At 43.6% G+C, this 288,358-nt stretch overlaps 4 protein-coding genes and 1 non-coding gene across 16 annotated transcripts; all 5 read left to right on the top strand.

Annotated features, from left to right (window-relative positions):
* The first annotated feature begins 8,044 nt into the window (after positions 1-8,044).
* Positions 8,045-24,614, top strand: pus1 (pseudouridine synthase 1). Of its 3 annotated transcripts, none has more exons than XM_080207993.1 (6): positions 8,045-8,060; positions 8,582-8,805; positions 14,375-14,512; positions 18,430-18,532; positions 19,636-20,333; positions 23,485-24,614. In XM_080207993.1, exons 2-6 carry the CDS (start codon positions 8,599-8,601, stop codon positions 23,530-23,532), a joined length of 1,194 nt encoding a protein of 397 aa, XP_080064119.1. In that variant the 5' UTR covers positions 8,045-8,060; positions 8,582-8,598; the 3' UTR covers positions 23,533-24,614. The 3 variants fall into 3 exon arrangements, with proteins under 3 accessions (XP_080064119.1, XP_080064118.1, XP_080064117.1); XM_080207992.1 differs by lacking the exon at positions 8,045-8,060 and adding an exon at positions 8,234-8,252; XM_080207991.1 differs by lacking the exon at positions 8,045-8,060 and adding an exon at positions 8,308-8,353.
* An 18,428-nt stretch (positions 24,615-43,042) lies between these two features.
* On the top strand, positions 43,043-193,178 carry ep400 (E1A binding protein p400). 10 transcript variants are annotated; one of them, XM_080207995.1, is made up of 55 exons: positions 43,043-43,270; positions 50,259-51,622; positions 69,148-69,261; positions 69,394-69,484; positions 87,251-87,373; positions 91,202-91,647; positions 94,433-94,756; positions 98,912-99,097; positions 100,728-100,868; positions 106,660-106,741; positions 106,910-106,959; positions 107,227-107,299; positions 107,388-107,477; positions 108,440-108,556; positions 108,747-108,952; positions 109,038-109,215; positions 110,646-110,782; positions 111,504-111,673; positions 112,796-112,970; positions 114,299-114,435; positions 115,257-115,443; positions 115,533-115,702; positions 118,589-118,767; positions 124,399-124,689; positions 127,027-127,191; positions 131,408-131,578; positions 131,664-131,758; positions 132,864-133,183; positions 136,401-136,603; positions 137,655-137,824; positions 139,316-139,512; positions 141,881-141,992; positions 144,293-144,433; positions 147,271-147,432; positions 150,460-150,543; positions 152,024-152,158; positions 154,718-154,762; positions 154,850-155,003; positions 156,495-156,739; positions 159,680-159,853; positions 164,008-164,055; positions 164,152-164,288; positions 165,142-165,198; positions 166,674-166,752; positions 167,964-168,140; positions 169,169-169,217; positions 169,303-169,412; positions 171,347-171,557; positions 175,387-175,535; positions 176,875-176,982; positions 181,950-182,145; positions 184,348-184,487; positions 186,739-186,891; positions 188,371-188,448; positions 191,774-193,178. In XM_080207995.1, the coding sequence occupies exons 2-55, from the start codon at positions 50,288-50,290 to the stop codon at positions 192,041-192,043; spliced, it is 9,537 nt and encodes a 3,178-aa protein (XP_080064121.1). In that variant the 5' UTR covers positions 43,043-43,270; positions 50,259-50,287; the 3' UTR covers positions 192,044-193,178. The 10 variants fall into 10 exon arrangements, with proteins under 10 accessions (XP_080064121.1, XP_080064123.1, XP_080064122.1 ...); XM_080207997.1 differs by having other exon boundaries at positions 176,881-176,982; XM_080207996.1 differs by having other exon boundaries at positions 169,172-169,217.
* On the top strand, positions 137,967-138,106 carry LOC145356242 (small nucleolar RNA SNORA49). Its single transcript, XR_013889106.1, has one exon. It is a non-coding gene; the product is annotated as a small nucleolar RNA SNORA49 (small nucleolar RNA).
* Positions 193,179-195,248: 2,070 nt separating the features above from the next.
* Positions 195,249-242,707, top strand: noc4l (nucleolar complex associated 4 homolog). The gene is made up of 15 exons (XM_080208640.1): positions 195,249-195,441; positions 198,279-198,399; positions 200,665-200,771; positions 209,264-209,371; positions 214,357-214,497; positions 214,589-214,691; positions 216,967-217,001; positions 219,219-219,269; positions 228,029-228,140; positions 230,388-230,448; positions 231,623-231,733; positions 232,766-232,929; positions 233,886-233,968; positions 239,197-239,310; positions 242,463-242,707. The coding sequence occupies exons 1-15, from the start codon at positions 195,253-195,255 to the stop codon at positions 242,577-242,579; spliced, it is 1,617 nt and encodes a 538-aa protein (XP_080064766.1). The 5' UTR covers positions 195,249-195,252; the 3' UTR covers positions 242,580-242,707.
* A 24,367-nt stretch (positions 242,708-267,074) lies between these two features.
* LOC145356176 (C3a anaphylatoxin chemotactic receptor-like) lies at positions 267,075-277,832 on the top strand. Its single transcript, XM_080208785.1, has 2 exons — positions 267,075-267,124; positions 276,821-277,832. The coding sequence occupies exons 1-2, from the start codon at positions 267,075-267,077 to the stop codon at positions 277,830-277,832; spliced, it is 1,062 nt and encodes a 353-aa protein (XP_080064911.1).
* Positions 277,833-288,358: the final 10,526 nt, after the last annotated feature.

The raw sequence follows: 288,358 nt of genomic DNA on the forward strand, positions 1-288,358 counted from the left end.
CAGCTGCTAAAAAAAAGTTCCTGATGGTGGGGGAGTCCAGAACCAGAGGTCACAGTCTGAGGATATAGAATAAACTGTTTAGGACGGAGATGAGGAGACATTTCTTTACCCAGAGAGCGGTAAATCTGTGGAATTCACCATCAGGGAAAGCAATTAAGGCCAAAACATTGTGAGTTTTCAAGAAGAGTTAGATATAGCTCTTGACATGAAGGGGAGGATCTAGCCTTTGATTTGGATGATCAGCCGTGATCATAATAAATGGTGGAGCAGGTTCGTAGGGACGAGTGGCCTCTTCCTGCTCTGATTTCTCTATTTCTATGTTTCGATTCTTTTTGCTATGAGATGACCAGAACTGCACACACTGCTTACGTTGTAGTCTAACTAATGTTTTGTATTGTTGTTGGATAACCTCCCTGCTCTTATATGCTGTGCGTCTAATAGCTGGAAAGGATTCCCTCGGCCTTTGTGACAATCTTATCAACCTGTCCTGCGACCTTCAGGGATCTGTGGCCATGCAGTCCAAGATTTCTCACTTTCTCTCCACCCCTCTGTAACCTGCCATTAATTGTGTATTCCTTTGCCTTGTTTGACCTTCCCAAATGCATCTGTTCACACGAGAATCACAAAAGATTAGTATGCAGATGCAGCTGGTAATTCGAAAAGCAAATGGAATGTTGTCATTCATCGCAAGGGGAATGAATATCAACGTGGGGATGTTTGGCTACAGCTGTACAAGTCATCATTTGGATTAGTTGTATCGGTCTCTGTTGGGGCCACACCTGGAGTAATGTGCACAGTTTTAGTCTCTTTTCTTAGAAGAGGATATTATTGCTTTAAAAGCAGTTCAGAGAAACTTCACTTAACTAATTCCTGGAAAAAGGATGTGATCTTAAGATGAGAGTTTGGGTTTGGATCAGAATCTGAAAGAAAAAGAGGTGATTTTATTGCAAAATAAGTGCAACAGGGTGGATGCTGAAAGGATTCCACCCCCCCCCCCCCACCACCACCACCACCCCACCGCCTTGTGGGAGAGACTAGAACTAGAGGACACAGTTTTAAAATAAGGGGTTGCCCATTTAAGATAGAGATGAGGAAATAAGGGTTGTTAGCCTGTGAAATTGTCTTCCCAGAGAGCCTTGGAGTCAGGGTAAGTGACTTGGAGGGGAACCTCCAGGTGGTGGTGGTGATCCCAGGTATCTGCTGTTCCTGTCCTTCTAGATACTAGTGATTGTGGGTTTGGAAGGTGCTGCGTTAGGTACCTTGGTGAGTTCCTGTAGTGCATCTTGTAGATGGTTCACACGGCTGCGTGCCAGTGTAGAAAGAAGTGAATGTTTGTGGATGGAGTGCCAATCAAGTGGGCTGCTTTGTCCTGGATGCAGTCAGGAATCTTGAGCGTTGTTGGATTGCATCCATCCAGGCAAGTGGTGAGTATTCCATCACACTCCTGACTTGTACCTTGTAGATGATGGATAGGTTTTCGGGCGTCAGGAGGTGAGTTACTCACCACAGGATTCCTAGCCTCTGACCTGGTCTTGTAACCCCAGTATTTACATGGCTAGTCCAGTTCAATTTCTGGTCAATGGTAACCCCCTGGATATTGATAGTAGGGGATTCAGCAATGGTAATATCAAGGGGTGATAGTTAGATTCTTTTTCATTAATGGTTGTCATTGCCAGCACTTGTGTGGAGCAAACGTTACTAGCCACTTGTCAGTCCAAGCCTGGATATTGCACAGGTCATTGATATTTCAGCATCTGAGGATTCACAAATGGTGCTGAACATTGTGCAATCATCAGCAAACATCCCCACTTTTGACCTTATGATGGAAGGAAGGTCATTGATGAAGCAGCTGAAGATGTTTGGGCCTCGGACACTATCCTGAGGAAGGCCCGCAGTGAGGTCCACAACCATCTTCCTTTGTGTCGGGTATGACTCCAGTAGAGAGTTTTCCTCCTGATTCCCATTGACTCCAGTTTTACTCAGGCTCCTTGTTGCCACACTCAGCCAAATGATGCCTTAATGTCAAGGGCAGTAATTCTCACCTCTGAAATTCATGTTTTATCCATGTTTGAACTAAAGCTGGAATGAAGTGAGGAGCTGAGTGGCCCTGGCAGAAGCCAAACTGAGCATCTGTCAGCAGGTTATTGCTGAGCGAGTGCCGTTTGTTTGCGCTGTTGATGATCCTTCCGTCACTTTACTAATATTGAAAGTAGTCTAATGGGATGCTAGTGGCTGGGTTGGATTTGACCTGCTTTTTGTGTACAGGACACACCTGGGCAATTTTCCACAGTGTTGTTGCCGTAACTAGGAATGTGGCAAATTCTGGAGCAAAAGTCTTCAGTACTATTGCTGGAATATTGTCAGGGTCCATATCCTTTGTGGTGTCCGCTGTCTCCAACCATTTCTTGGTATCATGTGGAGTGAATTGAATTGATTGAAGACTGGCATCTGCTGGGGATGTCTGGAGGAAACTGAGATGGACCACCCACTCTGCACTTCTAGCTGAATATTGTTACAAATTGCTGTGGTGGGATTTGAACCCAGGGCACCAGAGCATTACCCTGGGACTACTAGACCAGTGACAGTACCTCAACGCCAACATCTCCCCATTCTGACGTGGAAATATATCGCCGTTCCTTCACTATCTCTGGGCCAATATCCACGAATGCCTTCCCTAACAGCACAGTGGGTGTATCTACACCTCATGGACTGCAATGGGCCAAGAAGGTAGCTCACCACTACCTTCTCAAGGGAGATTAAGGGTGGACAGTAAATACTGCCTAACCAGTGAAGCCCAAATCCCGAGAATAAATAAAACAAAATGTGTCATATGACTTTTTACACCTACATGAGAGGAAGGGCAGCATGGTGGCACAGTGGTTAGCACTGCTGCCTCACAGCGCCAGGGACGCGGGTTCAATTCCCGGCTTGGGTCACTGTCTGTAGGGAGATTGCATGTTCTCCCCATGTCTGTGTGGGTTTCCTCCAGGTGCTCCGGTTTTGTCCCACAGTCCAAAAGAGGTGCTGGTTAGGTGCATTGGCTATGCTAAATTCTCCCTCAGTGTACCTGAACAGGTGCTGGAGTGTGACGACTAGAGGATTTTCACAGTAATTTCATTGCAGCCTTAATGAAAGCCTACCTGTGACACTAATAAATAAACTTAAAGTTGGGACCTCAGTTTGACATCTCATCTGAAAGGCACTATCTCCAACAATGACGCACTCCCTCAGTGCTGCAACAGGAGTATCAGCCTAGGTTATATTAGCATGAAAGTGGTGATGTGTTGCAGTTCATTCAGAGCGTTCAAGTTGCTGTGGTAACAGTCACTTTTTACATGCATGTTGTCTGGAACAATGATGGTAGAGGTTCTAACATTCTCTCCAACACATGTCTGACAGGGAATCTCTCACCCTTACTGTCCGCCACTAGTGCATGTTACAAGATTTTGCAGGTTACACCCAAAATGATTGGCCATGATATCTACTCTTTGGCATCAAGTCCTAGAGCAGAACTCAGAACTGGAGCTTTTGCCTCAGGGGCAGGGATGCCAGCCACTGTGCCACAGGAGGTAGGGATTTAGAATAGAAATCTCTGAAAAATATGAGCACATGGTGTAACTGAATTAGGTCTTGCCTAATTATTCCCCGCTGTCCCTTTGACAGGAACAACTCGCATTTACATAACACCACAAACATAAATTGTTCCAAGGTGCTGCACAGGAACATAATCAAACAATGTTCAACGCAGAGCCATTGGAACAGGAAAACAAGAGGTTAGAGAAAGGAGAGTGTTTGAAGAAGTGACTTAAGAGGGAGGCCGAGTGGCCTGGGGGCTAATTTCCAAGTTTGGCCCAAGACAGTCAAAGGCGCAGCTGCTATGTTTAAGATCATTCAGCCCCTCAAGCCTTCTCCAGCAAGCAGTAAGATCATGGCTGATCCAATTTTTAAAATTTATTTCTGGAACGTGGATGTCGCTGGCTGGCCGGTATTTATTGTCCATCCCTAGGTGCCTGAGGGCAGTTGAGGGTCAACTACATTGTTGTGGCTCTGGAGCCACATACAGGCCAGACCAAGCAAGGACGGCAGATTTCCCTCCTTAAAGGACATTAGTGAAGCAGATGGATTTTCCAACATTCGACAATGGGTTCGTGGCTATCAGTAGATTCTTAATTCCAGAGATTTTGTTTTATTGAATTCAAATTTCACCATCTGCTATGGCAGGATTTGAACCCAGAACATTAGCTGAGTTTCTGGAATAATAGTCTAGAGATAATACCACTAGACCATCACCTTGCCCAACTTAAGAGCATAAGAACTAGGAGCAGGAGTAGGCCATCTGGCCCCTCGAGTCTGCTCTGCCAGCCAATAAGATGATGGCTGATCTTTTCATGGACTCAGCTCCACTTACCCACTCACCATAACCCTTAATTCCTTTACTGTTCAAAAATCTATCTATCCTTGCCTTAAGAACAATCAATGAGGTAGCCTCAACTGCTTCACTGGGCAGGGAACAGGCGACAGTGCAGAGGGACCTCGGGGTCCTTGTGCATGAGTCGCAAAAACCCAGCTTGCAGGTGCAGCAGGTGGTCAGGAAGGCGAATGGGATGCTGGCCTTCATAGTGAGGGGGATTGAATATAAAAGTAGGGAGGTCTTGCTGCAGCTGTATAGGGCATTGGTGAGGCCGCAGCTGGAGTACTGTGTGCAGTTTTGGTTGCCGCACTTACGCAAGGATATTTTGGGCTTGGAGGGAGTGCAGAGGAGGTTTACTAGGGTGATACCGGCGTTGAGGGGGTTGAGCTATGAGGAGAGGTTGAATAAACTAGGCTTGTACTCGTTAGAGTTTAGAAGAATGAGGGGAAATCTCATTGAAACGTATAAGATGATGAATGGGATGGATAGGATAGAGGTGGAGAGACTCTTCCCGCTCAGAAAGGACAGTAGGACTAGGGGGCACAGCCTCAAGATAAAGGGGGGGCGGTTTAGAATGGCGTTGAGGAGGAACTTCTTCACTCAAAGGGTGGTGAATCTCTGGAATTCTCTGCCCGTTGAAGTGGTGGAGGCTGCCTCGCTAAATATTTTTAAGACGCGGGTTGATGGGTTTTTGATAAGCGAGGGGATTAAGGGTTATGGGGAGAGGGCGGGAATGTGGAACTGAGCCACAACAGATCAGCCATGATCTTATTGAATGGCGGGGCAGGCTCGAGGGGCTAGATGGCCTACTCCTGCTCCTATTTCTTATGTTCTTATGTTCTTTCCTGCCTGTTTCCCAAAATGCTCGACTCCCTTGGCGATCAAAAATCTATCTAACCCGACCTTCAATAATGAGGCAGCCTCACTGCTCTCTGGGTAAGAAAGTTCTAAACATTAACGATCCTCTGAGAGAGAGGTCCAGGAGGTGAAAATCGGAGATGCCCAAGCAGCCTGAATGGAAGGAGTGCAGAGTCAAAGGCTGTTGGGAGGTTACGCAGATTGGGAGGGGGTTAAGGCTGCAGAGAGATCTGAACAGAGAATGAGAATTTAATATTAAAGTTTAAAGTTTATTCACTAATCACCAGTAAGGCTTACGTTCACACTTCAATGAAATTACTGTGAAATTCCTCTAGTCGCCACAATCCGGCACCAGTTCGGGTACACTGAGGGAGAATTCAGCATTGCTAATGCTCCTAATCAGCACATCTTTCAGAATGTGGGAGGAAACCAGAGCACCCGGAGGAAACCCAGGCAGACACAGGGGAGAATGTGCAAACTCCACACTGACATTGACCCGAGCTGGGAATCGAACCCAGGTCCCTGGCACTGTGAAGTAGCTAACCTCTATTGGAGATATTGCTGGGCTGAGGGCCAACGTGAGTCAACAGCTACAGAGGTGATGGGTGAATGGGGCTTGATGCGCGTTCAGATGGGGACAGTAGCATTTCGGAGGGGTGCAGCTTACAGACGGGGGAGGAGGCGGGGGACTGGCCAGAGAGCCATTGGAATATTGCAGGTGATCAAAGCCTGGACAAATGTTTTAGCAGCTGGGAAGCAGCAGCACAGATGGGCAATATTACAGCAACCACTCTTGATGCAGAACCAGATCCAAAGACTGCAATGATACAGTGTCACTGTGTGAAAACACTGAGGGAGATCTATAATTATTGCTAGCCAATTCAATACAGCAAAATCTCAAACATGCTGCACAGGTTCTATCTTTTCTAGAAGGAGGGAGTAGGGTACAATGGGAGGTATCTTACCCTCAGCAACAAAAATATACACTGCATCTGAGAATTGCTTTAATAATTGTGATCCCATGAGTAACACTTCATCAATGTTGCTGTGTTCTGCTGCCTCAAGGATGCCAATAATCATGAACTTTGTCCAAACAGGCTAATCTAGTTGGCTATTTTACCTGAAGCCGCTTGCAGGCAGAGTGTAAAGATCCAGAGTTGAGCATAGAAGTGCATTTTATATTCTGTCTCAGCCGTAAGCCATGTTGGACACTGCTCTGAGTCACAGGGATCCAGCCAGCCAGGCAATTTGGACAATGGCCCATTGTGATGGCCAGCCTTTAGAATTTGGAACCCAGTGTAACAAAAACAAGGTGACACATCAATGAAATAATTATTAGCAACACTGCGTCCATTTATTAACTATCCGTGAGGACGTTAGATGATTGCTTGAATAGAAAGAATGTGAAGGGGGGCAGGGAAAATGCAAGGGAGTGGCACTAAATCACAACGCTCGTTTGGAAGCCAGTGCAAACATGATGGGCCGAATGGCCTCTTTCTGCACCGTAACAATTCTGTGATGCTGATTAAAACTCAATGTAACAACTAGCCTGGGGATACCTGTACACAGGCATAATTAATTACACAACACTGTCTTAAGTTGCATACTAACAATCCAGTCCAGTAGATGTAAATGCACAATTCAACGCTTTGACACTGCATCATACGCAAGAGAAATCTAATTAGGACAAGTTGAGAAAGTGATAAATAAGGAATATAGAAGATCCTGGGCTTTATAAATAAATTAACAGAATTTCGGCACAAGGAGGTTATTACAAAATACAAAGGGCACAACCTCAGGCTAAAGGAATGATCCTTTGAAACAGAGACGAGGAGGAATTTCTTCAGCCAGAGAGTGGTGAATCTGTGGAACTCTTTGCTGCAGAAGGCTGTGGAGGTCAGGGCATTGAGTGTCTTTAAGACAGAGATAGATAGATTCTCGATTAATAAGAGGATCAGGGGTTATGGGGAAAAGGCAGGAGAATGGGGATGAGAAAAATACCAGCCATGATTGAATGGTGGAGCAGATTCAATGGGCCGAGTGGCCTAATTCTGCTTCTATGTTTTAGGGTCTTACGGTATTGCTAGAAATTCACAGAGAAGACAAAGCAGTATGTTTTTTGGGGATTTTTAGAGAGAGATTGCTTTCTCTGTGTTTCTTCCTCTGTCTGAAGTGGAGATTAGAATCTGTCAAGAAATAAGCCTTTGTGTCTGAGATTCTATCATTTGGGGTTGGAGCACTCTCTGGGAGTTGCTGCATGAGAATTGGAAGACGGGGTTCTGTCTGGATCACTCTCCAGAGGGTTACAAGGCCAGAGATCTCGTACCCATGTGAACGTCTTTGGTTTCTGTGGTAACTGCTGCTAAAGAAGGGATTTCTGTCTCTGGGGGATAATGCTAAATTGGAACAATAGAGATAGCTAGCTGTTAAGGGTTATACTTTGTCATGCTTAACGGGTAAAAGTTACCCTAATTCGTAAATGAACTTCTTTTAATAAAAGTTTCTGAGTGTGGGAGGAAACCCACGCAGACACAGGGAGAACCTGCAGATTCTGCACAGGTAGTGAACATGCTGTGCATTAGGGGGGAATTAGCTGGATAGGTGTGCAGGGTTGCAGCGATAGGGCGGTGTGGTGGGCCTGGGTGTGATACTCTGACAGAGGGTCAGTGCAGACTCGATGGGCCGAATGACCTCCTCCTTCTGTGCTGTAGGGATTCTATTGTGTGGACGCTAAGCTGGTGATCGACTGGGTCGAGAGGCGGGGCTTGGGTTTACTTCCGATTTGATCCATGTGTGAATTTCTCCATGTGTCAATTTCAACTGTTACATTAGTGAATACATTAATAAACTGTTACATTAGTGAATTGTTACATTGGTGAAGTGCTACATGCTGCGCTGTGTGTGGCACAGACTGGTTACATTGTATCCGGGAGCGGCTGCGGGCCTGAGCGGGACCGGGACCGGGATCGGGACCGGGATCAGGGTGAGTGCCGGAGCCGGAGCTGCGCTCTCCTGGCCGGCTGGAGCGGTGCTGCAGCGGCGGCTGCTGCTGGAAGAGGCTGGAAGAGGCAAGTCTCTCCCTCAGTAAGCTATGGAGCCGGATTCCTGTGTGTGTGTGTGTGTGTGTGAGCCGCGTTAGACTGTGTGTGTCTAACCCGCGACACCCTGTGTGCCCGGGGTACCAGCACTACCCTCACTCCTGCAGCTTCTCCAGTGCAAGGCCGTGTCTGTTACTGCAGGAGCCGGGCTCTGCATTGCTGTGTCTGGGTTTGCCCCGCAGTATAAAGTTTCTCTCTGTGTTTCTTTCCCCAGTGAGGCAGCAGGACAGCATGGCCAGCTCTGTACTCCACGATGCAGACAATGAGGCTGAGCTTAGGCCAAAGCAGGAGGAGAAGAAACGGAAGCAAGTGGCCGGGGAAGAGCAACAGGCGGCCAAGAAGCTGAAGGAAGAGACCGAGGAGCAGGTCAAGAAGTGTCCCAAAAGGAAAGTGGTCCTACTGCTGGCCTATTCCGGAAAAGGATATCACGGCATGCAGGCAAGTTACCCTCAGCTTGCAAATACTGCCCAGATTCAGCGTGCCTCCATTGAATACATCCTAGAATCCTGATAGTGCAAAAGGCCATTCAGCCCATCGAGTCTGAACTGACTCTTCAACAGAGCTTCTTACCCCACCCCCTGCCCTATCCCTCTAACCCCACACATTTTTTGATTTGATTAATTATTGTCATCTGTATTAACGTACAGTGAAAAATATTGTCTCTTGCGCGCTATACAGACAAAGCATACCATTCATAGAAGGAGAGGATGTAGAATTTAGTGTTACAGTCATAGCTAGGGTGTAGAGAAAGATCAGCTTAGCACAAGGTAAGTCCATTCAAAAGTCTGACAGCAGCAGGGAAGAAGCTGTTTTTGAGTTGGTTGGTACGTGACCTCAGACCTTTGTATCTTTTTCCCAACGGAAGAAGAATGTCCGCGGTGCATGGGATCCTTAATTATGCTGGCTGCTTTATCCTGGCCAATGCACCAAACCAGCAAACACTGTAAAATGGTTATGATCTGGAATACACTGTCTGAGAGCAAAGCAGAAGCAAATTCAGCAATAACTTTCAAAAGAGAATTGGGCAGATATTTGATGGGAAAAGGACAAGGGAGAGCTAGCATAGATATACTGGGATGAATGGCCTCCCTGTGAGCTGAATGATTCTATAAAGTTAGTTAAACGGTTATTGAAATGCAGAGAGGTCATGCCTGACCCCCTTCACTGATTGAAACCTCTCCACATGCCTGTTGCTTTTTTTTCCCCGTGATTATTATTTCTAAAACCCAACCCAATGCTGATGTTAAACTGATCACCTGTAGTTACTAGGAACGTCCTTTTTTAATTGAGAATGTCACATTTGTCACTCTCCAATTTTCTGGCAGCTCCCCCATATCTGGAGACGTTTGGTAGATTGGGACAAGTCCTTTCCACCATCTCCACCCCCATTTCCTTTAGCAACCTGGGATATTAGCCATGCAGACAAGTTGACTAATCCATTCTGCTCCATGACCAACTTTTCCAGTATATTTGGCCTCTCAATTTTCACCCCATCCATGACTTGCCATCAGACCTTTGAGTGGTCCTATCATATATTAAGCTGATCTTTTCCCTTCACCCTATCTGTAACTGCAACGGTAAATTCTGCACCCTATCCTCTCCTTCTCCCCTGTGTCCTCGAAAATTGTATGCATAGCATGCAAGAAACAATACTCGGCACTATATCCCAATACGTACGACCACAATAAATCAAATCAAATCTCTACCATCTCCACTTCCACCAATATTTTATCAGTATCTCTGATACAAAGTGTTCATTCTAGTCTTGCCCTCTGCCTGCAAACGTATATCACTATCTCTGTCCCTGCTGCACCTCTTACTCCCTGTTTGCTATTTACATACTCTATATGATTTTTAGGTTCCCTTTCATGTTATTCCAAGGGCATTAGTGCAGAGGGATCTGGGTGTCCTTGTGCACGAATTGCAGAAAGTGGCTGCAGCATATAACAAGAAAGGCAAATTGAATCTTGGCATTTATTACAGAAGCATTGGACTTTAAAAGTCAAGAAGTGTTGTTACAATTGTGTAAGATGTTGGTGAAACCACACCTGGACATTGAACAGATGTTCCCCCTTGTGGGAGAGCCTAGAACAAGAGGTCATTGATATAGAGTGAAAGGAGGTAGGTTCAAAACTGAGGTGAGGAGAAACTGCTTCTCTGAGGGTTGTGAATCTGTGGAACTCACTGCCCCAGAGTGCACTGGAGGCAGAATCTATCAACTGATTCAAGAACGAGGTTTTGATTTGATTTGATCTATTATTGTCACATGTATTAACATATAGTGAAAAGTAATGTTTCTTGCGCGCTATACAGACAAAGCCTAGAGAAGGAAAGGAGAGAGTGCAGAATGTAGTGTTAGTCATAGCTAGGGTGTAGAGAAAGATCAGCTTAATGCAAGGTAAGTCCATTCAGAAGTTTGATGGCAGCAGGGAAGAAGCTGTTCTTGAGTCAGTTGGTACGTGACCTCAGACTTTTGTATCTTTTTCCTGACGGATGAAGGTGGAAGAGAGAATGTCTGGGGTGCGTGTGGTCCTTAATTATGCTGCTGCTTTGCCGAGGCAGCGGGAGGTGTAGACAGATTCATTAGATGGGAGGCTGGTTTGCGTGATGGATTGGGCTACATTCACGATATTTTGTAGTTCTTTGTGGTCTTAGGCTGAGCAGGACCATACCAAGCTGTGATACAACCAGAAAGGATGGCTATGTTTCTGATACAAAGCAGGATAAAAGGCTATGGGGAGCAGGCAGGAAAGTGGAGATGGGACCAGGATAAGATCAGCCATGATTGTGTTAAACGGCGGAGTGGGCTCGAAGGACCGGATTGTCAACTCCTGCTCTTCATTCCTGTTATCTGCCATTCTATTCTCATATTCTCTCCTTGCCAGTCTTGTTTTCCTCTTCGCTTCTTTCAATTTATTGTAGTTGCCCTGGTTCTCGCTTATGGTGTACAATATACATTTTCTTTTTACTCCTCATATTCTCTGTCTCGTTATATGAGGAGCTCTGGATTTGGTTCTTTGGCCCTTGTTGGAATGCACTAACTTGTCCCTGAGACTTCTCCTCCTTAAAGATTCCCCTCCATTACTGATTTCCTGTCAGTCTTTGCTTCTACAACATCCTGCTAGATCCCATCGGAATTAGCCCTGTCCCAGTTTAGATGTTCTACTTTAGATTGTTCCTTGCTCTTCTGCGTTACTAGTTGAAACCATGTGATCAATCTGACCCAGATGTTCCCCCAGGTGTTGAAGCACTTCATGAGTGGGATCTCACTGAAATGTGGGAACCTCTTTGAGGACCTGACAGGGAGATGCTGAGAGGCTGTTTCTCTCCTGGCTGAAGAACATAGTCTCGAGATAAAGGTTGGCCGTTTAGGATTGTGGAACATAAGATTTAGGAGCAGTAGTAGGCCAGTCAGCCCTTTGAACCTGCTTTGCTGTTCAATAAGAACATAATTGCTCTGATTGTAGCCTCAATTCCACTTTACAGTCTGCCCCCCCCCCCCCGACCCCACCCATAATCCTTGATAAAACCTTAACAAAATCTGCCTAATTCCGACTTAAGCCAATTTAATGACCCAGCCTGCACTGCTCTCTGGGGAAAAGAATTCCATCGCCTGAGAGAGAGAAGTTCTCATCATCTCCATCCTAACTGGTAGACCTCTTACTTGTAAAGTATGTCCCCTAGTGCTAGTCTCCCTCACAATAGATAACCTCTTCCCGGTATCCACCCCATCAAGTCTCCTCCAGGATCTGATAAGTTTCAATGAGATCACCTCTCATTCTAAACTCCAGCAGGCTTCAGCCCAACTTGGCCAACCTTTCTTCATGGGGTAAACCCCTTTGTCCAAGGAATTGGAAGGAGTGAATCTTCTCTGAACTGCTTCTAATTAAATCCTTTTTCAAACAAGTAGCTCAAAACAGCATTGGGAATTCCAGACATGCTGTCATCACGGCTCTGTACAGTTTAAGCAAAATTTCCCTGTTTTTATATTCTACTCCCCTTGGGATAAACACCGGCATTCCATCTGACTTTCTAATCACTTGCTTCACCTGCACACTAACTTTTAGTCAACTTGGAGAGTTTTGATCCTTAGGATGATCTTCACCAGATTGCTATGGAGACTCTAAACAACAAGTACATTCGCACTGGAATAGATACCTGTAGAGTGAGCTGAAGATGGAGCGGGAGAGATGGCACAGTGGTTAGCACTGCTGCTTCACAGCGCCAGGGACCTGGGTTCGATTCCCGGCTCGGGTCACTGTCTGTGTGGAGTCTGCATGTTCTCCCCGTGTCTGTGTGGGTTTCCTCCGGGCGCTCCGGTTTCCTCCCACAGTCCAAAGATGTATGGGTTAGATGGATTGGTCATGCTAAAGTAACCCTAGTGTCAGGGGGATTAGCCAGGGTAAATATGTGGAGTTATGGGAATAAAGCCTAGGTGAATTGTGGTCAGTGCGGAGTTGATGGGCCGAGTGGCTGCCTCCTGCACTGTATGGATTCTATGATGTGGAAGATTAGCCATGATGGCATTGAATGACAGAACAAGTTCAAGGGCCTTATAGTCAGCCCCTGCTCTTATTACAGATGACACACTAACACAGTGGTTAGCACTGCTGCCTCACAACACCAAGGACCTGGGTTCAATTTCAGTCTCGGCTGACTGTCTGTGTGGAGTTTGCACATTCTCCCCGTGTCTGTGTGGGTTACCTCCGGATGGTCCGGTTTCCTCCCAGTCTATAGATGTGCAGGTTAGGTTGATGGCCAGGGTAAATTGGTCTTTAATGCCCAAGGATGTGGGATTATGAGCTGGGTAAGATTCTCCTTCGAAGAGTTGGTGTAGACTCGATGGGCTAAATGGCCTCCATCTGCACTGTAGCGATTCTATGATTTAGTGTTGTGTATAAAATGCTGGAACCATTCCAAAGCCTCAGCAGCATCAGTGGAGAGAGAAACTGGATTACCATTTCAGTTTGAGCTATCAGAGTGGAAGATGTTAATGGTTTACCAGTTTTTAAGCATGGACAGAAGGAGGGAGGAGGGGAGAACAGAAGGGGAGGTCCATGATAGGGTAAAGGAGAGGAGAGAATAAGTGACAGATTGGACAATGGTGCGAGGCTGAAGGAAAGTGACATTGGGATGGATTTTTTGTTTTTATCCATTTGTGGGACATTGGCATCGCCGGCTGGCCAGCATTTATTGCCCATCCCTAATTGCCCTTGAGAAGGTGGTGGTGAGCTGCCTTCTTGAATCGCTGCAGTCCATGTGCTGTGGGTTGACCCACAATGTCGTTAGGGAGGGAATCCCAGGTTTCTGACTAGGGAACTGCAAAGGAACGGCGATGTATTTCCAAGTCAGGATGGTGAGTGGCTTGGAGAGGAACTTGCCGGTGATGGTGTTCCCATATATCTGCTGCCCCTTGTAACTTCTAGATGGAAGTGGTCGTGGGTTTGGAAGGTGCTGTGCAAGGATCTTTGGTGAATTGCTGCAGTTGTTTGAAGATGTGGTGCCAATCAAGCAGGCTGCTTTATCCTGGATGGTGTTGAGTTTCTTGAGTGTTGTTGGAGCTGCACCCATCCAGGCAAGTGGAGAGTATTCCATCACACTCCTGATTTATGCCTTGTAGATGGTGAATACTCTTTGAGGAGTCAGGAGGTGAGTTAATCGCCACAGGATTCCTAGCTTCTGACCTGCTCTTTTAGCCACTGTGTTTATATGGTGAGTGCAGTTGAGTTTCTGGTCAGTGGTAACCCCAAAGATGTTGATGGTGGGGATTCAGTGATGGTTACACCATTGTAGAGAATCAAAAGAGCAGGTGTGAGGGGCAACAGCAGAATCATTACCAAGACCACAGATGGAGGCATGGAGTATATTAAAAAGCAGCTATGGAGAGCAGTAGTGTGTGATTAGAATAGGTAACTCAATATCACCAGTGTGTGAGTGCAGTTTAGACCAAATCGCTCAACGTTCTGTGATGTTACTAAAGAGCGTTTTCTGGAATTCTCTTAAACAGAGAAATGTTGGATCGTCGCAGTTTAAGACCATTGAGGATGAATTGGTGAAGGCACTGGTGAAGGCGGAGTGTATTCCAGAGAACCACGGTGATGATATGAGGAAAATGTCCTTTCAGAGGTGTGCAAGGACAGACAAGGTACCGTATGTAACTTTGTCACTGAGATACGGGGGAACACTCGTTCACACGGTATACAATCGCAGAATTGTTATAGCGCAGGGGGAGGCCATTTGGCCCATCGTGTGTGCACCAGCTCTCCAAACGGGCATTGTGACTTAGTGCCATTTCCCCGTACCCCCTGCACGTTGTCCAATTACATTGATCGTTGCTGCTGTGTAATGGTTAACTGCCAGATTCCTGCAGCCATTAGTAAATACATGGGGAGACATTCTCATTTACACTTGACTACGTTGCAACAGCTCTGCCTTGTTAATTATTCACAATTACAGCCAGTAATTGTAGGAGCTGATCAGACTGTATTTAGGGTATTGTGCACAGACCCGCTCTATATTAGACAACCGCCTGAGAAAGTGTAAAAATGATTCACAAGGGTGGTACCAGGGCTGGGAGATTACAGCTCCTGAGAAAACTTAAACAGCTGGGGACTTTGTTTCTTTAGAAAAGATAAAACATCGAGGAGATCAGGGCCCAAAGCTTCCTGGCTCCCCTGTGTCACGTGGGGAGGGTGTTGCCCAAAAAAGCACAGGGGTTTTCCTTTCAGTTCCAACATTAGGCAATTGTCCAGAAGTGCCAACTTCTCCTGGATAATTATGCTGGGCTGGGAACCATCTGACAAAGTGATTTAAACCACTTCCACAGCAGGTTCTACCTTTTTTATACTGATAGTTACTCTGAAAAAAATTAGGAGAAAAGGCAGTTGTAACTTAAGAGTAACTGTTTAAACAAGCAGACCGATCTTGCACAGGACATCCCACACCCCGCCCCGCTGCCCCATCCCCGCCACCACTGCTGCCAGCTCCAACCTCTAGCCCGATCCCCGTCTGCTCCCTCCTGGGTCCAGGGTCCAGTTCCAACTCTGATTCCCTGCATCCTGGTCCAACTCCAGCACCCTCATCCAGGTGTCCCCCCCCCACCTCCCCAAGAGCTAATGCTGGAAAAGTGGGGGCGTATCTTTGCCATCTGCTCTCCAGTTACACTGGTGTTGCTGGGGGCATGCTTCACTGCTCCGATCTCACTCGGCCTGGTTGCTGAGGAAGGTCAGATGAGAGAAAGGCCGGGGTGAATCGGCCCGGAGAGGCAATCTGCAGATATTTATAGTTATGAATCGATTGGCCAGAGTGGGTATGGTGAGAACATTTCCACTTATGGGAGAATCCAAAACTTGTGGGCGAAAACATCAGATAGTTACTAATGAATGCAAGAAATGAGAAATATCTTCACTGAGAGAGCGATTCAGAAGTGGAAGTCACTCCTACAGGAAATGGTTGAGGCAAATAACATAGATCCATCCGGAAGGAAACTAGATGAGTACATGAGACGGTGGCATGGTGGCACAATGGTAGGCATTGCTGCCTCACAGCGCCAGAGACCCAGGTTCAATCCCGGCTTGGGTCACAGTCTGTGTGGAGTTTGCATGTTCTCCCCATGCCTGTGTGGGTTTCCTTCGATTGCTCCCGTTTCCTCCCACACTCCAAAGATGTGCAGGTTAGGTGGATTGGCCATGGTAAATTGCCCCTTGGCATCAGGGGGACTAGCAGGGTAAATACATGGGGATAGGATCTGGGCGGGATTGAACCTGTTCAGACCCGATGGGCCGAATGGCCACCTCTGCACTGTAGTTTCTATGATGAGAAAAATAGCGATAGAAAGTTAGGCTGAAAGGCTGATTTATGGTAAAATAAGCAAAATTGGAGGAGACTTGTTTGCCAGACAAGCACCAGCACAGATTAGTTGGGCCGACTGGCCTGAATATGCCTACAGCATGTTCTCTGTAATTCTTCAGAATGATTTCTATGTAACTCTGCAAATAAATATTTAAATAGAAGGCAGGCATACTGAGTTTTAATGTTGCTTAAATTAAAGAATGCTGGCCACTTCATTTGCAAATCAGATTCTACCGTGTGTTATGGTTGACTCTGGCTTATCAATCTCTGTGACAGTCGATGGTGCTTTTACTACCTCTTTAGGTTCAGATTTCCTCAGAGAGGAAAGGCAAGTGGCTTCTGGTGATTCTAGTCTGTTAAACTTCTTACAGTCAATGTTGGAAGAGGAGACCAAAAGTCAATCCTTACTGATTTATTTTAGATTTATTTGCAAAGTGAGAAATGTGTAGCTCCTAACCCCACAACCCACCGCAGTGTTATCAAGTCTCCCCCCATTTGCAAAACGAGGGAAACAACAGATAAATAACCATCACCAAAACGTATCAGTTATAATTTAATTCCCGGTGCTAATGATGCACTTCCCCCTTTGCAATGCTCACGGGTTGTGGAAGACTTCAAACATGCCAGTGGACGACGCATGCCCCCTCTGTAGGGATACCTGGGCACAGACACCACCCTGGAAGTGTCTGTAAATGTGCTCAAGTAATAATCCAATGAATGCATCTCCAAACATTTAACCTTAGTTTATAAGTTAACATTATAGGGCGGAAAAGAAGGAAATTTTCTCCTTCGTAAAGGGGTCAATAGAACATAGAACATTACAGCGCAGTACAGGCCCTTCGGCCCTCGATGTTGCGCCGACCAGTGGAACCAATCTAATGACCCTCTAACCTAAACTATTCCAATGTTATCCAAATGCCTATCCACTGACCATTTGAACGCCCTTAAAGTTGGCGAGACCACAACTGCTGCAGGCAGGGCATTCCACGACCTTACTACCCTCTGAGTAAAGAACCTACCTCTGACATCCGTCCTATAATTACCACCCCTTAATTTAAAGCTATGTCCCCTCGTGTTAGCCATCACCATCCGAGGAAAAAGGCTCTCACTGTCCACCCTATCTAACCCTCTGATCATCTTGTATGCCTCAATTAGGTCACCTCTCAACCTTCTTCTTTATAACGAAAACAACCTCAAGTCCCTCAGCCGTTCCTCATAACTGGGGCCATACCTTCAAGGTAAGGGACTGGAGATTTAGAAGGGATTTGAAAAACATTTTCACCCAGAGGTTGGTGGGAATCCAGAACTCACTGCCTGAAAGAGTGGTAGAGGGAGGACCCTTAACAACATTTAAGAAGGGGCAGCACGGTGGCACAGTTGTTAGCACCACTGCCTCAAAGCTCCAGGGACCCCAGTTCAATTCTGGCCTAGGGTGACTGTGTAGAGTTTCTCCCCTTGTCTGTGTGGGTTTCCTCCGGGCGCTCTGGTTTCCTCCCACAGTCCAAAGATGTGCGAGTTAGGTTGATTGACCATATTAAATTGCCCCTACCAGGATAAATGCATGGGGTTGCAGGGGGTAGGGCCTGGATGGGATTGTGGCCGGTGCAAACTTGATGGGCCGAACGGACTCCTTCTGCAGAGTAGGGATTCTGTGTAGCATTAGATGAGCGCTTGAAACGCCATAGCATATCAGGCTACGGACCAGTGCTGGGGAATAGATATGAGCTTGATGGCTGGCGCAGCCACAATGGGCCAAAGGGCCTCTTTACGCGCTGTAAGACTGTTTGGTTCTATCGCTGTTCTGTAAGTTACCACAAAGAAATGGGCAGTAATGGTTCAGGCTGGCTTCTCTTCCCAGCCCCCCCTCTCCTCACAGGTAGAAGCTGTGTTTGACTCACTGATGACTCCCACATTTGTATCCTGAATTTGGGCATGCTTTTTCCCCTTGTTATGCTGGAAGAAATTATATATTTTTGGCAGGGGAAAGATTGGGGATAATTTCAGCTCACTCTCCGGGTGGGAATTCTGTGGGATTGGGAAAGTCCTGCTTGATGTTGCTCCTCTATTGATCTCAGTTTGACGGAAAGCTGACGTGACAGCTCATCCTGTTACACTCCCCGTTGTTGGGTTGGATCAAACTGACTGCAGAATGTGGGAGACCAAAAAGCCTTTCACTCTGTTTAAGTACAAGTGCGATCTGTTCTTTTCAAGGGTGTTTCCGCTGCCGGCCAAATCGTCTCCCTGAAACTCTGGCTCATCGATGATCTAGTGGATAAGATCAACGAACACCTCCCAGCAGGCATTAAAATACTGGGTACGGACACCTGCTCACTCCAAACTTCTTGTTGTGTATGTTGGGTGCATGGCTCTTTAAGTGTGCATGTCATGTGACCCTTAATGCAAGGTAAGTCCATTCAAAAGTCTGATGGCAGCAGGGAAAAGGCTGTTGGTATGTGACCTCAGACTTTTATATCTTTTTCCTGGAAGAAGAAGGTGGAAGAGAGAATGTCTGGGATGCGTGAGGTCCTTAATTACGCTGGCTGTTTTGCCGATGCAGCGGGAAGTGTAGACAGACTCAGTCGATGGGAGGCGTGATGGATTGGGCTACATTCATGACCTTTTGTAGCTCCTTGCAGTCTTGGGCAGAGCAGGAGTCATACCCAACCTGTGATACAACCAGAAAGAATGCTTTCTATGGTGCATCTATAAAAGTTGGTGAGAGTCGTAGCGGACATGCCAAATTTCCTTAGTCTTCTGAGAAAGTAGAGGCATTGGTGGGGCTTTCTTAACTATAGTGTCAGCATGGAGGGACCAGGACAGGTTGTTAGTGATCTGGACACCTAAAAACACGAAGCTCTCTATTTCATCCCCATTGGTGTAACCAGTATTCTCACCAAAGCTCTTTCTGCTTGCTGGAAAACTCATTCATATTCCAACTCCCTTTTTGAGTAACATCAATTAGGATTGATGTTACTCCTCCAAGGCCCTTCCGAACGGCTTTCTACTACTGAAGCTTGACTTCCTTTTCCTTGAATTAATTATCTTTATTATTGAGGTGTTCTGCAATTAATAAATGTATAACCGACCTTTCGAAAACAGCATTAGTGGCTTTCACAAGTTCAGGAAGTTCCAAAGTGCTTTATAAGTGAGCAGCCAGTATTAAGTGTGCTGAGATGAGGAGGAACTGGATGTAGGGTTTGAGTTTGAACTAGGGAGGGAGTCACAATGGTCGATCTGCTTCCGAGCCATGGAGATCAAAGTGTACATGTTGGCTTGATATGAGAAGTTCAAATATTAGGAGAATTGTGGCTGTTAAAGGGGTTCAGAAGAAATGATGTTATGTTACCAGATGTAATGTATATTCCTGTTCTGTCTGCGGACTGGTTTCCTCTGACAATTCATTGCTTTCTTCTTCAGGACTGAAGAGAGTAACTGGGAGATTCAACTCGAAGAACACCTGCGATGCTCGTACGTACTTCTACATGCTCCCGACCTTCGCCTTCGCTCACAAGGATGATGGCTGCGAGGAGAAGGAGTACCGCCTCAGTAGTGACGCGCTCAGCCATGTCAACAGGTTGTTGGCCAGTTACAAAGGCACCCACAACTTCCACAACTTCACATCCGGGAAGGGTCCCCGAGACCCCAGCGCAAAGCGGTACATAATGGAAATGTATTGCGAGAAACCTTTTGTCAGGCAAGGCATGGAATTTGCAGTCCTGAAGGTCAAGGGGCAGAGTTTCATGATGCATCAAATCAGGAAGATGATTGGTTTAGTGATTGCCGTGGTGAGAGGTTACGCTGCCGAATCTGTAATGGCTCGGAGCTGGGGTGAGGAGAAAGTGGACGTCCCCAAGGCTCCCGGACTGGGCCTTGTGCTGGATACGGTTCATTTCGAGAAGTACAACAACCGTTTTGGTAACGATGGAGTTCACGAGGCCTTGGAATGGCACGATGTTGAGGAAAAAATCATGGGATTTAAAGAGGATTTTATCTACCCGACCATCATCAAGACTGAAATCGAGGAGCAGTCGATGGCCAGTTGGCTGAGTACTTTACCAATTCATGATTTTAGTGCCACAGCTTCAGGAGTTGTGTTAAACGAGAATCACTCAAAGGTAACAACTACAATCCATTCTTCTATTGAGCATTTTACAACAGAGAGAAATGGAAACAAGTTTTTTTTTTATTGGGTTTCTGTTTAACAAATTTCCTTCAGCGATTTAAAATATTTTTGTCTGGAGTTTTGAAGATATTGCCCACCTCATTGACAGGAAGCAGTAACACTACCCAATATCCACATACTGATCTAGAACAAACACACACAAGCGCACAGATTTTAAGTATCAATATAATTGCTTTACTTTGATTCTAATAAATTGACCATTAACAGGATGTATTAACTTGCACAAGTTCAGGAACTAACTAACTGTTTTTCCATTCTTACTAGTACAGTTCCTGTGTTGTACATGAATCAAAATTCCCCTCAGTTTCAAATAAAGTGACATTTGAAATCTTGAGAAGTTTTCCAGATGATGAGAGGTTTCAGCGGAGTAAATATTCCCTCAGACATCTCAGTAACTGGAGGCCATGAATTCAAAATCGTTGGATAATTGTCCGCTGGGGTACTGAGAATCTTTTTTTCATTGAGCTGCCAGGACTTGGAACTCCCTATCTATACAGTCAATGGAAGCTGATTCCATAAATAAATTTAAAAGGCAGCTGGAAAAAAAATAAAGTTTATTTATTAGTCACAAATAGGCCCATGTTAACACTGCAATGAAGCTACTCTGAAAATCTGCTAGTTGCCACACATTGGCACCTGTTCAGGTACACTGAGGGAGAATTTAGCACGGCCATTACACCTAACCAGCATGTCTTACGGATTGTGGGGGGAAGCTGGAGCGCCCGGAGGAAACACATGCAGACACGGAGAGAATGTGCAGATTTCGCATGCAGGGAATTCCAAGCTGGGAATTGAACCCGGGTCCCTGGCGCTCTGAGGCAGCAGTGCTAACCACTGTGCCACCGTGCCAACGTGACTTTGATGGACTTTGAGATTTATGGAATCAGAAGTGTTTGTTCTCAGGCCCCGGGCAGGATTTACCACCCAACCCCCTCCAGCAGGGGGTGACCCCGGGCAGGATTTACCACCCAACCCCCTCCAGCAGGGGGTGACCCCAGGCAGGATTTACCACCCAACCCCCTCCAGCAGCGGGTGACCTCGGGCACGATTTACCACCCAACCCCCTCCAGCAGCGGGTGACCTCGGGCAGGATTCACCACCCAACCCACTGCGTGTTTCACAGGGGCGGAGATGTCCTGCCATTGGCTGGTGGCAGGATCTTCTGGTTGTCCGTTGAATGCACCTCTCGCCGCTGTGAAACCTGCAGCAGGGGGTGCGCCATCGACAGGACTGGAAAACCCCACTGGCCTGACCCGCTGGGAAGTTCAGGCCCGAGGGTGACCTTTCAGTTGAGGAGGAAATAATTAAATTGTTGATCATGGGCAAGAAGTGTTTTATTTTAATGAGGAGTGTGAATGACCAAATGAAAATTGCCCCCGAAGGAGAACATGTTTTAATTTCCCCCTCATTGAATGAAGTTTTCTGCCAAGCAACCCTTGAATGTGTTGACACATTTACTGACTGAAAAGCTGGGTTGCTATTTTACGTTGCAGTCTGACACAAAATAAAGGAATTGCATTGATAAAGTGATCCTCGTGACCTGAGATTATCGCAGTACAGCGCGGACTGTCTGCAGTAACTCTCCAACCGAGCATCTTACCCAAGCCCTGCCTGTTACCCCACATATTTACCCTGCTATTCCCCCGAGGGGCACTAAGACAATTTAGCAAGGCCAATACACCTATCCTGCACATCTTGGACTGTGGGAGGAAACCAGAGCACCCGGAGGAAACCCACACAGACTCCACCCAGACAGTCACCCAAGCTGGGAATTGAACCCAGGTTCCTGGTGCTGGGAAGCAGCAAAACACACTCTTTTGAAGCTAAGTTTCTGTTCTAAATGTGGAAACATGGAGGTCAATCTGCACCCATCAACAGAAAAGTGATGAAGATTAAGATCATCTATTTAAATGATGTTGGTTAGAGGATAACTACTGGCTGGGACACAGTGTGAGTTACAGCTGTTTTCTCGTCACCTGTTGTCAGACTTGCAGTAGTAGTGATTCTCTGATCAATGGCTTTTGTGTGGGGTGCGGTCAGGTAAACATAGAATCCTGACAGTGCAGAAAACAGCCATTCAAGGCAGCACCAACAACAATCTCACCCAGGCCCTGTCCCTCTAACCCCACGTATTTACCCTTGCTAATCCCCCGACACTAAATGGCCAATCCACCTAACCTGCACATTTTTGGACTGTGGGAGGAAACTGAGAGGAAACCCACACAGACATGGGGAGAATGTGCAAACTCCACACAGACGGTGACCCAAGACAGGAATTGAACCCAGGTCCCTTGTTCTGTGAGGCAGCAGTTCTAGCCGTTATAGCATCATGTTGCACTTGATAATAAGAATTCGGTAAAAATATTGAAGTTAACTCCCTGTGAACACCTGGTGGAAACCCTTGCAGACATGGGGAGAACGTGCAACTCCACACAGACAGTGACCAGAGGCCAGAATTGAACCCAGGTCCCTGACCTGATAAGAGGTTTATAAGATGTTGAGCGGTATAGATAGGGTGAATTCTCAGAGGCTATTTCCCAGGGCTGAAATGATCGCTACGAGAGGACACAGGGTTTAAGGTGCTGGGGAGTAGGTACAGAGGAGATGTCAGGGGAAAGTCTTTCACTCAGGGGGTGGTGAGTGAGTGGAATCGGCTGCCGTCGGTGCTGGTGGAGGCAAACTCGTTGGGGTCTTTTAAGACACTTCTGGATGAGTATATGGGATTGAGGGTTATAGATAGGCCTGGTCGGATATGATCAATGTAACTTGTGGGCCGAAGGGCTTGTTTGTGCTGTAGTGTTCTATATTCTATGTCCCTGGCGCTGTGAGGCTGCAGTACTAACCACTGTGCCAACCCCCCATCTTTTTTCCCATGTGGGGGGCACAATAACTATCATGGCCCTGGCTTACAGCCGCCAATAATTAAACCAATTTATGAATTATTGTTACTTTGAGACCTCTTGCGTTGGAATAATTTTTATCTTAAATTATGAAAAATTCAGTTCTTTTTGCCTTAATAGTAAGAGTTTGACATGTTTCAGTGACTGATGGAGAAACATTTATTTCCCCCTCCCTGTTTTCAGATGGGTACAGATTTGGACGAGGGCAGTGATGGAGGCGATTCTGACTGAGCTGGCGGTTTGTGTTGGACAATCGAGCCTGCTTCCTCAGCCAGCTGGTGGGAACTGAGGGTGAAGGAAACAGGACAGCGGTTGGACCTTTCTCCTCTCGGCGTTTGCGCAAGACTCGATGACCCTGGAAAGTGAGAAGGGGCCCCAAGTTGTTGAGATTTCAAAAAAAAATTCAATCGAATCTTGGAGAAGACAGTTTGCCTTGCTGTGTCCCTCCTCCTTTGATTCTTCTTTCGTTTGTAATTATTGCTCAGACGGAAGTTCAAAGGAGCAAAAAGATGGGAGGATAAAAGCGAATTACTGCGGATGCTGGAATCTGAAAGGAAAACCAGGAACTGCTGGAAAATTCTCAGCAGGTCTGACAGCATCTGTGGGGAGAGAATGGAGCCAATGTTGGGAATTTTATCCCATGCGCCACGGGATTCAGAACGGGCAAGGAGTGGACAATGGGAATGTCCACTGACCTCAGGGATGAGCGAGGCCATAAAATCCCAGCCCCTTGTTTAGAGTCTGGATGACACTCCCGTCGATAAAAGTGTCCAAACTCGAAATGTTGGCTCTGTTCTCTCTCCACAGGTGCTGCCAGATCTGCTGAGATTTTCCAGCATTTTCTGTGTTTGGGTAAAGTTGGAGGAGTTTGTTTTCTATTCAGTCTATTCCCCCGTTACCCCCCTGGCGGAGAATGGGGCTACAGCATATGAGATACATGGAATGGGGTTGCACAGAAGGAGACCGGTCATCCCTGTTGTGAGGGCTATTTAATTAGTCCCACTCCCCTGCTCAGAACTCTGCAAGTCTTTCTGTAAGCGTTTTATGCAATTTCCTTTTTAAAATTACTGCTGAATCCTTATTTTATGTAGAAAAAAACATTCAGCTGAATTCAGTGGAAACAGTCAAATTCCAGGGACAATTTCAGTCTTCACTGTTGCTCCAGTAATCATGTCTTACAATAACGTTACTCCCATTTACTGGTAAAATAACGGATCTATGAATGACAAAGCTTTATTGTACCTGGATTCCGGGATTGTGTCGCTGTGCGGCAGTTAAGCTGATGTGTTATTTTAAAAAAAATAATAAATGTGAAACAGGTTCAGCCAAAATACATTCCACAATATTTTTTAAAAAATGATATTTCAATCTTTTCCAGGATATTTTATTCTGTAATTTTAAATCTGTCTCTTTGTTCAGGGGAGGTGTGAGGGCAGAGATATAAAAGGGACCAGAGGGGCAATTTTTTCACACAGAGCTTGGTGAGTGTCTGGAATGAGCTGCCAGAGGTAGTAGTAGAGGCGGGTACAATTTTGTCTTTTAAAAAGCATTTAGACAGTTACATGAGTAAGATGTGTTTAGAGGGATATGGGCCAAATGTGGGCAATTGGGACTGGCTTTGTGGTTTTAAAACAAAGGGCAACATGGACAAGTTGGGCCAAAGGGCCTGTTTCGTTGCTGTAAACCTCTATGACTCTGTGACTATGACATTCAGCTCTGAAACCATTGATTAGTTCATGGTTGGTTTACCAGCCTTTGATCTGTACTCCTTGCATACGCTATCGGCCCTTTCCAAAACCTCACGATCCCATGAGAAACAAGATTAAAAATCTAAACCAACTTGGGAAGTGCAAATCTGGGAAATTTTTTCTGACCCTATTGGGACAATCCAAATTAATCCGGGACATCACTTTATCCTGATTGGGTCCCACATCGAGTATTTAAGGGGCTTTGACAGAATAAATGCTGAGGGGATGTTTTCCCCTCATGGGAGAGTCTCGGACCAGAGGGCATTTAAATTTTATTTAGTCACAAGTAGACTTACATTAACGCTGCAGCGAAGTTACTGTGAAAATCCCCTAGTCACCACACTCCGGCACCTGTTCGGGTACACTGAGGGAGAATTAAGCATGGCCAATGCACTGTAACCAATGAGTTTTAATGTGAGTCTGGACAAATACATGAATATGATGGGAATGGAGGGATATGGTCCCCAGAAGGGGCTTTAGTTCAATCAGATAGCATGGTCAGTGCTGGCTTGGAGGGCCGAAGGGCCTGTTCCTATGCTGTAATTTTCTTTGTTCTTTGTCTTTCGGGCTGTGGGAGGAAACCGGCGCTCCCAGGGGAAACCCATGCAGACATGGGGAGAACGTGCAGACTCTGCACAGGCAGCAATCCAAGCCGGAAATTGAACCTGGGTCCCTGTCGTTGTGAGGCAGCAGTGCTAACCAAACCTGTTGTCCTGTGCCACTGTGCTGAGACGTAGTGTGGGATTTTACAGCCTTGCTCGGGCCACTCCAGAAACTCCCGCCCGAGATCAATGGAGATTTCCATCGTCGGATCCTCGCCCACTCCGATTCCTTGGCGGGCGAGGTGGTAGAGTTCTAGACGGAGAGTAAGGGGGTGTCAATTTAAGACTGGGATGAGGAGGAATTTCTCCTGAGGGTTGTGACCCTTTGGAACTTGCTGCAGAGAACTGCGGGGAAAAGTCCTTGTGTATATTTAAGGCTGAGATAGATTTTTGATCAGTGAGGGTATCCAGGGTTATGGAGAAGTAAAGTTTATTAGCCACAAGAATGCTTACATTAACACTGCAATGAAGTTACTGTGAAAATCCAATTGTCATCACACACCAGCACCTGTTTGGGTACACTGAGGGAGAATTTAGCACGGCCAATGTACTTAACCTGCACATCTTTCAGACTGTGGGAGGAAACCCACGCAGACATGGGGAGAATGTGCAAACTCCACACAGACAATGACACAAGCCAAGAATCAAACCTAGGTCATTGGTGCTGCGGGGCAGCAGTTCTAACCAATGTGCCACCCCATCCTGCTGCTCCACCATGCTGCCCCAGGAAAGAGGAATGGCGGATCAACTATGATGCTATTGAATGGTGGGAGCAGGCTCAAGGGGCCAAATAGATACTCCTGTTCTTATTTCTCATGATCAGATAATTTCTAGCACTGCATATCCTTTAGCACGAGGTGATCTGTGTCCAAGTCAGAAACTGCTCCACCTGTTAATTCTGCAGATTGACACTGGAGTGGGAGCCAGCCGCCTCTGTCAGAGTGGGAAGCTTATGGATAATCCGGAGTTTACACTGGATTGACATCAAACTCCTGTGATTCTCCGTTCAGCAGCTGCATACAAACCTCTGCCGCTGAACAGCATTTAAGATTTCCGAATTTCCAATTTGGGTAAACGTGGCCTTGGGCATCACAAACATTCACTGCTCATTGATCAAGTCCTGCATGTTGACTGCACTGCACCGAGCGGGTACGTTGCACTGAGAGTATCAGAGCTTTCCTGTCTGCAGTAAGGATAGTAAACTGTCGCCACGATCCGGTCCGTTCTTCATGTTCATTTGCCCAAAGTACCAAGTACAGGAAAAATGAGACCAACCAACTGTGAAATTGAAGCAGCCATGAGATCAACCAATAAAATTGCCTTTCTTGTTTCTGGAGCAAATATTGAATACAAAGTGAATTGTTGAAGGTAATTTTCCAAAGCTGGAACGTCACTGGCTATAACTCTCCCCAAAGAATTTTTCGTAAGTTCATAAGATATTGGAGCGGAATTAGGCCATTCAGCCCATCGTGTCTGCTCTGCCATTCGATCATGGCTGATATGCTCCTCGTCCCCATTTTCCTGCCTTCTCCCCATAACCCTTCGACCCATTCCCAATTAAAAATCTAATTCCCCAAATTTACTCACTGTCCCAGCATCCCAGCACTTTGGGGTGGCTAATTTCGCAGATACACAACCCTTTGGGAGATGTAGTTTCTCCTCAACTCTGTTTTAAATTTGCTGCCCCTTATCCTAAGATTATGATCTCTTGTCCTAGAATTCCCCACAAGAGGAAGCATCCACTCCACATTTACTTTATCCATATCTTTTATCATCTTGTGTACCTCAATTTGATCTCCCCTCGTCCTTCTAAATTCCAGAGAGTATAGGCCTAAACTGTTCAATCTCCCATTATAAAACAAACCCCCTTTATCCACTCTGAACGAGTTATCCAATTAATCCCACTCCTCACTCTCCTTTATCCATCACTCTGCAAAATTTACCTTTTCAAATATTTCCTTCTTGAATCCTTGTTGAAAGAAATGAGTGAATGGGCAGCGCATTCCAGATCACAACTCCCTATACTTAAAAAAATTTTCCTCATCTCCCCCTTGTTCTTTTTCTAATACCTTCAATCAGTGTCCTCTGGTTGCTGACTTACCTGTCAGCAGAAACAATTTATTAAATGTGGTATTGTGTGTCATGGGTCAGTGCTGGGGCCTCAGCTATTTACCATTTATATAGATGATCTGGAGGAGGGAACCGAGTGCAGGGTGTCGAAATTTGCTGATGACACCAAGATTGGGGGAAAGGCAAATTATGCGGAGGGAGTGGAGAGTCTACAGAAGGATCTAGATAGGCTGGGCGAATGGGCCAGGAACTGGCAAATGGAATTTAATGTTGGCAAGTGCGAGGTGGTCCACTTTGGTAGGAATAATGGTAGGAAGGACTATTACTTACGTGGCGAAAAACTGCAGCAGGCGACGGTGCAGAGGGACCTCGGGGTCCTCGTGCGTGAGTCGCAAAAACCCAGCCTGCAGGTGCAGCAGGTGGTCAGGAAGGCGAATGGGATGCTGGCCTTCATAGCGAAGGGGGTTGAATATAAAAGTAGGGAGGTCTTGCTGCAGCTGTATAGGGCATTGGTGAGGCCGCAGCTGGAGTACTGTGTGCAGTTTTGGGCGCCGTGCTTATGCAAGGATATTTTGGCCTTGGAGGGAGTGCAGAGGAGGTTTACTAGGCTGATACCAGAGTTGAGGGGGTTGAGCTATGAGGAGAGGCTGAATAAACTAGGCTTGTACTCGTTAGAGTTTAGAAGAATGAGGGGAGATCTCATTGAGACATATAAGATAATGAATGGGATGGATAGCATAGAGGTGGAGAGGCTCTTCCCGCTCAGAAAGGACAGTAGGACTAGGGGGCACAGCCTCAAGATAAAGGGGGGGCGGTTTAGAACGGAGTTGAGGAAGAACTTCTTCACTCAAAGAGTGGTGAATCTCTGGAATTCTCTGCCCGTTGAAGTGGTGGAGGCTACCTCGCTAAATATTTTTAAGATGCGGGTTGATGGGTTTTTGATAAGAGAGGGGATTAAGGGTTATGGGGAGAGGGCGGGAAAGTGGAACTGAGCCACGACAGATCAGCCATGATCTTATTGAATGGCGGGGCAGGCTCGAAGGGCTAGATGGCCTACTCCTGCTCCTATTTCTTATGTTCTTATGTTACTTTGATAATTTAGTGAGGAATGATCACTCATGGACATTGAGCACCCCTTTGTCTCTTGTTTTAAAGTTTATTTATTAGGGTCACAAGTAGGTTTACATTAACACTGCAATGAAGTTACTGTGAAAATCCCCTAGTCGCCACACTCCGGTGCCTTGTCGGGTACACTGAGAATTTAGCGTAGCCAATGCACCTGACCAACACATCTTTCAGACTGTGGAAGGAAACTGGATCACCCGGAGGAATCCCAGGCAAACACAGGGAGAACATGCAAACTTTGCACAGACAATGACTTAAAGCCAGGAATCGAACCCGGGTCTGTGACGTGAGACAGCAGTGCTAACCACCCTGCCTGCCTGACAAATGTAGCTGTTGCAAATGCGCAGGGTATTCAGTGGATACAGGCTGAGAAGTATTCTGTAAAAGAGTAAATAAATCCGAGCTGGATTAAAGGTTTCTTAATCTGGCCTTATTAAGATGCACAGCTGCAGAAAGGCGTCAGCTGGAGACCAGAATCCTTTAATTCTGTTGCTAAAGTTCACTTTGTACTATATGCATCCACTGAGGACTGCTGAATCCTGTACACTGTTGAATTTAGGCTATGCTGTGGGTTACAAAGAAACTTTGGTTCCAAGTGCTGTATTCACAGAATCCCTACAGGGCAGAAAGAGGCCATTCAGCCAATCGAGTCTGCACTGACTCATCATTCCTTCCATGTCCTTCCCACTGCCTTATCTCTGTAACTCTGCTTATTTACTATGGCCAATCCATCTAATCTTCACATGCCTGGACACTAAGGGACAATTTACCTAATCCACCTAACCTGCACATGTTTGGACTTTTGGAGGGAAACCAGAGTACCTGGAGAAAACCCACGCAGACACGGGGAGAATGTGCAGATTACACACAGATGGAGAAGGTAGTGGCATAGTAGTATTGTTGCTGGACTAGTAATTCAAAGACCCAGCGCAATGCTCTGAAGACCTGGGTTCAAATCCCACCATGGCAGATGGTGAAATTTGAATGAAATAAAAATCTGGAATTAAACGTCAAATGCTGACCGTGAAACCATTGTCGATTGTTGTAAAATGCCATCTGGTTTACTAATGCCCTTTGGGGAAGGAAATCAGTTTAAAATGTATTTATTAGTGTCATTAGCTTACATTAACACTGCAATGAAGGTACTGTGGAAATCCCATACTCGTCACACTCTGCCGCATGTTTGGGTCAATGCACCTAATCAGCACGTCTTTCAGACTGTGGGAGGAAATCGGAGCACTCGGAGGAAACCCATGCAGACATGGGGAGAATGTGCATAACCCACACAATGACCCAAACCGGGAATCAAACCCAGGACCCTGGCGCTGTAAGGCAGCAGTGTTAACCACTTTGCCACCGTGTTAAAAAAAAACTCAACTGTAAATGTATTTCCAAGGCGGTTGTCACATGATAGGAATCTCAGAAATAGGAGTGGGCCCTACTCTGTCATTAAACTAGATCATGGCTGATCATCCATCTTATATTCGAACACCATCCCCACATTCCTTGATATCTATAATATCTAGAACTGCATCAATCTCTGATTTTAACTTACTCAACGACTGAACATCCATAGCCCTCTAAGGCAGAGAATTCCATACATTCACCAGCTTCCTGTTACAGGAAGATACAGATGAGACCATCAAATGGGCGGATAAGTGGCTGATGGAATTTAACCTTTTAAGCTTTCCCAAGGGTGGAAGAGTCAATTACTAGGGGGCATAGGTTTAAGGTGCGAGGGACAAGTTTTAAAGGGGATGAACGAGGCACATTTTTTTACACAGAGGGTGGTGGGTGCCTGGAACTCGCTATTGGGGGAGGTAGTGAAAGCAGATATGATAGTGAGTCTTAAGGGGCATCTGGATAAATACAGGAATAGGGTGGGAATAGAGAGATATGGTCCCCGGAAGCATAGAGGGTTTTAGATCAGTCGGACAGCATGATTGGTGCAGGCTTGGAGGGCCGAAGGGTCTGTTCCTGCGCTGTAATTTTCTTTGTTTGTTGTTCTTTGAAAAGTGTGAGGTGACGAACTTTGGAAGGAGTAATTTGACAAGGAAGTATACAATGAAAGGTCTGACATTGGGAAGTTCCGAAGAACAAAGGGAACTTGGTGTGTTTGTCCACAGAAGCCTAAAGGCGGACAGGAGGTTAATAGGGTGGTGAAAAAAAGGCATATGGCACACTCGCCTTTATCAATTAGGGCATAGATTAGAAAAGCAGAGAAGTCATGATGGAGTTGTATAGAACTTTGGCGAGGACACAGCTGGAGTACTGTGTACAATTCTGGTCGTCACATTATTGGAAGGATGTGATTGCAGTGGAGGGGGTGCAGAGGAGATTCACCAGGATGCTGCCTCGGATGGAATATTTAACTTATAAAGAGAGGTTGGATAGGCTTGGGTAATTTTCCCTGGTAGAAGTCTCACAACACCAGGTTAAATTCCAACCAGTTTATTTGCTAGTAAACCCACAAACTTTCGGAAACACTCTTCCTTCATCAGGCACGTGGAAGGTTCCACACACCTGACGAAGGAACAGCGTTTTCGAAAGCTTGTGGGTTTACTATCAAATAAACTGGTTGGACTTTAACCTGGTGTTGTGAGACTGCTTACTGTGTTTACCCCAGTCCAACGCCAGCATCTCCACATCATAATTTTCTCTGGAGCAGAGAAGGCTGAGGGGTGACCTGACAGATGTTGAAGATTATGAGGGGCACGGACAGAATGGATAAGGAGCAGCTGTTCCCCTGAGTTGAAGGGTCAGTTATGAGGGGACACAAGTTAAAAGTGAGGTGTTGGAGGTTTAGGGGGGATTTGAGGAAAAACTCTTTTACCCAGAGGTTGGAGACGGTCTGGAATGTGCTGCCTGGGAGGGTGGTGGAGGTGGTTGAGTACTTGGTAGACCATAACATTCAAGGCTATGGGCCAAATATCGGCAAGTAGGATTAGGTGGGCAGATCAGGGCTTTTCATGTGTCAGTGCAGACCTGATGGGCTGAAAGGCCTCTTCTGCACTGTGGTATTCTGTAATAGTCTAACCTAGACTTGGAGCTAAATTCCCACATTTTCTGGTAAATCTCCTCAACACCTTCTCTGATACCCACACATTCTGTTAGTTCTTACTAACAAATGCCCTGTACCTGTTACATGAAAAAACATTTTTCCAACCAATCATTTGTTTTTATCCGAGATTAAATAAGCTCCTTTTAAATTTTCTTTTACAGCTATCTGAGTAACAAACACGAAAAACTCTTACGTGGGATAAGTGACACAGAAAGAGGCCATTCAGCCCACCCACTCCTTTTCACTCCACTCAAGCTTCCTCCCATCCGCCCTTGTCTACCTGAGCCTAACCCTCTCTTCCTTCCTCCCTCATATTTTGCCCGGCTTCTCCTTAAACACATCTGTGCTATTCACCTCAGCCACTCCCTGTGGCAGCGATTTCCTCACGCAACCCACCCTCTGGGTAAAGAAGTTTCTACTTTGATTTGATTTGATTTATTATTGTCACATGTATTAACATACAGTGAAAAGCATTGTCTCTTGCGCGCTATACAGACAAAGCATACCGTTCACTGAGAAGGAAGTGAGAGAATGCAGAATTAGTTTTACAGTCATAGCTGGGGTGTAGAGAAAGATCAACTTATTGCAAGATAAGTCCATTGAAAAGTCTGACAGCTGCAGGGAAGAAGCAGTTCTTAAGTCGATTGGTACGTGACCTCAGACTTTTGTATCTTTTTCCTGACGGAAGAAGGTGGAGGAGAGAATGTCTGGGGTGCGTGGGGTCCTTAATTATGCTGGCTGCTTTGCTGAGGCAGAGGGAAGTGTAGACAGAGTCAATGGATGGGAGGCTGGTTTGTGTGATGGATTGGGCTACATTCATGACATTTTGTAGTTTCTTGTGGTCTTGGGCAGAGCAGGAGCCCATACCAAGCTGTGATACACCCAGAAAGAATGCTTTCTATAGTGCACCTGTAAGAGTTGGTGAGAGTCGTAGCTGACATGCCAAATTTCCTTCATCTTCTGAGAAAGTAGAGGCGTTGGTGGGCTTCCTTAATTATAGTGTCTGAAGAACAAGGGTATTAGATACATGGGAAAACCACTACCTGGAAGTTCCCCTCCAAGACAGTCACTGCTCTGAGTTGAAAATATATCAGCCATTTCTTCATTGTCTCTGGGTCAAAATTCTGAGTTCCCTTCTGGAGTGCTCAGTGACTAACACGTTTTGATGTCCTCTGGAAATGCTCATGCCCACAAGAGGAAACATTCCCATGTCATCAAATTCATGCTGAGTTTATATTTACACTGCAGTGAGTCAAATAAACACTGTTAACTACATATAAAATATATGTATAAGGATAAAGACAGCACAGAACAAACAATGCCAGGTGTGGTATAGGCACACTTCAGTTGATGGGGAATCTATGCAGATGGTTTTGAATTAATTTGCTTTCACAGACAGTTTGTGCTTGTGTAGGTTAGGTTTATGTTAGCATTTTAGTAACAAGAATGAAGGCTGATATACTTAGTACAGTCTAGCAAAAATAATGCTTGGCAATTGTTGGATGCCTACATTGGCAATGTATGCTGCACAATACGTGTTGATACATAACAAATATGTAGACTTCCAGGATCAATTACTGGGTAAATACATTAACACAACGTGATACAAACACAGGATACTGAGCTGTACTCAGTTACCCACCCTGAGGTTTTTTTATTCATTCAAGGGATGTGGGCTTTGCCAGCAATGCCAGCATTTATTGCCCATCCTTAATTGCCCTTGAGAAGGTGGTGGTGAGCTGCCTTCCTGAACTGCTGCTGTCCCTGTGGTGTAGGTACATCCACAGCGCTGTTAGGGAGGGGGCTCCAGAAGTTTGACCCAGACACAGTGAAGAAAGGGCTGATATATTTCCAAGTCAGGGTAGTGAGTGGCTTGGAGGGGAACTTCCAGGTGGTGGTGTTTCCATGTGTCTGATGCCATTGCCCTTCTAGATAGAAGTGGTCGTGGGTTTGGAAGGTGCTGTCCAAGGAGCCTTGATGAGTCCCTGCAGTGCATCTTGTAGATAGTACACACGGCTGCTACTGTCTATTGGTGGTGGAAGGAGTGCGTGTCGGTGAATGGAGAGCCAATCAAGGGGACTGCTTTTGTGAAAGTTAAAATGCTCAGATTGAAGTTTCATAATTTGGAAACCAAATTGTGCAGAAGCGAAACTGTCCAAATTAAAGTTTCATGCCTTCTCTGTGTTGTCCTTAAAATGTTTATCAGCTTGCAGAGCTTTAAAGGAGTCAGTGTCTGCTATTCAGCATGAACAGACTGATCTTCACCCAATAACATTCTGCTTTTCGCACTTCACCTGTGGGTGAACAAGACCAGATTTTTCCATAACAAATACCAAAGGCGAGATATGGGGATATGCTATGGAAATGATGGATCAGCAGAAGTCAGTTTTCCATGGAATAAGAAAGAGTGAGAGAGCAAGATTTAATTGGCGAATATGGTTGTGAATGAAGGATTAGACTATAATTGCAAAGTTGTTTGTCTGTAACTCCAGAAACATTTGCAGGACAATGCAAGCTGGTTTCTCCTTGTGCACTAATCATTAAAGGCCTCGCATCGGATTACACATGGTGTCTCGTGCTGTTTGTACTCAAGTCAGCTGAGTGTGCCTCAGGTTGCTGATACCCAGGATCTCTGACACTTTGTCTTGGATGGTTTTGATTTTTCTTGAGTATTGTTGGTGCTGCATCCATCCAGGCAAATGGAAAGTATTATATCACAATCCTGACTTGTATCTTTTAGATGATGGACAGGCTTTGGGGAACCAGGAAGTGATCAACGGCAATAAGAGTTCCTCCATCTTCAACAAGAATTCCCACTCCTGAGTGCCATCCTGTGGTCCCTGCTGGAAATTGCATGTGTACAGACAGCCTATGAAGTAGGATGATATTGACAACGCTGCAACTCAACTGCGTCAGCGATGGAAGTGTTGATTTGATTTGATCTATTATTGTCACATGTTTTAGCATACAGTGAAAGTTATTGTTTCTTATATTGTTTCTTACGTGCAATACAGACAAAGCATTCTATTCATAGAGAAGGAAACGAGAGAGTGCAGAATGTAGTGTTACAGTCATAGCTAGGGTGTAGAGAAAGATCAACTTAATGCAAGGTAAGCCCATTCAAAAGTCTGACAGCAGCAGGGAAGGAGCTGTTCTTGAGTCAGTTGGTACATGACCTCATGTCTGGGGTTTGTGGGGTCCTTAATTATGTTGGCTGCTTTACCGCGGCAGTGGGAAGTGTAGGCAGAGTCAATAGGTGGGAGGCTTGGTTTGCATGATAGATTGGGCTACATTACTGACCTTTTGTAGTTCCCTGCGGTCTTGGGCAGAGCAGAAGCCATACCAAGCTGTGATACAACTAGAAAGAATGCTTTCTATGGTGCATCTGTAAAAGTTGGTGTGAGTCGTAGCACACATGCCAAATTTCCTTAATCTTCCAAGAAAGGAGAGGTGTTGGTGGGCTTTCTTAACTATAGTGTCCTGTTCAGACCAACTTGCTAACACAAAGCTGAATTTTCACCAATAACACCAATGGAAATAGCAATGTGAGTCAAGAAAAGTGATCACAATCAGTGTGCCTTTGGTAAAGATACCTCCACATCTCGACAGAATACTGTTCCCTAGCAACATCAACAAATCTCACATTAAATAACACAATCATGTATGTTTAATCAAATAACTTGTGTCAGGTGGAGATATTAATAACATCAGAGGGAAGCTTCAGAAGCAAAAATGTTGTGAACTCCTAGTCTGGATAATATTTTGTGGGTGGAATCTTTTGAAAAGATGGCAGAGTGTTAGCATCTGACTGAAAGCTGATGAGTTTCTCTCCAGAGAAACTGGTCAGTTTTCTCTCCAGATTTTATGGCTCTTTGTCAAAAAAAGCAGACAGTGACCTAAAGAGTGTCATTTTTAAAGGGAGCCCTGATCAGAGCAAAAGATAACCCTCCACTGTCTCATCTCATCAGGAAGGTCTCAGGGACTCCCCGCTGCCCCACAAACGATCATCACCAGCAACTCCTTCTCACCAACACCTTCCTGCCCACCTCGATCATTGCTGACATCTCCCTCTCACTACCTGCACCCCCCCACTCCCCCCATCACCGGCATCCCCTCTCTCTTCCCCCCACCCATCTGATCATCACAGACATTTCCTTCCACTCCTTCAGTGCACACTCTCCCCTCTACTACACATACATAATCACCAATCCCACCAATCAGGCTTCCCCAAGGATTCACTGACACTGCCCTCTGGCACATGTTGGCATTGCCAAGTTGCCACTGTGCCAACCTATACCAGGGGGCAATGTCTGGCTGAGTCCTTCTTTCTCGGGGTCCCCTGGGGGCTATACTCACCTTCGTGCCCCCAGAGAAAACCCCACGACAAGTTCATATCTGGTGAATCTGTTGTAAATCTTGCCAATGTGACATCACCTTTCCTGATTCTCTCCGGATTTTCAGTCCACATCACCATTCTCTCTGATGGCAAACACTGGCTAAAAATTGCCCCCATATCTGAAAGAGAAGCTTACTGCTGGCAGGTTTGAACACCTTGAGCTAAATAGAAGGGTTGTGTTCACATTACTAGTATATCAACATCACTCTGAATACTAATAGGCAAAAGATAGGCAAACTTTAATCTATTCAACTGCATTGTGTAAAATCAAATCATTTTGGAATCTAACCTGCTTGCTTATTCAAAACTTTACTTAGGTTATATGAAAACAACATTTCAGTGCCTTTCTATAAATCCATAAATACAGTTTTTTCTGACATTACCTTTCATAGCCGCTCTTAGTCAGAGTCATAGAACAATACATCACAGAAACAGGCCCTTCAGCCCAACCAGTCAATGCACCATGGTTCCCCCTCCAGCTGCCAATTCGCGTTTGGCCCATATCTCTCTAATCCCTTCCCATCCATGTACTTATCAAAATGCTTTTTAAATGTTGCTATTGAACCCACCTAAACCACTTCCTCTGGCAGCTCATTCCATACATGTCACTCTCTGCGTGAAGAAGTTACCCCTCAGGTTCCTTTTAAATCTTTCCCCTCTCACCTTAAACCCATGCCCTCTAGTTTTCAATTCACCTTCCCTGAGAAAAGAACTATGAGTTCATCCCATCGATGTCCCTCATGATTTTATACACCTCAATAAGGTCAGCCCTCACTCTCCCACATTCCAAGAATAAAGCCCTAGTCTGACCAACCACTCTATAACTCAGGCACACTCGTCCTGGCAACATCCTCATAAATCTTCTCTGCACTCTTCCCAGTTTGTCTTTCCAATAACAAGGTGACCTAAACTGTACACAATACTCCAAGTGCAACCTCACCAACGACTTATTCAACTGTAACGTAATGTCCCAACTCTATACTCAATGCTCTCACTGATGAAGGCCAGTGTGCTCGATACCTTCTTCCCCACTCTGTCTACCTGTGAAGCCACTTTCAATGAACTATGTACTTGTATTCCTAGGTCCCTCTGTTCTTCAACACTCCCCAGGTTCCTACCATTCACTGTGTAAGTTCTACCCTGGTTTGAGTTTCCAAAATACAGCACCTCACACTTACCTATATTGAAATCCATTTGCCGATCCTCGGCCCACTTCCCTAATTGATCAAGATCCCCTTGTAACTTTTGATAACTTTCTTCGCTATCAACAATACCTCCTAATTTAATACTATATTGGTAATTGTCAACTCACCTTGTTCACTCTGTAAAAGAGTTGTGTCACTCTCCTGTTCTCATCACCAGATTAAAAAGAACTGGGCAGATATTAGGTGGCACGATGGCACAGTGGTTAGCTCAGCTGCCTCACAGTGCCAGGGACACAGGTTTAATTCTGGCCTTGGGTGGAGTTTGCACATTCTCCCTGTGTCTGCGTGTGCTTCCTCTGGGTGCTCCAGTTCTCTCCCACAGTCCAAAGATGTGCAGGATAGGTTGATTGGTCACGCTAAATTAACCCTTAGTGTCCAAAGATGTGTAGCTTAGAGGGATTAGCGGGATAAATGTGTGGAGTTATGGGGATAAGGCAGGGGGGTGGGCCTGGGTATGATGCTCTGTCGGAGGTCTGGTGCAGGTTCGTTGGGCTGAATGGCCTCCTTCTGTACTGTAGAGATATTCTATGATTCTATAAGTTACTAAAATGTATTAACTTGCACATGGGTTTGCTGAAAATGATACCGAAAGTATATTGTTGACACAAGTTTCCCAATGAACCTGGCTACAAGTTGAACACGTTAACAATTAAAGGCTATTAACAATTTACAGGCTTATCACAGAATGATACAGCACAAAGAGTCCATTGTACTTGTGCTTTCCCTTTCAGAACTATTTAGTTATACCCACTCCCCTACTCTCTCCACATAGCCTAAAAATGTTTCCCTTTCAAATATTTACTGAATTCTCTTTTTAATGATTACCATCTGCTTCCACTGTCCATTCAGCCAGTTCGTTCCAGATCATAACTCGCTGCATATAAAGAAACAAATGTGAGACGTGCATTTTGGTAGATCCTATTCAGGTGGGAGAACCATCAGGAGCACAGACACACAGAGGGATCTGAGAGTACAGGTCCACAGATCCTTAAAAGTGGCAGCACAGGTGGAAAAGGTGGTGAAGAAAGCATACGGCATGCTTGTCTTCATTGGCTGGGGCATCGAGTATGAAAGTTGGCAAGTTATGTTACAGTTGTATAAAACGTTGGTTAGGTCACATTTGGAATACTGTGCCCAATTCTGGTCACCACACTACCAGAATGTCACAGAGTCTTTGGAGGGAGTACAGAAAAGGTTTACCAGGCTGTTGTCTGGTATGGAGGGTAGGAATGATTGAATAAACAGGGATTGTTCTCCCTGGGAAAACAAAGGCTAAGGGGTGACCTGTTAGAAGTTTATAAAATTATGAGGGGTATAGGTAGGGTGAACAGTTGGAAGCTTTTTCCGAGGGCAGGAATGACAATTACAAGGGGACACAAGTCCAAGGTAAGAGGGGAAAGGTTCACCGGAGATCTGCGGGGGAAGTTTTTTACACAGAGGGTGGTGCGGGCCTGGAATACACTGCCAAGTGAGGTGGTTGGAGCAGTTGTGTTAGTGACATTTAAGATTTATCTTGATAGACACTTGATAGACACTTGATAGACACATAAACAAACAGAGAATAGAGGGATATAGATGGTTAGTCTAGAGAGGACAATGTGATTGGTGCAGGCTAGGAGGGCCGAAGGGCCTGTTCCTATGCTGTACTGTTCTTTGTTCTTTGTTTCCCATCTTCTCTCTTTTGCCAAGTATCTTAAATCTGTGTCCTGTGGTTATTGACTTCTGTTAACTGAATCAGTTTCTCTTTTTTAACTCAGCAAAACCATTCAGGATTGAAATGTCCTTTTAACATCTGTACCATGGGGAACAATCCCAGCTTCTCCAATCTTTCCACAGAATGGAATTCTCTCATTCTTGTTTATATTCTAGTAAGTCACTTCTGTAACATCTCCAAAGTCTTGATATCATTTCCAAAATGAGGTGCCCAGAATTTAATTTTAACTGAGGCTAACCTGTTTTATAAAGGGTTGGCATAATTTTTTAAGCTTAAAGTTTATTTATTAGTGTCACAAGTAGGCTTACGTTAACACTACAATGAAGTTACTGTGAAAATCCCCTAGTTGCCACACTCCGGTGCCTGTTCGGGTACACTGAGGGAGAATTTAGCATGGCCAATGCACCTAACCAGCATGTCTTTCGGACTGTGGGAGGAAACTGGAGCACCCGGAGGAAACCCACGCAGACGCGGGGAGAACTTGCAAACCCCACACAATGACCCAACCAGAGACCAGGAATTGAACCTTGGTCTCTGGCACGGTGAGGCAGCAGTGCTAACCAGTGCCACCATGCCACCTTACCTTCTTTATAAGTGTACAGCTATTCATAAATCCTCTCTTTCTTAAGAACCCTTTCAATCTTCAAAGATTTGTATCTCCACACCTCCAGCTCTCTGTTTCTGCACCCTCTTTTAAGATTGGACCATTGGGGTGGCATAGTGGCAGTGGTTAGCACTGCTGCCTCACAACACCAGGGATCTGGGTTTGATTCCCGGCTTGGGTCACAGTCTGTGTGGAGTTTACACGTTCTCCCCATGTCTGCATGGGTTTCCTTGTGTTCTCCAGTTTCCTTTCGCAGTCTGAAAATTGTGCTGGTTGGGTGCTAAATTCTCCTTTAGTGTACCTGAGCAGGTGCCAGAGCGTGGCGACTAGGGGATTTTCACAGTAACATTATTGCAGTGTTGATGCAAGCCTACTTGCGACACCAATAAATAAACTTAAACATATAATTCATATTATCTTTCCTCTTTCTTCCTGTTAAAATGGATCATTTCACATTTCTCTGCAATAAATCTCATCTGTCATGTGTTTTCCATTTTACCAATCCATCAAAGTTCTCCTGAAGTCTGTTATTATCTGCCTCATTGTTTACATTTGCAAGTTTCTTATCATCTACGAACTTTGAAATGATGCCCTGCGTATCTAAGTCTAGGTCATTAATATTCATCAATCTTAATGCTGACTTTATTCCCTTCTGTCTGAAAAACAATCATTCTGCATCACTCTTTGCCTTCTGTCCCTTAGTCAGTTTTGCATCCATGTTACCATTGTCCCTTTAATCCCCAAGGATTTAATTTTGTCCAGTCTTGTATGTAGTACCATATCAATCTCTGTTTGAAAATCCATATGCACAACATCAACCACATTTACCCTGTTAGTTCAAACAGGTCTCAAACAACTTTGTCAAACTTTTAAAAAGTTTAAGTTTATTAATTATTGTCACAAGTAGGCTTACATTAACACTGCAGTGAAGTTACTGTGAAAATCCCCTAGTCGCCACACTCTGGCGTCTATTTGGATACACTGAGAGAGAATTTAGCATGGCCAATGCACCTAACCAACATGCCTTTCGGAGTGTGGGAGGAAACCGGAGCACCCGGAGTAAACCCACGCAGACACAGGGAGAACATGCAGATTCTGTACAGACAGTGACCCGAGCTGGGAATTAACCTTGGGTCCCTGATGCTGTGAGGCAGCAGTACTAACCACTGTGCTGCCCTCATTTAAGAAATTTTCTTTTAAGAAATTCATGTTAACTTTCATTTACTGGCCTATATTTTCCTGGATTATAGTGTTTAAAAAATTCCCTGCATTCAGATGCCCCACAGTGTAGAAGAAGGCCATTCAGCACATTGAGTCTGCACCAATCACAATCCCACCCAGGCCCTATTCTCATAGCCCCACAAATTTATTCTGCTAATCCCTGACACCAGGGTCAATTTAGCATGGCCAATTAATCTAACCAGCACGTCTTTGGACTGTGGGAGGAAACTGGAGCACCCGGAGGAAACCCACGCAGATGCAGGGAGAACGTGCAAATTCCACACAGTAACATGAAGCCCGAATTGAACCCGAGTCCCTGGCACTGCCGTGCGAACCATTCTGCCACCGTTCCACCCTCATGACGTGTAGATGCTTGGTTTATCTTTCCCCCCACCCCACTTTTAGAACTAACATTTGCAATTATAGTCTTGCACCATTAAATTGTACACGATCATCTAAGAATGCATTGTGCTACCAAAGGATCCCTCATCAATGCATCTTCTCCTGAGTCTGGTCAAGGTCGTCATCCATTGGTTCGGTTAGAAGCAGTCTTTTGCATTACCCTTTTGAAAGCCCGGAATGAATCTGCCTCCACCACCCTCTCAGGCAGTCTATTCCAGATCCTAACCCCTCACTGCATGAAGGAGATTTCCTCACGTCAGCTCTGGTTATTTTGACAATCATCTGAAATCGATGTTTTCTGGTTCTCGACCTTTCTGTCAATGGGAATGTGAGACAAGATGTGCATCCATAAACTGAGAATCACTTCTATGTGGTAAAGATAGTGATCTTCCTAAGGACATATACTTTATTTGGTTCTTTATGACTTGTTTGTCAGAGTCTCTATTTTCAATTTCAAGTTTTCTAACATTATCATTCTCTTTCTCCCTCTTGGCCCACATGCAGGCTTGGAGGGCTGAAGGTCCTGTTCCTGTGCTGTAATTTTCTTTGTTCTAATTTTCGATCCTTCTAATCTTTCCGTTTGTCCCCTCATTGACCCACTCCACTCTTCTCCAGAAACGAACTTCACAACTTTCTAGTCTTTGGATGTCTGCTTTTCTCTAGATTGAACTTTCAGCCCCATAGGAGACTCCAAATCACAGTCTTCATGATTATTTCCTTAACATTTCTACTCAATTCTGTGCTGAGCAATTCTTAATGTTTGGAGAATGCTTTCTCTGTCACTGCCATTCACGCTCTCACAGCTTTAGCTATTAACTGACAACAGAAATAAACTTAAGACTTAACTAAAGACTCTCCAGCTACTCAGCACCAGCTGTGTTCCTTGTGCTGATGACACTATTTCATAGGGAGTTAACTTAAACATTCTTACTTAATTCCTATTACCTTAGGTTTCAGTTTATTGAAAAAATAGAATCTGTTCGGTTCTTCTATCCCTTTTTATATAACATATACTTTAGCCCTAGGTTTCATAGAAGATGGTGGCACATTCTCCCTGTGTCTGTGTGAGTTTCCTCTGGGTGCTCCGCTATCTTCCCACAGTCCAAAGATGTGCTGGTTAGGCGCATTGATAGAATGGGCACTGGAGTGTGGCAACTAGACGAATTTCACAGTAACTTCATTTCAGTGTTAATGTAGGCCTACTTGTGACTAATAAATAAACTTTATAAATAAACTGAATTTGACGATTATCTATGATCAACATGAATGGCGGAGCAGGCCTGATGGGTCAAATTGCCTCCTTCTGTTTCTATGTTTCTTTATTCAATAAAAAAACACCAAAAAAGGATTTCATGTAACCTGGAGCAACAATAACACCCATCACACCTTGAGCATGGCCAAGGAGTGCAGTGTCCCTTTAAGAGTTGCAGGGGGAAGGACTTCCAGTCAAGTCCCGCCTCTTTCTGGGTGTCCCGCCACGATTGGTCGGCTCGGATGTCAATCAGGATGATATGACATCCACACGTCTGCAACGTGAAGGGGCGGGACTTCTGGTGAGGGAGTGGGACTTCCGGTGAGGGAGCGAGGCTGGCGGAGAAACGGACGCCATGTTTGATTGTGGAGTCTGATCGGCGCTTCGCTCGCTCGCCCGGCCGCCCTCCCTCCCGAGGCTGCGTTTTCGTGTTTTTGTCTCGATTCCTCGGCGCAGGCGGGAGGGCGCCGTGAGGAGAGAGTCTCCCGTTCGGTCAGCGGGTGTTGGAGGAAGGCGCCGGGCCGGATGGAGGCGCGGCTCCCGCAGTCGCTGTGAAGAGAGAGAATCGGGTAAGCGGGCGGGAGGCCGCGCTTGCGCATGCGCGGGCCGGCGGGGGCGCGCGGACGGCGGAGACGCGCTCGGCGACGGGGGCGCGCAGCAGCCAGGTGAAGTGCGAGAGCGCGCACAGTGCTATTCCTGGATTAGCTCAGTGGATCGCCTGGTCGCAGACACACCAACTCTCCAAACCAGATATAAGCACAAATAACTGGCTGCAAAGCAAAAGCAGTGAAGCATTTTATGTTGCAGTATTCGTTTTATATCAGCAAAAATGGATATACTTGCGAGATAAATGCAATTTAGCTTTAATTTTAGATTTGATTCATTGTCACATGTCTTAGGATACAGTGAAAAGTATTATTTCTTGTGTGTTATAACGTACCATTCATAAAGTATACGGAGAGAAGGAAAGGAGGCTGCAGAATATAGTGATTTTCATAGTAATTTCATTGCAGTAAGAACATAACATAAGAAATAGAAGCAGAAGTAGGCCATCTAGCCCTTCGAGCCTGCCCCACCATTCAATAAGATCATGGCTGATCTGAAGTGGCTCAGTTCCACTTTCCCGCTTTCTCCCCATAACCCTTAATCCCCTTGTCTACCAAAAACCTATCTACCCGCGTCTTAAATATATTTAGCGAGGCAGCCTCCACCACGTCAACGGGCAGAGAATTCCAGAGATTCACCACCTTTTGAGTGAAGAAGTTCCTCCTCAACTCCATTCTAAACTGCACCCCCTTATTTTGAGGCTGTGGCTTCTAGTCCTGCTGTCCTTTCTGAGCGGGAAGAACCTCTCAACCTCTACCCTATCCATCTCCTTCATCATCTTATACGTCTCAATAAGATCCCCCCCTCATCCTTCTAAACTCCAATGAGTACAAGCCCAGTCTATTCAGCCTCTCTTCGTAGTTCAACCCCCTCAACTCTGGTATCAGCCTAGTGAACCTCCTCTGCACTCCCTCCAAAACCAAAATATCCTTGCGCAAGTGTGGTGACCAAAACTGCACACAGTACTCCAGCTGCAGCCTCACCAGTGCCCTGTACAGTTGCAGCAAGACCTCCCTACTTTTATATTCAATCCCCCTCGCTATGAAGGCCAGCATCCCATTTGCCTTCCTGATCACCTGCTGCACCTGTAGGCTGAACATAAGCCTACAGGTGCAGCAGGTAGTGTGAACATAAACCTACTTGTGACACCAGTAAATAAACAAACTTAATCATATGCGTAAAAGCAAATTACTGTTGATGCTGGAATCTGAAATTAGAAGAGAAAATGCTGAAAATCCCAGCAGGTCTGGCAGCATCTGCAAGGAGAGAAAAGAGTTGATGTTTCAAGTCCAGATGACCCTTTGTCAAAGCTGGAGCTTTTACAGATGCTGTCGGACCTGCTGAGATTTTTCTGCATTCCCTCTTTTGGTAACTTACAGTCATAGTTAGGGTGTAGAGAAAGATCAAAATATACGTTAGGTCATTCAAAAGTCTGATAGTAGCAGGGAAGAAGCTGTTCTTAAGTCGGTTGATAGCGTTTCAGACTTTTGTATCTTTTTCCCGATGGACAATGTCTGGGGTGTGTGGTGTCCTGGATTATGCTGGCAGTTTTCCCAAGGCAGCGGGAAATGCTGCAAACTTATTTGCATAGTGAGGCTAGAGCAACTGATTGGTTTTAGCATGACAATATGTACTCCTTAAGCTAGTTTTTATTTTGTCCATAATCGATCCCTGCAGACTTTGTAAATACAGTGGTACTTTGTGACTCAGGCATATATTGCTGCTTATTAGTATACTGTGTGCTGGAATTTCTACATCCTTGATTGGGTGATAATTTTTCAAGTGCTGCATGAAATAGGAAGTTGTTTATGTTTCATTTAAGCTCCAGAAGACTTGGGAAGAGAAGTGGGCATTCAGTTTCTCTGCTCAGTCAGATTATTGCCTGATCTGTACCTCTGCCCCATTTATCTACAGTAGCTCCAAGTCTCTTAATACTCTTCCCACCAAAAATCTTTCCATCTATGCTTCTTGTCCCAGTTGAGCTCCAGCATTTTGCAGGCAAAAGTTTCAAATTTGTACAATACCTGGTGTGTTAGGGTCGTGAATGAAACCCAGTCCATCACTTAAACCAGCCTCCCATCCATTGAAAAGGTATATCCTTCCCGCTGCCTCAGAAAAGCAACCAGCATAATCAAGGACCCCACGCACCTTGGATATTCTCTCTTCCACCTTATTCCTTTGGGATAAAGAGTCTGAGATCATGTACCAACAGACTCAAGAACAGCTTCTTCGTTGCTGCCATCAGACTTTTGAATGGACCTACCTTGCATTAAGTTGATCTTTCTCTACAGCCTAGCTGTAACTGTAACACTACATTCTGCACTCTCTTCCTTCTCTGTGAATGGTATGCTGTCTGTATAGCGCAAGAAACAATACTTTTCACTGTATACTACTAATACATGTGACAGTAATCAAATGAAAAAGTGTTCCTGACTTCACTCCTAAATTGACGGTTATGTTTAAGTTCCTGATTCTCACTAGAGAAATTGTTTCTGTGTTGCCCGTATCAAAACTTTCAGCCTCCTATATTCAGAGAAACTCAAGCCTATCTTGATGAGAGAGAGATTATGAGGAGAGACTAAATTGGTTAGGATTATATTCATTGGAGTTTAGAAGAGTGAGAAGGAATCACATAGAAACTTATAAAACAGGATTAGACAGGATAGAGTCAGAAAGAGTATTCCCAAAGTCCAGAACTAGGGTTCATAGTTTGAGAACAAGAGGTAAACCTTTTAGGACTTCGCTGAGGAGAAATTTCTTACCCCAGAAAGTGATGAATCTGTGGAATTCACTACCATAGGAAGTAGTTGAGGCCAAAATGTTCTGTGATTTCCAGATGAAATTAGATATAGCTCTAGGGACTGGAGGGATTAAAGGATATGGGGGTAGGGGGGTGGAGGTGGGATCAAGATACTGAATTTGATGATCAGCCATGATCAAAATGAACGGTGGAGTAGGTTTGAAGAGTCAAATGGTCTGCTGCTTCTATGTTTCTATTTAATCCTGGGATTTTATTCCTTTGATGGGATGTGGGGTTACTAGCGATGGTGACATTTGTTGCCCATCCCTAAATGCGCTTCATTTGAGTGGTTTGCTGGGCCACCTCAGAGGGTAGTTTGAGTCAGGAATATTGTTGTATGTCTGGAGTCACAAGTAGGCCAGACCAGTTAAGGACATTAGATTTCCTTCCGTAAAGTGAGCCGGGTGTGTTTTATGACAATCAATGATAGCTACATGGTCACCATTACTGAGACTAGCTTTATATTCCAGATTTACTAATTGATTTATTAGCTATATTAGCGAGGCTTCAGGGTTACTAGTTCAGTGGCATTGCCATTACTCTATCATTCCTCCCTTAAATTCAGGTAAATTTGTGCTCTACATGATCCCAGGGGATTATCTCCTTCCTGGGACCCAGATGTCAGTTGACGTAAACATGAGGTTGATTTACAACTTCTCAGCAGACAGGACATAATCCATAGAACCCCTACAGGGCAGAAAGTGGCTATTTGGCCCATCGAGCCTGCACTAACACTCCGAAAAAGAATCCCATTCAGGCCCTCACCTCCACCCTAGCCCTGTAACCTCACGCATTTACAGTGGCTAATCTATCCAAGCTGCACATCTTGGGACACCGAGGTTCAATTTAGCATGGCCAATCCACCTAACCTGCACATCTTTGAATTTTGGGAGAAAACCAAAGCACCCGGAGGAAACCCACACAATTTCTTGTGGTCTTGGGCAGAGCAGGAGCCATACCAAGCTGTGATACATCCAGAAAGAATACTTTCTATGGTGCATCTGCAAAAATTGGCGAGAGTCGTAGCGGACATGCCGAATTTCCTTTGCCTCCTGAGAAAGTAGAGGCATTGGTGGGCTTTCTTAACCATAGTATTAGCATGGAGGGACCAGGACAAGTTATTGATGATCTGGATACCTAAAAACCTAAAGCTGTCGACCATTTCCACCTCATCCCCATTGATGTAGACAGGGGCATGTCGTCCACTACGCTTCCGGAAGTTGATGACTATCTCATTTGTTTTGTCGACGTTGTGGGAGAGATTAGTATCATTGCACCAGTCCACCAGATTCTCTATCTCTTTCCTCTACTCTGTCTTGTCATAATTTGAGATCTGACCCACTACAGTGGCATCATCAGTATACTTGAAAATGTAGTTGGAGGAGCATTTGGCCATACAGTCACAGGTATATAAGGAGTATAGTCAAGGGCTGATCACACAGCCTTGTGGAGCACTGGTGTTGCGGATGATCGTGGAGGAGGTGTCTTCGCGTGTCCATACTGATCGCAGACTGTGGGTTAGGAAGTCTAGGATCCATTCGCAGAAGGACGAGCTGAGCCCCAGTTTCAGAGATTGCCTCCCGTTCTTCTAAACTAGGGAAAATGGACACAATTTGCTCAGCTGGTCATCACAAATTTAGCTAAAACTAAGGAAAGGCCATCATGACCCCATCAGCCCTTAATAACCAGCACAAATGAGTTTTTTGTGCCTCTAAAAACACGACTGCATACGCAACCTTAATGCCTCATAACTAGGCCGCTATTTTAACAGTCACTTGGTAGTACACAGAAGTGTGATGTGTTGCTGAAGCTCTTTCTCTAGGTAAATCAGGACAAATGCAAGAACAATAGACCTCAAACAGTTGAAACAATTTATACGACAAAAAAGAAAGGGTGCTAATTGATTGGCAGGTCGACTCTGATTTGCTGAGGTGTTGCTATGGAGCAAGCAATGGGAAACGCATTGGCTCGCCAAGCTCTCTGGTAATTCAAAATGGCGCAAGGCTTGAAGATATAACCCCGGCAAAACAGCAAATATTCATGAATTCAATGAAAATGTGTGCCTTTTCTTAAAGACAAGGAGCATCCAGTATAACAAATGGTTGTTTGTGCTTTAGTCAATGTGGAAAGGGGAGAGGCAGAAGCTTTCCACAGGAGATGGAATCAGTTCACAGAGAATCTCTGCTAGGGTGGCTTATTAATGTTTTGTCAAAAGGCTTGACCACCAAAGGTATTTTCTCATTCCACATATTATTGCATGAACAATTAAAATGGGACTAATACAGCCATTACAGTAAAAACTCTAGGTAGCACAGTCATCAAGCTATCACTTTGCTGTCGGATTTCAAGGACTTAATGTGTAATATTATTATCACATTATTAAATACTGGAAAAAACAATCATTTTTTTTTAAAAAATGACACTTGTCCCACTTAATAAGTCTTCGCCGTGCTCTTTCTTGGGTCCTTTTGGTCCATATGCTTTACTTCAAAATTCCTGTCCTCTCTTTCAGATCGTTCTACAGGCTCACTTTTTCAGACCTCAACTGTCTCCAGATGAAAAGCTTAGTGCTGTCTTCACTTGACTCGTACTGGACTAGTCTTCATGGGTTACAATGTCACTGGTGGCCACTTTGCCAACCACTGTGCCCAATTCAAAAGACTCCTTCTAGCCCTGTTGTTTGGTTCTGGATTCAGCTTCTCAATCTTTTTTCCTTTCTTTTCCCAGCTTATTAAAAGGATATGTTGACAGAGTTTCATAAAATGTGATGGAATTTCCTACTGTGTGGATTTTAGCATTGGTGGAGAACAGTTGGGACAAATGGCCTGTTTCTGTGCTGTATGTTCTACATAATTCTACCAAAGCCTTTCATCATCTTGAAAAACTCTCATTAGATCACCTTTTGAGTTTCTCAGTTCCAATAGACTAGTCGTGACTTTGCCATCAACTTTTCATAACTGGTAACATCCCGGTAAATCTAAGCACTTTCCAAGATCTTGACATCTTTCCCTAAGTGTGGTGCCTAGCATGTTTGGGCTGACGTCTAACTAGGAATTTATATTAAAAAAAAAACATGCTACAGGGGACATCAGAATATGTGACGAAATCTTTAGTCAAAGAGAGCTTTTAAGCAGCATCTTAAATCAGGAGAGAGATTGGCAGAGACCTTTAAGGAAAGTCCCAGAACCTAGGGCCGAGACAACTGAAAGTCTGACTGCTATTGATGGGGTGAAGAAGGTGGTGAATGCATTAGGGGTTGGAGTTTGGGGGATAGGTTTTAAAGAGGGTTTTGTTTTCAGGGCTTGAAGAGATTAAAGGAAAAGACCATGGAGAGAGATAAATAACAGAAAAGGAATGTTAAAATCAAGGTGTTGCTGGACTAAAAGCCTCTGAAGATCAACAAACACAGGGATCATAATTATTGAATCTGTAATGAACATTTTTCTCAACTTTGTATTTTCTTAAAGCAGCTCACCATTGAGGAACAAACATGGATGGTGTGATTGTTTAGCTGTTTATGGAGTCCTGACTCCAAAATGAATAACAGTTTGGAGGGAGATTGAGTTAGCTGTTCAACTAGGGTTTAGAGGTTAATTTCAATAGTTCCCTCCCTTTGATATTAAATAAGTAAAATAAGGTTTATTTTTAATGGATGACCATTAAGAATATTCTGTGGATGGACCCTAACTAAAAGCAGGAGAATAAAATTGTGAACAGAAAATAGGAAAAGAAAGTCTTGTCTTACGTGATCTTACCTCCCAAATTTTTGAAATGTAACCATAGTTGTAGAAAACATGGCAGACAGTTTGTATACACTGAAGCCACATGAACAGCAAAATGATAACGGCTAGATAGAGACAGAGAACAGAAGATACAGTATTTATGTGTTAGCTTGACAAAGCGCCAAGACTTCTGATTAATTGATCATGTTAGCTAAACTACTATGATTAGATCAAATTTAGTAAGAAATCCAAAATTCAAGTAAAACGTTGACTGTCTGAGCTAAAGATTTCACGGATCAGATACTTTTTGTCAAAATCGCTGGGCTCACTCAAAATTTGCTTTTGTATTTTTCACTAATTTGCTTTCTTGTTGCAAAACTCTTTTTATCATTGCTTTTCTTAAATGAAGATTTTTTTTCTCTCTTCTAGGGTAGCACTCGCTCAAAAAGATATTGGTGATGATGCACCATGGCAGTGGTCCACAAAATATACAGCGCCCACTGCAGAGATCCAAGTCATATACAGGCGGTGAGGGAGATGATCAAACTGCATTACCCCAGTCTCCCGCCACAGCATTTGCTCCGGCCCTCAGTCCTGTGCCACGCACTGTGGCCAGTCCTTCTGGGCCCCAGTCACCGAGTTACCAACTGCAGCAGCTTATAATGAACCGGAGTCCGGTGTCCGCCCAGAATGTCAACATCACGCTGCAGAATGTCAGCCAAGTGATGGCTGGGAGTCAACAAATTACCTTGGCTCCACTTCCGATTCAAAACCCGGCATCCCCGGGATTCCAGTATAGCTCACAGGCAGTGGGGCAACAAAGGCGGTTTGATCATGGATCTCCATCGTACATTCAAGTAACCTCTCCTCTGCCTCAAGTCCAGCCACAGAGCCCCACACAGCATAGCCCTGCATCATTGTTACAGAGTGTACAACGGACAGGTGCAGCAGCCACAGGGTTGGGCATGTGTAACCATGACCATGTGCTGGTCAGGCAACTGAACCTTAGCCCATCCAGCGCCGGGCACTTTGTGTACCAGGACCCGTCCACCCTTGCTCAGATCACTTCAAACGTCAGCGGGCAGATACAACTGACCACAACCGGTACATCTGCTTCTGTGCCACGAGAACGCAGACTCTCGCAGCCTCACTCCCAAACTGGTGGAACCATTCATCACCTTGGGCCTCAGAGCCCCGCAGCCAGCGGCGCTATGCAGCCTCTGCCTAGCCCGAGCCACATCACCACGTCAAACCTGCCTCCGCAAATCAGCAGCATTATACAAGGACAGCTGATTCAACAGCAGCAGCAAGTTCTTCATGGTCAGCAGGTGGCCAGATCTGTAAGTTATGAAAGGACTCCCGTAGCCCTGGCTGCGGGCGTGGTAGGGCAATCGACCTTTGGAATGACGTCTCAGGCACCTCCTTCTAGCCCATCTCGGAACACAGTCGCTCAGAGTCTGGCACCGACTTGTCTGACTCCCACCAGCAGTTGCACCCCATTTGTGAGGAAACAACCAAAGAAGCTGGAAGAGATTCCACCTGCCACCTCTGAGATTTCTCATTTGAGGAAGCAGTGTTTGGAGCACCATCTGGCTGAAATAGACACTCTCAGAGAGACATTTAAGGATTATTTGATTGAACTTTTCTTCCTTCAACACCGTCAAGGAAATATGATGGACTACTTAGCGTTCAGAAAGAAGCCATGTCTGGCCTTGTTGGCATATTTGAAGCAGAATGACTTGGACCTGGAGGAGGAAGAAGAGGAAGAGCAATCTGAAGTCATTAATGATGAGGTAAACAAACAATTCACTATTTAATCCAAAGACCATTCCAGTACTTGTGGCAATGGCAGGGTGAGAGTGTGGCTGTGTGCACATGTCCTGGCCAAGGTGATAAATTCGTCACTGGCAATTAAATTCTTCAGCCATCTTCCAAATCAGTTGAATTTTGGGTTAAAGTAAAGCTGTTAAGTGGAACAGGACTATATTCATAAATCTTTTTAAGGGTAGAAATGTCTTGAAGCTTCCTGGGCATTTGCAACCACACTCTAGTCCTTCAGTTAACACAAGAATAAGAATCTCAGCCCACCCAGCTTTGTTTGGGCCCTCTTTAGAGGACCCAGACAGATCATTTTCATCTTGGTTCTACCTTGGTGCCAACGCCATGTTGTTCCATCCTCCCCTGTTCATGAATGTAGAATGTCTCCATTTATTATTGAATGTTGCAATCAGTGTCCACAGCTCGTGCGCTAAATCGTAGCTTTATGCTTTAATAATTCCAGTTGTTGAGAAGTTGCATGAATGGCATTTTCCTTGGGTGTTTCCTATGCTGTGTTATTGCCATTCCTTCAGTATATGGTATGAATGGGATTTTCAAAGGTTCTCATTTTAAAGTGGACCAAATTCATTTGAGATCGTTAAAAGTACAATTTTCTGATTGTGCAGAATTCAACTGGAGTAATGTAAAATGTTAAAGTAACTTGCTTTGCACCAATTATTTAAAAAAAACTCAAGCCTTATTACTGTAATGGACATTCAGAATAAATGGAGCTAGGTATGGAGTGAAGATATTGTGATATATCACTTCAAAGTGTCGCATTGAATATCTGAGATTTCTTACCCATTTACATCATTGTTTGGCAATTTAAATTGTATATTGAAAACCCTGTTGGTTTGCATGGTTTCTTTCCATATGAACATGCTCATCTTTGCCACCCAGCCTCTTGACGATCTCCATTTAGCCACATCCAACCTTATCCATTGTCAGAGTGTTGGTTTTCTGTTCAAGGGTGAAAGGAAAGCCAGGAATATTCTGCAGTTCCACTTGGTGTGATGCTTTCTAAGGCCAGCTTTGGAATAGTGTACACCATTTAGTTCTTGACTTCTAGACATTTAATTTGTGTAATAATTAAGTGGCTATTATACTCCAAGAAGGGGCGGCCCATTTTCTCCAGCAATAGAATACTGGGTGCAACAAACCATGGGGTTGAGTTTAATTCTTAGGCCCTATTGATTTTGACCAGGACAATTCTTCATTGGGGCTGGTCTTGCCCATTCTTGGCAAAAACAATAAACAAGGGTATTTTGATGAAATGGCTCTATTTTGTTGAATGTGTATGTGTGCATTTACCCAGGGGAGAAGATGTTACAATAGTGGACAGAATCACTTTTGAATGCGCTTCAATAATTTGGAAAGTCTCTGATGTGGAGCTAAAAAGCCAGCAGATATTATTTTTTATATTCTGCAGTAAGGTTTTCTGTTTTGTAAGCTCAGGATCAAGGTAAAGATACAACCTACATGATGACTTAGCAACTGCAAGTATTATATAAAGGTTGATTTTACTTTCTTTCAAAAGTATTACAAATGGAGCAACGTTTGTAAACTCTTTTCTAGATAGAAAATAGTTTCTGGTACATTCAGAGATAGCTAAATTATTTGATATTCATTAATAAAGTTACAGAAAAGTTGTGTGTTTGAACTTTCAGGAAGGTGATATATGTAAACAATTGTAGAAATAATTTAAAATATAAGAATGGAAGTTTTGAAATAATTTATTACTTAATTCTGAAGGTGTTGTGCTACTTTCATAAGATTGTAAGTGGAGAGTAAATTGAGGGGAACCTGTAGATGTAGTATATTTAGATTTTCAAAAGGCAGTTGAAGAGGTGGTTCAAAAGAGTGCAGGTGCATAAAGTAAAAATCCATGGATTGGAGGGAATGTGTTAGCTTGGATTGAAAACTGACTGCCACGTAGCTGAAATAAACGGATCCTTTTCAGATTGGAAAGATGTAACAAATGGAGTGCCACAGAGAACCATTCTTGCCCACAATTGCTCGCTATGTACATTAATGACTTGGAGGAAGGAATAGAATGTAAGGTTTCCAAATTTGCTGATGATATGAAGGTAGGTGGAAGGGCAGATTGTGATGAGGATATTGTGATTTTGCATTGGAATATAGATAGATTGGGTGAAAGTGAAAACCTGGCAAATGGAGTTTCATGAGGGGAAGTGTGAGGTCATGTACTTCAGTAGGACGAATCAAAAGACATTATTATGTAAATGGAGGGAGACTAAGGTGAGTGAAGTACAGAGGGATCTGGGTGTTCAACTGCATAAATCACAAAAGGCTAGCAGGCAAGTCCAACAGGTAGTTAAGAAGGCAAATGGCATTTTGGCAGTATTGATCCCCTTACCTAAAAAAGGATGGGGTAACATTGAAGGCAGTTCGAAAGGAGGTTCACCATGCTAATTACTGGGGTGAAAAGTTTGTCCAGTTAAGATGGACTAAATAGTCTGGATCTGTATTCCTCAGAGCTTATTTGAGTGAGGGGTGACCTTATTCAGACATATCCTAAGGGGGCTTGACAGGATAGATGGTGAGATGTTTTTACTAAAAGGAGAGTCTTGAACAAGAGGACATAACTACAAGGTAAAAGGCTGGTCATTTAAAACTGAGGTGAATCTTTGGAATTTTCTGCCCCAAAGGAAGGTGGAGGTTGGATCATTAGAAATATTTAAAGTGGGGGTGGATAAATATTTGATAAATCAAGGAATGGAAGGATATGGGGAAATGGCACAGAAAAGGAGTTGAGTTCAGTGTGGATCAGCCATGATTGTATTGAATGGCGCGACAGGCTTGAAAGGCTGAGTGGCCTACTCCTGATTCTATTTCTTATGTTCTTGTCTGTTCAGCACCCAAATATGTGGACAGCACTTCACTGAGTGCACATATATGGGGCAAAAGTACTGGTATAAAGCTGTCATTGACTTTGTCTCTGGATGGAGTGGAAACTTCAAAAGTATCAAATGTAATTTTATTGGGAAGAGCCAATGATTCTGCTAATGAGCTACACAAATCTGGACAGCTTAGTATTAAATTGCACTATGGTCTGGCTGCATTCCAGATTTGGAGTAAACTACAGGCCATCAATGTCAAATAGTCACCAAGAAATCAAACGTGGAATTCAGGAGAAACTTCTTTACCCAATGAAATCAGAGCTGAAAAGTGACAGACATCTCTGAGAGGGCAGAGTGGAGGACGGGTCCGCCTAGGGTGTGATTAGATGATAGATGTCACAGAGCGGTTGCAGAGAAGTTTCAGTGGATATGTGAGGGTGACAGGCAAGTGTGATATACCATGACAGCAGCAGCTTGTAACTGACTATCACAGGGAGTAGTTAAGGTGATCCACAATAAAATAATTATTGCATCAAAAGAGGCCATTTAGCCCAACATGTCTGTGCCAATCAAAGAAAGAGAATAAAAAAAGAAACCTGCTGCTCATCTTAATCCCACTTTCCAGCACCTAGTCTGTAGCCTGGCAAGTTGAGTCCTTCAGGCGCAGGATCCAGGTACCTTTTTAAATGAGTGAACACCTAGATAAGAATGTAAATGCAAAAGGAATAAAAGAATATTCTGATGATGCTAGACTGAACAGGAGCATCAACGCCAGTAAGAACTAGTTGGGTTATGGTTTCTGTGTAATTTTATTTTTAAAAAAATTCTAGTCCATTTAAAATGTTGGATTTTCAATTATAGAAGTGGGTGCTGTTGTGTTTGAGGTAGGGTAAGTGATTGTGCAACTATTTATTATTTGCTACATGAGGTTCCCAGTTATAAAGCTATACAGTATAGAACATAGAACATTACAGCGCGGAACAGGCCCTTCGGCCCACAATGTTGCGCCGACCAGTCTTATTTTTAAAAAAAAACATTGACCCACTAATCTAAACCACTCCCTTTTCGTCCATAAACCTATCCACCAATCTCTTAAACGCCCCCAAACTAGGCGCATTTACAACTGCAGCAGGCAGGGCATTCCAGTCCCTCACCACCCTCTGGGTAAAGAACCTGCCCCTGACATCCGTCCTATAACTACCCCCCCTTAATTTAAAGCCATGCCCCCTCGTGCTAGATTTCTCCATCCGAGGAAACAGGCTATCACCATCCACCCTATCTAAACCTCTAATCATCTTATATGTTTCTATAAGATCCCCTCTTAGCCACCTTCTTTCCAGTGAAAACAACCCCAAATCCCTCAGTCTCTCCTCATAGGACCTCCCCTGCATACCAGGCAACATCCTGGTAAACCTCCTCTGCACCCTCTCCAAAGCCTCCACATCCTTCCTGTAATGTGGGGACCAGAACTGCACACAGTACGCCAAGTGCGGCCGCACCAGAGTTGTGTACAGTTGCAACATGACGCTGCGACTCCTAAATTCAATCCCCCTACCAATAAACGCCAAGACACCGTACGCCTTCTTAACAACCTTATCTACTTGATTCCCAACTTTCAGGGATCTATGTACACATACACCTAGATCCCTCTGCTCCTCCACTCTATTCAAAGTCCTCCCGTTAGCCCTATACTCAACACATCTGTTATTCCTACCGAAATGGATTACCTCACACTTCTCCGCATTAAACTCCATCCGCCACCTCGCGGCCCAGCTCTGCAACCTGTCCAAGTCACCCTGCAAACTTCGACACCCTTCCTCACAATCTACCACACCTCCGACTTAAGCCATAAGTCAAGTATTGCTGTGTATCTGTCCAAAGCTTAATTTGAGAGAAATTTGCCTTCTGGGTTATCCCTGGGATTCGAATGTGATGCAGCTGTAAGCCACTCCTGTAGTTATCTGAGCACTGAGTATGGTCATAGTCTTTAAGGCCTATAAGTTGTGTGACTGAGATCTACTGTAGCTTAGTAATTTTGACTGCGCTGCGAGTTCTGTCAAATAATAGTAGTTTTAATTTTAATTCCCTGCCTTTTTTCCAATTCCTAATGCGCTTGCTTCCCAAGTAACTTTCTTTTTAAGTAGCTCAGTAAATGTTTGCTTTATGTTCTAAGACGTTTTGGGACAGTGCATTCTGAGTTCTCTCAACCCTTTGTGAGAGGAGGTTTGTCCTGGATGCTGTTGTGTACTTATGTAGTTCTATAAAAGTTTCTAATTGCAGTTCTAATACGTTCCCAGTCTGTTGTTGCAGTAAAAATGTAAACACGTTTTAGCTTCCTGAAGATGCATTTTTTTAAAACTTGATTTCAGTATTTGCATAGCAGGAGAGAGTCACATTTTGTTGCTTGTTGTTGCTATAAGGTTTTAATTCGCATTTATTTTGGAATGTTTTGTGTACAATGATTGCATGATCGTGGTAGATATTCAACATCAAATATTAATTCTGTTACTGAAAGTTACTTTGCCTGCACAGATTGTGAATTATATTTTGTTATTTTCAATGATTACAGTGTAAATTTTGTATTTTCCACATTTGCTGTTAGCACCATTACTTGCATGCTCCATGATTTTCTGCCTACTCAATTTTCGTTTGTTATTATCCATAATCCCTATGTTACTCCTGCATGATCTGTATTGATCCCAATAGCAATTACTTGGATGAACTTTTGCATATTGTATAGGAAATTGGGAACATAGGAGCGGGAGTAGGCCTTTGATTTTATCGGGCCGCTTTTGCCATTCAGTATGATCATGGTCGATCATCCACATCAGTACTGTTTTCCCACAGTATCCCATGTCCCTTTATGGTGTTAGAACTCTGTCAATCTCTGCTTTAAACATACTCAGCGACTGAGTGTCCTCAGCCCTCTACAGTGGAGAATTCCAAAGATTCACAACCTTCTGAGTAAAAAAGTTCTCCCTCATCTTGGTCCTAACTGACTTGGCATTTATTTTGAAATTCTGCCCCTAGTTCAGGACTCCCCAACCAGGGGAATCATCTTCTCTGCATCTATCCTGTCTATCCCTTTAAATATTTTGTAGGTTTCAATGAAATAATGTAGAGCACAGGCCATTTTCTCCCATCTCTCTTAGAACAGTCTTGCCATCCCGAGAACAAGTCTGATGAACCTTTTTGTTACACTCGCTCTGTGGCAGAAATATCCTTCCTGATGTAAGGGGATGAAACTGCACATAATGCTTCAGATGCTGTCTGACCAAGTTTCTACACAATTGCAGCAAGACTTTGCTACTCCTATACTCAAAACCCTCTTGTGCTAAAGGCTAACATACCCATTAACCTTCCAAATAGCTTGTTGAACCTACATGTTAATTTTCAGTGAGTGACCTAAAGAAGAGGACATCCCAGGTTCATTTACACAATTACACTTTCTAATCTATTTAAGAAATGCTCTGCATATTGTTCCTGCTATCAAACCTCACATTTTTCCATATTATGTTCTATCTGCCGTTTTCATGCCCACTCACTAAGTCTGTTCAAATCCAATATGTTGAATTCATTGTTCTGTGTACTGATGTATTACTTCATAAGTGGAGGTGGCCTTCAAATAAAGATCTCTTTTAAAGAGAAGCAGCACCTTTTATTTATTTAGCACCATAACCTGGTAAATTCCCCAAGGCCCTTCGCAGAAGCACAATTAGATGGAATTTGGTACAGAGCTGCAGAAGGAGATATGTGAGCAAAACCTTGGTCAAATATGTTAATTTTTAAGAGTTTCCTAAAGGAGTGAAAGAAGCTGAGAGGTTCAGGGAGGGTATTCCAGAGCTTTAGTGCTTTTACAGCTGAGAGAATGGCTATCAATGATGAGATAAAGAGAAGTAGGAGATGCACAATGGATCAAAATTGAGGGAATGCAGAGATCCTGGAGGATTTGTAGGGATGGTGAAATGCAGAGAAATGGGTGGTTTCAAGCACTAGGATGAAAATTTTAAATTGATGCACTGCTGGACCAGGAGCCAGTGGTGTTATTCTCGATCTGATACAATGTATGTATGTACACTTTGGGTGGGCACATACAAATAAATGTTGTTCACATGCATTGATTAATAAAAAGGCTTGGTACGTTTCTACAGAAGCAGAATGAATAATCTTTTCCTTCATTTTGTGTTGTGTGATGGTTGCTGTGTCTGGAAGTTGGCAGTAGTAACAAGTGTGGTCTCAGTAAGCCAAATTTCTGTTTACCATCTGTTTAGAGCTCCCTGTTGACATTAATAAGTGCCTCATGACCTTCTGTCTACGACTTGCCAAGAACCAGTAAGCAACGATCGTGAGTGCCTATGCCCCAACCCTTGATGCCAATGATGGGTCCAAAGATGGTTTCTATTCCACTCTGGTCACTCTACTCTCCAACATTCCGCATCCTCCTTGGGGACCTCAATGCCAGGGTTGGAAAGGGCTCTCAACTCTGGAAAGGAAGGAGCTGGGAATTGCAACTCCAGCTAATCACCAAATTGTGGGACACCAACTTGTCATCATTAACACTATCCCACCAAAAAGACAAATTCAAAACTTCCTGAAGAGATCCATGATCAACATTGGCACATGATCGACAACAACATTGTCTGACCCCGAGACCAAAAGGATGCCCTCATCACCAAAGCAATGACTGCTGGACAGACCACTATCTCATCCACTTCTCTATGTCCATCAAACTCCATAAGCAGCAGAGGATGAAGAAACAGCTCAGGAAATAGATCAAAAGCATGTGGCTTTGTGAGCCAAGCATGTTAGTGAACTTCCAACAATCTTCAGAAGTGTTCATTCTAATACAATGGAGGAAAATTGGAAAGAGCTGAAAAAAGCCATCATCTCAAGCTGTGAAGGAACCATCTATTACAAGACCAGGAAACATCAAGACTGGTTTGGCAATGGTGAGCACACAATCCAGAACCTCATTGACAAGAAGAGGAAAGCTCTCTGCACCTGGCAAAACGATATCATCAGCAAAGGCAGAGGTACAAAGAAGAACTAGTGAAATCAAGAACCAGTGGTGAACTGCGAAAGCTAAGGAGCTGTAATTCCTTGCTGATAAGCATAACACCCAGGGCTTCTTAAGTGTCACCAATACATCCAACACCCTGGGCCTGAAATCAGTGCGGAGGAAGGACAGCACTCTCTTAAGAGACAAAAAGCATCAGCCTTGGATGGAGAGAACACTTCAAAGAATTCCTAAACTGTAATGCATTCATAGGTGAGGACATGTTTGAGAAAATCCCTCAACTCTCTATCAAAGATGATCTTTGACTCCCACCTTGTGTGGATGAAATTGAAGCCACATGAAGAATAGAAAGCCACAGGAGTGGATGGGATTCCAGTGGAGATTTTCAAACTTGGGGGAAAAAGATCACTTCATCTCCATCAGCTGTCCCTGGAAATCTGGGAAAAGGAAGAAATTCCTGCCAGCCTCAGGGATGCCATCATCACCACCATCTTCAAAAGCACAAGAAATAGATGCAGAAGTGGCCACCAAGCCTTTCAAGCCTGCCCTGCCATTTGGTTCAATCCTGGCTGATTTATGCAGGCTTCAGCTTTTTTTCCATAACACCCCCCCTCCCTTTTCTCCAATCTTTCAAATATTTACCTACCTCCACTTTGATCCACCACCTTTTGGGGCAGAGAATTCCACAGATTCACCACCCTCTCTGAAATGAAATTTCTACACATCTCAGTTTTAAATGACCAGCCCTTTATCTTTGGTGAGGCCTCACCAAAACCCTGTACAATTGAACAGAATCTCCCTGTTTTTAAACTCCAACCCATTTGCAATAAAGACCAAAATGCTGTTTGCTTTCTTAATGACCTGTTGGACTTGTCTGCTCGCTTTTTGTGATTCGTGCACTAGAACACCCAGATCCCTCTGTATTTCACTCACCTGCAGTGTGTCTCCATTTAGATAATCTGTCTTTTGATTCCTTCTACTGAAGTGCATGACCTCACTCTTCCCCACGTTAAACTTCATTTGCCATGTTTTTGCCCACTCTCTCAATTTATCGATATCCTGTTGGAGAATCACAGTATTCTTCTCACAACCTGCCCCTCCACCTATCTTCTCATCATTGGCAAATTTGGAAATTTTACATTCTGTTCCTTTCTCCAGGTCATTAATGTAAATAGTGAACAGTTGCAGTCCAAGAACTGATTCCTGTGGCACTCTACCAGTTACTTCTTTACGTTCTGAAAAGGACCTGTTTATTCCAACTCTGTTTTCTATTTGACAGCCAGTTTTCAATCCATGCTAACACACTTCATCCAATTCCATGGACTTTTACGTTACGCACCTTATGTGGCAAGGAAGAAGACAGAGTGGACTGTGGGAACTACCGCAAAATCTTTTTACACTCCATTGCCCGGAAGGTCATCACTTGAATCTTGCATAGCCATCTTTTACCAGTCTGTGAAGTAATCCTTCCAGAAAGCCAATGAGGCTTCCAGGGGGCATTATTTACTCTGCTCAACAACTTCAAGGGAAATGCCAAGAGCACTATTGTGAAGAAAGCCCACCAATGCCTCTACTTTCTCAGATGACTAAGAAAATTTGGCATGTCAGCTATGACTCTCACCAACTTTTACAGATGTATCATAGAAAGCGTTCTTTCTAGTTGTATCACAGCTCGGTATGGCTCTGGTTCTGCCCAAGACTGCAAGGAACTACAAAAGGTTGTGAATGTAGCCCAATCTATCATGCAAACCAACCTCACATCCATTGACTATGTCTACACTTCCTGCTGCCTTGGCAAAGCAGCCAGCATAATTAAGGACTCCACGTATCCCGGACATTCTCTCTTCCACCTTCTTTCTTTAGGAAAAAGACACAAAAGTCTGAGGTCGTGTACCGACCGACTCAAGCTGTTCTTGAGTCAGTTGGTACGTGACCTCAGACTTTTGAATGGACTTACCTTGCATTAAATTAATCGTTCTCTGCACCCTAGCTATGACTGTAACAGGACATTCTGCACAATCTTGTTTCCTGCTCTATGAATGATATGTTTTGTCTGTATAACATGTAAGGACAATATTTTTCACTATGTTAACATATGTGACAATAATTAATCAAATCAAAACCACTCTACATGGCCTTCGTCAGTATGACCAAAGATTTTGGTTCAGCCATATGGAAAGTGTTATAGAAGATATTGTTAAAGGCCGGCTGTCCAGAGAAATTCATCAACATTGTCTAGTTCCTCCAAGACAAGATATTGGTGACCTCCTCAGTGGTGGGGAAAACAGATAGAAATCTTTGAGGTCGAGACTGGAGTCAAGCAGGGATGTGTCATCACTCTCCCCGCATCCTTTTCTCCATATTCGCTGCCACTATTCTTCACTTTGTCAAGAACAAGTTTTCCGATAGATGAACTTCGTCAACAGGATGGAAGGAAAACCTTTCAACTGCATCCGGTTGAAATCCAAAAAGAAAATGATCCTGACATTGCTCGTGGAATTTCAGTAGGTGAATGATGTTGCCATCACCACTCTCTGAAGAGAATCTCCAAGCCACGCATGACACTTTTGTGGTAGTATACCGAAGAAATGGTCTCAGCCTCAATGTCAAGTAGACTCAGATCCTCTATCAGCCTGTCCCAGGATAAGATTTGGTCTCTCCCTCCATCAAGATCAAAGAGGAAACCCTCCCAGATGTGGAATATTTCCCTTGCCTGAGGAACCACCTCTCATCTAAGGTTGTGAATTTCATCTATCCTCTGACATTGATGCAAAGATCGAACATCATATCCAATCCACAGGTGTCGCCTTCAGATACCTAATGATGAGTCTTCGATGACTATGACATTAGTGTTGACACCAAAATTCTTGTTTACAGGCAGTTGTCCTCATAACTCTTCTATACATTTCAGAAACTTGGATTATGTACCAACATTACCCCCTGGCCTTGGAGAGATACCATCAATGCCACTGTGATGGATTCTCTGCATCAGCTGTGAGGGCAAGGCATCGTTGTGTTTAGGATGTTAGAGTCCCGATTGGCAAAGCAAATCTTCTTTGCCCAGTTCAAGGAGTGCTGCCGATTAAGAGAGGACAAAGGGAGTCCTTTGAAGACACCCTGGAGGCTTGCCGCGAGAAATGTAACATAGACCTCAACACCTGGAAGACCATTGCTCAGAAGAGACCTACTTGAAGGAAAATGCTGATTGTAAGAACACAATTTTTGCAGACCGCTCGATGGCAAGAGGAGGCATGGAAAAGGAGACTGAGAAAGGAATGTCAGTGATCTAAAGTCTAAGGACTGAACCCACCTCCTGGAAACGCTGCCAAGTGTGTGATCAAAGATGTGATTCCAGGATTGGGCTTATCAGCCAAGCAAGGACCAATAGAACCCATGACCAGTAACATATAGTTTCTTAGAATCCTATATTAGTGAGTGATTGCCAAAGGAATGTCTGACTTTGTGTGCCACTATTAATTTTTCTCCAGATATTCATTGGATCCTAATTTATGTTTGGTATCAGTTTAACATCTTTTGGCATGAAATATTGAACCTAGGGTGGATGTATTTGAGTCTGAAACAGTAGTTAAAGCGCAGGGAGGTTTTTTTTTGTTAGCCTGGCCAGCATTGCTCTTCAACCAGCACTGAATAATTAGCCATCAACCTTTCATTGACCATTTAAAGGCACGGTAGTGCAGTGGTTAGCACTGCTGTTTCATAGCGCCAGGGTTCAATTCCTGGCTTGCGTCACCGTCTGTGTGGAGTTTGCATGTTCTCCCTGTGTCTGTGTGGGTTTCCTCCAGGTGCTTCGGTTTCCTCCCACATTCTGAAAGATGTCCTGGTTAGGTGCATTGACCCAAACAGGTGCTGGACTGTGGCAGCAAGGGGAATTTCACATTAATTTCATTGCAGTCTTAATGTAAGCCTTACTTGTGACTAATAAATAAACTTTAATTTTAAGCATTGTAGTATAGTGAGATTCAACATTTCCAGGCTGTTTGGCTAAGATCAGGCGTGTTGGGATCAAGCCCAAGATGGGGTTCAATGCCTTATGTTGTCAGCTTGGATCATGTTTGTCTCACTTGGGGGGACCACAAATTAGATTAAATTGGAATTTAAATTTGACTTTTGGAGCAAACAAGGAATGGATTTAGGTTTGCTAGGTCTGCTCTAAGCATTGGCTTAAGAATGGAGTAAAAATGTAAAAAAAAATTCAACTCATTGTCCAGATATTTCATGCTTTTTATATGCTGTTGGTTTGGTTATTTTACAAACAAAATACAGCAAATTCAGCTTGAATTGAATTCCTGCAACACGCAACTAAAGGATGTATTGAAGTTGAGTGGGATGATCCCAGGGTAACTTAGTGTGAACATGAGTGTTTAAGGGATCTTGCTGTGCACAAACTGGCTGCTGCATTTGCACTTCAGCAATAATTGTTGATTGTAAAGTGTATTGGAACATCCTGGCAAAATGAAAAGTGATGTAAAGTGCGTGTTCATTTTACTTCAGAAAAATGGCTTTTAGCTTTCGTGTAGATTGAATGCATGGATAATTTTTATTTAGAAAAAAAGGAAATTGAGTTCTCTGGCAGAATCTTTTAAAGATTCAAAGTTCATCACCAGGTTATTTTGAGTTAGTTTTACTCTATTTCAGAACACCCTTCAGTTGAGACAATTGCAGGAGTAATTTGGAGCTGAATTTGCTACACTTTTCCTTGTAAGATAACCAAATCAGGAATGCATGAAATAACTTGGTAAAAGAAGTTTTAATTCTGACCCATCTGAAGTGATAAGGTAAACTTTCTTTGAGATGCTGATTGTCCATGTTGAGCATGTTAAACTGATAATCGTAGAGCTTGCTGCATTGCAGATGGCATGTTTTTCTCCAAATGGCGATTTTCATCAGTCTCCTTAATTCATTGTGATTGGCACACCAGTCCTGCAATTCAAGCACAAACACATGATTAGTGTCTGTTTGCAAACTCTGGCCACCTATAATTGTTACCTCCACAACTGAGGGTGGCTGGAGCTAAATGTTTTTCCTCTAGTCTGCAATGTATCCCAAAAGCTAACGGATGGATTTTTTTTTAAAAAAGTACATGGATAGAAAATGGCACAAAGGACTGATTAATTTTTATTGAAGATTTGGATCCTGGAATTTTTTAAAGGTTCATTAACATTAGGAGAAAGGACAAATTGATCTTTTTTTAAAGAATATTTGGATTCTCTCAGCTGTTATGGTGGAATTTGTCACAGCTGTCAAAGTGTAAGCAGAGTTTTCAGAGCAGATTTGAATTGGCCAGATGTCTCCTCAGTGAGATGGAAGCTGTTGATAAAAAGATTTATTTCTCAGTTTTGTAGTTATGGAACATCAACAAGGCAGGGAAAAGCCTGACTGTGTAATACAACATGGCAGGAATATATACTCCACTGAGTGCCCTCTTGTTTTAAATGGAATAGATTATACATTTTTCTGCATGATCCAATTAGCTTTTGAAGCATAAAAAGAGAGATTGGACATTCATATAGCTGGCAAGGCCAATGTTCATTGCCAATTCCTTTGAGCTGAGTTGATTTCTTGAACAGCAGCGGTCCAAGATGGTGTGTGCTTGGAGGGGAGTTTGCTGATTGTGATGTTCCCGTGATTTGTATTTCCTTCTGAAACACAGTCCCTCTTATGTGGACACGTGGCATTCAATCTGTGCTGAGCAAGATCCCACTAATAGTGGAGAAACGTGGTGGTGATACTGGTTGAGAGATAAATGTTGACCAAGCCACAGTGGGGAAAAAAAAACTCTGCCGTCTTTCAAATAGACGTAGCATGGATTCATGAACGGAAAGTCGTGTTTGGCGAATTTACTGGATTTTTATGAAGATGTGACTAGTGCGGTTGACAGAGGGGAACCGGTGGATGTGTTGTTTTTAGATTTCCAGAAGGCGTTCGATAAGGTGCCTCACAAAAGGTGAACATAGAACACTACAGCACAAACAGGCCTTTTGGCCCACAAGTTGCGCCGATCATATCTATACCTACCAAGCCATAGAACTATCTGTAACTCCCAATGCCATTAGATCCCATACACTCATCCAGAAGCCTTTTAAAAGACCCCAGCGAGTTCGCCTCTACTACCACCGACGGCAGCCAATTCTACTCACTCAGCACCCTCTGAGTGAAAAACTTTCCCCTAACATCTCCTCTGTACTTGCTTCCCAGCACCTTAAATCTGTGTCCTCTCGTAGCGACCATTTCAGCCCTAGGAAATAGCCTCCGAGAATCCACCCTATCTATTCCTCTCAACATTTTGTAGACATCTATCAGGTCGCCTCTCAACCTTTGTCCCTCCAGGGAGAAGAGACCTATCTCCCTGCTGGTTGCTGCAGAAGATTAGGATACATGGAGTTCAGGGTAAAGTGTTAGCGTGGATTGAGGATTGGCTATCTAATAGGCAGCAGAGAGTTGGAATAAATGGGTGATTTTCTGGTTGGCAGTTGGTGACTAGTGGCGTGCCACAGGGATTGGTACTGGGACCTCAACTGTTTACCATATACATAAACGATCTGGAGGAGGGGACCGAGTGTAGGGTAACAAAGTTTGCTGATGACACGAAGATGAATGGGAAAGCGAATTGCGTGGAGGACCCGGAAAATCTGCAGAGAGATTTGCGTAGGCTGAGTGAGTGGGAGAGGATCTGGTAGATGGAGTATAACATTGGCAAATGTGAGGTTATCCACTTTGGAAGAAATAATAGTAAAATGGAATATTATTTAAATGGTGAAAAATTACAACATGCTACTGTGCAGAGGGACCTGGGGGTCCTTGTGCATGAATTGCAAAGACTCAGTCTGCAGGTGCAGCAGGTGATGAAGAAGGCGAATGGAATGTTGGCCTTTATTGTGAGGGTGATAGAATATAAAAGCAGGGAGGTCTTGTTGCAACTGTATAAGGCACTGGTGAGGCCGCAACTGGAGTGCAGTTTTCGTCCCCTTATTTGCAAAAGGATAAATTGGCCTTGGAGGGAGTACAGAGAATGTTCACCAGGTTGATATCGGAGGTGAGGGGGGTAGCTTATGAGGAGAGATTGACCAGATTGGGCCTGTAGTCATTGGAGTTTAGAAGGCTGAGGGGTGATCTTACAGACACATACAAGATAATGAAGGGGCGCGATAGGGTAGAGGCAGAGAGATTATTTCCACTTAGAAAGGAAACCAGAACTAGAGGGCACAGCCTCAAAATAAGGGGGGGTCAGTTTAGAATGGAGTTGAGGAGGAACTTCTCTCAGAGGGAAGTGAATCTCTGGAATTCTCTGCCCATTGAAGTGATGGAGGCTACCTCGTTGAATATGCTTAAGTCACAGGTAGATAGATTTCTGATTGATAAGGGAATTAAGGGTTATGGGGAGCAGGCGGGTAAGTGGAACTGATCCACTTCAGATCAGCCATGACCTTATTGAATGGCGGGGCAGGATCGAAGGGCTAGATGGCCTACTCCTGCTCCTACTTATATTCCTTGGAATTTCTTGTTTACCTGAATAGGCAGGCAGCTATGAGTGAAATGTTCCTTTCTAGTTTGACATGGTGTACTTCTCTGTTGGGTTTTCATGTATACTGGCTCATTTGAACTTCCCAAATTATTCCTGCCTCTTGTCCCATACTCATGCTTTTGTTAAGCTGGTTATTTCACAAAGTAACAGCTCCAACCAAGCAACTCTAGCTCATGGGATTATTATCATAATTGCAAGGCTACTGCAAGCCATCATAAGTGTTTCTATATATTGTATTCTAAAACTGATGCAATACAAGAAAAGATATTATGCATTGCCTTAATGTTTAACTATTATATTTCAAGCAGCTGCCCAACATAAACCCTTAGAGATCCATAATTTTTCTATCAGAATTTAATATCAGAAGCAAAACTGATACGAACCTGGGAATGGAAGAAGGCAAGTTGTTTGTAAACTTCACAAAGGTACTGACCAAGGAGAACATGCTAAAGCAGAGGTGTCACAATGCTACCCCGTGTGAGAGGTTGTATTTCCAACATGTTAAATTTACACGGGTTTTACTATATAAATGTTTCCTATAGTGATTTCTGATCGGTAATGTTGACCTGAATTATGCATGGTTTTAAGGTTTTAATTATGTTGTGAACCATCCAGTCAGTATTGTTCAAACTACTGAAATATACTTAGACGTGGAACTTGCCACTTGAAATGAAGAACTTTGATGTACTTTTGAGAAACCTGGATGAGTAGATGAGGAAGAAAGTAATTGAGTAGGTGAATAGAGTTGTAGCTTGAAGCATAAACATTGGCACTATGAACTGTGCTGTAAAACCCTGGGATGGAGCATTTCATCTTGATAGACATTACACTGGTCTCTAGGGTTATATAATAGAAGGGGCTCCTTTACCTTCAAACTAACTTGCACACTATCTCATCTGATTTTTTTTTGTATCTCTGAAGTTAGAAATCTTGTTTTCTGTTTAGTATTTTCATTTAAGTTTAAATTTGATAAATTGGCCTCAGTAGTAAAATTCAATTACATTTTCATTGAAATTAGCAAGGGCAGAAAAAATGATCGACACTGTAAACATGGACTGAATTGTCAATCTGTATCCTACCTAACTTTGCAGGTTGTAGGACATATTGCTTTTGAGAGTCTGATATTTACTTGAGATGCTGGAAGGTTTACCTATCATTTGTAGGGATTATTTCAAATAATACAAGGCTTAACATCTCAATGATGAGTACTGTTAAAATTAAGACAATTTGTTCATTTTCACCTTTGTCCAAAGAGCTGACTTTTAGTATATTTTGGTAGTGATTTACCACCCTTAACTTGGCACATTTAATTCAAATTGTCCTGCTGTATATAAGTAGTTGTTTCAATTTGTATATTATAGAAGACAAATAAAATGAAAGGAATTACCTTCAGTGAATAAAAGATTGTCTCCAACTATTGCAGATTTAAAATCTGTGAACTCTTTTGTAGGTAGTACTGCAATCCTAAAATCAAGCACACAGACTGCAGGCTTGCCTGCTATACCTGTAGTTGGACCGTTCATAGTTTTGAGATTTTGTCAGCTTCTCTCTTTTGGACTTTAGGAGCTTTGACATGGGGTTTTGTAGACTTTATTCCATTTCAGATATCGTGCTGTGACAGTCAGTGTGAAAGATTCTACGATTAGCTCTTCTAGTTTCAGATTTTGTACAGTAAAATATAACCATTCAGAGAAATTTTAAGTGTATTGGCATTTAAGTCAACAAAATAACCTTAACTATTTCCCATTATCACCCCCCACATCCCTGAATTCTTTGGGGGAGCAAGGTTATTTTTGTACTTTCAAATGTGATTCCATTGGGCTAAGATTCTCATGTATTTTTGCCTTTGAAGGTGCTTATAATTAGCACACATTTTGGCTTTACAATAAATAATTTTCTTTGTTCTGCAAACCCATTTGTTAAAATTGAAGTTGGCAATGAATCCTTGCGAAGCAAATATAGGAAGACGCAGAATTCATACAGAAGTTTCCTGGCTGTCCTTGTACCACAAATTACTTTTTTTTCACTCAGACTTGATATTTCAGTAACGAACCTGTGAATGCATTGTTTTTATTTAAGGTAAAAGTGGTGACAGGAAAGGATGGCCAGACTGGGACACCAGTTGCCATAGCAACACAGCTTCCCCCTAATGTTTCTGCTGCATTTTCAACACAGCAGCAGCAACAGTTTCAGGTAAGGAGTCAATGTGGCACCGGCAAGTCTGTGAATCATTATAGCATCACAAGGGTTAAATCCTGTTGTATCATCGTGCCGTAACCAGTTCTTCCCTTTCTGATGTGCTTTTTTTTTCTTGTCCTTCTATAGCAAACACATCAAGGTACCCCTGTGGCAGGCACAGCCAATACAGTGGAGATAGAAGCATTCAAAAGGCAGCAGCAGGCTTTGTCCCAAACAGGTATGTTTCATTTTGGACCAGTTTCGTAAATATTTGTGCCACAATTGTGATGATGTAATTTATGTGGAGTAAGTTTACCTTTGGCCTACTTGCAGTAGAGAATGAGGAGTGTGAGAGGGAAGAGAATCACATGGGATCCTTTAGCATAAGCTTAGCTCTTTGTGCTGTGTTGCACTGCATTGCTGTTATCTTTTAAAATTCGAAATGGTGCAAACCAGTGTTACAATGTGAAGAGATCTGTAAAATCTTAAAGTTCTCTCGTGTATGTTGGTTATGATCAGTACTTAGCATTGCTTCAATCTCCATGTTCAGATGATAAAACGTGAACTACTGCTGTAAACCTCTAAATTGGATTTACAGCCATCTATTACCTGCTGTGTATTTGATGGTTGAAATTTATGGGATGTATACGGTCTCCTATGAAGTATTCCTAATTCAGATGAACTTTGCATTATTTCAAGCTTCCTGTTCCTCCTGGTGGTGTTGAAGTTAGTTTCCTTGCTGGGTCTTGTGTTGTATATTTGTCTTGCAATTGTTGCAGATGGTACTGAGCCTTTCTAGTTTGGCTGCTCATTTATCTGTTGCTGTTCTTGCCTCTACAAGTACAGATTCCTTTTATTTTTGTTGTGTAAATGTTATGGAGCGCTCTTGTGCAGTACCACGTAGGTGGCTTGTTGATGTTTTATTTTCTGACATGGTTCTACAACTTCAGAACTGGTCTCTGATCAAGGTTACAATACTTTGGTGATGTCTTAATGGATTGCTTTGCAATTTTTGCTTCCCATTGCAACCCCCATTGAAATAGCATCTTATAAAGTGATGTGGAATCAGACCAGTGGAGGAATAGGAAAGACTCTAGTAATGGTGGCCAGGAGGTAATGTTAAAGATTTGTTTTAGTTGGACTCCAGACTGAAAAGTAGTATTTTTGTGCCTCCCTCACTGGTAATGGGAATTCTGCTAGCTGCTGTTTAGTTAGAAGCTGTGTGGACTGCAGGTATGTTTGAGGTTATCCACTTGGGAACTGTTGCCGAGCAGGGTTTGATTGGGAGTGTAGTTAACACATAGAAGCAATCTTTATTATCTTTGGAGGGAAAATTTTGCTGTTGGTGGTTTGTTAACAAGCAGTGGCTCCATCTTTACCTCAAGATGGGCTGGTAGCTACAGAATGGGGAAGTCAGAGTTCTAGTTCTCCATCCAAAGGACTAATTCGCAGCAAGTATTGCTGAGCTGCAAAACAACAAAAGCATTCTTATTTTGTGCTAAACCTATGCCAGGTGTATAGTTTTAAGGAGGTTTGATATATTACAACAATACATTTAGTTGTGAAGGTTTAGACAATATCCTGTTTTTTTTCTTGTTGGAATTGTTAAAAGTTATTGCTAATTTCCTTTCTATGTGTTAGCTGAATTCTTAATTAAACTTTGTTTGGCAGCTCCCAAGTGGGTCATTTCAATCATAGCTGCAGTAAAGCATCTTATACTTACCCTAGCCAAACTCTATCTATTCCAGTAGGCATTGATGATAATTCAGAGTTGGGGAACATCGAGATTTGAAGGTTTTTAGGGAAATAATTCCCATAGTGTGGGAATAAGATAACTGAAAGCAGTAGAAATCTGATAGAACGAAGAGAGGGTGTAATATGCAGTAGATAAGAGTTTGAGAGACAGAGATGTAGGACTGTTAGAAATTGAAAAAGTTGAGAGGGTTGAGAATTGGATAATTTTGAGGATGAGGTTTAGAAGTTGACATTCAACATGTGACATATAAATCATATTTTAGAAATTCCTTTTGAGTATGTGGATGTTAACTTTATTTTACCTGTTGCTGCTGATTTTGCGACCCAGATTGTGGTCAGTTATACTTATCGTTCTTGCTGTTGAAAATTCTGTGCCTGTTGGGTGAAAACTGATGTAAATTTTGATGACTCAGAAATTAAGCTTCATCCTATTCTGTAATTACTAAGACAAATGAACTTCTGCAATGTTAGTAGCATACATGCATTTAAGGTGAAGCTGTATAAGTACACAAGGGAACAAAGAATATGCCGATAGGATTGAACAAAAAAGGGTGGGTGGATGTAAATCGTCTCACAACACCAGGTTAAAATTCAATAGGTTTATTTGGTAAGTGTCTTCACATCATGGAATATAATTGGCAGCATGACCAGTTGAGCTGAATGACTTGTTTCTGTGCTGTAGAATTGATATAATAATGGGTCATAATTATTAATGGTGGGGTAGGTGGTGGGTATTACTGACTTTAGGTGGAAGAAAATATTGCAGATGCTGTGTGCATGCAATAATGTAATAGAACGTCCTGGGGAACTCTATATGTGCATAGCCAATGAAGGAGACATCAAAACCTTTGGATGAAAGGGGACATCTTTAAGGAGGAGAGAGAGATGGAAAGGCAAAGAGGTTTAAGGAAGGAGTTTAGAACCTAGTCACTAAAAGGCATGACCATTGGTAGTGGGGTAAAGGTATTCAGAGATGGATTTTGAGTGCTTTAGGCCTGGAGAAGATTGCAGAAGGAAGACCAAAACTTGCCAGGGAGAATATGATACATTAATGGGTGGTTCAGTGATGCAAGGCTTGAATTTTAAAAGTCTGAAGTTTGTTGGAGAAAGGAAATTCTCGAGGGAGATGAAGTATTCTGTAGCTTTGAGGTCTCGGGAAGGAAGTTGTGCGGAGCGAGAGCGGAAAGTTCAGTGCAACAGTGAGCCAGAGACCTGTTTGGGGTTACACTTGGCAAAGGATCAGTTACAAAAGAAGACAAAGGGAGAAAGTTATTGATATCGGGTTTAGAAGCTCTAAGTGAAAGGACAGGGGGGCTCTCCAAGGTTCAGTTATTGGATTTTGATGTACATTAATGAGTTGAACTTGAGGCCTCAATGCACAACTTTGAAATTTTGCAATTGAGATAAAACTTGAAAGTATAGCAATCCACCTAGCAGGCAGGTGGATGGTGTGTACGCAGGGCGAATTGAATTCAATGCAGAAAAGTGTGAGGAGATATATTTTGGTACAACAAAGGAGAAGGAAAGACATAAGCTAAATGGTACAGTTTTAAAAGGGTTTCATGGAAAGAGAGAGGTGAAATTGGTGGGTTGTGTGTGTGCACAGATCTTTAAAGTTGGCAGGATGCAGGATTCTGGACGTGATAACAAGAGGCATAGAATACAAAAGCTGAAAAGTTATGCCACATTTTTATAAAAACTCCAGCTGGGCGCAGCTGGAGTTCTTTGCCAATTCTGGGCACCACGTTTTAGGAATGTTGTGGAGGGTTTGATAATAGTGTTAAAATATTTATTAGAATGCTTTCAGGGGTAAGATATGACAGTTAAATGGATATAGTGGAGGAGTTGAGGTTGTTTTTCTTGAAGTAGAAGCTAAGGAGAAATTTAGTAGAGATGTTTTAAATTATGTTAGTTTTAGTTAGAGTAAACCAAATAGTTAACACAAAGGCAAAGATTTAAGACAGACAGTTGTCAAAAGGATGGAAATGACTGGAGAAACTCTTCTTTAAACTAACTGATCAGCATTTGAAACACACTTCCTGAAAAGCTGGTGAGTTATTTGCCAATTCTGGGCACCGTGCTTTAGGAATATTGTGAAGGGTTTGATAATAGTGTAGAAATATTTATTAGAATGAAATCAAAGGGAATTGAATAAATTGATGCAAGAAATGTTTGAAGGGATTTGGAGAGGGAACAGTGGAATGGGGCTAATTAGTGCTCTTTGAAATAGCCAGTGCAGACTTAATGCTGGTTTCCCTATTGTGCTGTTCTTTGATTCTACAATTCTGGGATTCTAGAAGCTAGTTATGCAGTGGTTAACTTTTACATGTACTCTGTCCAGGAGTGCAAGAATCTCCTAAGATATGGGGGTGCTGTAGGTTTTGGATAAATGAGATATTCTCAGATATTGTTGTGCTATCATTCCCATAAGCAGTCGGAGCATCTTTAATTTACAGATGTGCTAATCCATTTGCCCAATATTTTATCCATACAATAATACAGCTTGTGTTCGGGGTGTTTATGCTTCATATGCACGCTCCTTCAGTCTTTATGAAGATCAGGTGGGAATTGTTGATCCATTTTGCAGCAAGTGAACAGATTCACTTAGTTTCATCAACATAACTTTGTGTCATAATACAAAATAACAAGCGCATCAATGGATTACCTAGCTTGCCTTAAGTCTGGCCAAAATTTGTCCTTGCAGTTTCCATTTTTTATATCAGACTGAAGCCTTTGGATCTCACTTGCTGTCTCTGTACCCGTTCCTGTGTTTCAAACGAGTAATGGTCTGAAGGTAGCAGAAACATCCCAACACGTTGAGGTGAGGGGTTTCTCAATAACACAAGTTACTTGTTATTTATGGACCATGGGGGAAACAACGTCAAAAGTAATTCCAATAGCATCTAATCATCTGTCAATGCAGGTTCTTTCTTTTAACCTGTGCAAATAAAATTATTTTTAAAATCCAGCATTTCAAGGTAACTCTCTCATTCCCCAGATGAATTTTGTCTAAAATTAATCTTGAAAGGTGACTAGGAGAAATGTTCAAATCTTGAACTTCTGTGGGCTTTAAGGAGCTGAGGAGAAAAACACTGTTTGGCATGAAAGATGGGACTAAGTTTGTTTGAGGCAATTTGAGGATGGAATAGTTGAAGGAATTCCACTGGAGAGGAGATGACAAGTAAAGGAGTGGAGCTGGGACTATTTTCATTGGTTGTAAGTGTTGGCAACATGAACATAAGAAATAGGAGCAGGAGTAGGCCATCTGGCCCTTCGAGCCTGCCCCGCCATTCAATAAGATCATGGCTGATCTGTCGTGGCTCAGTTCCACATTCCCGCCCTCTCCCCATAACCCTTAATCCCCTCTCTTATCAAAAACATGAAATTTTTTTCTGAAAAAATCTGCAAGAGCCTTGGCAGGGGAGGGGGTATGAATTGATGATAAATGGCTGAGGATGAACTTTTAAGTTAGAAAGGAAGTTAGATAGCTCTGAATACGGCTTCACTGGGAGGCCACATAACTTGTTTGGAACTATACTGTGCTGGTCTCCACCAGAAAATTGGAACAAAATACAAATGGTGGAAGTTTCCAATTTTGGAGGAGAATTCAAAGGACAGTATTACTAGGAGGCATAACTATAAGGTTCATGGTGAGAGATATAGGAGGGATGTCCGAAGTAGATTCTTTACTCAGAGTGGTTGGGGTGTGGTATGCACTGCCTGCTGTGATAGTGGAGTCGGACACTTTCAAGCGGTTATTGGAAAGGCACATGGAACACACCAGAATGATAGGGAGTGGAGTAGCTTGATCGTGGGTTCGGACAGAGTTCGGCACAACATCCAGGGCTGAAGGGCCAGTACTGTGCTGTACAGTTCTATGTGCTCTTAGTGAGTTAGTTTGGTAACTCACCCATCTTAAAAATCCATTATGTATTAATTGGATCCTAGTCTAAGTGGGAAAGTGAGAAACTAGACACTAATACTTTCGATGATGAATTAATTGACAAAATGTAGCATTACATATTTCTACCTTCTATCTACTATCCCAGTCATCCATCTTTAAACTCTTGATAAAGCAGTAAAATAAAATGGACTAATTAATCAAATTAACATGTTAAATTAAAGTGGTTACCACTCAAAGGGGCACCACTTCCTCTTTATTAATGCTCTGATACTTAATTAAGCAATGTCCTTTACCATTGTATGTTAACAATGTTATTAACATAATGTTAACATTGTGTGTTTAAATAAATGGATGTTTGCATAATTAATTTTGCTAGTTATCTTGTTGGCAAGTGTTTTATTCTGAACAACCAAAGGAATTACCTGTTATCAAGCAACTACCAAAAGCTGTGAGCATTTGCTAATAAAACCTGCTTGGAAAGAAGTGGATGGTGACAATGGGAACACTGACTTATATTCAGACATGGTTATTGTGTGAGGGAACAAAAAGAAGCATAGTGATGGAAAGTTTTGAAAATATATTTATTCATGGAATGTGGCTGTCGCAGGCTAGTCCAGCATTTGTTGCCCATCTTTTATTGCCCTTGTAATCAGTGGCTTGAAAGGTTATAACAGAGGGCAGTTAATAGTCAACCACAATGCTGGATCCACATATAGACTGGATTGGGTAATGATGGCAGATTTCCTGCTCTTATAGACATTAGTGAGCCAGGTGGATTTTTACGGCATTTATACTTTTACGATCACCATTATTGAGACTAGCTTTATGTTCCAGACTTATTAATTGAACTGGCAGCCTGAAGCTGTCAAGACTCAGCTGTTTATTCCATCCTTCACCTGTCCACATTTTCACTTTTTTCTTTCATTCTTTGAGACCTACCTGGCTTTGTTTTAGTGGCCAGTCCTGATACGAGCATACAAGGAAAGAGTAGCCAGTCAGCTCAGCTCCTGCCAGTCTGCTCTGTCATTTGATAAGATCACGTCAGATCTGATAGTAGCTTCAAATCTGCATCTTGCCTACCCCCGATAACTTCATCCCCTTGCTTATGAAGAATCTATCCACCTCTGCCTTAAAAATATTCTAATATTCTGCTTTCTTCAGCTTTCTGGGAAGAGAGTTCCAAAGACTCAGGGCCCTCTGAGTGAAACAATTTTGCCTCACCTCTGTTTTAAATGAATGACCCCTCATTCTAGATTCTCCCATAAGGGGAAATGTCGTCTTCACATCCATCCTGTCAATACCCCTCAGAATATTATATGTTTCAGCCAAGTCATCTCTTACTCTAAACTCCAGCGAATACAAGCATAGCCTCATAAGGCAACCTACGCATTCCAATTGTTAGTCTGGTAAATCTTTTCTGAAATGTGCTCTTTCTTGCACCCTGTAACAACTGAAGCACAACCTCTCTACTTCTGTATTTTGATTCCCCTCAATGAATTATAACATTAAATTAGCTTTCCTAATTATTTGCTGTATCTGTATATGGATACACCTTCTGATTACACTTTCGTGAAGTGGCTTGTGACGGTTTTATAAATGAAAAGGTGCTATGTATATGTAAGTTTTTCTAGAAGAAATATCAAGTCATTTTTAACTTGACAAGTGGGGAAAAAACAACTCTCTCTCTCTGATAACAATTAACACTGTGTCACTGAGTTCCCCTTTATTTAGATGAGAAATAGTAATAAGTGAAATCACCTCCAATATCTCCACAGAGAGAATCAGTAAAGTTGCCAAGCCTGAATTATCAAAACCTGAGAATCTAAATACAGGCTAAAGAAACCAAGCCTTAAATTTGAGAAACCGCTTCATTGTACCTTTTTGCTATTGATGTATAGAATAAGTTTTCTCTTGCTGGAGTTTTTCCACACAATTAGAGCATTCAAAAGGGAATTGGAGCAATTTCTGATTCAGCAAGGAATAGTGCATATGGATCAAGGGCAAGAAAAGGATAAAAACATAGTTTGCTGTGTTCCCGAAACAGGTTTGGGATGGGTTGAATGGATTGGGAAGAATGATTTGAGATAAGATGCATGGCCTTTTTTGGTTCCCAAGTTACACTGTTTTAGTTAAAAGTCAGTTGATTATATTAGTATACAATACACTCCACATTTGTCAGCCATTCTGTTATCAGCCTCTCCACCTATTTTGGTATAGAATACTATTTTATCTCAGTTGTTTCCTCCATTTAGTTTTCCCAGCTGTCAATGGTCAAAACGTTCTCTTGGATGCAGTGTTTGCAAGCCAGTTTGCATCCTGTCAGCTAATGAATGATGGCAGTGGACTGACAAGGTGTGAATAGATAGAAACTTCTGTCAGCAACTGGTTTTGTGTCTCTGACTCTATGTAATGATGCTAAGAACATTATGGAGTATTTTTTAATATTTCAAAGCCTAGAAACCACATCCCTTTTGAAATTGGAAATATCTGGCTACGTCCAAATTCTCCAACATGAGCAAATAGTTTACCTAACAGAAAATATTCAGTCCTTATAGTTTATCAAATTCAATTTATCTTTGCCCACATTGCATGCTCTTAATAGTTTGCTAAGGTGGACACTGTGCCTTACAGTAATTCTAATTCATGCTTATGCCAGGGACATTGTTATTTTTTTCCATTGGCCAAAGTATTGGTTAATTTACTGGATGTTATACTGGTGTACGTTGCCAAAATATTCTTTGGCAGCAATGTTGCTCTGTCTTCTACTCCAGTTGTATCTCGGGTCCCTTTGGTAACTGTAGTTTTAGTTTAGTTTCTGTTCAGAGATGTGTGTTAAAGTGACTTCTGACAATGGCTGTTTGTGATTGTTTCAGATTTACTTGATAATGCATTAATCTTTGGCAGTATAGGGTTTTGTTTCAGATGTTCCAGTATATTTTAGCATACCGACCATGTCATTAAATCTGTACTTCCTCTTTTGTTCAATAGGTTGGGCTGCATTGATGTTTGTGTAGTACGGTATTAAGCTAAGATAACTTCATCACAAGAATGCATTCTGATGTTTCCAGCTTGTGACAGAACTTGAAATGTGATTTATAAGGGAGATGGAAAGCATAGAAAATCAGTGATCTGAAACACTTAATCCCTCCAGAGTTTGCAATAATGAGATCCAATTTTTTTCCCCAGTCTTTGGTTTTTTTTCTGAGTTAGATTAGGTGAATATCTTTAGATTAATGTATGGTCCTTGCTCCAGCCGTATTCCTGTTTAATTGGTAGCAATAAAATACCAGTGTTAGATTTGTATTGACTGGCTGCAGATTTCTGTATATTACTATTCTAATAATGGGAAAAATGAATCGCTCTTTTCCTGAAATGAACCTGCAAAGACTCATTGGGCCAGATTTTACCATTTTCGTTCTAAGTGCTGAATCTGGGCGCAATTCAGATCCAACTTGGAAACCTGCTTTCAGGCGCCCCCATTAGCACTTAGCCTGAAAAATAAATCATGGGTCTGATTCACGCTACGGGCGGAGCTTACCATGCCTGAAACGATCAGAGCTCTGAACTGCGCATGAGCAGTTTAGAAAAAAATTTGAAAAAGCGCACCTGTGTCAGATTGCTCCCAGGCTGCAGAAAGCCCCCACAGACATCACTGTCCCCCCCCCCCCCCCCCCCCCCCCCCCCCCCGATCGCCCACAGGGTAGCAACGGACCGCTGTGACCCCCCGCCCCGCCCCACGACACAGTGGTAAAATTGGGCCCATTGAATGAGGTTATTGCATCATTGTTTTCATTGATAGGTCATTTACTGAAAGCTACAAATTTTAACTTTCTTTTCCTTCCCGTTTGCACCAGGCATTCAGTTTTAATTTAATTGTCAGCTCAGGCTTAACCTTTTTTTTTAACATGCTTTCCCGCTGGTGGAAAGACCTTCTGTCCCCAGTGATGCATGTGTATCATGGTTTAGATAGGGTAAATGAAGAAAAACTGTTTCCGATGGTTGAAGGGTTTGATAATGATAAAATATGGGTGTAACGTGATTAGTGAAGCTGGCTGAAAAACTTGTATTGTTTCTTGCGTGCTATACAGACAAAGCATACCATTCGTAGAGAAGGAAACGAGAGAGTGCAGAATGTAGTGTTACAGTCATAGCTAGGGTGTAGAGAAAGATCAACTTAATACAAGGCAAGTCCTTTCAAAAGTCTGATAGCAGTAGGGAAGAAGCTGTTCTTGAGTCAGTTGGTATGTAACCTCAGACTGCTATATCTATTTCCCGAAGGTGGAAGAGAGAATGTCCGAAGTGCGTGGGGTCCTTAATTATGCTGGTTGCTTTGCTAAGGCAGCAGGAAGTGTAGACAGAGTCAGTGGGTGGGAGGCTGGTTTGTGTGATGGATTGGGCTACATTCACGACATTTTGTAGTTCCTTGTGGTCTTGGGCAGAGCAGGAGCCAAACCAAACTACGATACTACCAGAAAGACTGCTTTCTATGTGCATTTGTAAAAGTTGGTGAGAGTCGTAGCTGACATGCCAAATTTCCTTAGTCTTCTGAGAAAGTAAAGGCGTTGATGGGCTTTCTTAACTATAGTGTCAACATGGGGGGGGAACCGGGATAGGTTGTTGGTGACCTGGACACCTAAAAACTTGAAGCTCTCGACCCTTTCTACTTCATCCCCGTTGATGTAGACAGGACAAATTGGACAAATACTTGAGAAAATTTGCAGTGATAGAGAAAAAGAGTGGGTGCAGACTTGAAGGTCGGAATAGCCTACGTCTCTGTATTGTACTATTCTACGATTAGTTTCCCATGAACATTCAAGAGGGTGGAGGTAATTTTTCTTTGAAAGTAATAGATCACAAGTGCATTTAAAAAAAACAAGATGGTGCCAGAGCGTGGCGACTTCCTGCAAGCTGTGCCCAGCATGCCTTCTAATTCTTTTACATAAGAACATAAGAACATAAGAAATAGGAGCAGGAGTAGGCCATCTGGCCCTTCGAGCCTGCCCCGCCATTCAATAAGATCATGGCTGATCTGTCGTGGCTCAGTTCCACTTTCCCGCCCTCTCCCCATAACCCTTAATCCCCTCTCTTATCAAAAACCCATCAACCCGCTTCTTAAAAATATTTAGCGAGGCAGCCTCCACCACTTCAACGGGCAGAGAATTCCAGATATTCACCACCCTTTGAGTGAAGAAGTTCCTCCTCAACTCCGTTCTAAACCGCCCTCCCTTTATCTTGAGGCTGTGCCCTCTAGTCCTACTGTCTTTTTTGAGCGGGAAGAGTCTCTCCACCTCTATCCTATCCATCCCATTCATCATCTTATACGTCTCAATGAGATCTCCCCTCATTCTTCTAAACTCTAACGAGTACAAGCCTAGTTTATTCAGCCTCTCCTCATAGCTCAACCCCCTCAACTCCGGTATCAGCCTAGTAAACCTCCTCTGCACTCCCTCCAAGGCCAAAATATCCTTGCGCAGGTGCGGCGCCCAAAACTGCACACAGTACTCCAGCTGCGGCCTCACCAATGCCCTATACAGCTGCAGCAAGACCTCCCTACTTTTATATTCAATCCCCCTCGCTATGAAGGCCAGCATCCCATTCGCCTTCCTGACCACCTGCTGCACCTGCAGGCTGGGTTTTTGCGACTCATGCTTTTACTCTCATTCTATGAAACTGACCATGAAACTTTGCTTCCCTGCAACCCATGGTCACAAATATTTGATTCTCAACAAGCCACGGAATCATAGGTACAATACAGAAAGAGGCTACTTGCCACATTATGCCTGTATTAGTTATTTTAAAAGAGTGCTAGCGAGTTGAGGAACAGGGAGAGAGTGCAAATAATCATGTGGCTGCAGGGTTGGTATTGGAGGGAGGGTTTCAGTTACATGGATAATTGGAGCACATTCTAGGGAAGGTGGGACCTGTACAAACAGGACGGTTTGCACCTGAACCAATATCCTGGGAGGGAAATCTGCTATTGCTCTTCGGGGGGGGGCGTTTAAACTAATTTTTCAGGGGGATGCGAAAACGAGCTGTAGTCCAGAAGCCAGTGTCGAGTGTAGTGAGGTACTGAGGAGGGTATCAAGGTCTCAGGAGTGTACCAGCAGACAGGAAGGTGGGTTGAAGTGTGTCTACTTCAATGCAAAGAGCATCTGGAATAAGGTAGGTGAACTTGGAGCGTGGATTGGTACTTGGGACTATGATGTTGTGGCTATTATGGAGACATCGTTAGAACAGGAGAGGAGTGGTTGTTGGAAGTTCCGGAGTATAGATGTTTCAGTAAGAGTAAGGAAGGTCATAAAAGAGGTGGAGGAGAAGCATTGTTAATCAAGGATAGTTTTAACGGATGCTGAAAGGCAGTTCGAGGGGGATCTGCCTACTGAGGCAAATATGGGCTGAAGTTAGAAATAGGAAAGGAGCGCTCATGTTGTTTGGCGTTTTCTATAGGCCCCCAAATAGTAATAGAGATCTGGAGGAGTTTATGGATAGATTGAAACGTATAAGATGATTAGAGGTTTAGATAGGGTAGATAGTGATGGCCTTTTTCCTCGGATGGAGAAAGCTAGCATGAGGGGGCATGGCTTTAAATTAAGGGGGGGTAGTTATAGGACGGATGTCAGGGGTTGGTTCTTTACCCAGAGGGTGGTGAGGGACTGGAATGCCCTGCCTGCTGCAGTTGTAAATGCGCCTAGTTTGGGGGCGTTTAAGAGATCTGTGGATAGGTTTATGGACGAAAAGGGATTGGTTTAGATTAGTGGGTCAGTGTTTTTTTTTAAAAAAACTGGTCGGCGCAACATCGTGGGCCGAAGGGCCTGTTCTGCGCTGTAATGTTCTCTGTTCTATGTTCTATGTGTGGAGGTCACAGGGTAGTTATCATGAGTGACTTTAACTTTCCAAATATTGATTGGAAACTTTATAGTTTGGATGGGGCGGTTTTTGTACATTGTGTGCAGAATGGTTTCCTGACACAATATGTGGATAGGCCGACAAGAGGTGGGGCCACATTGGACTTGGTACTGGGTAATGAACCAGTCCAAGTGTTAGATTTGTTTGTGGGAGAGCACTTTGGAGATAGTGACCACAATTTGGTGTCTTTCATTATTGCAGTGGAGAGGGATAGGGCCATACAGCAGGGCATATAATTGGGGGAGGGGTAATTATGATGTGATTAGGCAAGAATTAGGAAGCATAAGATGGGAACAGAAACTGTCAGGGAAAGGCACAAATGAAAAATGGAGCTTGTTCAAAGAACAAATACTGCTGTCCTTGATAGGTATGTCCATGGCAGGCAGGGAGGAAATGGCCGAGTGAGGGAACCATGGCTCTCAAAAGAGGTTGAATGTCTTGTCAAGAAGAAAAAGGAAGTGTACGTAAGGATAAGAAAATAAGGTTCAATTGGGTCGCTTGAGGGTTACAAGGTAGCAAGGAATGAGCTTAAAAAAGGGGCTTAGGAGAGCTAGGAGGGGGCATGAAAAGTCCTTGGTGGGTTGGATCAAAGAAAACCGTAAGGCTTTTTACTCTTATATGAGAAGTAAAAGAATGACCAGGGTGAGGTTAGGGCCGGTCAAGAATAGTAGTGGGAACTTGTGCATGGAGTCAGAAGAGATAGGAGAGGTGATAAATGAATACTTTTCTTCAATGTTCACCAAGAAGAGGGGCCATGTTTTTGAGGATGAGAGTATGATAGAGGCCGGTAGGCTGAAGGAGGTAGGTGTTTTGAGGGAAGATGTATTAGCAATTTTGAAAAAGCTGAGGGTGGTTAAGTCTCCTGGGCCAGATGGGATATGTCTTAGGATTCTTTGGGAGGCAAGGGATGAGATTGCAGAGCCTTTGGCTTTGATCTTTGGCTCCTCACTGTCCACGGGATAGTGTCAGAGGACTGGAGAATGGCGAATATTGTTCCTCTGTTCAAGAAAGGAAATAGGAATGACCCTGATAATTATAGGCCAGTTCGTCTTATTTCAGTGGTCGGTTAATTAATGGAAAAGGTCCTGAGGGATAGGATTTATGACCATTTGGAAAGATGCAGCTTAATCCGGGATAGTCAGCACAGATTCGTCTTGCCTCACAAATTTGAATTCTTTGAGGAGGTAACTAAGTGTGTAGATGAAGTTAGAGCAGTTGATGTCATATACATGGAGTTTAGTAAGGCGTTTGATAAGGTTCCCCATGGAAGGCTCATGAAAAAAATAAGGAGGTGTGGGATAGAGGGAAATTTAGCCGATTGGTTAAGTAACTGGCTAGAAGACAGAGCGTGGTGGTGGGTGGAAAATTCTCAGACTGGAGACCAGTTACCAGCAGTGTACCACTGGGATCAGTGCTGGGTCCTCTGCTATTTGTGATTTTTATCAATGACTTGAAGGAGCCGGCTGAAGGGTAGGTCAGTAAATTTGCTGATGACACCAAGATTGTTGGATGCGTTGGAGGGCTGTTGTAGGCTGCAAAGGGACATTGATGGGATGCAGAGCTGGGCAGAAGAGTGGCAGATGGAGTTTAACCCTGATAAGTGCAAGGTGATTCATTTTGGTAGGACAAATTTGAATGTGGATTACAGGGTCAGTGGCAGGCTTCTGAGGAATGTGGAGGAACAGAGAGATCTTGGGGTTCATATCCACAGATCTTTGAAGGTTGCCACTCAAGTGGATAGAGCCGTGAAGAAGGCCTATCTTGTGTTAACATTTATTAACAGGGGGTTTGAGTTTAAGAGCCGTGGGGTTATGCTGCAGCTGTACAGGACCTTGGTGAGACCACATTTGGAATATTGTGTGCAGTTCTGGTCACCTCACTATCAGAAGGATGTGGAAGCATTGGAGAGAGTGCAGAGGAGATTTACCAGGATGCTGCCTGGTTTGGAGGGTAGGTCTTATGAGGAAAGGTTTAGGGAGCTAGGGCTTTTCTCTTTAGAGCGGAGGAGGATGAGAGGCGACTTAATAGAGGTTTATAGGATGATGAAGGGGACTGATAGAGTGGTCGTTCAGAGACTGTTTCCTCAGGTGGATGTAGCTGTTACTAGGGGGCATAACTATAAGGTTCATGGTGGGGGATATAGGAGAGATGTCTGAGGTAGGTTGGGATGTGGATTGGACTGCCTGCTGTGATAGTGGAATCTATCAATAATGCTGTGCTCCATGTGCCTATCCAATAATTCGTGGTTATTGGATAGGCACATGGAGCACAGCAGAATGATAGGGAGTGGGATAGCTTGATCTTGGTTTCAGACGAAGCTCAGCACAACATCGAGAGCCGAAGGGTTTGTACTGTGCTGCACTGTTCTACGTTCTATGTTCAAATAATTCCACTCCCCTACTCTTTCTCCTGCAAATACTTATCCAGTTTGTTTTGTAAAGTCACTCTTGAATCTGCTTCCACTGTTCTTTCAGGATTCCTGATCACAGGTTGCTGTAACCCTTATCTCCCTCCTGGTTCTTTTGCTGATCAACTTGTGTGTTCTGGGTAATCCCCCTGCAAAAAGTCTGACAACGCCAGGTTTTAGTCCAACTGATTTATTTGATAGTAAACTCACAAGCTTTCGGGTTAGTCCCTTCGTCAGGTGAATGAGTTGTGAGCTTGTGAGTTAACTATCAAATAAGTCGGTTGGCCTAAAACCTGGTGTTGTCAGACTTTTTACTGTGCTTACCCCAGTCCAACGCCGGCATATCCACATCATAATCACCCTGCAAACAGGGGAAACAGTATCTCCCTTCTTAAGTGTCAAACCCTTCATGATTTTGAACATCTATTAACTTGCCCCTTGATTTTCTTAGCTTATATATTTCCTTCATGTAACTGAGATCCCAGATGTGGAAATTGTAAGACAGGGAAGAGTTGAGGGGATTAAAAAAATGCATTTAAGGGGAACTTAGATAAACACATGAAGAAAGCAATAAGAGATGTTGATGGGGTTAGATGAAATAGGGAGGAGGATGAATGGAACATGAAAACTGGTATGAACTGGTCAGACAGAATGACCTGTTTCTGTGCCGTAAATACTTTGAAAAGACATTTCTTAACTTGGTCATCTGTGCCAATTTCCAAGCTTAAAGCTCAGAAAGGAAGAGTACTACTCCCATAGCGAGAAAGAAAGAGTTGCATTCATACAGTGCCCTTCAGGACTGCAGATGTCCCAAAGTGCTCTATATCCAAATGAAGTAGTTTTGAAATGTAGTTGCTGTTGTCAGTTAGGAAATGCAGTAGTGCACTTGTGCACAGGAAACTCTCAAACAGCAACATGCTAATGACCAGATAGTCTGTTTTGTGATGTTGATTACTGGATAAATATTGACCAAGGCCTTGGGAATAACTTGCCTGCTGTTTGAAATAGTAGCCATGGGACTCTTGCATCGAGCTTTGGGGCACTCGGGTCATCGTTTCAGTGTCTTATCAGAAAAACATCAGTACTGTACTAGAGTGTCAGCTTTTTACTGCTTGGAGAAGCCATTCACATACATACAACACTGGTCAGGGAGTCCAAAGCCAAAGGTAATAAAGTTAAATTAGTCACAGTAAATCAAAGGGTAAATTCAGGAGAAACCTAGAGAATGGTGAGAACGTGGAAGCTGCTGCCACAAGGCATTGTTGAGGTGAATGCTACAGAGGCATATAAGGGCTGCTGTGTTTCTCACATTACACTACTTTATAGCTTACAAGAGCTTCCAAAGTGCTTTGAGGCATCAGGAGGTCATTAAAAACCCAACGTATATGCTAGTTTTTTTTTTAAATAAAAAATTGTAATAACCATAAATATAAAATGTAATTGTTATACGTTTTTGTGTAGCAGATCCTCATTTAGGAGCCTAACTCATGATAAAGCGTGTCACATCAATAAGATGATATTAACTGCTCAGTTTGAAACTTAAACAACATAATTCAGTTAGCTTATTGGTGGCATTACCGATTCCTGAGAAGGTTTAATTTAAATGCTAAGTTTTGTCTATTTTGCACAGTTTTTTTTGTTTGCTGTGTCATTTCTCTGTATGCAATTTGGTTTACTTCTGTAGATCATTTTAAACACAATCTCCTAAAAGGTGGGAAGTGCTTGTGAGCGCATTTCATCTCTTAGTACTGTGATGGAGCAGCTCTTGTGTGATTGTACATTGTATAGAACAGTGACGTTTTCCAGGTTCTGAGAGACTTGAGCTGTGAGAAAAAGGCTTGAGCAGCTTGTGAATGCCATCCACATTTTCTCGCTTGGAACCTCCTTATGAATGATGACGAATCGGTAAATATCCTTTCGTCCATACAGCTTGTTCCTACACAATTGTGACGCCATGTGTAGAACAATATCTGTGCTCTCCACCCCACCTGAAACCATGTGAACTCCTCGCCCAAGCCAATTTGGGAAAAACAAATTTGGGAAATTCCTCACTGACCCATCGAGGCAATCAGAGCTACTCCAGAAGATCACTCAGGCCCTGATAATTCCTCGTAGTATTTATCCTTTTGTATGGTCCCAGCCTGAAACAGGTTCTGCTGTTGTTTGAAGGGATTCAGTGAATTGGCGCAAGAGTTGTGAGGCTGTTCCAGAATTATCTATTGTCCCAGGAAAGATTCACTTCCTGACATTGAACCTTGACTGTATCCTCATGTGACTCCTGGTTTTCTCCAACCTATTTAATGGGAACACTTCATCTACAATCAATTCCCTTCATCCTCTAAACCTCAATCGGATCACCCATAAGTCTACACTTCACTGAAGAGAAAACCGTTTAGCCTATATTCATAATTAAGATAATTTACAAATACATGTGGTGGACTGGATGTCCTAAGAGAGATTTAGTGAGTATTTATGTAGATTAAAGAAATTAATGTGCAGTCAGACATGTTGAGGTACACATAGAGCTTATTCTAATGTATACGTGTCACATAATATGCTTCTTATACAATGCTCTCTCACTAACCTAATGTTGCTCATGATTTTTTTTTATTTAAGTTGAAAAACCCCAAAGAGCTTCCTCAGATCTTCATGCTGTGGAAAATGTGCCTATATCACTAGTCGGAGTGCCATTGAGTGAGTGCATGCTGCATATAACGTGATGTAAAAACAGTATCCCGTCACACAAAAACCTGATACTTTCAATATATTACATACTTTGCACCATTAGCTTGGCCCTTAAAAATGCTGTAAAGCTACTTGATGAATTGAGGTACCTGGCAGTTCACTAACTTGTGCAATCCCTTTAAGCTTTTAAATCGTTCACATATTCTACCACCGCCGTTTTGACAGAGTTTAGAAAGTTGCTGAAAATCAAAAGTTTCATGCATGATGAACAAAGTCTGCCTTGACCTTGAAGGGAGGTTTTTTTACTGCATAATATTGCGAACTCTGTGTTTTGCTTTTGACTTCAGATCAGAATAAAAGGCCACGGATAGAAGGTGGTCGCCATGGAATGGTTTTCCAACATACAACTGTGACTACTTTAGGATCTCCAGCTATTGTTCCCTTACAGCAACTTATGCCAACAGTGCAGGGTAAGAGATATCAAACACATCTTCACATACACATTTTGATGTCTTCTCTCATTTGCAAGGACATTTTTCCATATATTTAAATTGTACATAAACTTCCTCCGATAGCATCCATCTATTCAAAGTGAAGTCAACAATTTTAGTCAGGGATTCATCTGAAACTAGTTTCTGTTTCTTAATCCTAACTTGAATGAATATGAACAAATGCCATTCTTAAATTAAAATGTACACAGTCAAGCTAAGTATGCATGAACATTAGTAACATTTCAAAAGGTTAAAACTTCTATTTACAGGGGAAAACTACAAGAAAGTATAAACTCCATTCCATCCTTGTTCTAATGCTGCCCTTCAGAGCCAGTTAATTGGTGCATTATAAAGAGGACTGTGCTATATTGAAAGTATCAGTGCAATATAAATGCAGTATGTGATGTTTTTGAACTGTGTGGATGCATGCGCTCACAATCTGAGTTTCAGAGCAAGTTAATATCCACTGAATCAAACGTGATGGAAATTTACCTGTCCTTTTGTGACTTTTGGAACATACTATTAGCTTTATTGTGTTTTTAATGCAGTGCTTAAAATTCTGTTTAGTTTTATATTTGGTAGTAGACTCCTACATGGCACAGCCAAATTGTGGTCTGTAGCTATTACCTTTCATTACAGTATATTTTCGCAGTGATTTCTAATGATGAAAATAAAGTAGGACTTGTATGGGACCTATTAACCTACTTGGCTTCTGAGCAATGTATTCCCTGAGGGTTAGCTTGTATTTTGTTGTTTAACACACATGCCCCTATAATGATATTTACTTTTTTAGTAGTTACGATTGTTACTAAGTACTCTGATATTTTATTCCTTTTCCTCAGTCTTTTTTTTGCTTTTCATTCCATGGAAAGTTTTTGGGTGCCAATCATGGCTTATTGAGTAGGACTCTCGCCTCTGAGTCAGAAGGTTGTGGCTTCCAGAGACTTGAGCTAGGGTCCAGTACAGTATTGAGAGTGTGCTGTACTGTCAGAAGTACTCTCTTTTGGATGAGTCATTATCCGAGGACTTGTCTGCCCCCATCAGGTGGATGTAAAGATCCCATGAACACTACATATGAAGAAGAGTAGGGGAGTTCTCACCGGTTTCCTGGCCAATAATTGGCCCTTAACCAACATTCCTAAAACTGATTTATCTGATCAATATCTATATGCAAATTGGCTGTACTGCAAAAGTGCAGCCCATTGGCTGTAAAGCATTTTGCGGCATTCTGAAGTCATGGCAGATGCTGTACAAATGCAAGTTCTTTCTCTCTTTGAGAACAAACCCTAGGTTAATTTGTATGGAGGACATAAATAATGACTTCTGTGGTGTGTACTACTGCACACTGGCTTTAGTTATGGGTAGCCTTGGCCTTGTACTCATCTGTAGAGGTAAGTAATGTGTTTTTTGCATTGGGTATCTTTTCCTGATTAGGGAAGGTCTGTCCAAGAAAAGTAGAGTTTGTTATTTAGGCAATTGTACACAAACATTTCAGTGTTGCGGGTCAGTACTCAGAGTTAGCTCCATGATACATTTCGTGGCATCATCAGATTTTGCACATTATGCATGTGGTTCTGCAATTATAAAACAACATCCATTGAAGCCAGCTCTCAATGATGGCCACCATACTGAATACACTGATTCATTCAGTTACTCTTAAAATAATGCTGTCCATTCTATTGCACCTTATTGCATCATAATGTGTGCGGTGGAGAAGTGTAGTGACAGTTATTACGCGGCCTACATAACAATCACTAATGTTAACAAGGTGACGCCTATTAAGATTGGTGTATTCTTAGCAAATGTTTCCCACACCAGTACAGAACATGTAGAGGCTCCCCCCAAACTGAGAAGCAGGAAAGTGTTTCTCTGTGTTTTAGAAAGTTATCTCTGGGAAGAGAGCCTTTAGGGGGTTTGTGGCGTAATTTAAATTTCATCTGAGTGACTTATTCTGTTTTTTTTTCTCACTCATTTCCCAGTGTAGATGTTTGAGCATGTCGGTGGGTATTGAGTCAGTCTTTGTTTTCCTTGCAGTTTCTGTATTTTGTCGGAACTGTAGTTTCAAATTGTGTAGGTGGGTTAAGTTACATATATATAATATAAAACCAGTCTTTCATTATTGATATTCAACCTACATTTAACTTGTTGTTTCTCTGAGGCTCTCTTATAGACACTCTGTGACTGGGTCATTAATTAAATGGACATGCATGCTTAAATTCCCAACGTGACTTTGGTCTATTTTGTACTAAATTTAATGGTGATGGGCATATTTTAAGAGTGCTTAACTTGCAGGTGACTCAAGGGGTAAGTTTATTTCTAACCGCTCCCTAAAAGGTTCAAGCACGTTGCTGTCAGGCTTCTCCTCTACTTGTAGATTTATGTTTTGCATTATTTAATTTTGTGAGTTAAATCCATGGCACTGTGCGCAGCTTTCATAGAACTTCTGTGCCAGGAGTTGACAGCTATATATTTGACCTTGTGACAAAGGAAGAGCTGAAGCTATTTCTGTCTTGTTCCTGCTTCTGTAAAACAGTACAACATAATTGCATCTGCAGTATTGGAATCTCATAGACAGTTTAGCTGTTCATATTATTATCTATAGCTTACAGGTCTGACGCAAGTACATGTTGCTTTCATCAGTTTGGTTTCGTACTTTGTTTCAGTCAGGCTGAAACCTCTAGGATGACAATCTATAGAAAGTTGCATAGTTTACTCAAGCAGAATCAGTGATGTTATTTCTGTGATATTTTACACCTGTAGAATATGGGGCTAGCTTGTTTCAGTGTCAGTAAACTGTCTTTTTAAAAATTCAATAGAACTTGATGACACAAAAGCAAGTGCTGAATCTCAACACGGAGTTCTGTACCAAGATTTCCCCCCCCCCCCCCCCCCCCACCTCGTCAAATGTGCTGAAAAGATTCTGTTTGATTTTAATCAGGTTTGATTTTAAAAATTAATTTACACTTGATTCCAAGCATCTCATGAAATGTGTCCTTTTAGTAGTTGTTTTCTTCCTGTGTTTATGTTGCAGAGAAGCAGATTTTGAATCGTTCAGCATTGAGGGAGTCCATTTGATCTGTTGATTCCTGGAAAGAGCTGTTCACTTAACCACGCTACCCTTACTCTTTCCCCATAAACCTGCAAATTTTCCTCCTCCAAGTATTTATCCAATTTTCTTTTGAATGTTGCTATTGAATTTGCTTCCATCACCCTGACAGACAGTGTGCAGTTCACATCATCATTGCTTTGTGTGCTTTAAAAAAAAGTCATTTAGTCTCGGGCTACTTTACCGGTTACTTTAAATCTGTGTCTTCTGGTTACCGATCCTCCTGCAATGGAAACATTTTCTCACCATTAAACTATCAAAACCCCTCATGATTTTGGACAGCATTAAATCTTCCCTTAGCCTCTGTTCTACGGAAAAAAATCCCAATTTCTCTTATCTCTCTACATAACTGAAGTTCTACCCGGATAAATCTATTCTGCACCCTCTAATCTATTGATATTATTCTTAATGTGTGCTACCAGAATTGGGCACAGTACTCCTGTTGATGCCTAACCTGTGTTTTAGAAAACTTTAACATGGCTTTCTTGCTTTTGTCCTCTATATGCCTCTGTTTATAAAATCCAGGGTCCCTTACATTTTGTATTGAGCAGTAGCCTGGCACTGTGGGTGGATATTTCTAATCTTTGTATTTGGTCATATTGCTAATGTATTTGTCCACCATTTGTGAAAATTAAAGGAATAAATTAAGGAAAGAACAAATGATACTGATTCCATGTTCTCTTTGTTTAACATTTCTTCAGGTGGAATGCCCCCTACTCCTCAGACGATACAGCTCACTGGTCAGAAACAAAACCAGCAGCAATACGACCCTTCCAAAGGACCTCCAGTACAGAATGCAGCCAGCCTGCACACACCTCCACCCCAGCTGCCTGGCAGACTGCAACCCACAGCTATGCCATTGACATCACTCCCAGCTACTATTCAGTTGACGCAACAGCACATGGTCGAAACCCAGCTGCAGCCCCATCCCCAAATTCATCCCCAACCCATTCTCCAATCCCAGCCCCAGCCTCAAAACCTCCCGCAGACCAAGGTCCAACAACAGTCTGTTTCTCTGTCTCAGTCTCAGACCCAACTTCAGGTTCAGCTGCAGCAGCAGCAGGTGCAAGCTGCAATACACATACCGATGCAAACTCAACCGCCAGCACAACTCCAACAGACACAAGCACACCTTTCACAACAGCAGGTAAAACATGTTATCTAAAGGTGGTATGTGAACCAAATGTATTGGTAGCAACAAATGTTACTTTTATAGATTTAATGGTTCAACTATAGACTGAACTATAACCAGAGAAGACAACAGCAGTGTATCTGTTTTTTGTACTTCCATCAGCGCCATCATCTCTACCTTTTGTTAACTGGTTTCAGTAGCTCAGACTATTTCCAGTTTGTAATTCTGGGATTCACTATAATAATTACAATTTCTGCTCCTTGCCCTCTTGAGAAGTTTTTAATCTTTTTCCCCACTCTGCTGTCCCTAGTCTGGAGACTGACTGCAAAGGTATTCATGTGACAGGCATGTGGATTACACATTGCCTTCTCCAACCCTTGAGTCCTGATGATCCTGCCCACAAATCTCAGGCAGCTCAGTCCTGTTTGTGCTCTGGAGGGTAGAAAAGTATGCATATTCGCATGGATGTCATGATGGGAAAATATTGTTCCTGAGACTTTCCACAAGCCTGTCAACATCGGAATTTAGAAACAAGAGTAGGCCATTCAGCCCATTGAGTCTGCTGCAGCATTTAAATATTTCATAGCTGATTATCTACCTCCATGCCACTTTTCGCAACTATCCCTGTTTCTCTTCATATCAAATATATTTCTGTCTTGAATATGCTCAGTGTTTGAGCTTCCACAGCCCTCTGGAAGAGATATTTCCAAAGAAACATCACTGTCTGAGTGAAGAAATTCCTTCTCATCTCAATCTTAAATGGCCTGCCACTTATTCTGAGACTTTGTCCCCTGGTTCGAGACTCACCAGCCAGGGAAAACACCCTATTTACATTTATGCTGTCACACCCTGTAAGAACTTTGTCAGTTTCAATGAGAGCATCTCTCCTTGAAATTCTCGGGACTACAGGCTCAGTCTCTCCTCAAAAGACAATCCTGCCATTCTGGACATTAGTCTCTATTCCACTCTCGTCCATGGCAAGTTTCCTTCAAAAAGGGGACATAAACTGTATACAGTACTCCATTATAAGGTCTCACCAAGCCTCTATACAATTGCATCAAGGCATCTTTACTCCTATACTGAAATCACTTTGCGATGAAGGCCGGCATATTATTTGACTCACTAATTACTAGTAGTACCTGCATGCTAGTTTTTAGTGACTCCTGAACAAGGACACCCACATCTCTCTGGGCATCAACACTTCCAAACCTCTTGCTATTTAAGAAAAGTTCTGCCTTGCTTTTTTTTCCTGCCAAGGTGGATAACTTCACACTTACCCACATATTGCATCTGCCATATTTTTACCCACTCACTTAACCTGTCTAAATCCCCTTGAAGCTTCTTTACATCCTCCTCGAAACTCACATTCCCATCTAATTTTGGTGGTTGGGCAGTTTAAAAATATTACATTTGGTCCCCATGTCCAAATCATTTATAAAGATTGCGAACTTCTGTGCCCTAGTAACAGCTTGCCATTCTGAGAATGACCCATTTGTTCCTGCTTTCTGTCTGCTAACCAAATTCTCAATCCATACCAGTTTATTATCCCAGATTCTGAATCCTCCTCACAATTTGCCTTATCGGTTCCAATCCCAAGACTTTGACTAAGTAACTTTTCAACTTGGTTAAACTTTTCATTTTGATGGTCAATTGAATAAAAAGCAGAAGTATGAATGAGAAAAGAGCTGTCATCATCAGGATCCACACAACCCAAATCCCCTCCTCCTGTAATGATTGGCGCCACACCCCTTTCTTGCAGTTCCACAATCTCCTTTCCTTCTGTAGATTTCACTTTAATCATTGTGCCATGCTATGTGTTGGCACATTCCATAAATTATCCACATGTAATAATTGCACAATCTTAAGCCTAAGAACATGTAACCTGTTTTTGTCTTTCTGGTTATGTACAAACCTTTCTTTTAGGTATCAGAACTCGCTGTGCAGAACTAGAAAGAGAAGATCCTGTGTGAGATATATATATGTTATTAGTATGTTGGAATCAATATCTGTTTTAATGTTTAATATTGGTATCAATTTCAGTGTTTCCTCCATCTGTGTGCCTGCACCCTATAATCTTAAGAAAAAAGGAAACTGTGTAGTTATTTTAGTGATTTATCAATTTGGAGGCCCAAGACAGCACAGTGGTTAGCACTGTTGCCTCATAGTGCCGGGACCCAGGCTTGGGTGACTGTCTGTATGGAGTTTGCACATTCTCCTTGTGTCTATGTGGGTTTCCTCCCACAGTCCAAAAATGTATGAGTTAGGCGGATTGGCCATGCTAAATTGCCCCTTAGTGTAAGAGAAACTAGAGTAAATTCATAGGGTTATGAGGATAGGACCTGGGAGGGATTATGGTAGGTATTGACTGGATGGGCCGAATGGCCTCCTTCTGCACTGTAGGATTTTATGATTTGCTCCCCTACTCAGTGTTCAGGGAGTATGCATCCTTTTTGATCATCCTGCCAAAATCCATCACGTCACATTTTGATCTGCCTTGGTGTGTGCACGTTTAGCCTCCTTGTCCCTATGCTTTGGAGAGTCTCCACTAGCTCCCCTATGGAAAACTTCTTTAGACCATCCTTTCTGACCATGTGGTTACTGCTTGTTTCCCTCCTGATTTGGTGTCCATTCATTAATGTGCTACCTTGTGTATAGCACTCTAAGTGCCTGTGAACTTGCCTGTGAGTGCTAGAGTAATGTAAGCAGGTGTTCTAGTATTTTTACAAATACTTCGCTGATCTGTAGAAAATGTGAATGTTTGTCTTCTGACCATTATGTTCTTGCACTTCTGATTTTGCAGACTGTGACGCTGATGCGATCGACAAGCGACTCTGGCCAGGCATGCCAACGATTGATTGCCAATTCACTGCCTACCTCATCCGTGCCACAAGTGACCCTTTCGGGGACAATATCCTCTGCTTCTGTCCATCAAACATTGACTAATAGGACTCCCCTGGCTGCAACCAGGCCAGTGTCACCAATCTCACAATCCAAGCAAGTGGGGCTGGTTAGTTTATCTGTCACAGCACCACCTAAAACCACAGCGGTATTACAGAGTACATCACCAGTTTCACAGGATAGCAGCTCAAACGCACAAGATAAAGTTGTGGAACAAGTCAAACAGGTAGGAACAATGGCTTGTAATTTAGCTGTTTAATCCCTTGTGTTCAGTTTGTAGTGAATTTCTTCAACCGAATGGTTTAAAAAATGTTGATTATTTATGTAGCAAAACTGGTCATATAACCTGATTGTTTAGCTTGAACGTCAGAAGGAAGCGATTGGAAAGATATGCTAAAAAGAGGCTCAAAAAGGTGGGAGCAGGCTTGTGTGGAACATAAACACCATCATAGACCAGTTGTGCAAATGACTTATTTCTGCACTAATTGTCCAATTTTAGTTTAAGAATGTGATATACATTTTATTGCTTGTAGCATACTGGAAGGTTAATTTAATATACTTGCTGCTTTGGAAAGGAAGCAGGAGGAGTTTCTTCCGCTGGCATGCATTCTCTTGGTCCTGCTGTTCTTTGGTGTCAAAAGCTTTAATGGAAATAAGTTAAACTTGAAATTAAAAAAAATCAGAATTCTTTAAGTGGCTGGGACGTGGCTGTTCACACGTGTTCTATCCATTGCTTGAAGAGTTAGATCTCTGACCTAGTATCAGTATGCCACACCAACAAGGTATTAAGCACAATGGGTATTTTGTAGATTGACAATTCAATGTGGGTAGGAATAGAAGTGCTGGAGAAAGTGAAGTAGTGTAGAATGTTTTAGACAGTGGAATAATATTGGTGGAGGTTGAACTGCAGAGCAATTCTTTATTGCACTTGAACAATTAGACTTCTAAATCCCAGGCCAGGCTGAGTGCACAGGTTATTTATAGGGATACAACATTCTCTGTTCTCATTCAACAGTGTGCTGCATCTCCAGTTTCAAACATGGATTCCCTGTGCATAGATGGCATCAAGGGCTGCAGAGCCTTGGAAGTGACAAGTTTAAATCCGCATCCCTTTATTCTGCAAAGATCTCAAATTGCAAAAGATTTGTTGTACATCAATAAGGTGATAGCTTTTTCCAAACCTCCATAAAATTCAAATAGAACATGAAAGAGGTTTCTCTTCAAGGAACATTGAACTATTTGGGCTTCAGGAGCTATATTTCCAGGGCTGCGGTGCCAAATGCAACCATACATTGGGTCACCCCTCTGTATTGCACCAATGTTTCAACATGTGACATCACCAATTAATGACTTAAACTGCAGCTCTATGCTTGGATTCATCTCCGCCAGTGCAGGTAATCCACAACCCCACATTCTCAAACCTGGCTATCTCGAAGCTCAGGAAATTTGGACCTATTTGCACTGACATGAGATGACAAGATGGAGATTCAGCCCTCCAGTTAGATCAAGTTGACCAGTATCTTGACTCCAAGTATCTGCCTTTGGATCCGTAACCCTTGATACCATTTGCCAAACAAAGAGTTAGCAATCTTCATTTTGAAATTTTGAATTGTAAAGCTTTCTGGAAGAGAGAGTGTTCCAGATTTCTGCTACCTTTCAGGCAAACATGAAATAGGAACAGAAGTAGGCCAATTGAGCCTATTCCACATTCAATAATAATTGAATTCCACATTCTATCCCCATAAAGGGAATCTATTTACCTTTGCCTTATTAATATACAGTGACCCCACTTCTACTGCCTTCAGAGGTGGAGGCATCCAAAATCACACAACCCTCAGAGAGAAAATTTCTCCTCATCTTTATCCAGTATGGGCCACCTCTGATGTTAAAACAGTGGCGACTAGTTCTGGACTCGCCCACAAGAGGAAGCATCCCTCTGATATCCACCTTGTCAACACCATTCAGGAATAAATACCTTAATCAAGTCATCCTTCACTCTTCTAAACTCCAGTGGAAACAAACCCAGGCTTTCCAACCTATTATACGACTACCCGCTCATTCCAGCTGTCAATTTAGTTGCCCTCCTCTGAACTGCCTCCAGGTTTACATCCTTAAATAAGGAGACCAAAACTGCACACAATATTTAAGAAGTAGTCTCATCAATGCCCTATATAACTGAAGCATAAAGTCCTTTTGTGTTCAATTTCTCTCGTAATAAAGTTAACATTCCATTAATCTTGATTACGTACTATTACCCGCATACTAACCTATTGTGACTCATGCACTCAACACCTCTGATTCTGTAGTCATCTCCATTTAAGCAATACTCTTTTTTTTATTCTTCCTGCCAAAGTTAACGACTTCACATTTTCCTGCATCGTGCTTCATCTGCCAGATTTTTGTTCACTCACTCAACCTGTCGAGATTCATTTGCAAATTCTGTATGTTGCCTCCACAACATGCTTTCCTGCCTATCTTTGTGTCATCTGCAAATTTAGCCATTGCCTTCCCTTCCCTTGTTGAAGTAATTTATGTTAATTGTAAAAAGTTGAGGCCGCAGCACAGACCCATGCGGATCTCCACTCATCACATTCTGCCAATCAGACAAAGACCCATTTATGCATTCTCTATATTCTGTACCTTCGATAATGAAGACAGCAGTAAGATGTTTGTTATTTTGTCCACCATTTCCTTATTATTTATGATTAACTCCCCATTCTCACTCTCCAGAGGACCAAAATTCACTTTACTTACCCATTTCTTGTTTAAGTACCCATAGAAACCCTTGCTATCTATTTTAAGATCCATAGCTAGCTTTCTACTGTACTCCTGTTTCTCTCCCCTGATTAACTAACTTTTTAGTCACTCTATGATTATTTATATTCTGACCTGCCACTTATCGTTGTGCAGTTAAATGTTTTTCCTTAGAAGTTTGATACTTTCCTGAACTTCTTGAGTTAAACATGGATGGTGGGTCCTCCCCTTTGTCTTTTTCTTTACAGCAGGAACATACTTATTCTGAGTATGCTGAAGTATCCCCTTGAGTGTCTGCCACTGCTTCTCTATTGGTTTATGCCCTACCCGAGTATCCCAGTTCACTTCAGCTAGCTCAGCTTTCATACCCACTTGGTTGCCTTTATTTATGTTTAAAATACAAGTCTTGGACCTACTCTTCTTCCTTTCAAACTGGATGTAAAATTCAATCATATTGTGGTTGTTGCTGCCTGAGGTCATTAATTAATCTTGTCACATTACAGAATGATTCCCAGATATGCTGCTATAGAAACTATCTTGAAAGCATTCTGAGAACTCTTCATCCAGGATACTACTGCCAATCTGATTTTTCCAGTTATGTGTGTTTAAAATCGCCCAAGATTATACCATACCTTTATCACATGCACCCAATATTTCTTCGTGCTACATTGCCGTTAGGAGGCCTGTAAACCACTCCGACTAGTGATCCCTTTCTCCTACAATTCCTCACCCTGACCTAAACTGATTCCACGTCCTGATTTCCTGAACCAAAGTCAATGCTATTGTACCAATGCCATCCTTAATTAACAGTGCAATTCCTCCACCTTTACCTAGCTTCCTATTCTTGTTGAATATCAATATTCATATTTATTTACTTCAATGTGTGCTATTAATTTGTTTACTTTGTTATGAATGCTACGTGCATTTGGATACAGAGCCTTTAATCTTTTTTCTATCTTTGTAATGTCTAGTCTTTATTCTTCACACATTGGTAGGTTTTCTTTCTCTCTTCCCTTCCAGCCATTCTTTGATCCTCTTTTCCCTCTCCAAGAAGTGCTTCTTGATATCGCTCCTGAATAGCCCATCTCTAATTTTAAGGTTCTGCCCCTTTGCTCTGGGCTCTATACCTGAGAAGTTGGTTCATTTCATTCAGCCCCCTCAAATCCTTTACTTGTAAACACTTCAGTCAGATCAACCATCAATCTTCTGAGCCTGAGGGAATGCAAGCTGAGTCTGTGCAAGCGTTATTTTGTGGCTGGCTAGTTGTCTTGTTGTTTGTTAGCTAATGAGCCGCAACACCGAGATCTGCTGGTATCATTAAATCTGGGGTGCTGTATATTAGTGGAAATATTACAGTGAGTAAGTGCACTGTAGCAGCAGTGAGCAGTTTGTGACTGATCTCACTTCCAAAGCAGCAAGGAGATGACTTTGTCTGAAGTTAGAGAGTTGAAAGGGTACACAGTTCAATCATTAAATCAGCTGGTGTGTTATTAGAATCACATGATGCATTCTGTCCATTTGCATGTGAAGGCTCTCTGAAAGAAGTATTTAATTATCCCTACTCCCCTGCTCCAGTCCCCAACGCCCTACCTGTACGCCGTTAATTCAGCCCCCATTTCATTAATAGGAAAATCAGATACACCAGCGAATTGCTGAACTTAGGAAAGAGGGATTGTGGTCAATGAGAAGATTGCCACGACTTCAGGAAGCTCCACGGCCGAAATCTCACTGGGACTATCTGCTGGAGGAAATGCAGTGGATGGCTGCAGATTTTGCTCAAGAAAGGAGGTGGAAGATGGGCATTGCTAAAAAGGTAAACTTGTGTCTGACCTTGCGTGCATTGATGGGAAGCAACAAAGAATGTACAAATATAAAGCCTGTCATCACTTCACTCGGGATACATTGCAACCATGGAATCAGTTTTTAAGGTGTATTTACTGTTGTTGTAGGGATAAGCACGCCAGCCAGTTAGCAAACTACAAGGTGCCGTAAACTGCATGAGGTGACTGGCTTGCGTGTCAGATTTTGGTTGTGCTGATTGAGAAAGGAATTTTGACCCTGGAAGTCTTCAGAAGACTTAATTGGTCCTGAAGTGCTTTGAAATGTTTGAGGTTATGAAAGCGCTGTCTAAATTATCATGAACTGAGAAACCTTTGTCACCTTACAGAGGTCTTTACAATTATGGAATGGTTTGATGAGGTGGATGTAGACTAGATGTTTCCAGTTGTGGAAAAAGTCCAAAATTATCAGTCAGAAATATGAGATGGTCATAAATAAATCCAACAGAGAATTGGGGAGAAAAAGAGTAGTGAGAATATGGAACTCGTTACCACATCGAGCACAGGACATGACCGCATGGTGGTTAGCACTGCTACCTCGCGGTGCCAGGGACCCGGGTTCAATTCTGGCCTTGGTTGACTGTGTGAAGTTTGTACGTTCTCCCCGTGTTTGTGTGGGTTTCCTCCAGTACTCTGGTTTCCCCCCACGGTCCAGGAATGTGTGGTTTAGGTGGATTGGCTATGCTAAATTGCCCCTTTGTATCCAAAGACGCGTAAGTTAGGTGGATTAGCCATGGTAAATGCACAGGGTTATGAGGATGGCGATAGGTCTGGGTAATATGCCCTTCAGAGACTTGATGCAGACTCGATGGGTCAAATAGTCTCCTGCTGCACCGTAGGAATTCTATAGTTTCTATGCTTGTGCTATGAAATAAACCTGTTGGACTTTAACCTGACGTTGTGAGACTAGTTTCTATGGAACAGTCGAATAGCATAAATGCATGTAAAGGAAGGCAGATATATATAAAAAACTGAAAGGTGTACAGTTTATACTGATGAGGTGGGATGAAGAAAGTGGGAGGGGAAGTTTGTTTGTGTACAAAAATACAAGCATGGTTTGTTGAGCCAAATGGCCTGTTTCATAGAATCCCTACAGTGCAGGAGGCGGCCATTTGGCCCATTCAGCCTACACTGACAACATCCCACCCAGGTCCTATCCCCGTCAGCCCATGTATTTACCTTGCTAATCCCCCGGACAATAAGAAAAAGTTTATCATAGCCAATCAATGCAACCTACACATATAATCAGTAAGGGGATAAGGCAGGTAAGTGGGGTTGATGATTATATATATGATCTCACTGAATGGATCAGTTTCAGTGGGCCTAATGGCTTTGCTCTGATTCTATGTCTTACGGTTTGTGTAAATTCTACAATGTAAATGCGAGTTATTTATTTTTTAATTAACATAATTAATGTTTTGTAGCTCAGTAAACATTAGCATTGTACATTCAAGTATTATAATCAGCAACTTTGAAAACTTTTGGAACATGCATCTTACAGATGCAATAAATTCTTCTAGCTTTTTTTTAACTTTATAATTTAGATTATGTATAATATTGATTTGAAAAAAAGCACAGCCTTTAGTAATCCTTCTTTACGACTAGCTTGCACGAACTGTTGTGCGCCATCATGAAGAACAGAAGCTAAATGAAGAAAGAGCGAAAAGAGAAGAACATGCCAAACTAAGACGCAAAGCTGCTTCAGTTGCTAGGGATGTACTGCAATTCTGGTGGAATATTGAAAAGGTAAAATATTTAAGTATTCATGATTACTTAAGATCTGTTGAGTTTTACTTAATCAGTCGCATTGATATATTCCAACAAGTGACAGAAGTGTCACCTGAAATATTAACTCTTAGCAGGATTCCCAAATCATGCCTGTCACCATATCGTGCTTATTTGGTATTTTGAGGAGTCTAAAAGTGCTGTTGAAACAAAATTAGTGCCAGTATTTCTTGGTGATGATTAATACTGCATGTTGCAGAGACAGCATCACATAGAGACCTTTGAGCACCCCCCTAATTAACATTACCTTTACAATTGGTGGCTGTGTCTTCAGGTGCTTGGTCTTTAGGTTCTAGCATTGCCTGACTGAATCACTCTGCTTATGCTCCTTTTAGAATCTTCCTTAAAATCTATTTCTTCAACCAAGCTTTCAGGACCTGTTTAAAACCCTGTTGTGTACTCAGTTCCAGATAAATTTGTGGGATGTGGGCTTCACTGACTAGACCAATATATATTTCCAAATTAGGATGGTGAGTGGGTTGGAGGGGAACTTCCAGGTAGTGGTGTTCCAATGCATCTGCTGCTCTTGTTCCACTAGATCAGGGGTCTCCAAACTACGGCTCGCGGGCCACATCTGGCCTTCAGTGGGCTACATCTGGCCCGCAGCCAGTGGGGCGGGACGGGATTCCCGCTGCCGAAAACTCTCCCATGTCCGGAATCCGGACGCGGGGACGGAAGCCACAGACCGGACATTTGCTGTTGCTCCACGTGGTGTCTGATGGACCCATGGGAATGCCCACCCTCTTTACTGGCTATTGTCCAATCAGAGCTGCTGTCCTGTGACTGACAGTTAATTAAACGAATCAGCAATTGAGACATCTGTTGCTGCTCTGCACTGACTGAGTGACAGCTGCTTTATCCTATCCGTAAGCTCCATCTGTCTGAAATGAGCGAGAACAATGACGATGACAGTGGCAATTCAGACCAGTTATGGAAGGAAAAAGAAAAGAGAAGTGCACAGTGAGTGCCGTCTGTTGAATGAAGAATGGGGTGTACAGCACTTTTTTGTACAAGCAGGTGATAAAGCCTTGTGTGTCATATGCAACAAAACTGTTGCAGTTTTGAAGGAGTGCAATGTACGTCGGCACTATGAGACCAAACTTGAACCACGTTATTCCCAATTCACAGGAACACTGTTCGGAAAAATTTGGATCAATGCAGTGTAGGTTGTTTTCCCAACAAGCTTTCTTTACACAGAAGATAACTCAAAATGAAGCGTTAACCAGGGCCAGTTACAAACTAGCTTGTATGTTGGCTAAAAGAGGAAAGCCATTCACCAACGGAGATCTCATCAAAGAGTGTATAATGGAAGCAGTGGAAGAGTTATGTCTAGAAAAAGCAAATCTGTTCAAGATCATCAGTCTTGCGCCACATACTGTTGCTTGTAGAATTGAGGATATAGGAAGCAATATATTTCATCAAATTGCAGACAAAGCAAGAGATTTTCAGTTGTATTCTCTCATACTTGATGAATCAACTGATGTGTATGACACATCACAACACCTAGTATTCATCTGTGGCGTCGACAGTGAATTTAATGTGACGCAAGAATTAGCATCAGTGCATACCATGCACAACATAGTAACTGGAGAAGACATCTTCAAAGAATTGCAAAATACTATGTTAGAAGAAAACCTGGAGTGGAATAAACTGCAGTGTGTGACAATTGATGGAGGAAAGAACATGTCGGTGTGAAGAAAGGTTTGATTGGACAAATCACAAAAGCTTGTGAAGTTGTTGAATTCTCAAAGCCCATGTTTCTGCATTGTATTATCCATCAACAAGCATTGTGCGGAAAATATCTGGATATGTCTTGTGTTCTGAAACCTGTTGTTTCAACAGTGAATTTCATTCGATCGCAAGGGTTTAATCATCGCCAGTTTCATGATTTTCTGAAAGAAACTGATTCTGAGTTTGGTGACTTGCCTTATTATACAGCAGTTCGATGGCTTAGTTGTTGAAAGATTCAATCACGGTTCTTTCAGCTCAGAGAGGAAATTGATTCCTTTCCCACAGAGAAGAATTGACCCGAACCACTTTTATCAAATCTTGACTGGCTTTGGAAGTTGGCGTTTTTTTGCAGACGTGACAGGCCATGTGAACCAATTGAATCTGAAGTTGCAACGTGAAACAAATCTGACTTGTGATCTATTCGTGCATGTCAAGGCAAAACTGATGCTATTTCAAGGACAGCTGAAAGTTCATAACTTGGTTCATTTTCCATGTTGTGAAAAATTTCATGAAGAAAGTGAAGCAGAATTTCCTTCTTCATTTGCAACAGAAATCATTAAGGACTTGCAGAAACAATTTCAAGAACTATTTTCTGATCTTGATGGAAACACAGATGAAATAAAGCTGTTTCAAAATCCATTTGACTGCAATGTTGAAACACTGCCAAGTTACTTTCAAATGGAAATTATTGATCTCCAATCAGATATGCTGAAAGACAAGTATAAAGAAGGACATCTGATCCAATTTTATAAATCTTTGCAGCCTGAGCAGCTTCCAAATTTGAAGTGTTTTGCTTGTGGATTTGTGTCAGTTTTTGGTACAACATACCTGTGTGAACAAACATTTTCAAAAATGAAGTATGTCAAGTCCAAATATTGAGCAAATTGACCTGATTAGCACTTGAAGTCCATTCTAATAATTGGCTCCTCAAGCTTGAAATCTCAGTTCAGCAATACTTTGAAATAAAAAAAGCAGTTCCATCATTCCCATTAATCTTGTGCAAAACATCATGATTAGTTGGTTACGATTGAAAACTCCAAATGCCAGAATTCTGTAGAAAGGTGCACTCTGAATTTATTTTTGTTCGTCCTTTATTAATGGTTCAAGTTTATTTTGAATTTCTTTGCTTTGTTTTCCTGATGTTCTTTCTTGGGGCATGTTATTTTTCTTACTGTGTGCCACAAAATTGGGCAAATTCTCATTTCAAGTAAACATTGTAAAATTTCAGTAAATAAAATTAATTAAAAATGGATAGCCTGCTTTTCTCATCTGCAGTTAAGTAATTGATTATTTTGTCAGAGCGTTTGCTAATGTTTGATATTTTTACTCATATATCATTTCTCAGTGTAAGCATGGCATTGTTTCTTTGTGAAGGGCTGGATGGCCTACTCCTGCTCCTATTTCTTATGTTCTTATTATGTTCTTATATCATGCTGATCACAAAGATGATCCAAATAAAACGTATTCATTTATAAGACTAATTTTTTTCTTTGGCCCGTGAAAATGTGTAAAATATACAATGTGGCCCTCGTACTGAAAAGTTTGGAGATCCCTGCACCAGGAAGTAATGTACATGGGTTTGAAAAATGCTGTCTAAGGAGCTTTGGTGAGTTGCCTCAGTGCATCTTGCACTGAGTATACACTGCTGCCTTTGTGTGATGTTAGTGAAAGGGGTGCCAATCGAGTAGGTTCCCTTGTCCTGGATGGTGTTGAGCTTCGAGTGTTTTTGTAGCTGCACCCATCCAGGCAAGGAGAGTGTATTCCATCACACTCCTGACTTGTGCATTGTGGGTGGGAAGTTAGGAGTTGAGTTGTCACAAGATTCCTAGTCTCTGACCTGCTGTTGTAGTCACTGTATTTATATGGTTGGTCCAGTTCATTTCCTGATCAGTGGTAATCCCCAGGATGTTGATAGTGGGGATTCAGCAATACTAATGCCATTGATTATCAAGGGCAATGGTTTGATTCTATCTGGTTTGAGATGGTCATTGCCTGGCACAGAAACTAGAAGCAGGTGTAGACATTCAGCCCTTTGAGCCTGCTCCACCATTCATTTTGATCATGGATGAACATCGAATTGAGCATCCCGATTCTTCCCTCCGCCCCATATCTCTTGATCCTTTTAGCCCCAAGTGCTAAATCTAATTTCTCTTGAAATCCAACAACATTTTTGCCTCAACTGCATTCTGGAGTAGTGAATTCCACACATTCACCATCTTCTGGGTGAGCAAATTTATCGTCACTTCAGTTCTAAGAGATTTACCCCTTATCTTCAATCTATGACCCCTATGGACTTCCCCCACCATTGGGAACATTTTTTTCTGAATCTACCCTGTCTAATCCTGTTAGAATTTTATAAGTTTCCATGAGATCCCTTCTCACTCTACTAAACTCCAGTGAATATACATCTAACCGACTTAGACTGTCCTCATATGACAAGCCTGCCATCCCAGGAATCAGCCTGGTAAATCTTCACCATACTCCTCTGTAGCAAGAACATCCTTCTTCAGACAAGGACAGCAAAACTGCACACAATACACCCAGGTGTGGCCTCACCAACACCCTATACAATTGCAGCAAAACATCCCTAGCCTTATACTCAAATCCTCTTGCTGTGAAGGCTGGTATACCATTTGCCTTCTTTACTGCCTGCTGTACCTGCGCACTTACTTTCAGTGACTCATGCAGAGGACACAAGATCTCATTGAGTATCCACCTCTCTCGATTTGCACCCATTTAAGTAATAATATGTCTTCCTATTATTGCTACCAAAGTGGATAACCTCACACTTATCCACATTATACTGCATCTGCCGTGTGGATACCCACACACTCAGCCTGTACAAATCACACTGAAGCATCAATCTAGCACAAACCTTTCAGCCCAATCTTGGATATTGTCCAGGTTTTACTGCATTTGGACATGAACTGCTTCAGTTTCTGAGTAATCTCAAATAGTGCTGAACATTGTGCAATCATCAGGAAACATTCCCACTTCTGACCTTATGATGGAAGGAAAGCCATTGATGAAGCAGCTGAAGAAGGTTGGCCCCAGGACACTATCTTGAGGAACTCCTGTCGTGATGCTTTGGAGCTGAGGTGATTGACCTCCAACCACCACAACCATCTTCCTTTGTGCCACGTGTACCTCCAAACAGCAGAGAGTTTGCCCCGTGATTCCCATTGACTCCTATAAAGCGCTTTGGGACATTTTACTGCATAAAAAGTACTTTATTAATGCAAATAGTTGTATTTGTTGTTGTGCAGGAACTAAGGTAATCTATGTGTTTGCTTGGCTGAATAATCACTGTTAGAATTTGATAGGTGCTGTTGGCTTCTTAAATTTGGTCAGCTATTAGGGAAGGTTGGCTGGTAATTGAGTCATGGATTCTGAAACACATTTGCAACAGGGCAGATGCCACTGCACCTGAGGCTGAAGATATTAGGAATCATTCCCAAGGTGGTGAGGTGATTATGTAAAGTGAACACAAGCATTTGGTTTCTTTAACCTGTTTGACCTTGATCAGTCATTTGCTGGGCGTTGGGCTGAGGAAAGAAATGATCTTGGAAGTCCAAAGGACTTGGGGAAGTGGATAGTTGCTTGTGCTTATTGAAATTTTTGTGTCTGATAGACCACTTTAAAGAGCCTAATGGAAATTGTAGACTGTGCTATCAGTGCACTGTCTGCACTCTGATTTGAAACCTCTGTCTCGCTATCTCTCTCCTTTGAGCTTTTGGCCAATCCTCTTAATATCTCTGCAACATCCATTTCTGCCCAGTTGTGTCTCTGATTTGTCTTGAGCTGTTTTTCTATATTAAAGCCACCACATAAATACCGTTGTTTGTGTTTTCTAGCCCTTGACTGTGAATGTGAGGTTGAAATCTTCTAGAGTAGAAGATTTGCTTCCTTGGGTGGAGACCATGATTACAAGAAAATATTCCTTTCCCTGTCACAGCCTAGGAAATGCCTTGTGTGCAGATTGGGAAAAGATTGCTTTTAAAATTTTGCATTTTCTTTTCAGATTGTAGAAGTTAAATTGCAACTTTATATGGAAGAACAGCGGAGGAAAGCACTACATTTACGGAAGGAATCTGCAAACAGAGGTTAAGAATATAGTTCAGTGTTTTTTTTAAAATACTTTGTGACTCTTAAATTATTGGATTGATGTGAGGGGAGTTTTAAATTCAAAGAGCAAACGTATCAGAGTTATTGATTGACTGGATGAATTTTAAAAGTAGAGTATTTGTAATACTTGGCAACTTTCTTCTCAGGTCAAAACTCTGTATCTCCATGGCCCAAGTCAGAAAAGCTGAGTGATATAGTAAGTTTGTGAATGGATCGTTTATATACTAAACTGGGCAGACTGTGATGTTACAGAAGCTTTTCTAAGGTCCAGTATGTATAAAAAGATTTTGAAGAAGGATTAAACCAACTAATATAATGATTTCAGTATTTTTAAAAAATCTAATATCGTCAACATGAGGAAGTACTTCATCTTTTACTGTCAAAATTTTTTATTTTCATCCTTGTCATGGTTAAAATACATGAAAAATGCTGATGTGTGAAATTATTTATTTTTAATTGCTAGGATCCATTGGGCAGTGAGAGCAACAGGAGAGCCTCTGATCCATTTGCTGGGGTTGAGACCTCAGGGGAAGCAGGTTTGTGGGTTGGATGTTCTTATCTGCCATTAAAGAGTCTGTCTGCTCGCGGATGAAACTAAAACTGTATTCCTGACTTCCATTTCAGTGGAAGACTGTGAGGAGACAATCGAAGAACAGGAGGCCGTTGAAGGCATTGTTGACCATCAGACTGAACTGGCTGATTTAGCCAAACAAGGTAATTGAGGCCCCCCCACCCCCCAAGCTTTGGGATGGATTCAGTCGAGGTTCGTCACTATGACAGCAGAGCTTAAAAGAAGGTTAAATCATGAAACAGGTTGCGTGAAGGTAGTTTGTATTCCTTTGAGATTAGGTGGTTGAAAGTTTGTCTCATTTGAAATATTTAAATCGTAGAGGTCTCCATAGAAAAATATTTTCTCTGGGGATCAAGAATTAGTGGATATAACATTTGAATTAGAGAGAAATTAGGAGAGAAATGTAGTGGAAATCTGTAAAACTCTTCCCCTGTAGACTGTAGCTGTTGGCAGGTGATTAGGAATTTTCAAGACCCTAGATGGATAGATGTATTGATGGACAAGGAGCTGAAGTAAGCAAATAAAGTTCAGGTACAAATCAGCCATAATGTAGTGAATGTTATGATGTAGAGATGCTGGCGTTGGACTGGGGTAAACACAGTAAGAAGTCTCACAACATCAGATTAAAGTCCAACAGGTTTATTTGGTAGCACAAGCCACCAGCCTTCAGAGCACTGCCCCTTCATCAGTTGAGTGGGAGTGCTGTTCACAAACAGGACAAATAAAGACACAAACTCAATTTACAAAATAATGGTTGGAATGTGACTCTTTACAGGTAATCAAGTCTTAAAAGTACAGACTGTGATTGGAGAGAGGGTTAAGCACAGGTTAAAGAGATATGTATTGTCTCCAGCCAGGACAGTTAGTGAGATTTTGCAAGCCCAGGCAAGTCGTGGGGGGTTACAGATAGTGTGACTTGAACCCAAGATCTCGGTTGAGGCCGTCCTCGTGTGCAGAACTTGACTGTCAGTCTCTGCTCAGCGACTCTGCATTGTCGTGTGTTGTGAAGGTTGAGTGTTGAGTAATGAATGTTGAGCAGTCTCCAGCGCTGAATGGCATCATGTTCCTATCTTTGAATGCAATTATTATGTCATTTTGTTTCCAGCTGAAATCCCTCTGGAGGACCTTGTTAAACAGTTTGCTGGTGCTTATTCAGAAAACTTTAACTGGCCAGCTCCAGAGTCTTCTGACAGTGAAGATGATGACTATGAGGAGGACGAAGGTATATTATCTCCTAAAGCGCTTTAAAAGATTTGTGAATGAGTAGAATTAATATACAATTTGATCAGCGCATGGTAAATGTAAAGCTCGTTTCCTGCAGTTCTCCTTGTTCCAGTATAATGAGCAGAAACCACTCTTGATATCCTGCAGCTCAGTTCATTGCGGACACTAATGAGACTCTTGTGTTTCAGAAATGGAAGAAGAGTTTGCTGCTGAATTTGACAGTCAGGAGCAAGAGGTAGCAATTGATTCCTTGCTGAGCGTCGACCAGTTCAGGGCAGTGGAGAGAGTAAATACCAATCCAGCCGAGGGGAGGAGGCCAAGAAAGGACATTGCTGAGGTTTCCGCTGTTGCTGAACCCCTCCTGCCAAAGGGCATAGCTCGTTATGCATCCTCGGTAATTGTCTTTCTTGGGAGGATTGGGCAGCAGAGTGTCTTTCTGATGCGTTGGTTATTCAGTGTACAAACCTTTTCTCTGACAGGTCAGAAATGCTGCTCCTTTCTTGCTTCATGGCACTCTCCGGGAATACCAGCAGATTGGCATCGATTGGCTCGCTGCTTTGCACAGAAGAAAGCTGAATGGAATTTTGGCTGATGATTCGCGATTAGGCAAGACTGTGCAGATCATTGGTTTTCTAGCACACCTCGCTGCAAATGAAGGTAAGACAGTTGCAAGAAAGGTAAATGCAGAGCTCTGATCTGGATTTTACCTGCACACGAGTGCAGTCTGATTGCTTTGATGTTAGGAGTTGAAAAATTACACGTGTGTTTTGGGAGAACAGGTAAGCTTGCTTGGTGTCACATCAGTTTGGATGTGACACCAAGCTCAGTGGGCTAGCTTATCTCATGTGGTTTTCAGTCTATTTATGGAATGAATGTAGGTCTATTTTTGTTCTTTAAACACAACAACTTGCAATGATACAGTGCCATTCAAGCCTTCAGGACATTGCAGATGCATCATAACCACAAAGTACTTTTGAAATGCAGTCAGTTTTGCAATGTAGAGAAAGACAACAGCCAATATACGCAGAGCAAAGTTCCACAAATTGCAGTGGAATAAATGATCGTATAACTTGTTTTTAGTGTTGCAGGCTGAGGGCCAGGACACTCTGGGAGGGATGGCTCCTTTGTTGTTTTTCAAATACAAGCTGTGGGATCTCTCACTTCTGTTGAAAAGGACAGTTGGGACAGAGGTTTAATGTCTCACCTGAAAATGACACTTTTAACAGTGCAGCATTCCCTCTGTACTGCAGTGGGAGAGTTAACCTAGATTTACTTCTGTGATCATGGAAGGATTAAGTACTGGACCATCACTCTCAACTTTGTTAAAACTTTTACCTCTAAGTAATGTCTCATTCTTTCCCAGGCCCCCTTTGAATCATTGAATTGCTCCAGTGCAAAAGGAGGCCATTTGGCCCGTCGACTCTGCACCGACAACAATGCCACTCGGGCCCTATCCCCATAACCCCACATATTTACCCTGTTAATCCCTCTAACCTATGGATCCCGCGACCCTAAAAGGCAATTTATCATGGCCAGCCAATCTAACCCACACATCTTTGGGTTGTAGGAGGAAACTGAAACCCAACCCAGGAATTGAGCCCAGGTCCCTGAAGCTGTGAGACAGTAGTGCTAACCATTGTGCCACTGTGCTGCCGATTGAATAGTTTCAGTCAGCTCTCTTCATGCTATAAACGGCTTCTGCACATATTCATGCACTAAGCAGTTTGCCTTGTGTGTGAAGAAAGCAGAAAATTAGTCACAATGGGCAGCAAATCATTTAACATCTGAGAGAGGGAGAGAGATTAATGTTGTACTTGTGACTTTACGTCAGAATTGACTTTATTTGGGAATATGCGTTATTCATTTTTCTTTTGGTGATTTTAAGTTTAGTTTGAAGTGAATGGTTTCATGATCTTTTTATTTTGGAAGAATCTTTGTTCTTTTTAAAGTTCTGATTGTGTTTGGCTTCCAAGTTCAAATAGGTGTCCAATCAGTGCACTGTGCTAGTTTAGCACAGAGAAATTTTGAATCCGTTAGTGCAGCAGTGCCCAAAAATTTGAATGTGCTTTCCATGTTTTTATCTCAAGGCATCTGGGGTCCACACCTTGTTGTAGTCCGAACTTGTAAAATGCTTAATTGGGAAATGGAATTCAAACGGTGGTGTCCGGGCCTCAAAATCATGATGTACTTTGGCACGAGGAAAGAACGCAGAGTCAAAAGAGAGGTAATATTTTATTAATTCATTTGTATCAGCTGTAACTAATGGGAAAGAGTGACCACGATGTGAAGATGCTGGCGTTGGACTGGGGTGGGCACAGTAAGAAGTCTCAACACCAGATTAAAGTCCAACAAGTTTATTTGGCAGCACAAGCTTTTGGAGTCTTGCACCTTCATCAGGTGATGGAGGGGTAGTGCTCCGAAAGCTTGTGCTGCCAGTTTAACCTGGTGTTAAAAGAGTGAACAAGCAGGAGCTTCTTTTTCTCCAGAAAGGTGAAGGCTGAGGAGTGACCAATAGAGGTCTTTTTTAATTATTAAAGCGTACAATGGGGTAGATATAAAGAAGATGTTTCCAGTTATGGGTAGAGACCAAAACTAGGGGTAATAAATATGAGACAGTTGCTAAGAACTGAATTGAAGAGGAACTTATTTACGTAGGAAGTGCTGAGAACGTGGACTTTGCTATTCCAAGGAGTGCCCGAGATGAAGACCGTAAAAGCATTTAAGGGTAAGCTGGATAAACGTGAGGGAGAAAGCAATCAAAAACCACGTTGATAGATTTAGATGAAACTTAGCGTAAAGAGGCTTCTGGGGTGCTGGCTTGGACTAGTTGGGCCGAATGGACTGTTACTGTGCTATATAATTCTAAGTATTCCATTGATATGAATTTTAGCGTGTGCTGTCTTTTTTTGATTAAAAACTCTTAACTCCACATTTCTCGTTTGCAGTGTTGGTCAGAGCCCAATTCCTTCCATGTGTGTATCACCTCATACAAACTGCTGCTAAAGGACCACCAAACTTTCCGAAGGAAGAGGTGGAAGTACCTTATACTAGATGAAGTCCAGCAGCTCAGGAACACTACTGAACGGCACTGGGAAGCCCTATTCAACCTTAAGAGGTCTGTGTCATGTGCATTTGTGTTTGATAACTAGCCTCTGTAATGGTGGTTACATTATGGGATGGTTAATTCAAGGGAATGCATCTCTGTTTGCTGTGAGAATGGGTTGCGTAGGAGATTGGGGGATGATATAAATTGATTAAAAATTTTAATGGGATAGTTCGAGCGAGAAACAGTTGCCTCTAGTGAGGGAGATGTTAGAAGAAGGAGGTATGATCTTAAAACTGGAGCAAGGTCTCTCACGCATATAATGTGAGGAAACATTTCCTCACCCAAAGAGTTGTGGAAATCTGGAACTCACATCCCTCAAAAATCTGTGGCGGATAAGAGTCAACTGGAAAGTTACAAAAGTTTGATCAAAACATTTTTTGGTGGAGAACTGTATTAAGGATTACAGGGCCAAGGTGAGTAAATGGAAATTGAGAAAGAGATTTTCTTTGTCTCTTTCTTAATTTAGTAAGGAGATCATGATTGGCACGGGCTTAGAAGGTCGAAGGGCCTGTTCCTGTGATGTAATTTACTTTGTTATTTGTTCTTTGTTTTCTTTAGATCAGCCATGATCTAATTGAAAAGAACAGGTTTGGTGGTGGATGGCCTTCTTCTACCCCTTTCTCTCATTTCTTAAAAAGACAAGCTTTATTGTCAGTTTATTAGTTAAGTGTTTTGGTGAGACAGACCAGAGAGTTCTAGGTTTTGTTTAAATCATTTATGGGGTGTGGGCACCGCTGATTAGGCCAGCATTTGATAGGCTCCAACAGAACGGTTAGCCTCACAGTGCCAGGGCCCTGGGTTTGATTCCTGGCTTGGGTCACTATCTGTGTGGAGTTTGCACATTCTCCCCCTTTGTCTGCGTGGGTTCTGTCTGGGTGCTCCACTTTCTCTCTCAGTCCAAAAGATGTGCTGGTTAGATGCATTGGCCATGTAAATTCTCCCTCAGTGTACCCGAATAGGTGCCGGAGTGTGGGGACTAGGGGATTTTCACAGTAACTTCATTTGGTGTTAATGTAGGCCTATTTGTGATTAATAAATTAACTTTAACGTTTAATTCTGGTCAGTTATATTTTTGAATGATAATGGAATACAAATAGGTGAATTGTTCAGCCAACCTTGCCGTTTTTGTAGTCAGCAGCGCCTGCTTTTGATTGGAGCTCCTTTACAAAATACCCCGATGGAACTATGGACTATGATGCATTTCCTGCTGCCTGGAATTTCCAGATCCTACCTGGATTTCCCTGTGAAAGTTGGCACGGATGAAAACCAAGACTATTGCCACAAATTGGTAATAAGAATGCATAGGGTAAGTGCAGTTTAATTTGGATCAGAAAATGGCAGGAATGGGCTGGGTAGAAGCTCGCTTCACTGTAATGGTGGTTGCATTATGGGATAGTTAATGCATCTCTCTTTGTGAGCTTGTTTCTATCACTGGACACAGATGATGTGAAATCTTTCAGAATGAAGTATGTTTTGATATACTTGCTGTGTTTAAGATGATTAATGGATTTGAGATGGTAAGTGTCATTTTTTGCGTCAGTTCAAAAAAAAGCATGCTGGGAGAATGGGTTGCATAGGAGATTGGGGAATGATATAAATTGATTAAAAAACTTAATGGGATAGAAAGAGTGAGAAAAGCTTTCCTCTAGTGAGGGAGATGTCCAGAAGAAGGAGTATATTCTTAAAATTGGGACAAGGCCGCACACAGGTAATGCGAGCAAGATTCCCTCACCCAAAGACTTGTGGAAATCTGGAACTTATCATCCCTCAAAAAACTGTGGAGGGTAGGAATCAACTGGAAAGTGTGGAATATCCTGGCATTCCAGCCTTTGGTGCCTCAAGGCAGTCAGCTGTGGACTCATGTCCATGACATGGACTGGCTGAGAAGGTACCAGGTGGTAATGGTGTATTCCCCTGTGGGAGGGACCACACTGACCTGCTGTATTTCCTCGAATGTAGCTCAGGATTTTACTAGTTTTAGAACAGATCCTGGGCAGGATTTTCTGGCTTCGCTTGACCCAAGAGTGGAAATTTCCAATGTCTGCCGCTCGCCTGCTCTGATTCCACGGTGATCGAATTCTGGCGCATGTGTCTTTCACCTTGGTCAATACAGTGTGCATTGCACAAGGAGCCTAAAGGAGTGAGACTGGTTGTTTCAGAGTAACTTATCCTGTAGTAGGACATGTGCCTTCCTTGACACAGGAATCATCAAACTCAAAGGAAAACAATTAGTGTTATTGGCACAACTACTCCACATAACGCATTGATTGAATGGAATACATTTATACGTTACAATGCCACTAAACACACATTGACCAACCTATGCACATTTTTCTTCTTCCCTGTGAAAGTAAGTATTTATGCAAGAGCGACCATTATAAACTGCATTTTGGATAGTATTTAGAAGTTTGCCTCTACTTCTCACCTCAGGTTGCTTGCTTTTTTTCTAACACATGTTAATGACATCTCTCTCTCGTGCTTGCTCACTCTTTCTGTCTACTCCCTGTTTTCGTAAAACGTATAGCAGCATTTGCAGCAAGTTTGTCAGCATTAAATAATTTTCTGATTTACATTGTTAATTACAAGTGCTAAAACATTTGTAGAATTTAAAAGTGCTTGGATCTTCACCTTCAGATGATTCAACCATTCATCTTGCGACGATCAAAGAGGGATGTGGAGAAACAGCTGCCAAAGAAATATGAGCACATTCTGAAATGCTGCCTGTCAAAGAGGCAGAAAATCATGTATGAGGACGTCATGTTCCAATCTGGGTAAGTCGTATTTTCCATATGATGCTGCTTACAAAATGGTCTGGGTGGCACAGTAGTTAGCACTGCTGCCTCATGACGCCAGGACCTGGGTTCTATTCCCGGCTTGGGTCGCTGTCTGCGTGGCGTTTTCACGTTCTCCCCGTGTCTGCTTGGGTTTCCTCCGGATGCTCTGGCCTTCCTCCCACAGTCTGAAAGACGTGCTAGTTAGGTGCATTGACCTGAACAGGTGCCGGAATGTGGCCACTAGGGGAATTTCACAGTAATTTACTTGCAGTGTTAATGTAAGTCTTCCTTGTGATCAATAAATAAACTTTACTTTGCTCTGTGTTGCTTCATGATATCTGTGAGTTGAATTGTAACGTTTGCATATTCCTGTCTAACCTCTTCAATTTGGGACTCCTTCGGCTAGGGATTCCCCCCTGCTCCCCTCTCCAGCTTCTGTCTGGAGATTGAGCATTACTTTACAGCCCATCCGACTGATTGTTCTGCTCTGAGTTTAGGCACGCTCTACTGGTAGTGTATTAAAACACGTCGGGCATTCAAGTCAACATTGACTCTCTTTTCAGCCTGTAACCTTATGACATGTTTCTCAGCTGGGGAATTGGCTGGCAACTCCTTCTTGCCCCTCAGCCTGGGATTTTTGTCTGAACCTTTTGGTAAGTTTATAGAATCTTGAAGGGAATCTTAGCCAAAACTTGATCCTGCCCTATCACATATCAGCTTGGATAGACAGAGACTGGCTGAGGAATCTATCCGTTTTTCTGTTTCCGGTTGCTAGTTTCTAGTTGTATGCTGATTTTAAAATCTCCTCTAATCAACAGCACAATAGAAGCCCTGAGGTCTCGCCATTTTGTTAGTGTACTTAACCTTCTGATGCAGCTGAGAAGGATATGTAATCATCCGAACCTGAAGTGTCCCAGGTCTCTCTGTTCGGCCTATGTATTCCGAGCACTGCAGTACACAGTTGCTTCTGTCGTGTTGAAAGTGCTTGAATATGACCCGTGGAAGGTAGGTGCTGCAAAGTTATTTTGCTCTCACTTTGTTCTTGATTATCAGTAGGTGTCTCAAGATAACTGCTACTGTTTCTTTACCTTCAGAATGTTGATTTGTCACCCTTCAATCTAACTGGGATCGAAAATAAATTGTCTCGATACGAGACTGAGACTGTCATTCCCAAACGGAAAGTGACGAGGAAACTCATTGAGGAAATCTACTATTCACCAGATCTCCCACCTAGACCCAGACCAGTTAAAGTGAAAGTCAGCAAGTAGGTGGCTGCCTTGCATATTTAACCTTTTTTTATTTAGAAGTCTAGAACAAAAGGGATGGAAGTCCTATTTGAGCTATACAAAGCCTTAGTTATACCGCACCAGAGTTATAGAATCCGTAGAATCCCTGCAGTGCAGAAGGAGGCCATTCAGCCCATCGAGTCTGCACTGACCACAGGCCCTATTCCCTTAACCCCATAAATACCTTAGCTGATCCCCCTGACACTAAGGGGCAATTTAGAAAGGTCAATCCACCTAACCCACTTATCTTTGGATTAGAGTGCATGTTATCCACTATCTTGTTGGCGGGGAATGTTTTCCTTTTTTTGTTAAATCATTGTCCCCCAAGTCAAATGGTTTCGTCACTTGGGCATTGTTTATAATTAATATAATTATTCCCATTTAAACAGACAACTAGCACCAAGTCTTGGCCTCAAGAACTTATTCACCAGAAACGTTTCAGAATGCTGGGGCAGGAGAGCTAAAAGTCCTGTAATTTTCCAAGGAGCATGTTTGGGGATGTACAGCTGAAACTTGAGAATTGATGGGCCAAATGAGTGCCACCTCTGTATCTATCTTTTGACCTGAACAGCTGTCTCAGCTGAACCTCTTCAAAGCTCAAAATAGAGTGTCATAGTGTGTCTACCCTGTGACTTGCATGTTAAATGTGGCAAGTTATTTATATAGTAATGTCACCACTGACAGTATTTCTAACACATTAGAAGCAAATGTTGTGTAGAACTGAACTCCTTTATCTCCAGTCAATGTGCCTTGTTTCTGTTCTTTTTAAGAAAATCCATAATCCCTTTCTCTTGTCTCCATTCTTTTTGCCTCACCAGTTTGAGGGTAAGAGGGCAATCCAGCTGCTGACAAGCACAGGGACCATTCAGCCCCTCAAGCCTGTTCCACCATTTAGTTAGATCATGGATAAATGACCTACTCCATCTATGCTCCAAACCTCTTGATGCCATTACCAAAAAAGATTGTATCAATTTCAGTTTTGAAAATTGACTTCCTTTTTGGGAAATTTTCAATTGACCCCCTTTTGGGAACAGAGCTCCAGATTTCCTCTGACTGTGTGATAAGTGGTTTCTGAATGGCCTTGTTTTAATTTTGAGGCTATGTCCCCTTGCTCTGGACTATTTTTACCGGAGGAAATAGTTTGTCTCTCTCTTGTCAATTCCTTTACACAGCTGAAACAGTTCATAATCATCTATTCTCGAGTAAACCCAAACCTATTATGCTCAGAAGTGTCCTCATAATTTAAGCTTTTTTGCCCCAGTGTATCAGCTGCTGAACCTGCACTGTACTCCTTCTAAGACATAAGAACATAAGAACTAAGAGCAGGAGTAGGCCATTTGGCCCTTGAACCTGCTCCGCCATTCAATAAGATCATGGCTGATCTTTTTGTGGACTCAGGTCCACTTGCCCGCCCACTCAGCATAATCCTTAATTCCTTTTCTGTTCAAAAATCTATCTGTTGCTTTAAAATCATCCAATGAGGTAGCCTCAACGGCTTCACTGAGCAGGGAATTCCACAGATTCACAATCTTTTGTGTGAAGAAGTTCCTCCTCAACTCAGTCCTGAATCTGCTCCCCCTTATTTTGAGGCCATGTTCCCTAGTTCTAGTTTCACCTGCAACTAGAAACAACTTCCCTGCTTCTATTATCTATTATCTATTCCTTCTTATCTATTCCCTACATAACTTTATATATTTCTATAAGATCTGCCCTCATTCTTCTAAATTCCAATGAGTATAGCCCAGTCTACTCAATCTCCCCTCATAAGTCAACCCTCTTAACTCCAGAATCCATGACATCCTCCTTTCATGCGGTTCCCAGAACTGAATTCTGTTCTGCCAGGTGCAGTCTAAGAGAGGCCTTTACAGCTGTAACAAACATTTCACTCCTCTAGTGATTAAAGCCAACATCCAAACGCACAACTGTTACTACTGGGAAGGACAAGGGCAAGCAGATATCTGGGAACACCACCGCCTGGCGGTTCTCCCTCCAAGTCACTCACCATCCTGACTTGCAAATTTATTGCTGTTCTTTTGCTGTCCCTGGGTTAAAATCCTGGAACTCTGTGTCACCCCTCCACTGTGCGCACGCACACACAGTGTGCACCATAGGGACTGCAGAGTTTCAAGAAGGCCGCTCACCAACACCTCCTTGAGGTCAAGTAGGGATAAGCAATAAATGCTGACATAACCAGCGACACACACATGAAGGCAATTTTTATTTAAAATTGCCTTTTAATTTTATTGTGCCGATCCGTTGCTGTCTATTATTGTAAGGTGCTACACTGCTGCTTGTTCACTGCTGCATCAATGCTGAAAGAAAAAAATTAATATAGCACCTTTCTAACCTCAGGGTGTGCCATAATTCTTTACAGCCTTTGAAGTCTTTTTAAAGTATAGTAGGAAAAATTCCACAAACAGCAATGAGATAATTACCAAATAATATTTTCAGTTTTGTTGGTTGAGGGATTAACTATCGGCCAAGGCACTGATGGAGAACTCCATTGCTCTTGTTCAATTAGTGCCGTAAATTATTGATGGTTACCACCACCTGTCAATGACCATTGGGAATGGGCAACAAATGCCGGCTTTTGCCAGCAATGCTCACATCCCATGAAAGATTATTTGTTAAAAAATGACCACCTGAGAGAGCAAACAGGGTGGCATATTAACTTTTCATCAGCCTAGATTGCGTACTGTAGTCTTTGGGATGAGACTAGGAGACAGAGTGTAATGTCTTATGATACTACATATTGATTCTTGCAATGCGCTGTCCTGTTTTGCCCCCAACCAAGAATTAACACACTCCATTCCCAAAATGTGATGCTAATATTTATGATTTGTATCCTTCAAATAAATGCCAAGGTTGTTCCAGCCTGTACAGTATGGACAAAAGCCAGATGATCGGACGGTTGTGGTCGTTGGTACTCAGGCCCAGCGTACACCCAGTGCAACTTCTGCTGCTGCAACCCATCAAGGACAAGTACGTGGCAAGTCTTCAGCTGTGGCAGTGCCCGCTTCTCAGGTTATGACTTCTGCCCAGGGTAAGTAACAACTCCACACTATTTAAATTAAATAGTTTCACTAGGTTTATGGGTCAGCAAATGGAGTTTCATGCCAAGCTACTATTCCATTGACAATACAACATTTTTGCCTCTAATTTGTACTGGAAATCTTGGACAGTCATTTTGCCGAAAGATGGGAGTATACTGAGTTATCTAAAGGGTACATTAGTCTTAAAATATTAGGTCCAATTAACATCTGTTGATCAACAATTTTTAATCCGATTGTATATTCAACTATCGGGTAATGCCCTTCTGCTTGTAAAGACTGTACCAAGCGTGTATAATTTAGGGATGAATTTTTAATGCTGTATTCTCACCTGGTTAGTCTGGTCTTCTTTGAAATCTGCTGGCATGTTAGCATGTCTGTTACCCTGTAAAATCGTCCACAGTAGCACTGTAACACAGAATGCCTAAGTTTTTAAATTTTAGAAACAAAAAAAGGCTATTTTGAATTTATAAATGAATATTCCTGTTGAGATTTTTCCTCCCCGTTCTTTGTCCCTCTCCCTGATGGTGTTGAGTGTGTGACATAAAGCTTGATAGACAGTGTCACCATATCTAGTCAGTCAGTCTTGATGTGAAGATCAGACACTATTTCCAAGCCAATCGGCTGTGAGGCCTATCAATCCTGTCATCATCATCTGGTGACTACAGTCATTTTTGCTAGGGAGATAGGGGTGTAGTGATACTGTCACTGGGCTAATGCCCTGGGGAAATACAGCAGCTAGTGGAATTTACATTTGGTTAATAAACTGGAATTAAAAAGCTAGCCTCGGTAATAGTAACCATGGAACTGTTGCCGATTGTCATTAAAAATCCATCCGGTTCACTAATGTTCTTTAAGGAAGGAAATCTGATCTGGTCTGGCCTACGTGTGACTCCAGACCCATAAAACTGTGGTTGACTCCTCAATGATCTCTGAAATGGCCTAACAAGCCACTTAGTTGTATCAAAACTGCTGCAAAGTACAGAAAGGAATGAAAGTGGACATTAACATGGACCTGGGCACTGAAGAAGACAACAGCAAATCCAGCCCTGTTGACACTGCAAAATCCTCCTTGCTAACATCTGGGGGCCTGCAGCAGATTTGGGAGAGCTGCCTCACAGATTAGGCAACTAACAGCCTGCCATAGTCATACTCGTATATTCATACTGTACAATGTCCTAGACGACACAGTCACCTACCTGGGGTATGTCTTGAATTGCCAGCAGGATAGACTGACCAAAGGGTATGGCACAGTGGTATAGAGTCAGGAGGGAGTTGCCGTGGGAGTTCTCAACATTCCCTCTACCCCCACTGCTTCATCAAGACTCCTCCAGATTGAACACAACTTGCAGTAAGCGCGAGGAGGGGGGATTTCAGTGTCCATCGCCAAGACTGCCATGGTATCTCCACTGTTGATCGAACTGGTTAAGTTCTCAAGGGCATAGCTGCTAGGCTGGTGCTGTAGCAGGTGGATGAAGGAAACAGCAAGAGGGAATAAGCTATCTAACCTTGTCCTCACCAACCTACCTGCTACAGATGCACCTGTCCATGATAATATCGGTGGAGGAGTGACCACCATACTTGGTCAGTAAAGTGATGGAAAGGGTTGTGATAGTGCTATCAAGTGGCACTTACTCAGCAATAACATGCTTACACACTCAATTTGGATTATGCCAAGATAACTCAGATCCTGACCTTGTTGCAGCATTAGTCTAAGCATGGATAAAAGAACTGAAGTTAAGAGGTGAGGTGAGAGTGACTGCCCTTGACATCAAAGCAGCGTTTCATCAAGAATGGCATCAAGGGGCCCTAACAAAACTGGAGTCAATGGGAAAACTGGTGGTGTTGGTCCTCCAATTGAACAACTTTCCCAATCCCATATGCTCAGTGGTTCCACTATCCATTCATCTCCCTTTCATCCCTCCCCTGCCACTTTGCCCATTGTGCAACTGGCGAAGCTGTGCTGCGCAAGTGGAACATTTTGAGTGTAATGAAGCTCTTTATACTGTCAAGCGAAGCTGGAAGAAATAGCTGGTCATGAAATGCTGATTGCTGTTTTTAAATTGGAGGATGGCAGTATCCATCCTCAATTGGTGATTGAACTGTTTTAAATGAACTTTAGAATTTATCAACTATAGCTGAGAAACCTTTAAATTGTATATAGAATATAAATAATGCATAATGCTATCCATATTATTAACAGCATGGTTTTGGCTTAAGCAGAGCTTGAACACTAACCTAGAAATCTTCTCCAGCAAATGTTTTCTCATGTTTCCTCAGCTATTAGTAACTTGTTAAATTTACAGGTATGGTTCTTAACGTGATAATTTAAAATAACCAATATTTACATTTTGGCAAGATGTAAAGTAAGTACTTGTCCTGGCGGAACTTGCAGAGACATTTTTAAATTTTCTTGTGTGATAGAGTGGGGAGCTTGAGATGCTGACTTTCAGATTGCAGCACTTTTGATGGTCAAGATCACTCCATCTTCCTGAACATTGAAGCAAGAGCCTGCTATTTAGATCCTCGAGCTTATTTGGCCGCACATCGTGACTGGTCTGCAACCCAACATCATACGCCCGATATCTCTTAACACCTTGGTTAACAAAAATCTTATTGGTTTCAAAATTAATAATTGATCCAACACTGGCTGTCACTTGTGGAAGAGTCCAAACTTCTGCAACCTTGTGTATGAGGAAATATTTCCTAATTTCATTCCTGGTTTTTGTTTTTAGACCATTCCTCCAGTTCCAGATTTCCCAACTTTTCAATGCAGTTTATTACAGTTTTTCTTATCTGTTTCTTAATATTTTGAAAGTCTAGACCAAATTACTTCTAAACATGTAGAAATGCAGCCCTAATTTTTGTAATTACTCATTTAATATCAAAGGCCATTGATTTAGCTGATCCTGCAGACTTTGTTTCAGTATGTGGCTGTTGTTGAGAGTCTTGGAGAAATATTCACTCATTGACCCATTGGTACTTTGCCCAAAGGCAAGTCCATAGCACATTGTCTGCTGGTGCTTCATCCTGAAAGTTGTATTCATGGCAGTTTTTGTTGGTGGTGATTTGCCATTGCCTTCCACTCTGGGATAGGACAACGCAGTCAGTCTACCTCCTCCACAAGGGGAATCACATTGGTGCAATTGGCATTATTCTGAACCACGTGCTAGCCAAGTAGCTAACTGAGCTAACCAATCCCACACAAGAGATACCATTAAGGCATTAAAAAAAAATTATTTTTGAAAATTGGTTTATGGTAGTAGGGGGAGAGCAGTTTATATGAAATCTGCAGAATTGTGTCTGTCCAGAGGTGATGAGTGCTGGGTTGTAATAACAAGACCATTTCACTGTTTGTACAAAAGTGGATTCTGAACCTAGCAGTAAAGCCTGTATGGTGACGTTGGCTTCCATGTTTGGGCTGCTATTGGGAGTGCAGTTTGCAGTCATTAGCCTTGCCTCTGGATTATACCGCTCAGTTTGTTCGAGAAGGACTATGACCTAAAGCAGGAACTCAGCTTCTAAGGACACAAGAAAACGAGAAAGAGGCGCGAGATTAGACCGTTTGACCTTCCATTCCTACAGTGCAGAAGGAGGCCTTTCAGCCCAACAAGTCAGAACTGACTCTCCGACAGAGCATCTTACCTAAGCCTTGATCCCACATAACTCCATGTATTTACCTCGCTAATCCTCCTAGCCTACACATCTTGAGATACTAAGGGGCAATTTAGCATGACCAATCCACCTAACCTGCACATCTTCGGACTGTGGGAGAAAACTTGAGCATCAGGAGGAAACTCACACAGACACGGGGTGAATGTGCAAACTCCATACAGTCACCAAAGCCAGAATTGAACCTGGCCTCCTGGATTGTGCTGCCCAAAGTCAGAGTGGTGAATGTGGACATGGATCCCACTACCTCTCTCATGCTAAGGTCAATTTAGCATGACCAGTCAATGGTAGCACAGTGGCTAGCACTGATGCTTCACAGCACCAGGGACCCAAGTTCGATTCCTGGCTTGGGTGACTGTCTGTGTGGAGTCTGCATGTTCCCCCCCATGTCTGTGTGGGTTTCCTCCGGGTGCTCCGGTTTCCTCCCACGTTCTGAAAGACGTGTTGGTTTGGTGCATTGACCCAAATAGGCACCGAACTGTGAACACTGCAGTGAACACTCTACCATTTGCGCTAATTTCCACCAACTTAATTCAGTACAGTTATATTTCATTTCCTATCTCAACTCCACTTGTCCAAACTTATCCATATCTCTTGATTCCCTTACTATCCAAAAATTATTGATCTGTCGTGAATATATTCAATGACTGAGAATCTTTGGATAAAACTCACAATCCTCCGGTAGAGATTTCTTCTCATCTCAGTCCTAAATGGTTGACCCCTTATCCTGAGATTGGTTAAAGTTAAAGTTTATTTATTAGTCATAAGTAAGGCTTACATTAACACTGCAATGAAGTTACTGTGAAATTCCCCTAGTCGCCACAGTCCGGTGCCTGTTTGGGTCAATGCACCTAACCAACACGTCTCTCAGAACGTGGGAGGAAACTGGAGCAACCGGAGGAAACCCACGCAGACATGGTGAAAACGTGCAGACTCCACATAGACAGTGACCCAAGCTGGGAATCGAACCCAGGTCCCTGGCGCTGTGAGGCAGCAGTGCCAGCCACTGTGCTACCATGCTGCCATAAAGCTATTACAAAATACATCAGTGCATTGCACAAGCTGAGAATTCCCCTGCAATACTTTCTCAACTTTCTTCTTATGTGGCTAAGAAATGCGACACATTTTTGCTTTTCCTTGTTTGGATTGCATGAAGTGCAATGTGGTAATCTGTCACCAGCCCAAAAAATTATAGCCTCTGGGAGTGACAAAAGTGTTCACAGTCACTGTAATTCTGGCTGTGTTTCAGATACTTCCTAGGCTTTCTGAAACTCCTTGCTCTCATTCATAGTTCCGGCTGTTGTCCAAAGACTTGCACTCGTCTAATGATCTCAAAAGCACGTCACAACCAATGAAGTTTTTGTTTTGAAGTTCAGTCACTGTTGTAAGAAAGTACAGAAACCAATTGGAAGAAGTCCGTTCCCAGAAACAATTTAAAAATAAATGATTGAGAGATAAGTTATGGCCAGGACACCAGGAAGAACTACCCTGCTGTTCCTCGACAAGAGTATCACAGGATCTTTTACATCTACCTGAGAAGGAAGACTTGTCCTCAGTCAACCTTCCATCTGAAAGATGACACCTCTGACACTGCAGCATTCTCTCAGTACTACATTAAGCGTGTTAGTCTGCATTGTGCTCAAGGCCCTGGATTGGGACTTGAACCTACAGCCTTCTGACTCGGACCAAAAGTGCTACCCTTTAGTCAGAGCTGAAATAAAATGCTACTTAGAGTGGAGTATACAGTTTTTTTTATTTCAATGAGAATCAGATGACTTAGGGTTGTGTATATTGTGCCGACTTGAAAACTAACCGGCTATTTGTTCGGTAATCGGGTGAGTATGGTTTGAATTTTAATCACTGTCATCCTAAGATTTTTTTTAGTGGTATGGTGAGTTTGCAAAGAATGAAATGTGAATATATTTTGATGAAAGTCTCTCGTTGTTGGCCAGCACAAACCAACCACTTGTCATTTGCAGCAGCGACTCCGTTTCAGATGACTCAGACTTCTGCCAGCACAGCGGGACAGCAGCAGGCGGTGAACAGCACCATCACCTCTAGCACAGCCAGCCCTGCCCTGGGCAGCGCAGCGGGCCTGGTCACCCAGCAGGGACAGGCCGTTTCCCAGGCCTCGCACTCAGGTCAGGCCCAGCAACAGGCCTCCTCCGCTCACACCACCCCGACAACCAATGTGCCGCATCAGAGGCTGGTGCTGACCTCACAGGCCCAGGCACGATTGCCTAGTAAGTGGCCTCACAAATATTGCCTAATTCTCCCACTTATTACTGTTGCATGACTCACTCATTTCTTGCTGGCAGTGGCTGTCCTCATGAACAGCCAAATTTCCAACCTTTGTTCCAAATTCTCTTTTGCTGCCCTATTCACGCAAATCTCTCTGTTATAAGGGACTAATTCACCTGCTGATATTTCTTTAGACAAGCTCTGGCCATGGTTCTTGGCTACTGAACAAAAACACTGTCCTTTGCTTCACTTTTGTATGTATGTTGCGTTCTAGCATGTCTTTTCAAAATTGAGTACTGACCTGAAGATATATTTATCCTCTAGATAATGCACTGCCTTTACAAAAGCTGCTTAATTTTTTTCAAAGTAGCAGGTCTTGAAGAATTATGCTTAGGCACGACAAAAATTTAGGTGATAGTTTTTAGAATGATTGTTAGTCAGTTGCTTTTCCTTACTTGAGCTGCGTCAAATTTTGTGGTAGTATTGCTTAAAAGTGTATATAGCACATTGCTTCACTTTTATGCTAATTAATCATATCTCTAATATTGCCCTGCATTAATGTTGTTGCTTTATAACCTTGTGTATGTGTTCAGACCCGCAACTGGTACCATGATCTCAGTGTTCGGAGATTATGCTATAAAATATTCTAATTAAGAGCGAGTTGGGAATGGGAGAAGTAATATTGTCAGTCTTGTCCTCGCTGTCAGCAGTGCTAATGTGTTAAATCAGGCTCCTTTTCCCTGTTGTGTTTAAGTGAAGCTGGGAAAGTTTTCCGATCCACACTGATTAAAAACAACTACATGCAAGTTTAGAAATCCACCCAAACAACTGTGTGCAACTTCGATTTAATTATCGTGCACAAAATTCAGGATTTTTACGTAAGGCATTTGCAGCATTTAGAAATAGCTGCCAAAGTTCATTTCATTATCTGTCAGGGGCTTGATACTGTTGCTTTCTTCTTGATAAATGTAGTAAAGTTAACTGACAGTGTTTGTGAATTGAGTCCAAGAGGTAAATTGTCCCTGTGATATTTCAGGAAGCCTTGATAACAGACGTCAGGGGTTTAATAAACTTCAACAGATACTGTGGCCCGTTTTGCTTTTCCTACTTGCAGGTGCTCTTGGAAAGGCAGTGTGAAAATGCACCTCACTTCCATAACACTGATAACAGGGTGTCATTTAAGGTTTTACAGGCAGCTGAGAACAGATCTGACGCCACCCTCTGATAGCGTTGGACATGGGTGTTGCTTTTGAAATTTCCTTTCACCTCCCATCAGCTTTATTCATAGAAACCCACCAAGTGCCTCACAGGGGCATTTTGTTTGACCCATTTTGCTGGATGGGAAGCCATAAGTGCTCCCAAGTTAAAATAACAATCAATAATAAACTGGGGGAAAAGGTTTATTAAGCTGAATTAAAAAATGCATTTGGTTGAGGTTGATTCACAGTTAGTCATTGTGGGTGGGATGAGGGAAAAGGAGTAAAGAGAAACCTTATCAGAGCGAAAAGTGCTTTGCTCGTATATGATCTAATTCTACCTTTAACAATATTAGCTAATCTTATACCAGGCCAGACAATATCCAAAGAGTTTTCTGATTATACACATCAGTAGTATGGTAGCATGGTGGTAACGTTACTGAACTAATGTGGACTAATGATCAGAGAAATAAATTCTAATCTCACTACAAAAGCTGGAAAATATAAATTTGATTTAAATTAATTTGGAATAAAAAGCTGATTTTTGATAGTGATGGTCTACTTTTATAAAAAAAATTGCAGAAATCCCTGGGGGAAAAAAATCTGCTGTCTTTACCTGATCTGGCCTAAGTGTGACTCCATACCCACAGCGATTTGGTTCACTCCTGGCCTCTCTTCACAGTGGTCTAAAAAACTACTCATTTGTATTCAAAAAGGCAGCTGACTACTTCCTTCTCTGGGGGCAATTAGGGATGGGCAATAATCACTGCCTTTGCCAGCAATGCCCACACCCTGTGAATGAGTGTAGAGAATCCTAATGGACAAAGTCAATTGGGAATAAACAGTCTTGCTGTTTAATTCTTGCCTTTATCTAGCATTTCCAGAAAATTCCATTTGAAGATCAGGGTGGATGTCTGATATCGCTTGGATATTCACTGATTAGCTGGATAATCAATCACCTGGCCACTTTCTAAAACTTGATCTCACTTTGCTTTTCCTGCATAAACTTCTGTGACACCTTGTTTGAGCACTGTAGATGACCTTGCATGAGTAGAGCTTTGGGTGCAGATTTACTAACTGCCAGGGGACAATGGTCCAGATTTCTTGTTTATAATTGCATTGCACATTGTCCTTGCCTTGCAGGTGGAGAAGTCGTTAGCATTGCTCAGCTTGCCTCCATAGCTGGTGGACAAGGACGCGGCACTCAGAATAGTCAGCCAGTGACACTGCACTTCCAAGGCAACAAGTTTACCTTATCTAGCAGTCAGCTGCGGCAGCTCACTGCAGGCCAGCATCTCCAGTTGCAAGGTACATCCAGTACCAAGCAGTGATCATGGATATGGCATGTCATTTAAAATATTTGTCTTGTGTGTACCCTTATGTCTTTCCCCAAAATGTAATTGCCTATTGTAGTGATTTTTGGACATTTTGTGTAGGTTTTTACATTTAAAAATGTTTACACGTTTGGAATCTCCAGGCAGACAGATACAGACAACACTGTAGTTGCAGTCTTTGGTTACTAGGTGATGATGTTGTTGCATTGCTGCTTCTGACGTATCATAAGTGATGCCAAAGTGGAATCATCTGGTCAACAATATTGATATAAGATGAAAACTCCTGGAGATTCTTTTCCAAGATGCAAGAAGCAAAGACTCCATCCAGCTGATAATACAAAATGTAAATTCTTCACTGCACAGTCAACACTTGGCCAGATGCAGTTACCATAGCAGGTTGCCTGCCCAGAAACATCAAGTAAAGATCCAAAACTTCTATCCTCCATTATGTCCCACCTTGTCTCTCAGGGCAGCATGGTGGCACAGTGGTTAACACTCCTGCCTCTCAGTGTCAGGGATTTGGGTTCAATTCCAGCCTCAGGTCACTGTCTGTGTAGAGTCTGCACATTCTCCAGGTGGGTTCTGTCCAGGTATTCTGGTTTCCTCCCACAATCCAAAGATATGCAAGTCAGGTTGATTGGCCATGTTAAATTGCCCCTTGGTGTTAGGGGGATTAGCAGGGCAGATACATGGGGTTACAGGAATAGGGCCTGGGTGGGATTGCTATTGGAGCAGACTTGGTGGGCCAAATGGCCTTCTGCAACATAGGGGTCCTATGGTTATTATATTTTTCATTATTCATTCATGGGATGTAAGCATCATTAAGTTTGTAATTGTCCTTGAGAAGGTGGTGATGACTCGCTCAGCCATTTCAGAGGATGGCTAAGAGTCAACCACATCGCTGCAGTCGCATGTCATCCAGACCAGGTAAGGATGGAAGATTTCCTTCCCTGAAGCAGAATGAACAGGATGCTTTTTTTATGACAGATCAGTTGTTCTATGGTCACCTAACTACTAATTGGCTGTTTATTCCAGTTTTATTATTAATTGATCTTAAATTCCCCAGCAGCTGTGGTTGGACTTGAGCTCGTGACTCCAGATTTCTGGAATACAAGTCTAGCAACCTATATATTATGTCGCTGTTCTCGAAGCATAGAGCAAAAGGTCCATAGGCATATCTGGACTCAGACAATTCTGATGAAAACTCCAGGTGCAGCTCCAAGAGGGAAAATGATCAGGGATTCTTGTGAGCAACGAGGATCAGCACCCATGTTACAGTAGATATTCAAAGAAAAACCCTCTTGGGAGCAAAAACGGATGTTGTGCACTCAATTCTAATAATGAATTAGTAGTTCTAGTAAATTAGTAATTTTAGTATTTAGTATTGAAATCTCGTATTTAGTATTGACTCTAGTATTCCATTATGCCAGAATCCCATCTGGCAAAGCCAGAGGGAGATGCTTTATCAGCATGGTTGCCCATTGTTGCTCCTGTCCCACAGTTGCTTACAGAGACTTGGGAGGCGAGATGAGAAGATGGTTGGATAAAATGTTGTATTGAAGTTGCTAGCTTGCCCAGATTCAGCCTCTTCTCTAAAATAATGGATGTATTTAATCTGTTCCTTGTAAATGTTTGGAGGTGCTGGCAGCCTAATCATAAGGTTACTGGACCAGAGGCCGGGCTTCATATCCTACCATGGCAGCTGGTGGAATTTAAATTCAATTTGGAAATTCACAACTCAAAGAAAAAGCTATCCTCAGTGAGGATGACACTAATGATTGTCGTAAAAACCCATCTGGTTCACTAACATTCTTTTGTGAAAGAAATCTGCTTTACTTACCTGGTCTGGCCTATGGTGTGCTTGACTCTTAAATGCTGTCTAAGATGGCCTAGCAACCCACGCAGTCATATCAAACCACCAGAGAAAGTTTGGTAAAGAATGTAACTGAATGGACCACCTGGCATTGACCTAGACATCAAAAAGGACAACAGCAAGCTTGGTCCCTTCGACCCTACAAAGTCCTCTTTACTAACAGCTGGGACTTGTGCCAAAATTGGGAAAGCTGTCACACAGATTAATCAACTAACAACCTGCCATTGTCATACTCACAGAATCATACCTTACAGATAAAGTCCTAGCTACCATCATCATCCCTGGGTATGTCCTGTCCATCGGCAGGATAGACCCATCAGAGGCGGTGGCTCAGTGGTATGGAGTCGGGAATGAGTTACCTTGGGAGTTTCAACATTGGACCCAATGAAGTCTCATGGATCAGGTTAGCCCGCTGGCTAGTTTTGTATACGTTAGGCCTCCCACTAGCTTTGCAGAAAGATCCTCAATTTTTGGAATTGGAAATCTGCCCAGCTTGGCTGCTTGATTGATAATAAATTTGTAGTCCCCACAAATGTGCATAGAGTTCGGTCTGATTTCAGTAAGGATATGATGGGGGCAGCCAAAACTATATTGAAAACTACATTGGCCTAATGACTGCCAATTCTTCCAAATGCTTAAGTCCTGTCTTGACTTTTTGATGCAAGGCAAGGCACTGGGTGAGCTCAAAATAGTTTTGGGTAGTATCCAAATTAATGTAAATTCTAACCTAGACGCCTCAAGTTCTGCCTTATTCATTTTGAAATACCTCGGATTTTTTTTTAAAGTCCTTCTAAATTATTCTCAGATATACTGAAGATGTCTAGCCAATTTAACTTCATTTGACATAACTAATCTTGTTCCATGAGACTGGCCTCTTGTGGCAATGATCAGTAGTTGAGAAGACTGATGTTGATAAGTCACTGGCAGAGATGTAGTTCCCAAAGCTTTTAGGGTTTCCCCTGTGTATGTAGCCAATCTTGCTGTTGTTTTACTTAACTTTAGAGATTGCCCTCTGCCTTGGAGGTATTTAAATGTCTGTTCCCTTACGGTGGTAATAGAAACACTGGTTTAATGGCCATGTGTTTTATATTAATATTGTAGAAAATGCTGGAAAATCTCAGCAGAACTGACAGCATCTGTGGGGAGAGAATAGAGCCAGTGTTTCGAGTCTAGATGACCCTTCATCAAAGCTTTAGACCTTTCATCAGAGTGCTGATGAAGGGTCATTTAGACTTGAAACATTGGCTCTATTCTCCCCCCACAGATGCTGTCAGACCTGCTGAGATTTTCCAGCCTTTTCTGTTTTTGTTTCAGATTCCAGCATCTGCAGTATTTTGTTTTTAAACTAATATTATAGGATTGGATTTACTCCTCTTGACATTTTTCAAGTGATGTATCGCATTCTTCTTCTGACTCGTGTTCTAAATTGTGCACTGGAGTCCAGGTCTTTTCTTTGTTTAAGCCAGATGCATTCTGTTTGGCTTTGCACTTAATTCGGATGTGGTCTCTCCGATTGCAGCCAAAGCAGAGAGAATCCTGGAACTTACAATTTTCCTAGGGTGATAATGCCCAGCAACCATAACATTCATCAGAATTTCTGCTCTGTTGACCCATTTTCTTTTTCTCATGTCACCTTATTTTTATGGCCCCTAATTTTCACCACAGGTGCAAACATATCTTCTTTTACCCCCCTCGAAAGCTCTCAGATCACCCCTCAGCCTCCCCTTTTCTAGAGAAAAGAACCCATGTTTATAAATTATAAATTTATAAATTATAAATTTATATCCCATGAGTGATGCTTAACAGTTTAAACCTGGAATAAGACTTGTTGCAAAGTTGTATTACTAGGGAGACTCCATAGAAGCAGAGGATAATTCCTTCAATTAAGAAGTAATTTATTGTCTGATTTTCTATTTGTGATTCTGGACATTTGCCCAGATAGTAAATTGGCACAGATACACTAGACAACATGGGGTGTTCAGTTTCAATCCTGAGCTGGGATAGAAGAGCAAAAAGTATCCAGAGTAAAGATGCCTGGGAAAAGTATATCACATGCCCCCTGGCCATATTTTGGGAGACCTCTCTCTGAGAATCCTACCCCAGAGGCGCTCAGTTGCACAGCTTTCCTGCCAGTAAGCCTAAAATAAAAAATAATCAGGGTCTCAACATCCAATTAAAAAAGAAAATATTGGTTCTACCTTGACAAAGAACCAGGTGAAGGGGAGCTTCCTGCAAAGGAATTTTGATAGTAATAAAGTTTGCTTTGTATGAGAAAAATCACACTTCACTCCCCTTTTTAATATAAAAAAAATTACAGGTAGTGTCCTCCAAATTGTATCAGCACCGGGGCAACAGATTATGCGGCAACAAAGTCACGCTCTGATGCAAACACCATCCCAAGGCAGTGCAGTCCAAAATGCATCTGCTGCAACTGCAAACCAGCAAGGAATGGTACCCAGTTCTGTCTCCACCTCTATTTCAACACAAGGTAAGTGACTGAAGGACTGTGTAATTAACATGCTTTGCTTATGCTTTCACATTTACCACAAATCATAAACTTGTCTGTTTTTCAGCGTCTTTCCTCACAACCAGAACAGTTAGTAGTTCAGCATCTGGTGAGCACGGAGCAATCCTAAGGCCGATATCTTCTCTAGGATCTGCTGCGCAGGTAGCCCCATTCTTTTAAACAGGCTGTATAGGTTGTTCATGTCAGATCTGAGTATTCATATTATTCTTCCAGGAACAATATTTTCACAATTAGATCGTGAAAAATTGTGGGAGCACTGGTTTGTCTACAATATCTATGTTATTTAAAAGAGACTATACATATTTTCTATCAATATTCTATATTATAAATTACTATTATAATAGATGTGGCGTTGCTGACGTTGGACTGGGGTGGGGACAGTAAGTAGTCTCACAACACCAGCTTAAAGTCCAACAGGTTTATTTGGTAGCACAAACTTTCGGAGCACTGCCTCTCACCTGATGAAGAGGCAGTGCTCTGAAGGCTTGTGCTACCAAATAAACCTTTTGGATTTTAACCTATTGTATTAGAAAGTGTCTGTGCAAACGTGTCATGCTGTAATTGTGCTCTCCCGTCAATGGAGGCACTGTTGCACCACCATTGGAGGGATTCATGGCATGCAGCTGAGCTGTGGTTCGCGCTGCTACCTCATAGCGCCAGGGACCTGGGTTCAATTCCATGCTTGGATGACTGTCTGTGTGGAATTTGCACGTTACCCCCTTGTCTGCGTGGGTTTCCTCCGGGTGCTCCAGTTTACTTCCACAGTACAAAGATGTACAGGTTTGGTGAATTGGCCATGCTAAATTGCCCTTTGGTGTCCCAAGATACATGGGTTAGATGGATTAGCCATGTGAAATGTGTGATGGGCCAAATACTCTGTCAGAGAGCCGATGCAGCATCAATGGGCCAAATGGCCTTTTCTGTACTGAATGATTCTATGATTGAATCCCTACAGTGCAGAAGGAAGGCATTCGGCCCATCGAGCCTGCATCGACCACAATCCCACCCAGGCCCTATATCTGTAACCCCACATATTTACCCTGCTAATCCCTTTGACACTAAGGTCAATTCAATGTGGCCAATCAATCTAGATTTAGACTATGATGTCAAGGAAAAAGAATAGTATGGCCTGTCCTGCCGTTACCACAATTTTAATACTCCTAGAACTAACTGTTGATACTAATTACTGCTTATCCAGTGTTTTATTTTCCCTGTCACGTTTGCAAATCTTGTTTCTGATTTATAGGATTCTATAGAAGAAAAGAAAAAATTTATAAAGGAACGTTTGGATCGAATTTTTTTGATAAATGAGAAACGTTGTTCAGTGGTGCCTGTCTATGGTACAGAACTGTTGGGAGTCTGCTTCCTGATCGGTGAATACAGACTGACAAAACCTAAATCAACTGGGAATTCCTGGCTTTCCTCTGGTTATGTGAATTGCCGCAACATTCAGCAGTTAGTTAGCGATTCATTTGCTGAGGTGACGTGGAAATGGACTGACTCATTGTCACGGGCAATCCTATCTGCAGATCAGAGGCAAGATAGTATGCAAGACATCATTAAAAGGTGAACACTTTTATTGCGTGATAAGTCACAGCAGGTGGCGCTCGATATTACAGTAGCATTTCTATTTCATGGCTGAAAGCACTGGTGAACATTTCCTAATGTATTTGGCTGCAGACACCTTGAGACATCATGGATTTCAAATTGGTCAGGTCATCCAAGATGATTTAATTTTAATTAATGTGCAGAACCTGACTCGGTTTTCAAATTCTGTGCAGTTAACTTGACCTGTAACCTAAAGTTGAAGTAACGTTGATCCTGCAACTAGACCAATCATTTCATCATTCACAATTGGTGAATAAAATGCTCGGGATCAAAACCGAAGGGTGGATGGGATGCCACCGATGAGACTAAATTAAGGGGGTGGTATTGAAAGTTGTTGGGACTGCATATGTCACATTGTTTCCAGTACAATATTAAATCTCCATGTTAGAATAAGATATGGGCCTCTTGGAGGAACTCTACATTCAGAATGATTGAATTAGAGATCTAGATAATGAGAAAAGATTAGCTAAGTAAAAACTTATATTAGAAGGACCTTTTATATTCCCATTATGGGGCCTTATTATCTTTTTATTGACTTACTTTTATCTTAACTGTTGTTACTGTTGCCTTACAGGCAAATGCAACAGTCAGTTTGTACACTGCATGATTCTCGTCTTGTCACACTGAGCGACAATGTGATAAATGATCAGTTAACCTGAATGTTGGTCATGAAACTGAAGAATTCCCTTTTCTTTAAGTAGTTTGCATGGTATCTTTAAACATCCGCTTGAGCAGGCCAACTTGATTTAAGGTTTCATCTGAAAGATGGCATCTCTGACAATGCAGTCCTCCCTCAGACTGCAGCATGCAGTATTCAAGCTTACATATTAGGAGCAGGAGTGGGTTATTCAGCCCCTTGAGCCTGCTTCAGCATTTGGTATGATTATGACTGATTGTGGTCTCAACTCCATTTTCCTGCTTGCCCTCATAACCTTTGACTTCCTTGTTAATCAAGATTTTATCCAACTTTGCCTTAAAAATATTCAATGACTGTTCTTCCAGTGTTCTCTGGGGACGAGAATTCCAAAGACTCGCAACCCTCTGAGGGAAAAAAAATTCTTCTCCTGTCTTAAATGATAGACCCCTTTAAGCTGCAATCCTTAGACCTAGTCTCTCCCACAAGGGGAAATATCCTTTCAGCACCCACCCTGTCAAGTCCCCTCAAGTTCTTGTAAGTTTCTATAAGATCACCTCTCATTCTTCTAAACTTCATTTTTGGAAACAAGTAGTAATTCCTGCCGTCTGGGGGTGAAACTGATTATGGTGCAGCAGGGAGTGGGGAAAATCTCACCTGAGACTCCAAACTCCACACTGATATATCACCACATCTCCCTCTTCAAACCCTGCCATGAGGTCTTACTTTGTATAATAAACTTTGAAGTGACATTTCATTCAACGTCTTCCCAGTAGATTTGTTTACCAGTTCTTTATATTCCATGTTGCCTGTTGCTTCCTCAAAGAACTCTGATAATTTAGTCAAACACTATTTCCCTTTTCATGAAACCATGTTGACTGCCTGATTGCATGACATTTTCTAAGAGGCTCACTACAATAGCCTCCTTTATAATAAACTCCAGCATTTTCCCCAATATAGATGTTCAGATAACTGGCCTATAGTTTCTTGCTTTTTGTCTCCCTGCTTTCTTGAATAGAGAAGTTACACGCACCATTTTCCATTCTGTTGCAATCTTTCTAGAATCTAGAGGTATAACTAAAAATTATTAGTAACTAATAATTACTAATAATAATGTGGGATATTATAACTAATGCAATTCCTATCTCAAATTCCGATTATTTTAAGGTCCTAGAATGAAGTCCATCAGGACCTGGGAACTTGTTCTAATAAGTTTTCAGTACTCTTTCTTCGGTGATTGTAATTATCTTAATTCCTCTTGCCCTCTTACCTCCTGATTTATAATTAATTCTAGGATGTTATTTGTATATTTTACAGTGAAGACAGGTACAAAATATCTGTTCAATTTATTCTGCCGTTTACTTATTTTCCATTATTAATTCCCCAGGCGTGCTCTCCAGCGGACCAGCACTTTTCATTTACTTTTTCATTTTTAAATACCTGTGGAAACTCTCACTATTTGTTTCTGTATTTCTAGCTAGCTTTCCCTCGTACTCTTAGTTTCTTCCGCTTTTTTTTTATTCGTTCTTTGGTTTTTTTAAAATCTTGACTTGGATTACATCCTCAAGTCCTGGAGTGGGGCTTGGAACCTCACGCTTGTGTCTCAAAAGGCATTGCCATTTGGGATTTTACTGTGGTGGAAGAGGGAATTTTGGGTCCAGGAAAGGTCATCTACAAGTTAATGATTGGAGCAACACAGGTACCTGTTTGTTCTTGAGAGTGTTGTGAGAAAATAGAAAATTTAGTCAACATTTTCTGAGTGATAAGGTGGCGGAATTCTGCAGCAGGTAGGCTACATGGATCACTGGTCTAATCCGCCAGACACTGCAGTTGGAGTACGTGTTACGAATAGCTACGATTGGTCCGGAAGTGAAGATTTTTCATAGGAGACCATTGGTGACGTTGGATTATGCGTGGTCTGGGTAAAGTCAGAACCATCTTGAAAATAAATGGGAGGAGATTGTGATAAAGGGGTGGACGACAGGGGAGGGCATTGAATGTGGGTATTGTGTTTGATGTGAATGCAGAAAAAAAGACTAGTGACCAAGGCAGGCAGCACCCTGGGTCCATTGTCTTGATGATTAAAGCTAGCAGCTCCTTAGAATGTCAGGAGTTGGAAAATGGAGGAAAATGATAATTCAGACATAATTTCATGCACAGCGTGGGATCTTATGCAGGTTTTCCAGTCTTCTTTGTGTTTTTATCAAATAAAAACAGTTCTGAATGTCCCCTCAATAAACACAATAGCTGGGCACTAAAGTGCACCAGGTGTAAAGGAAGCTAACGGCCCACTGCACGCACTCACTCACACACGCACACACACACACACACTCTCTCTCTCGCTCTCTCTCTCTCTCTCGCGCGCTCCTGTCTCTCTCTCTCTCTTTTGCCGAAAGCACCTTCTTTCAAATCCGGAATTGTGTCTCTCTTTGTGACAAATACAGGTTTGAAGTCAAATTTTAGCTTTCATTTTCCATTGAAGGTAGTCTCATTTTTTTTGCATTGAAACTTGCATTATCAAATGTTGTGCTTTTCCTGCAGAGTTCACTGCGTTGTTCCAAATGTAGTGGCGCCTCCACCAACTTTGTACATGTTTAACCCACCACCTTCGTACACACACAACATGCGGCTATTTAAATCCAATCTGAAAAAGGAGCTGGCTCCGTACTCCCAACAGTTACAGCAGGTGACATCGACAACAATGCTACAGTTAACTGATCCAAGGCTTGTACAGTTTGACTCAGGTTAGTAAAATAGAGGTAGTTGTCTCTTCTGAAGTGTGATGATTTTTTTGTGTGCATATACAATGACGTTCTCTGGAGTTACAGGTGGAGCTGTCATTCCCAGCCATGCTGTGCACTTTTCCTTTTTGTCTTAAGTATCTGATTTATTAACAGAGTTGGGTGAGAAAGCTACATTTAAGAGAGTGAGGAACTTATCAGGTTTAACTCCCCAAGGCAGAGGAGCAGTTAGCAAACAGCCAGCCAACAGCAATGGGAAGCCAGTCGATTTTAATGGGTTTCACTCATTAAAACACTGCTGGCTAATATCCAACAACAACTTGTGTGTATATATAGTTCTCTAACATAGCAAAGCATCTCAAGGGTGCTTCGTACGAGCATTACGGTTTTAAAAATATTTGTGACGCTGAGACACATAAAGCATTGTGTAGGACAGGTGAACAAAAGTCAAGGACATAGCAGACTATAAGGAGGACTGTGAGAGACAGAGGAGACTGTAGAGAGGTATAGGACTTCTGGACTCAACTGGGGTCTGTGCAGCTGAATTCACGGGCGCCAAACAATGGAGTGGTTGAACTGTGGGATGTTCCAGAGGCAAGATTGGAAGGGCTCTGAAACAATTCCAGATATAAGTAGCTAGCATCCACCCGTCCAAACCTATTATAGCAACAGCATGGGGTTAGTACAGGATCCCTTCTTGGGAAGGGGGCAGAGTCCAGGTTTAGGGAGGGTTCAGAGGAACACTCCTACTCTTCTGAACTGATGCTGAACAGCCTCACCTCTTGATGATCTGGACTGCATTTTTCTGATGGGGAAATCCCCAATTGTAACCCCACTCAGACCAGTGTTATTGTGGTAACAGAATCCAGGGACGGGAGGCTGTCTGGAGAAACTCGAACTGCCTTGTGCCTGTCTCATGCCTGGATAGGGGAGGAATATCCTTTGATTTTTTTTTTTTAGTTCCTTTGTTTCAGTTTTAATGGGAAGTCAGTCACCAGATTGGAATGAGAACACTTGTCAGGTTGAAGTTTCATTCTGATTAATCTTTATTCAGGGAAATTGGAAGCACTGGCTGTTTTGCTTCACAAACTGAAATTGGAACGACGCCGGGTGTTGATATTCACACAGATGGTTCAAATGCTGGACATTCTGGAGAGTTTCCTGGACTACCATGGTTTTGCTTTCGTGAGAGTTGATGGTAATGTTCATCTTAATCAACGACAGGTAAATTTTTTTTCCCCAGTAACAACTTTACATATAGTAGTATGTACATGTATATATTGAATTCCAGTCCATTTTTAATATCAGGTCCAGGTGTTTAGCTTTGATGGCTTAATGTACCATAGCTGATGCAATCAACCCCCCCCCCCCCCATCCTTACTGCAGACACAGTAAACCTCGTATTGTGTACTGTCATTGTCCTGGGGGTAGATTAAAATGTCCTTCTCCCTCCCCAGCAAGAAATTAATGTGATATTCTCTGGGGCCTGTAGAAAGGGCTGACAAATAGTTTAATACAAAAGTAGAATTGTAGAATGGTTATATCACAGGAGGGGATCATTGTGTCCCTGCTATCACCCTTAAAGTGTTTTGAAATAAGCATGTGCTTTTGACAATATAAAGAATGACGAGATATCAGCAATGGATTACTAGTCCTTGCCTGCTGGTTACGATATTGAACAGTCAGCCTGAAGGTTCTGGGCTCAAATCCCATCTTGACATTGAATTCAGTAAACGCTGGCACCAGATAAAATTTACCATTGAAATTGTGGGTTTATTGGTTAAATGAAATAGGACCCAACTCATTCACAAATGTCCTTTGGTTGCAGCAGAGCTGGTAAACCTGCCTCCAGTCTCAGAGTACATAGCTGACTCTGACTGTTAAAGCCCTTGGCATTTAGGGATGTGGCAATCAAGGTTGCCTTATTACTATTACCCTGGGAGTTAAGTGACCAGAAATGGAACTAGACCAACCATATAAATACTGTGGCTAGGAAAGCAGGAAGAGGTTAGAAATTATGCCATGAGTAACTCACCTCCTGACTCTCCAAAGCCTGTCCACCATCAGCAAGGCACAGGTGAGGTGTGTGGTGAAATACTCTCCATGTGCCGGCATGGGGACATTTCCAGCAATGCTGAAGAAGCTTGCTATCATCAGAACAAAGCAGCCTGTTTGATTGGCACCTCATCCGCCACCTTCAACATTCATTCTCTCCACTGCTGACAAACAGTGGCAGCAGTGCGTACCATCCACCAAAATGCACTGCAGCAACTCACCAAGGTTCCTTTGATAGCATCTTTCAAACCCGTGAACTCTGCTATGCAGAAGTTGAACAGCAGATGCCTTGGAACACTATGACCCACACTTTCCCCTCCAAACGGTGCACTATCCTGACTTGGAAATATATCTTGAGGTCAGTCAGAATGAACAATAAATGCTGCCTTACTGATGCCCACATCCTGTGAACAAATACAAAAAAACTTCCCAAGAATAAATACATATTTTAAAAATGTACAAACAATTGAAGTGGAAGACTAAGAAGTGACATTTAAGTTCCGTTCTGTAGCCTGGTACGCACAGCAGGTGCACAGCTTGAGGAATCTCAACAATAACTTGAAATTTTATAGCTCTCTTGGACATACACTCTTTGATTTTCTATCTGTGTGCATGTTTGTGTGCATGGCTGTCTAATCCTCGTGAACTTTCTATTCACAGGCACTGATGAAACTTTTTAATACAGATAAGCGCATCTTCTGTGCCATCCTTTCCACCCGAGGTGGTGCTGCAGGTGTTAATCTGATAGATGCTGATACCGTTATAGTGTATGACAGTGACTTGAACCCGACGCTGGATTCACAAGTCCAGGAATGGTGTGATAGAATTGGAAAGTGTAAAGATATCCATATATACAGGTATTGTGTGGAGATTGCACTTTTTTTAATAATGTGAATGATATGTGCTTGTACTACGGCGTTTGTTATGTTTGGAGCTTGCAGTAGATCATTTGTAATATTACATTAACCTGGGATTGTTCCAACAACTCTTTTAAAATTAGTCTCCCAGATCTGAACAATTTAACATAGTGAACAGGAGCATTATCAAACAACGTACGACACGAAGCCATGTAGGAACAGAAGTAGGTCATTCAGCCTGTTGAGGCTGCTCTGCCATTCAGTTGTATCATGGCTGATCAGCTCCCTCAATTCCATTTTCTCACATTATATCCCTCTTGACGTCACTGGTTTCCAGTAATCTTATTGATTTCTGACTTGCACATGATTAATGATTGCTACAGCCCTCTGGGTTAGAGAATTCCAAATATTCACCACCCTTTGAGTGAAGAAATTATCCCTTATCTCAGACATAAATGGCCTAACTGTAATCCTGAAACTGCGTCCCTGGTTTTAAAGTCAACAGCCGGTGGAAACATCTGTACATCCACTCGCGCACATTGGGAGGATTTTGTAACTTCCAGTGAGGGTGTGCGCGCGCGCGCGCGCGCACACACACACACACACACACACACACACACACCCCCCCCCCCCCCCCCCCCCCCCCACCGCCGCCATATTCTTCTAAATTCTAGGGAATATCTCTCCTCATACGACAATCCCACCATCCCAGGGATTAATCAGGTGAATCTTCATTGCACTCCCTCAATAACAAGTTTGTGTTTCCTTGGGTAAGGTGACCAAAACTGCACAGTATTCCCAAGTGAGGTCTCATTAAGGCTGTGCAGTAAGGCATCTTTACTCCAGTACTCAAATCCCCTTGCTAAGAAGCATGTCATACAATTTGCCTTCCTAATTTCTTGCTACACCTGCCTGCGAGCTTTTAGTGACTCGTGAATAAGGAAACCAGGCCCCTTTGGGCACCCACACTTCCCAACCTTTCCCCATTTCGAAAATATTCTGCCTTTCTGCTTTCTACCAAAGTGAATAGGCTTATTCACATTATATTCCATCCGCCATGTTCTAGTCCGTTTACTTAGCCTGTGTAAGTTCTCTTAAAGCCTCTTTGCATCTGCCTCATAGCTTACATTCCCACCCAGTTTGGTATCATGAGCAAATTTGGAAATATTATGAATGGCTCTCATATCCAGATCATTTATATAGATCATGAGCAGCTGTGGACTTAACACGGATCTTTGCAGCACCCCACTACTGACAGCATGTAATGGGCCACATTTGTTCTTGCTAATCAATTTTCTTTTCGCATATCTAAAGAACTTTTACCATCTGTTTTAATGTTCCTCGTTAGTAAGCATTCATATTCTTGTTTCTATTTCTTAATTGGTTTCTTGACTCTCTTTTGCTGCTTCCTAAATTGCTCCCAAAGCTCAGGCTTACCACTTTTTCTGGAATCTTCATAAGATGCTTCCTTTATTGTAATGCAATCTTTAACTTATTCGATTAACCTTTCTGAAAAGGTAAATAAGGTAAACCAGGTTGTTCTTTTATGGGATGATATTACTGGCTGGGCCAGTATTTATTTCCCATCCCTAATTGCAGCTGAGCATCAACCTCATTACTGTGGCCCTGGAGCCACATATAGGCCAGACCAGCTAAGGACAGCAGATTTCCTTCCCTAAAGGACATTAGTGAACCAGATGGGTTTTTACTACAATCAACAATGGTCACCGTTAGACTTTTAATTCCAGATGTTTTATTGAATTTAAATTCCACCAGCTGACATGGTGGGATTCGAATCCTGGTCTCCAGTGCGTTATCGTGAATCTCTGGATTACTAGTCTCACATCTCTGTTCATTAGTTCAACATCCCTGGAGAAAAGTTTGGTATTTTCATTTGGATTAGTATTCCAGAGGCCCAGGCTAAAACTCTGGGGAGCACGGGTTCAAATCCTACCGCAGCAGATAATGGAATTTAAATTCAATTAATAAAAATCTGGACTTGAACATTGGTCTCAGTAATGATGACAATGAAACCATGACCATAAAACCCCACCGAGGTAATGTCCTTTAAGGCATGAAATCTGCCATCCTTATTTGGGTCGTGCGGACTCAGAATATTCCTCTCTTGCAGATGCTGCCAGATCTTTTTTTCCCAGTGTGTTTTTTCAACAAAGTACTTGCATAACTAACTTGGGTTGGACAATGAATCCAACCTTGTCAGCAATGCCTCTGTCCTGAGTGTGATTCTTTTTGTTTTTGAATGACCTACCTTCAGATTTATAAAGATACATTTAAACTTTGGTAACTGGGCACTTTATGAACTTCAGAGTCTCTGACTCGCCTTCCTGCCTGTATATCTCCACTATAGACTGGTTATCGGCAACTCCATCGAGGAGAAACTTCTCAAGAATGGTACAAAGAATTTGATCAGAGATGTGGCTTCACATGGGAGCAACTATTGCACAGCATACTTACAGCAGGTATTTGCCCTCAGTGCACTCATTCTTACAGAAAGATTTTAATTTGATTTATTATTGTCGCATGTATTAGCATACAGTGAAAAGTATTGTTTCTTGCATGCTACAAAGCACACCATTCATAGAGAAGGAAATAAGAGAATGCAGAATGTACTCTTACATTCATAGCTAGGTCGTAAAGAAAGATCAACTTAATGCAAAGTAAGTCCATTCATAAGTCTGACAGCAGCATAAAAGAAGCAGTTCTTGAGTCGGTTGGTATGTGACCTCAGACTTTTGTACCTTTTTCCCGAAGGAAGAAGGTGGAAGAGAGAGGGAGAGTCTGAACATTTCTTGGTATTTTGAGAAAAGCAGTCATAGGAAGAATGGAGAAGAAACTAGAATCAATTTAGCGAGAGTGCAATTTGATTTTTGGTTATTTCCTCTAAAGGGATTCCATGCTTGTGCTTTGAATCATTTACCTAGATGTTGTTTTCTGTTCCATACACTTATTATGAAATAGTAGAAGTTGAGGATTTGTCACACTGACTTTCCATGTCCCTGCCTAATGGCTGTTGAGTGGTGCGCAAAATAACAAATGATTCTTACCACATTATGGAAAATTCTGCTGTGCTTGTGACCTTTCATTTTTGCATCTAGGTAGAAACTGATGAGATTCCTCACACCTGAGGCTGCCAAAACTGTGTGCTGGACAATACAAAGGGATGTGAACCCACACTCCCAAGACTCTAAACCTCACCTCTTGATTTTTCTGTGTCCAGGCTGTTATGTATTTTGACTGGAGTTGAACAGAATGCATCTTTACAGCAACCATCTTTACTCTGATGTCCTTTTCTTTCAGGTTACCCTGCAATTGGTTTAAACTACGTGGAATACACACACATATATAGAAACCCCTTTCACAACCTCAGGACAACCCGAAGTATTTCACAGCCAATAAAGTAATCCTGAAATATAGTCACTATTCCTGTGGCTGGAAATGCAAGTTAGCTTGCATACAGCAAGATCCCACAGATAGCAATGAGATGAATGACCCTTCAGTTTGTCGGATATTGGTGGAGGAGGAAGTATTGGCCAAGATATTGAACAATACCACATAGTGGTTAGCACCGCTGCCTCACAGATCCAGAGACCTGGGTTCAGTTCCAGGCCTCGGTGACTGTGGACTTTGACACTGTGTCTGTGTGGGTCTCCTCCGGGTGCTCCGGTTTCCTCCCACACTCCAAAGATGTGTGGGTTAGGTGGATTGGCAACGCTAAATTGTTCATTAGTGTCGGGGGATTAGCAGGGTAAATGTGTAGGGTTATGGAGAAAGGGCCTGGATGGAATTGTTGGTGCAGACTTGATGAGCAAATGGCCTCCTCCTGCAATGTTAGGATTCTGTGATGTACAGCATCTATCTGAGGGGGAAGATGAGGCCACAATTTTGATGTCGCATTTTGTAATGTGGTGCTGCAGTCTCTTAAGTATGCACTGGAGTGTTATCCTAGAATTATATGGTCAGGTCTCCATTGGAGCTTGAACCCACATGGCTCTGACTCTCTGAGGTGAGAGTCACCGAATTAAGCTGCTTTTTAAACCAAATTATGCTCTGTCAAAGACTTCTGTTGAAATTTTGCTGAAGTTGGCAGTAATTTGTCTCACTGTCATTAATTCTCCATCTTAGATGCCGCTGTGAACCCTCCCAACCAGGGTTAGCTGAAGTAGAAGGCTCATGTGGAACTTTAGTACCAGATTAGCTGGGCTGAATGGTCAGTCTCAGTGCCACAAATAATACCTAATGGCTACTGATCTAACATTTACTTAAAAACCACTGAAAGCTGGATATACTGCATTTTTGTATTGTAGAGTCATAGAGGTTTACAGCAGGGAAACAGGCCCTTTGGCCCAATTTGTCCATGCTGCCCTTTTTTGTTTAAACTCCTAAGCTTGTCCCAATTGCCTGCATTTGGCCCATATCCCTGTATATCCATCTTACCCATGTAACTGTCTAAATGCTTTTTAAAAGACAAAATCGTACCCACCTCTACTACTACCTCTGGCAGCTTGTTCCAGACACTCACCATCCTCTATGTGAAAAAAATTGCTCCTCTGGACACTTCTGTATCTCTCCCTTCTCACTTTAAACCTACGAATTAGATCGTGTCCCCATAAAAAAACAAAAGTGTATTACCATCTTGGAAGTTTAGGTGGCAAGTCATAAGCTGCTCATGCTGATTGGTTTTGATGTTATTTTTGAGACTGTTGCTTTGTAATTGCACTTCTTATAATCAGCACAAACTCTGTTTGACGTTTTGTTGCAGCAAACAGTCCATGACCTGTTTGAAATCCCTTTTATGGGAGAGCCTGCGTTGAAGGTAAAAGCGGAGGAGTTCGTCGTGCTCTCACAGGTGCCGTCCTTAGCAAATCAAATCTCACCAAAAGAGACCAAACCCTTCCTCGAGGTATTCAACTCCATTTAATTGCTTTTTTTTTTGCGTTGACTTGCTGCTACTTTCACACAGGCGTGTTGCTCTATGCGTGTCATTCAGTTCCCAAGTTAGGCAGAAGCTAAATCTTCGAAGCGCACAACATTAATAAAAAAGGGAGATTCAAGTTTTTGTCCATTTCCCAGGGACAGTTTGACCACAGGATCTTGTTGTTTCTACTTGGGTAGTTGGGCCAGGATGTGCGGGTATAATTCAACCCCTGTTTTAAAATTGTGCTTTATGTCCTTTGCCTAGATATCCACTATTATAAAGCCTTTTGATCGTCATTTTATAATGGAAACTGCCTCTGTAAATGTGTCACATAGTAAATGCAACCCCTGCAACGCTCACCCAGCGTCAGCCCCGGCCTGCAGAGGAGGGAATTATAGCCCCACTGACTGGAATGTAATTAGGGCATTATGTACACACACCGTCCCTGACGAGAATGAGAGAAGAAAAGTTTGTGCTGATGTAACTAACTCAAAAAAAATCAAAATGCATACAAACATAAATAACTTAAATTTGTAACAAAGTTTAATTCATGTCATTGATATAAATTGGAATTCTATGATTTTCCTTTAGGTTTTGTTAAAAATCACTCAATTTTATGTACTTGGTACAAATTTTTGTCTCTTTAAATATAATCTAGGCCTCTTTCCAACCCCTCCCATTTCCTCGGAAAGCTGCCCCTACAATTCTTCCCTCACTGTCTAACTATGGTCAGAAAAGCTCCCTTGTGAGATCATCCAGATGTTTGCTTAATGCCTCCTCACGGTAACCCAAGATTAGTGGTACACTGGTATTTATTTCAGTAGCATAATTCATTGAATTTTCTTCATGAAGCGTGTAACTTGCAGGCTGTTCCTGCTTTCTAAAATGTTTCATTTATTCTGCAACGTGCTACTTCACATTTGTGCAACCATAACTACAACAGACTAACTCAGAGTGAAATTATTATCTGTGCTGCTTCTGTGGTGAATATTTGAAAAGACTTCACTTAAATTTACAACGTTATGTTACCTCTTTGACAACCTGTCCTGACTGCTGACTTGGTGTTTGATAACCGCCGCTGTGAAGTGCCTTGGGGCACTTGAACTGTGTTGAAGAAGGTCGGGTGGATTGGCCATGATGAATTGTTCCTTAGTGTCAAGGGTTTATTAGGGTAAATATGTGAGGTTAGGCTTGTTGTTAGTGCAAGCTCGATGGGCCGAATGGCCCCATTCTGCACTGAAGGAGTTCTATGATTGTTCTATAAAGTGCTATATAAATAGATGTCATTGTATGACTGCAGCTTGCCCAGTAAACTGCATGTTACTTTGCTGAAAACAGGGTGCCGTTTGACCACAAGGTGACGCTGTTGCTATGTGTTCAGAATAAATGGTGTCTCTTACTGCCTCCACCACCAAGGGCAATAGAACACTGGGTATTTGGAAAAGAAATTCAACTTTCGTCCATACTTTATTTTGAGAAAGCAAACTTTTTTTTTTAAACACAAAAAGAAAATTGGTAAGCATTTAGCAAGGTATTTGGGGAAAAAGAATTCAAATTTAAGATTCTTAAAAATTATTTCCAAATTTGTAGGCGTTAGCCAGCAATGTACATGAGGGAGATATCAGCGGAAGGATGTGAAGTAAGTAGTGGAGTCAGGATTGTGTAGAGCATCAACATCATAAAGTTCTAACAGGGTTAGACAGAAAGAATGACCCCAATGGTGGGGGAGTTCAGAACTAAGGGTCATAGTTTGAGGATAAAGGGTAAACCTTTTGGAATTGAGGTGAGGGGAAATTTTTTCATCCAGAGGGTGATAAGTGTTTGAAATTCACTACCACAGAATGTAGTTGAGGCCAAAATGTTGTCTGATTTCAAGGAGAAATTAGATATAGCTCTTGGGGCTAAAGGGATCAAGGGATATGGGAAGAAGTGGGGATCAGAATATTGAATTCGATGATCGGCCATGATCAGGATGAATGGCAGAGGAAGCTTGATGGGCGAAGTGGCTAATTCTTGCTTCTAGTTTCTGCATTTCTATTCACACCAGACCAAATGGTCTCTTTCTATGCTGTAAATATCATGTTATTCTGCAGTAGAGAAAAGTGATACAATTATTTTCATGCAGGTACATTGTAGAATGTATTCCTAGTATGGCACTTAGAGAGTAATTAGCATGTCTGCATGCAATATTTATGCACTGTAACTTAATGCACTTGGGGTCTGAAGCAGCCAAGAGGTCAGGACAGCACCGCCAACTGAATGATGTGCAGGGGAACCAGGATAGGGTGGGGATTCCTATTCTGTGGGTTGCAAACTTCTGTGCAGTTGCAGGGTGAGATTTTGGGGTTGGGGGCTCAGGCCATAACCATAGCCGTGAATCTCAAACTGAATTTCAACATCCCCTGTAAAAATTTGCATGTTTTTTCTCTGCTGGTGGCCATGGCGTAATGATCTCTTCTCTCTGGCCCACTGCAGCCACAGACTGTAAAAAGATGGGACACCCCTCTGATTTTTACTCTAGTGGTAACACATTGAAATGGGGTCATCGTGAAAAAGTTTGGGAAGCACTCGGAAAGGGTGAGAAAGTGTGGCTGCTGTAGGAGTTCGGTCATCGCATTGAGTGGTAGAGCAAGTTTGAGAGGTCATTTGGCCTACTCCTGCTCCCGTTTCTTACATTGTTGCACAGACTATCTCACCTAGTCCCTAACAGCACAAAACAATTTAACCAGGAGCTATGCTCATTCACACATGCCTTTTTAGTGGAACTTTCTTCAGTAGAAAATGCGACTTCTAATAAAATGCTAACAATTTATTTTGCAAAGGCTCTGAACAGCATTGAGCAGGAAAGTAGTGATCACACTAAACCTGCACAGACGACAAGGGCAGAGCAGTGGGAAGGTGTTGGAAAACCCATGGAGCAGCGCAGATATACAAACACTGAAGAGCCTGCATACCTGGATGAATTGGCTGCTGTTGTTGAGCAGGTAATTTATGTTTTGTCTGTTTACTGATAACATTTGTTTCTTCGTGTCTTTATCGAACAGCACCATTTGGTTCATTCATCTTGCCTGTGCTAGTTGCTGAAAGCCATTGGGTCCACACCCCTGCTGTTCCTCCAGCCTAGTAAAATGTTTCTTTACCTGTGTTTGTAAGGCAGCAGCATTTAGGAGGATTTGCATAAATCATGTATGTCTGAGCCTTTTATCTTCACCAGCCACTTGAGGCAGCAGACCAACTTTAAAGCCACCTTCTAGTTTAAATCCAATATATCTTGGGATGTTGATATTTAACTAGGTAAACTAGAATTCATTCAAAGCTTTCCTGCCAAATCCTGATGTACAGCAAGTCCAGTTCACCCACCAACCTTTGCTCATTGATCCACATTTGCTTCCTGTTCAAACAGTTATAGAATCCAAGAAGCCCCTTAAAACTGACCCATCTAACCAAGTTTTTGGTCATCTGTTGTAATAACTCTTTGTATGGCAACAGTGTCAGAACCAAGTGGAAATAACTGCAAGCTGAATTTTGTTGGGGGGCACAGTGTTTCTTGGTAAATTACGCTTTAGCCAGTCACTGAAGACTGTTTGTTTGACTTGATTTATTATTGTCACATGTATTAACATATACAGTCATACTAGCTATGACTGTAACACTATATTCTGCACGCTCTAGTTTCCTTCTCTATGAATGGTATACTTTGCCTTAGTGCACAAGAAACAATACTTGCCACTGTATGTTAATACAAGTGACAATAAATCAAATCAAATACAATGAAAAGTATTGTTTCTTGCACGCTATACTGACAAAACATTCCATTCATAGAGAAGGAAACGAGAGAGTGCAGAATGTAGTGTTATAGTCGTAGCTGGGTGTAGAGAAAGATCAACTTAATGCAAGGTACGACCATTCAAAAGTCTGACAGCAGCAAGGAAGAAGCTGTTCTTGAGTTGGTTGGTGCGTGACCTCAGACTTTTGTATCTTTTTCCCAGTGGAAGAAGGTGGAAGAGAGAATGTCCAGGATGCGTGGGGTCCTTAATTATGATGGCTGCTTTGCCAAGGCAGCGGGAAGTGCAGACACAGTCAATGGATGGGAGGCTGGTTTGCGTGATGGATTGGGCTTCATGACCTTTTGTAGTTTCTTGCAGTCTTGGGCAGGGTAGGAGCCATACTAAGCTGTGATACAACCAGAAAGAATGCTTTCTATGGTGCATCTGTAAAAGTTGGTGAGAGTCGTAGCTGATTTCGTTAGTCTTCTGAGAAAGTAGAGGCATTAGTGGGCTTTCTTAACTATAGTGTTTGTACCTGTACGGAAATGTTCAGATTAAATGGCAGACAAATAATTCTTGAACAGAATCGGGAGCTCCCCCATTGCTCGGAAAATTCATATCCAATAGGGAATGAGTTTGGATTTGGGTAATTAACTTGGTAATTTGATTCTATTTAAAAAGCTTGCAAATGAGCATTGAACACTTGGCAGGCATCAGGTGCCGCACTGAACATGATTGATGACCCTGTTTAATGCCTGCCTGCCAGTCCTATTTGTTTGAGGTCTCTTCCTGTGAAGCTGCATTCAGATCTTTAATTTGTCAAAATTAATGGGCTAATTTTCCTGAATGAATGAATTAGAACTGGGCAGCACTTCACTAATCTTACATCTGAATGGCACCAGAATCAGCCAGTACAATGTTTAATGAAGTAAGGTTAAAATATTTGTGTTTCATTGTTGTTTTACCATTTGTGTGTTGTAATTTACTTTCATACTCCTGTCTTGCTTTATCTTCCTGGAATTTCAAAACCCAAGTAAATCTTGCCTTTAGAATATGTTTATGTTTGCAAATAATACGTTGTTTGCCTAATTGCTTATGCCTCAAATTTCCAAGAGTTTAAATCCCTCTATGGAATCTCTCCACTTCCAGCTGAGCTGAAAGAAATTTGAGACAGTATTTCCATACTTTTCATTCCTGTGGCTTCTGCTTCTCTGAATCCTCCCCTTTCCTATGCTTCATCATTGGGAGTCATGTCTTCAGCCACCTCTGAGAAGGCACTCCATGTCTCTTTTTCTATGGGTGACACAGTGGTTAGCACTGCTACCTTGCAACGCCAGGGATCCGGGTTCAATTCCAGCTTTGGGTCACTGTCTGTGCCGAGTCTGTGTTCTCCCCGTGTCTGTGTGGGTTTCCTCCGAATGTTCCGGTTTCCTCCCACAGTCCAAAAGACGTGATGGTTGGTGCATTGGCCATGCTAAATTCTCTCTGTGTACCCAAACAGGCGCCAGAGTGTGGTGACTAGGGGATTTTCACAGTAACTTTATTACAGTGTTAATGTGAGACGAATAAATAAACTTTAAAACTTAAAAGAATTCTTTGCCCCTCTGTGAAGTGCCTCATTCGCTGTATAATTGCAAGTTCATCTGCAAAAGACCACAATGTGGGTTTAGTGCCCTGTTCTCCTTTTCAGATAGTTATTTGTTAACCTTTATGTTCAGCTGAACAGACAGTTTAATGTATTTTTTAAAAGACAGGACTGCCAGCAGTGCAGCAGCCTGTCAGTACTGCACTGAAGTATCAGTCAAGGTCATGTATCAAGTCTATGAGGTGGGGATGCACCTGAAACCTGTTGACTGATACGAGAGCCCTACCCTCTGAACCAAGCCAATATTGAAAGGAACTGGCATTTAGAGCATTATTAAAATGAATCTGCATTCAACAACTCCTGCGTTACAAGACACCACTGCCCTTTAACTCATCTTTAAGTTAACCTCTACGACGTGCCTCTGAAGGTCAATTTTTAGCCAACTCAAATTTTCCCCTCTGTAATTTAGAGGTATCATCTGTTCTTGAGCTGTAAGTGATATTGTACAACGGAAACATATTTGAATTAAATTGGATTGTATTAAAATGGTGGCGAGAGAAATTGCATCTGGTGACATTGGTCCTGTTAATTTCCAAGTAAAATGAAACTAACGCTATATATTTGTTGAACTATATTTACCTAAATAACTATTTCCACAGCTTACACCAGTTGAAAAGTATGCAATGAATTATTTGGAACTGACTCAGGCATTTGTAACATCAGTAGAGCAGAAACCATCACAGGTAAGGAAGGTCTTGAACGTTTGACTTTGTCAATTATCTACTGAACTCCTGTGCTCCGCACCTCCTACAATTAGAATTAGATTTGTTATTTTTTAAAATTGTTCTCAGGATTAGGGTGAAAGTGACAAGGCCACACTTAGTGCCCAAAGATGCTGAGACTCCAATATTTCATTTTGCAGTTGGCTGCTTAGTTGTTTAGCTGAAAGGGACCAGAATCAAAACACAGAGTGTTGGACTGGAGTCATGTGTATGCCCAGACTGGGTAGGGATGACAGCTTTCTTTCTCTGAACACAGGAACTGTCAGACGAAGAAAGGCCGAGGTCAGTCTCCTGCCATTCTGGTAGCTACGTGATACAACAATAATGAGATTTATTGACTAATCACACTGATCAATCACTATTAATGAGTCTATAACATTTCCAGACCTGAGTTGAGGAAATCCCCTATAGATGGATAGCTTTGGAAACCAAAGGCTCAAAGTTGCCTGTTTCTCTCAAGCAAAGTACTAAAGCCAACATGTGTCAGGTCTTAAGTTACTCATAACCTGATGCACAGTGATATTTTCCAAAATAAATTGATCTGATTTGGATGGATCAGTGATGCCAAATTTTTATAACAGTTCAGTAATTTTTATGCTTTTCTTCATAGGGATTGATATTGACGGCAATGTCAGAATTTTTATTGCCCATCCAGAATTACCCCTGAGATGGTAGTGGTGAACCATCTTCTTGAATGTGGTGTTAGGAATGGAGTTCTAAGATTTTGATCCAGCAGCAGTGAAGGAGCAGTGATCACATTTCCAAGTCAGGATAGTGTATGGCTTGGGGGTGGGTTTCCAGGTGGAGGTCTTCCCCATGTCCCTGCTGCTGTTGCCCTTCTAAGTTATAGAGGTCACAGGTTTGCAAGTTATTATCAAAGCAGTCTTGATGAGGTTCTCTGTTCATCAGTGGGTGGAGGGAGTGGATTTTGGAGGTGGTGAATGTGGTGCCATTCAGGTGGGCTGCTTTGCCCTAGATGGTGTTGAGCATCTTGAGTGTTGTTGGAGCTGCACCCATCCTAGCAAGTGAAGAGTATCCCATCACACTCCTGACTTATGCCTTGTGGATGGTGGGCACACTTTGGGGAGCCAGGAAGTGAGTTGCTCGCTGCAGAATTCCCAGCCTCTGACCTACTCTTGTAGATTTTAAATTCATGGCTTGACATTCTGGAATTTAAAGCTGTGACCTCTGACTACTGGATTGCTAAACCAGCGCATGGGCAATCAGTTGTACTTTTCTGATGTAGTCATGATGGGTTTAATTTGCATTATTGGTGCAGCAGATGTTGTTGAACCATAGTTCTGAGCAATGGATGTGCTAAGTCAGATAAAAAGTATCTGAAATAAAAGTTGTTTGGAGTTTTTTTTCCCTCCAAACCCACAAGAACTCATTCTCGTGCTGGAACAGGCAACCTCACTCTTGTCATTTCTGGCTGTGTCAGGATCGTGTAAAAGCGGCCAAGCGAGAGTGGGAGTTTGGACAGTTACACTCTCTGAAGGAAGAAAAGAAGAGGCAACTAGAGGATGAGGAAAATGACGTGTTGTTCACCTACAGTCGGGAGGATGCTTACAATAAGGTACCCATTGGTCCTGATGTTACAACTAACCTCTCCATATAAACAGAAAATGCTTGAAATACTCTGGGGGTGCCGAGAAAAACTGAATCAATATTTTGGATCAGTGGCCTTTTATCAGAGCAGTAGAAAGATGATAATGTAACAGGTGAGAAGCTATTGAAAGTGGGGAAGGGGACAGGAAGAACAAAAGGGAAGGTCTCTGATAGGGTGGAGGACAGAGAGATTAAACAAAAGGTTTCATAGTACAAGATTCAAAGGCATTGCCATTAGGTATGATAAAGAAACAAAAGCCATGTCCAGATGAGGAGAGAATCGACATGGAACAGCTGTCTGAATGGAATAAGAAGGGATGACTTTTAAAAAAAAAACTAAACTAGACTGAGCCAACAACAGAACAAGAATGGTTTGAAATTACTGAATTCAGTGTTGAATCCAGAAGGCTGTAGAGTGTTAAGTTGAAAGATGTGATGCTGTTTTTCAGGCCTGCATTGAGCTTCATTGGAATGCAGTAGTAGGCTGACAGCAAAGAGGTCAAAGTAGGAGCAAGGTGGAGAATTAACATGACCAGCGATAGGAAACTTGGGGTTGTGCTTGTGGACTGCATGGAGGTGATTCACAAAGCAATCACCTGTCTACGCTAATGAACAGTGAATACTGTATAGTAAATTGAAGGAGGCACAAGAAAATTGCTGTTTCACTTGGAGGGGTTGTTTGCAGTGTGGGATGGTGAAAAGGGAGGAGATAAAAGGGGCGGCACGGTAGCACAGTGGTTAGCACTGCTGCTTCACAGCTCCAGGGACCTGGGTTTGAATCCCGGCTTGGGCCACTGTCTATGTGGAGTTTGCACATTCTCTTCGTGTCTGCGTGGGTTCCCTCCGGGTGCTCCGGTTTCCTCCCACAGTCCAAAGATGTGCGAGTTAGGTTGATCGGCCATACTAAAAAAAAATTGCCCTTGGTATCCAGAGATGCTTGGTTAGAGGGACTAGTGGTAAATTCATAGGGATATGGGGGTAGGGCCTGGGCGGGATTGTGGTTGGTGTGGACTCGATGGGCCAAATGGCCTCTTTCTGTACTGTAGGGTTTCTATGATCTCCATGTTGCATCCCCTGCACTTTCATGGAAAGGTGCTGCAGCAAAGGGGAAGGGGTGACTGATGAGTGAACCAGGGTGTCATGGAGGAAATAGTCCCTTCGGAATGCTGAAGAGGAGGGCAAGGGGAAGATTTTTGGTGGTGGCACAAATGGCAGAGTATGGTCTGTTGAATATGGAGGCTGGTGGGTTAAAAGGTAAGGACCAGGGGACCCAGAGCGAAGGGATGGGGTGAGAGTAGAAGTGAATGAAATAAATTGGACGCTCTGGAGTGTCTTATCAACCATGCTGGGTGTAAAATGCTTGGTTGATGAACAGGAAAGACATAACTGAAAGGCTAGCATGAAGGTTTGTGTTGTCTCAAGATGCAACAGACGCAGAGAAACTGGGAGAATGGAATAGAGTCCTTACGGAACCAGGGTGTACAGAAATGTAGTCAGGGTAGTTGTGGTGATTTGGTGAAGCTAACAAGGCTTGGTGGGTTTATTCTTGCAATGTTTGAGAGAGATATGCTGGCATCAGTAAAACCTCTCCTTTTGAAACTGTACAATTGATTTCTTAACTGTCTTAAAGTAGAACAGAATTTTCCTCTTAACATCTGATAGGAAGTCCTTTCATCACTCCATTAGTATCTGCTAAGAGCATTGGCACAAAGTCAGTGCCAAAACCCTTAAACCTTTGACAGAGTAGTAGACTTGGCAATGATGAGAACCAGCCCATGTGTCTGCCTATTGATTGATTAAGGAATAGAACATAGAACACTACAGCACAAACAGGCCCTTCGGCCCACGAGTTGCGCCGATCACATCAACACCTACCAATCTATAGACCTATCTATAACCCCCAATCCCATTAAACCCCATATACTCATCCAGAAGTCTTTTAAAAGACCCCAGTGAGTTCGCCTCCACCACCACTGACGGCAGCCGATTCCATTCACTCACCACCCTCTGAGTGAAAAACTTACCCCTAACATCACTACTGTACTTTCCTCCCTGCACCTTAAATCTGTGTCCTCACAGATTAATAGTGTTAATAGTGTTGAATAGTGTTCAACACAAAATAATTGTCACTGGAGGAGACCAGGGGGGATCATAAATATACGTTAGTAAATAATAAATCTAACGGGAAATGCAGGAAAAACCTCTTTACCCAGTGAGTAACAAGAATGTAGGACACACTACCACAAGGAGTAGTTGAGATGAATAACATCAATGCATTTAAGGTGAAGCTAGATAAGCACTTGAGGGAGAAAGGAAATGCTATTAGGGTTACATAATAAAGTGGGAGGAGGCGCGTGTGAAGCAGAATCACCAGCATGAACCGGTTGGGCTGAATGGCCTACTCCTGTGCTGTAAATTCCACGTGTTATCAAGACATAAAAAGAAAACCTGATGAAACGCAATCATGAAATGCTGTTTTCTTTGTGAGAGAATTTCACTTGTCTTTTTGCTTTTGTTTTTTGCAAAGGAATATGTGAAAGAAGGTCAGGATGGCCACACTGAAATAATGCCTGTGAGTTTCCATACACTTCTCTAAAGGATTTCAAGTCTTTGTACAATTAAAGGGTGAGTCGGTAACATTAATTTCTAACTGTGGCAGATTTGGACTCCTCCTACACCGCCCCAAGATGACAACGATATCTACATGGATCCTGTAATGTGCCTGATGTATGATACTACTCCTATCGTGGAATCTAAATTACCCCCAGTGTACGTCCGCAAAGAACACAAGAGATTAAAGATGGATCCCTCAGGTAAGATTCTTAAATATGGGAGGTACATGGAGTCATGTTTTACTTGATAACATCTCATTTATTTAAATACTGCTCAATAAAGGATCTGCAATTAACTTCCTAGAACATGGGAACATGGATCTTAGAAGCAGTGTTAGGCCATTCAGCCCTGCTCTTGTTATTCGTGGCTGATTGGATTGTGATCTTAACTCCAGTTCACTGTGCACCCACTCACCACCTACATAACCCTTGACTTAATTGCCTATGGAAAATCTATCTAACCCAGCCCTCACTACGTCCTGGCGAAGAGAATTTCATAGACTTTATAACCCTCTGAGAGAAAATGCTTCTCCTCATCTCCATTTTAAAGGGGAGACTTCTTATTCTTGAATTGTTTCCCTGAGTTCTTGTCTTCTCCATTGGAGAAGTATCCACCCAGAAACCAAACTGTCAAGAGGCCTCAGAGTTACAAATTTTAATAAGATCACTTCTCGTTCTTCTAAGTTTCAGTGAGTATAGGCCCAACCTTTTTTTGTAAGATAAGTCCCTCATCCCAGGAATGAGTCAAGTGACCCTTCCCTGAACTGCTTCTGTTGTACCCTTATTCAAATAAGGGGACCAAAACTATACACAATATCCCAGATGTGGGCCAGAATTTTCAGGCCATTCACACCCTGCCACCACTGAAAGCAAGGAAGGAGAACTTGACGCTTAGCCAAATCTCTGTTCATCGCAATGGAACTGGAGAACCCCGCTGGCATGAATGGCCGGAAAATTCTGGCCATAGTCTCACCAAAGCCCTGTGCAACTATTCCATTCCCCTTGCAATAAAAGCCACAATTCCATTTCACCCAGCATTGCTGTAAATTACAAATGGAGTAAATAGACATCGTGTACAAATAAATTAGAATAGAGTGGGTGAGTGTTAGTAATAGTCATGGCACTTTAACATTTTTTGTAAAACTTTAAGCAGTTTTAAACCCACTTTAAGCTACTGAGTAAAACTTGACATGTATCTTCGAAAGGGTAGAGTAAAATTGGGAAGTACAGGAACTGAAGAGTCGCTGCACCCTGTCCAACCAGTATCAGAAATGAGCACCCCTCAATGAGCAGTCCTGATGAGATTGATGAAGATCAGTAATTTCAGAATTTGTCAGCCTCTGGTCCCAATAGTTTTTCCGAGTATTTTTCTTCAGTGATAATAATCTGGATAAGTTGCTCTGTCCCTTTTGCTTCTTGATTTTCTCCTTTTCTTGTGACGCTTTCTGTAATCTTCATCGTCTGTAAAGACAGGATATTTGTTCAAAGTCTCCGCCATTTCCTTGTTTCCCATTATTGATTCTCTGGTCTCACCTCTACGGGGTCAACACTTTAGCTACTCTGCTACGTGTTTGCAGGAGCTTTCACTGACTGTTTCTATCTCATTAGTGGTAAATTATATTAAAAGCACTCATCTGGCATTGCTTTTTTGCATGCGTGGGAAGTGAGACCACTTAACCTTTGTTGTTGCAGCTGCTGGAAAGAAGTTTAAGAAAGCTCGGCATGGTGAGCCAGTCACCCCACCGCGGTCGCTGTTCGACAGGTCAACGCCATACATGCTCAAGATGCGCCGTGAGGCTAAAGATCAGAAAAAGAATATGTTCATAAAGCAGCAGACTTCATTCGCTAAACCGCTGCCCACGCTGAGCAAACCACCTGTGGATAGTGGGACAGATAGCCCTGAGTGGCTGATCAGTGAAGACTGGGCTTTGCTGCAGGTAGCTCTACACTCCAGTTCATCAGTGTTTGCTGCAACATCTGGGTGGGGGTCAGAAAGCTCATTTGATGGGTAGGCAGAGGAAGGATGGAACCCTTAGTAGTTGACAGATGGGCTCGGGACTACTCTCACAGAAGGGTCAGGGGCTAAAAACAAATTACTCTGGATGTTGGCATCCGAAACCAAGAGAGAAAACGCTGGAAAATCTCAACAGGTCTGGCAGTATCTCTGAGGAGAGAGAAGAGCTGATGTTTTGAGTCCAGATGATCCTTTGTCAAAGATAAATGGCATAGAAAGTGGGAGATATTTATACCGAAGGGTGAGGGAATGAAAGGTGAATTATAGCCACAAAATCAAGGGGAAAGGCTGCTAATGGCAGCCCATAGAGAGAATAGAAGCTGAATGGCTGTGAAGCTGAAATCATAAGGTAAGCTGTGACAGATGAAGAAGTGGGGGGAAAGGGGTAGAAGGGTGGGAGAGAGGTAAAATTGAGAAAAAGGGGGAAAAGGGAAACAAAGGAGCCACTGACATGGGAGGTTTGGAGAGAACATAAGAACATAAGAAATAGGAGCAGGAGTAGGCCAACTAGCCCTTTGAGCCTGCCCTGCCATTCAATAAGATCATGGCTGATCTGTCGTGGCTCAGTTCCACATTCCCGCCCTCTCCCCATAACCCTTAATCCCCTCTCTTATCAAAAACCCATCAACCTGCGTCTTAAAAATATTTAGCGAGGTAGCCTCCACCACTTCAATGGGCAGAGAATTCCAGAGATTCACCACCCTTTGAGTGAAGAAGTTCCTCCTCAACTCCGTTCTAAACCGCCCCCCCTTTATCTTGAGGCTGTGCCCCCTAGTCCTACTATCCTTTCTGAGCGGGAGGAGTCTCTCTACCTCTATCCTATCCATCCCATTCATCATCTTATACATCTCAATGAGATCTCCCCTCATTCTTCTAAACTCTAACGAGTACAAGCCTAATTTATTCAGCCTCTCCTCATAGCTCAACCCCCTCAACTCCGGCATCATCCTAGTAAACCTCCTCTGCACTCCCTCCAAGGCCAAAATGTCCTTGCGTAAGTACGGCGCCCAAAACTGCACACAGTACTCCAGCTGCGGCCTCACCAATGCCCTATACAGCTGCAGCAAGACCTCCCTACTTTTATATTCAATCCCCCTCGCTATGAAGGCCAGCATCCCATTCGCCTTCCTGACCACCTGCAAGCTGGTTTTTTGCGACTCATGCACAAGGACCCCGAGGTCCCTCTGCACCGTCGCCTGCTGCAGTTTTTCTCCACGTAAGTAATAATCCTCCCTACCATTATTCTTACCAAAGTGGACCACCTCGCACTTGCCAACATTAAATTCCATTTGCCATTTCCTGGCCCATTCGCCCAGCCTATCTAGATCCTTCTGTAGACTCTCACCACCCTCCGCACAATTTGCCTTTCCACCAATCTTGGGTAACGTTATGGAGTTAGGGGTGGGTGTCTAGCCGTTTATGCAAGTAAAAAATCTCAAATTAAATTGTTATCTCTGGCCACCGATATTAACACAGGAGAAATTTATTTCCCTATTCCTCCCAGTGTTTATATATCAAAAAAAGCGTGTGTTGTTCCCGGGCAGGTTTGCTGCATAATTGGTGAGCTATTTCTAAGTCAGCACACAAGGTTAGTTGCCAAAATAATGTGCAGATTACAAGAATATTATAATTAGATGGTATGTAAACTTATCCTTCCATCACTTCATTTAATTTTAGTTAATGGGACAAGCACGTGGTTATAAAGCTGTAAGATTTTAGGTTGCTGCAGTGAAGAGACAGTAAATACGATGAGCAGAATGGCCTCTTTGATGTGAAGTTTCATGGATCTGTGGAACGTAAATAGAGTCAATAGAATCTGCAGAATGAAACTTTTAACTTAATACATCACTGGGAGAACTTTGCATTCCAGGCTCTGATGCTGGGTTGGTGATACATTGTGGAGACCCAGGAATGATCACTGATGTGGAAGTGATTGGTACTGAATCTATTTACCTTGTGAATTTAGTTGAAGCACTAAGGAATTTCATTATCAAATGAAAGGCATTTGGTGCCACGGACTCTGTGTTTCATTGTCATGCGTAGAATTTGATTAAGATCCCTAGGGTTAAATTTCCACACTATGCACAGTCCACTGTAATTGGTGGTGAACCTGTAGAAATGATGCATATGTCATTTACTTGATTTCCACCTGCCTTCTGATGAATTTATGACCAATTCTGGTACCATGACTTCAGTAGGATGTCATGGCTAAGACACCCCAAAAGGGTGTAGGGATGAAGGAGATCATCATCTAAACAATGAGACAGGAGATGCTGAAATTCCTGTCCCTCAGAAGAAAAGGTTATCGGGAGATTTCATAATGTTCAAATTCATGAAGGGTTTTAATAAGAGTGCGTCGAGCAAAAGTGTTTCCACTGGCATTGGGATCAGTAATCACAACGTAGAATTTGGGTGGGGGGGAAGGGAGGCAGAGATGAAAATGTTGTATGTATCCAGTTATGATGATCTGGAATGTGCCACTGCTTGAAGCAGGTGAAGTATCAGCAACTTTTAATAAGAACTGGATAAATAGTTCAAGGGGAGAGAGTTGCAGAGCTATGGGAAAAGAACAAAGGAGTTCTAATAATTGTACAGCTCTTCAAATAGTCTCCTTCTCTGCTGGATGATTCGATAATCAAGAAAACCCTCTGCAGAAATTCAGTCACGTATCTTTAAAGGAGTGAAAGCACTAGTCAGACTGCAGGGCCCCCGGATATCTCAACACATTGTGATTTTTGTTAGCACAGAGCTTGATGTGCTGAAGGTTTGCATCTTGAATGTCTCAACAATGTGTTAATGATTCTATCGCTTTCTTTCTAATGGAGTAAATTTAATCGCCATGTTTATTATTTGTTGCCGATAGGCCGTAAAACAGTTGCTGGAATTGCCTTTAAACCTGGCCATCATCTCCCCGGCGCACACACCAAACTGGGACCTTGTCAGCGATGTGGTTAACTCCTGCAGCCGCATTTACCGATCACCCAAGCAGTGTCGCAACAGATACGAAAATGTGATAATACCAAGGGAAGAAGGAAAGGTAAAAGGCATTTAACTGTTAGACCTTCGATAACAATGCAGTTACACGTTTGGATGTTTTATTATTCAGGATGAGCTGAAAATCATTATATTGTGTTCCTTTACTCATTCAGATATAGTTTTTTGAAGCCTAGCGTACATAGATTTATTTACAGGGCAAATTTAAATACAGCTTTTGACATACTGGGGTCATTAGAACATGAAATTCTTCACCCCAAGACACCATTGGAACAAAGACTACAATAATATTTAAAAAGAGAATTGGAAAAGTATTTGAAAAGGAAGCATTGCATCATCTTATCTGGCAATTAACTTTCACACCACACAATGACCGTCTCCAACTATAGAGAATCTAATCTTTGCCCTTTGACATTCAATGGCATTACCAATCTCCCCATCAACTTCCTGGCTGTTACCATTGATCAGAAACTGAACTGGACTACCATACAAATATTGTGGCTACAAGAGTAAGTCAGAGGCTGGGAATCCTGCAGTGAGTAAATCAGTCATTGACTCCCATAATCCTGTCCACCATCTACAAGGCATGAGTCAAAAATCTGATAGAATAATCTCCATTTGCCTGGGTGGATTAACTCCAGCAACACACGAGAAGCTATCTGCTTGATTGGCATCCCTTCCAGAACATTCAGGGCCTGATTTTATCATCGCGTTGTGCCTGTTTTCGGGCGTGAAAACTTGATAAAGTCAGGCATGAGGTGAGTAGTGCGATCTGCACCCGCCTCTGCACCGGTTTCTCTTTTACCAAGGCCCAAAAATGGCCACGATCGAGACCACAACTGAAACGGGTGCAACGGTTAATTAAATGCCCAACTTTACCAGCACTTCTCACCTTACTACTGCATTCACCCATCCAGAATTGGCAGACAGTCCGATTCGGGCGCTCCAGTTAGTGAAGAGGTAGGTGCTAGCATCCGATGGCTCTCTGCTTGAAATCGGTGGGCGAAGAGGGGGTGTGAGGAAGCTGGGTCGGCTACCACTCTGCCTGAGATCAGTTATGGGGGGAGTGGTTGGTTGTCTGCTGCCACCCTGCCTGAGATCGGTGAGGGGGAGAGGGGCCTGCAATTGGTCTGGGTGGCTTGGAGGAGGATAAGGCTGTCGGCACTCTTTGGGGGGGGTGGCAATGTCTGTGGGGCCAGGGAGAGGCATTGTCTGACCTGGGAGCGATACGGCAGGGAGCCGTATTCTATCTTTTTTTTCTTGCATGCGTGCAGTTGGAGGCATTGATTGGAGCTGCAGGATTTCACGTGAGTTGAGCCCTGCCCACAGACTTCTGCAGCGTGATTCAAAATCACAGATGTTTTTTCAGACAGAGTGCGTATGGGGCACCTGAGAGTGGGTCTAATAGTCGGATCTTAAACACCCCCAGTTTCAAGTCCCCCCAGCACTTAGAATCAAAATGGTAAAACAGGACCCTCAGTTCCTCCATCACTGATAATCAGTTGCAGCAATGTGTACCATCTATAAGATGCATTGCAGCAACACATCAAGACTTCTTACGCAGTAACTTACAAACCCTTAATCGCTAGCATCTAGAAAGACAAGGGCAGCAGACATGTGGAACAACACCACCCGCAGGTTTGCCTCCAAGTCGCTCGCTATCCTGATTTGGAAGTATCTCACCATTATTTCGCTGTTGCTGGTTCAAAATCCTGGAACTCCAGCCCTAACAGCAATCCAACTATAGAAAATCTAATCTTTGCCCTTTGACATTCAATGGCATTACCATTGCTGAATTCCCCCCATCAACTTTCTGGATCTTACCGTTGACCAGTAACTGAACTGGACTAGCCATATAAATATTGTGGCTACAAGAGTAGGTCAGAGGCTGGGAATCCTGCAGTGAGTAAATCAACCATTGACTCCCATAATCTTGTCCACCATCTGCAAGGCATGAATCAGAAATCTGATGGAATACTCCCCACTTGCCTGGTGGGTTAGCTCCAGCAACACACAAGAAGCTACCTGTTTGATTGGCATCCCTTCCACAACATTCAGGACCTGATTTTACCATCGCATTGTGCCTGTTTTTGGGTGCGCATACACCACAGGGACTGTAGTGATTTCAAGAAGGCAGCTCACTGCCACCTCCTTGAGGGCAATTTGAAATGAGCAGTAAGTTCTGGCCTAACCAGTGATGCCCATGTTCCATGAATAAATTTAAGAAGTTTTGCATACTCGAGATGTTCACTTTGTTTCCATCTGCACACAAAGAAGTTTCCTTGGAAAAAGAATCATGTTTCACTTAGCGGTGGAGGCTAGTCAGATTTTAGCCGCTCAGGTAAGGTTCAGTGTAAAAGTCTTAGTGATCCAAAACACAGAAGTGCAGCAATGCTTCATTGTACATAACAGCAAGGTATCCAGAAGGTTTCTGCAATTGCTGCCCTATTCATGGGTGACACAGTGGTTAGCATTGCTATCTCAGCTCCAGGGATCTGGGTTTGATTGCCAGTTCGGGTGATTGTCTGTGTGGAGTTTGCACGTTCTCCCCGTGTCTGCGTGGCTTTCCTCCGGGTGCTCCGGTTTCCTCCCACAGTCCAAAGATGTGCGGGTCAGGTGGATTGGCCATGCTAAGTTGCCCCATTGTGTCTTGGCGTGCGTAGATTAGAGGGATCAGTGAGGTAAATACGTGGAATTACTCGGATAGGGCCTGGATGGAATTGTTGTTGGTGCAGACTCGATGGACCAAATGGCCTCCTGCACAGTAGGGATTTTATGATTCCTCTTCGTGGGACAACCTTTAGCTGTGCAGCACTGGTCCAAACATGATGTACCCTGACTCAAAGCAAGGGCTGAATTGCAGTGTGTGTCTCGTCGTTCGATTTGTGCAGCTGCTGTAGACCAGCAAACAGCATTATTCCGAGCTACCTACTGCATTCAGTAGGAACAGCAAGAGAACCACAGTGCACTAACTGAGAGAGAAGGGGAGCCCAGAAAACTATTGTGATTAGTGTAGGCGTTGTAAGTGTTGAAGAGCAGTAATAAACAAAACCTGTACTCAACACAATAGCACATAACAATGAGCAGAAGAGTGAAATACTGCAGATCGAATGCATGGACAAGTGTGGAGGAAATATGGTTATACATTACTAAGATCTGAAACGGAAACGCAGCAGTTCCAATTAATGCTGACCCTCCAAGTTAGCAATGGTAGTAAATATTGTATGAAGTTGTGGGTGCAGACATTTGTTAAAACCACAGCAGAAAGATGACCTTTAAAAGCTGAATTTGCAACACATGAAGAACATTAGTAAATGATTTTTGAATCTTCAGCTATACAAACTCACTCGTCAAATTCTATAACAGCACTTTTGTTTGCAAGGAGCTTATAAATTACATAACTATGCAAATAGACTTTTTTTGAATATAATAACCTCACTAATAACAGTGTGGCATTGTGACAATGTATCACTTCTCATATGCAGTATCGGGGTACAGAACACCACTAAGAGTTCTCCCCCTTGCAGGTACCGTGCCCTAAGAAGGCATTGGTGATCATGAACTTCCACTGAATCAGTCTATGAGTGTGCTTGGTAAAGTACTGCAGTGGTTTGCCATTCCCTTCTGCAGTACGGCTGGCCAGGAAATTCTCCCACTCTTGTGCCTTTCATCAGGCATGTTGGAAAGATTTACAGGCTGACAATCAACCTGTTTGGTCACATTATGAATGCACATTCAGTGGTAATCGTGCCATGCGTCCCCACCACTAAGGCTAGAGAACGTTAAAGAGAAAATAAGATAATTCACTTGACAGTCGCTTTGTACTTTAAAAACCTGAAACTTGCAGGAGGGAGGAATTGAGGAGTTCAAAAATCCTGAGAGACAATAAACTAGAGTTGTGAGACTTCTTAAGCTGGTCTTGATGTCAAGATGCAGAGAAAGAGTTTGTTAGCATCATGGACCTTAGATTGAACAACAGAGCTTTAAGTCCCTATGACCTAGTTCTCCACTAGCAGAGGAGTTTGATTTGCTCTTTACCTTGCCCCGAAAGTAACAGCAGTTTTGGACAGGATTTTGATAGGGTGTGAAAGTGTATTTTCTTGCTTTTTGTTTCGTTACTTTGTAAAGTTGTGTATTCACTGTGTGAGTTTTTGACTGATTAGAAAGACTGTTGACTCGGTTCTCATTTGTTTGCAGTTGATATATGATGCTAATCCAAAGAAAAAAACAAAAAGCATTTATAAGGTAAGTTCATCCTTTTGTAATTCATTGCTCAATAATATTATTTTAAATATATGCATTTTAACAAACCATAAATTGGTGTTTGTTTTTTATTTAAAGAACAAGAACAGTCGCCCACTGCGAACCAGTCAAATCTATGCACAAGATGAGAGTGTTATGCATACTCAGCTCTTCACAAGCCACTTTGAGCTTGTGAAGCTTATAGCTGGCAAAAGAAGCCTTCCAATTAAACCTATGTAAGTGTTACTGCGTATTAGGAATTGCTGAATGAAATGTTCATGTAAGTTTGCCTTTGAAAATCCTAGTATTATATGACACAATAATGGAGAATTAATGACTGCAGTTATTCTCGATCAGTTAGTCTACAACAGACACGATAGTGGTGGAGAGCTTTGGAAATCATCAGTCCAAGCTCTCTTGTTCCTCCCAGCACACCTCAGGTTATCCACATACTGTATATTTTTGTATTCATTCGTGGAACATGGGTGTCACTGGCTAGACCAACATTTATTGCCCATCCCTAGTTGCCCTTGAGAAGGTGATGGTGAGTTGCTGCCTTGAATCGCTGCAGTCATGTGCTGTGGGTTGACCCACAATGCCACTTGGGAGGGAATTCCAGAATTTTGACCCAGTGACTACAAAGGAACGGCGATATATCTAAGATAGATTTCTCCCAGAAAAGTTAAATCAACCCCGTATCTGATTAAGTCAATGCTAACTGCAATGGCAAGTTATTCAGCATCCAAAACAGAAACCATCAGTATTTTGGGTCTTTGCGTCTCAACGCCCACTAACAAATTTAGTTTCATGCCTATGTTCGTGCCTGTTCTAGCCGTTATTGTTGTAGTTCAAATATTCTCTGAAGTACACAGACTTTAATTATTGACCTTGATTTAGTTGCCACTGAGTCAGATAGTTGTACATGCTCGCACTTTTCCTACAAAATTGTTACCTCGGATTTTAAAATGAGAATTGAATTGAGGACCATAACATTAAGGAATGTCGGGACACAGGTTATTGTACAGACTCCTGAGTTGTGTTTGCACTTTGCAACCTCTGGAATTTCTAATGATTTGCTTTGTTTTCCAGGCTGGGAATGAATCCCTTTCAGAAAAATCCAAAGCACGCATCCGTCTTAGCAGAGAGGTCAGAAAACTCTCATCAGTTTTTGCTGTTCTCATTTTTTTTTGTTTTCTATATAATTGGGTGAGACCAGAACTTTGAACTTATACTGAGCAGACTGGATTCCTTTTCTCTGAAATGCAGAGGCAGGTTGGTGACCTAAAGTTAAAGGTTAAAGTTTATTTATTAGGCACAATAAGGCTCACATTAACACTGCAACAAAGTTACTGTGAAATTCCCCTAGTCACCACCATCCAGCACCTGTAAAGGTCAATGCACCTAACCAGCACGTCTTTCAGACTGTAGGTGGAAACCGGAGCACTCGGGGGAAACCAATGTAGAAATGTGGAGAATGTGCAAACTCCACACAGATGGCGACCCAAGTTGGGAATTGAATCTGGGTCCCTGGCGCTGTGAAGCAGCAGTGCTATCCACTGTGCTATCCTGCAGCCCATAACAAAATCAGAGACCTTTAAAGTTATGTTCCATTTTGATAGAGCAGGGAGATTTTCCTAAGGCTGTTGGAGGGCTGTGAGAAAAGGGAGGCTGGAGGAGGGTCGGCTTGGGAAAATGGGGAGGAAAAGACATTGGCCCACCACCTGCCTCCAGGTTTCATAGGAATGCATTGCCATTGGGGTCAGCAGTCCCCATGAGTGAAACGTGCAGTCAATTAGAACAATTAAGCCAAAAGGCGACACTTTTTGTATGCTGTAGCCCTTTTTCAATGGTGCACTGATTGCGCACAAAGCATGAAATATGGCTCGGGAAGGAAGGTGAGCGCACATTGGGTAGTCAGTGAGAGCTCGAGATACTGTTGCAATATAAATGGAGAAAGCAACATTCAGTATATCAGCCACGGTGCACGGTTAACAGTGATGGGAATAACGCCTTAAAATAAGTACTTTGTACTTCAGATACCTTACAGAAAGAAGAGCTTGATGTCATTCCACTGAGGCCAATTGAAGAGAGAAATGGATGTATTGACCTTTAAGGCTATGTGCTTGCATTCTGTTATGGGTTCCACATGTGGCTTCCTACCAACATCAGGCACAAACGATTGTCCCTGTACCCAGGCAACTTACACCATGATCTCAAGTGACATGCCCATGAATCCATTAATATAAGATAGTCAGCAAGAAATAAAATAGGGAATTTAAAAGAAAGTCCTTTACTCAAAGATTGGAAAGAATGTGGAACTTGCTACCACAGAATAGTTGAGGAAAGTAGCTTAGTTGTATTTCAGGGAAAATTAATTCCCTCATCCCTCAGATGCTTGAGAGTTATGCTGAGGAAGGAGTCTGGGTAAGATGCTTTTGGAGAGTTGGTGCAGACTTGATGGACCGAACGGCCTCTTTCTGTACTACAATTGGAACATGAATGCCAGCATGGATTGGTTAGGGTGAATGGCCTTTCTCTGATCTATATATTCTGCTTTTCTATTACAGTTTGCTAAGCTGAATATTGAAGGATGCATGTAACGTTTCTATATATTGTTTCAGTGGAATCAACTATGACAAGCCTCTGCCACCGATCCAGGTCGCTACGCTTCGAGCTGAACGTATATCAAAAGAGAAGAAGGTTAGTAGTTGTATCAACATATATAAATATTATGGCACATTGTGCTGCAATGAAAAGTAAATGATCGGTGTAAACATTATCGAGCCCTCAGCATCAATTTACTGGAGACTTGAGAGATAATAATGTGGATTGCTTATTCTCTGCAGTTCATCAGATTAAACGTTATCAGTTTGCAGATTACAAGTGAAACTGCGTATCCTGCAACAATTTCTTCAGTCGATTTTTATGGTACTGTGTACCTGAGTCGACATCCTATTAAGTGTTGTCATGTGTTTTTAAGTCCAAATGTAAAGTTGATAAATAAAAATAGATGTTGCTTTCATAAATGGGCAGTAATTTTTCTTTTGAGCAAATATATTTGAGAATGTATTATCAGCGTTAAGTTCTGCATTTGTAAGGCTTGTCTCAAGTTTTATTGCTTCAAGATGCATACTGGATGAACGTGGTACGGATAATGCATTGCCATTTTTGTACTGAAGAAAGAATGAATTGAGGAATTAAGCTACAAATATCACAACAACGTGGAAACTGAGTTTTAAAATTTAGAATTATATTTAAATGAAATAGGGGAATTGGTGGCGTAGTGGTATTATAACTGGACTAGTAATCCAGAGACCCAGAATAATGCTGTGGAGACCCGGGTTCGAATCCCACCACAGCAGATGGTGAAATTTAAATTCAGTAAAAATCTGGAATTAAAATTCTGATGACCATGAAATCATTGCCGATTGGTAACCTGGCTCATTAATGTCCACTTCAGCCATCCTCACCTGCTCTAGCCTACGTGTGATTACAAATGTTCTCCGATATGGCCTAGCAAGTCATTCAGTTCAGGGGCAATTAGTGATGGACAACAAATGCTGGCTCCCTGAAAGCAGATTTCTAAGTCAGATTTGCATTATGCCCAGATTCAGCACTTAGAATGAAAATGGTAAAATCGGGCCCAGTGGGAAGAACAGACCAGGCAGGTTGTTTTGAATATAAAACTTTCATTTGATCAATGATTGAACTCTGAAATGTCATGACATGCCTTTCCTCTTTATAGATGTTGATTGACTTGCTGCATGTTTTCAGTTTTTATTTCAAATCTCCATTATTTGCAGATTTTTAATTTCATTTACAATACTTGGAAATTAGGAAGAATTAGAATGAAACTTGCTTAAAATTTTCACTTATTAATTATGTGCATGTCCTTTTATTGAACACAAAAGGCTTTAGCAGAACAGCAGAGAGCCCAGCAACTCGCACAACAGCAACAGCAAGCTCAGCAAAATACACAGCCAGCTGTGCAACAACAACAGGGCTCGCAGGCACAGGCTCCAGTGGTTCAACAGTCTCAAGCTGTTGTACAGACTGCTGCATCCACCGTTGGCAACACTACAGTGCTGGTAAGAGAGATTGTTTTCATTTACTCTTCCTTCACCGAGAATGTGCATGATGGCACAGATAAAAGCGTTGTTCAGTTTAGAAGGAAGTCATTTGGCTTTTCAAAAGTCAGCCCTACTTTGCTGGCTCCTTCATTATTGCCCTTAAACATTCGAAAAGGAGTACACTTTATCTAATTCCTTTTAGAAAGTTGCTAATTAATCTACTTCCACTTTGCTTTCAGGCAGTGCATTCCAGATCCAACAACTTGCTGCGCTCAATTAAAAAGAATTATTAAAAGACAAACCAGAAAATAAGAAATAGGGCAAATAGAATTGAGTTGCTAGAGCTCAAAATAGAGTCCTCAATTTTAAAGCATTCATGAAATGCTTAATTGTAATTGTTTCGTTCACGCAAGACTCAGACATGTATGTTTTTAAAAAGCAACTTTGCCAGTTTTTGATTTCCTGTGCCTATGGGAGATGGAGGACATCAATTAGATTTGGGTACTAATTTTATTTCTTAGAACTTTCTGTTTGGAAAATTAGCATTTTGATAAATTTGAGCATTCATTTTGTCTCTAGAAACTTCTGATTTCAAAGAAAAATTGTAGAGTGGACAGGCATCAGGAATGGGATGGGAAATGATGTTTCAAGTTTCATTTGGATTTGGCTCCATTATCCGTACAGTTATTTTCCATGACAAGTGTTTCTTGAAGTTTTCAGATCATAGTTACTTTAAAAACAACTTGTACTTAGACAGCATCTTAAGTAGAGCACAATTTCCCCAGGGCACTCTGGGAGCTAGTCGCTAAGCCACATAAGGAGGTGTTATAAACAGGTGATTAAAAGCTTGGTCACAGAGTTAGATTTTAAGGAGCACCTGAAAGGAAGAGGGAGCGTTAGAGAGATGGTGCGGTTTAGGGAGAGAATTTCAGAGCTTGGGGCCCAGGCAACTCGAGGACGCCTGTCAGTAGTTTAACTTAATTTGTCTTTTTTTGTATTTGGGTGTAATGTACCAAACAAACTGTTTTCTCTTCTGTTTTTTGTAGCAAGCAGGAACTATTAAAACAGCAGCTGGTACAACAAGCATTCAGACTGGTATGTATTTACTTAATAAAGAATGTATTGTGATTTTCCCAGCATTTCTGCTTGTATTCATATTGATTTCTTTTCCCTCTTTTAGCCACTGTTGGAGGCAATGTCATTGTAAACACAGCAGCAGGAGTACAGCAGAGTACATTTCAGCCTATTAACAAACGCCTCACTACACAAGTTATCCCTGGAACTCTTACAGTAAGCACTTCAATATGTTTAATTGATCTGCTATAAAGTGCAAAAAATTATTTCTGTATGTATATCTAAAAAAACCGTAGGTACCTCCGCACTTACTTCCTATAATACTTGTCCCAGCATGTTTTGTTGGCAACACTAAATGGAAAAATGCTTAGGAAATAAGAAACACAAAGGGACTTGTCAATCATTGTTCAAGACTCGCTTAAGGTTAATTTGCAGGTTCAGTTGGCAATTAGGAAGGCAAATGCAATGTTCGTATTCATGTCGAGAGGGCTAGAATACACGAGCAGGGATATACTTCTGAGGCTGTATAAAGCTCAGGTCAGACCTCATTTGGAGTGTTGTGAGCAGTTTTGGGCCCCATATCTAACGAAGGATGTGCAGGCCTTGGAAAGGGTCAAAGGAGGTTCACAGGAATGATGCCAGGATTGAAGAGCTTCTTGTGTGAGGAACAGTTGAGGACTCAGAATGTACTGGTTAGAGTTTAGAAGGATGAGGGGGATCTTATTGAAACTTACAGGATACTGCGAGGCCTGGATGGAATGGAAGTGGAGAGGATGTTTCCACTAGTCGGAAAAACTAGAACCAGAGGGCACAACCTCAGGCTAAAGGGATGATCCTTTAAAACAGAGATGAGGAGGAATTTCTTCAGCTAGAGAGTGGTGACTCTGTGGAAGCCAGGTCATTGAGTGTCTTTAAGACAGAGATTGATAGGTTCTTGATTAATAAGGGGATCAGGTGTTATGGGGAAAAGGCAGGAGAATGGGGATGAGAAAAAAAATCAGCTCTGATTGAATGGCGGAGCAGACTGGATGGGCCGAGTGGCTTAATTCTGCTCCTGTGTCTTGTGGTCTAACACGGAGTGGTGTATGCTTCAGCTCAAGATGAGCGAGTCCTTGTGAGATAGTTTACAGAGTTCTTTTGTATATTGTGTTTCCTGTCACACCCAAGACATCCTAGTTTAGCAGGTCCCCTGACCTCACCACTGATTCTTCATTACCAAAGGGGAACTGAAAGGTTATGGAGAAAGGTGAGAATCTCAGTGAAATAAGGAAGAACAGAGATGTAAGAGAGAAGGATACAGTTGGAAAGAAGTAGGAAGAATACAAAGTGGTAAGAGTACAAAGAGACGAGCATACCACAGTATGTTCAAGGAACCAAAGGAATTTAGATGAAAAGTGACCATTAGGTTCACTCTCTTCCCATCCTGATATTTACATGATTTGATGAAAATTGAGTTGTTGACTAATCTGGATGATCAGTCTATTAATGAGTCTGCAACTGACCTAAATGTGAGGTGAGGAAAACCCCTTTTAACTACTGACTAAAATAGTGTATTTGATTTGAAGCATGGCTCAGCCATTATCTTATCTAGAGGCAGGACTACCTCAGCATTTTAGTTCAGATTAACATTTTAATATATTGTTTAATGAACTTTACTCACCATTATCATGCTTTGTTTGCAAAGTTTCAATTGATGATCAGTCAGGACTCCGAGAGCACATTATTCTCAGTCTGTTCCTGAATTGTTTTCTTTCTGCATTTGAAGCACTTTGCATTCTCTTCAGCTGTCAGTCTGCTCAATTTCCGTATATATGCAGATCCTCCTGTGGCTTACCCCATTCAGCTATGGAAGTTACTGCTTTTATTGGCCTTGGTTTCTCCCACGTCGCAGAACAGTATCATAGAAATATGACCTGGACGGAGAACGTGGTTGAAGGCTACACGGCATGGTGGTGATGTGACCTGTTACCAAACTTTCACTCCACGTGACCCAGAAGCAGCTGGTATTAGATCAGCTACCCATTACATATCAGCCCTCAATTTCCTTTCCTTTCAAACCAAATCAAATGAAAGTCAGGAAAGGTGTTTAAACCAATGTGATCAGTCAAGGAAACAGTATTTTGGTTTAACTTCTTCAAATCTTTCTTCAGTCTGCAGGGGGTACGACAGCCCAGGTTGTACATGCTCAGCAGCGAACAGTAGCAACATCAGCTGCAACTACAGAGGTCGTAGCCATAGCAACCAACCAGGGTGTCCGAGCTGCAATGGCCCCAGTGACGGCCACAGCGGCAGCAGTGGTGTCTACCAACCTGACTCCCGTGCAGTCCCAGACTAGGTCACTGGTCACACAAGTTACGCCAGGTAAGACAATAACTGCTCTTTGTCATGATAGAATTGACATTTGCACCATTTAATATTTTTAATGGCCCACTTATTTATACAAGTGTAAAATAAATCCTGATCTGTCACTGCTGATTCTCAGCAATACCGTATGTTACCCAAGGTGCCTATTAAAGATGTACTACCCTAAACTTGAACAGTTATCTACCCTTGAGGATTCCCTCCGTGGAGCCCTCCACCTCTCTTTCCTCCCTTATGTCACATCTTGAAACCTACTTATTTGATCAGCTTTTAGTCATCTGCCCCTACATTTTTTAATGTATGTGGCTCTGTGTTGAATTTGATGGTTTGATGTATTTAGAGGTATCATATATACATTTCCATATAATGGTATTATTACCACACGAGCTTTATTACCGCACAGCGGTGTTGTAGAAATGTTGAAGTTGTAGTATTGTAGAAGTTGATAAAGAAGGGTAGGATAAACTATGAAGCTGGGCTAGCGCTTAATATAAAAAAGGATAGTAAGAGTTTTTATAAATATATAAAAAGGAAGAGGCTGACTAGGGTGAACGTTGGACCCTTAGAGGATGAGAAGGGGGACTTAGTGGTAGGGGATGGGGAAATGGCTGAGTTCTTGAATAACTTTTTTGTTTCGGTCTTCACGGAGGAGGACGTGAATAGTTTGCTGGGTGTTAGCGATGGAAAGATGGTAGGAGTGGAGGGCCTGAATGACGTTATTGTTACTAGAGAGGCAGTGCTCGACAGACTGGAGGGACTGATTGCGGACAAGTCCCCAAGACCGGATGGAATGCATCCAATGGTCCTGAAAGAAATGGCGGACGTGATAGTGGATGCCTTGATGATTATTTTCCAAACATCTCTGGATTCCGGGGAAGTGCCAGAAGATTGGAAAATGGCTAATGTTACGCCGTTGTTTAAGAAGGGTGGCAGGCAAAAGACAGGGAATTATAGGCCGGTTAGTTTAACGTCTGTTGTAGGTAAAATGTTAGAATCCGTGATCAAGGAGAAAATAGCGAGGCATCTTGAGGAGAATTGTTTGATAGAGCAGACGCAGCACGGTTTCGTTAAGGGGAAGTCATGTCTGACGAATTTATTGGAGTTCTATGAGGATGTATCTAGGGCAGTGGATAGAGGAGAGCCGGTGGATGTGGTCTTTCTTGATTTTCAGAAGGCGTTTGATAAGGTGCTGCACAAGAGGTTATTACAGAACGTTAGGGGGCATGGAGTTGGGGGTAGGGTGTTAGCATGGATAGGGGATTGGCTGTCAAATAGGAGGCAGAGAGTGGGGGTCAATAGGTGCTATTCGGATTGGCGGTTGGTGACTAGTGGAGTGCCCCAGGGGTCGGTGCTGGGGCCTCAGCTATTTACCATTTATATAGATGATCTGGAGGAGGGAACCGAGTGTATGATGACACCAAGATTGGTGGAACGGCTGTGCAGAGGGCGTGGAAACTCTGCAGAAGGATCTAGATAGGCTGGGCGAATGGGCCAGGAACTGGCAAATGGTATTTAATGTTGGCAAGTGTGAAGTTGTCCACTTTGGTAGGAATAATGGTAGGAAGGACTATTACTTACATGGCGAAAAACTGCAGCATGCAACGGTGCAGAGGGACCTCGGGGTCCTTGTGCATGAGTCACAAAAACCCAGCTTGCAGGTGCAGCAGGTGGTCAGGAAGGCAAATGGGATGCTGGCCTTCGTAGCGAGGGGGATTGAATATAAAAGTAGGGAGGTCTTGCTGCAACTGTACAGGGCACTGGTGAGGCCGCAGCTGGAGTACTGTGTGCAGTTTTGGTCGCCGCACTTACGCAAGGATATTTTGGCCTTGGAGGGAGTGCAGAGGAGGTTTACTAGGCTGATACCAGAGTTGAGGGGGTTGAACTATGAGGAGAGGCTGAATAAACTAGGCTTGTACTCGTTAGAGTTCAGAAGAATGAGGGGAGATCTCATTGAGACGTATAAGATGATGAATGGGTTGGATAGGATAGAGGTGGAGAGGCTCTTCCCGCTCAGAAAGGACAGTCAGACTAGAGGGCACAGCCTCAAGATGGTGGTGGAGGCTGCCTCGCTAAATATATTTAAGATGCAGGTTGATAGGTTTTTGATAGGCGAGGGGATTAAGGGTTATGGGGAGAGGGCGGGAAGGTGGAACTGAGCCACGACAGATCAGCCATGATCTTATTGAATGGCAGGGCAGGCTCGAAGGGCTAGATGGCCTACTCCTGCTCCTATTTCTTATGTTCTTATGTTATAAGTTATTCTGAAAAATTATGCCCTTGCTGGGTCGAGGCAATAGGCACAGAGTTGTTTATGATTCAAAGAAGCATTTTTCGCCTCTTGAACAAACTCCAAAATATGCTGATTGTAGAATGGAACAGCACAATTCTTAAATCTAGTTAGTTCCCAAGATATTTCCAGTTAAAAAGGCATCTGTGAGAGCGACTGATTGAGATTTGATTCATCTTGGAGGAAGCTGCAGACTGTCTTGCTGGATTATTTTAGGGAAGAGTTTTCTGTCATTTCTCTCAATTAACTGAAGATGTCTTTTTTGTGCGTGTGTATCTCTGAGATGGGTGAACATTTTGGATCTGATGGAATTGCATTGACAATATCCCTCCCAAACCTGCAACTTCCCTGGCCTGGAAGGACAAGAGGGCTGATGGGAACAAATTCAGGTTCCCCTCCATCTCACACAGCATTCTCGCTTGGAAATAAATCACCTTTCCTTTATCACCATTGGGTCAAAATCCTGGAACCAGCTCCCTAAAAATGCTGTGGTGCACTTCTGACAAATTTCAGCAGTTCAAGGTGGTAGCTCACCACCATCTTCCCAAATTGGTGATAGACAACAAATCCTGGCCGTGCCAGCAATGCTCACTTCTCATGAACAAACAAAAAAATGTACCATGTACAAGACAGAAATAGGCCGTTTGGCCCAAAAGTTCTATGCCAAAGCTTGTGCTTCATGTTGTACACCCTCTTCATCCATCATAACCTAGCTTTTTTTGGCCGTCTTATCGTAGAGGTATTGAGAATATTGGAAGCTTCTTTCTATAACACGTGATCAATGATGTTGTATGGTTGGCTACAGATACAACCTCGCAATACTAGTGCTAATGGATTACCTTTAGTGAAAGACAAGTAGATTAATACGCAGTGGTTAGCACTGCTGCCTCTCAGTGCCAGGGGCCCGGATTCAATTCAGGCCTTGGGTGACTCTGTCTGTGTGGAGTCTGCATGTTCTCTCCGTATCCAGTGCTCTGGTTATCCCCCCATACTCCAAAGATGTGTGGGTTAGGATGATAGTCCATACTAAAATGCCCCTTGGTGTCAGGTGGACTAGCAGGGTAAATACTTGGGGTTACAGGGGTAGAAGCTGGATTGGATCGTTGTTGGTATAGGCTCAATGGGTCAAATGACTTCTCTCTGCACAGTAGGGATTCTATGAATATCCAGTCACTGAAAATATTATGGAGGTCATGAAAGTGTGCAAGCATAAGATTATTGGAGGTGTCTGTATTAATAATTGCCGTGCTTACACAGGCTCCTCTTAAACTCTTGAAGGCGTGAATTGAATCTTTTCAGTTAATAAGAAACAGCAGATATTAGAAATTACTTTACCTTCTCTTGAAAACAAGAAATATGGTCTAGGATGTTTACAATGGTGATTAAAGCTTAATTTAGTGTAGGAACTGAAAAATCGAGTGACTTCACTCATTTCCTCCCCTCGTACCTTTGTGCTAATGATGAGAAGTAATCCTCTAGCTGTCAGACTAGTCATTGTCAGCCTGCCTTGGCTTGCATTTATTTATGGATTTATTTTTTCAGCGACAGGCATTCAACTGAACACCGGGAAACCCATCCCCCAGGCACAAATTCAACTCTTCAGGCAGCCGCAGACAGCTCCAGTACAGGTCCAACAAATCCAGCCCCAGTCTCAAAGCTCAGCACCACTGAAAACGGTCCAGAAGTTACCGGTAAGTATTGCAACTGCTGACTTTTTATATCTATTTTTATTATAAAAGTTTATTTATTAGTTACAAGTAGGCTAACACAGTGAGATTACCGTGAAAATCCCCTACTCCAGCACTGAGATCATAGAATCCTACAGTGTAGAAAGAGGCCATTTGTCCCATCGTGTCTGCACCGATCACAATCCCACCCAGGCCCTATTCCCATAACCCTATGTATTTACCCTAGCTAGTCCTCCTGACACTGAAGGGCAATTTAGCATGGCCAATCCACCTAACCAGCATGTCTTTTGGACTGTGGGAGAAAACTGGAGCACCCAGAGGAAGCCCATGCAGGCACAGCAGAACGTGCAGATTTCGCACAGACAGTGACCCAAGCTGGAAAGTGAACCCGGGTCCCTGGTGCTGTGAGGTAGCAATGCTAATCACTGTGCCACCGTGTCACTGTGCTGCTCCAACAATACGCTGTTGCTGTGGATTCCTAGTGTACACATACTCAGCAGTCACTAAAATATCCTGTCCCCTTGGACACTTTAAGCTATTTATTTTAAGTGAGTCCATGTCTGTGCTAAAATCGTAGCGGGTGGAGTTGTCAGTTGGCACATTGAGCATTTATGCTTTAGTATTCAGCCATAGCTCACAGCATTGCGTCAGGTGAGTTCTTGAGCACAAAGTCAAGGCTGACATTCCGAATGCAAATACTGAGGAATTGCTGCACCTTCGGAGGTGCCATCTCTCAGATGGGGCACCAAATTGTCTATTCTCTCTCAGAGTGGAGGGCAGAGATCCTATTGTACTATTCCAAAGAAAAATGGAGTCCTCCCTAGTGTCTTGGTTAATATTTATCCCTCAACCTAAAGCAGGAGATCAGGATTTTATCACAGTGCAGTTTGTGGGAGTTTACTGTATATAAATTGCCTACATTTCCTACATTACAGCAGTGACTATGCGTCGCAAAGTAATTCATTGGCTGTAAATTGCTTTGGAATGCTGTGAAGTCTTGGAAGCTCTCTCTTCCCCTCTTCTTTCTCTGTCCCTCTCTCTCTATCATTTCAGGACTTAGAGATAATCTTTAGTTTTTGTTTGCAAGGTACGACAAATTTTGCTTGCACCTTAAGTTCCAAATACTTATGGCATCCAGAAATGCCTCCAATACCAACCCATTTAAGTTGGAAACATCTAAGTGTGTCACATTTTCTGTGTCCCTGTATTTGCATACCAGGAATTTGAATTCCTCATTGTGCACTAGAATGCAATTATAGTAGAGTAATAAAAATTGCTGATTTATGTTGTGCGAGTGGGTAGAATTTATTGAAAGTATTATTTTTTCTCCCCCTCTCCCAAGGAACAGATAATAAAATTTAAACAGAAACATCAGCAACAGCTGGCGCAGGTGACACAAAGGAATACTGTTCTGGCTGGTACGGTGACCAACCTCCCTGTTGCCCGCATTGTAAGTTGTGCTCACATTACAAATTTGGCAAGACCTGTGAGTTATTGTTCATTCAAGCCATTGTGTATCTCAAGGCAACATTATACCATCTCCCTGATTAGTCTGTTTTCATCAGTGTTAATTGAAGTTAAAGACAATTATTTTGTATGTTTGTGTCAATACACACTTAAAGAGAAGTACGTCGAGCATGCATCACATTTTAAGTGTCACGTATGTAAAAAAGCACCTCAAGCCAACATTAGGTTGGGAATTCAGCTGATGTGTGAGCAGCAGAAGGGATGAAAATATTAATCAGATCAGAAGTCAGCAAACACCCAGCATCTTGCTTCATTCTTTCGGAGGGCTTAGCCCTGGAAATAAGAGCCATAATACCCCCAGTGCGAGTTACTGTGATGCTCCCAACCCCTCTGGTTAAAATGAAAGCTCCTGATGCTTTCATTTATAGCACAATGGAGCCAGATTTCGCCAATTTGCTGCTTTAACTTCCAGTCTTCTCCTGTTCATTGTATGAGGGTTTCTAACACAAATATCGGAAATTTCACAAGAAAAGATTAAACTTTGTTACATGGCTGCCTTTTCTATTTCTGAAATTTTGCGTTCCCAACTACAGGAGAAGCAGGATCTGCAGGCATTCAGAGATGCAAGGACTGATTAGGGACAGTCAGCATGGCTTTGTGAATGGAAAATCATGTCTCACAAATTTGATTCCTTTTTTTCAAAGGGATAACCAAGAAGGTAGATGAGGGCAGTGAGGTTGATGTTGTCTACGTGGACTTTAACAAGGTACCACATGGTAGGTTGTTGCATAGGGTGAAATCTCATGGGATCTGGAGTGAGATAGCCAAATGGATACAAAATTGGCTTGATAACAGAAGCCAGAGGGTGGTTACAGAGGATTGTTTTTCAAACTGGAGGCCTGTGACCAGCGGTGTGCCTCAGGGATCGGTGCTGGGTCAACTGTTGTTTGTCATTTCTTTAATGATTTGAATGAGAATTTAGGGAGTATGGTTAGTAAGTTTGCAGATGACACCAAAATTGGTGGTATAGTGGACAATGAAGAAAGTTGTCTAGGATTGCAACAGGATATTGGGCCAGTGGGCTGATGAAATACAGATGGAGTTTAATTTAGAAAATGCGAGGAGATGCATTTTGGTCAATCAAACTGAGACACGACTTAGAACAAAAAGATCTAGAGATACAGGTTCATAGCTCCTTGAAAATGGCGTCAAGATGGACAGTGTGATGATGAGGAAGTTTGGCATGCTTGGTTTCATTTGGTCAGAACATTGAGTACAGGAGTTGAGACATCTTGTTGAAGTTGTACAAGACATTGGTAGGGCCACACTTGGAATACTGTGTAGAGTTCTGGACACCCTGTTATAGAATGGTTATTATTAAACTAGAAAGAGTGCAGAAAAGATTTACTAGGATGCTACCGGGACTTGATGGTTTGAGTTATAAGGAGAGGCTGGATAGACCGGGACTTTTTTCTCTGGAGCGTAGGAGGCTGAGAGGTGATTCTATAGAGGTCTATAAAATAATGAGGGGCTTGGATCAGCTAGATAGTCAATTCTTTTCCCAAAGGCAGGGGAGTCTAGAACTAGAGAACATAGGTTTTTAAGGAGAGAAGGGAGAGATACAAAAGGGCCAGCGGAGCAGTATTTTCACTTAGAGGGTGGTGATTGTCTGGAACAAGCTGCCAGAGGTGGTAGTCGAGGCGGGTACAATTTTGTCTTTTAGAAAGCGTTTAGACAGTTACGTGGGTAAGATACTTATAAAGGGATTTGGACCAAATGTGGGCAACTGGGACTAGTTTAGTGGTTAAAAAAGGGGCAGCATGGACAAGTTGGGCCAAAGGGCCTGTTTCCATGCTGAAACCCTCTATGACTCTACCAGAATACAGATAAAAGCGATAGCCTGTCTGCATCAATCAAAAAAATAGTTTTTAAAAATCATTTCAGCCACTTTCTTTATTCATCACAAAGTGTACTGCCTGATTTTTAGCAATTCTTACAAACATGATGAATGTAAAATAAATTACATAATTCACAACATTAAACTTTCAATAAGACCATAACATAGAGCAGAGGTGGTCTATTCAGCCCATCTATTTTGCACCACTATTCAATGCAGTCATAACTGATTTGATGTGATAATCCTCATATGCACTTTCCTGCCCCATAACCCTTGATTCACTTACTGATTAAAATCTGGCTGTCTCAGCCTTGAACGTACTTAACCCAGCCTTTAGAGCCCTCAGCAGTGAAGAATTCCATAGATTCACTACCCCCTGAATGAAGAAATTCCTCCTCATCTCTGTGTTAAATGAATGATTTCTTACTCCGGGATTCTGCCCTCTGGTCCTAAACTCTCCCACAATGCTCTCAGCATCTCCTGTGTCAAGCCCCCTGAGAATCCCATATGTCTCAATAAGGTTGCCCCTTATTCTTATAAAATCCAGTGAATACATGCCCAGTCTACACCAATTTTTCCTTCTAAGAAGATCTCTCCGTATTTGGGATTAATGTAGTGAACGTTCTCTGGACTGTCTCCAATGCCAGTATATCTTTCCTTTGAAGGGGACCAAAACTGTTCACAGTATCCCAGGTGTGGTCTAACTAGCCTCTTATATAATTTTAACAAGACTTCCCTCTTACACTCCATTCCAATTGAAATAAAGGCCAACATTCCATTTGCCTTCCTTATCATCTTGCTAAACTTGCATGCAAGCTTTTTGTGATCTATGCACAAGCATTCCCAAATATCTCTGTGCTGCAGCTTTCTGCAGTCTTTCCCCATTGAAATGATAGGGAAGGTGATGCCCTATGGTTATTATTATTCGACTATTAATCCAGAAACCCAGCTAATGCTCTGGGGATCTGGGTTCAAATCCCGTCACGGCAGATGGTAGAATTTGAATTCAATAAAAAAATCTGGAATTAAGAATCAACTGATGACCATGAAACCATTGTTGATTGTCAGAAAAACTCATTTGGTTCACAAGTGTCCTCTAGGGAAGGAAATCTGCCATCCTTACCCGGTCTGGCCTACACATGATCCAGAGCCACAGCAATGCGGTTGACTCTTGACTGCTCTTGGGCAATAAATGCTGGCCAGCCTGTGATGCTGAATTAATAAAAAAGTTCAGCAAATTTATTCTTCCTCCCGAAGTGTATCACTTCACATTTTCGTACATTATTTTCCTGCTGCCAAGTTTTTGCCCAATCTTGTCTGTACCACCATCCTCATCACTCCCACCTATTCCTGTGTCTTTCACAAACTTAGTATACTTCCCTCTTCCAAATCTCTTCCCCACTTTCCTCATCCAAATCATTAATAAATATTGTACATAAATGTGGCCCCAGCACTGATCCCTGTGGCACTGCACTAGTTGTAGGTTGCCATCCTGAAAATGCTCCTCTTATCCCAACTCCTTGTCTTCTATTAGTTCGCCAGTACTCTATTCATAATAGACTACCCCCCAACACCATGGGCTGTCACCTTATTAAGTAGTCCTTTGTACAGCACCTTATCAAACACTTTTGGAAATCTAAGTGCTCCTTTATCTATCCTGCTCGTTACTACCTCAGAGAATTCAAATAAATTTGTCAGGGATGTTTTCCCCTTAATGAAGCCGTCTCATTCTGCTTAATTATATTGTATATTTCTAAATGCTCTGCAGTCACATCCTTTATAATGGACTCTAACATTTTCAAGCTTTTATTTCTAAAGTTGTGTTGTTTCGCAATATTGCCCTTTTAGAAATCTGTCTCCATGCATTGTTAAACTTTGGGGCAGTACATATAATTAGTTTCCAAAGGAACAGAGGACTCTGGAAAATCTAGCAGATCCACCAGCGTCTATTAGAAGAGAAACATTTTGTGCCCTAAGGTTCTTTGTCATTTTCCTTATTCTGTACCAAGGCTGTGGCAGTTTAAGTCCTCATGTCACTGTCAAATAATTGTGCACTATCTTTGCTTTTAAAGTTGCAAAGGATGAATTCAGGCAGAAAGGATATCAACATAAGTTTAAAGTGATAAGACCAATAAGAATATTGAGGGAAGGCTTGGCGGGGGGCACGGGTTTGGTGGTGGTGGTGTAATCCCTTGAGACTTCGGGCCCAGTGTTACCATTTTGATTCTAAATGCTGGGCAGACTTCAAACTGGGAGTGACTCAGATCCAACTTCTAAATCCAGCGTCCCCGTACGCATTCTGTCTGAAAAAATATCATTGAATCCAAATCACGCTACAGAAGCCTGTGGGCAGCGCTTAACGTTCCCAAAACCCTGCAGCGCTGATTGGCACCTCTAACTGCCCATGTGCAGAAAAAAAAGACAGAATGTTGCTTCTCTGCCACATCCCTCAGGCTGGATAATGCTGTCCCTTGGCCCCCACAGACATTGCCCCTGCCCTGCCCCGCCCCACCCCCACAAGGTTACTGACCCCCTTATCCCCCCCCTCCACACAGACCAATAGCACTCCTCCCTCCCTCCCCCCAACCAATCTCAAGCAGAGTGGCAGCGCACCCCCCTTCCCCTCCACTGACCTCAGGTAGAGTGGCAGTGCACCCCCCTTCCCCTCCACTGACCTCAGGTAGAGTGGCAGTGCACCTCCCCTGAAACAGCAGCCTGTTCATGGTGGTAAAGGGGGAAGTGCCGGTAAAGTTGGGAAAGCAGCCCCTGAAGTCAATTTAAATCCACACAAAAACATTTAAATGGCTGTCGCACCCATTTTGGGTGTGGTCCCGATTTGAGGCTAATTTTGGGTCATGGTAAAGGAGGAATTGGCGAGGAGGTGGGCGCACATCGTGCTAGTTGCCTCACACCTGACTTTACCAAGTTTTCGCACCTGAAAATGGGCACACTGCAGTGGTAAAATCAGACTCTGTGTCTTTGAAAATTGTGTGACTTGGGTTTTTGAAATCCTGTGTTCAGAATATCTGAATATATTTTATTGTTTTCTCCAGGCCAGAGTTTCTCCGTCACAGCTGCAAGCTCAAGGACAAATTCAGACGCAGCCAGCTCAAACTGCCCAAGTTACTCTCACTAAACCACCAGTTGTGTCTGTTCCTGCTGCAGTCGTTTCCTCTGGTGTAACAACGCTACCTGTGACTGTTGCTGGAATTAGTGTGGCTATTGGTCAGCCTCAGAAAGGGTCAACAGGTAATTGAGAAGCAAATTCTTGCGGATTTCATTCTCCCCCGTCTGCATGGGTTTCCTCCCACACTCCAAACGTGTGTGAATTAGGTGGATTGACCATGATAAATTGTCCCTTAGTATTCAAAGATGTTTAGGTTGGGGGTTTTAGCAGGGTAGATGCAGGTACAGGAAGGAGTTGGGCCTTGATGGGATGCTCTTGGAGAGTTGGTGCAGACTCAGTGGGCCAAGTGGCCGCCTCCTGCACTGTAAGGATTCTATGATCATTTCTACTCGTTTCAAGGACAATGGTATTGTCACATGAGAACATAAATAAGAATGTAAGAAATAGGAACAGGAGTAAGCCATCTAGCCCTTCAAGCCTACCCCGCCATTCAGTAAGATCATGGCTGATCTGAAGTGGCTCAGTTCCACTTTCCTGCTTTTTCCCCATAACCTTTAATTCCCTTGTCTGTCAAAAACCTGTCTACCCGCGTCTTAAATATATTTAGCGAGGTAGCCTCCACCACTTCAACGGGCAGAGAATTCCATAGATTCACCACCCTTTGAGTGAAGAAGTTCCTCCTCAACTCTGTTCTAAACTGCACCCCCCCTTATCTTGAGGCTGTGCCCTCTAGTCCTGCTGTCCTTTCTGAGCAGGAAGAATCTCTCTACCTCTACCCTATCCATCCCTTTCATTATCTTATATGTCTCTGTAAGATCCCCCCTCATCCTTCTGAACTCCAACGAGTACAGACCCAGTCTATTTAGTCTCTCTTCATAGTCTAACCCCCTCATCTCCGGTATCAGCCCAGTGAACCTCCTCTGCACTCCCTCCAAGGCCAAAATATCCTTGCGCAAGTGCGGTAACCAAAACTGCACACAATACTCCAGCTGCGGCCTCACCAGTGCCCTGTACAGTTGCAGCAAGACCTCCCTGCTTTTATATTCTATTCCCCTCGCTATAAAGGCCAGCATCCCATTTGCCTTCTTGATCACCTGCTGAACCTGTAGACTGGGTTTTTGCGACTCATGCACAAGGACCCCCAGGTCCCTCTGCACTGTAGCATGCTGCAGCTTTTCGCCCTTTAAATAGCAGTCCCTCCTACTATTATTCCTGTCAAAGTGGATAACCTCACACTTGCTAACATTGTACTCCATCAGCCAGGTCCTCGCCCACTCGCTCAGCCTATCCAGATCCCTCTGCAGACTTTCCACACCCTCCGCACAATTTGCTTTTCTACTCATCTCTGTGTCATCAGCAAATTTTGTCACCCTACACTCAGCCCCCTCCTCCAGATCATCTATATAAATGGTAAATAGCTGAGGCCCCAGCACCGATCCCCGCGGCACTCCACGAGTCACCAACCGCCAATCAGAATAGCACCCATTGATACCTCGTGAGAGGCTTTGTATAGTTGTGTTTGCTGAAAAGAATTATTCCTCAGTGTGAACATCTAAAGTGAAAGATTTCAAAACCTTACTTAAGTAAGAAGAGTACTTTACATTTGAGATGTGGCTTTAAACTCCATTGTGTCACATAATGTCAGCTGATCGAGGTTGTGCTTTGCTTCTGCAGCGTTTAGTTTTGATGTTGTCACGTGGATCAGTGGTTCTCAGCCTCAACTTCCCAAATAACACAATCTCTTGTTCTTCCTCCCCATTGCTGTCGAACCTAGAACACCCCCTTCTCCACCCTCAATCCACTCGTGCTGTCAAGTCCCTTCTGGTGCCACAGATCCCTGCCACCATGAAATTGCTATCCCACTCGGTACCCCCCCATCCCCCATTCTTCAACACCACATTGACAGAAGTTGCACCTCCTCCAGTCAGTATTAATTTGGGGTTGCTGTAGTCCCAGACCACCCCGTCAATCTCCTTCTCTAGCTCCAGGTTCTGATCCTTCTAGCCCCCACAAGTGTAAATACCTCCAGGCTTTGCACCACTCCTAGCCTGAGACTCCATTCCTCTTATTAGCATCTGTATTTAAGAAATTGGCATTGTGAACAGTAGTTACTTCCACCATCACCTGAGTAATCCCAGCACTGATTGACAATCATATAATAAGGTAATGAGTATGCCTCCACCTTTTTTAAAACAGGAGAAATTGAACTATTTTTTATGGAAATTAATAAAGCTAAATGATTTTCTGCAGTCATTTGGTTTGTATTGCTTTTTCAGGTTTGAAAACCTTCACTGCCTTTAATCTATTATCTTGACTCTCTACAGGAGGGCAGACCTTGGTGAAGACTGCCATCCCACAGCACTTGTCACAAATGCAATTTCTGAAATTCAAGCAGCCGAAAGTTGCACAGGTGACACAGGGACAGGCAGCTGTTCAAGCTGCAGCAATCACTGCACAGCAAAAGGTATGGATTCTAAAACTTTAATACCTTCCTTGATCTTACTGGGATCGAGGGATGGAAGGAATACAAAAAAAACCCTTGCACCTGTTGATTCTTTACCCTCTTTTCACTGCCTCCCCCTCAGCAAATTGTGCCTGTGATTCTTCTGGCATGTATGTCTGTGACTGAGAGAAAAGCTTTTGATATATGCGTACGGTAGCAGATGCTCAAAATCAACTGAGTGAACAGAAAGATGAACGATTGGGTAGATCAAGAGTAGAAGTTCAGGAATCCATTGGTGGTCATTTTCCAAAGTTCTCTGGAATGGTCCCTACGGTTTGGAGGTAGTTAATGCAAGCCCGCTATTCAAAAAGGGAGGGAGAGAGAAAACCAGAAACTATAGATCAGTGAGGCTAATGACGGAAATAGGGAAGTTGCTAGAGTCTCATTATCAAGGATTTTAGAGCACTGCATTTGGAAAGCAGAGGTATAATCAGACTAAGTCAATATGGATTTACAAAAGGGAAATCATTCCTGATAAATCTCCTGGAGTTCTTTGAGGCTAGAACTAGGAGAGTTGACAAGGGAGAACTGGTGGATGTGTTTTGTTTTAGACTTTCAGAAGGCTTTCAACAAGATCTCACATAGCAGATCACCGTGTAAAGTTAAATCACATGGGATTACAGGTAATGTCTTGAGATAGATAGAAAGCTGTTAGCAGACAGAAAGCAAAGAGTTGGCATTATTAGTTTTTCTGATTGGCAGGCAGTGATGAGTGAGGTACCGCAGGGATACGTGCTAAGACCCCAACTGTTCACGTTATATATTAATGAGAGGGAATTAAAGAGGGGACTGAATGTATTATCTCCATATTTGCAGATGGTACAAGTTGGGTGGGAGGATGAGCTGTGAGGAAGATGCAAAGATGCTTCAGTGTGAATTAGACAGATTGAGTGTGTGAGCATGTGTGTGGCAGATACAGTATAATGTGAATAAATGTGAGGTTATCCACTTTGGTCGCAAAATTAGGAAGAGAGATTATTATCTGAATGGGTGAACGTTGAAAGAGGTGGATACTCAAGGCCTTGGTGTCCTCGTGCATTAGTTGCTGAAAGTACAGCAGGCAGTAAAGAAAGCAAATAGTACCTAGGCCTTCATTTGTGAGGATTCGAGTATAGGGATAGGAATGTTTTACGTCAATTGTATAGGGTGTTGGTGAGGCTACACCTGGAGTTTTGGTGTCCTTATCTGAGGAAGGATGTCCTTGCTATAGAAGAAGTACAGCAAAGGTTTACCAGACTGATTTCTGGATAGCAGGACTAAGTCGGTTAGAACTATATTCCTTGGAGTTTAGAAGAGTGAGAGGTGATCTCATAGAAACTTATAAAATTCTAACAGGATTCAGAAAAAATATCCCAGTGGTGGGGGACTCCAGAACTAGGGGTCATAGTCTGAAGATAAGGGGAAATCTTTTAGAATTACGGTGAGGAGAAATTTCTTCACCCAGAGGGTGGTGAATGTGTGGAATTCACTATCACAGAATGTAGTTGAGGCTAAAGTGTTGTGAGATTTCAAGAAGAAATTAAACATGTCTCTTGGGACTAAAGGGATCAAGGGATTTGGGGGGAAAGGTGGGGAGGAATCAGGATATTGAATTCAGCCGTGTTCAAAATGAATGGTGGAGCAGGCTCGAAGGGCTGAATGGCCACTCCTATTTTCTATGTATGTTTCAATGTATGAATCAAAAAGGTTGATAAGTATAGTTAGAGAGAGAAAGATAGTCAAGTAGGGGCATTGGAAACAAAGGCCCGAAGCTTGTCCTGCCAACAATTGGAGGAGAAAGAAAATTCAGATGGCTGGATAGCTTTGAGGCAGGGACTGACAGAGGCTTGAAGAAAGCCAGAGAGAAGCAAGATGTGTCAATGGCACCACTATGGCTGTGGTAATACATGCTCAACACAGCAGCTTTGGATAGTTGGTTGGTCAGTAAGTGTATCTCTGATGGGGGGAACCACAGTCCATCCCTGGTCTTTGCTGAGATCTAGTTTGTGTTCGTGATGATCATTAATTAGATGAAGCTTCCTATTTTAGTTTCGGGGTGGGGTGGAATTGGACTTGCAGAAGACTAGACCAATATCACCTTTATTTAGCAGCAAGTTCTAAACATTCGGAATGGCAGTGCTGAAGCTTGGCTTTGCTCTGCAGCAAGTATTTAGAGGTGCACAAGGTGGGCAAAAATAGTCCTTTCTTATTTGTTATGTGCATCCTGTTTCAGATAACACAGCAGGTTACCGTGCAATCACAGCAGCAGCAACAGCAGAAAGTAACTTATACCACCTCCCAACTCCAATCAGGGATGAAGCCACAGTTCTTGAGTGCCCAGACCCAAAAGCAGACAGGAACACAACAGATGCAGGCACAGATTCAGGTAATTAATGCAAGTAATGCAGTGATACGATGATTATATTTACTAGACTGTAATCCAAAGAATTACACATCCACTTTGGAGCTATGCAGTTTGAATAATCTGGAAATGTGACTAGGCTATCGGGAAGAATGACTGTGTTGTTCTAAAGTTTACATGTAAACAAAAAACTCAACAGGTTCACCAGTAATCCTTGGTGAATGAAATCTGCCCTTCGTTTCCCGTCTGGCCTGTGTGTGACTCCAATCTTACATATGGCCTCCGGGGTGACACAGTGGTTAGCAGTGCTGCCTCACAGTACCAGAGACCTGGGTTTGATTCCCAGCTTGGGTCACTGTCTGTGCAGAGTTTGCATGTTCTCCCCTTGTCTACGTGAGTTTCCTCTGGGTGCTCCGGTTTCTTCCCACAGTCCAAAGATGTGCAAGTTAAGTGAATTGCCTATGCTAAATTCTCCCTCGGCGTATCCAAATAGGCGCTGGAGTGTGACAACTCGGGGATTTTCACAGTAACTTCATTGTGTAGTGTGAATGTGAGCCTACTTGTAACTAATAAATAAACTTTACTTTAAGTGGCCTAGCAAACTATAGGTTCCTGGTGTAACTGGGAGTGGGCTATAATGATGTGTTGCACTGCTCTGGGAGTGTTACACTCTGTTCCTTTCATCTTTGCAAGAAACTGTTGATTGCGGACTGATATGTTTGAAAATCTGAAGCAAATAACTAGTAAGTAAGTAAATCACCGAATCCTTCTGAGAGAATGTAGCCTCTGTCTGGCGTCTTGATTAATTATTCAGGACTTTGATGCTCATTTAATACGACACGCCTTCCTTTGTATTGCATAATTGAATCAATACCCATGAAATGCATTTTGTATTAGGAATGAAGACCAGTAATCAGACTGCCCTACAGCTGATTTTTTTTTGGTAAAAACATGGATATTATTTTTAAAGGATTCTTCACCTCAGCTGAGACTTCGCGTGGGTTCATCGCACATTTGTTAAGTAGACAAAGTTGCTTTAATATATCAGTATGTTGAAAATCTTGGGAACTTCAGACAGTCCCCTTATTTGCAGGTGATTGAAAGGGCAGCTTTAACAGGAATTTGTTCTATACATCTATATCCCTGTTCGATACATTAACAAATGTACATCAAACCTGATAAAGTGACACTGTTTAATACCACAAGACCTCTTTAACAGTCCATTTACGTTACATTGGTACATAGTGGCTTTATTCCACGATGTTTGAGATTCATGATGAACACCTCGTGGTTTCTTTCCGAGTTAACATTCGACTCTTGATCTATGCAGCAAAACTTTATTCTGCCCAAGCACTCCTCAATAGGGCAAGTGTAATTTATTAACGTCGCTCTACCTTAACTCCAAGACTGCAGAAGAAATAATTCTTTAAAGTACCTAAAATCTTTCATGTTTGGAAACCATAAAGGGTGAAAAAGTTAAAATAAACTGCTATTGTTCAATAGGTTACAAAAATTCCACAAACGGTTCAACAGCAAGCAACCATGGGGAGTATCCAGCAGATGGTATCAACGGCCCAACAGGTATTCTTCACCTCCTCAAACCTATCTCCACACTCTGCATGGTTGAAGCTTTTGGATGTTTCACGTGTTCTGCCTGCTGATACATTTCCATGATGTGGAAGAAGAAATCTGCCTTTGTTTTCTTCATTGGATTTCCCTGTTTGCCTATATATGCTTCACACTTCTGGTTCTGCTTATGTTCCTCCTCTTATTCCACTTTTTTGGTACCTGGAATGTGCAACCTTTGTTTTGAGCAGAATTGAGGAAGGAAATGCCAAGAACAATAGGAGAGATCTATGCTTGATCCTTGCAGGAAAAAAGAGACATGCTGTGAAAACTTTTTGTCTTGAACTCATCAGGACAGTTTGCAAGAATGCCACAGTAAAGTGAGCAACAATTTATTCTGCATGAGAAGAGAGAGCTGATTGGTGGGCAAGTGGGCTCTGATTGAGGCGTTGCCATGAAGAATGTACCAGGGACTAGTTAACTGCTAAGTTTCGTTCAAATTCAAATCAGGCAGATCAACCTGATTGGTCAAGACATTGCCGTGGAGAATGAACCAGGGAATGGCTGTCCTATGGCTTTCGTTTAGTAGCTCCACAAAGGACAGGGCCCTATAGTGTGAATATATGTATCTCCTAGCAAGTGTTAACGGCGAGTCCGACTGATGAATCTAAATTGGTTTTCAGCGTAATTCTTAGCACAATCGGGATTAAGCAGAACTTGCTAAACAATCAGAGTGCGAGACTAAAAACTTCAGCAGCATGTCTCTTTTTTCAGTGATACGCAAGTTCTGGCCTACCATACAACTATATGTCTGATCCTAGTGTGTAAAATATCACTGCAAAAGGAGGCCATTTAACCCATCGTGCCTGTACTGGCTCTTTGAAAAAGCTAACCAATTAGTTCCATTCCCCCAGCTCTTTCCCCATAGTGAGCATTCTTTTTCCTTTTTCAAGTTGTCTTCCTATTTGCAAGTTGTCTTTTGAAACTTGCTGCATTTGCTTTCACCACTTTCAGGCTGTGGGTTCCCGTTCACAGGAATGCGCTGCAAATACTAACCTAATTTCTCCTATGGTTCCTTTGCCAGTTGCCTTGTATCTGTGTCTTCTGGTTAGCAACTTTCCTGCCATGAGAAACCGTTTCTCTTTACTTACTCTTATTACAGTCCTGTATGGTTTTGAAAATCTCCACCTCTTAACTTTCTCTGCTTTAGAGAGAGAATTCCAACCCTCCCCAGAAATGTACCTGGGTACATTTCTACTAAATTGCTTCTGCACCCTCTTTTAAAACCTTGGCATTCTTCCCAACTTACAGTGCTCAGAACTGGCCACAGTGCTCCAGCTGGAAGGCGCTTGGGTTCCATGTTATCCACTGTTGGATCAAATTGGTTGTACAGCGATTGCAGAGGCTCAGCTGCACCTTCTAGCTTTGGACTGTGACCCTCCGTGTGAAGATAGTGAGGAACACTGCTCTGCATAGACTGAATATCAACTTTACATCGATTCCTGTAGAACCTACAGCACAGACAAACAATCCACTTGGCCCAGTGTTTATGTACCATCAAAGTCTCCCTCGATCCCCTTCCTCACCTATCCTCCTATTCCTTCCTCCTTCACCTGTTAACCTAGCTTCCTCTATACTATCTGCCTCAACTGCTCCTTGTGGTAGTGAGCTTTGTGTTCTGACCGCTCTCAGTAAAAAAGTTTCATTTGAATTCCTTCTTAGGTTTATTAGTGACCATCTTATATTTCTGGTCTTTGGTTTTGAATTGCCTCACAAGTGGAAGTATCTTCCTAGTCAATCCTTTCATAATTTCAAAGACCTCTATCAGGTTACCTCTAACCTACTCTTACCTGTTCCTGTGGTTATAATCGCTCTCTTTGGATATCTTTTCTGCCTCTTTCACAGTCTTTCTGTCTTTTTTTATAATATTGAGGCCAGAATTGTTCCCGATCTCAGTGAGGTCTGAATATGCTTCTATTTAAATTGAGTATAACCTGTTGGAATTTTAGTCTTTTTAATCTTGAGTAGCACCTTTTTTTTTGGAGATGGTGTGTTGTCACCAGTTGCTTTACGAACTTGCAGATAAAATTCTGAACACAAAGCTATCTGAGATTAAACTCTCAGCCTATAAAGAATAAACCAGACAAACACTAATGGAAAAGCCAATGCTGGAAATGGGAAATAACGGCTGAGATTTAGCAGCATCTGTGGAAAGAGAAGCGGTGTTTCAGATTGATGACTTTCATCAGACACTCACCAGTTGCCCTGGTTGTACAGCGCTGTGTAGAATAGTTAACACTTCTAATTCACTAACCTGTTTTGTTCAGGGTGAGTCAGTCTGAATAGAATACACGTTGAGTTCCAAATGCTTGAACTTGCGTAGTATTTAGAGTGCAGGAAAAAATATTTGATCCAGTAGGTCCATACTGTTATTTATGTTCCACATAAGCCAGTTGTACAGCAGCATTTAGTGATTACCAAAATTGCAGAACGCATACTGCACCAGGAGGCCATTGGCCCATTGTCTCCATGGGCTCTCAGAAGGTGAAACTCACCTTGTGCCATTCCCCGACCTTCTCCCTGGAACTCTGCACATTCTTCCTCTTCAGATAACTATGGGTGGCACAGTAACCCAGTGGTTAGCACTGCTGCCTCATAGCTCCAGGGACCCGGATTTAATTCCTGGCTTGGGTCACTGTCTGTGTGAAGCCTGCACATTCTCCCCATGTCTGCGTGGGTTTCCTCCAGGTGCTCTGGTTTCCTCCCACAGTCCAAAGACGTGCAGGTTGGGTGAATTGGCCATGCTAAATTCTCCCTCAGTGTAGGCGCCGGAGTGTAGCAGCTACAGGATTCTCACAGTAACTTCATTGCAATGTAAATGTATGCCTACTTGTGACACTAATAAATAAACCTTTTAAAATAACTAGAAGAAAAAATGCTGGAAAATCGGGCAGCACCTGTAAGGAGAGAAAAGAGCTGACGTTTTGAGTCCAACTTTGACAAAGGGTCGTCTAGACTTGAAACATCAGCTCTTTTCTCTCCTTACAGATGCTGACAGACCTGCTGAGATTTTCCAGCATCTTGTCTTTTGGTTTCAGATTCCAGCATCTGCAGTAATTTGTTTTTACTTTTTAAAATAACTGTCTAATTACCTCTCAAGTGCTTTAGTTAAACTTGCCTCCACCACATTCTCAGGCTCGAATCCGTCTACATTACATTTGAGGCTTGGTTACTTCTGGCTGTATGGTGCTTTAGGACAATCTGAAGATGCGGAAAGGCACTATATAAATGAAAGTTACTTTCTTGTCTGAATGACCCTCTCTCCCTCCTTTTCCTGCAGGTCCAGGCACAGCAGCAGACGATGACACTGTCCCAGGCAGCTCCTGGCCAACAGGTCCAGGTGATGCCTGCAGCCGCTACTGCTCAGGTGGTCCAGCAGCAACTTATTCAGCAGCAAGTTGTAACAGCGGCCTCTCCTCAGATTCAGACCCCGACTCCACAGAGCCCCGCTCAGCCAGCAGTGACCTCTGATGCCCAAGGCCAACAAGCCAAGGTGCAGGTGCGAACTGCTCCTGCAGTGAGGCTGAAAGCCCCGACGAAACCGAACTGAGCTTGTTGAACAAAGCAAGGAAGCCCACCACATAAAGAATGTGCTTGCAGCATTAGCTGGACTGTGCTCAGAACAAATTGTACTAAGTTTGTTTTCACTCCACTGTGTAATAGCCAATGTATAGAAAAGTTGACTTGCATAAACTTTACGTATATCATTTAATATTGAATCTTGGTGTTAATGTAACATGTTAATGCACAGCAGAAATTCTGTAAATCTTTTTAAAAGGTAGATAACTCTAAGGTTTGACCTTGGGTCATCTTTGTACATATTAATTTTTTCTTTTCCTGGCACATTTTTAATGTGCCCCTGTATTTGTTAAGTTCAGAAAGTGGATGTTATAGGCATGTGTTCAGTATTTGTAAATCCACAATGTAGTTGGATGAATGTTAAGTACTTAACTGTAGTTATTTTTCATTACGTGAAAGTTGGAAAGAAGCCAACAGCAATGGACTTCAGAATAAGTTGTATTTGACATTCCTTATCTAGAAAAAGACACGAATGTTTATTAACAAACTTTTGATACAAGGGGTTTTGTATTTTTGTTACATTCTTTTCATTGTGCACCCATGGTTCAGGATTTATTTTAAAGTGATAATGTTTATTTTTATTCTGTATGTATATGCACATTAAAAATGCAATCTATGCTACAAAGTTATTCCCTCTAGTTCTTAGTGTACATGTTGTACAGTATTTGTTATGGTTTTGCATAGCATCGTGTTATAACATCCTTAACCCTGTCCTCAAATTCAGTCATTTGTGATCGGCAAAAATAAGATGATTGAGTAGAATTGTATATAAATATTTTTGTTGGTCAACTCGGTCATGTTATCTTTAATCTTTCCTTCGTTGAGCCAGATGTAGATTTTTTTTAAAGAAAGCAGCCGTGGTATTTTTGTTATGTATGGTAAACTTGGTGAAGGATGATGGCAAAAGTTTCAGTGATAGCCCAAGATAACTGAGACCAAAGAGAGAGTGAGTTTTAAGTTTTCAGCAAACATGACAGAAGCGTTGATTTCCAATGATATTGTGTGAAATTACTGTTACACTGTCAAGATATACCAGATTGTTAGTTGTATTCATAAACCACTGCTACCATATTGTAATAAATTAACATATTTGTAAATGCACTACACCTGTTCCTGAAATTCATTTAAAGAATTTTTCTCTTTTTTTACCGTTGAGTAATGTGTTGTATTTCTGAGATGTGTAGATTTCTTGAATCAAAGTTTGGCACAGCGGTTTCCACTGCCGTTTCACAGCACCTAGGACCCGGGTTCAATTCCCAGTTTGGGTCACTGTCCGTGTGGAGTCTGCACATTCTCTCCATGTCTGCGTGGGTTTCCTCCGGTTTATCCGGTTTCCTCCCAGTCTGAAAGACATGCTGGTTAGGTGCATTGGCCATGCTAAATTCTCCCTTGGTGTACCCGAATGGGTGCTACAGTGTGGCAACTAGGGGATTTTCACAGTAACTTCATTGCAATGTTAATGTAAGCCTACTTGTAACAATAATAAATAAGTCTCAAACCTTCACAGTGGCACAGTGATTAGCATTGCTGCCTCATAGCGCCAGGAACTTGGGTTAGAATCCCGGCTTGGGTCACTGTCTGTGTGTAGTTTGCACGTACTCGCTGTGTCTGCGTGTGTTTCGTCCAGGTGCTCTGGTTTCCTCCCACAGGCTGAACGACGTGCGGATTGGGTGGATTGGCCATGCCAAATTGTCCCTTAGTGTCCCCTGAGGAGGACTAGCGGGTTAAATATGTGAGGTTACACATAGGGCCTGGATGGGATGTTATGTTGGAGAGTTGGTGCAGACTCAAAGATACGAATGGCCTGCTTTTCTGCACTGTAGGGATTCTGATTCTATTCTATTTGCTTTACTAGAATATTATCAGATTAAATTTGACACTAAACTGCACGAGTTGTTTGGAAAGGCAGCCAGAAGCTTGGTCAGGGCAGTTTGTCAGAAGCATCTTAAATGGGATGAGAGAAAAAGAAGTTTAAGGAGGAAATTCCAGTGTTTAAGGCTGGGTAGCTGAAATGAACTGATGGAATTCAAGAAATTCCTCCAGAATTGGAGGAGCACAGATTTCTGAGGGTGCATGGAGCTGGAGGAGATTACAGATGGGGAGGGATTTGAGCATTATAATGAATGAGGATTTTAAAATCGAGGCGTAGCTGGACCAAGAGCCAGTCTTGGCGGTAACATTCGTTACGTGTGTGAGGTCAAATCTAAATCAGTTTCTCCTGTTTTAATTTTTTGTCCCAGTGGTTTGTCTTGCTGCAACTATTGAATTTTGGCTGCAGTCAGATTTCGGAATCTCTGCGACCCATCACACTGTCCACCACCATGAACACTTACTCCCTTCACTCCCAGCACAAGATTTACGAGATGCACTGTATTTAACTTGCAGAGGCTCCTTGAACCACACCTCCCAAACCCCTAACTTGTCACCGTAGAAGACACATGGGATCACCACCACCTCACTTAGAAACAAGAAGTGGGAGTAAGCTGTTCAGCCCTTTGAGCCTGTTCTGCCAGTTGAGGAGGAACTTCTTCACTCAAAGGGTGGTGAATCTCTGGAATTCTCTGCCCGTTGAAGTGGTGGAGGCTGCCTCGATAAATATTTTTAAGACGTGGGTTAATGGGTTTTTGATAAGCGAGGGGATTAAGGGTTATGGGGAGAGGGCGGGAAAGTGGAACTGAGCCACGACAGATCAGCCATGATCTTATTGAATGGTGGGGCAGGCTCGAAGGGCTAGATGGCCTACTCCTGCTCCTATTTCTTATGTTCTTATGTTCTAAGATGCAGAGTTATTGATTATTAAAGCACTGGAAACTAATTAATTATTAAACTAATTAATTTCTTATTAAAGATCATTTCTTATTAAAGATTAACGAGGAGCTTATTAATTATTAAATATTAAAGTATTACCAGGGTAAATGATTATTAAAGCATCAATGGAGTTATTGGTCATTAATGAGGGAGTTATTGATGATTAAAGAATATATTGATATTAATATTTGGTTATAGATTATTAAAGGATTAATGGGGATTTATTGATTATTCTGGGCTATTTGGACATTGAATTCTGTTCCAATTAGGAATTCAAATCCAGGGACTGTGCCTTTAAGGGGGCGGGTCTGTCTTAGTCCCCGCCCCGTTTGCTAATTGGCCAGTCCCTCGGCTTCACGTGACCTGGATAAGATGGCGGCGCCCAGAGAGGGGGGCACGCGGAGCGGAGATTCCGACCCCCGGGCTCAGCCCGAGACCGAGACCGAGCCCCAGCCCCAGGCCCAGGCCGGGGCCCCGGAGCGGCTCCGGGAGCTCCTGCAGCGGGTTCTGGGCAGCAGAAAGAACGCGAACTCCGTGTTCGACATCCTGGAGGGGCTGGAGGTGGGAGTGAGGGGAGAGCCCGGGCCCCGGGGTGGGGGGAATGAAGGGGGAGAGCCCGGGCCCCGGGGGCAGGCGGTGAGGGGGGCGGGGGGGGGAGAGCCCGGGATGGGAGGCTCAGTACTTTGGACATCCAGAGAACAACCATTGATTTAATGTAGGAAGCCCAGCAAGATCCCAGGCTTGTATGACAGGGGGGGTAACCTGCGCCCCTGGGTGCCCAGGTTGGAGCCTGCGCCCCTGGGTGCCCAGGTTGGAGCCCGCACCCCAAGTTGGACCCCATGTCCCTGGGTGACTGGTTGGGGGAGAGACCCCAGGCCTGTGGTACTGAAAATCCAGTAAACCGGCGGTGATGATTGAACAGTGTGACTTTAATGTTGGTTTTTGGTATAAATGATTCCCCATTGGACACTGGTATGACCAGATTATTTGTGAATATACGGGATTACGGGTGACTTTAGTTTACATGTAGATTGGGAAACTCAGTTTAGTCACAGTACAATAGAGGAGAAATTTCTGGAATGTGCGTGGCATTTCTGAAGCAGCACGGTAGCACAGTGGTTAGCACTGCTGCTTCACAGCTCCAGGAATCTGGGTTTGATTCCCGGCTCGGGTCACTGTCTGTGTGGTGTTTGCACATTCTCCTCGTGTCTGCATGGGTTTCCTCTGGGTATTCCAGTTTCCTCCCACAGTCTGAAGATGTGCGGGTTAGGTTGATTGGCCATGTTAAAATTGCCCCTTAGTGTCCTGAGATGCGTAGATTAGAGGGATTAGTGGGTAAATATGTAGGGGTAGGGCCTGGGTAGGATTGTGATCAGTGCAGACCCAATGGGACGAATGGCCTCTTTCTGTATTGTAGGATTTCTATGATTCTATGTATACATTGAGGAACCAACGAGGGAGCAGGCCATCTTGGATTATGTGTTGTGCAACGGGAAAGGATTAGATGGCAATCGAGTTGTGAGAGAATCCTTGGGGATGAGTGACCATAATAAAATAGAATTCTTTGTCAAGGTGAATAATGATGTAATTGATTCTGAGACCAGGGTCCTGAATCTCAGTAAAGGTCACTATGATGGTATGAGGCATGAATTAGTTGTGGTGGACTGGGAAACGTTACTGAAAGGAAAGACAGTGGACAGACAATGGCAGGCATTTAAAGAACAAACCCCAGAAGTTGTTCATTTCTGTTTGGCGCAAGAGTGGGAAGGGAATTGTGGCCAAATCATGGCTTATAAGGGAAATTAGAGATAGCATCAGATTCAAAGAAGAAGCAAACAAATTGGCAAGAAAAAGCAAAAGGCCTGAGGATTGGGAGCAATTTAATATTCAACAAAGGCAGACCAAAGGATTGATTAAGAAGGGGAAAATAGATTGTGAAAGCTAGCAGAGAATATAAAAACTGACTGTGAAAGTTTCTATAGATATGTCAAGAGAAAAATATTAACAGAAGTGAATGTGGGCCCCTGACGCTCAGTAAAGGAACTAAATTTGTACATTGAATATTGGAAGACATGAATAATCCACCAGAAGTGCTGAGAGAAACATGTTTTGGTGAGGAGCTGAAGGAAGTCAGCATTAGAGAAATGGTTTTGGGGAAATTGATGGGATTGAAGACAGATAAATCTTCAGATCCTGATAATCTTCATCCCGGAGTACTTAAGGAAGTGGGCCGGGAAATAGTAGATCCATTGGTGGTCGTTTCCTAAAATCCTGCGGACTCTGAAATGGTTCTTTTGGATTGGAAGATAGCTCATGTAAGCCCACCATTCGAAAAGGGAAGCAGAGGGAAAACAGGGAACTATAGCCCAGTGAGCTTAATGTCAGGACTGGGGAAGCTGCTATTATCAAGTATTTCATAATTCAGCATTTAGAAGGCAGTGGTATAATCAGACAAAGTCAGCATGGATTTACAAAAGGGAAATTACGCTTGACAAATCTACTAGAATTCTTTGAGAATGTAACTCATGGAGTTGACCAGGAGAACTAGTGGTTTATTGAGACTTTCGGAAGGCTTTCAATAAGATCTCCCGTAACAGACCACCATGTAAAGTTAAAGCACGTGGGATTGCAGGTAATGTCTTGAGATGTTTTGAAAGCTGAGTAGCAGATAGGAAGCAAAGAGTTGGCATAAATGGGTATTTTTCCAATTGACAGGGCAGTGACTAGTGGGGTTCTACAGGGAATCTATGCTAGGACCCCAACTGTTGACATACATTTAGCTCCCTTGTCCAAATCTTAATATATTATCTCCAGATTTGCAGATGATGCAAAGTTGGGTGAGAGGGTGAGCTGTGAGGAGGATGGAGAGATGCTTCAGCGTGATTTGGACAGGTTGAGTGAGTGGGCATCTGTGTGGCAGATGCAGTATAATGTGAGGTTTGGTAGCAAAATTTAAAGTTTATTTATTAGCATCACAAATAGTCTTACATTAACACTGAAATGAAGTTGCTGTGAAAATCCCCCAGTTACCACACTCCGGCGCCTGTTCGGGTACACTGAGGGAGAATTTAGCATGGACAATCAACCTAACCAGCATGTCTTTCTCACTGTGGGAGGAAACTGGGGGAAATCTGCACAGACAGCGACCCAAGGAATTGAACCCTGGCGCTTGAGGCAGCAGCACTGACCACTGTGCCATTGTGCTGTCCATATTTGGAGTTCAGAATAGTGAGGGGAGATCTGGTAGAAAGTAGTGAAGCTCTTCAGAGGTTCGATAAATGCTAATACTTTCTTTGCACTAGTCCAGCTCCACATTTGAAAGACTGTATAAAAACCTATCAGTGACTGTCTCAGATTGCTAGTGTCTATTGACAGTAAGATTTTGTCTTTCTTACCAGGCTGAACAGGAAGATGAAATCGTTGTTGCTGCCAGAACCTGTGGCATCTTATTCTGCACCTTATTGCAACGAGGGGACCTTTTCGTTGGCCAGTTGCCTGAGGAAAAGGAGGGTCTGTCAGGTAAGGAGTAAACACTGAGCAGCCTGTTGGCCGGTTCCGGGGTCCCCCTGCTGCAGTGGGGAGCCTGTGACACGGTGACATGGCCAACAGTAAGGAGAATGTGTCCACTTATCATTCATTCCCGCGAAACAGGCCCACTGGTGAGAAGCTGCAAGTGTTTCAGAGAATTTCTTGGTCTTTGAAGGAGCTAGATATTGTGTCAGTTCAAGAAATAAGTTTTTATAATGAGGTGTAGTTTCTGGATTGGGCCAGCTGTAAAGCTCATGTAAATGTGAGATCATTCATTTTGGTAGGAATATAGCAAAATGGACATTTACTTAAATGGTAAAAAAATTGCAGCATGTTGCTGTGCAGAGGGACCTGGGTGTCCTTGTGCAGGAATCTCAAGGAGTTGGTTTGCAGCAGGTATTTAAGAAGGCAAATGGAATTTTGTCCTTCATTACTAGAGAGATGGAGTTTAAAAACAGCGAGGTTATGTTGCAGCTGTATAATGTGTTGGTGAGACCACACCTGGAGCACTGTGTACAGTTTTGGTCTCCTTATTTGAGAAAGGATATACTGGCACTGGAGGGGGTGCAGAGGAGATTCACTAGGGTGATTCCGGAGTTGAGAGGGTTGGCTTGTCAGGAGAGACTGAGTAGACTGGGGCTATACTCATTGGAATTCAGAAGAATGAGGGGAGATCTTATAGAAACATATAAGATTATGAAGGGAATAGGTAAGATAGAAGCAGGGAAGTTGTTTCCACTGACGGGTGAAACCAGAACTAGGGGGCATTACCTCAAAATACGGGGAAGCAGATTTAGGACTGAGTTGAGGAGGAACTTCTTCACACACAAAGGGTTGTGAATCTGTGGAATTCCCTACCCAGTGAAGCAGTTGAGGCTCCCTCATTGAACGTTTTTAAGGCAAGGATAGATAAATTTTTGAACAGTAAAGGAATTAAGGGTTATGGTGAGCGGGTGGGTAAGTGGAGCTGAGTCCACAAAAAGATCAGCCATGATCTTATTGAATGGTGGAGAGGGCTCGAGGGGCCAGATGGCTGACTCCTGCTCCGAGTTCTTATGCTCTTATGGTTGGGACTGTTTGTTTCACACACTGTCGATCAGATGCTGTGTTTTGCTGTAATTTTATAGGACAGTGATGGAGTTTGCAGTCTCTGAGTAAACCTCTTGGCTGACCTCCCATCTGGCAGCTTCCATCAACTTAAAACCATAAGAGACTCACATGCTGCACCGTGTGAGTGCTACATTCCTGGAGGAACTGTCTTTCAGATGTGATGTTAAACCAAAATCTCATCTGCTCTCAAGTGGATGTAAATCATCAGTTGCCACTATTTCAAAGGACAGTGAGGCCCTCCTCTGTGTCATGGCCACTCATTACCCCTCAATAAATGAGGGGGAGGCGATGGCTTCATGGGATTATCACTAGACTATTAATCTGGAAATTCAGCTAATGCTCTGGGGACCCGCGTTCGAATCCCGCCACAGCAGCTGGTGGAATTTGAATTCGATAAAAAATATCTGGAATTAAGAAGCTACTGATGACCACAAAACCATTGTCGATTGTCAGAAAAACCCATCTGGTTCACTAATGTCTTTTAGGGAAGGAAATCTGCTGTGCCTCTGGAGTCACATGTAGGCCAGACTGGGTAAGGACAGCAGTGTGGTTGACTCTCAACTGCCCTCCAAAGGCAACTAGGGATGGGCAATAAATGTTGGCCAACCAGCGACACCCATGTCCCACAAGTGAATGAAGAAAAGATCACTATTGCACAGACAGATTACTCGGCATTTCTGTTTCTGGGAGTTAAAAGTTTTTGTTTTTAGTGTCACAAGTAGGCCTACATTAACACTGCAATGAAGTTACTGTGAAATTTCTCTAGTCGCCACACTCCGGCACCTGTTCGGGTACACTGAGGGAGAATTTAGCATGGCCAGTGCACCTAACCAGCACGTCTCTCAGACTGTGGGAGGAAACTGGAGCATCCGGAGGAAACTCGCGTAGACACGGAGAATGTGCAGACTCGGCATAGGTAGTGACCCAAGCCGGAAATTGAACCCGGGTTTGTGGCACTGTGAGGCAGCAGTGCTAACCACTGTGCCATCATGCCGCTCTGTGGCTGCCATGTTTTCCTACACTACAGCAGTTACTCTTCTTTGGAAACCCTTTCGGAGGCTCTGGGGTCATTAAAAATAAGTTCTGGATTGCATTAGAAATTGCGAGAAAGCTACAGAGTTAACAGCTGCGTTTATCTGGTTTCAGGTGACTGCAGTGCCGACGTTAAGTACAAGATCTGGATGAGACATCGCTACCAGAGTGGTATCGACCAACTGCTCAGTCTGATGGCGCATGAGTCAGAGCAGGTTCAGGTGAGATTCCTGCTGTGAACCTGCCCTGGGCCTGTGACAGCGGGCACAGTGACGCAGTGATGAGTTAGTGGATTAATAAACCCAAGGTCTAGTCTGATGATCTGACCATTCTGTGTAGTGGGCGAGCGAGACACTTGCTTGTGTTTGGAAAGGCAGCTCACCACCAACTTCTCAAAGGCAATCACAGAGGGGTTGTTAATGTTGACCTTGCCTGCAATGCGCACACCCCGAGGAGGGAAATAAAACAAATGGCAATCTGGACTGTCGCAGGGGAGGCAGTTTTACCATCACTAGTGTTGTAATCCAAAGCAAAATCTGGGGACCCGGATTCGAATCGAGCCACATGAAGGTGAAACCTAAATTCAATAAAAATCTGGAATTAAGAATCTAACGGTGACCATGAAACCATCGTCGCAAAAAAACCCATCTGATTCACCAATGTCCTTTAGGGAAGGAAATCTGCCGTCCTTACCTGGTCTGGTCTACATGTGACTCCAGAGCCACAGCAATTGACTCTTCACTGCTACTTAACTTGATTTTTTAAAAAAAGTAATAACTTGTTCATCGATTGTGTTAAAGGAAATTATTTTCTTCCCAATATCTGCCTAATTCCAACAGCCATTCAACTTCTGGTTTAGGACTAGGGACCATAGTCTAAATATTACAGCCTCATCTTACGCAAATGAAATTCGGGAACACTTTCCTGCGCACATGGTGATATGTATGAATTCAGTGCAGGAGTTTGGAACTCTTCTGCAAATGACAGTTGATACCAGATCAATTTTAAGACTGAAACAAAGTACAATACAGCACAGGAACAGGTTCTTCGGCCCACCGAGCCAGTCACATAGTCCTATCTAGGCCAACCACCTGGATCCCTCTGTGCCCCTCCTGTTCATGTGTATATCCAGATAAGTTTTAAATGTCGCTATTGTAACTGCCTCAACCACCTCACTGGGCAGTGCATTCCAGGCCCCCACTACCCTCTGTGTAAAAAAACTTCCCCCACACATCTCCACTGAACCTTTCCCCCCTTACCTTGAACTTGTGCCCCCTTGTAATTCCTGGGGAAACAGCTTCCAATGGTTCATCCTGTCTACATCCCTCATAATTTTATAAACTTCTATCGGGTCGCCCCTCAGCCTCCGTCTTTCCAGGGAGAACAATCCCAGTTTATTCAATCTCTTCACATTAGCTAACACCCTCCGTACTAGGCAGCATCCTGGTAAACCTTTTCTTCACTCTCCCCAAAGCCTCCACGTCCTTCTGGTAGTGTGATGACCAGAATTGGATTCCAAATGTGGCCTAAGCAACATTTTTTATGATTCTAATATAAAACTGTTTGATTTTAGTTATCCAGAGGTATTGAAGGAATAGGACAAAAGCATTAGATCACACATCAGCCGCGATCCAATTGAATGGCGGAACAAGGGGTTGAATGGTTGTCTTCTGTTCCGGAATTGCTGTCCTCCGATGCTGCTGGAATTATGCACTTACTGCTTTCCACGTGCAGTTGGGTTAACCAGTTGGGTGTTAGCAATTACTAAATAGCGCACAACTGACAACTTGTGCGGGTATTATTCTCCAGTAGAGTGATTGCTCTTTTTAATGAGCTGCCCCTCTGTCGGGCACTGTATGACAATAGTTGTTAATTTAAGTGATACATTTAGCTGGGAGGGTATAATTGCGTCTGCCTAAACAGCAAAACATTTTGAGGTGAATATTGTTGACACGTTTAAAGGAAACGGGAGAAATGTGTGTGGGAGAAGGGAATAGAAGGGTATGCTGATTGGGTGAAATGAAAGCACTTGGGAAGAGGCTTGTGTGGAGCATGAACACCAGCGTTGGGGCCGAATGGCCTGTTTCTTTGCTGTAACTTTTATTCATATATTTTTCTTACAGTTTACCTGGCGGAGGGATATATTTAAACCTCCCATCATGCTATATATTTAAGTAGTTGCATGATTGCTTTAAGAGCTTTAAAACCCGTTCTGTGTTACTGTGAACCTGTGTGAGCGAAGGAGGCCTTTCTCTTTTTGATTAAAACCCACCACCCCCGCACGTGGTTAGGACATTGCAAAAAGAAAATTGCCGATGAGTTGGGATTTTATTCCATTGAAAACACCAGGAAAAGTTCCTAAGAAGAGAAAGCATTGTGGGTCCTTTGAAAACTAGGGGAAAATCAACAGCAGGATTAAAGGTGGACGTGCCAGCGAAGGAAAGAAAAAATTGCATTTCCTGCAGGGGAAAAAATATCGGGTGGACTCCTCCAAGCTGCAGAGTCTGTGCGTGTGTTGCGGTGTGTAGCGACAGACCCAGAGACTCTCTACACAGTTTGAAAAAGGGTGGAAGCTCTCTGTGTGGTTTTAAACGAGGGGGTTTATCCATTCAGAGAAGGGTGAGATTCCAGGCAATATCTGGCATATTTGATAGGAAGGGATACTCAGCAATATGTTTGGGACCATTTGAACAAAATGTGCATCAGCTTAACTCCAGGGTATAAAGGGCATACTGGGGAGACAGTAAAAAACAAACTGAACAGTCGTGAGTCGCTAGTCTGTGAGAGAGATGGTGGGTTAATTAGGATCCATGGGACCTTTTCAATTAAGAAAATGAATCATGGAGTTGCAATGCCAAACGGTTTTAGTACTTTGTACAAGTGAATAAATTTGGAAACAAGTTGGTTGTACCAGCTTTTCTCAGTACAATAGGAAGTAAAACCTTCAATTTGCCCATAACTTGGTTCATCCAGCAAAGCCAGGAACCAAAATTTGTGATGACTTGAGAAAGATCCTTGAAGGGCATCACACTCCAAAGCCACTGATCATCATGGAATGGTTTTGGTTCCTCTAAAGGAATTCAGTGGAAGGCAAAAGCATTGCGTGGTTTGTGGCAAGCTTAAGATGGCAGGCACAACATTGAGAGTTAGGTGAGTCACTGGGAGAGTCTCGCTGTCTAGTTTGTGGCCTCCAAAATGAAGCTATCCAACGAAGATTGCTTACAGATTGTGTTTTGACTTTAAAGACAGCAGTAGAAATCGCAGTGCGGTTGAACTGGCTGCTAAAGAGGCTTCACAATTTGGTGCAGGAATGAAGACCCACAGGTTGGGAACTGCCCATAAGAAATCAAAACACCATAAGCATGTCAGAGATGTGTCAAATTGGGTCATTCAGCGAGTGAATACTGGAGCAAGAATTGTCAATGCAAGAATTGTGGCAAAGTGGGTCTCATTGCAGAAACTTGTTGGGCTAAACCAGCTTCCCTAGAGAAGAACCTTCCAGAAGAAAAACAGGTTGCAATTTACAATATGGAAGCAAAGAATTACAGCCAAGAATATTCCGAAATATGATGCAGAGCTCCAACTGAACACCTTATTCATACAGGGTGAATCATGCAGATTTTGGGTGATTCTGAAGCTAAGTGGACAACCTGTTAGGATGGAGGTTGATATTGGTGCTTTATCTTTAATTCCTGAAACTATATACCAACAAAAGCTGAGGCATCTTCCTACAAAACCAGCTCGTGTGATTTTTAGGGTATACACGGAAGAGATCCAGTTACTATGAGCGACTGGGCTACCCCATCGTAGCTGTCATGAAACCAGATTGTTCAGTTCGTACGTGGTGATTTAAAAACAATGTATCTAGTGTGTATTGATCAGTATCCGCTTCCTGTAATTGAAGATGTGTTTGCTGGTTTACCAGGTGGGCAGAAATTCAGCAAGATTGATCTTTCACAAGTATATTTACAGATGAATGTACCCACTGAGTCTCAGCCATTGCTTACCATCGATACTCACAAAGGTCTTTTTCATTATAAAAGTTTACCTTTTGGAACAACATCCGTACCAGTCCTATTCCAAAGATTGATAGCTCAGACTTTAAGTGGTCTCTCTGGTACACAACATTACCTGGATGATATTCTAATTACAGGGTCCAGTGAACAAGAGCACTTGAATAATTTAGAAGCAACATTGAAACATCTTGAAGCATATTGTCTGCATATCAAGAATGAAAAGTTTGACTTTTTCCACTACCTGAATCATTGATAATGGCCTACAAAAAGCACCTAAAAAATGGAAACTATTTTAGAAACGTCACATCCGACAAATATGATGCAAACGAGGGCAAATTTGTTCCTAATGTAGCTACGTTATTCAAGCCATTATTATGTATTAAAGAGTCATGGGACTGGGCAACAGAATGAGAGAAAGCATCCAAGGATGTCAAAGATGCTTTCCAGAAGTCTGAAAGTATTAGTTCATTTTAACCTGAAGCTAACATTACTGCTTATTTGCGATGCTTCACCTTATGCAGTGAGGCAGTAGTTTTACATATTATGCATTTGGGAGAAGACTGACCATTGGTTTCTGCTTCTGATTAGTCCTAAATCTAACAATGTTCAGCCAGAAACACAGAAGAAAGGAGGAGGCATTTTTGGCGTAACAAGATTTCATCATTATTTGTATGGTTATCATTTCACATGATTATCTGATCATTAACCCTTACTTATTTTGGTTCACACAAAGGCCTCTCATTGTCAGCTGAAAGCTGATCACAAAGATGGTCATTGACCTTATCAGCGCACTCCTATGATATAAAGCATCGTCAGTCCGAGTACCATGCTGATGCGTTATCACGCTTACCTTTACCTATTAAGCAGACACCGCCAACTAGCTGTGCTAAGTTTTCTTTATTTATCATGAGCAGATCATTTGCCTGTGACAGCTCAGAGATATACCAGCAATGGTTCTGTGATGGGGAAGGAGATGGACATGATATTGAAAGGAATGATAACTGGAGTGCATCACATGCATCTTGATTTGAAACCGTATGTGTCAAGAAAGCTTGAGTTCACCTTCCAAAGTGGGTGCTAGTTGTGGGGAATCCAAGTGATCATTCCTCCTAGTCTGTGTGAAAGAGTTCTTGAACAGCTAGATGAGGGACATCCTGGTATAGCCTGGATGAAGCACGTAGTTATATTTTGGTGGCCGGGTCTGGAGCTCCGATTGAAGATGAAGTGGGATAGTGTCAGTCTTGTGTGTGAATAGGAAATACACCACTGTTGTCTCCTTTGCACTCATGGGAGTGGCCTAAAATGCCACAGCAACTGTTGCATGTAGATTTTGCTGGTCTGTTTCAGGGTTACATGTTCTCAGTCATAATTGATGCACACACAAAATGGCCAGAAGTTGTTACCAAGAAATCTACTACAACCAAACAAACCAATGAAAACCTTGCAAGATTTGGTAAACCGGAACAGGTTGTTGGTGATACCTCAAGAGTTTGAGGATTATCTCAAAGTAAATAATATTCAGCAATATAAAAACCGTATCATACATTCCTCGAAACATTATTTAAAAGCTTCAAAAGGGCAAGCGTTGTTATCACGTCGTGTGAGTAGCTTTTCGGCATCTTATAAAAACACGCGACTACCCAAAGTTCACTTGCATTACTCCTCTTGAAGAGAAACGTGAAAACTATGATTTGTTATTACCTCCAGAAACTTGGCAACAACAATCTCAAGATGCTAGATGAGAAGTGAAGACTAAGCAAGGAGATCGAGTGTTAGTGTGTAATTCTGCCACGAGTGAATGGGGACCAGCCATAGTTTTCGCGAAAACAGCTCCAATTTCTTACATGGTTCAAACCGAAGAGGAACTAGTTTGGCAACAACATTGAAACGATTTTTCTGAACCATCTCCAAAAGTACCAACTTCTCTAGTTCCTCATGGTATGAATACTACTATGGAAGGCTTAGTTGATTCCGAGTTGCCTGAGAATTGTGTCTCTGCTACTATACCACGTGAGAATGATGCAGAATTGCTTCCAAGAGAAGTGTCTACTGAAGTTCCAAATCACACTTCAGGGGTCAAAGACAACTAAATTCCACAACGTTGTGTACAACCAAAGAAGAATAGCCTTCCTTTTGATCAACTTCCTTATTTAAAGATATATAAATGAATAATGGTTCTTTGTACCGCTTCTTGAGTATTATTGATATGATGTAGTTATCATGACCACAGAATTAAGGGGGATGGATTTAATATATTGAAATAGTTGCATGATTGCTTTAAGAGCAGGTCAGATTTAATGGTGATGTCACTGGGGTGTTTCAGAGGTTTCTGCTTTTAGTTTCAGTTTCTACTTTGTACAGGCAAGAGCTCCCGGAATAAATCTTGTGTGTTACTTTGAATCTTTGTGTGTGCAAAGCACTTTTGTTTTTGTTTAAATCCCACAACCTCTAACGTAGTTAGGACATTACAATGTCACTAAGCTTAATTTCCAGTACTGTGGAGGGGTTTTGATATTTTGGTGCAAGCTCCGCAATACTCGTTTAAAAATAAAAATCACGAGAAGCTGAACTGAACCAAGGAGAAGGGGAATAAACGTGGGAAATTGGACCTCTCTGCCTTCAAGGAAAACCCCTAACTGTGAGGAACAGGGATGTGCCATTAGCTCAAATTTAAACTGATAGCAGAGAGAAATACACAGTTCTCAAAAATTGCATTTAATCAACTTCAGAGTTAGTGCCAGAACTCTCTAAGTGAGCAGAACGTTAACTGTGATTGCTAAATGCTGTAACCTTTATACCCAGCTTCTCAGTCCTCAACCCAACATCAAATCTCACCAAACCAACCCCCCCCTCCCAAAATACCGGAAAAAACAACCCCCCCCCCCCACCCCCTCCACACTCTCTCAAACACCCCCACATCCACCGCTCCGCACAGGAAAAGACTAACATGAATATTTAAAAAAAGGGAAAAGCTCCAGGGGAGAAGATGACAACAAGTCACAATGAAGGAGCAACACAGCTTGGACGTGAGGCGAATTAAAAATGGTAGAAAAGGGGACACGTCCTCCCACTCTCTCTCTCTCTCTCTCTGACCCCAAAAACCTTAAACGTCCTGAGTTATGTGCCAACATAATTTTTAACCACGAACATTCGGAGGGTTGCTCCTTCAGCAGGTGAACGCTCCAAAAGCTCGTGATTCCAAATAAACCTGTTGGACTTTAATCTGGTGTTGTGAGATTTCTTACTGTGCCCTCCTCAGGCCAACATTGACATCCCCACATAAAGAATAAAGAAAATTACAGCACAGGAACAGGTCCTTTTGGCCCTCCAAACCTGCACTGACCATATTGCCCTACTGAACTATTACTTACGGGGCGAAAAACTGCAGCAGGCGACGGTGCAGAGGGACCTCGGGGTCCTTGTGCATGAGTCGCAAAAACCCAGCTTGCAGGTGCAGCAGGTGGTCAGGAAGGCGAATGGGATGCTGGCCTTCATAGCGAGGGGGATTGAATATAAAAGTAGGGAGGTCTTGCTGCAGCTGTATAGGGCATTGGTGAGGCCGCAGCTGGAGTACTGTGTGCAGTTTTGGGCGCCGCACCTGCGCAAAGATATTTTGGCCTTGGAGGGAGTGCAGAGGAGGTTTACTAGGTTGATACCGGAGTTGAGGGGGTTGAGCTATGAGGAGAGGCTGAATAAACTGGGCTTGTACTCGTTAGAGTTTAGAAGAATGAGGGGAGATCTCATTGAGACGTATAAGCTGATGAATGGGATGGATAGGATAGAGGTGGAGAGACTCTTCCCGCTCAAAAAAGACAGTAGGACTAGGGGGCACAGCCTCAAGATAAAAGGGGGGCGGTTTAGAACGGAGTTGAGGAGGAACTTCTTCACTCAAAGGGTGGTGAATCTCTGGAATTCTCTGCCTGTTGAAGTGGTGGAGGCTGCCTCGCTAAATATTTTTAAGACGCGGGTTGATGGGTTTTTGATAAGAGAGGGGATTAAAGGTTATGGGGAGAGGGCGGGAAAGTGGAACTGAGCCACGACAGATCAGCCATGATCTTATTGAATGGCGGGGCAGGCTCGAAGGGCTAGATGGCCTACTCCTCCTATTTCTTACGTTCTTATGAACTAATAACCCTTACCGTCCGCGGACCATATCCCTCCATTCCCATGCTATTCGTGTATTTGTCAAGATGACCCTTAAAAGTCACTATCATATCCACTTCCGCTTCCACTACCTCCCCCGGCAGCAAGTTCCAGGCACCCAACACCCTCTGTCCAAATGCAAGAGTCCAAATGCAACTCATGATAGAACTTAAATTCACTTTTACCCCTCGGAGCCCAGCAGTGTGACTCCTCAGTTTGGTGGCTGACACACTCTCACTATTTTTAATATTCTGTCACATTTGTTATCCATCCCTCATTGCCCCTGAGAAGGTGGTGGCGAGAATTGAACTCAGGAACTCCTGGATTCACCGCCGCTCCAGATTTCAGCAGGTGATGGAGCCTGACAGGTCAGTGCAGTGCCCGGTATTTAAACACTGCAATTGTGGGCAGTTGGAGGACGGTTTGCATCGGCTGACACCCCAACAAGATTTTGAAATGAGCTTTGGGTGATTATTGGTCAGAGAAGCTTTCCTGCAAATTAACCTTATGAACTGTGGTGAAAATGTCTCCCTCCTGATTTGCTTTCTCTCCAGGAAGTGGCACTCTGCACCCTGATGAGGTTTGTTGAGGCAGAAGGGAAATGGCCTCTTATCAGGTACGAGGAGGATGAACGTTACACCTTTCCCTGGGAGCTGTTGAACGTAAGTGGTGATTCTGATTTTGTGAACATTGCATTGGGAAGATGTGGCGGTAAAATGTAATGATCCTTTGCCAAAGCCCCAGGTTTTTGGTAAGATTCAGTTGGAGCCAATAATGCTGTAAAGTTCCGTAATTCCGGTATGAAGACTATACTTAGCTTGTTGAGAGCAAAGGTCGAGAAATTCAACTCCAGACCGACCTTGTAGACTTTGCGAGTCCAAACACTTACTCAGAAAATGGATGGCACAGTGGGTTAGCACTACTGCCTCGCAGCACCAGGGACCCAGGTTCGATTCCCGGCTTGTCAGCGTGGACTCTGCATGTTCTCCCCGTGTCTGCGTGGTTTCCTCCTGGAGGTCTGGTTTCCTTCCAGTGCTGGTTAGGGTGCGTTGGCCGTGCTAAATTCTCCCTCAGTGTACCCGAACAGGTGTTGGAGTGTGGCGACTCGGGGATTTTCACAGTAACTTCATTGCAGTGTTAATGTAAGCCTACTTATGACACTAATAAATAAACCTAACTTAAAAACTTACAGTCACAAGATTCTATGGGTTTCAAAGAATAATAAACTTTACAGGGCCACCAAGACAAAACAGCTTATAACATCTGTCTTATACTCTAACATTAAAGTAAATATGAGGTAGTTGTGAATTAACAAGTAAACTGTGAGCAAACACACATCCCACAACAAATAAATGACAGATGCAACCAAGACAGAGTCCGTGGATTTCTCAACAACGCACCCAGATTTCAGTTCACGTTGACCACTGAAACTCTGTCTCACTCACAAGGAATTCTGGTCTTTACCTTCGAAGACCTAATCTGGTGGTTCTCTTCATGAGGCACTCTGAATTCGGATGGCACCTACAACAGCCCACCTGACAGTGTTCCTATCTCTACTCCTGAGATTCTGTTCCCCTGGGTTCCTGAGCCTGCACTCAAGTGCCAGATCTCAAGCACAGCTTCTGTTCGACCAAGCACTCCTGTCCAAAGGAGTGCCTTCATTCCAGAAACCTACAGCACCAGTGTTTGGCTGCCCCCTCCTCTTAGGGACCTGTCTCTGTCTCCTTCCGGGGATTTCGTTTCGGGCCCTCTCCGTGTCCTCTGCCTGGGAGCGTGGTCTTCCGTGGCACTCTTTCCCTAGGTCTTGCAGCATTTTTCTTTATGCAAAAAAGTGCGCTGATTCAAAACAGTGGGACTGCGGGTGCACGAAAACTCCGAGGCCTGCCTGGAATCGAATTTCCCAACCTTTACTCTCAGTGTGCTAAGTGTAGTTTTCATACCGGAGTTCTGGAGCTTATCCGGGGTGGGGTTGGGAGAGAGTCTCAACTGATGAGGAGGTGGACACAGAGAGTGATGTTGCGTGATTATAGAACCCTATAGTGCAGAAGGAGGCCATTCAACCCATCAAATCTACACCGACCACAATCTCTGTAACCCTGTGCGTTTACCCTCACTCGTCCACCTGACACTAAGGAGAAATTTTTACCATGGCCAATCCACCCAACCCGCACGTCTTTGGACTGTGGAGGGAAACTGGAGCACCCGGAGGAAACCCACACAGACACAAGGAGAATGTGCAAACTCCACACAGACAGTGACCCGAGCCGGGAATTGAACCCAGATCCCTGGGGGCTGTGGGATGGCAACTCTAACCACTGTGCTACCGTGCTGCCCATATATTTACAATGAGTCGGGCCATTTAGCCCCCCTATCCATGCAAACCTCGTGTTGCAGCATCTCGATGCATCAAGAATCTTCCTGCCTCCCAGGATTGTTGTGGGTATTAATTGCGCTTTGCCTAATTGCGTTTCTTTACACCAATCTCATGGCTGCCTTTGGTGTCTTGGGTTTAAAAGAAGTCAGTCTGTCCTCCACTTGGACTGATCAAGCTGTTGATTTATTACTGCAGCGTGTACTAGTATACAGTGAAAATATTGTTTCTTGTGCACTATACAGACAATGCATACCATTCACAGAGGAGAGGGCGCAGGATGTAGTGTTTACCATCATAGCTCAGCTGGAGAGAAAGATGAATTTAATGTGAGGTAGACTCATTTCTGATGGCAGCGGGGAAGAAGCTGTTCTTTGGTACATGATCTCAGACTTTTGTATCTTTTTCCTGACGAAAGAGTTAAAATGGGGTTTCCTCCATTAAGCAAGTGTCTGTCTGTGTAGCGAGTGTCAGTATTAGCCTCACTTTGAGTCATATGTAAATTCCAATGTCATATAATTTTTGAGAAGAACAAAGAATGGTGTAGCACAGGGACAGTCCCTTTGGCCCACCTAACCCGCACTGACACATGACATCTCTCTAAACTAAAGACCTATTGCCTCTACGTAGTCCGTATCCCTCTATTCACTGTCTATGTATCTGTAAAGGTGCTCTTAAATGTTGCTATCGTATTTGCTTCTACCACCACCTCTCTGTGTGTATTTATTAGTGTCACAAGCAGGTTTACATTAACACTGCAATGAAGTTACTGTGAAAATCCCCTGGTCTCCACAGTCTGGCCCCTGTTCGGGTACACTGAGGGAGAATTTAGCATGTCCAATGCACCCCAACCAGCATGTCTTTCGGACTGTGGGAGGAAACTGGAGCACCCAGAGGAAATCCACACAGACACGGGGAGAACGTGCAGGCTCCACACAGACAGTGACCCAAGCCGTGAATCGATCCCGGGTCCCTGGGGCTATGAGGCAGCAGTGCTAACTACTGTGCTGCCTCCTGTGGAAGAGCGTGCCAGGCACTTAACATGCTCTGTGCAAAAAATGTGCCTCTCAGATCTCCTTCAACCTTTGTAATTGACAATTTTAGCCCAGGGGAAAAGAACTCCGACACTCCACTCTGTCCCTGTCCCTCATAATCTTGTCGACTTCTATTGGGTCTCCGCTCAACCTCCGTGGTTCCAGTGAGAACAAACCAAGTTTGTCCAATCTCTCCTGGTAGCTAATACCCTCCATACCAGGCAGCATCCTGGTAAACTGTTTCTGTACCCTCCTCAAAGCCTCCACATCCTTCTAGCGACCAGAACCACTGTGGAAAAGCAAAGGCCAATTCAGTTTTAATGAAAGGAGAAGTGCTGAACAGGTCTGGTAACATTTGGAGAGAGAGAGAGATACGGTTGATGTTTTTGACTCTGATGTGACTCACGAGCATTTCCAGTACTCTCTGCTTTTATTTCCAGCACTTCTGGTGTTTGTCTTTTTATTAGTTTTAACTAACCTGAGGTTCGGTTAAGATCTAACTGCTCTAACCAGGGGCTTCCTCAGAGTATGTCAGTATCTGTTAGAAGATGGATAACCCAACCGTTTGAACCATTTTCTCTGCTGGCTGTAAGGATAGAAGTGAAACCCGATGCAACCTGTTATTCTTTTGAGGTGTGTTGTGGATAGTTTGAGTGGTTTAGGTTGTCGGGGTGGAGACTGAGGTCGATGATGTGGGCCACAGCTAGGAACACAGTCAGGTTGTGTTTGTTCTTTTTGCACGAAACCGTAACCCGATTGTAAGGGTGGAGACTGAGTTGAGGTTAGGAGAGCAATGACTTGCTTTTCCTCACTGAGGATGGTGTGTTCACTGAGCCATCTTCGCGTTCATGAACCTGATGTGGGAGTCCAGTTTAGGACGAGGATTGCCAAGGTTGCATGTCGCCAACCTCGGTGGTTGTCTCGGAAGTGTATCCAAAACTCTGGTGTCCCCTGCCCTTAGTCACACCATGCCCCCTTTCCTCTGTCACCCTCTCTGCTCACCGACCCGACATTGGCTCCCACTGAAGCAACATCCTGACTGTAAAATTCTCATTCTTGTTTTCGAATTTCTTCATGGCTTCACTGCTCCTGATCTCTGCGATCTCCTCCCAACAGCAAAACACTCGAAAATACCTGCGCTTCTCTTGTTCCAGTTTTGCAAACCTCTCGATCACCATCAGTGCCTCCAGCTGTTGGGGCCGAGTGCCCTCTCTACACTCTGCCTCTCAACCTCGCTTTCCTCCTCTAAGACGTTCCTCTTCAACCAAGCCTTTGGTCACCCCCTTTATGTGTCAAACACTGTTTTACAATGTGCCCATCAAGTGTCTTGGGCTGTTTCAGTACATTAATGGTGCTACATAAATGTAAGTTGTTGTTGTGATGATGGAGACCAAATCCTTGGGTGGTGCTGGCCACGTAATCCTCGGCAGTTCACACCATCAACAGCTGGCGTCCATTTCTGCTCCTTTTCCGAAATTCCTGGGGACATCTGGCTGTGGCACGGTATAGATCATTGGAGGCAGAATCTCCTTCACCAAAATCCCTTCACAAGTCTGACAACAGCGTACCGAGTGCTATCCTTTAGCAGCCTACATTTGGAGTGCCAGAGGAACTGACACTCCTGGTTAAATACAAAGCAAGAGGGTCCCTGATTGGCCCATCAATTTGGCCCTCACTCAGAGCTACCTTTTTGTGTCCAACCAAACAAACAAAATCAAATTAACTTCGGGGCAGCTCCCTAATGGAGGGAAACCGCCTGAAACAAAAGCGGAAAGGAAACTTAAAACATGAAATTAAAATCTGATTGAAGGGGTCAGTAATACACCCCAGCCCCTGCGGTGCCCAGCGGGCATCAACTGTGCCCTGGGACACCGCATGCTCCCTTTCCAGGGACACCCAGCCACGAATGTAGCCGCGCTAGAGGGGCAGTCAGTCAGGTTGGATGACCCTTTCGGTCACCCTGGGTCTGTAGATGGAACGCCTCGCCAGACCCAGGAGCAGGTTCACGGAGGAAGTACCCCCCCCCACCCCCCTGCCCCCCGCACCCATTGGGGCCTTAATCAGGGAGTTCATATTCTAACTGGCCCACCACAGTAGCCTGATTAAGGCTGTTACAGGCAGGTACTGTTTTAAGTGAAAGACCTGGATTTCAGGGACAGTTTGTGTGTCATTGTTTCAGAAGTCCATTTCCTCCAGCTTCAGTTGTTATCTGTTGCTCACACTCGTGTCCGTTCCCTTTCAGTCGCTGGTTACCAGTCTGCTTCAAGTCGAGAGCGATGCCTCACTCCTGCTGTCCCGATTTCAAGAATGTTTACAGTACGCGGATGTCCGTTACTACGTGATGGTTTTTGCTGCTGAGCATATCGTGCAGAGCTCAAAGAGGGTAAAGTAACACAACTTTACATTCTGCTCGATTCTAAATCCACAGCCACACGGTGTCAGTTTGATCGTTGCTCTCTCTCCTCTCTGTGCAGGAATGGCTTCCCATTCATCAACAAAATGCATTCAGCCTTTTATCCTCACTTCACATGCCCAGCGAGCAGAGTCAACTCACAAACTTCCTCGTCAAGCAGCAAAGTAAGTATTATTAAACAATGAAGTCTGGGTCACAAAGGGAAATTTGATTTTTGATTTGATTTATTATTGTCATACGGAGAGAATATACCATTCATAGAGAAGGAAATGAGAGAGTGCAGAATGTAGTGTTACAGTCATAGCTAGGGTGTAGAGAAAGATCAACTCAGCGCAAGGTAAGTCCATTCAAAAGTCTGACAGCAGCAGGGAAGAAGCTGTTCTTGAGTCGGTTGGTTCGAGACCTCAGACTTTTGTATGTTTTTCCCGACGGAAGAAGGTGGAAGAGAGAATGTCCGTGATAATTACGCTGGCTGCTTTTCTGAGGCAACAGGAAGTGTAGACAGAGTCAGTGGATGGGAGGCTGGTTTGCATGATGGACTGGGCTTCGTTCATAACCCTTTGTAGTTTCTTGCGGTCTTGGGCAGAGCAGGAGCCCATACCAAACTGTGATACAACCAGAAAGGATGCTTTCTATGGTGCATCTGTAAAAGTTGGTGAGAGTCATAGCGGACATGACAAAGTTCCCCAGTCTTCTGAGAAAGTAGAGGCATTGGTGGGCTTTCTTAACTATAGTGATTTGGACTGAGAATGTTTTATACTGGCCAAAGGCCTGAGGGAAAAGGAACGGGGGTTCAGTTGACCTTTCAAGCCCAGGATCGTAAGAGCTTTCTTGGTTTTGGATACATGAGGGATTACAGAGCTGTGGCGGGTAGATTGAGGCAGAATATAAAGGTCAGTTATTAATTAATTACTGGTGGGAAAGGTTTGAGTGAGTGGATGACCTTCACGTGTGCCTCTGATTAATTTAACTAAGTTTCTGAATTAGAAGTTTCACAGAGAAAGTTTAGCTCTCACTTCTTTATGGAGATTTTAAATTTTTACCCCAATTCCCGATCATGTTTGATTACCCCTTACCTCTGCGGAATTCAGCACTCACACGAGAGACTGAGCTTGTTCGTTGTGACTGAATTGGTTAGACATGCATTAAAACATTCCTTGTAACATTCTACTTCCCACAGAGTGCAGGAGGAGCCCCAGCATTGATCGGTGAGGGTGGATTAGGGACGCTGGGCCTGTGAGCCCTGCAGAGGTGGTGGCTGAGTGTGGAGGTTTCTGGCTTGCAAGGCAACACCACTGCATCAGTAATTACAGGCCTGACTCCATGGACCTGAGCACATGTCCATGCTGACGCTCCAGTGGAGTATCAAGGGGGTGCTGCATTGTCAGAGATGTTCAGCCTCTCATTAAATGTACAAGATCACAGCACCAGTGAAGAGTGGGTGTGTTTTTGCAGGTGACCAGATGAATGTTTTATCTTTCAACGAACACTCTTGAGGATGGCGTAGTGGCATAGCTGTTGGCGCCAGGGATCCAGGTTCAATTCCCGGCTTGAGTCACTGTCTGTGCGGAGTCTGCAAGTTCTCCCCGTGTCTGTGTGGGTTTCCTCCGGGTGCCCCAGTTTGCTCCCACAGTCCAAAGATGTGTGGTTTAGGTGCATTGGCCGTGCTAAATTTTGCCTTGGTGTCTAGAGGTTAGAGGGATTAGCAGGGTAAATATGTGGGGTTACGGGGTTAGGGCCTCGGTGGCAGTGTTGTTGGTGCAGGTTTAATGAGCCAAATGGGTAGGAATCTGTAGGGATTCTGAGTACCTGCTCGTGATCTCATTGCTGTTTGTGGGGTCTTGCTCTCCCCAAATGGCATTACACCAAAGACCACACTTTAGAAATAACTTAATTGAATTGAAAAGTTTCAGGATTTCCTGAGGTTACTGAAGGTGCTATGTAAATGCAATTCTTTAATTAAGCGGTGAAAAAACATTAACGGGGAGTGTTGCTATGAGCCAAACCAGGAGAGTGAGATGGGGAAGAGGCTCGACGTGAAGATGGAGAGATTTCAGAGTTAATAATTTCATCATGAACAGTGGTGAACTCATGCTGCACCCTCCAGGACGAGGGAGGAAGGTGTTGATCTTATTCAGGGATCCATTGGGATGTGCGGAGTTTGGGCAGAGACAGGTGGAGCTGTAGCTGTTTGATTTTTGGATAAGGAAGGGCCACGGTGGGCTGTATGGCCTTCCTCTTCTGAACTCACTGTGTGTTGGGCACTTGCAGTGAGGTATATTCGTGTCGGAAATATTACTGTTCAGTAAATAATTACACTCGGATGTGTCAAAATAATGATTTTAATTTTTCTTGAATCACCAAAACTGGCTGTGCTGTGAGGGGTATTTCAGATTTTTTTTTGCAGGATTGTTAACTTTGGAACCTCTCTCTTTGCAGAGAAACATGAAGCGTGGAAAGCAGCTAGACTCAAGGTGCTGTTATATATTATACTCTCATTCTGACACAGGGACTGCAAATCCCATTCCCTTTCGGGCAGGCCCCACTGCTGACTGGGTTCAGAAGATTCACCATAACCTTTCGTACACACCCCGCGAACCTGTCCCCTCAGACCGTACACTCTATCTGGTGCTTTATGAAGCCCTTAAAGTTGCTTCGCTGCCCCGATTTTGTGGGCTTGGCTGCTTAGACATCATGACAGGGCAACTTAATAGCTGAAACTTCATTATAACCCCCCCCCCCCCCCCCCCCCCCCCCACTCCACCCCCAACTCCTTAAGTGTTTGCCACGCCTAAGACCTCTTTAAAGGCATTCCAAGGCAGTCCAAAGATGTGCAGGTTAGGTGGATCGGCTGTGCTAGATTGCCCCTTGGTGTCCCAAGATGTACAAATTAGGTGCATTATCCACGCTGAATTGCCTTCTGGTGGCTCAAGCTGTGAAGATTAGGTGGATTGGCCGTGCTAAATTGCCCCTTAGTGTCCCAAGATGTGTAGGTTAGAGGGGAGTTAGTAGGATAAATGCGCGGGGTAACAGGGTTAGGGCAGGGGATGGGCCTGATGAGATGCTCTATTGGACGGTCGGTCCAGACTCGATGGGCCAAATGGTCTCCTCCTGCAATGTAGGGATGCTAAGAAAGGGAGAAACTGTTCCCATTGGTGGAAGGGTTGAGAAAGCGAGAGAGACACCAGTTTTAAGGTGATTGGCAGAAGAACCAACTGCAATATGGGGATCATCATCTTCACACAGCGAATGGTTAGGATCTGGAATGCGCTGCCTCAGAGGGTGCTGGAGGCTGATTAACCGAAGCTCGCAAAAGGAAATTGGGTTGTTATTCAAAGAGAAGGACTCCGCTGGGCCATGGAGAAAAGTGGGGGGGGGAAACGAGGGGAGTTGCTCTTGCTGAGAGCTAGCATGAACATGACTGGCTGAATGGCCTCCTGTGCTGCAACCATTCTGTGATCAGCCCAGCTACGCTGAAGTTGGCTAATTTTCCCAGCAACCTTGGGAGTAATGTAAACGTGATCATGGTAAATATGTGGGGTTACGGGGAGAGGCCTGGGTAAGATGCACTGTCAGAGAGTTGGTGCTGGCTCGTAAGACCTAGAAGCAGGAGTAGACCGTTTGCCGCACCCCCCGCCCCCCACCAACTTGGTCCGCCATTCAATAAGATCACGGCTGATCTTTTTGTGGATTCAGCTCCACTTACCCACCTGCTCACCATAACCCTTAATTCCTTTACTGTTCAAAAAATCTATCTATCCTTGCCTTAAAAACGTTCAATGAGGGAGCCTCAACTGCTTCACTGGGCAGGGAATTCCACAGATTCACAATCCTTTGTGTGAAGAAGTTCCTCCTCAACTCAGTCCTAAATCTGCTCCCCCTTATTTTCAGGCTATACCCCCTCGTTCTAGTTTAACCTCCCAGTTGAAACAACTTCCCTGCTTCTATCTTATCTATTCCCCTCATAATCTTATACGTTTCTATAAGATCTCCCCTCATTCTTCTGAATTCCAATGAGTATAGCCCCAGTCTACTCAGTCTCTTCTCATAAGCCAATCCTCTCAACTCCGTGATCAACTTAGTAAATCTCCTCTGCACCCCCTCCAGTGCCAGTATATCCTTTCTCAAGTAAGGAGACCAAAACTGTATGTAGTACTCCGGGTGTGGCCTCACCAGCACCTTATACAGCTGCAACATAACCTCACTGTTTTTAAACTCCATCCCTCTAACAATGAAGGACAAAATTCCATTTGCCTTCTTAATTACCTGCTGTACCTGCAAACCAACTCCTTGTGATTCATGCACAAGGACACCCAGATCCCTCTGCACAGCAGCATGCTGCAATTTTTTTTACCATTTAAAATTTTGCTGTTATTCACCAAAATGGACGATCTCACATTCACCAACATTGTACTCCATCTGCCACACCCTCGCCCACTCACTTAGATTGTTTATATCACTTGATGGACTGAATGGCTTCTTCTGTAGGGAATCTATGATTCTATTCTATAACTCTCTGATAATATCTTGTATATAAGCGGTGTGGTGGGAAAAGAGACAGTCACAGTACAAGAGTGATTGGCTGATTGTGACTGATAGAATGAGTGAGTTATGTTGCTGTGATCTGAGCACCTAACCGTGTATTTGGCATGCTCCAATAACATTGTGTTTTATCCTCATTTCACCAACAGGAGCACAGAAGAGCATTTGAACGACTGTGGCTGACATTCCTGAGACACAAAGTAAGTTTCTTCCAAAATAATGCTCCCTAGAGAGGTATCTTTAACTTGTTTGCCGATAGTGTTGTTCTGGTTAGGGCCCAGGTTGTATTTTGCACGTCCTCTTCACATCTGCAGCATGAGTTCATTTGCATGTTTGTAGCAAAGAGTCAACTTCCTCCAGTTAACTTGTTCTTAAACATGAAGAGGAAAGCAGAACTATTCCTCTCATGCTGCCGTGCTGTTGCAAAGTGTCTCCAGTGCAGTAATGGGTCACTTGGCTCAGCTGCTGTTTGCTGTGGAACACAGTCTACTCCAGCCTCTGTCCACACCATCAGAGTATCCTTCCATTCCTTTCACCCCCTTGTGTTTACCCAGTTTCCTCCAGAGCATATCTGTATTTCAACCACTCCCTTTGAAACCAACATTCTCACTATTCTCTGGGTAAAGGGCTCTCTCCTGAATTCCTAGTTGGTGACTATCCTAAGACCATAAGACACAGAAGCAGGATTAGGCCATTCGGCCCATCGAGTCTGCTCTGCCATTCGATCATGGTTGATACGCTCCTCATCCCCATTTTCCTGCCTTCTCCCCATTACCCTTCAACCCCATTCCCAATTAAAAATCTAACTCCTCCTTAAATTTACTCACTGTCCCAGCATCCACCCCACTTTGGGGTAGCAAATTCCACAGATTCACAACCCTTTGGGAGAAGTAGTTTCCCCTCAACTCTGATTCAAATTTGCTAAAATTTGTTATAATATGACTCAAATTCTGGTTACACCCAGATCTATCCAATCAAATCCTTTCCTAATTTTGAATCACCCGTCAATCTTCTCTATATTCTCGAGAAAAGAGCCTAGTCTGTTCAGTCTTTCCTAGTAAGTATGACCCCTCGATTCTGGGATCATAAGACCATAAGGTATAGGAGCAGAATTAGGCCATTCGGCCCATCAAGTCTGCTGCGCCATTCAATCATGGCTAATGTGATTCTCATCCCCATTCTCCTGCCTTTTCCCCATAACCCCTCATCCCCTTATTGATCAAGAACCTAACTATCTCTGTCTTGTGAATCATTTTTTACACCTTCTCCTGCACCTCTGTAGCCCTGTTCTAATCAGAGCTGAACACAGTGTGACCACAGTTCAGTACAAGTTTAACGGGATTTCTTGTGCTGTTATGAGTTACCTTCGCTTTCTGGCTTTGATGCTCGGAGTAGGTGAGGGGTGAGTATCATAACTGGAAGTATTCTCATGAACTTCTGTTTGGTTTTGAATCAGTCTACTACAAAGCTAATAAACTTTATCCATTGATTAGTCTGTGTGACTTTGGTTGATTCATGTTGATGCGAGTGGGTGAGCTGTTGTTTTGAAACTCTTTAAGGTATTTTGAGCAGTAAACAGGATGTGTATTTCTGCAACATTGCAGAATTCTGGTGGTGGTGATATAGTAATCGGTATGGAAAACAGTTTGACACTGATTTAAATTTACAGTTAAACAAATTCACCTCTTTGTAAAAACTTGAAGAGGGGATATATTCAGGACTGTGAGGGAAGAGTTTTATTTCCTTCTTTCTTTGATGGGGTGTGGGTGTCACTGGCAACACCAGCATTAGTTTAAGTTTAAAATTAAAATTTAAAGTGTATTTATTAGTGTCACAAGTAGGCTTACATTAACACTGCAGTGAAGTTACTGTGAAAATCCCCTAGTCGCCACACTCTGGAACTTGTTGGGGTACACTGAGGGAGAATTTAGCATGGCCAATGCATCTAACCAGCTCGTCTCTCAGACTGTGGGAGGAAACTTTATCAGTTTAGAATGGAAAGGTGTAGGATAGCCTGCTGTTATGTTGTGACTGCACCTTTTGGTTTATCTGCTAGCAAGACAAGCTTTAACATAAAAGGAGCTGATTAGTGATATGACAGCCTCAACCATGAGGTGATCGTTGGAGAGGGGAAGATAGAGTATCTTAGTATAGTTGGATTTATTTAAAGTTTATTTAATAGTGTTACAAATAGGCTTACGTTAACACTGCAATGACGTTACTGTGAAAATCCACTAGTCGCCACACTCTGGTGCCTGTTCGGGTACACTGAGGGAGAATTTAGCACGGCCAATGCACCCTACCCAACACATCTTTCAGACTGAGGGAGGAAACCGGAGCAACCGGAGGAAACCCATGCGGACACAGGGAGAATGTGCAGACGTCCACGATAGTAGTCATGATGTGGATATGCCGGCGTTGGACTGGGGTAAACACAGTAAAAAGTCTGACAACACCAGGTTTAAGTCCCACCGATTTATTTGATAGTACACTCACTAGCTTTTCGGGTTACTCCCTTCTTCAGGTGAATGGAGAGTTCTGGCCTCAGACAGAGCATGTAAAGCACAGACAGTTTACAGATTGCTGATTAGAATGTGAATCTTTACACCTAACCTGCTGTTCAAGTCTTAGAGTGGCCAACAATGTGAGTAGAAGGAGCACTGGTCACAGGTTAAAGAGATGTGTATTGTCTCCAGACAGTACAGTAAGTGTAAGTTACTGTCTGGAGACAATACACATCTCTTTAACCTGTGATCAGTGCTCCTTCCACTCACATTGTCGGCCACTTTAAGACTTCAACAGCAGGTTAGGTGTAAAGATTTACATTCCAATCAGTAATCTGTAAACTGTCTGTGCTTTATAAATGCCCTGTCTGAGGCCAGAACTCTCCATTCACCTGACGAAGGGACTAACCCGAAAGCTAGTGAGTTTACTATCAAATAAATCGGTTGGACTTAAACCTGGTGTTGTCAGACTTTTTACTGTGTCAGACCTCCACAGACAGTGACCCAAGTCGGGAATCGAACCCAGGTCCCTGGCGCTGTGAGACAGCAGTGCTAACCACTGTGCCAGCCCATCTCTAATTGCCCTTCAACTGAGTGGCTTGCAGAGTCATTTCAGAGGGTAGTTTAGAGTCAACCATATTGCTGGCCTTCATTTATTGCCCAACCCGAATTGCCCTCCATTTCAGAGGGGAGCTAAGAGTCAGCCACATTGCTGTGGCTCTGGAATCACTTGTAGGCCAGACAGTACGGGCGCAGGGGGAAGAGGGGCTTTTGAGTGACAGTGTGAGGGAGCCATATTAACGTCAGTAGAGATACAGTCAGTAACACAGGGTGCTGGGGGAGAGGGGTTACTGAGTGACAGAGCATTGGTAAGAACATTGAATACAGGAGTTGGAATGTCTTGTTGAAGTTGTACAAGATATTGGTAAGGCCACACTTGGAATACTGTGTACAGTTCTGGTCACCCTATTATAGAAAGGATATTATTAAAATAGAAAGAGTGCAGAAAAGATTTACCAGGATGCTACCAGCACTTGATGGTTTGAGTTATAAGGAGAGATTGGATAGACTGGGACTTTTTTCTCTGGAGTGTAGGAGGCTGAGGGGTGATCTTATAGAGGTCTATAAAATAATGGAGGCCATAGATCAGTGCTAGTCAATGTCTCTTCCCAAAGGTAGGGGAGTCTAAAACTAGAGGGCATGGGTTTAAGGTGAGAGGGGAGAGATACAAAAGTGTCCAGAGGGGACAACTTTTTCACACAGAGGGTGGTGAGTGTCTGGAACAAGCTGCCAGAGGCAGTAGTAGATGCAGGTACAATTTTATCTTTTAAAAAGGATTTAGACAGTTACATGGGTACGATGAGTATAGAGGGATATGGGCCAAACGTGGGAAATTGGGACTAGTTTAGGGGTTTAAAAAAGAAAGGGCGGCATAGACAAGTTGGGCCGAAGGGCCTGTTTCCATGCTGTAAACCTCTATGACCAGATAAGGACAGCAGATTTCCTTCCCTAAAAGGCATCAGTGAGCCAGATCAGTTTTCACAACAATTTATAGTCTTAGGTCACCGTGATGGATTTATTAATTGTATTTAAATTCCACCAGTTGCGATGGTGGGATTTGAACCACGGTCTCCCAGGGCATTAACCTGGCCCTCTGGATTAATATTTCAGTGACAATACCACTGCGCCACTGTCTCCCCATCATGTGAAAGGGGCTAAATGAATAGCTCTTTTGAAAGCGATGATCCAGACTCTGTGCTGTAAAATACTCTCACAAAATTTCCCATTTTCTCTTTGTTGTAAAAGCCTCCTATTTCACAACTCCCTCTGAGCAAGCGATATCAAGGTGTTTGCTAGCTCTGCTATAAAGGATCAATAAATGGGTGATTTAATAATCCTTCCTGTCTCTTTACACTGGGGCCAACAGGAGTGATAGAATAACTCCATTGTGTTAAAGTTAAAAATTAAAGTTAAGGTTTATTTATTAGTCACAAGTAAGGATTACATTAACACTGCAATGAAGTTACTGTGTAATTCCCCTTGTCGCCTGTTCGGGTCAGTGCACCTAACCAACACGCCTTCCAGACTGTGGGAGGAAACTGGAACACCCAGAGGAAACCCATGCAGACACAGGGAGAATGTGCAGACTCCACACAGACGGTGACCCAAGCCGGGAATTGAACCAGGGTCCCTGGCGCTGTGAGGCAGCAGTGCTAACCACTGCGCTACTGTGCCGCCCCTAATGGGAGAGGTCAGAGTGTTACTCGCCTAGAAAGATAGAGGATAGGAGCAGGAGTTAGGGCCGTTCGGCCCTTCGAACCTGCTCCGTCATTCGTCAGCCAGAGGAAGGAGACTGGTACTGTGGACCTGTGATGTCGTACTGACCCTCTCACCCACTTAGACCGGCCACGTTTTCCAGCGGTCAGATTTACAGTCCCCGCCCTGTCCCCGCCACTCACCCACCCAGCCCCGGAACCACTTCCTTCAGCGTTTCTCCTTGTGATGGCCCTCAAAGTGTGGGAAATGGCAGTCAGTCAGAATGGAACTTGATTGTGGTGCGAGAGAAGCAGCAAATGACTCGACACACCATGGGAATCAAACTTTGTTTTATCGATGATGGTAGTTAAAGAACATAATTGTTAAACCTTCATGCTTTATCAGTCAGCTTGATCATCAACGTTAAAATTATCTATTTTTACAAGTGAATGAATTAATTTGAAAGCTTTGCCAGTTGAGTGACGAGCGTTGAAGTGTGATGTGCTTGCAGTTTGCTACCCTGTATCCTTCATGACCACTGATTCCTGAAGCCCAGAAATGAGTGTAGTGTGAATCTCAGTACTGTGTGCTTCCTGTTATTGTAACGGGTGGTAACGTAGTTGAAATTGTAGAGAATGTCAGTGGGAAAATCTAGCACCAAAGGTTACGAGGTCAATGTTACGAAATTGAAATTTAATAGCCTGTGGGTTAACGTTGTGAAGATTAACCACAGAAATTGTCTCATAATCTTGAGTGCATCACCAGGCGGCATGGTAGCACGGTGGTTAGCACTGCTGCTTCACAGCTCCAGGGACCTGTGTTCGATTCTAGCCTCGAATCACTATCAGTGTGGAGTTTGCACATTCTCTTCGTGTCTGTGTGGGTTTCCTCTGGGTGCTCCGGTTTCCTCCCAAAGTCCAAAGATGTGCAGGTTAGTGTCCTGCACGTCCTGAGATGCGTAGGTTAGAGGGTTAGCGGGTAAATATGTGAGGATGAGAGGGTAGGGCATGGGTGGGATTGTGATAGGTGCAGACTCAGTGGGCCAAATGGTCTCTTTCTGCACTGTAGGGTTTCTATGATTCAGTGCCCTACATCGCCATGCCTGTCCACGTGTGACTCCAGCCACACATCATGTTAGAGTTAGAATTAGATATAGCTCTTAGGGCAACAGAGATCAAAGGATGTGGGAGGAAAGACAGGATCAGGCTATTGAGTTGGATAATCAGCCATGATCATTATCGATGGTGGAGCAGGCTTGAAGGGCTGAGTGGTCTCCTCCTGCTCCTATTTGCTGTGTGATGAACTCTGTGCACTGGAAAGTGTGCTGTGCAGACTGATGAGTTGAAAAACAATGGCTATGTGAGGGAGGGCCAGCTTCACCTCAGGTTATCTAGAGAAGGGGCAATGAACGTGGCAAGGTTACAGATGTTAACCTAGTACAGTTTCAGGGGACGTATTCCACCTTAACACAGGCCTTTGCACTTGCTATTTGCTCCGCCATTCCCCACCTTCTCCTGTCTCTGTGCTTTCGTACAACCTGGTAACTCTCCCCGTTCTGCTGAAGTGTTAACCCTGTTTCGTACGTGCTCAGTATTCTCAGCACCACAGTCAGGGACTGCAGGCGTTCAAGAACACAGTAAAAAGTCTGACAACACCAGGTTTTAGTCCAACCTATTTATTTGATAATATACTCACTAGCTTTCGGGGTTACCCCCTTCGTCAGGTGAATGGAGAGTTCTGGCCTCAGACAGAGCATATAAAGCACAGACAGTTTAGAGATTACTGATTAGAATGCGAATCCTTACACCTAACCTGCTGTTCAAGACCTGAAGTGGCTGATAATGTGAGTGGAAGGAGCACTGATCACAGTTTAAAGAGATGTGTATTGTCTCCAGACAGTACAGTAAGTGAGGTTTGAACAAGACTTCTTCACTGCACAGAATCTTCAACCGATGCTATACACTAGATACATCGATGACATTTTCTTCCTTTGGCCTCATGGTGAACAATCACTGAAACAACTATATGATGATATCAACAAATTCCACCCCACCATCAGACTCACCATGGACTATTCCCCAGAATCAGTTGCATTCTTGGACACACGCATCTCCATTAAGGACGGTCACCTCAGCACCTCACTGTACCGCAAGCCCACAGACAATCTCGCAATGCTCCACTTCTCCAGTTTCCACCCTAAACATGTTAAAGAAGCCATTCCCTATGGACAAGCCCTCCGTATACACAGGATTTGCTCAGATGAGGAGGATCGTGACAGACACCTCCAGACCCTGAAAGATGCCCTCATAAGAACAGGATATGGTGCTCGACTCATAGATCGGCAGTTCCGATGCGCCACAGCGAAAAACCGCACCGATCTCCTCAGAAGGCAAACACAGGACACAGTGGACAGAGTACCCTTCGTCGTCCAGTACTTCCCCGGAGCGGAGAAGCTACGACATCTTCTCCGGAGTCTTCAACATATCATTGATGAAGACGAACATCTCGCCAGGGCTATCCCCACACCCCCACTTCTTGCTTTCAGACAACCACACAACCTCAAACAGACCATTGTTCGCAGCAAACTACCCAGCCTTCAGGAGAACAGTGACCACAATAACACACAACCCTGTCACAGCAACCTCTGCAAGACATGCCGGATCATCGACATGGATACCATCATCACACGTGAGAATACCATTCACCAGGTACATGGTAAATACTCTTGCAACTCGGCCAACATTGTCTACCTGATACGTTGCAAGAAAGGATGTCCTGAAGCATGGTACATTGGGGAGACCATGCAGACGCTACGACAACGGATGAATGAACATCGCTCGACAGTCACCAGGCAAGACTGTTCCCTTCCTGTTGGCGAACACTTCAGTGGTCACGGGCATTCAGCCTCTGACCTTCGGGTAAGCATTCTCCAAGGCGGCCTTCACGACACACGACAGCGCAGAGTCGCTGAGCAGAGACTGATAGCCAAGTTCCGCACACATGAGGACGGTCTCAACAGGGATCTTGGGTTCATGTCGCACTATCTGTAACCTCCATGACTTGCCTGGGTTTGCAAAACCTCACTTACTGTACTGTCTGGAGACAATACACATCTCTTTAAACTGTGATCAGTGCTCCTTCCACTCACATTATCAGCCACTTCAGGTCTTGAACAGCAGGTTAGGTGTAAGGATTCGCATTTTAATCAGTAATCTCTAAACTGTCTGTGCTTTATATGCTCTGTCTGAGGCCAGAACTCTCCATTCACCTGACGAAGAGGGTAACCCCGAAAGCTAGTGAGTATATTATCAAATAAATAGGTTGGACTAAAACCTGGTGTTGTCAGACTTTTTACTGTGTTTACGCCAGTCCAACGCCGGCATACCCACATTATGGCATTCAAGAAGGCAGCTCACCACCATCTTAAATCCATAGAACCCCTACAGTGCAGAAGGAGGCCATTCAGCCCATTGGGTGTGCACCGACTCTCTGACAGAGCATTTTACTGTCCCCGTAACCCTGTGCACTTACTGTGGCGAATCCCCCTACCCTACGCACCTTTTGGACCCAAAGGAGCAACTTAGCACGGCTAGTCCACTTAACCTGCACGTGTTTGGACACTGAGAGATAAATTAGCATGGCCAATCCATCTAACCTACGCTCTTTGAACGCTAAGGGGCAATTTAGCATGGTCAATCCACCTAATCCGCACATCTTTTGGAGCGTGGGAGGAAACCCAGGCCAATGCGGAAAGAATGTGCAAACTCCTTGTTAATGGAAAATAGCAAAAGGCGATAAGTGCTGGTCATGTGAGCCGTGTCCACATCGCGTAAAAGAATTTAAAAAAAAAATTTCAGCAAACCCTAGTTTTGCAGGCTCTAATTATAGGGCGTGTGGTCAGGAGTATTTTGAGCTGATGAGAAGGCCAGAAGCTCCATCTACCATGACAGTAATCTGCACAGGACACATTTGATCACCGTGAAGCCAGTGACGGTTTATCATTTGGTGTAAAGCAGTAAATCAGTTAAATATGAAGAGTAGTGTTACCAGCCAGGGTAGAAAATCAAGCTCACTGTTTTTAAAAAAAAACATTCCAGCCACGATCATTCAGATGTTATTGTGACGGTAAACTTGATAAATCCACTCACCAGACTGAAATATTACTGAAAATTTCAAACAGAATTTTGTTTTTCAAACAGCTATCGACTAATCTGTACAAGAAGGTGCTGGTGATATTGCACGAGTCCATTTTGCCACACATGAGCAAACCCGCCCTGATGATCGATTTTCTCACCGCAGCTTATGAGATCGGTATGTGAAGAAGGATGTCGCGTGATAAGTCTCCTCGTAAATAAAACACCGTCCTGCTTAATTGCTTACTTCAGCAGAGAAAGGATCATAGAAACGCTACAGTACAGAGAGAGGCCTTTCGGCCCATCGAGTCCCACCCAGGCCATACACCCATATCCCTACATATTTTACCCACTAATCCCTCTAACCTACACATGTCAGGACACTAAGGGGCAATTTAAGCCTGGCCAATTAACCTAACCCGCACATCTTTGGACTGTGGGAGGAAACCGGAGCACCCGGAGGAAACCCACGCAGACACAAGGAGAATGTGCAAACTCCACACAGACAGTGACCCAAGCCGGGAATCGAACCCAGGTCCCTGGAGCTGTGAAGCAGCAGTGCTAACCACTGTGCTACCGCGCCACCCATCTGTTTTACTGAGGGATTCACTGGCTAGACCAGCATTTATTGCCCATTTCTAATTACCCCTTGGGGAGGTGGTGGTGAGCCACTTTCTTGAACCACTACGGTCCCTGTACTGTAGGTACACCCACAGTGCTGCTAGGGAGGGAGTTCCAGGAGTTTGACCCAGTGAAAGGGCAGTGATATTTATCCAAGTCAGAATGATGTCCAATTTGAAGCAGGATCTTGCACGTGGTGGTGTTCCCATGTATCTGCTACCCTCGTCCATCTAGGTGGCAGAGGCCGCTGATTTGGAAGGTGCTGTCATAGAATCCCTACAGTGTAGAAAGAGGCCATTCAGCCCATTGAGCCTGCACTGTCAACAACTCCACCCAGGCTCTGTACCTGTACCACCACATATTTACCCTGCTAATCTCCTGACACTAGGGGACAATTCAGCATGGTTAATCCTCCTAACTTGCACATCTTTGGTGTATGTGAGGAAACCAGAGCACCCAGAAGAATCCCACACAGACACAGGGAGAATGTGCAAACTCCACACAGACAGTGACCCGAGTCCAGAATTGAACCTAGATCCCTGGTGCTGTGAGGCAACAATGCTAACCACTGTGCCAGCCCATCCCTAATTGTCCTTCAACTGAGTGGCTTGCAAGCTCATTTCAGAGGGTAGTTTAGAGTCAGTCATACTGCGCCCTGCATTTATTGCCCAACCCTAATTGCCCTCCATTTCAGAGGAATGCAAGGAGTCGACCACATTGCTGTAGCTCTGGAGCCACATGTAGGCCAGACTGGGTAAGAACGGCAGATTTCCTTCCCTAAAGGTCATTAGTGAACCAGATGAGTATTTACAACAATTGATAGACGTGCTGGTTACCGTAAGACTTTCAGACTATGGGAGGAAACTGGAGCACCCAGAGGAAACCCACACAGACATGGGAAGAATGTGCAGATAGTCACCCAAGGCCAGAATTGAACCTGGGTCCCTGGTGCTGTGAGGTAGCAGTGCTAACCACTGTGCCACCCAAAGCAGGGAGTCAGAGGAGGCTTGATGTGTTCCTGCAGTGCATCTTGTAGATGGTACGCACAGCTGTCATTGTGTCGCTGATGGGGTGTATGTTTGTGGTGAAGGATGGGATGTTGACCAGTCAGACTGTTTTTATTTTCCTCCGAAGCGGCATTCATGCTCTTAGAATAAGAATTAACCCACACTGTCCGGTATTTGGTTATACAGTAAGTCCTACAACACCAGGTCAAAGTCACCGGAGGAAGGAACTCCAAAAGCTTGTGATTCCAAGTAAAACTTGGTGGGCTTTAACCTGGTGTTGTGAGACTTCTTACTGTGCCTACCCCAGTCCAACGCCGGCATCTCCACCTCGTGGTTGTACAGTGGAATGGTTTGAAAATGTAACATTGAACTCCCTCACGTATAAATCACACCGAGTCCTTCACCAGGCGCCCCTGTACCCACTGCAGTATTTGCTGCTTTAAGAGTGACTTCACTCCTGGAATACGTCATTGGCTGTAAAGTGCTTTGGATCATCCTGAGGGCATGAGGTATGGACATGCAGGTCTTCTTTGTGACTCTTCCATTACTGTGGCCTCTCCCCTGATTTTGCCATCTTGCCGTCTCTTATCTCCATCTTCCTCCCACTTTGTCAAGTGTATTTTGAAAAGTGTGTTTTAGTCACAGGTCCGTCCCTCATCCCAAAATCCGACCTGGCTGTCCCCTCTCCACGTCAGTAACATGCCTTAGAATGCTCCCGATGCCAGGACTGAGTGGTGGTTTGTCCTGTGTACGGACTCGGAAAGGTTTAGTTGACTGTGTACCTTTGACTTTTGTAGGAGGAGCTATCAGCCTACTTGCCTTAAATGGACTGTTCTATCTCATCCATCATCATAACCTGTAAGTTTCTTCGTCTTGTTCAATATAAGCAGTTTATCAACCACAATGTATTTTGTAGATCTGGAATTGAATTTGGAGAAAATTTTGCTTTTGTATTTAAAAAGACCGGCATTTACTAGTTTGACTGGGTGGCTGTGTGTCTGTGTGTGGTTGAGTGTGTGTATGTCCGTGTGTGCGCGTGCAGCTTGTGATCACTCAGTTTGCGTGTAGTCTACATGAAGAATGGGTATGTGTGCATGTAATGTCTTGTGTACTGTTATGCATATTCCCTGTATGGTGTGTATCATCAATGTGCAATCCAGGTAGGTGTATTTGAATTTCTGTGTGCTTGTGTGAAGCAAGTGTTGGAAAATGGAATTGGCATGACTTTAGTGGTAGTTGTTGTTGGTGCAGACTCGATGGGCCGAAGGGCCTTTTCTGCACTGTGTGACTATCTGCGCTGATGTACCAGTGGAACAGTTTCTCCTTCTTTGCAGTATCGAAATAAATCTTCATGATTTGGAACAACTGTATTTAAACTTCCCCTTAACCTTCCCTTCCTCGAAGACACCAGTCTCACCATTCTAGTGAATCATATTTGAACATAGAACAATACAGCACAGTGTGGGCCCTTTGGACCTCAATATTGTGCCGAGCTATGTCCAAACCCAAGATCAAGCTATCCCACCCCCTATGATTCTGGTTATTTGATTTGATTTGATTTATTATTGTCAGATGTATTTAACATTCAGTGAAAAGTATTGTTTCTTGGTGCACTATACAGACAAAGCATACCATTCATAGAGAAGGAAACAAGACAGTGCAAAATGTAGTGTTACAATCATTGCTAGGGTGTAGAGAAAGATCAGCTTAGTGCAAGGTAAGTCCATTCAAAAGCCTGACAGCAGCAGGGAAGAAGCTGTTCTTGAGTTGGTTGGTACGTGACCTCAGACTTTGTATCTTTTTCCCGAAGGAAGAAGGTGAAAGGGAAAATGTCCGGGATGCATTGGGATCCTTGATTATGCCGGCTGCTTTGCTGAGGCAGTGGGAAGTGTAGACAGAGTCAGTGGTTGGGAGGCTGGATGATGTTCAGGGTTGTAGTTAATTGCTTCAGGAAATTCTGAATGGTAGCTTGATTAAGGGATGATTTAACTTTGTACTGTAGTTGAATGTTTTTTTTGTGTGGTTTGAATAGGGAATACCCCGATTTCTATCAAAAGCTGTACAGTTTACTGGAGCCGAGTGTGCTACATGTGAAATACCGAGCGCGATTCTTCCACCTACTGGACCTGTTCCTGTCATCCAGGTCAGTACCTGCATTTACTCACTGCGTTAGACTCCTGTTTACATGCACCGAGTACAAACATTAAACACGTGACCAAACGCTGGTTAGATTTCTATGTGGCCCGCTCTGATAGTGCAAACAGATAAAATCAGTTCATATATCCTCACCATAGCTGGTTGCTGATGACAAGTTTATTACTTATTTTTAATCTCGCCGTATGTTCCCCAGACTCCAGCCTTTAACACCTTCCTCCTTCACCCAAAGTTTGTGATGGATCCCAAACCCCTCTCTTTATCCTCCTGCTTTATCAAGACCCATTTTTGCAGAATTGGGTCACTGTCTGTGTGGAGTCTGCACCTTCTCCCCATGTCTGCGTGGGTTTCCTCCCACAGTCCGCAAGATGTGCTGGTTAGGGTGCATTGGCCAAACTAAATTCTCCCTCAGTGTACCCGAACAGGCGCTAAAGTGCGGCAACTAGGGGATTTTCACAGTAACTTCATTGCAGTGTTAATGTAAGCCTACTTGTGACCAATAAATAAACTTTAAAACCAAATCATCAGAACTTTCAATGTAAAATGAGCCATTTCCTCGCACCACCTCTTATTCTTTTGTTGATTACTGTAAGTCTGTGTCTCCTGATGGCTGACTCTCCTGCCAGTGGGAACAGTCACTCCTCCTCTAACCTATCAGCTGTGATCCCCCGAAACTTCAGCTTTTGTCACTGTGTTGTCCCGTGGTTCCATGGCCGTGACATCCTCCTGTGCGTGTGGAACCCAGTAAAAAGTCTGACAACACCAGGTTTTAGTCCAACCTATTTATTTGATAAAATAAATAGGTTGGACTAAAACCTGGTGTTGTCAGACTTCTTACTGTGTTTACGCCAGTCCAACGCCGGCATACCCACATCGTGTGGAACCCAGTCATAGGACACAACTCTCCAGCGGAGGTCCAAGTCAAGCTTTGGAAAGGTCACCTCCCTTGCTTCCGTTGTTATAACCTTCTCGTTGATAACAGATCAGTAACTGTTTGATATTTCTGTTTCCTTTTACCCAGCCACTTGCCAGCCTATCTTATGGCAGCGTTTAGCAAGCGTTTATCGCGATTGGCCCTAACCGCCCCGCCTCAGGCCCTGCTGATGCTCATTCCGTTTATCTGTAATCTCATTCGCCGTCATCCATCGTGCAAACTTCTGGTGCACAGGCCCGGGGACACTGAAGGTACTGTGAATGTTCCCCATTGAAACCTGTGATTGCTGTGTCATCTCACTCTGGTTGTTACACCTACATTTTTACCACATGTTTTTTGTGCATTAACTTAAATTTGATCAAACCTGAGAAACCTTATACTGATATTACCAAAACTGCAGAGTACCAAACCCAGGGTGTGTTGGAGCATCTTGGTGGCACAGTGGTTAGCCCTGCTGCCTCACAGCACCAGGGATACGAGTTCAATTCCCGGCTCGGGTCACTGTGCAGAGACTGCACGTTCTCCCTGTATCTGCATGGGTTTCCTCCAGGTGCTCCAGTTTCCACCCACAGTCCACAGATGTGCAGGTTTGATGGATTGGCCGTGCTAACTTTCCCCTCGTGTCAGGGGATTTGTGGGGTAAATGGGGGAGGGCCTGGGTGGGCTTGTTGCCAGTGTAAGCTCGATGGGCAGAATGGCCTCCTCCTGCACTTTAGTAATTCTAATTGTAAATTCTAATTCTAAAGATTGTTTATTAGTGGCCAGTATTTAATTTAAATTTGAACTGCTGACTGTTGTTTAGGAATTAAAACAGATTTGGATTTTAAGATAGGGAAACCAAGGAGGATCTCTGCTCATTTCTGTAGAGATGTGAAGCCTCAGAGGACTGGCTGTGCAGATTCAGTAAATTCCAATTGAGGATTGAACTGAATTAAAAAGGGAACTCGTGCAAGGGATTGGAGTTAAGAATGGGAGGAAATGGGACTAACTTGATAGCCCTTTCAAAGAAGCTACACAGACACAATGGTCTGCCACAGCTTTGGAAGATTCTATCTTTCCACTTAGCTTTGTGCAAATTATGTTGTTTAATTTTATGCTGATTGGTTTAATTTGATTCTGCCCTTGTTGAGTAACCAATTTGAGATTATGCTTTTTTTTTCACCCCTCCGAGCTTCAGTAAAGAGTCATTTTGTATTAATTTTTCCAGATATTTCCACTGATCCCTACATAATGGACGAGAAAGATCCCACAAAGTGCCGCGCGATGGAGAGTTCGCTATGGGAACTCCAGGTTTGTTGTTTTATGCAGTCGTGTTTTTTGCCTCTTTGGCGTGTCTCACCCAGAAACCTGTCTTGTTCGTCCAGTCTCTGAAAACTCTTCTGTTTGTTGGTCCACGGGTGGTGAGTGTCGCTGGCTAGGCCAGCATTTATTGCCCAGTCCCAATTGCCATTTGAAAAGGCAGTGGCGAGATGGCCTTCCTGAACCGCTGCAGCCCCCGAGGTGTAGGTACATCCACCGTGCTGTTGGGGAGGAAATTCCCGGATTTTTACCCAGCGACAGTGAAGTAACGGTGGTATGTTTCCAAGTCAGGATGGAGGGGAACTTGCAGGGGGTGGTGTTCCCACGTGTCTGCTTCCCTTCTTGATGCATCAATACGTCACTGATGTAATAAAGAGCTGCAGGAGACCGTTCAGCCCCTCTGGCTTGTTCTGCAGTTCAAGAAGGGGAACAGAGACTTTGCCGGGAATTATAGACCGGTGAGTCTTACTTCTGTTGTGGGCAAGGTTTTAGAAAAAATTATTAGGGATAGGATTTATAGTTATTTGGAGTGTAATGAATTGATTAGAAATAGTCAGCATGGTTTTGTAGCGGGTAGGTCGTGCCTTACTAACCTTATTGAGTTTTTTGAGAAGGTGACCAAAGAGGTGGATGGGGGCAAGGCAGTTGACGTGGTATACATGGATTTTAGTAAGGCGTTCGATAAGGTTCACCATGGTAGGCTTCTGCAGAAAATGCAGATGTATGGGATTGGGGGTGATCTAGGTAATTGGATCAGGAATTGGCTATCAGATAGGAGACAGAGGGTGGTGGTGGATGGTAAATATTCATCATGGAGTACAGTTACGAGTGGTGTGCCTCAGGGATCTGTTTTGGGGCCACTGCTGTTTGTAATTTTTATTAATGATCTGGATGAGGGTATAGTTGGGTGGATTAGTAAATTTGCTGATGACACCAAAGTTGGAGATGTGGTAGATTGTGAGGAAGGGTGTCATAGTCTGCAGGGAGACTTAGATAGGTTGCAGAGCTGGGCCGAGAGGTGGCGGATGGAATTTAATGCGGAGAAGTGTGAGGTAATTCACTTTGGTAGGAGCAACAGATGTGTCGAGTATAGGGCTAACGGGAGGACTTTGAATAGTGTGGATGAACAGAGGGATCTAGGTGTGTGTGTACATAGATCCCTGAAAGTTGGGAATCAAGTAGATAAGGTTGTTAAGAAGGCGTACGGTGTCTTGGCGTTTATTGGTAGGGGGATTGAATTTAGGAGTCGCAGTGTAATGTTGCAACTGTACACTACTCTGGTGCGGCCGCACTTGGAGTACTGTGTGCAGTTCTGGTCCCCGCATTACAAGAAGGATGTGGAGGCGTTGGAGAGGGTGCAGAGGAGGTTTACTAGGATGTTGCCTGGTATGGTGGGGAGGTCCTATGAGGAGAGACTGAGGGATTTAGGGTTGTTTTCGTTGGAAAGAAGGCGGCTAAGAGGGGATCTTATTGAAACATATAAGATGATTAGAGGTTTAGATAGGGTGGATAGTGATAGCCTTTTTCCTCGGATGGAGAAAGCTAGCACGAGGGGGCATGGCTTTAAATTAAGGGGGGGTAGCTACAGGACGGATGTCAGGGGTAGGTTCTTTACCCAGCGGGTGGTGAGGGATTGGAATGCCCTGCCTGCTGCAGTTGTAAATGCGTCTAGTTTGGGGGCGTTTAAGAGATCTCTGGATAGGTTTATGGACGAAAAGGGATTGGTATAGGCTAGTGGGTCATTGTTTTTGTAACTGGTCGGCGCAACATCGTGGGCCGAAGGGCCTGTTCTGCGCTGTAATGTTCTATGTTCTATGTTCTAATGCGATCGTGGCTGATGTACCTCAACATCACTTTCCTACACTATCGCTATGTTCCTTAATTCCCCTCAGTCCAAAACTCTCTCATATGCCTTGAATCAACAACTGAGCAGCACAGCTCTTCCGCACAGACAGTTCCAAAGAACCACTGGCCTCTGAGTGAAGATATTTCTCCTAACCTGCCAGCCCAGAATGGCTGACACCTTATCCTGAGACAATGACCCTGGCACCTCACCATTTGCTTGAGTTTCTCTGCCCAGGGGGAAAAACAGTCTCTCAGTATTTACCCTGTCAAGCCCTCCAAGAATTACATCTCAGAGATCACAGCTGGAATTCTCCGGCCCTTTGCACCCCGCTGTCAGCGTGGACGGAGAACTTGGCGCTTGGCCAAATCTCCGTCCACTGCAGCGAGACTGGAGAACCCTGCTGGTGGGATTGGCCAGAGAATCCTGCCCCACATCTCATTCCTCTCAGCCCCACAGGTCCACTTTTTAACTCCATCTTTTACCATTAGCGATGGAAAGGGGTAGGTATATACCACAGGGTAAGAGTTATAACTGGGGTAAAGGAAATTATGATGCGATTAGGCGAGATTTAGGATGTATAGGATGTGGAAGGAAACTGCAGAGCGTGGGCACAATTGAAATATGGAGCTTGTTCAAGGAAGAGCTACAGCATGTCCTTGATAAGTATGTACCTGTCAGGCAGGGAGGAAGTGGCCAAGCGAGGGAACCATGGTTTACTAAAAAAGTTGAATCTCTTGTGCAGAGGAAGAAGGAGACTTGTATAAAGATGAGACATGAAGGCTCAGTTAGGGCACTTGAGAGTTACAAGTTAGCCAGGAAGGACCTAAAGAGAGAGCTAAGAGCCAGGAGGGGACATGAGAAGTCTGGCAGGTAGGATCAAGGAAAACCCTAAAGCTTTCTATAGTTATGTCAGGAATAAAAGAATGACTAGGGTAAGATTAAGGCCAGTCAAGGACAGAAGTTGTGCGTGGAGTCCAAAGAGAGAGGAGAGGCGTTAAATGAATATTTTTCGTCGGTATTCACACAGGAAAAAGACAGTGTTGTTGTGGAGAATGCTGAGATACAGGCCATTAGACTAGATGGATTGAGGTTCATGAGGAGGTGTTAGCAATTCTGGAAAGTGTGAAAATGGATAAGTACCCTGGGACGGAAGGAATTTATCCTAGGATTCTCTGGAGGCTAGGGAGGAGATTGCAGAGTCTTTGGCTTTGATCTTTAGATCGTCATTGTCTGCAGGAATAGTGCCAGAAGACTGGGAGATAGCAAATGTTGTCCCCTTGCTCAAGAAGGGGAGTAGAGACCATCCTGGTAATTATAGAACAGTGAGCCTTACTACTGTTGTGGACAAAGTTTTGGAAAGGGTTATAAGGGATAGGATTTATAATCATCTAGAAAGGAATAATTTGATTGGGGATAGTCAACATGGTTTTGTGAAGGGTAGGCCGTGCCTCACAAACCTTATTGAGTTCTTTGAGAAGCTGACCAAAGAGGTGGATGAGGGAACATAAGAACATAAGAAATAGGAGCAGGAGTAGGCCATCTAGCCCCTCGAGCCTGCCCCGCCATTCAATAAGATCATGGCTGATCTGTCGTGGCTCAGTTCCACATTCCCGCCCTCTCCCCATAACCCTTAATCCCCTCTCTTATCAAAAACCCATCAACCCGCGTCTTAAAAATATTTAACGAGGCAGCCTCCACCACTTCAATGGGCAGAGAGTTCCAGAGATTCACCACCCTTTGAGTGAAGAAGTTCTTCCTCAACTCCGTTCTAAACCGCCCCCCCTTTATCTTGAGGCTGTGCCCCCTAGTTCTACTGTCCTTTCTGAGCGGGAAGAGTCTCTCCACCTCTATCCTATCCATCCCATTCATCATCTTATATGTCTCAATGAGATCTCCCCTCATTCTTCTAAACTCTAACGAGTACAAGCCTAGTTTATTCAGCCTCTCCTCATAGCTCAACCCCCTCAACTCCGGCATCAGCCTAGTAAACCTCCTCTGCACTCCCTCCAAGGCCAAAGGGTAAAGCAGTTGATGTGGTGTATATGGATTTCAGTAAAGCATTTGATAAGGGTCCCCATGGTAAGCTATTGCAGAAGATACAGAGGCATGGGATTGGGGATGATTTAGCGGTTTGGATCAGGAATTAGCTAGCTGTAAGAAGACAGAGGGTGGTGATTGATGGGAAATGTTCATCCTGGAATTCAGTTACAAGTGGTGTACCGCAGGGATCTGTTTTGGGGCCACTGCTGTTTGTCATTTTTATAAATGACCTGGATGAGGGCGTAGAAGGATGGGTTAGTCAATTTGCAGATGACACTAAAGCCGTTGGAGTTGTGGACAGTGCAGAAGGATGTTGCAGGTTACAGAGGGACATAGATAAGCTGCAGAGCTGGGCTGAGAGGTGGCAAATGAAGTTTAATACGGAAAAGTGTGAAGTGATTCACTTTGGGAGGAGTAACAGGAATACAGAGTACTGGGCTAATGGTAAGATACTTAGTAGTGTGGATGAGCAGAGAGATCTCAGAGTCCATGTGCATAGATCCCTGAAAGTTGGCACCCAAATTGAAAGGATTATTAAGAAGGCATACAGTGTGTTAGCTTTTATCGGCAGAGGGATTGAGTTTTGGAGCCATGAGGTCATGTTGCAATGGTACAAAACTCTGGTGTGGCCGCACTTGGAGTATTGTGTACAGTTCTGGTCACTGCATTATAGGAAGGATATGGAAGCATTGGAAAGGGTGCAGAGGAGATTTACCAGGATGTTGCCCGGTATGGTGGGAAGGTCTTATGAGGAAAGGCGGAGGCACTTGAGGCTGTTTTCATTAAAGAGAAGGTTAAGAGATGACTTAAAAGAGGCATACAAGATGATCAGAGGATTAGACAGAATGAACCTTTTTCCTCGGATGGTGATGGCTAGCCATGAGTGGACATAGCTTTAAATTGAGGGGTGATCGATATAGGACGGATGTCAGAGGGTAGGTTCTTTACTCAGAGAGTAGTAGGGGCGTGGAATGCCCTGCCTGCAGCAGTAGTGACTTGCCAACATTAAGGGCATTTAAATGGCCATTGGATAAACATATGTATGATATTGAAATAGTGTAGGTTAGATGAGGTTTAGATTGGTTTCACTGGTCAGCATAACATCGAGGGCCGAAGGGCCTGTACTGCGCTGTAATGTTCTATGTTCTATTGATCAATCCCCTCGTCTCAGGAGTTGATGTAGTTTATTGATGTGCTGTCTGCTGTCTAACTTTACTTTCTGTTCATGGGAGATGATATCCTGTGGGTCTGTGGAGACGGTGTTTGTTCTCTGACTCGAGTTGTTGATGGTTGCACAGCACCAGTTTTGCTTTGCTTTCCGTCTCTCGTTCAGACTCTGCAGAATCATTACCATCCTGACGTCGCCAAAGCCGCAGCTGTCATCAGTAAAACTTTGTCAAGCCAAGAGACTGACCTTTCCACACTTTTCGACCTCTCTGTCCCAGAGGTGAGTAATAACCTTGTTCATCTCTTTTGTTTTGGTGTCTACGTGCCGGTTATTCATCTGTGAAAACCCAAAATAACGACTGGAAATGTTAATTGAACAGAATTGGAACTGAGTGCAGTGATAACTTTCAATTCCAATCACTAACGTCCAGCACCATAGCACGGCAGGATACAGTTTTGCAATGTTTCTGGTGCTGGGGGTAGGGATCTGGAAACTGAGAGTTCAGATGCCACTGATGGCAAGCAGTAAAATTAGATTAATTAAATCCCCAAGAAAATAACAGTGAATTCTGGTGGACTTCTGTTTTGAAAATCCAGTGGGATCCCTCACGATCGCCGGTGTCTGGATTAGATCCAGTCTGCGTGTGACTCCAGTCCTGTGCCAAGACATTGATTCTTAATGCCCTCCAAAGTGGCCTGGCTAGCCACTCAGTAGCCACTAGTTCCCTGCAAGGGAAACTTTGTGGTGGGTAGTTAGTGTAACCTCACCAATAAACCCCCATTGAGTTAACGGTCAGTTCAGGTTCCCCCCTCAAGAAGGTTCAGCTTCGGAGATGTTATTTATCTTAATATGAGCCGAGCTAATTGTGAAGACTTTGGAACTGTTGTCTGCTGATAATCCTTGCCCATTGGTGTTTAGAATAAGAATGCCCAGTTCATGGAATGGTTACAGCACAGAAGGTGACCATTCCGCCCATAGACTTCATGCAGTCTCCCTGCAAAAGCAATTAGGGGAAGTGATGGCCTATTATCACAAGACTATTAATCCAGAAACTCGGCTAATGTTCTGAGCACCCGGGTTTGAATCCCGCCGTGACAGACAGTGGAATTTGAATTCAATTAGAATAAATCTGGAATTAAGCATCTACTGATGACCTTGAAACCGTTGTCGATTGTCGGAACAATCCACCTGGTTCACTAATGGCCTTTAGGGAAGGAAATCTGCCGTCCTTACCCAGTCTGGCCTACATGTGACTCCACAACCACAGCAATGTGGTTGACTCTCAACTGTGCTAGGATAACTAGGGATGGGCTGGCCAGCCAGCAATGCCCATGAGTGACTAATACTGGATAATTTAGCTACTCCGATGCTCAGGCCTTGCCCTGTGGCCCTGCAAGTCCTCCCCCACCCCCCTCCTTTCAGGTGTTTATCCAGTTCCCTTTAGAAAGCCTTGACTGAATCTCCCTCTATCACCCATTGTTGGGGTTCTGGAGCTCTGCCCGGGGATCACGTTGCGCAGCCAGTGGCTCAGCCTGGCTTGTGTAGCGTGGCTAGATTTCATCTTTCTATTCGGCCATGTATAGCACCGTCCTCACTGAGAGCTGAAGCTGCTTCATTTAAATCACTCCCAGTTCCCAAGTAACAGAAGATGAATGGACCCAAATAGAATGGAAAAGTTGGGCGTTAGTGTTTCCATTTCTCATAGCTGCTGAATCCTGGAATTCCCTCATGGGAACGTCAGCAGCCTCAGAACAGCGGTTTGGGATGATGGTTCATCATCATCAACACCTCAGATAGGCAAGACCATACTGGGATTGATACAGGGCTATGGGGAGAGAGCGGGGCAGTGGGATTAGTTTGGGGATTGATACTGGGCTATGGGGAGAGAGCGGGGCAGTGGGATTAGTTTGGGGATTGATACAGGGCTATGGGGAGAGAGCGGGGCAGTGGGATTAGTTTGGGGATTGATACAGGGCTATGGGGAGAGAGCGGGGGCAGTGGGATTAGTTTGGGGATTGATACAGGGCTATGGGGAGAGAGCGGGGCAGTGGGATTAGTTTGGGGATTGATACTGGGCTACGGGGAGAGAGCGGGGCAGTGGGATTAGTTTGGGGATTGATACTGGGCTATGGGGAGAGAGCGGGGCAGTGGGATTAGTTTGGGGTTGACACAAGCACAGAAGGCTGCGTGGCTTCCTGTACTGCGAGCAGCTCTGGTTCATTTGCCTGCATTCAGCAAATTCGAAGCTATTCTGCTAAATCTGTACCTCACAACCGGAGGTAGCCGGTCATTGGTGAATTTATCGCATTTCCCTTTGTTTTCTGTGGGAATGATTTTTTGGAGGGAATGAATGGTGGGCGGATGGAGGTAGGTGAAAAATGAATGTGATTGATCAGCCAAGATCTACTCATACTGGAATGGTTACACAGCTTCAGTGTGTTTGATGGTCGCTGATGATATTTGAATATTGCAGAGTGCAATGGTGTTTGCAAAAATCAGTAAACTGCCCTTCAGTTTCTCCCCTCAGCCTCAGAGATACCACTGATTTCTGTGCGACTCGCATTGTTCTGCAGATGAGAGAGATGGCCCGCTGCACCTGACTGAGAAATAATTACCACACGTAGCAAACAGCTGCTTGCATTTATATAGCGCCTTCAGCAAATTCAAATGTTCCCAGGTGTTTCACGGGAGTGTTATCAAACAGAGACAGCATGGTGGCACAGTGGCTAGCACTGCGGCCTCACAACGCCAGGGACCCAGGTTCGATTCCCGGCTTGGGTCACTGTCTGTGTGGAGTTTGTATGTTCTCTCCATGTCTGTGTGGGTTTCTTCCGGGTGCTCCGGATTCCTCCCACTGTCCAAAGGTGTGCAGGTTAGGTTGAATGGCCACGCTAAATTGCCCCTTGGTGTCAGGGGATTTGCAGGGTAAATATGTGGGGTTACGGGAATGGTCCTGGGTGGGGTTGCTGTTGGTGCAGACTTGATGGACCAAATGGCCTCCTTCTGCAGTGTAGGGATTCTGTGAACTTTTGTGAGATAGCAGGACGGGTGAAGTGGGTTTTTCAAAACACCTTGAAAGAGAAGGGCTTAGGGAGGGAATTCAAGAGCTTGGGGCTCAGACAGCTGAAGACACGGCCACCAATGGGGGAACGATTCGAATGGGGGATACACAGGAGGCCAGAATTGGAAGAGTATGGAGATCATGGGAGTTTTTATGTAACTTCACACAGAAGGAGCAGAATGGCCAGCAAGACTAAAGGGGAGAGGAGAGATCAACAGGTCATCTGCAATAGCTTGAGGTGTTAGACAAGATCGTATAGTAGGAGAAGGTGATGGGGGGATTTCGAGAGGAAGGGGGTGTTGGAGAGCTTGGAACCAAAGATCTGGAGTGTCTTATTTTCTATTCTCTATTTTGTGTTTGTTTTAATCAGCTTTTTGAGAAGGAACCAAAGAAAAGAGCGAGATTGGCCCCGCTGGAGTTTGAACCACCCCTGGGCTTATTGGGAAGGAAGAGTGAGCTGGTAACTCAACAGTGGACTTTGGAATGACATTCACTGCAAGAGGGCAAAATATTTCACCAGCCCTGAAGATGCAACAGGGAAATCTGATATTGTTTTGTGCTATCGTCTGTTTTCATTCAGTGACATCTTTTATAATTAAAGAAGCTTGTGATAGATCTGTGGTTAATATGGAGTAGTTTTATGGTGTTGTTTTAATTTCTGTGGTTTGAGTGAAGGAGGTTGTGTACTCGCTACAATGGAACTGAAGTGACTTGTGGGCGCTTTCTGCCTCTGTGACATCCATTTCAAGGCGACAGATGACACAGAAAAGCTGGCGGTTAGCCTGAGACCGTAAGACATAGGAGCAGAATTAGGCCACTCGGCCCATCGAGTCTGCTCTGCCATTCAATCATGGCTGATATTTCCCTTATCCCCGTTCTCCTGCCTTTTCCCCGTCACCCCTGATTGTTAAAGTGGAAATTTTCCTGCTTCTTGACTGTGACAGAGACTCAACAAAATTCGTTCTGAGCAAATACCCAGTCTTTATTTACGAAAGACTGCATGCAGTAATGGCAGTAACTTGAGTTCAGTGAGCCTTCGTTACGACTTGCTAATTTCTTCTCAAGTCCGCATTTACGTAAAGAATCAGTTCAGTGTTTATACACAATCATCATCAGTTTGCGTGACCAGAGCTTATTCAGAAATTTGATCAATAGAAGCATCATAAAGAATGTCATAAGTAATGGTACAACTTGCTGACCTCCTAAAACTCTTTGCTGACCTCCTAGAACTCGTTATCGCATCATTTCATACCTTTATCTTGTCCTTTTGATAGAACAGAAGAAGGCCGATGACTTGATCATCTCTGACCTGATCTTGTATCACTCATACAGCCCTAGGTCATGTGGAGTCAGCCTTATCAGGTTTTACAGAGATTAGGCACAGCTTGATCTTCTGTGGTCTTATCCATGTCTTAAGTTATGTGGAGTCAGTCTTATTAATTTTTACAGGGTCAGGCATTTTGGAATAGCTTGATCAGCTTTCCATATTTTTTACCAAATACTTGACCAATTTTCCCATCATACCACTACTTCATTCGTACAACTTCACATGATCCCCTTATTAATCAAGAACCTATCTCTCTCTGCCTTAAAAACAGTCAATGACCTGACCTCCACAGCCTTCTGTGGCTGAGTCCCACACATTCACTACTTTCTGCCTGAAGAAATTCCTCTTCTGTTTTAAAGGATCATCCCTTTAGCCTGAGGTTGTTTCCTCTAGCTCGAGAGTTTCCTACTAGTGGAAACATCCTTTCCACGTCCCCTGTATCCAGGCCAGACTCAGCTTCCTACCCAGTCCTACCCCTGTAACCCCACATATTTGCCCCACTAATCCCCCTAACCTACACATCTTGGCTCATTAAGGGGCAAGTTACCATGGCCACTCCACCTAACCTACACATCTTTGAAGTGTGGGAGGAAACCCACGCAGCTGTGGGGAGAACATGCGAACCACAGTCAGTGACCCAAACCAGGAATTGAACTTGGGTCCGTGGCGCTGAGAGGCAGCAGCGCTAACCACTATGCCACCTGTCACCCTTCGTGGTACGAATGAGAGAAGGCCATTCAGCCCCTCAGATCTGCTCTGTCACTTGATCAGATCACAGCTGCTCTGTACCTCAAGTCTATTTACCTGCTGTAGCCCAATGCCCCTTGAACCCTTATCCAACACAAACCACAGCCTTGAAAGTCCCAACGGAATCCCAACATCCGCAATGTTTGGGGGACAGAGTTCCACTCTGCGAAGGAGTGATTCCCGACATCAGTTTGGAACAGCCTATCTCTAATTTTAAGAGGGTGTAAGTATCCTTGTTCTGGACCCCCAGCGGAAGAGTTAGACAGTTTTTTAAGTGCAGTGGTACCTATTGCAGTTCTTGTGTGAATGCTATTGATTGTTAGATGATTATAGGAAGGATGGGTGAACAATGGGAAGCTTTTTCCCAGGTCAGAGGTGAACACAAGGGGTCACAAGTTCAAGGTGAGGGGGGGCAAGGTTCAACACATATCAGGGGGACATATTTTACGCAGAGGGTGGTGGGGGCATGGAATGCACTGCAAAGCAAGTTGGTTGAGGCGGATACGCTGGGATCATTTAAGACTTATCTAGATAGCCACATGAACAAACTGGGAATGGAGGGATACAAATGAATGGTCTAGTTGGGAGCATGAGCGGTGCAGGCTTGGAGGGCTGAAGGGCCTGTTCCTGTGCTGTATTGTCCTTTGCTCTTTGTCTTTGATGCTCAAAGTTAATTTGTAAGGTGTCTTGTAAGAAGTTTGAACTTGTGGCAGAGTTCCTGCTTTGGCCAGTAATTCTTGCTGGTGTCATCCCCACATTCCCCTGGGACCTTGATGGAACTGGGCAATTTATACAGTTTATCCAACACTGAAGGTGATTTCTTCAACAGCACAGTATACATTCCAGAGAAACTGGAACCATAGAGCAGAGAGCTAGAGGAAAGGTGAGGAACCTTGCGCAACGAGCTCTCGTGATCGGGAATGTGCTGCCTGAAAGGGCGGTGGAAACAGATTCAAAAGCAACTTCTCAAAGGGAATTAGATTAGTATTTGGAGTGGAAAATGTTACAGTACTATGGGGAAGAGCAGAGGGTGTGAGACCAGTTAGATAGTTCGGAGATCTAGCATCGTCAGAATGGGCCAAATGGGCTGGATTGTTCTATTATGTTAAGGATCAGATCAGAAAGGTATTCTTAGTTAGTCTAACTTTTACATTTGGTTTTGGCATTAGGGTGAGCATAAGGTGTTCCACTCCAGGTACGATTCCAGTGACCCACTAGGAAGCTTTTATCAAAGCAAATTTTATTTAACCGCACAGAATATAACAAGAAGAATCAGCATAACGTTTACCAATTAAAATACTTAAACATGACAAAGTATAATTCTTAACAACTAGCTATCCCTATTGTTCCAATTTAGCAATATCTCCACATAGGCATAAATCCCTTATTTAGAACCAGATAGCACAAAAATCAAAGGTGCTTATGTGGGTATTAGATTTGCAAGGTGCGATCCAGACAGTGCCTTCTAATTCAGACCGTGCTCCACCCCCAAGTAGTAGAATCTTGGAGACAAAAGCTTATTTCTTGGCAGATTCCAGTCTCTACTTCAGACAGAGCAAGAAATGCAGCCACTATCTAAAAATTCCAAAAGCAGGCTGCCCTGAGTTCTCTGTGAAAACTGAGCTGTATCCAGTCATGTGACTTATCTGTCAATTAGCCTAATCAATCCTCACCGTAATATCCAGGGGAAAACACAAAACAACAGAACCCTACATTAATTCAGATAAAAACCAACACTGCATCAAGTAAGATTAATCATTACTCTGCTGCAGGAATGATACAGTGCTGCTGGAGCCAGACAAGATGGAAGGGACTACTAATCACATTCAGCACAGAAACATGTCTAAAATACATTTCTTAAAGGCACAGTTTTGTCACAATTTAACCGTGCCAATGTTGGAAAAAAACCAGAGCACCCTAAGGAAACCCACGCAGACACAGGGAGAATGTGCAGGCTCTGCACACACGGTAATCCAAGCTGGGAATCGAACCCGGGCCCCTGGCACTGTAAAGGCTCAGTGCTAATCATTGTGCCACCATGCCACCTCTTCTGTTAGCCTCTTGTTAAAATAAATCTGTTAAGTACTGGCAATCAGTGTTGAGTTTCTGCTTTGATGATCTGTGGTTTTGTGTGCATTGAGATGGCACCTCTTGGACACGCTCTTATTTTATCTGATTCAACATCAGATGTAAGATTATAATAACAATCTACCTCTGTCAGCTGGCTTAAATTGGGTTGCGGTTGTCTTGTTGGCACTTGTTAATCTATTTTCACTTCCTTTTTTTGCCACCTCATGCCAATTTAAAACCCATGCTTGTTATTACAAAATCGTTTTGGCTATGTAGCAAAACAAAAATGCTGAATTACGAACCAGACATTGAGGCTTAAGTTTATTCCAAGGACAGTTTGAGATTCCTGCTTCAAGGCGGTCTCAGCTCAATTCAGTTCACCTCAGACCTTGCTCGTTACCTGAGGAAAGGTTGGAAAGGTGAGATTTGTATCCACTCGGGTTTAAGGGAACAAGAGGCAACTTTACCCAAATGTATAAGTTCCTGAGGAGGGTTGACAGGGTGGATGTACAGAGAATGCTTCCTCTGATGGGAGAATCTAGAACTAGGAGTCGCTGTGTAAAAATAAGAACAAGGCAGAGATGAGGCGAAACTTCCAGAGAGTAGTGAGTTTTTTGAAACACTCTTCCTCAAAAGGCAGTGGAAGCAGAGTCTTTAAGGTAAAGCGGGATAGATTATATATTAACGCGGGGGTCAAAAGTTATCGGGGGATGGGCAGGAATGTGGGGTTGAGGTTACAATCAGATCAGCCATGATCTGATAGAAAGGCGGAGCAGGTTTGAGGGGCTGAGTGGCCTCCTCCTGTTCCTAATTCCTCTGTTTGGCTCCAGATTCAGTGGGATTCACATCAGGAGGGTACAGCAAAACCGACTTGGTTGCAGGTTCAATAAATAGTATTTCTGATTCAGCAGTGACCCTTCCTCTGCTGATGGCCAAGGAAACATCACTGCTGGGGCCAGCTTGTCAGATCTGTTCAAGAGAGAGCTGGACGTGGCCCTTGTGGCTAACGGGATCGAGAGGTATGGAGAGAAAGTGGGAGTGGGATACTGAAAGTGTACAATCAACGGTGATCATATTGAATGGGGGTGCAGGGGGTGAATGGCCTCCTCCTGCACCTATTTTCTATGTTTCTACAATGCTTTAGAATTTTCCTGAAGAATTAATTAATATTTTGGGGTGGTTGGCCCTGAAGTTAATTTAAAATTAATTAGAGGTGCATCTTATAAAGTTGGAGGGAGTTGAGCCATGATGAACACTGTGCGCCCTCACACAGGTTGTTTGACTGTTTTACCAGTCTGCATTGGCAATGGTCACACCTTCAGCAGAAATTGGGCCTCCTGCCATGTAAACAGAAATGAAACTGGAAAAATTAACAGAGTGATTCTCCTTTTCACAACACCTTGTGACACATAAAGTACTTTCCTCCCTCCAGCTCCTTGTCTCTTTAACAAGAAGGGATCTCAACACCTTGTTTTTTACCACTCAGAAACTTTTGGTAATTGTCTTTCTCTGCCTCTCACCCTCTTTCTGTCAGTTTTCCCACCTTCTCACTCTAAATGGTGCTGAGTCCTTTCTGAAAGTGAACCCACAAGCTCCTGTCTAACGTCACACAAGCTTATTTATCTATTAGTGTCACAAGTCGGCTTACATTAACACTGCAATGAAGTCATTGTGAAAATCCACTCTCCGGCACCTGTTTGGGTGCACTGAGGGAGAATTAAGCGTGACTAATGCACCTATGTCCATGCTTTTGGACCATGGCAAGAAACCGGAGCACCCAGAGGAAACCCACGCAGACACGGGGAGGATGTCTGCAAGGACAGTCACCCAAGCCAGGAATCGAACCCAGGCCCCAGGATGACCCTTCGGATGGATCAATGGCCATTGAGCCTAACCAGGGCTCATATATACATGTGTGTACAACCCTTTGTGTGCGCTGGAGTCTCAGTAACAATGCGCCAGTGAGTGGGGAAATTAATACTACCCACACCTGGGCTTCTGGCATATGCATGTCCATCAGCGGGTACCACTGGAAAGAAAGCGATAATAGGAATGCTGTTCATTTTTTTCCACCCTACTCGATACAAGGTGCTGTGGTCAATTTCAGATCAACAAATTTAAGGGTTAAGCCAATTTCCTTCCTTCTCTGTGAAGTTCAGTCAGTGATTGGATAATCTAATGACCCACTGGGATTTTGAGTCAGTCAATGATCTTAAACACAGAAACAAATTCTGTCTCCTTGCCCATTGGTCAACAGTTTGGTGAGGACTTGTGCACTATCACAAGTTCCTGCCCTTTTGAAAGTCTAACACACTCTGGTATGGACTCAACAGCCAAGAGGCAGAAATGGATCATTTTCTGGTTGGCATGATTTACCGAGCAGTGTGCCACCGGGATCAGTGCTGGAACCTTAACTTTTACAATTGATAAAAATGACTTGGATGAACGGATTGAAGGTATGGTTGCTAAATTTACTGACGACACAAGGATACAATAAGTCTTTGGAAGCAAAAGTCCCTTCACCTAAATCCCTTTATTTACAATTCCAACAGCAGTGAGCAGAGTCCTCGTAGTCAGCAGGCTACCTTCAGGAGTGCCAGAGGAACTGACACTCCCAGCAAAGAAGATGATTGGCCCATCAATTAACTCCATTATCAGGGAGTTCATATTCCAATAGGCCAACCTCAATGGCCTGAATGAAGTCATTACAGTAGATAGTAAATTATGAAGAAGATATAAGGAGGCTACAAGGTGATATAGATTGGGTAAGTGAATGGGCGAAAGTCTATTTCGCTCAGACAAATAAAAGAGAAGTGTATTATCTAAATGGTGAGAGATCGCAGAGCTCTAAGATGTAGAGGGATCTGGGTGTTCTAGTGCATGGATCACAAAAGATCAGTATGCAGGTACAACAAGTAACTGGGAAAGCTAATAGAACATTATGGTGAGGATAATTGAAGATGAGTAGCGAGGTTATGCTTCCGTTGCACAGGGCAATGATGTGACAATATCGGGAGCATTGTATACAATATTGATCTACTTATTTAGGAAGAATGTATATTCATTGAAAACAGTTCCCAGAAGGTTTACTAGACTAATACCTGGAATGGAAAGGTGAGTTAAGTTGGATAGACTAAGCTTCTATCCACCGGAGTTTAAAGAATAAGATATGACTTCAAGATCCCGAGGGGTATTGACAGGGTGGGTGTGGAGAGGATGTTTCCATTTGTGGGAGAATCTAGAACTAGGGCCACTGTTTAAAAATAGAAGGTCACCCATTTAGGGCAGAGATGTGGATTATTTTTCACTCAGAGGATTGAGAGTCTTTGGAACTTTCTTCTTCAAAAGGCCGTGGGAGAAGAATCTTTGAATAATTTTAATGCCCAGCTAGATAGATTCTTGATTAATGGGGGAGGTGGTGAAAGATTATTTGGGGGGGGGGGGCGCACAGAAATGAGTGGTTGAGATTACAATCAGGTCAGAAACTGCTGATGACTGTGAAACCATTATCAATTGTCAGAAAAATCCATCTGATTTACTGATGTCATTTATTGAAAGGAATCTGTTATTCTTACCCTGATCTGACCTACAGGTAACTTTAGAGCCACAGTAATGGGGTTGATTCTCAAACTGCCCTCCAGGGGTAACTAGAGATGGGCAATAAATACTGGCCCCACATCCCAGAAATAAACTTAGAAAAGTCATGATCTTACTGAGTGGTGTAGCAGGCTTGAGGGACCGAGTGGCCTCCTCCTCAGCTCTAATTTCAATACGATGTTTCCCGGTTACGCACGGCAGTGACTCCCCTCCCTGTCGAATATCCCTTGCTGCTTTGCACCTTGGGTGGAACCACTTGATCTATTTTCGGGAATGTAACGATGGGTTGCTGACTTGGCGATCCTGTTGATCACAGCTGATTGGGAGGCTGAAGGGTCCTACAACAACAACTTGCCTTTACTGTAAGTACTTGAAGATTCGCCCATCTCGTGTGACAGGCTCCTTGAAGGAGGGAGCACAGCCCCCGGATGGAACTCTATCACTGAGGGAGCTGGAGTTTGATGTCTCGATGGGGGTTTTGGTGGGATGGTGAGTTTGGTGGGGGTTCCATGTTGACAGATCGCGACGTTGACACATCAGGTGCCTAACACCTGATGAATGCAGTAAAACGGGATCAATGTGGAACTTAGTGTCACACCACTGAAAAACTGGGAGCTTCCCCTTCAGTAAAAGCTCATGACACTGTTAAAAAAAACTCCTCACAGTGATGGGTGAACTCTCTTTTACATGAAGAACTCCATAAGCTGCTAGCACCTGTGTTTGGGAGGAAGGATTAGTTCCACTGTGTAAAAATGTTCATAGACACAAACCCAAACAGTGAGCGTGCTGGTTTGAGTGATGCCTCAGGGGTGGCTTTCCCTTATCCACACCTTTTAGCTGAAAGTAAAACCCTTGTAAACAATAACCGTGTAAAAATTGACTCTCTAATGTTTTGCCTAAAAACATTGGTTCTTAAAAATTTGACTTTAATCTGAGTCTATGCGACATAGAGCAGCTTTAATGTAAGTCCCAAGTTGCAAGATGGTTCATTGGTAGGAACTTAGTAGCTCAATCACATCTCACAAAAGAGGAACGGTTGAATGTTGGGTTCAATGTGGTAATGAGTTGAATGGAAGATCCTATATTAATCAGTGCTCAGTAGGTATGTCTGAATGTGCACCCACCCCTCCCCACACCTGCGATAGAGAAGCAGAGCAATGTAGGAAGGTTTGATTGTCATTCCTGTAGATGATAGGTTTGTTTGACTGTGAAGTCCATCCCCAATTACTCACCAACATTCATCAAGTTATCTTGATAGAGTGCCTTACTAGGGCATGATGTGGAGATGCTGGCATTGGACTGGGGTGGGCACAGTAAGAAGTCTCACAACACCAAATTAAAGTCCAACAGGTCTATGTGGAATCACGAGCTTTTGGAGCACTGGCCCTTCCTCAGGTGAAGGAGCAGTGCTCCAAAAGCTTATGATTCCAAATAAACTTGTAAGGGCAGTTAATAGGGCAGTGAAAAGTTAACCATATTGTTCTGGAGTCACGTAGTGGCCAGGCTGGGTAAGGATGGCAGATTTCCTTCCCTGTAGAGAATGAAAATAAACAGATGGGTGTTAATAACAATCAAATAGGTTCAAGGTCACCAGACTGAGATTTTGGCTGGGATTCTCCCAAAAATTTCTAAGTGCAGAACTTACGTAAAATAGAGAGTATCTCCCACTGGTTTTTTTAAATGGGAGTTTCAAAATGAAACTCTCCCACACTCTGTGCACTCTGGAACGCCCTAGTGAGATTCACACTGAAAACCCAAAAACAGGGTCTATTCCCACTGGAGACACCGGCAGTATCGTGGGCCACTGCGTATGTGCCAATCTGTAAGCGCCGAGATTGGAGCACGTGCAGTGGTTTTTCCAACAATCGACAATTGTTTCACAGTCATCAGGGTATGCGATGGCCTAGTGGTATTACTGCTAGGCTATTTATTATTCCAGAAACCCAGCTAATGTTCTGGGGCCCCGGGTTCGAATCCCACCGTGGCAGATGGAGGAACTTAAATTCAACAAAAAATATCTGGAATTAAGAATCTCCTAATGACCGTGAAACCATTGTCAATTGTCAGAAAATCCCATCACTAATGTCCTTCGGGGGAGGAAATCTGCTGTCCTTACCCGGTCTGGCCTACATGTGACTCCAGAGCCACAGCAATGTGGTTGACTCTCAACTGCCCTCTGAAATGGCTGAGTTGACACTCAGTACTGGGGATGATCAATAAATGCTGGCCCAGCTAGTGATGCCCATGTCCCACAAATGAATAAAAAATATAGGTTCTTAATTCCAGGTATTTTCTACTGAATTCAAATTCTACCATCCGTCGTGATGGAATTCGAACCTGGGTCTCCAGAACATTAGCTGTGCTTCTGGATTAATAGTCTAGCGATAATACCACTAGGCCATCGCCTTCCCATAAAGCAACGCTGTTTATTACATTGCTTCCTGTGGGATCCTGCTGTGCTCAAATTGCAGCCTTTCTTCCATTGGAGCAGTAGCTACACTTTGAAAGGTATTTCATTGGATGGGACAGGACAGCATGAGGTCATGAAATGTATAGTATAAGTTTTCTCTGAAGCACTTCTGTTCGGAGAGCATCAATACTGTAATCGACCATAACCACATTTCCTGTCACTTGTGGTTTCGTGATTTAGTTCATGAACTATATATTGCAAGACAGGGTGAACGAGTTGTTGCCTCTTTCAAAGGTTGAACTTTTAACTATTAGCCTCTTCAGTTTATATTCTGCTGTCTTAACCATATTGCCTTGGAGGGTAAGTCTAAGTTTTGTCTTTTATCCATTTGTGTGAAGAAAATGAAGAAGAATTTCTGCATTTTACACACCCTTGGCCAAAGCTATTGTTCTTTTTGATTGTTCGACTGCTGGGATTTTCCAAGCGTTTATACATGAAGATGGATAGTTCTGCTGAGGATGAGACAGAGAGGAGCGAACTCAAAGATCGAGGATAGAGAGTGAGGCTGTGAGGGAGTGGCAGGGAACGAGATGAAAGAAAGGGATCCTTTGGATGATCTATTCTGGAACGGTAGGGCCTTGGTGACAGAAATTAGGAGTTGGGGATTGGGATTGGAGTAACCAGCCGGAAGAGTTTTGGCGAGGGGTCCAGGGACGTGGGCAAGACTTTCAGTAGCAGGTAGGTTGAGACAGATGGAGTTTAGCCATGTGCCAGAGATGGAACTAAGTGGTTTTTGATGATGGAACAGAAGACAGATTTGAAGTTTCAAGCCAAAAACGGTAGTAAATTGGGTTCAGCCTTTGTATGTGTGTGTGTGAGAGAGAGAGAGAGAATAAGATGGGGATACAGTTATAATTTGGGGTAGGCTTGGCAGCACAATGAATGAATAAACCCAACAGTCGTAATAAACTGTTCTCTGTCTCTCTTGGATATCTCAGGCAGATCTTGAGAAAAGCTAATCTTTCTGAAATAACAGTCAAACAAGGAGACAAATTAAAACAAGAAGCCTGACTTCATTACAGTGTGAATGTAAGCCTAATTGTAACAAATAAATAAACTTTATTTTGCGAGGAATGAGTTTGTCTAGAAGGACCTCAATACGGATGCTTCCATTGTATTTATTTTGTTTCCAAAGTTCTGTAACTTGGGTACCAAAAAATTAATTATTGCACAAGCCTGATATATTACTTTAAAATTATTCAAATAACACTGAGTATGAAATGCTAAACTCGTAGCAATGTGGGTGCAGGGACAACCCCGAACAATGCAGTGTTTACTCAAAAACTTGTAACCAAAACTGAGATCTTAGCAATTTTATATGCTCTGCAAAATTCGTTTCAAATGAAACACTTCTGTTCTTTGCAATAAGAATTCAAGCCTCCCTCACTGTGAGCAGAAACATTCAGATGTGACCCTTCCATTGTTCAGTGGTAGATGTTAGAGTTACTGACCTGAATTTGAGGTTGATTATTTGGTCTCGGAAACTTTCTCACCAAGACTTCCTTGTATTAAATTTTTGCCTTCTGGTTTGACCTTATGTCTCAAGGATCAGGAAAGGTTTACTGGGAGGTTACTGGGACTTGAAACCAAAAGAAGAAATGCTGAAAAATTTCAGCAGGTCTGGCAGCATCTGTAAGGAGAGAAAAGAGCTGATGTTTCGAGTCCAGATGATCCTTTGTCAAAGCTCAAGCTAGGACTTGATGGATGAGTTATAAGAAGAGGTTGGATAGACTGGGACTTTTTTCTCTGGAGCATAGGAGGCTTAGGGGTGATCTTACTGAAGTCTATAAAATAATGAGGTGCATAGATCAACTAGATAGTCAACATCTTTTTTCAAAGGTCTAAAACTAGAAGTCATAAGTTTAAGGTGAAAGGGCAGAAATACAGAAGGGTCTAGGGGGCAATTTTTTCACACAGAGGACGGTGAGTGTCTGGATTGAGCTGCTAGGTGTAGTAGTAGATGTGAGTAAAATTTTATCTTTTAAAAAGCATTTAGACAGTTACGTGGGTAAGATGGGTATAGAGGAATATGGGCCAAATGTGGGCAATTGGGACTGGCTTAGAGGTTTAAGAAAGGGCGGCATGGACAAGTTGGGCTGAAGTGTAAACCTCTGTGACTCTACATCCCAGAGCTGCAAAATAAGGGGTACTCAACAGATTGAGTTCTCTATTTGACCTGATGCCTAGACATTTATTTGAAATTTGTTTGCTCCAATGTTGAAATTAATAGCAAAAGTTTGTATTTCTGTAGCAGCAAAAACACATCAAAGTGCACAACAGGAGCAGAATCAGATAAGATTTGACACGGAGCGACGTAAAGCGTTTAAAAGACAAGCGACCAAAAGCTTGGGTAGATTCCAAGAAGCGTCTTAAAGCGAAGACTAAAAGAGTGAGAGAGAAAAGGATTAGAGGTTTTGGGGGGGAATTCCAGAGCTTGGGACCCAGGTAGTTGAGGCTACAGCTACCAATGGTTTGATGATGGACATTGTGGGTGCACAGAATGGTAGAATTGGAGGAATGAAGATATTTTAGAAGGCTGAAGATCTGGAAGATACAGAGATTTGGACATGAGGGTGAACATTTTAGAATAGAAACATTGTGGGACCAGGAGCCAATGGAGGACAGTGAGAAATTGAGGATAGCCTCCTCCAAAGGGGAGCCGTATAAAGTTACTAGAAAAAGTAGTAAACCTGAGGATTGGAAGCAGCTTAGAATTCAGCAAAGGAGAACCAAGGGAAAAACAGAGTACGAGAGTAAACTTGCAAGAAACATAAAAACAGACTGTAAAAACTGAGATGAGTATGTAAAAAGAAATAGATTAGTGAAGAAAAATGTAAGTCCCTCACAATCTGAAACAGGAGAAGTTACAATAGAGAACAAGGAAATAGCAGAGTAATTAAACAAGCACTTCAGTTCTGTCTTCACAGAGGAAGATACAAATAACCCTCCAGAAATTCTTGGGAAACAAGGATCTATGAGAAAGTGGAATCAAAGGAATTTAGTATTACTAAAGAAAAATGCTGGAGAAATTAATGGATTGAAAGTTAATAAATCCCTCGGCCCTGATCCCCATCCCTGGGGTGTAACTTTACAGAATCATAGAATCCCTATAGTGAAGAACTCCACTGAGGCTAGGGGAGAAAAAAAAACAGATGGCATGGGTTAAGGGTGAAAGGAAAAAAGTTTAAAGGGAATATTAGGGGGGGCTTCTTCACGCAGAGAGTAGTGGGAGTGTGGAATGAGCTGCCGGATAAAGTGGTAAATGCGGGGTCACTTTTAACATTTAAGAAAAACTTGGACGGGTTCATGGATGAGAGGGGTGTGGAGGGATAAGGTCCAAGCGCAGGTCAGTGGGACTAGGCAAAAAATGGTTCGGCACAGACAAGAAAGGCCAAAAGGCCTGTTTCTGAGCTGTAATTTTCTATGGTTCTATGGTAAGAAGGAGGCTATTTGGCTCATCAAACCCATACTAACAACAATCCCACCCAAGACCTATCCCTGTAATCCCACATATTTATCTTGTTAATTTGCCTAACATTGAGGAGCCATTTAGCATGGCCGATGAATCTAACCTGCACATCTTTGGACTGTGGGAGGAAACTGGAGCACCCTGAGGAAACCCACGCAGACACGGGGAGGACATGCAGACTCGCACAGTGACCCAAGCCAGAAATTGAACCCGGGTCCCTGGCACTGTGGGGCAGCAGTTTAACCACTGTGCCACAATGCTGCCGCTACCAGCGATCTACGGCACTGGGGTATTGATACTTTTAGGTGGGATTCTGACTTAGAAGTGTTCAGTCATAACCCCACAGATAGCAACTTTACACCATTGTCCCCTCAGCCAAGCACAGACACCAATGTCTGAACCTGCGGAACATGCATGAGTCAGTGGATGTGAAAACAGGAATCTTGGAGAATGTCAACAGATTAGACAAAGTCAATATGGGTTTATGAAAGGGAAATCATGTTTGACAAACCTATTGGAGTTTTTTGAGGCTGTAACTAGCAGAATAGATGAGGGAGAACCAGTGGATATGGTGTATTTGGATTTTCAGAAAGCCCACACAGGAGATTAATGTGCAAAATTAAAGCACATGGAATTGGGGTAATGTATTGGCATGGTTTGAGAATTGGTTAGCAAACAGGAGACGGAGAGTAGGAATAAATGGGTATTATTCAAAATGGCAGACAGTAACTAATGGGTCCCACAGGGATCTGTGTCTGAGCCCCAACTATTCACAATATACATCAAGGATTTGGATGAGGGAATCAAATTTAATATTTCCGAGTTTGGTGATGACACAGAACTAGGTGGAATTTGAATAATTGGAAGGAAGCAGAGAGACTTCAAGGAGATTAAGACAAGTTCAATGAGTGGGCAAACACATGGCAGATGCAGTATAATGTGAATAAATGTGAAGGCATCTACTTCGGAATATAAGCAAAATAGCAGAGTGTTATTTAAATGGTGATATATTGGGAAATATTGGTGTACAAAAGGATCTGGGCACCCTTGTACAACAGTCACTGAAAGCAAGCACTTAGGAAGGCAAATGGTATGTTGGAATAAGAACATAAGAAATAGGAGCAGGAGTAGGCCATCTAGCCCTTCGAGCCTGCCCCGCCATTCAATAAGATCATGGCTGATCTGAAGTGGCTCAGTTCCACTTTCCCGCTTTCTCCCCATAACCCTTAATTCCCTTGCCTACCAAAAACCTATCTACCCGCGTGTTAAGTATATTTAGCGAGGTAGCCTCCACCACTTCAACGGGCAGAGAATTCCAGAGATTCACCACCCTTTGAGTGAAGAAGTTCCTCCTCCACTCTGTTCTAAACTGCACCCCCCCCCCTTAGGTTGAGGCTGTGCCCTCTAGTCCTGCTGTCCTTTCTGAGCGGGAAGAACGTCTCCACCTCTACCCTATCCATCCCTTTCATCATCTTATACGTCTCAATGAGATCCCCCCTCATCCTTCTAAACTCTAACGAGTACAAGCCCAGTCTATTCAGCCTGTCCTCATTGTTCAACCCCCTCAACTCCGGTATCAGCCTAGTAAACCTCCTCTGCACTCCCTCCAAGGCCAAATTATCCTTGTGCAAGTGCGGCGACCAAAACTGCACACAGTACTCCAGCTGCGGCCTCACCAGTGCCTTGTACATGGTTTAAAGTTTATTTATTAGTGTCACAAGTAGCCTTACATTAACGCTGTAATGAAGTTACTGTGAAAATCCCTTAGTTGCCACACTCCGGCACCTGTTCGAGTACAATGAGGGAGAATTTAGCACGGCCAATGCACCGGGGCTCCTGTTTCCTCCCACACTCCAAAGATGTGCAGGTTAGGTTGATTGATAATGTTAAATTGGCCCTTAGTGTTCTAGGGGGATTAATGGAGTAAATACACTAGGTTACTGGGATGGGGCCTGGATAAAATGCTCCATCAGAGAGTTAGTACAGACTTGATGGGCTGAATTGCTTCCTTCTGTATGATAGGATTCTATGATTCTCTGATTCATTGCAAGAGGCTTTGAGTACAGGAGCAACGATGTCTCACTGCTGTTGTACAGGGTCGTGGTAAGGTCACAGCTAGAGCATGTCGGTCTCCTTACCTAAGTAAAGATACACTTACTGTCGAAGGACTACAGCAAATGGTCACTGGGTTGATTCCTGAGATGGTAGGGTTCCTGTGATATGCTGTGAGGTAATGCATTTTGGAAGGTCTAATACAGACAGGAAATATACAGGAAATGGTAGAACCCTTAAGTGTATTGATAGGCAGAGGGATCTGGGTGTACAGGTACACAGGTCACTGAAAGTGGTAATACAGGTGGGGAAGATAGTCAAGAAGGCTTAAGGCATGTTTGACTTCATCGGCTGGGGTATTGAGTTTAAAAATTGGCAAGTCATGTTGGCGACCTATAAAATCTTAGTGAGGCTGCACTTGGAATATAGTGTTCAATTCTGGGAGCCACATTACCAGAGGGACATGAAGGCTTTGGAGAGGGGTGGCACGGTAGCAGAGTGGTTAGCACTGCTGCTTCACAGCTCCAGGGACCCGGATTCAATTCCTGACTCGGGTCACTGTCTGTGTGGAGTTTGCACCTTTTCCCCGTGTCTGTGTGGGTTTCCTCCGGGTGCTCCGGTTTCCTCCCACAGTCCAAAAATGTGCGGGTTATGTTGATTGGACACGCTAAAATTGCCCCTTAGTGCCCTTGGATGCGTAGGTTAAAAGGATTAGCAGGAAAATATGTGGGGGTGGGAGTGTGGTCGGTGCAGACTCGATGGGCCGAAGGGCCTCCCTCTGTACAGTGGGGGTTTCTATGGGAGGGTACAGAAAAGATTGACCACCATGTTGCTGGGTATGGAGGGCATTAGCTGTGAGGAGAGGTTGGAGAAACTTGGTTTGTTCTCACCGGAACGACTGAGATGAGGGATGACCCTGATAGAAGTCTACAAGATTATGAGGGGCATGGACAGAGTGGATAGTCAGAAGCTTTTTCCCAGGGTGGAATAGTCAATTACTAGGGGGGGGGGACACAGGTTTAAGGTGTGAGGGGCAAGGTTAAAAGGAGATGTACAAGGTAGATTTTTTACAGAGGGTGGTGGGTGCCTGGAACTCGTTGCCGGGGGAGGTAGCAGAAGCGGATACGGTGGTGACTTTTAAGGGACATCTTGACAAGTACATGAATGAGATATGAATAGAGGGATATGGTCCCCGGAAATGTAGGGGGTTTTAGTTCAGTCAGGCACATGGTCAGTTCAGGCTTGGAGGGCCGAAGGGCCTGTTCCTGTGCTGCAATTTTCTTTGTTCTTTGTTTTTTGATTATCATATGAGGAGAAACTGGGTCAACTAGGCCTGTATTCACTGGAATTTAGAAGAATGAGAGAGGATCTCCTTGAAACGTACAGATTTCTAACAGGGCTGGACTGTCTTGATACAGGGATAATGTTTCCCCGGGCTGGGGGGCTCTAGAACAACGTCTCAGGATATGGGGTAGGCCATTTATGAGTTGTGAAGAAATTTCTTTACTCAGAGGGTGGTGAACCTGTAGAATTTTCTACCACAGAAAGCTGTGAAGGCCAAATCATTGAATGCACTTAATAAAGAAATAGATCGATTTCTAGACACTAAAGATGTCAAGGGTGCGGGCAGAGAGTGGGAGTGTGGCACTGAGATGGAGAATCAGCCATGATCACGTTGAATGGCACAGAGCCTCAATGGGCCGAATGGCCTACTCCTGCTCCTATTATTTTTGGTGGTGATGGTTGAGTGGGCTTTGGAGTGACTTAGGATATGGGCAGCAGGGCAAGAGCTTCGGATAAATCTATCCATTGCTATTTTTTCTCCTCATCAACCCTCCTCGTTCCTGACCTCGTTCCCTTTCCGAGAATTCCTTCCAGTAATGAGGTAAAAATGGATCTTTGCTTCAGTTGGGTCGGTGCGGGCACACGGTGTGGTGGCGAAGGGTTGGGGAGTAATTACTGGGGGTAGCATCGGAAATGACACTCCAAGGTTTTCTCCTAGATTCTCAGCCGCTTGTGAGTCACAGAGAGTTTGTTTATCTCCATGTGTGGGAGATAAAATCGAGGTTGAAACAGCCTCAGGATACCAGGGACCTGGGTTCGATTCCTAGCTTGGGTCATTGTCTGTGTGGAGTTTGCATGTTCTCCTCGTGTCTGTGTGGGTTTCCCCTGGGTGCTCTGGTTTCCTCCCACACTCTAAAGATGTGTGGGTTAGGTGCATTGGCCACACTAAATTGCCCGTTAGTGACCTGGGATGCGTAGGTTAGAGGGATTAGCGGGGCAAATATGTGGGGTTACAGGGATAGGGCCTGGGTGGGATTGTCAGTGTAGACTCAATGGGCCGAATAGTCTTCTCCTGCATTGTAGGTTTCAGTGATTTCTATGATCTGGGTGCAATCTTTCCTCAGACCCCAGAATTAAAAGATAAGCAATTATTTCAGTAGAATCGGAAACAAATAAGGGGAAGGTTACTGAAGGAAAGAACCGTCAGTTAGATTGTGGTTTTGACAACGTTGAAGAGGTGGCTGGAAACTTTAAACAGGGTGGTCGGATTAGAGTGTAGTCAGCAAGGATTGTGGGTGAGTGAGGATGATATTTTCATCTACTTATTCTTGAATGTTCCTCGTATTCAGCACGAGATCCTGAACAGAGGACAGCTCAGATCATAAGGCTCTGGGTGGAACTCGTACCCCTTGAGCCAAATGGCTGTGGATTCAAGCCCCAATGGGGACTGTAGATGGGATTTCACAGTAGATTAGGAATTAATTGGCTAACATCCCAGTTTGCACACAGAAAGGGTTCAAGATCCCAAAGAGTAATTGGAAAAAGAGCACAAACCCTGGGAAACAAATCCACTCACTGCTGTGTCGGTGTTTTACTGTGGTTGGAGTTTCTGTTGAATTTATAAATAGCATTTGACCACGCTTGAGACATTCTAGAGAACACAGCACGAAGGAGGTCTATTGGCCTGTTGTGACTGTGCTGGTATCTAGTTTCTCAAATATGGCCTAGATTGATTCACGTGTGTCTTATTGTGAAATGTTCTCATTTCTGCTGAAGTTAATCATGAGTTAAATTGCAGGTTATGCATTGACTATCCTCCGGGAAAGCTATAGCTCAGTGTCTTTCTCCCATTCCAACTTCTTTTCCATGGCCAACCCGAACTCTGTCTGTGGAATATCATTATCTGTGTATCTAGGTTTGCGATCCTGAGACATGCGTGTGCTCATACATACAAACAAACAAGAACAAGGACACACACACATACACATACGTACGAACAGACACAGAGTCAAGGACAGACATGCACATATGTGAACAGAGGCACACACATATGAATAGACACACACACGCACACACAGACACCTACATATGTACACACAGATAGACACACACGTTAAATATACACACATTCAAACTGACACACCCAAACACAAACATGAACAGACATACACACACACGCACACGCACACGAACAGACACACACATACAGGTAAAAAACATACAATAGGAGGGGAATCAAGCCCACCAGCTTCTCGCCCGCTCCCCTGCCCCGGGCCCCATAATACAGTTGTCGGGGGCACCAGCGTTGGCAGACCACCCACCATTTTTAAGAAGTAATTATAGGGCAATTGTTACCAAGCCAATGGATCTATATTTCACGCTCGCCATGTGTAAAGTTGGCAAGGACAGGCGGCTGGGATTGGGGAGACTGCTTTTGAAGAATCTTTTTGTAAAGGTGGGGAGAACAGGAGGACAGTAAAGGAGGGCAGTAACTCCTCTCCTGAGGGGTGGGTTAATGAGGGGCCCATTGGCTGCTGGCCAATTCTTACAAGGGGGAGAGGGTGGTGGGGTTGTGGGGGGTGGGGAGCGGTTGCTGGGTTGAGAAGCACCTCCTCCAGTGAAATTCTGTCCACGTACACAAGGGACAAGTGCTAGAAAATGGGATTAGTGTGTCTTTAGTGGCAATTATTATCGCTGCAAGCTCAGTGGGCCAAAGGGTTTTTTCTGCGTTGTGTGATTATGGAGTGAATCTTTCTGTTCTTCCTGGCACAGGAATCGGAGCGGGCAAGGGTGGACCACCGAAAATCTGTTGACCTTGGTGAGATTTGGGCTGAGGACAGCTGGTCAATGACTGTACTCACACACACGTAGACACAGAGCCTCAAGCTTGTGAAGTTGTGTTGTTGCTAATATTGGTAGCATTGTTAGAACACTACAGGCATATTCCAGCTGACATGTTGTATCGTCATATTTTAAAAATTAGATTAAAATTAAATGAAAATACTGCAGGTAGAATCCCTACAGTGCAGAAGGGGGCCATTCAGCCCATCAATCCCACACAGGCCCTACCCCATAACCCCATGCATTTATCCTAGCTAGTCTTACTGATACTAAGGTGCCATTTAGCATGGCCAATCCACCTAACCTGCATGTCTTTTGGACTGTGGGAGGAAACTGGAGCACTCAGAGGAAGCCCATGCAGACACAGCAGAAAGTGCAGATTTCACACAGACAGTGACCCCAGGCTGGGAATCGAATCCCGGTCCCTGGCGCTGTGAGAAAGCAGTACTAACCACCGCGCCACCCAGATGCTGAAGATCTGAAATAAAAACAGAAAATGCTGAAATACTCAGCAGGTTCTCGCAGCATCTATGGAGAAAGACAAGCTGAGTTAATGTTTCTTAGAATCAACAGTGCAGAAGGAGGCCACTTGGCCCATCAATCCCCCACTGACAACAATCCCACCCATGTACTATGCCCCATCTGACACACTTACCCTCCCAGTCCCCTGACACTAAGGGACAATTTATCTTGGCCAAACAACTCCACATCTTTGGAGCATGGGAGGAAACCAGAGCACCCGGAGGAAACCCATACAGACATGGGGAGAACGTTCAGACTCCACACAGACAGTGACCCAAGCTGGGAATTGAACGCGGGTCCCTGGTGCTGTGAGGCAGCAGTACTAACCACTGTGTCACCGTGGCGCCCTTTTCAAATCCAGGATGACTCTGAAAGTGAGCCAGATTCACCCTAAAACTACTTGAATATTTCCAAGACTTTGTTTCTATTTCCAATAATTTGACTTATGAAAGGAAGTGGTTTAAACCTGCTTAAAAAGAGAGCAGGAAATTGTGAAATTTAAGAAGTTTTTCCAGTTTATTCTGTGTGACAGCGAACAATGAAAGTATGAGATATTCAACACAATGAGTATTACAGCTAGGGATACGATTGCTCTTTTTAACAATTGAATTTGAATAAAAGTTGTTAAAACCAAAGCTTTCAATCTTAACTTTATCATACAGTCTCCTGAGATCTGCTTGTATTTAAGGTTGAATTGGCACCTGTTTGAGAGTGATTGCTAATGTCTTATGTCTTATCTGTATGAAACATAACGAGTCTCACATGTGGCTAGAATCGAAACACAAGGAAGTAAAACTGTATTAAACTTGAATTGACCGTTAATTTAGATAGTTTGAGATGTGTGGGAATTTATAGAGTGGTGAATCATTCGTGGTTTTGTATGTCTGTATTTTTTCCAGATTAGACTTTTCATGCAGTTTTTTACTCACCACTTTCTATCACCCAACTTTGCTCCCATTTCAGATGTTTTAATTTATTGTTTGGGTTTTGCAGTCTGAATCTTGACCTCGTGCCGCCCTTTCTCTGTACATGTTGGGACTGTCAAGGTTTGTGAGTCACTCCACGTGTGTGTGCATGTGGGGTACACCCTTCATTCTGTGGAGCTGTGCCTCTCTATGCGGCACAGTGGTTAGCACTGCTGCCTCACAGCACCAGGGACCAGGATTCGATTCCCGCGCTTGGGTCACCGTCTGTGCAGAGTCTGCACGTTCTCCCTGTGTCTGCGTGGGTTTCCTCCGGGTACTCCAGTTTCCAAAAGGCATGCTGGTTAGGTGCATTGACCATGCTAAATTCTCCCTCAGTTTACCCGAACAGGCGCCAGAGTGTGGCGACTGGGGGATTTTCGCAATAACTTGCATTGCAGCGTTAATGTAAGCCTACTTGTGACTAATAAATGAACTTAAAAACACTTCCAATGAACAAATAAATAAAAACCGCTGAGTATTTGCAGCATTTTCTGTTTTTAGTTCAGATTTGCAGTTTTATGATGTTCTTACTGTGAGGGTAAAACATAAGAACATAAGAACATAAGAAATAGGAGCAGGAGTAGGCCATCTAGCCCTTCGAGCCTGCCCCGCCATTCAATAAGATCATGGCTGATCTGTTGTGGCTCAGTTCCACTTTCCCGCCCTCTCCCCATAACCCTTAATCCCCTCTCTTATCAAGAACCCATCAACCCGTTTCTTAAAAATATTTAGCGAGGCAGCCTCCACCACTTCAACGGGCAGAGAATTCCAGAGATTCACCACCCTTTGAGTGAAGAAGTTCCTCCTCAACTCCGTTCTAAACCGCCTCCCCTTTATCTTGAGGCTGTGCCCCCTAGTCCTACTGTCTTTTTTGAGCGGGAAGAGTCTCTCCACCTCTATCCTATCCATCCCATTCATCATCTTATACGTCTCAATGAGATCTCCCCTCATTCTTCTAAACTCTAACGAGTACAAGCCTAGTTTATTCAGCCTCTCCTCATAGCTCAATCCCCTCAACTCCGGTATCAGCCTAGTAAACCTCCTCTGCACTCCCTCCAGGGCCAAAATATCCTTGCGCAGGTGCGGCGCCCAAAACTGCACACAGTACTCCAGCTGCGGCCTCACCAATGCCCTATACAGCTGCAGCAAAAACAGGCAGAACCATCTGAAGTTGATGATTTAAATCACTTGCCAGATGGTTCCCAGCCCAATGCAATTATCCAGGGGAAGTTAGCACTTCTGTATAATTGCTGGATAAATTCTTAACTTCGAACAATCGAGAGAGATTCCCTGGCGCACCTTTGGGATAAGCCTCCAAATGCGACATTGAGGAACCAGGAAGTTATGGGCTTTTAACTCTGCTTTAATCTCTCCACAGATCCTACCAATATGCTGAGCATTTCAAAAAATAATTCTGATTTTATTAAGGAAATGTTAAGCTTGGTCAATGGATTTGGTTTCAAGGAATATCTTCAAGGAGGGTAGGACACCTTGTTGTTGTTCGTCCATCATTGTCAATGAGGACCTCAATACCATTAGTCATTTTGAGGCTGGTTGCGGTGTGTCCAAAGATGACTGATCAGGGCCAATTCAGGCATGGAATGTCCTGGCACATATTGGACAGACTTGTGTAGACACTATAGTTGTTGCGCTGGTGGCTCTGGACTTGCACAGCTCATGCTTAAGTTGTCCTTCAGCAATACACCTTGCTTTGTGAGCTTGACAGCCTTTGTGGATGAGGCAGTGCCAGGTAGGGCGGTTTTGTGCCAGCGTTTCCCAGGTGGTTGTGTCAATGTCAAGTGACTTCAGGGAGGCCTTGAGTGCATCTTTGTAACATTTCTTCTGCCCTCCATGTGAGCATTTTCCAGCAGAGAGTTCCCCAAAAAGGAACTGCTGGGTATGTGCTCGTCTGACATACGGATGACATGACCTGCCCACCGAGTCTGCGCTCTCATCAGACTGATGGTAGACTTGCTCTAGAGAGAACCTCAGTGTCTGGTACTTTGTCTTGCCATCTGAAGCGTAATATTCTGCGAAGACAAGTCATGTGGAAATGATTGAGCTGTCTTGCATGCCTTCGATACACAGTCCATGTTTCACAGGCGTACAGGAGGGTAATGAGTACCGCAGCGCTGTAGACCTTCAGTTTTGTTGCTGGGCTGATTCCTCGACGTTCCCGTACAGTGGAGCGCAGTCTACTGAAAGCAGAACTTGCCTTTGCTATTCTGCAGTTAACTTCTGCATCAATAGTCACTGCTTGGGAGAGGATGCTGCCAAGATAAGTGAACTGGTCCACTGCCTGTAGTTTCTGCCAATAGTTTGTCAGCCAGCTATCCAGTGGCAAAGACCCAGGGGCAGATGCCATACCCGCAGAGATCTACAAAGCTGCTGGTCCTGTACTTATCGAGAAGCTCACCGAGTGGGAACTGTAGAGAGGCAGAGAACCATCGAATTGATAGAATCCCTTCAGGGCAGGCGGAGGCCAATTGGCCCATCGATGTCTCATCCTGCCTCACACTCCACACCTACTCACAACTTCCCGTCCAACCCTCCCCCACTGCTTCACATACTTCAGACACTCACCGTCTCCCTGACCTGTTAACCCACAACCATTAACACTATTCCCATTGTTAACCGATAACCATAGCTACTTCTCCCATTGTTAATCCATAACCATAACCACTGCTTCCATTGTTAGTCTATAACCATAACCATTACTCCCGTTGTTAACCCCTTAGCAAGTTGTAATAATTGGGAATAGACCTTCCCAGTGACACCTGCATCCCATGGAAGGGATGAAAGCAGAGGAGGCCATTTGGCCCATTGACTCCTTGTTGGTCTCTATAGAGCAATCAAGTCAATCCCACTACCCTGCTCTACCCCAGTAACCCTGCAAGTTTATTTCCTCCATGTTCCTATTCCATTCTCTTTGAAATCATTAACTGTTTCCTCTTCCAACACCCTCGTAGGCAGCAAGTTCCAGGCCCACTCGCCATATAAAATAGGTTCACTCTCACATTCCCCCTTCGCCTCTTGCCCAAAACCTTAAACCTGTGTCCCTTAATCCTTGTATGTCAGCTAACTGGAATGGCAGCTACGTGTCTCGACGCTATCTAAATGCTCCATAATCTTGTACACCTTGATGAAATCTCCTCTTGCTCGCTCCAAGGAGAACAACCCCAGCTTCTCTCACCCTAACCTTGGAACCAAAATCCCCGATCCCTGAAACCATTCTGGTAAATCTCCTCTGCACCCTCTCCAGGACCCTGACATCTTCCTTAAAGTGTAGTGACCCGAACTGGACACAATAGTCTAATTTTGATCTAACCAGGGCTTTGTAAAGGATCAGCATAGATTTCCTGTCTCTGTACCCAATGGGTCTGATTTTAGCATTGCGTCGTGCCCGTTTTCGGGTGCGAAAACACGGTAAAGTTGGGTGAGAGGCCTTTAATGCGTTCCACGCCCATATCCGCGCAGATTGCTGCTTTACCGAAACCCGGGAATGGCAGCGATTCGATTCACACCCAAAACGGGTGCAACATTTGCTTGTATTTAAGTTGAATTAATGAACGGCCCACCCAACACTGTCAGCATTTCCCCCTTTATCACCGTGTTTGCCAATCCGGAACCGCGCCTTAATGGACCTGCTGAATAACAGTCTGAATCGGGCGTTCCGGCTGCTGAAGAGGTGAGTTCAGAGCTTCCAACGGCTCCCTGGTTCAGTGGTGGTGGGCGGAGGGGGGAGGTGGGCCTGATCATTCTCTAGTTGGTGGGGGGATGAGTGAGGCCAGACCATTCTCTGGTGGGGGGGTGGGGGGGATGAGTGAGGCCAGACCATTCTCTGGTGGGGGGGTGGGGGGGATGAGTGAGGCCAGACCATTCTCTGGTGGGGGGGTGGGGGGGATGAGTGAGGCCAGACCATTCTCTGGTGGGGGGGTGGGGGGATGAGTGAGGCCAGATCATTGTCAGGGGTTGGGGGGGAGGAGGGAGACTGATAAGATTTATCTCAGGCAGAGGGGGGTGGCAGATGGATCTCTGGTCGGGGGGTGGTGGCAGATGGACCTCTGGTGGGGGGGGTGGCAGATGGACCTCTGGTGGGGGGGGGGGGGTGGCAGATGGACCTCTGGTGGGGGGGGGGGGTGGCAGATGGACCTCTGGTGGGGGCACGGGGGGTGGGGGGGGGCTAGGGCGTCCGCTGCCACCCACAGGTGGGGCAGGGGTGGTGATTGGCCTTTGTAGTCGGGGGGGTGGATAAGGGGGACAGTGATGTGTGTGGGTAGTGGGGGGGGTGGGTAAGGGGGACAGTGATGTGTGTGGGTAGTGGGGGGGGGATAAGGGGGACAGTGATGTGTGTGGGTAGTGGGGGGGGTGGATAAGGGGGACAGTGATGTGTGGGGGTAGTGGGGGGTGGATAAGGGGGACAGTGATGTGTGGGGGTAGTGGGGGGTGGATAAGGGGGACAGTGATGTGTGGGGGTAGTGGGGGGTGGATAAGGGGGACAGTGATGTGTGGGGGTAGTGGGGGGGGTGGATAAGGGGGACAGTGATGTGTGTGGGTAGTGGGGGGGGTGGATAAGGGGGACAGTGATGTGTGGGGGTAGTGGGGGGTGGATAAGGGGGACAGTGATGTGTGGGGGTAGTGGGGGGGGTGGATAAGGGGGACAGTGATGTGTGGGGGTAGTGGGGGGGGTGGATAAGGGGGACAGTGATGTGTGGGGGTAGTGGGGAGGAGGTGAATAGGGGGGACAGTGATGTGTGGGGGTAGTGGGATGGTTGGATAAGAGGGACGATGATGTCTGTGAGGACCATCACTCCCGCTTTTCGCCCCTGGGCTGTTTTCTCTGCTTTCTGTGCCCTGGGAACGATCTGACACGGGCGCACTTTCTCAAAGTTTTTTTGCACTGCGCGTGCGCTGTTCAGAGCTCCAATCGTTCTGGGTGTGGTAAGCCCCACCCTCACCGCGAATGGGACTGGAGATGGCTGAGTGTGTATAGGGGTCCCTGAAAGCAGATTCCCAAGTTGGATCTGCATTACACCCAGATTCAGCACTTAGAATGAAAATGGTAAAATCAGGCCCAATGTCGCTATCTATAAACCAAAAGAGAAAATGCTGGAAAATCTCAGCAGGTCTGGCAGCATCTGTAAGGAGAGAAAAGAGCTGACGTTTCGAGTCCAGATGACCCTTTAACAAAGGGTTTGCTGACAGCTCCTGAGATTTTCCAGCATTTTCTCTTTTGTTTCAGATTCCAGCATCCGCAGTAAACCCGTGTAAGAAACTACAAAAGGTCGTGAATGTAGCCCAATCCACAAACCATCCATTGACTCTGTCTACACTTCCTGCTGCCTCGGCAAAGCAGTCAGCATAATTAAGGACCCCACACACCCCGGACATTCTCTCTTCCACCTTCTTCCGTCGGGAAAAAGTTACAAAAGTCTGAGGTCACGTGCCAACTGACTCAAGAACAGCTTCTTCCCTGCTGCTGTCAGAACTTTGCATTAAGTTGATCACCCTAGCTATGACTGTAACACTACATTCTGCACGCTCTCCTTTCCTTCTCTATGCTTTGTCTGTATAGTGCACAAGAAACAATACTTTTCACTGTATGTTAATACATGTGACAATAATAAATCAAATCAAATTGAATAATTTGCTTTTTTCTCTATTTATGAAGTCTAAGACCCTATATGCTTTACTAACCATTCTCTCAGTATGACCTGCCACCTTCGATGATTAATACACATGAAGCCCAGCTATCTGTGTGCCCATATATTCTTTGGGATTGTCCATTAAGTGTACATTGCCTCTCCCATCCTTTTCTGCTCAAATACCTCACCTCACATTTCTCTGGATGAGATTCCACCCGCCACTCCCCCTGCCCATTCTCCCAGCCTGTCACTGTCCTGTCAGCTGGGGTCATCTTCACTGTCTGCCATCTCTCCAGGTTTGGTACCATCAACACCTATTGAAATTTGATTCTGCATTCCAGTGTTTAAGTTATTTTTATATATATCCGGAAAGCAGTGTTCTCAGCACTGACCCGTGGGGAATAGTACTCTCTTACCATCCTCCAGCCTGACAAATAACCAATGGTCATGAATCTCTCTTCCTTGTCCTGGAGCTAATTTTCTATCCGAGTTAACTCTGACCCTCCGTAGGCCTCAGTTTTTGTAAATCGGCCTTTATGTGACACTTTGTCAAAGGCTTTCTTAAACTCCATCTTAATGACATCTGTCACTGCTTCATCAAACAAATTTCCATTCGATTAGTCAAACACTACCTGCCTTTTACCAATCTGCCCTGACTTTACTTAATTATCTTAAGTCTCTCCAAAGATGAGACTTTACGGCCTCACTCGTCCCAAAACCAAAAAATCCCATCCGAGATAAAAGGGCCTTCCCTTGCTCCATCCCTCGCCTGTCGGAAAAGTCTCCTTGGATTTTCAATTAAAGGAATGGAAGGTGGGTTTAGATTGACAGGGTCATGTGATAATGTGGTTAGTGGGAGAAGCTAGATATGTAGTAGATGAAAGCAGCTTTGAGTCCTGGCTGGTGTTTGTTTGAAAACAGGGGTCTTTAAGCTGCTCTTTCCATAAAATCTCCCTGAAAGTTTCAAGGCTGTTTACTCTCCTTTTAGCAAGTATGCTTGTGATTGCTAACTGTATTTAAAGCAGTTAAAATCTGTAAAAAAATGTTGCTTATTTGGAACTGAAACAGCGTTGTTAGAAATAAGAGTTGTTACTTTTCATGTTTAAATATTGTTCAACTGTTGAAGAGTTAAGTTGCTTGGAGTTATAGTTAAACTGTGTTACTGAATAAAGTTTGTTTTTACTCTATAAAATCCCTAATTTATCAGCAGAATTAATCCCAGAGTGATCATCCCATCCTCACATGTATGACAAAACAGAAAAGTTGTTGGGGTCTAGTCTGACTTCCTAATGCAACTTGGGATTCGGGTCCAGGGCCCCAACACTGGTCTGTACCTGAAGCATCACCTCCTTAAAGATCACCCATTCTTCAATTGTTTACAACTTGTAAATTGAGAGGTTTGGCTTATGAGGAGAGACTGAGTAGACTGGGACGATACTCATTGGAATTCAGAAGAATGAGGGAAGATCTTACAGAAACATGTAAAATTATGAAGGGAATAGATAAGATAGAAGCAGGGAGGTTATTTCCACTGGCGGGTGAAACTAGAACTAGGGGGTATGGCCTCAAAATAAGAGGAAGCAGATTTAGGACTGAGTTGAGGAGGAACTTCTTCACACAAAGGGTTGTGAATCTGTGGAATCCCCTACCCAGTGAAGCAGTTGAGGCTCCCTCATTGAATGTTTTAAGGTAAGGATAGATATATTTTTGAACAGTAAATGAATTAAGGGTTATGGTGAGTGGGCGGGTAAGTGGAGCTGAGTCCACCAAAAGATGAGATATGACGGAGCAGGCTCGAGGGGTCAGATGGCCTGCTCCTGTTCCTGGTTCTTATGCTGTTATGATTTTCTGTTACATTTTTCACAGGAAAGACAGAGGCTGAGGGGAGACCTGATAGAGGTCTAAAAATTATGAGAGGCAGAGACGGAAGGGGAGATAGTCAGAGGCTTTTTCCCAGCGTGGAAGTGTCAAAATTTTTTTTTGTGTCACAAGTAGGCTTACATTAACACTGCAATGGAGTTACTGCGAAAATCCCTAGTCATCACACTCCAGCACCTGTTTGGGTACACACTTAGTGACAATTTAGCATAGCCAATTCGCCTAAGCAGCATGTCTTTTAGAGTGTGGGAGGAAACGGGAGTATCTGGAGGAAACCCACGCAGACAACAAGAGAACATACAGGCTCTGCGCAGACTGTGGCCTAAGCCAGGAATTGAACCCAGGTCCCTGGCACTATGAGACAGCAGTGCTAACCACTCTGCCACCCATAAGTGTCAATTACAAGGGGGCAGAGGTTCAATGTGAGAGAGGAAAATTTAAAGGCGGGGGGGGGTTTTCACGCAGAGAGTGGTGGGTGCCTGGAACGCGCTGCCTAAGGAGCTGGTGGAAGCAGGCACATTAGCAACATTTAAGAGGCATATGGATGGGTGCATGAATAGGGAGGGGATGGAGGGGTACGGACAGGGTAAGATTTGTTTCTAGGTTAGTTGGGGCATTGTGATTGGTGCAGGTTTGGACGGCCGGAAGGCCTGTTCCTGTGCTGTACTTTTCATTATTCTTTGTGACTTGCTTCAAACCTTTAACTGTCCCAAATTCTAGCAAGAGATCGTTGACCTGAAACATTAACTCTGTTTCTCTCTCCACAGATGCTGCCAGACCCCCTGATTTAGATTTTCCTTCATTTTCTGTGTTGCATGAGAAAGATTAATAATCATCCCTGCAGATTCCTTAGTTGATTTTTTAGTTTGTGAATATTTATACGTTTTTTTAAAAGGATTTCGATTAAAGGAATAGAAGGTGGGTTTAGATTGACAGGGTCATGTGATAATGTGGTTAATGGGATGAGCTAGATATGTAGCATTTTATGTGGTACTTTGTCAAAGGCTTTCTTACACTCCATCTTGACAACATCCGCTACTGCTTCATCAAACAAATTTCCATCAGATTAGACAGGTGTCAAAGGCTTTCTTAAACTCCATCTTGACAACATCTGCCACTGCTTCATCAAAGAAATTTCCATCAGATTAGACAGTCACCACCTACTTCTTACAAATCTGCTCTGGCTTTCCTGAATGAATGTAAGTGTAAGGGTAAGCTTTATGGCCTTGCTCATCCCAAAACTATACAAAATCCCACCTGAGGTCAATGGATCTTCTCTCGCTCTGCCACTCGCCTGTTGAAAATCTCCCAGGTTTTCTACATATTTTACTTTAGTGGACTGAAGGTTCCCTGCCTAGAACAGTCAAGATGCTAATTTTCTGAGTGTTTTGCTGTGTGTCTTGGCTGCTTATCGAAGGTTCCAGTCAGTTTGGGTGCATCGAGGTGTCGGCCTCTTTGTGTTCTGCTGATTGTGGCTTCAGATCATTGTTTACACACTCATCAGGTTTTCACAAGTCAGGCAGATTAAGATGGCTTTCTCTATCTGAGGTCAGCTTGATGTACCTCGTGTGTGATATCAGTACATGGGAAATTGAACGTCTTACACTCTTACAATATCAAAAAAGGATACGCGGTGCAGCTCTGTGCCTCACAGTTGTTTCCTAACCTTCAAAGTATCGCACAGTACATCACAGCAGGCCATTCAGCCCAACTAGTTCTTGTTCCATATGAACCTCTTCCCACTTTCATCCAATAATCAACATCTCCTCCTACTTCTTTCTCCCTCTTGTGTTTGTCCAGCTTCCTTTTAAGTATATCTACACCATGGCTGGACTTTTCCGACTGTTCACACCAGCAGGATTTTCCCATCCCACTGTGATCAACAGAGTTTTGGTTCATCACCACATTTTCCATTCTCGCTGCAGCGGGAGCGTGGCGCAAACAGATGGCACGGTCATGTCTCAACTCCACAAATTCCACATTCCCACCACTCTTTGAGTAAAACAGTTACTCCTAAATTCCCAGTTGGAAATATAAGATAATATAATTATATCTAATATTCATGGTGTGTGGTTCTAGTCTTCCCCCACAAGTGAAAGCACTTTTTGTGCAGCTACTCAAATCAAACCCTTTCATAATCTTAATGACCTCCATCAGGTCACCCTCAGCCTTGCCTTATTCCAGAGAACAAGGTCCCAGACTGTTCACTGTCTCCTGAGAGCTGTTACTCCCCAATTCTGGTACCATCCTCGTAAATCATTATTGCACCTTCTCCAGGGTCATTTTGATCATTCAGACATCAAAATGGTGAACTCTTAAAGTGTCAACAAGTTTAACATAACTTTTGTGCTTGTCAGGTCAACCCACATCGAAACAAGAACGAAAGAACATGAGAACTAGGAGCAGGAATAGGCCATTTGGCCCCTCAAGCCTGTTCCGCCATTCAGCAAGATCATCTGTTTGTGGGCTCAGCTCTGCTTATCCGCACTCCTTCACTTGAATCCTGTCCAGAAACTTAAGTGGGGCGGCACGGTGTTACAGTGGTTAGCACTGCTGCCTCACAGCACCAGGGACCCGGGTTCAATTCTATCCTTGGGTGACTGTCTGTGTGGAGTTTGTACATTCTCCCCGTGCCTGTGTGGGTTTCCTCCAGGTGCGCTGGCTTCCTCGCACAGCCCAATGATGTGCCGGTTAGTTTGATTGGCCATGCTAAATGGCCCCATAGTGTCAGGTGATTAGTAGGGTAAATATGAGGGGTTAAGGGAATAGAGCGTGGGTGTGATTGTGGTCTGTGCAGACTCAATGGGCTGACTGGCCTCCTCCAGCACTGTAGGGATGCTGCGATTCTAGGATTCAAGAGATAGCAGTGAGCTGCCTTCTTGAAGCATTGCAGTCCATGTATGTGGTGTAGTTACACCCACAGTGCTGTTTTTTGTTACGTTGCTTTAGTAACCAGTGTTGATACTTTTGGTGTTGATACTTTGTCTAACCATATTCTCAGAACCATTGAAAAATTACAGCGCAGAAAGAGGCCATTCAGCCCATCATGTATGTGCCCCTCATTTTAATCTCATTTTCCAGCATCCGGCCCACAGCCTTGCAGGTTACAGCTCTTCAGATACAGATCCAGGGACCTTTTAAATGAGTTGATGTTTCAGCCTCAACAACCACCTCTGGGTGAAAAATGTCCCCTCTACCAATCACCTTCAATCAATGCTTCTGGTGACTGACCCCTTAGCTGGGGGCAACAGAGCTTTCCTGTCCACTTTCTCTAAGCCCCTGTGATAACCCCCACGAGTTCCATGGGAAATAATAGATCTAATAGATTTCCCTGTGGGTCTCATTGAATATGAGTTCCCCTGGTAACAGGGAATGACCTGCCCTGGTGGAACTCATCACCTGAGACCTTTATAAGGCAGGCACCAGGAAGGGGCTGCAGAATTATTGTCCCAGAAGGACGTGTGTAAGTATGCTGTGACAATGCAGAGGTTAATTTCCTTTACCTCATTTTGTATTCTGGTGAAAGTGTCTTAGAAGGTGTTAACTGATCTACATTAATGCTTAGAGGTTCATTAAGAGAAAGACCTGACACTTGCTTTAAGTGAATAATTAAGAAATTATTTTATTTAACCGACCAGGACGTTTAAGGAAAGTTTGACTGTAATGCTGTTCAAATAAATACAAGGACCACTCATTACCAAAACAGTAATAACAGAATTTTAGTCACTCTCAAAAGCTGTATACAATCAGGCTTGATGGCTTTCAGAAAAGATTTGGGGTTCTTCTGTAGTTGTCTGCTGTCCGTAAGCATTGTCTGATGTGGTACCTTTCATTGGTTAAATGATGAGTTCTATTCAGACATATCTGAAGCTAGCAGAGTTAAGAACTTAGTGTTTTAGTTGATCTAACTGTCCTTAATTATCTTTAACTGCTTCAGTTGTTCTGGCCCTGACTCAGGCTCTGGAGCTGTTCCTCTGAGTCGGCTGTCGCTCTAACCCTTATACTTGCGATGACCTCTCAATTTCTTCACACCATGATTGGTTTGAAGTTGTCAACAACAGCAAATTCAAATTTGATAGGCTTTTGATAGTTGATTGTCTTTTTTAAACTGATGGGCTATTAAAATGCCTGATACCAAGGCAATCCTGATGCTTGGTTCCCGAAACAAATGTTGCAACTTAGAGTCTGTGTGTACTCTGCATCCATGCACTGAACTCAAAACCAGCTTTTAAAGGGATTATGCACTGTTTTCTTTCCCTCTAGTATTTTTACAATTCTTTTATAGCTTTATAAATTCAACTTCACAACAATGCCATGGAGTAGTGGCTTTATTTTGTGTTTACAATAAATACCATTCCTTTCCAGTCAGGCTTCCAAGGTTACTACAGCCCCTCATAATTTTGTACATCATAAAGGGAGGTGGTGGCCTAGTGGTATTATCACTAGATTTATTAATCCAGAAATTCAACTAATGTCCTGGTGATCCAGGTTCGAATCCCGTCACTGCAGATGGTGGAATCAATAAAAAATATCTGGGATTAAGAATCTACTGATGACTGTGAAACCATTGTTGATTGTTGGAAAACCAATCTGTTTCTCTAATGTCCTTTAGGGAAGGAAATCTGCCATCCTTACCCGGTCCAGCTTACATGTGAGGTCCAGCAATGTGGCTGACTTTCAACTGCCCTCAGGCAACTAGGGATGGGTAATAAATGCTGGCCCAGCCAGCGATGCCCATGTTCCATGAATGAATAAAAAAGAAAAAAAATTAGGTCACCCCTCTACCCCCTCTGCTCTAAGGCAAACAACCTCACTCTATCCAATCTCCCCTCATTGCTGCAATTTTTTGATTTCATTTGATTAATTATTGTCACATTAACATACGGTGGAAAGTATTGTTTCTTGCGCGCTATACAGACAAAACATACCATTCATAGAGAAGGAAAGGAGAGGGTGCAGAATGTAGTGTTACAGTCATAGCTAGGGTGTAGAGAAAGATCAACTTAATGCAAGGTAAGTTCTTTCAAAAGTCTGACAGCAGCAGGGAAGAAACTGTTCTTGTGTCGGTTGGTACGTGACCTCAGGCTTTTGTATCTTTTTCCCGATGGAAGAAGGCGGAAGGGAGAATGTCCGGGGTGCTGGCTGCTTTGCCGAGGCAGCGGGAAGTGTAGACAGAGTCAATGGATGATTTGAGTGATGGATTCACAACCTTTTGTCGTTCCTTTCAGTCTTGGGCAGAGCTGGAGCCATTCCAAAGCTGTGATCCAATCAGGAAGAATGTTTTCTATGGTGCATCTGTAAAAGTTTTCAAGCCCCGGCAACATTCTTGTAAACCTTCTCTGCATTCTGTCCTGAGAAATCATGCCCTCCCAGTAATGTGGCCTCCAGAACTGTACACAAAACCCCAGCTGTGGCCTAACCAACGGTTTATACACTCCATCGTTACATCCCTGCTTTTGTATTGTAGACCTTGTCCAATAAATGAAAGCATTCCATATACTTCCTTATCACCTGTCCTTCAGGGTCACCTTCAGGGATCTGTGGACTTGCACCAAGGTCTCCCGTTTCCTCTATCCTTCTCATTATGCTCCTGTTTATTTTGTGCGTTCCCTTGCATGGTTTACCCTCTGAAAATCCATGACCTCAGACTTTTCTGGATTGAAGTCCATTTGCCATTTCCCTGTCCACACAACCAAACTATTGCTATAATTCTGGAGAGTGCAGCTGTCCTCTCCACTGTCAACTACACAGCCAACAAAGTGTCACCCGCACATTCCCCAATCATACCTCCCATATTGTATTTGGTGAATTATTTGTTTATGAATGGGAATGTTTTGATGATGTGTTGATTTGTTTTACAGGAAGAGACCGATAGCCTTGTCAAAAATGTCAAATACTGAGATCCCCGATGAGTATTATTTTGCGCTCTTTACCTACACACCGTACTCTTCCTTTGGATTCAATGATGATGAGATTTTCATATCTTCTCTGCTGTCTAACTGCGTCATCTGCCTGCTGGGAATCAGTGGGAATCTGCTCGTCTTGTGGATCGCAGGACATGAGGTAAAAAAGACCATCAGCATGGTCTGGCTGGTTAACCTCTCGCTGGCCGATTTACTCTTCACAGCCATGTTACCCTTTGCCATCGCTCAGCAGGCCCTGAAGACTCACTGGCCATTTGGTAGATTCATGTGCAAGTTCCTCGGCCTCATCAACCACCTGAACATGTTTGCTAGCGTCCTCATACTGGCTGTGATCAGCCTGGACAGGTGCCTGTCAGTCTCATTCCCCGTCTGGTCACAAAATCATCGGAAAGCCCAATCTGCCTACGTGGTGTCTCTGGTTGTGTGGGTATTGGCTACAGTTTTCAGCTTTCCATTCTTCCTAATCCGTGAGACTGTGGAGGACGTGGCGGACAGAAAGACATACTGTTTTTACGGTGAGGGCACGTACAGCCTCAGTGGCCTAATAGTGACGAGGTTCATCCTGTCTTTCTTTATCCCTTTTATCACCATTGCCGTCTGCTACAGCATCATCACTGCCAAGGTCAGGCGCAGGTGGAGGAAATCCTCCACCAAGTCGTGCAAAGTCACCAGCGTGATTATCTTGGCGTTTTTCATCTGTTGGTTGCCCTTCCACGTCTTAAACATTATCCACGTCATCACTGATGAGGGCTTCCACACCTGGCTCCCTCTTGTCACCAACTTGGCTTATGCCAACAGCTGCATAAATCCAATCCTTTACCTCTTCATGGGCCGGGGGTCTACCTTTCATTTCAAGAAGAGAATCCAGATGGCATTGAAAGCTTTACATGAGGAACTAAGCTACAGTGGATCCAGGTCTGATACCAGATCAACCAGAGGCACAATCTAACGGAGGCCTTAAAGAAGACTCTCATCTCTCAGACTGTGTGTGATGTGTGTGCATTGTCTGTTTTTGATGTCCTGCTCGTGTGCGTCAGTTTACTTCCAGTCCTAAAGATTATCTTGAATAAAAAAGAGAAACTTGCATTTGATTTGCTTTATTATTGTCACATGTAATGGGATACATTGAAAAGTATTGTTTCTTGCGTGTTATACAGACAAAATATACCCTTCATAGAGTACATAGGGGAAGGAGAGGTCTTTCTGCCTGAGGGTTCAGGAGTGTTGGGGGTGTCCCGTGTGGTTTGATTTGATTAACTATTGTTACATGTGTTAGCATTCAGTGAAAAGTATTGTTTCTTGTGCGCTATACAGAAAAAGCGTACCGTTCATAGAGAAGGAAAGGGGAGAGTGCAGAATGTTGTGTTACAGTGATAGCTAGGGTGTAGAGAAAGATCAACTTAATGCGAGGTAGGTCCATTCAAAAGACTGACGGCAACAGAACAAAGAACAAAGAAAATTACAACACAGGAACAGGCCCTTCGGCCCTCCAAGCCTGCATCAACCATGCCGTCTGACTGAACTAAAACCCCTACCGTTCCGGGCACCATATCCCTCTATTCCCATCCTATTCATGTACTTGTCAAGACGCCCCTTAAATGTCACTACCGTATCTGCTTCCAGGCATCCACCACCCTCTGTATAAAAAAACTTGCCTTGTACATCTCGTTTAAATCTTGCCCCTCGCACCTTAAACCTGTGCCCCCTAGTAATTGACTCTTCCACCCTGGGAAAAAAGCTTCTGACTATCCACTCTGTCCTTGCCCCTCATAATCTTGTAGACTTCTATCAGGTCTCCCCTCAACATCCGTTGTTCCAGTGAGAACAAACCAAGTTTCTCCAACCTCTCCTCATAGCTAATGCCCTCCATACCAGGCAACACCCTGGTAAATCTTTTCTGTACCCTCTCCAAAGCCTCCACATCCTTCTGGTAGTGTGGCGACCAGAATTGAACACTATTCCAAGTGCGGCCTAACTAAGTTCTATAAAGCTGCAACATCACTTGCCAATTTTTAAACTCAATACTATGGCCGATGAAGGCAAGCATGCCGTATGGAGTGTGGAGTTTCTTCACTCAAAGGGTGGTGAATCTCTGGAATTCTCTGCCCATTGAAGTGGTGGAGGCTGCCTCGCTAAATATTTTAAAGACGCGGGTTGATGGGTTCTTGATAAGAGAGGGGATTAAGGGTTATGGGGAGAGGGCTGGAATGTGGAACTGAGCCACGACAGATCAGCCATGATCTTATTGAATAGTGGGGCAGGCTCGAAGGGCTAGTTGGCCTACTCCTGCTCCTATTTCTTATGTTCTTATGTTCTGATCCCTGAGGAACATCACTTGTCACAGCCCTCCATTTGGAAATGCACCCTTCCATTGCTACCCTCTGTCTTCTTTGACCGAGCCAGTTTTGTATCCACCTTGCCAGCTCATCTCTGATCCCATGCGACTTTACCTTCTGCACCAGTCTTCCATGAGGGACCTTGTCAAAGGCCTTACTGAAGTCCATGTAGACAACATCCCCTGCCCCACCCTCATCAATCATCTTCATCACTTCCACAAAAAACTTGATCAAGTTAGCGAGACATGACCCCCCCCTTCACAAAACCATGTTGTCTCTCGCTAATAGGTCCACTTATTTCCAAGTGGGAATAAATCCTGTCTCGAAGAATCCTCTCCAATAATTTCACACCACTGATGTAAGGTTCATCGGCCTGTAATTACCTGGATTATTCTCGCTACCCTTCTTAAACAAAGGAACAACATTGGCTATTCTCCAATCCTCTGGGATCTCCCCTGTAGCCAGTGAGGATATAAAGATTTCTCTCAAGGCCCCAGCAATTTCCTCCCTTGTCTCTCTCAGTATTCTGGGGTATATCCCATCAGGTCCTGGGGACTTGTCTACCTTAATGTTTCTCAAGAACACCAATAACTCCTCCTTTTTGATCTCCACATGACTCAAACTATTTACACAATCCTTTCCCAGACTCAGCATCTACCAAGTCCTTCTCTTTGGTGAATACTGACGCAAAGTACTCATTTAATACCTCGCCCACTTCCTCTGGCTCCGCGCACAGATTCCCTCCCTTGTCCTTGAGTGCGCTGACCCTCTCCTTGACTACCCTCTTGCACTTTGTATATGTATAAAAAACCTTGGGACTTTCCTTAACCCTGCTGGCCAATGCTTTTTTGTGACTCAAGCAGGTATGGGGAGAACATGCAGACTCCATAAAGAGTGTGAACCAAGCTGGAAATGAGGCAGCAGAGCTAACCACTGTGCCACCGTGCCACCCCACAATGCGACAATTAAAATAGTTTCATTAGACATGATCAGTTAATTATTAAAATCATGCTCTTGTTTTATACTGAACAATTGGTTAATACTAAACAGAGTTTTGTAAAATGTACAACATAGAAGTTAGGCTATTTGGCCTCACTTCAGTCCTCCTTGTTGTCCAACAAGGGGCATACACGTGGTGGGTTGTACGAGGGCTGCTCTTGGTTGTATCGAGACTAGCCTAGTGCTTCACATTGTTAATGTACGCTTAAACTGGACCAGATGCTGGGCAACACAACAGCTCAGTCACTATCACTGTTTGCTGTGCAGATACATGGATTTGGGCCAGTGTCTGCGGGAGTTTGCGCATTCTCCCTGTGCTTGCGTGGGTTTCCTCCGGGTGCTCCGGTTTCCTCCCACACCCCAAAGATGCGCTCTTAGGCTGATTGGTGCAACAAATTGTCCCTAAATTATTCTCCCCTCAATCTGGTTTCCAATGTGGAGTGCCGTAAGTGTAGACAAGGGTCATGGGTGGAGAGGGGACACACAACGTTGAAATGGCGGCGCGGGCTCGTTGGGCCGAAGGGCCTGTTTCCCGTGCTGTGTTGTTCTTTGTTTGTCTGGACTGGTGTTTATGCTTCCTCCCACTCCCTCTTTATCCCACTCTATCAGCATATCCTGCAAAACATTCCTCCCTCATTGTCACGTTTCCCCCTTAAATGCATCGACACTATTCACCTCAGCCACTCCGTGCACGGGTGAGTCCCACATTCCCCCACTCTCCGTGTAAACAAGTTTCTCCTGAATTCCCAATTTGAATTCCTCTGATATTAATGGCCTGTGATTAAAATATTATGAACATTATTATTGAACTCAACAGTCAAACCTGCTGCATCGAAAAGCTTTGGATTGAAACGAAAAGCTGGCAAATGTACCAGGTTGAGAAGTTATTATCGCAGTTAGAAAAATCGCTATGTACACCGTTTGGGAACATTTCAGGGACTCTGGTGTATTGTACACTGTGACGTTTGGTCATTTGGAATGCTGTATAATGCTAAAATGCTCTGTAGCAGTCTAAATATTCAAGACTGCTAGCTGGATAGTTACAGTAATGTGTAATTTGCGAAACATGTGTACTCAGTGATACCGAGAACAAAAAACAAAGAAAATTACAGCACAGGAACAGGCCCTTCAGCCCTCCAAGCCTGCACTGATCATGCTGCCTGACTGAATTAAAACCCCCTACCCTTCGGTGACCATATCCCCCTATTCCCATCCTATTCATGTACTTGTCAAGATGACCCTTAAAAGTCATTGCTTCCACTACCTCCCCTGGCAATGAGTTTCAGGCACCCACCACCCTCTGTGTAAAAAATCTGCCTCGTACCTCTCCTCTAAACCTTGCCCCTCGCACCTTAAACCTGTGCCCCCCTAGTAATTGATGCTTCCACACTAGGAAAAGGTTTCTGACTATCCACTCTGTCCATGATGATGGAATGATCTGATTTTCTACCTTCACCTTTTTGCGGAAGCAATGAAAATTGGATGTGAAATATTGCAGCTTTTTGCACCTTAGCCCCGATGGCTGATTTGAACTTGGTAACTGCCAGCGGTGCGTGACAATGATGTTAGGTTTTTGAGGTGCATGCTCGGTGGTGAAGTGCTCATCTGGTGTGTGTCACCCTTGTCAAACTGAATGGCACACCAATCATATCCTGGCACCCGCTCGTGGTACTTTGCCAAGTTCCAGGCTTTGGTGAGTTTACCCTAATGAATGGCCCTGCTAACATACGGTGTTAGAACTTCTCAGCAAATCGGAGGGAGTTACCAATTGGAGAGTTAACATATTGCAGCAAAAGGCTGCCATTGGCCAGGGAGGGGATTCTTCTGTCAGGAAAGCAGAAGATTTTGGGTGGGATTTTCCACCTGAAGTTCATAGAATCCTACAGTGCAAAAGGAGGCCATTCTGCCCATTGACTCTGCACAGACCACAATCCCAGGCCCTATCCCCATAACCCCATGCATTTAACCTAGCTAGTCTCCTTGACACTAAGCATAGCCAATCCACCAAATCCGCACATCTTTCGGACTGTGGGAGGAACCCGGGGTATCCGGAGGAAACCCACGAAGACACGGGGAGATCATGCAAACTCCACACAGACAGTGACCCAAGCCGGGAATCAAACCCAGGTCCCTGGCACTGCGAGGCAGCAGCGCTAACCAGCATGCTCCCATCCCACAACTGGAAAATCCTGCCTGTATCAACGGATTTTTTTTGGTCTGCATTCACCCCCCACCCCCACACTCCCTAACCCCCAACCTCCAATCCCCCTGGCTGCCACGATTCCTGTGGCAGGTGGGAGAGGAAAATTTCCCCCTTTTAAAAAAAGTTAAAGTTTATTTATTAGTGTCACAGGTAAGGCTTACATTCACACTGCAATGAAGTTACTGTGAAATTCCTCTAGCCTTCACACTCTGGCGCCTGCTCGGGTCAATGCACCGAACCTGCACGTCTTTCAGACTGTGGGAGGAAATTGGAGCACCCGGAGGAAACCCACACAGACATGGGGAGAACATGCAGACTCCACGCAGACAATGACCCGAGCCGGGAATCGAACCCGGGTCCCTGGCGCTGTGAGGCAGCGGTGATCACCACCGTGCCACCCCTTTGGATCTGATTGGTGGCTGAATAACATCGCTGTGCTTCTTCACCAATCCCTTCGCAGTGTCTGTGTTTCCAAGCTGGATAAAATGGTTTGCAAGCCTCCTTTGTGAGATGGGGCTCTCTCCAAAATGGTGTCCTTAATCTCAACTGGTGTAGTCTGTAGGCTGCAGTTGAATCTGATTCCCTTAATCAGTAGTCACTGTATGTTAACACTCTTGATGTTCAAATGACAGGAGGTGTCTGTCACATCATTTTTGATATCTTAATAAACCCTTTCTCACTATATGTTGAGCTGCTGGTAGGTCATGTTCTCCAAGTGTCATGTCATTGTAACGTTCACTGGGTTTGATGTGTTACTTTGACATTGCAACCACTCACAAACTGATTGCTGTGTTGGAGAGAGAGAATTTATACCTGTGCTGTATGCCTCTATGGACGGCATTCTCCCAAAATAGTTCTAAGTGTCAAATTCAAATAAAAACTGGAGTAAATCCCCCAGGGGTTTTCTCAGCAGGGATTTCAAAATGAATCTCCCACTCTCTGTGTGCACTGCAGAGTGCCCGAGCATGGATTATATTAAAAATCAGTGGGCAGGGTCTGTGCCTGCTGGAGACACTGGCAGCACAGTGCTGAGTGGGCCACTGCGCATTCACTGATGTGTCAACGGTGAGATTGGTGCATGTGCAGTTGCCCCGCACTGCTGGCCCCCCGATTACTGGCCAGCCCCGCAACTCCACATTGCTGTCCTTCTGAGACACCCATGCCCTGATCCCTCCTCCCCCCTCACTGTCAACCCCTGAACACCCCCGCCCCCTCATCTGCGGTCCCGACTCCACTGGCAGGCGAGCCACCCCCCCCACCCCACCTGCACACTTGTAGCCGTTTATTCAGAGGCTGAATAAACTAGGCTTGTACTCGTTAGAGTTTAGAAGAATGAGGGGAGATCTCATTGAGACGTATAAGATGATGAATGGGATGGATAGGATAGAGGTGGAGAGGCTCTTCCCGCTCAGAAAGGATAGTAGGACTAGGGGGCACAGCCTCAAGATAAAGGGGGGGCGGTTTAGAACGGAGTTGAGGAGGAACTTCTTCACTCAAAGGGTGGTGAATCTCTGGAATTCTCTGCCCGTTGAAGTGGTGGAGGCTACCTCGCTAAATATTTTTAAGACGCGGGTAGATGGGTTTTTGATAAGAGAGGGGATTAAGGGTTATGGGGAGAGGGCGGGAATGTGGAACTGAGCCACGACAGATCAGCCATGATCTTATTGAATGGCGGGGCAGGCTCGAAGGGCTAGATGGCCTACTCCTGCTCCTATTTCTTATGTTCCCTGCCCACCCTGATGGTCAGCCCCACTCGCTGTCTTTCCTCCTTCTGTCACCACTGAGTGAAGAGTGGCAGCGGAATACCCCCACCCCCACCGATCTCCCCCCTGAGGCCCCACCCCTAAAATCTCTGCCCCCTTAAGCCTCACCCCTTTGGCATTGCCAGATGCCTGGTGGGCAGTGCCAAGGTGCCCCCTTGGGCATTGCCACTTTGCCCCTGGCTAATGCCAGGGGTCATGATGTGGAGACACCGGTTTTGGACTGGGGTAAACACAGTAAGAAATCTCACAACAGCAGGTTAAAGTCCAACAGGTTTATTTGTTAGTAAACGCCACTAGCTTTCGGGGTTCGCCCCCTTCTTCAGGTGAGTGGAGAGTTCTGGTCTCAAACAGAGCATATAAAAGGCACACACAGTTTACAGAATACTGATTGGATTGGGAGTCTTTACAGCTAACCTGCTATTCAAGTCTTAAAGATACAGACAATGTGAGTGGAGGCAGTATCAGGCACAGGTTACAGAGATGTGTATTGTCTCCAGACAGGAAGTAAGTGAGATTTTACAAGTTCAGGCAAGTCACGGAGGTTACAGATAGTGTGACATGAACCCAAGGTCCCGGTTGAGGCCATCCTCATGTGTGTGGAACTTGGCTATCAGTCTCTGCTCAGCGACTCTGCGCTGTCGTGTGTCGTGAAGGCCGCCTTGGAGAATGCTTACCCGAAGGTCAGAGGCCGAATGCCCGTGACCACTGAAGTGTTCGCCAACAGGAAGGGAACAGTCTTGCCTGGTGATTGTCGAACGATGTTCATTCATCCGTTGTCGTAGTGTCTGCATGGTCTCCCCAATGTACCATGCTTCGGGACATCCTTTCCTGCAGTGTATCAGGTAGACAACGTTGGCCGAGTTGCAAGAGTATTTACCATGTACCTGGCGGATCACGTGTGATGATGGTATCCGTGTCGATGATCCGGCATGTCTTGCAGAGGTTGCTGTGGCAGGGTTGTGTGGTGTTGTGGTCACTGTTCTCCTGAAGGCTGGGTAGTTTGCTGCGAACAATGGCCTGTTTGAGGTTGTGCGGTTGTTTAAAAGCAAGAAGTGGGGATGTGGGGATGGCCCTGGTGAGATGTTCGTCTTCATCAATGATATGTTGAAGACTCCGGAGAAGATGTTGTAGCTTCTCCGCTCTGGGGCCCCAGGCTGGCACTGGCCCTGGGCAATGTCCAGGGGGCATCGATTTCCTGGAGGACCTCCATGGTTTCAGCTGGGTCGGGTCACCAGCTCCCTACAAGTGGGGAGCTGTAGTAAATCCCGCTGGAGTGGAGCTGACCCTCCGTCCCCGGAAATCCAGTGGCTGGGGATTCACGGTGGCCGTGACGCCCAGTGAGGAGTCCCCTACATGGCTTCCACCTGAGTCTCTCAGCCCACTGCCCTGCCAATACAACACAACGGGCTGGGACAATCTCCCCCAATTACTCTAAAAATGGTGAAAAATATCAGTGTTAACCTGTGTAAAAGACAGAGCTCACAATGCCTGTTCTGCCTGGACTGACTCTTCAATAAATTCCATTCATTCATTACTCTCTGTGCTCACTGACCTACACTGGCTCCTGGTCCCGATGAGAATTAAATATTCTCACCTTTGCATTCTGTTATGATGATGGAGCAAATCCCCGAATTATGAACAAACATATTAAACTTTTAAATAAGACATGCATTTTAAAAGTAGACGTGGCTAAGGATGTAAATTCTGAGAATGTAAGTTCATTCATTGTCTGAGGTTCCTGCGTAGGTGATACTAAGCCTTGAGAGATAATGGAATATCACACTCAGACAGGGATATATCAAAGGCACAAACCAATTGACTGTAATCTCCTGTGTAGATAATAGAAACTGATTATCTTCTCAGCAGGAATCATATCCTGTAGGAGAAATCCCAGACCTGTTGTGGGTTCTCCACTTTTCCAGGTATGCACAGGAGACTGGGAACAAAGGCCAGGTGGCCTTGTGTCGACTGGTAGAAATACGTCAGAATGTCTGACACAGAAACAAGGAAAGACATCAGCAGTCACCTCTCCAAAAGGTGCAGGTATCAGCCTCACTCTCTCTCTGATTGCTGAGAGCAAACCAAATCAGCAATGCCACGGCCGAAAAGGGAGCAGGACAATTCTTCTCAGCTAACCTACAGAACCCTGGAATCTCAGGACCAGCTATTCAACTGCTGAAGTCAGCACTACTGGAATCATGAATCTCAGATGGCTGCAGCCTTTCACTATCTGTTCTCACAGACAAATCAAAGACTGGTTTATGTCTTGGACTCTTTCTTTAACTCAAGGAAGACTGGTTAAATCAGCTCCTTTTAAAACATACAGACATTGGGACTGGGAAAAGGAATCCACAAGAGAACGGATCCTTTCAAAATTAATCTTACTGTGACCAGCCAAGGGGGTTGAATAAAGGAAAGGAACCAGTGCATCAACCCTTACCCGGGGACAAAACATTCTGGGGGAAACCTGTCCAAAATATAACAAACTGGGGCTTGTACCGAGACAGTTTCCATGAAGGGGATGGAGGGTGATGAATTTGGGGACCTCGCAATTCACCCCTCTACATGGCCTCACTCCCTCCCTACCTCTGTATCCTCCTCCTCTGGTCTCCCTATCTCTGTATCCTGCTCCTCTGATCTCCCTACCTCTGTATCCTCCTCCTCTGGTCTCCCTATCTCTGTATCCTGCTCCTCTGATCTCCCTATCTCAGTATCTTCCTCCTCTGGTCTCCCTATCTCTGTATCCTCCTCCTCTGGTCTCCCTATCTCTGTATCCTCCTCCTCTGGTCTCCCTATCTCTGTATCCTCCTCCTCTGGTCTCCCTATCTCTGTACCCTCCTCCTCTGGTCTCCCTATCTCTATATCCTCCTCCAGCTCTTCGAACTTTCAAAGATCTCACCACTAATTCTGCCTCTTGCACAACCCAATTTCTCGCACTCCTCTAGTGTTGTCAATTGTGATGAACTGTCTTCCTGGAAGTTTCACCATATAACTTACCCCTCCCCACACTCCAACCATTAGTGGGCCAACACACCCATCCTTGTGACGTGCGTACAGATGTCCTACACCAATTAGAAAGCAAAAAGACACATTCCCCAGTTGGATGATGCCTGACTGTCAGCCAGGCAGCTCTCACCTTTGATAACTTTTGTCGCTGGTAGAAATGTTTGAAGGAAATGTACCCTGGCAGGGGCGTCGCTGTTTTGGCTCTGATCTCTGGAATTCACTCCAAAAACCTCTCTATCTCTTTTCTTTAATTCACCCCTTCAAATCAATCTCTTTGACACAATCATCTGTCCTAATGTCTTTCTTTGACTGGTAATCATCTGTGTGAAACATCTCACTGGGGCATTTGACTACATTGAAGATGCTATGTCTGACAAACCTGTTAGAATTCTTTGAGGATGTGCTGAAGAAGTTAGGCGAGGAGAGGCAGTGGATGGGATTTATTTGGATTTCCAGGAAGCCTTTGACAAGGTGCCTTACAGGAGGCTGCTAAATAAGCTAAGAGTCAATGGTGTTAGAGGCAAAGTACTGGTATGGGTAGAAGATTGGCTGATAGACAGAAAGCAGAGAGTGGGGATAAGGGGAGTCCTTTTCAGGATGGCAACCAGTGACCAGTGGTGTTCCACAGAGTTGGGACCCCAACTTTTCACTATATATATTAATGATCTGAAAGATGGACTGAGAGCATGGTTGCTAAATTTGCAGATGATATAAAGACATGTAGAGGGACAGGTCGTGTTGAGGAAGCGGGGAGACTGCAGAAGGACTTGGGCAGGTTAGGAGAATGGGCAAAGAAGTGGCAGATACAATACAATGTGGGAAAGTGTGAGGTTATGCATTTTGGTGGGAAGAATAGAGGCATAGACTATTTTCTAAATGGGGAAAGGCTTTGGAAATCTGAAGCACAAAGGGACTTGGGATCCTGGTTCAGAACTCTCTTAAGGTTCACATGCAGGTTCAGTTGGCAGTTAGGAAGGCAAATTCAATGTTGGTGTTCATTTCTAACGGGCCAGAATTAAAGAAAGGGATGTATTACAGAGGCTGAATAAGGCTCTGGTCAGTTCCAATTTGGAGTATTGTGAACAGTTATGGGCCCCAAACCTAAGGAAATTTATGCTGGCCTTGGAGAGGGTCCAGAGGAAGTTTGCGAGAATGATCCCAGGAATTA

Source organism: Carcharhinus amblyrhynchos, chromosome 20 (assembly GCF_965287045.1).
Source record: "Carcharhinus amblyrhynchos chromosome 20, sCarAmb.v2.hapA, whole genome shotgun sequence".
NCBI lineage: Eukaryota > Metazoa > Chordata > Chondrichthyes > Carcharhiniformes > Carcharhinidae > Carcharhinus > Carcharhinus amblyrhynchos.

Coding starts and splice junctions, on each gene's coding strand:
- pus1 (XM_080207991.1), top strand. Junction 14,513..18,429: donor GGTGTGCAAGGACAGACAAG/GTACCGTATGTA, acceptor GTTCTTTTCAAG/GGTGTTTCCGCTGCCGGCCA. Junction 18,533..19,635: donor AGCAGGCATTAAAATACTGG/GTACGGACACCT, acceptor TTTCTTCTTCAG/GACTGAAGAGAGTAACTGGG.
- LOC145356176 (XM_080208785.1), top strand. CDS start 267,075: ATGGACCTGCTGAATAACAGTCTGAATCGGGCGTTCCGGCTGCTGAAG. Junction 267,125..276,820: donor GCGTTCCGGCTGCTGAAGAG/GTGAGTTCAGAG, acceptor TTTGTTTTACAG/GAAGAGACCGATAGCCTTGT.
- ep400 (XM_080207995.1), top strand. CDS start 50,288: ATGATGCACCATGGCAGTGGTCCACAAAATATACAGCGCCCACTGCAG. Junction 91,648..94,432: donor CACACCTTTCACAACAGCAG/GTAAAACATGTT, acceptor CTGATTTTGCAG/ACTGTGACGCTGATGCGATC. Junction 111,674..112,795: donor GCCCTATTCAACCTTAAGAG/GTCTGTGTCATG, acceptor CCGTTTTTGTAG/TCAGCAGCGCCTGCTTTTGA.
- noc4l (XM_080208640.1), top strand. CDS start 195,253: ATGGCGGCGCCCAGAGAGGGGGGCACGCGGAGCGGAGATTCCGACCCC. Junction 219,270..228,028: donor TGACATTCCTGAGACACAAA/GTAAGTTTCTTC, acceptor TTTTTCAAACAG/CTATCGACTAATCTGTACAA. Junction 230,449..231,622: donor CTCATCCATCATCATAACCT/GTAAGTTTCTTC, acceptor TGGTTTGAATAG/GGAATACCCCGATTTCTATC.